We start from the raw sequence: 232,017 nt of genomic DNA, 5'->3' as shown, positions 1-232,017 counted from the left end.
AAAAGGGGAGAAGAAGGAAGGAGGGAGAGGCCCTTTTCTTTCCCGCCCTCAGACAACCCCCCCTTAAAATGGTTGCCAGTCAGCTCAGCTGGGACTCATTAAAAGCAGGGTTGGTCCTCCTTTTCCAGGACCTGTCCTCCATTCCAGCAGGAATTCTCCCTTTGGAGCAGGACTAAGAACTTAGCATGGGTTAACATTTACTGGGTGTCCTCCTTTTTCCAAGCACCTGTCCTACAGTTCAGCTTTCTGCCCAGTCAGGAGGGATGCCAAAATGCCCTCCTTTTTGGGAGCAGCTGCAGGACCATGAAGCATGAATTTCTAGTTTCTAGTTTGAATGTGGTTTTTTTTTAACCTCAAGGTGACTGGATGTGTCCTCCTTTTCCAGGACACATACTGTGTTTCAGCTTTCTGTCCAGGAGGAAATCCAAAATGTCCTCCGTTTGGAGGACTAAGAAGCATGAATTTACATTTCTATGAGTGATTTTTATCTCAGAGTGACCAGATGTCCTCCTTTCCCACATTTCAATCTTCTGTCCAGGAGGAATTCAAAATTGTCCTCCATTTGCAGCATGACCAAGAAGCATGAATTTATATTCCCGTTAGTGGTTTTTAGCTTTTATTTGGTATTGGCCCACATTTTTTCTTTAACGTTCTACAATTTTGCAGTGCCTTGTCCTCCTTTGTGGACTGGTGAGGACTTCTGGCAACCTTGCATTAATGGCAACCATAGCAGGGCCTCCACTTGCCAATATCATCCTTATTCTGAAGTACTCCAATTTGTTAGCCTTGGTGCGTGTGTTTTGAATCATAGAATCATAGAGTTGAAAGAGACCACAAGGCCATCCAGTCCAACCCCATTCTGCCATGCAGGAACTCTCAGCCAAAGCATCCTCATTGACAGATGGCCATCCAGCCTCTGCTTAAAGACCTCCAAGGAGGGAGACTCCACCACTCTCCAAGGGAGTTTGTTCCACTGTCGAACAGCCCTTACTGTCAGCAAGTTCCTCCTAATGTTGAGGTGGAATCTCTTTTCCTGGAGCTTCCGTCCATTGCTCTGGTAGTCTCTGGAGCAGCAAAAAACAAGCTTGCTCCCTCCTCAATATGACATCCCTTCAAGTATTTAAACAGGGCTATCATATCACCTCTTAACCTTCTCTTCTCCAGGCTAAACATCCCCAGCTCCCTAAGTCGTTCCTCATAGGGCATGGCTTCCAGACCCTTCACCATTTTAGTTGCCCTCCTTTGGACATGCTCTAGTTTCTCAACATCCTTTTTAAATTGTGGGGCCCAGAACTTGACACAATATTCCAGGTGGGGCCTGACCAAAGCAGAATATAGTGGCACTATTACTTCCCTTGATCTAGACACTATACTTCTATTGATGCAGCCTAAAATCACCTTGGCCTTTTTAGTTGCCGCATCACACTGTTGACTCATGTTCAATTTGTGGTCTACTTGGACTCCCAGTTTTGCTTCATACTTCTACATCTATCCCCTTCAGAAAGAACAAATACACGTTTGTTTCTCTTCTCCTTAAAATACCATTTGAATCCCACCCATGCTCTTGTTGTGAATTGGCTTCCACTTGTGGCAACTTTATGAAAGAGAGCCCTCCAAGAGTAGAGTGTCCAGAAGTCCTTCTTTTCCAGGACATTCCCTAGTACATTTCACCCTGGTGTCTAGGAGGGATTCCAAAAGATCCTACATTTTGAGCATGACTGCCCATTCAGACTACACTTTACCCTGGATCAGGAATCAATTCTAACACGTGAAGTTCATATTGGCCCCGATTCTGTCACAATGCATTTCGAGGCATGCGCAAGCAAATGCCCTTTAGCCCGGGTCATCCAAATTCGGGGCAAAATCCATCTTTTTTGAAAAAACCCGGGTTCCCTGAAATATGAACTTGCCCCCGATCATGATTGGGTCAAGTTCAGGGGAGGGATTGAGGTCAGAGGGTGGGCAGAGGGCAGGGCATTCCCTCCCCTCATTGGAGAAGGAGGAGGAGGAGGAGGAAAGAGCCGGAAGGATGCAAAAAAGGGAAATCTGACAGGAGGCAAAAGGGTGACAGGAGGCAAAAAGGGGGTGACTGACGGGGTCAATTTAGGGCAGGTCAGAGGCCCAAAGCAGGGCAAGGCTCTGCTTTCCAGCAGGGACCTTTTCCCTTTGATATTTATTTTTTTTACATTATTTTTCTCCATCTATGCGCATGTTTTTTGCAATAGGGAGATCTATATTTAGAATGTGGCTAGCTGCTTGTTCACTTTCATTTCCTGGCTTCCTGGGAGCCCTTTGCAAGAGGCTTTTTTTCCTTTGCGAATGAATGCTATAATGCGAATGTTACAATATGTTTTTCTTTCTAATTTGACAAACTGGCAGATTGATACACAGAATGCTTTTGCTACTGTCTCAAAGGGGTAGCCTAGGAAAAGCATGCATGGCATTGCTACCTTTTCTGGCATTTCCCAGGTGAGGAATTTATTATTATTATTATTATTATTATTATTATTATTATTATTATTACATGTGTATGAGGCATTCTGGGGTGGCAAGGAGGCGGGATACAGGATGTAGAGATGGCATTAGCTTGCATTTTGGGGTTGAAAATGGGGCCAAGGGAAGATCATAACCTGCACTGACCCAAATGCCCACAACACACACACACACACACACACACATATCCTGGAGGTTTTTAAGTTTGACAAAATGTGCGCATTTTGGTGCCTGGTCCTTTGAAAAAAAGGAGGTGGGGAAGCACACTTCCGATGCCCCAATGAGTACTGGAAGCGCCACCTATGATGATCGTGGAACTGAAAGTTGATTGACAGCGGGCGCCTTCATTTTAAACCCCAATTTCTCAAGAGGGCATTTGGGGCAAAATACCCCTTATTAGGTAGTGAGCACTTGCTTCTGGAGGGATTCGGGGAGGGGGAAACCGAGGCTCCCCAGTTCCTTCCAGGGCAAAACCACCAGTGAGCATGAATTTATCCTTACAGGATTGTTTTTAGGTTTTATTTGGCCACATCCTACTTTTTCCTGAAATATCCTACATTCGGCCACGCCTTGTCCTCCTTTGTGGTTAGGAAGACATCTGGGCACCATGCCTAAGAGCCATGGTCTTCAACTGCCCTCTTTATTCACGGGATAAACAGCACATTGCATGACATCATGTGAAAATCTTAGCTTTATTGTGCAATATTGATGGGAGTATATCGCTATGCTCCCCTCTTTTTTGGTAGTGTAATTAAGTCCCTAGTGCCTCTCACTTTACCAAGCATGCACTTTTCTAATGAGTCATACTGTCTCATGATATATCCAAAGTAGGATAGCCTCAGTTTAGTTGTTTTGGCTACTAGGGAGTTTACCTTGGAGTTGTCCTATGACTCTTTCATTTGTCTATTTTGACAATCCTTTGTATCCGGAGAACTCTCCATCACCCTTCAATGGAGCTGATTTTCCTCCTGACCTCTGGGTGACCAGATGTCCTAACTGCAAAGGAGGACAAGGCGCCACGAAATGTAGGGCATTCAAGAAAAATGGAGGATATTATAAAATAAAAGCTAAAAACACTAATATAAATATAAATTCACTTCATATGGTTTATTTACAGCTATATTACATATACTGTATTATGTGACATGCTGTCAGCCTCTGGAGATAGCAATGGCAAACCTCCTCTGAACAAATCTTACCAAGAATTTTGTATTGTTTTAAATAGATGGTTTTAATTTTTTACTGTGAAGTTTTTGAGATGTTTTTATCTTGTGAGCTGCCTTAGGGCCCTTCCTGGGAGAACAGCGTCATAGAAATGAAACAAAATAAATGAATATTCCCCATGATGCCTCGAAAATGGCAAGGCATATAGAAACAATATTTTATTTTGTATTCAACTGCATTTTTCGGATGAACCTCTCTTCACTAAAATCACCCCTCCCTATTCTCCACTTTTTATTTTAAGTGGGTTTCGGGGTCATTTACAAATGGAGCAATGAAAGAACAATCACAAATGGGAATAGGAAAAAAAATGATGAGGTTGTAATTCTAACGTATGATATTATAACTAAAAGGATGCTAGCCAAACATAATTTAATTTGGTCTATTTGATGAAAGGGTGAGAAGTCTACAAAAGCATACACCAAATAAACCATGAGAGTTTTTGTTATGTTTTGCTCCAGCAGGCTAACCTCAAGCTGTTTTTAGTAAGGGATGCTTAAAAACAACTAAGCAAAAATTCAAATGAACACTGTAAAAAAAGAAGCCAGGAATGGGCATCGTTGCCATTTTTGGTGATAGCTTTGCAGAATTATTTGTAAGTGGGAATGGGGCCCTTGTGTAACAGTTCCTTAGCTACCTCACCTCTACTTCTGTTGTTCCCATCCACCCACTGTTATAATGTGAGATTTTTCTTTGTAGTCTCTGTACAGCTGTAATTCAGTTATCAAAACCATCAACAGAGAATAGTGGTCTTTGGTCTTTCTCCTTCTTATACATTTTGACAAGTAGCATAAAACCTTATAACTGGAAACTGAGTATACAAACCAGAGGTGCCCACTGTACCAGTCACTGTTAAGCATTTCTTTCTATCTTTAACATTAGATTTTAAGTAGCTGAGGAAATACAGTTCAGCCAAGAGGTAACTAGATTTACAGTGTGACAAGAGCCAGCATGGTGTAGTGGTTTGAGTGTTGGACTATGACCCTGGAGACAAGGTTTTGAATCCAGGCCCAGCCACAGAAACCCACTCGGGTAAGTCACATTCTCTCAGCCTCATAGGAAGGCAATGACAAACAAGCTCTGAACAAATTCTACAAAGAAAACCCTGTGATAGGTTTGTCTTAGAGTCGCCATAAGTCGGAAATGACTCAAAGGCACACAACCATAACAACAAACTAAGTTACAAAATGTGTATAAAAAAATGACCATTAAGTTTTTTGCCTTAATGTTCCTACAGAAAACCTATATTTATCATTGTGGGCTCTGTGTGTGTGTGTGTATCCTTACCACTTTGGAAGATAAAAGTAAAAAAACAACTACACAGCATGTAAACTTTTATACTTTATTTTAAAAAATATAGAATAAATGCACATGTACTGTCATAAGCAACATGTTTACAATGAACAGCACCAGTATAAATTTATTGAAGTCTACAGTAACAAAGAATGATTGATGTTTTCTTGTAAAAGTGAAAAACCCAAAGCACCAAGTATTTTTATTCTTTAAACACATTTTTGTACATCATTTTTTTAAAAATCTGATTTTTCTCTAGTAACGTTTTAAAAATCTTGACTAAATTTAAAAATGATTTATCCCCATTTATGCGCACAGCAAACATATACATGGTAACCATGATTACAGTGAACATTTATATAAAAAACATACAACCTATAGTGACACAGCCAAGGTAAGCACTCATTTAGAAAGATTTTAAAATAGCAAAGTATGCAAAAGCATTTTTATAGTGACCTTCTGTGGCAGTTCTTCCTAAGTTTCCCATTAATGCAGAATTCCCTGGGAATTTGCCAAAGGCACAGGTGAAAAAGAAAAAAATTAAAAATAAAGAAAACCTACTAAGCAATTACTGAGATAGAAAACCTCTGGGGTAAGTTAACTCCTGTTCCCATCATCCCTCATTGTGGCTAGGGCTGATGGGAAATGGAGTCCAACACTACCCAGAAGGGCATAGGTTTCCTTACCTTCTTTAGAAAGTCTTTGATCATTGCCAATCCAATCCCATTCATTTTTAACTCAGAAATAAGTCCTACAGCCTTCAATAAGGCAACGTAAAGACTGCAACCTTTATCACGTTATAGTAAAAGGTATCAAGCAAAAAAGCGTGATTCTATTTCTATAATAAATTATTAAATGAATATGGATTTTTTAAAAAGCCAATCTTAAAAAAATGAGAGGAAAATAGGAAAAAAGCAAGGAAAGGATCTGGAGGAAGAGAAGAAAACACCACACATCTCTCATGTCCACCCTGCTGGTAGGTGTCCTCCCAGATTTTAAAAGCTGTAAGGTTCATAGCTCTCTTTAGCTAACCACAGGATTGTTCTGCCTAAGGACCAGTTGTTGCAGGAGAAAAAAAAATGTTAAGCACATTTATTTTCCTGTTAAGATCACAGAGATGTAAAACTAAGTGTTGGATGGTTAACCCACACACTACTGCTGACCTTGACTCAAAAGGTTTTAGTTAGTCTAACTGCATAGAGACACTGGGATGTTTATCCACTATATACACAAATACTTGAGCAAAAATTACATGGAAGTGAGAACATTGCCACATTTGCTGCATCTGAAAAAGCAAATGAACATATTTCTAGATTTTTGGACTTTGTAAAATCTAGCTACAATGAGGGAGGGCATTACAGAATTTTAATTTTTTTGGCAGTAGGAAGAAAGGCGGAATGAGAGGAAGAAATCATTAATGTTTTTAATATTTGGCATTGGTGAGTAACATTTTACAAGGCTTCATGTTATTGGGGGAAAGTAATATGGCATTTAATTTCATGCTAAAACAAAGTTGTTTGCTCACTCAGGTCTATTGCTCAGTTGGTGAATCTGGGTAAGTCCTTTCTACCTTAGCCTGCTTCACAGAGTTGTTGGGAGGTTGAGAAACTATAATCCTGAAATATATGTGGCTATGTCTTGGCCTTTCAAGGGCTAAATCTAATATTGATTTAACTGAAGTAAGTGGGTATCCATCCAGATTACTTCAAGAAATCAAAGCATAAGTGCTACCTCTTACAATATTTCTTTCAAGACACAGGTGTAAATACCTATTACCAAGGTTACCAAGATGCAAAGGCTTCTTGCACATATAAAATTCCCAACATGGAAGACCTAAGATGTGAAATAGCTTCTCCATTCAGTCACTGTTGGAATCATTTTTGTGTATTTCTCCTACCTTTCTCCACATTCATAGAGGTGAGTGGGAAAAGTTTTCCAAATCAGGAGTATTTAGCTCAGGATGTATGGCTGTATCACTTTATATAATATTGATTGATAGGTTTTTTTTATTTGGTTCAGTTTCCATTGTTTGTAGCAGTTTCAATCTAACTAACTTTTAAAAAACTGATTACTTAAAAACATATTAAAAATCGTCAGTCTCTTTTCACATTTTTAATAAAGCTGCCCCTTTTTCAGTAATACAAATATTTTAAGAAATTATTGCAATTATGTGTATACATTTATATATATTGCAAATAGAACAAACAGAGCAATACATAACTGCGGCAATATTTATTTACATTCAATAATGACAGCTTCTTAGCACATTGTACATTAGAATTATGCATTTATTTCTATAAGTGTTCTTTTCCTGCTATTTATTATGCATAAAAGCAGATTAAAATATAGCTTCTTTATATTTTAAAGACAAAAGAGGAGTTGATGCCATATTTACTGCTCTTACAAAACTCGGTACTTCTAGGCTGGCTTCAGAAATTAAGTGGGGTAAAATAGGGAGGAACAATGCAATTGACCTGTGCTCTCTCTCCCTGCCCTGGATATTACTGTGTAAGGTTCAAAGGTGAATTTTATTTCCTTTTCACATTTGAGTATATAAATGCCCTGAAGGCACCAAATCCAGTTGGATCTTGGAAGTTAAGCACACTTAGCAATGGTTAGTACTCAAATGGGAGATCATCAATGAATATCAGGTAGGCTATAATTTAGAGGAAGGAACTGGCAAAATCACCTCTGAGTATTCCTTGCCTATGGGATTACCATAGGTTTTGACAGACAAGAAGGCAGATAAACACAATAGCCAAGCACAACTGGGTGGCTCCTGTTATTTTTCCTACTGTTATAATAGCAGTTAAGGGCAGATGAACCTTAAGATTTGGAAAAAGAAATTGAAAATCCTGCCTAAGATAGATTAATTCTTTAAGGTATGTTTGTCAGTCTATTTTCAAGAGCTTCTTAAAAAATAGAATTTACACTTCTTTTAAAATACTGTATGGTTTTCAAACCCCACAGCAGCAATGAAAAAAATTGAAAGATTATTATTAGAGGTTTCAGGGTTGTGGGAGATGTACATTCTAATTATTTCACTACTGGAGTAAGCTACAGAAGCTCATTCTCTCTATCCCACACTTCCACCACAAATAAAAAAAGAAGGAGAAAGGTTATGCTACCAGACAGTTTTGCTTCTTCTATTGCTTGCTCATACAACATATACTGCCTCATAAGTAGAGTTATGTGTGAACCAGATCTGGACATATACAATATACTGCTTTACCATAAGTGGTGTGCAACAAATGCAACTTGCTAGAATCAAGCTATGGACCATAAATGTGAGTGAAAATTTGCAACACAATAGTGACTATTTGTACTAAATAAGGTGCCCACATCTAAATCAAAATACATATATACAGTTTTATTTCAAAATGAATTACTTTTTCTACTTTTCTTCCCCTCTCTAACATGCAAAACACACCTCTTAACCAATTCCTTAGAAAAATAAAGTTCTGTCATGGTTTATATAATAAATATTAGTGCAGTTATGATGAAATTCATTGCCAGATATGGTAGTTCCAAGAAGGACATCCCAGATGTTTGAACGTTTAGTTAAACCATGATGGGCTTTACTGGGAGGAAAACAAGCTGTAACAAATCTTGGGCTTGCATCCTTCCCTCTACCTGTGGAGCCAGAAGGACAAGACTGAAAGAATTCACTTCTGATTTTTTTATAGCTCCCGCAGCATATAATGTAGTGTTATATATGAATACTAAACAATATTAAACCTAGGACAGCTTGTTTAAATAAGCCGGCTTCCTAAGCCATGGTTTGAAGCTGGCTTCTTTCAAACAACCATAGTTAATAAGAATCACAATTTGTTAGATTCAAACAAAAAGCTAGACTACTTTTAATCAAGCTTTACTGTGGTCCATAATATCATAACAGGCAGTGTAGGGGTAGTAGTTTAATATTTCTCAGTGAACTTATTTGGTTTGCCAAATATATGTCTATGTTGTCAGTTGAGTACACTGTTTTGTTGTTAGACAGCTACTGGCAATCCAAACTGTTCATATATGCATCATCACCACCACCATCAGACAATTCAACAGGAGCATCTGCACCTAAAAAATCCCCAGTCCCATAGATACATGTCATTTGTCTGTACTTTAATTTTCCTTTAAGTGAGCAAAGGTCTGTTTTTCATTTTCATTTTCACTTGGGAAATGACTGACTAAAAATGTAATTTCAAACATTGGAAGTGTATCCATATGTTACTATTTACAAATACTGTTCTTGAACCTAAGAATTTTCAGGGGAATATTCATGCTTCATATTAAAATTCAGCAGTAGTTAACACATACCATACATACAGCATCACTAATACATGCTAAAATTCTCCTCTTTATATTCCCTACCTCCCCACCCATCTAATTAGTTGTATTTTAACATTTCTGTGAATTTAGAGTAGCTGAAAAAGGTCTACTTATGTGGCTATTTAAGACAGGTATTACATCAAAGGAACTCAAACACAAGAACTCATATCCCTCCACCTTCAAATATTTCTAAGGAATTAGTTGCAAGGTGATCTTTGAATTAAGATTGTATGATGCAACTAAAAAAATCCTCAAGATTTTTTAACAGTGACAGACAGGTAGAAAGTACCCACTGGAAAGCTCTTCCCTTCCACTTCCTTGGTAGTTTCACTTCAGATAATACATCTGTGGAAGTTCTCAGTTGGATGAGATAACTAGCAACCAGTCTAGATCCATCTTTCATGTTTTCTGGTAGATGTTTTCATAAAGCACAAGCAGATTACTGCTGACAAATGTTTGACCATTTCACCCCACTCCCCAGCAACTATATTCTGTGACAGTTCACTGCTTGAAAAACATAGACAACATGGAGGTTGGCAACCATTAGCATTCACTTGTCCTTTCATCAGTAATAAACTGAGCATTTTCACTTGCATTTTCATGCTCATTTGCCTCTTTTCTATGGTCCTTTTCTAGCATTTCACTTTTTTCTGAGCAGCTATCATCATCTTCTTCGTCCTCTCGAGGATGGCCTTCTACACTATGTCGTACGCCATAGGAGAAGTAAATCAGGAAACCTTACAAATGAAAAGAAAAGAAAAACATTTTCCCACCAAGCATGTAATATATTCTGCAATTTTTCTATAGTTGTACTTATGATTACTAAAATAGTCACAACTTCATACTTGATCATAGTTCTCTGTCCACCTGTACTGAGCATTTAGCCCAATGCTATCTTAATAATTTTACATAGTCATTTTCAGTGAGCTCGGTGTAATATACATTATCTCTCACCTGCCCCAAGTAACCACATGAGATAGGCTAGTCCAAGAAAAAGTGACTGGCCCAAGATCATCCAATGGGCTTCATGAAAGTGTATGAATTTCAAATTCATTCTATGCAGTCCTACATCTGTGTTTTCTCCAAGAACACTGGCTGGAATTCACAATTGCAGTTACATGCGTGTATGCATTTATGACTGATTCATATTCACAATCTTTACAGTCCCCCAGCTCAGACTTAACTGGCAGCAGCCACTGTGAGCAAAAAAGGTCTGTTCTTGGGTCTATTGTGATACAGCTGGCTGACTTTTCCATCCCACTGCCACAGGCAATCTTCAGTGTGAGGGGGGATTATTTCAGAGATCTTTCTGTCGACTCACACTGGAGATCATTGGTGGGAGGGGTTGGAAGCATCGGTCAACTACATCTTGATCAACAGAAGAACAGACCCCTGTGACTCACAACAGCTACTGCCCAGTAAGTCTGGATTGGGGATCAAGTTAAGTTTCTACTTAACTATGTAACTAAGGTAGTTATGAAGCTAAGTAGCTGATTTAGAACTATGGACACTGTGCTTGAGGATCAAGGTACTGAAGGATATTAAGTTCTACCCTGTTAGTACAAAGTAAGGAAAATCTAACCCTCAGTTTCTATTCCCACAAATTTTGGGGTGGGTAAACGTTCATTTTTGGAAAATACTTCCTCATGGCTAATAGGATTTCCAGCAATGCAATCTCCAAGGGTCTGAAATATCTAAGACACAGGCAGTACCAGATAACTGATGCCTGCTAGCCATACACAGTTTGTCCAAAGCAAAGAGTTCAGATCTAGGGCTCATCCAGGAATTTGGTGGTGTGATTGCTAGAAACCATCTTTTGGCAAGAGATGAACATGCACTGAGCCAGATTCAATACCCTCTATATTAGAAACTTAGAAACTGTCGATAAATCTTTATTTGAAGGAAGCTCACAACAAGTTTTTTCTGCTCTTACAGGAATACCTACCAAGTGCCATCCAGATGCTAAAACGAATCCAAGTTTCCCCACTTAGCTGCATCATTAAGTAAATATTCACTAAGATGCTCAAAGAGGGCAACAATGGCAAAAGTGGAACCTAAAGACAAATATTTTACAATTTCAGTTTCTTTGCCAAATACCTAGAACATTACAGTAATACTGCTGTAATTAATTTGGTCGAGTCTAGATATGCAGTCTCAGACAGGAAAAGGAAAGACCACAGTTCTGCAAGGGAACATGTGGGCTGGGAGCTAGAAGTCCACAGACAAGATTCTGCATACACTCTAGGGTTTCTCACAACCTGCTAGTTCCATTGCATCCTTCTGAAAGCCACTTAAATATCAGGAGACCCTTCAGAACAGCACCCAAATGTATGGGGCAGTAAGCAGAAGGGAAGTTGGTGCAACCTTCTAGCCATACAGAAGTACTTCAAGTGTGTGTATACAGATATAAGTAATGCTTGATGGACTCTGGCCAAGATGGATGATTGTTAGCAGCACGAATTGTGTGCTGCTTCTAGCTTTGCAGGATATATTATTATCTTTAAGGGTATAAAGATATGGAAGGATTCCCCATGGGCAGAAATGCAGTTTTCTGTATAACTCCCTCCCCCAGCTTGTCACAGGAAAAAGAGGCAGAGAGAGCAGACAGATGGAGAAAGAGGCAGGGAGGGTCTGCCTCCCTAGGGACCATGGCAGTGGCAGCACCCCCTCTTTCTTCCCTAGACTCTTGCTGCCCTCAAGAGGGTCCTGCCAAGGAAGGAATCCACAATAGATATTAATGGTTTTCCATTTTTTCGGGGGTCCTGCTTCCCTGCAAATGTGGAGGACCAACTGTATAGCCAACTTTGTGTATATTATTCCTAAATTATAATATGTATTTCAGTTCAGAGTCTCTATTCTTTAGTTTAGTTTCTTTGTTCTCATTTGCTTAGTGTGAAATAAGATGAACTGAACAAAGTGAGCATTACTTATGAATAAATTCACAGGATTATGCCGAAGAGAAAAATAAAAACTGGGATATCTGAATATGCACCTCTTCCAGATGCTGAACAGTTCATGATGATAAGGGTAATTATGGTTTTTTTTTTGTTATCTGATACCTCCATCCCACTGAAACAAATTCGCTATGCTAGCTACAGAAAAGCTGATTCAGAGTCTCTTGAGGAATCAAAGATGATTTAGATGCAGTGGATTAAATCTGACTTCATAATATCCTGTTCCGTGGTCTACTACTGATAATAATACTACTGCCAGAGCTTGACATCTGTAGACTTATCTGCATGTATAAGTAGAGCTTCAGCAGTGGTGGAACACTAGATTTTCATGTGGCCAGCAGAGAGTTAATTCTACCCCAGCCTAATCCCAGTAGTAGGTCTGAGGGCTAGGACTGCTCTATTAGTCACTCATGTGAATTTCTTAGACTAATTAAAATCTGCATAGAAATGCACTGAAATAAAGCAATTGTTTTTGAAGGCGACCATACCCAATTTGGTTTGTTTATGCACACATGTGTTAGCATGCATCTTCTTAAAAGAATCATTCTCTCATTCATGAGTAAAAAAGAAAAAAAGGTAAAGCCACTTAGAATCCAAGACAGCAGTGTCCCTGCCATCGGTGTCACCTGGTGCAGTGGACACTTCTTCAGAGGCGGAAGGGGTGGGGCTTCTGCAAGGAAGTATGGGCACAGGCTCAGTCAGCCCGAGCACATGCCCGTGCCCCTCCCTGCCATAGCCCCCATCCTTGCCACCAACTCCTTCTTCTCAGGAGCCCAGAGAAGCACGCACACCTCCCAATAGTCCTTGCTGCTCCTTAAGAGGAGAAAGGAGTGGCGGTATGGAGCTTGGAGAAGCATGCACGTCTTCCGGTAGTCCTTGCCACCTCAGGGGAGAAAGGGGCAGCGGCAAGGAGATGTCAGGGGTGCGCACATGCTCAGCCTGGCTCCTTGCCGCTGATGGACTGTGGCAGGGCTGAGTGGGGGCAGGAGGGGCAATTGGGTGTCAGCCCCTCTGTGGTGTCACCTGGGGGATCTACACCCCCAGTACCCCCTCCCCCAGTGACACTACTGATCCAAGATACTTTACTAAATTTTAAAAAGTCTGCTGCTCAATCTTTTTAGTCAAATGAAAACTACAGTAATTTTAAAATCAGTTAATCACATTTGCTATATTTTGCAGCGCTAACAAAAATGAATTCTCAGCTTGTTCTACAGTGGAGGCTAAATTCCACAAAGTGTTTTTGTTTGCTTGGTTATTTACATTAAGAAGACAAACTGTTTCAATACCATACATACTAACAGATTTATTGTGTTATGAACTTTCACAAACTACTACTTATTTTAATCATATGCTTAGTCTATTAAGTGCACTGAAAGGTTGGTTTGTCAAATATCCTGGTAAATGAATAAACTATTGTGATTATTTGCTAGCATTTATACATTTATCTTCATTACTAAAATAACAATGGCAGTAGTACCATTTCACAGAATTTCCCCCAAAGTATTAGAAGCATTATTTACTACCCACTTGTATTTTTTATATTAAGGAATCCAATTCTTTGTTTTCCTTACCATAAATGCCACCTTTTGCTGACTCTGAGGTTGCCTCCAGATGACAAGTATGATGATGACAAATAGAACTGAAAGAGCTACAAGGAGACAAATACTCCAAAGCTCCAGATTGGCAAGAAAATGGATCCCGTAAGTGGTCAGAATGCTCAGGCCACAAACCAGAAGACCTATGTGGAGACGATCAAGGGAAACAAGAAAGGAGCAGATTGTTTCAGTATCTTAGATATGTGTGTAACATTTTTTAAACGTTATTTTTATAACATTTAAGAATCTTTAGCAATGAAAGTAGGGTTTTTTTTCAAAAATGAAAGGCATCCACTTTCCTCTTAATGAATCCTTGAAAACTAGGCTATTTATATCATTACAACATAACCCTCAGCCAAAGCATACAAGCCTGCTATTTTCTTCCCTCAGTTTTCCACACTGGAAATTTAGAACAAAATTTCTTCCAGCCTCACCTGCTCTATCATTTTACATATGAATTTGACTTTTTGTTTTACTTAAATGCTACATGCTTATTAGTTGGAATTTCAAAGATGCTCTACAGACTTACCCAAAACAGGTTTTGACTTACCCAACACACCTACAAGCAGGTTAACCATGGTAGCAGACTGTTCAGTTGGCAAACTTGATGGATTTATCAGTGTTTGTAAGCTAAAACTGTGCCCTGGTATCATACTAATTTGAGATTCACTTGCACATTCTCTTTCAGATGCTTCAAGAGCTTCTTTTTCTGCTGAATATTTAGGTTGCTCATAGTTTAAGCTGGGTTGGTACCTGTGTGCACAAACACACAAAGAAAATTGTTGAGTAAAACCAGGAAAATAAATTTTTAAAATGACATTCAATAATACATTATATTGTAGAACATATTTCAGAGGCTGTCAAGTGAACAAAAAACTCTCCTCTGGTCTCTGTGCAGCATCCCCATTCCATTTGTTTAGCACAATGGCTATATTTATTTTAAAATCTGCAGAATGACAGGAATGATGGTCCAAATTTCCTTAATGTTGGAAGAGTTACAGCAATTGGAGGGGAAGAGGAGTAGTTGGAAGAGGCAGCCAAGTAATTTATGCTCTCTCTTCTTACTCTGAAACGTACATTTTATTTGTCCCAGGAACAAATACAGTTATTACAGTTCCTCTGATCTATCTATGAATCATTTCACGATATGCAAGTGATTCGTTTCATAGGTGTACAAATGGGATGCTTGTAATTGCAGCATTGTGAAGCCTTGTCTGGCCATTAATAGCTATGTGCTATGCTCCAAATTGGGGCTGGGCATGCTCTGGAGCACAGAATGCTGCATGACACCATGTATGGCTCCTTCCATGTTCTGAAAGGCTGCAGCATCCCTTAACAAGTCTCATTTTGGTAGAATGAAAGTGATGTTTCATCACTTTATGCTGCATCTAAATGGAAACTAAGGCTGTTTTGGGAGGGGAATCTCATTGTTCTTGTTGTTGTTTTGTGCCTTTAAGTCGTTTCTGATTTACAGTGACCCTAAGGTGAACCTATCATGGTTTTCTGGGTCTGAGAGTATGTGACTCAACCAAGGTCACCCAGTGGGTTTCCATGGACAAGTGGGAATTGAACCCTGATCTCCAGTGTCATAGTCTAATGTTCAAACCACACCATCACACTGGCTCCTTAAGGAAACCCCTAGAACAGTTTCAGAGACATTTTTTTTGGCCAAATGTCTTTGTCCTTCGAGTCCTAAGGGCCACACATAAACCCACAAAGGACCATGCAATTCTCACACTGCTAGGATCCACTAGCCTAGGAAGCAAGGCAGCCCAGCTGCCTATGGTGTGTTTATATGGAACATAAGCTAGGGCAGGGAGTTTTCTTGCAAGATTTATTCAGAGGTTTGCCATGACCTTCCTCTTAGGGTGAGAAAGTGTCTTTTGCTCAGTGAATTTCCATGACTGAGCAGGGACTGAAACCAAGGTATCCCAAAGTCCTAGTACAACATTCAAACAATTGCACAAAAAAGGCTCCCTCCATCCACTTACTGGAGGGACCAAAAACAGCTAAAGCAGTAAATAATAGCATGCACATTTTTACACCGCTTATCAATGCATTTAAGAACTCGCTAAGCGGTTTATAATGTATAAGCTAATTGCCCCCAACAAGCTGGGTACTCATTTTAGTGACCTCGGAAGGATGCCAGCCTGAGTCAAGCTTAAGCCCCTGGCTGGTACTGAAATCACAACATGCATATGGCTGGGCCACCACTGACCCCAGTGGCAGCGTGTGCATGTCTCATTAAAGACAATTTCATCTGAAGTCCCATTCTGCCTAATGGCACATGGCTGCATGCACATGTTGCCGTTGGGGACAATGAGAATTGAGCATCTACAGATTTTGGTATTCAAGGGGGGGGGGACAGATTCTCCCATGGATACCGAGGTCCCACTGTATTTAAGTGTTTATTATGGTCTTTTACTGATTTCAAACTGCTTTGTATTGTTTATATTTAAATAATAATAAAATAATAATAAAAATTTTATTTGTATACCGTTTTTCCAACTGATCAAAGTGGTTCACAGTAGCATACAATATAATACAAAACACTACAATGCTCAAACAATACAATAAAATCTCCATTACCTCAGCAATATTACACAGTATATTTCATGTACGTCCTAGAGATTTTACTATACTAAGCAATATACAAGCACTATACATAAGTTAAAAATCCTAGATTTGGATCCCATCTCCTCCTGTTTGTTGTTGCTGTTGTTGATGTTGTGTCCCTTCAGGTCACTTCCAACTTATGCCAACCCTAAGGTGACCATATCATGGGATTTTCTGGGACTGAGAATGCGTGACTCAGAGTGGGTTTCCATGGCCAAGTGGGGAATCGATCCCTGATCTCCAGAGTCATAACTCAGTGCTCAAACCACTACATCACACTGGCTCTATGCTGCTATATTACAGCATTACTAAAATTTATATATAGTATCAGAATGGTTGATCTTGTGCATAACTTATTTATTGGACAGGCATTTTGTTGGTTTAAACATCTTTGCAAGAGAAACAAAAATAGTTCAGCAATTACTAAAGAAGATTGCATTTTAAATAATTTATTAATAAAAAAATAGTAATTGACCCATAGTAGGAACTCACCTAAGAATGAGAACACAAGCTGCTACCAGTGAGTATGCAAGAAGTGTTCCAATAGACATCATGTCTACTAAGGCTTTTAGGTCAAAGAGAAAAGCCATTAGAGCTAGAGGGAGAAGGTAAAATTTGTGTTAAGATGTTTTATATATTAAGAAAATCATTGATATTGTGCTACCCAGAACCTTTAATATTTTCTCTTAGAAACTTTTTCTTTGCACAAGTCAAGAAAAATCAGGATCTTATAAATTATGGAAAGAATGAAAACTGTGTTTTATGCCAATATTGACATTTCTGTATTACTGTAGTATTCTGCAACATTTTTGGAATAAATAAATCATTTGGGGAAACTTTGCTAATTTTATAATTTCAGTCTACAGTTGTTTTCAACAGTTGGTTTTAATCTAATTTTAGATTAAAAAACTAATCTAATTTTAGATTAAAAAACTAGAAAAAACTAATTTTTCATGGCAAACACCATACATTTACATACATGCATAGATGAAATGGGCAAAATGCACTGTGGCTAAATCATCTTGAAACAGTGAGCATTGAGAAAGCTTTGTTCTGTCTCCAATCCCATTTGTTGTGATGGAATTTAGATGGGAAATGTTCCTGTGCATTGTGCCCATATCAAACCTTGATCTCTTTCTTTTCTTGCAGAAAGCTCATGCACAGAATTAAGAATATTCAGCATTCAAACATTTGTAAAATATATTCCTAGTTTAAGCAGTATTAAAACCAATAAAGCATGTGTGACATAGAGGATACAGGCTACAGATTTTTTTGAAAACATGAAATCTACAAATGTGGTCTTTGGCAGATGTAATGCTGGTTCCCTGAAAATCACAATTTTAAAAAATCAGGAACCAGCCTCCTTCTTTAGCATTGGGCAGCATCCAACAATGAGCTTCTTGTAACAGAATGGCTGAATCCAGAAGAAGTGAGAAGAGGAACTTGTCCTTCCCACTGCAGCCTTCTGTGCACCACAAACCCCTGTTTTGAGTATCTGGCAGACCATATGCAGCTGCTTTGGGTGGCAAATCCATTAGGGAGAGAGGAAGGGAGGTTCCACTGGCACTGCAGTACCACAACCATGTTGGATTCAGGGAATTATTCATTAGTTTTAGCATATGTATTAGTGGAAACCATGAATGATGCACCATGATTTGCAATACCACTTCAAATCATGGTATTAGCTACAGGTTTATGGGGAACCAAATTTTGCACTGGTAGACATGTAATGTGTAGCCCCAATTATCACTGGGAAAGAAAGGCAAGGGAGTTACCCCAAGAGGGGGAAGCAATGAAAGCGCACATTTCCCGAGTTGGTTTTTGATGTAGAATCCATGTTTTGGGGGGCACTGTGTTACATTTGGATAAGATCTATTTCAAATGAGTAATCTACTATCAATTTAAAATTAAATCTCACTTTCATAAATTTATATTGGTATGGGTTGGCAGAAGCTAACTCTAAATATCTAGTTCTTGGAAGCTAACCTTTTTGAGATAACGATAATAAATAAAATAATGGATGATAACATCCAAAATCCACAAAACAGTGATAGCACTATTGGGTCAACCAAAATGCACAAAATACATGACACAAGCTTTCAAAGCTTCATCAAGCAAAGGTGATAAAAATCATATAGGAGGAAAAGAAAAAAGATGAGAGTGTTAGAGTAACAGCTCTACATTCTGTCAAGATGTTGTTCTCAGTTAGGATGGCATGGAAGGATATCCTTGCAGGCAGAGAATATTCCTTTTGGCCATTAATGTCTCAAAAGAATGCTTCCTTTGAGATACAGATTGCCTCTGTCCTCCATACCAATTTAACTAAGAACAATATCTTGACAAAATGTAGGCCTGTGACTTTAACATCACCATATTTTTAATTTCCCTCCCATATGCTTTTTAACACTTTTGCCTGATGAAGAAACTAGTGGAGCTTCAAAAGTTGGCATTATGCATTTTGTGCATTTTGGTTGTTCCCATAATGGTATCACTGTTTTGTGGATTTTGGATAGTGTACTTTGCCAGCACTGCTACTCTTGAGTATGTTTTCTCTTTTTGAGATATATCACCCTAAATCACATGACATCACAGAATATTGCAAGCAAGATTATAGTCTTGCAGATATGAAATGATTTGAGAAGGTGTGTCTTCTTTAGTTCCACTATCCTGATAACCTAATAATCAAAGAGACTATTCTCTTTTCTCAAATTTCAGCCAACATAGGTACTACATGGGCAAAAAATTAACCTGTAAGTATATGGTTTCATTTGGTTTAGACTGCCCGATTTTGAACTCCTGATTTTTGTTATAAAGGCAACATCAAATTTTAACACTACTTAGAACAAAGAGGTTATCATGCTGAATTGTTAATAACAATGCCACTTTGGAGCAGGAGGGGGAACCAGGGAAGAAGAAAAACAACTCATCCTTCAAGCTACATTCCATTTGCAATTTTTACATTCGGTACAGAGGTTTATGTACATGACTATTATACAAATGGCAGAATTCAAAGACAGGCTTGAAAAAGCAGAGGAATTTTACCAAGGTATTCACACATGCTTCTTTTATTCCACATGCACAACCAAGCATCATTGGTCACATTAGAGAAATGCTTTAGGGAATAACTCCAGAAAGCTTCTTCTATCACCACCACCACCTTCACAATTCAGGTGTACTATGCCTTCACCAGTTTCATTCCCATTTTACATGCAATGCAGGCCCATGTTATCACAGAATTAAGCATGTGAACACAGGTTTCAGATCCCAGTTAAGTGAGACCTGGTTTTACAAAGCTTACCGGCAATGAGCCCCGCTGTCAATGTGGCAGCAACTGGAGACTGCCTCTTGCTCACTTTGGCAAGAAATCTAAAGAGTAAACCATCGCGTGCCATGGCAAACAGAATGCGGGGCAAAGGGAACATAGAGCCCAGAAGACTAGAACAAAGAAATTTAGTTGTTCAAGTTCTATTGGAACAATATTACATAACAAAGACTATCCAAAACATGGACATCAAGGGACTTTTACCAATAAAATTCAGTAGAATTCCAATAACCAAAAATAAAGTTGGGTGGAGGAAAAAGATATATTGTATTTAGGGATTCACATTTTATCATTAGAACCATAACTGCCTGTCCATGTCTTACTTTGCTCTCTGACAGAGTTAATTTTCCGTAAGCAGTTAATATGCTTCCAGCCTCACCTGCTACAGCCCCCGATGATAAAGTAGCAACAAGCGGAGTCTTCGTTTTGGGGCTGATTTGAGCTAGCCATTTGAAAAGCAACCCATCCTTCGCCATAGCATAGATTACACGCGGCATTGGGAAAATGGATCCAAGAAGACTGAATAAAAAGCAAAAGAACATGCAATATGGCCAACACAAATTCATGCAATGCATTAGAGAAAAGCAAAACTGCTAATTACCAGCACGTGATACCAGAAACCTAATAGACATTTGAGGAACTGGTAAGAAAGGAGATACTGTATGCAAGACATATTATAGTTAAGATACAAGTTACTTGAATCTTCAACTGATATTTCTGATATTATGATATCAGAGATCATAAAAACTACTTTTATGTACAGTATATTTTGCAGCCTTTATAGCCCAGCTCAGGGTTTTGTGTTGTTTTTTAATCTCACAAAGAATCTGTGTACAGATTGAGATTCAGGAGTATTCTAATTTCCTTTCTCCTACAGACTATACTGCATTTGACCCAGATTTTAGAATGTCCACACAATATTTGAAAGAGAGGTCTTATACAGTTCTAGCACAACAGTTTGTAAGTAATGCCTTCGGAATAAAGGGACTGTGCACTTGTTTATTATTCTTTATACTTTGAAGCAAGAGAGAGCTTCATATCTGATAAATGATCTGTACAACCCCATAAATCAAGCACAAATTACATTTTCCTGCCTAACCAAGAAGGGTTTGCAATAGAAAGAATAGGCAGGCTTGTGATGCTATCCAAAAAGCTTTAGGACAAAAAGTTATGAGATTAACTTGCTGGCTTGTAAAGATGCTGTACAATATGTGACTAATTTCTTAGCATTACCTTTAAAATTGAGAGGACTGTATTTCAATTCAATTCTCTAAAAATGTTATGCTATTTGCAACATTTTAGTTATTTTATAATTATGCATTTTTCTTTCTTTTATTTTTTGTGTCCATATTTTTTGTTGGAATCAAATATTATTAACTATTAAGTAAAGTAACTTGTGTCTTCACTATAGTTCTTTTAAAATAGAGTACCAGCACAATATATCTAGTAGTATTTGCAATGCAATTAAGCATTACCACACCTTGACAGATTGCACCAGGCAGCAGAATTAAAAAAGGTAATCTCATCCTGCAGTCGACAATTCCTTACAAAAAACGTCAATAACTAATCATATCATGTATTAAAATGTGAAGAATTACATACTTTAAACAGAAACTTGAAGAATTTGCTACATCTCCATGGAAAGGAACTATTTTACCTAAATCAGACAAGTCATTCAACAAGCACGCTAGTGTCTGTTCCAAACAGGATCAGCAGCATGGTTCACCACATTGCTCTTACTTAAGCCATCTTGATGCATGATCATTGCTGAAAGTCTGTTAGGAGTCTGGGCACAATAAAGCTGTAATTGTTGTGCTAATCCATATGATTTCACTAGTTACTGTTCTGGCTACATGGATATATCTGAGCACACCATTTGAAATTTGAGAAAATATATTTATTACAATTTTATATATTGATAACTACTGTAATTACTAAGTATAAGTTGTATTAGGACAGCCACATGAGCCTACCAGGCACAGAGCCTTCAATTACTTACCCTCTCAGCAGCTACTATATATTTCCATTTTAAAGGTTTATTTTTATTGGAAGTTGTATGGTCCCCTACAATGCACTTCTGAACTGGCAGGGCAAATAAATAAAATGCACACTGGAAGTCATGCTTCCAAATTTTAAAACCAATCAACAGTAAGGGATGAAATATTAAATCTATCATGTGGCTAAATGACAAAATGATTTTTAATGAACTGAGAGGCTTTGTGACCCATTGTAGATTCAACATTTCTGATTTCTTAGCAATACTTAATAGACTTGGACTATGCGCTCCCTTTTTCATCTGGTGAATTCCTCTCCTTCCTTAAATGGTTTGTATTAACTACAGTGTATACATGGCTTGTACTAACCATGATGCAGGACTACACTGGCCTCAAATTTACCAATAGTGTCTTTTGCAAACTTGTTTCAACCCAGATTCATAATCTGGTTACAAGGGCAATTCAGAGTAATTATGTAGGTTTTACATTGATTGGAAAATAAAATCAGAGATGGGGTGGTGCAGCTGCTAAGCAAGATGTAAATTTACACTATATTTAAAACAAACCAAAGAAAGTAATGAGGAATTCACTGGGAGAGGGTGAGAGATAGTACAGTGTCACAGATCCTCTTCTCCTATTGATGACCTGAAGATTAGGAATGCCATGTCTCCATTACATGAAAACAAGTGAGTAAAGTGTCATGGCTTATTTCATTTGCTGTAGGATCCTGGACAGGTTGCTTACACAATATGTGTTAAATGTAAATATCATATCAGCTAAACAGTCCTAGCATTAATAGCAAACAAGCGTACGCAAGTGTTAGGAAGCCAAGACAGCACTATGGTTTGATATATTATATCTGATATTTGCAAAATGCTTAAACCAGCCCTTGGTGCATAGAAGCCACATTTACATCAGGCTGAGCAGCACAAGAAAGTTGGTCTTGGTACTATTTTGGTTTCTTTCAGCTTCATGACTTTTAGAGGAAATCTACTTGAAGTGGCAGAACAAATAGTTTAAACAATTGACAAAGTCCAAACTGGATGCAGCCTCTCTAAATACAGCCTTATTTTAAATTATGCAAACATGGTGCATAATCAGAGTGCAGGAGGATGACGTTTCCAATCTCCTCCTACCAGAGAGCAAGACTGTGACCAGTCAGAAGCAGGACCACTTTCACAATTAATTTTCTGGCAGGAGACGACAGGAAAAGTAATCCATTTGCAGCCCAACTGTCAGCTGAACAGATATCCTTTGCTCAGTGTGAATGTAGGCTGTTAAGGTGGGTTTGGTTGCATTGGGCCAAGATATGTCACTTAGTTACACATCCTTAACTAAGTAGGTGATGTAGGATATTGGTGCACACTGCTACACATATTCTTATATAGTTCCAGTTCTAGACAACATTCAACAGACTGTGAATTAGAGTGTGATTAGTACTTCAGGCAGTGTCCCATGAACATACCTTCTCTGTTTCATATAAAGGTGGAATACCAATTAAGATCATAAAGCGTAACTACACTTTTCAGCAGCATTTGAACAACAAGCTGCATTACAACATCTCTATTTTCTCAGTAACAGAGCTGGCTGACAATTCACTTTCGTTATTTTTACCTTGTTGATAAAGCACATAAAGATCCCACTGCTACGACATATTTTGCTGGGCCCCAACCAACGTATTCAAATGCTACAGGGAGAGGGCTTTTCCCATCTATTAGGTAGTATGGCATCATAAGAGTTAAAGCAGCTGAAACCCCAAAATAGGCCATAAAACAGACAAGTAGAGAAGTTACAATTCCAATAGGTATCGCTTTCTGGGGATTCTTCACTTCTTCCCCTATGGAAGAAAAAGAAACACACCAGTTTTATTAACTTCATGAATATGATTTTTTTTTATTTTTAAAATACAAGCATAGAAACAATGAACAATCAAAAATAAAATAAAGTAACTAAAATTAGGCATGACTCAGCAACAAGATTACAAATAGAGTCCAGTAGGGTTTGTGTTTGTTTATTTGTTTGTTTGTACCACAGAAAATGGCACATTACGCAGAACTGCTTGAGGAGGTTACTAATAAAGCAACAAGAACCAAGAAGGCTAAAGATGTTCAGCAGACAATCTCCAAAATATTGTTTGCATTACTGGTAGCTTATTAAAAATAAAAAAGGTAAGATTTAGTATTCATAGGAATAATAATCTTGTTTGATTAGCACTGTAAAAATACTTTCAATCATGCAAGTATGATTAAAGAATCCAAAAAAACTATGAGATAAGAAAGATTAAGTTTTTGTGTGGCTTTGTAAGATCCCTTTCAAGTTCTGAAGACTGTTAATTTAATTTTGGCCAAAAACATTCTTTTGGCTGGAATTCTGTTGGTGCCTTACCCTGGAGTAAATACTAGTAGGCAAACGGTTATGATCTTTAAGACACTGCACAAGGATACTATCCTAATCAGAGTTGACCATGCACTCACTTATTCACTGTGCCAGTTGTTATCTTTTTCAAAATGTTGTGCAGAAAGGCAAACTCCCACTACACACAATTTTAGAATAATCTGCCAAATTTTTGTGCAATGGTGTCATCCAACTAACTGCACTGTAGCTACAATGGCATAACTTTAACATTATGCAGCTGGTCAACAGCATCTTAACCAACATGAGATTTTGAATTTTACTGTTTTATATTGTAATCCATCTTGTGAAGACCATATTACCTTGAAAAACAGCTGAGGAACATATTAAATAAAAAAATAACAATACAAAGCATGGACTTTAATCATTAGGATACAGGGTTTTCAAAACACACCTAGGATCAGGCCCTAGAAGTTCAAAACATATCCAATACAAACAATGCAATGCCACTGTTTCAACCAAGAAATGAAAAGCAATAAACAAGAAAACATACCAGTTGTTGCAATGCAATCAAATCCTATGAAAGCATAAAAGCAGGTTGCGGCACCAGCCAGTGTTCCAGTAAAGCCATATGGCATAAAGCCACCAACTCCAAAGGCACTTGTCACATTCTCAGAAAATGATATGTTTCTAAAAAACACAGTTTCAAAAATGTTCAGAGGGTTTTAGAAGCTATTTTTCACCTAGAAAAGCTACCCATATGCTAATGCAATCTGGGAGTGTCCACGATCAGAAGTGATGGGGCTTGTGGTCCAGCAACATCTGTAGGTCACATTTTCTCTGCCACTTTTTGATAAATACATACATTTTTTAAAAACCCACTTGAGGTCAGTGAGAGCCACCTTAATAACTATTCAGCACATGACAATGCCTCTTGAGAGTTGAATTAAAAATCAACTATCCAAAAGTCAAGATCTCCATATTTTGATTTTTTTTCAAAAGCATTCCTTTTGAAATGCCAGCACTACTTCCAAGTGCATTTAATGTCTCAACAATGAGGCTGTTCCCATATATAACACAGTATATATACATGCAAACACTGCAATATTTTTCAACCACTTATTATAAGCAAGATTTTTGTAATGACCATAATGTGTGGTCTAGCTTTTCGTTAAAAGACCCTACAGTATAATGAGCTTTTAGGATTTGTGTGAGGAAACAATTTTTGTTTCCCAAATATCTAATATTGTTCTGAAGTGTAACTGAAGACTGAAACTCCTTTATCTTTCAAAAGGGTAACTGAAAACTGAATCTCCTTTCTCCATCTTTCTATAGTGTAACTGAACACTGGAAGTCCTTTCTTCAGCCCGCCAAACCTATTCCATTAAAATTCCACATTCTTTTTATTAAGTACTATCTTCACCCACAACTGGCTATGGAACTGTTAGCAATACATCAATTCAAATGTTACACTGTCACTGGAAGCATTCATATGTAAAGCTAAACTGGAACTTAGCATTTTATGCATGAACAAAAACACTGGACACAGAAAACTGGACTCCTGTGCACCTTCCACATCTGCCTACATGCAACTGGACAAAAAATCAGTTTCTCATTAAAAGATTCCCAATTTCCCATTATGTACAAATCAGGCATTTCAATTTAGAACAACTTAAGTTTGTCAAACATGCTGGTAAAACATCCCAGGATTTGTTGTTAGATTGTTCTGAAATTAAGATTTAAAAAGCCCTTCACGCAATTCCTGGAGGTCTTAGCCAGGAATTTGCTAGAGTGAAACAGAGTGCCGTTTTATTCCTCCTGGTTTCATGGAGGACAGGAGAGGCAGAATATGGAGCCCTCACACTTTGTATGATTTCCTTTCTGCTCTAGTTGTGTAGCACTTATCCATGGTTCAGAAAACTCTCAAAGAAAGGCTAAGAGACAATGAGAAGTAGAACAAACAGAGAAATTACTTGACTTCCACTGTGTAGTTTATGAGAAATTCTTCTGTTTTCTTCCAGTTATTAATATCACCTTTCACAAAGCCAGAAATCATAACAAAGAAAAGGACCAAGATGTTAACAGCTGTGAAGACTTTATTCACCCATGCTGATTCTTTTACTCCAAATGATAATAGACCTGTAATTCAAGATAGATTTTCAATGAGTAACTGCATAAGTAAGGTACTGCATTTTAAACAACATGCTTATTACTATTTTTCAGTATTTTTTCTGATTTTTTTAAAGGATAGTTCACAGAGTCTCTGTGCTAGAAACTCTGTACACATAATGAAGTTCAGGATCCATGCATACATCTATTTTCTTGCTATTACATGTAAAATATCAGGCTACACTGGTTGTACATGCATAATTTGTATGCTCTGTATGTATTTTATCTGTTGTGATCCTGCCTCGATCCGTAGGGAGAGGCAGGAATAGAATTATTGTTGTTGTTGTTGTTGTTGTTGTTGTTATTATTATTATTATTATTAGCATATAATTCCTGAGTCCTTTGATAGTTCCAAGTGGATTTTGAGATGGATAGATTGTGGGAATCACGCATATGGAAATACTATATAACATGACATTCCAGAATACATAACTTATGGGACATGGACATGGTGTTTAGGAATCACACATTATTTAAAATTAATTTGGGAAAAGTCACTTTAAAAGCTTCCAGAATCTTCCAGCTAGAATGGGCAATGGCATGGAATATACTCTCTCAGAGAGTGGTGTAGTTTCCTTCTTTGGAGGTATTTAAACAGAGGCTAGATGGCAATCTGTAGGGAGTGCTTTGATTGTGTATTCCCACATAGCAAGGGTTGGACTGGATGACCTTTGAGGTCTTTTCCAGCTTTATGGTTTTATGATTCTATGTTGGATGGGGAATTCTGGGAGTTGGGCAAATAACTTTTTTAGTCAACTACCATAATAAAGCTACATATGTATGTACTTTTTAAAGATTATACCTCTTTGAATCCCCTAGCCAGCATTTTTCCCAAGCTCTGCTTATGACATTGAATCAGCACTAACTTAACAAAAACACATTGAGTGCTTTACTCAGCAGCAATCAGGTTTATAGTATTTTAACAGTAAATATGCTCACTGAGAAAAAAATCCAAGTGATTAAATGAATATTTTTCAAATAAATGTTCGTTCTTGATGTGGCTACATTGGGTTAACATTTTAACTGTGATATCTGAAATCAAAGTGTACATATTATTTGCAGTAAACATACAAACTTGCCGATTACTAGTTGAAACAAAAAAGATAATTGCATGTGCTCTGTATGAATGCATGTGCTTAGCATTATAATTGTATGCATGCATATGTGTTAATCTCTACTAGAAACTACCCAATCATTCTAACCATGGGAGTGTTATGGAAGTCCATTTAAAATAGTGTTAGAAAGCAAATAAAAGGTTAAATCCAACATTAATCTCAAGTACAAAAAACCTATTGAAATAAATGCACTTGTGATAACTAACTAGTTGTGTTGATTTTACCAGATTCACTCTAATTTGGAGTAACACTAAATTCCACACTATGTGACAGGAAAACAGGGCATTCAAATTTACTTTTGCTTATAAAATTGTTTTGCCTTAATGGAAATTCTAGGATTTTGATAAAAATAGATTTTAGGTATTTTTACCTGCTAGGAGCAATATAAGGCAGACTGCAAAAAAATCTGGATACTCTGCTAGACCAGAATAATTCATTCTGAAGTAGGTTTTGAAAAAATAACCAATTTGTTTTCCAAGGAGTTCATCAAAGGTGCCACTCCATGCTCTTGCTACACTTGATGTACCTAAAAAATGAAACAAAAACACTTTAGACTACAAAACAGATTACAATGGTATTTTTGGTACTCTAAAAGACAAAACGTACTCGTATTTAGAAAGCAGCATCATAAGTATCATCATCGTTATGTTGAATCCCAACCTTAAATCTTTGCTGTCCAGACCCTTGATGATTTATGTCTTCTTTTACTTTCAATATGGTTTTATGTTCTGTTCTTTCAGTAGCATACTCCTCTGTGCTTTACTTCAAAACTACCCTAACCATTATAGACATAAATCTTATGTACCCTAAAAAAAACCTGAAATGCATGGAGTTACCATAAATTGATAGGTAACTTGAAGGTGTACACACACACTTATATACATACACTAAAATATCTAGATATAACTGGGAAGGATCTGTAATAACTGATGATATAAACAGTTTACTTATGAGAATCCAAAGGATATAGCTCGTGGAAGAAGCAAACCTAACTCATCATATGCCCATTTGCAGCTGTTGGTTCTTCGAAGAAATTTGTGCAAGTGGCACAAATGTGTCTCTACTCATATGAGTAACTTACAGAGAATCTACAGCTGTAACATGTGAAAAAGAGCCAGAAATGCATTCTTCCCTATAACATCATTCTTCTGTAAAGCAGCAAACCCAGGATCACCTAGATTTCTTGAATTTTCAAACATCTGAAATGGCTTCAAGCATAACAGCAATTTTAGAGTTTCATTTCTGAAAAGAACTACTGATACTGTGCTAGGTTAGTTTAACAGTTTTGAAAATTAGCTAGTGTTGTATTTCACACGCCCCCAGTGATAAGATGTATTGCCTTTCCTACTCCACTTTCAAACATAAGATACAGTACTACACACAACGCAGTGTTAAAGGAGATTTAAGAGGCAAGACAGACAGAACAATTCCTGTAGGATTCCTCTTTGTGTTGGATGTCATTTAGGGCAGTATGGCCAAGAGGCGCAGATTATTATAAGCAATATGGGATTTCAGTTTTATGTTGCTGCTCTCAGAATACAACTGTATCAGCAGACACCTATAGGGGATCCGCCCACCAAAGTCCAGAAATCCCTTGCATTGCAACATACTGACCATCTCTCTCTATTTTCTGAGGGAGCAATGTAGATGTTAACATGGCATACAAGAATGGCAAAGAAATTAATTAATGGATCATACATTCATCCACTATTTCAAAATAGATTCCTTCTTCCCTTTTGCCTTCAACATTATTTAGTGCTCATACAGATCAAAACTGTAGTGAACACTAACCAAAGCTCTCTTTAACCACAACTGGCAACCCACTTCAAACTCTGCTTAGGAAAGCAACTCCAGTTAAGCACCACTGAAAATGCAATACATAACTATGTATGGTTAATGAAAACAAGAGCATGGTGAGAGAAATTACTGTGGTGGAGAAAGGAAAGATTAATTCATCATTTTTTCCATTCTCACTAATTACTATGTTCCAGAACAGTATATTGTATTAATTCATCCACACCAATAGAATTATCAACACACACCCATTCAAGTTGTTGGGTTCATCTGATCTTCATATTTACAGTACTCTGTACAGTACATGAGTTGGAAAAACCCTTAGCCTAGTACATACATTATTTATCTTGCTTTATCCCAGTCCATCACAAGTCTATCCCTCTCTCATATTGCTAGCACTGGATCCTTATTCATTCACACCATTACCAATAGCCACTGAAAGACTAGGTACAGTAAGAGCATGTCCAGACAACATCTTTCTCTCACACATACAAGCACAAAGATTGCTCCAAGTACTGAACAGAATCCAAGAGCCAAAACTAAGCAGGTTTGGCTTGTCATTCTCCCCAAAGTCCCAAAGGCTTCTAAACTCACCTATAACATAGGATAAAATTAAATTCCAGCCAGTGATAAAGGCCCAGAGTTCACCAACAGTTACATAAGTATACAGATAGGCAGAGCCAGTCTTTGGAACTCGAGCACCAAATTCTGCATAACAGAGGCCTGCCATAACAGACGCTAAGGCAGCAATGAGAAAAGAAACAACAATACTAGGTCCAGAATCTGCTTTTGCAACTTCTCCGGCAAGGACATAAACACCAGCACCCAGGGTACTTCCCACTCCGAGGGCAATAAGGTCCGTGGTGGATAAACAGCGGCATAATTTGGAATCTTCAAGACTGTCCAAAGTGATGATTTTTCTCCGGAAAAGGCACCGAATAAATGACAAAGTTGGTCCACAGGTAATCATTTTGGATGAAGAAATCTGGGGGGGAAAAGAAAAGAAAAGAGAGAGAGAGATCACTAAAATACCTATATAGGAACTAGTTTATCCTGAGTCAAATACTCATTCCATTTACCCCAGTATTGTCAAGTCTGAATGACAGTGGCAACGAGGCTTCTCAAGGGTTTTAGATAAGCCCTACCTGGATATCAATACCTGGACATCCCTGTTATCTCCTGGTGGCTCCTATCAAAGTAATAATCAGTCCCAATGAAATGAGTGGGATGAGATAGATGATATAGTGGGACATATATAAAACATTTTGCAATTTTCAAATTTAAATTTTCAAATTTAAAATAATATAACATAATGTACATGTAAGAATGACACCGATTGCAGCATAAATGTTTGAGTTTTGGACTACGATTCTGGAGATCAGGATGCAAATCAGTCACAGAATGCCACCATGTGAACATGGGCAAATAATACTTTTTCAGCCTCAGTGGAAGCCAAATGCAACACCACTCTGAGCAAATCTTGCCAAGAAAACCCCATGATTATGGGTTGCCATAAGTGGGAAAGGACTCAAAAGCATCCAAGAGCAACAACATTTAAGAAAAAATACATTCCCCATTATCTGGAAATAAAGTATTTCATACTTTGAGAGATTACTCTAAATTTCAGGATTATTGAAGCATGTCAGAGCAGCTATCTATTGATTTTATGACGTTTTAAGAGTATGTTGGAATAAAATGATAACATGTTTGTCTGGATAATTTGCAGTAGACCACCAAGGGATTCTAACCCCCAATACATGAACAAAAGCAAGGAAAATTACAAGGAGAAAAATCCCTTTATTAAGTGATCATCTCTCAGCCCTAGTGTCCCCCTTCTGAGTATATATTTGTGTCTTTTTTAATCAGATCTTTAATAAAGAGCTCCTGGCCAGTTTTAGAAAGCTTTACTTGAAATCCTCATCTCTGCTGACTCACATTTCATATTTGCATATGTCCCAGTGCATAGTTTAAAGAATGAGATAGACCAGTAGCATCACTAGGGGGGTGCAGGGAGTGTGACTCCTTCTGCCCCCTCCCATCCTTGCCATGGCCCCGTTCTCCTCAGGAGAAAGGGTCAGTGGCAAGGAGCCAGGCTTTGTGTGCATGTGCACCTCGTTCCCACTGCCCCCTTCCTTCCTGAGGAGAAAGGGATGGCAGCAAGTACAGTGGGGAGGTATGCACACTTCTCCCAGCTCCTTGCTGCCTCTGCCCCCTTCTTCCCTGAGGAGAAAGAGTCGGTGGTAGCAAGGACAGTGGGGAGGGATGCACACTTCTCCTAGCTCCTTCCTGCCACTCCCTTCTTCCCTGAGGACAAAGAGGCAGTGGCCGCAAGGACAGCGGGGAGATGTGCATGCTTTTTCCGGCTCCTTCCCACTGCCCCATTCTTTCCTGAGGAAAAAGGGGCCATGGCAACAAGGACAGGGCCGTGGCAGGGAGGAGTGGAAGTGTGGACATGCGCTCAGCATGAGCGTCCTGTGCCTCCTTGCATAAGCCCTGACCCTTCTGCCTCTGAAGCCCCGCTCCAGATGACACCAGGATCAGGGACGCTGCTGCAATAGATAATTGATTCCACCTCCTAAACCTCCATTGTGTGTCTGGCTGTGGTAGTTCTTGTAAAAAGCAAGTCTGAGGTCTCCCCAAACTGCCCTATAGAATTAGTCTGAAAACAGACACTCACTATAGATACAGGAACAACCAATGCAGTACCCTGCTCTTTTTTCTAAGTTATGTGTACATGCCCAACACGTACCAATCTCTTTCACATGTGAGACTACAAAGAGAATTCTTGGATATTTTCTGTATGCAAACTATCACAGAGTTCCCTTCTACATAAGCGTTTTTGACTATTTACCAAGAAAATAAAACTAGTATTCAAGAACGGGACTTTTTAAAAGAAAAAGGTAACTATGTATAGCGTTATACATTTAAATTGAAAGAAAATTTATCTACAGCTCATGACATTTAATTTTTTTTTACTACAACTCCCAGAATCCCTCAGCCTACATGGCCAGTAGCTATGCTAGCAGAAAGATTCTGAGCATTAGTGCTCAAAAATTAACTTCCCCACTATGATACTGTATATACTCATGTATAAATCTAGATGTTTTAGTCAAATAATTGACCTCAAAAATCTGAATCGACTTATTTATGGGTCAATGTAAGTTCTGTACTTTAACTCTCATAAAAAAAGGATCCATCCCTTGGTGAAAGGCAAGACCGTAATATGTCCTGGAAGAACTGACCTCCATTCTACTCTCTCATCCCTCAGCCTTTATGATGAGCACGAACAGTTATGCCTGCTGGGATTTTGCATGGGCTTTGACATTGCTTTGCGTCATCCTTTAAATCCATTGTTATGTGTCCCTAAATATTACCCTTGACTTATCCATGGGTCATATACAAATCCATAATTTTGGCCCAAAAACCTGCCCTTGACTTACACATGAGGTCGACTTATAGTTGAGTATATACAGTAATTTTGCTAACACCAAAGCACCCTTCTTCCAATCTCCTGTCCTGCACTCTTATCCTGCCTCCATGGGAACTTATTAAAAATTAATATTGAAACCTTGAACATCAACACCAAAAGTACACCCCCAAATTACAACCAACCAGTTTTTGTTTCACATAATCCACACACTTCATATCATCTTAACAAGTGGCAGAGTTACACACACTCTCATAATGTTGCTCCTGTTTGACCCATACAGAACACTCTTAAACAGGTACAATAAATGTGTTTCTGGTTACTAATTTCCAATATCTGATGCCAGTTAGCTATTTAGTATACCATATGCAGCAGAAATAACACATTTTGCAACACTAAAAAGCAATACTTTAGATTGCATCCATTGTGGCTGTCCACCAATAGAAGGGCATTTTGTTAGTGGAACAGGTTTCCAATTCCCACTCTCCAAATCTTCTCAAAAGGGTCTCCCAACCCTGCAGGAATGGTAAATTCAGTAGCAGAAGAGGAAGTTAGTTTACACAATGGTGAATATTTCCCCTAGGGAAAAAACAACAACTGCAATTGGAAATGCCTATTAGAATGTGGCTATGTGCATGTCATAGGTCCTTTCTAGAAAACACACGTGACAAACATCCACCATCATTCTGGTACCTTTTTAAAATAAAATCAGAAATTACATATTGGTTCCCTCTGTATTTTCTAGCCTTGCCACCTCAGAGCAGCATCCCATTCTTAAACTAGAAGATTCAGAGCCCCAGATACTGTTCAGCAACCAAGATGTAACCTCCCTGAAAACATTTATAAGACTGTAAATTTTCAACCACAATAAACCTGCTACTCCTTTAAGTACTGCTGTAGAAATTTTTAACAAAGTAGCCGTAAATGCCTGCTGAGTTCAAAACCTATTTACTTCCTAGTAAGTGCAGAAAGATTTTAAGACTTAATTTGCTTTTTAAAAAACCCATTAAAGCAAAGTTTCAAATATTAAATACCACATAAGGGAAACTTTCCATAGAGTTCAAATTTTCCATCTTTGCCTTTTAATACAGTAATTTAATTTCAGCGCAATCCAGTTAAGATTGTTTCACAGAAACAAGATAGACTTTGAGCATTAAATTGCCTTCTTCTTCTTAAGCATTTTTCCTATATTCCTCCAAAATCATAATATAGATACTCTCAATTTTGTATTTTTAAAATCTATAGGGGGAATTTCTCTAGAAAACTAGATTTCTATGTAATTCTTACATATTATTTTTAATTATCAAAAATAACTTTTTGTTCACATTCCCATTAAACAGCCCACTTGGTACACTCTTTGCAGGTTGGTAATCCATTTATAGGAGGTGACTTTTTACAGACTTTACAGATTTTAAAGACTTCATTCAAGGTAGTGTCAGTGTGAAAGTTTGTCTTACAAATCTTTTACTTCACTGCCAGCTTCTTTTCAACCCAAGCTTTACTTACCCGACAGAACTATTCAGTTTATGGACTTCTTTGGTCAGGCAACAAATGGTTGAGGATCATTTTACTTCAATATCTGCCTTAAAAGTAGAAGCAGTAGGGGGTGTGAATCTGCTTGCTCTGAGGGGGTGGAGGAAAGGCAGCCACAGGTGATTGGATGACACTGAGCTTACCCACCTATTTGGCAAACAAAAAAATGTTTTGCTATTCATATAAGTCATTCCCATTACACACACAAAGTCAAGTTATGCTGGCTTGTTTTCCTGTTTAAACTGCAGACTGAGCATGCATGAAATCTATGTGCACAAGGACAGTTAGCTGGCTCTTCATATCTAATGATTTAACTGACAGATCAGCTGAAGTTATGCACCCCAGTCCAGCTCAAAGCTTCATGTGAAAAAGTTACTTATACATAACCAGACATGTGTCAGAATGTAGAGGCATGTTACTTGATTCATACCAAGGCTGCACTGACAGACAATATTCACGCTACTACTACTACTACTATTTCTAAAACATGTGCTCATCTTCATGCTTATTCACAAATTAGCACATATCCTTTATAAACATACCAACAAAGAGTGCAATGATATTACTGCCAAGCCAAATAGAGGTATGTTACTTGATTCATACCAAGGCTGCACTGACAGATAATATTCACACTACTACTACTACTACTACTACTTCTAAAACATGTGCTCATCTTCATGCTTATTCACATATTGGCACATATCCTTTACAAACATACCGACAAAGAGTGCAATGATATTACTGCCAAGCCAAACCATTCAGTAACATGTTCTTCTCCTCCATGTCCCGCTCTGCTGCTTGACTCCCTCTCTTCTTCAGGATAGATCCACTAAGGCTCATAGAATGGCAGGACTAAGGCAGGACTAAGAAGCCACCTCCATTATGATAAAGAAGCGGCCATGTGTGCATAGGAAAGCTTCAAGGCTAAGGCCTTCTGATGACAGCTAAACCTCTTTTGTAGTTACTTACTAGGTTGTTTCATTTTATTTCTCCTGCTTTGTGTTTAAATCTGCATTTATTTATTTATTTATTTATTTATTTATTTATTTATTTATACTGGCTCCCATTTTTATTTAATTCTGATATTGGCTGGCTTTTCAAACCAGCATGTTCCCGTTTCCTTCACGAATGCAATTGAGTGATAAAGTCCTTTGTGACATATAAAGGCATACTGTAAGTCTGCTGTATGCATGTGTATATCTTATTTTCGGAATGTATCCCATTTAATTTATTTACTTCACTTCCAGTGTTATATTATATAATTCCATTTGGAGATATCTTGACAGTAGCCAGTCAAATGTCTTTGCTAAAGTCATATTTTAGAACACTGTTAAATCATTCTGACAATATGCACACTGGGTTTTTATCCTAGATATTCATAGATATTTGTATTTATATGCTGTGTTAAAATACAATGTAACCATATGCATAGTTGATTATCCTTTTAACTATTTTACTTTTGTGCTGGCTGTGTGCCATAATAAATTTCATTTTGTTTTGTATTTTGGTCATTGCAGAGGTTGGCTTCTCTTCCACCCTCTGCAGCAACCAAAGCCCTCCCTTGACTCATTGCTGAGCTCCTTCAGCTTCTTTTCCCCCATGGCTATTCCATGGCTACTGGACATTGTGGGTGGATGGGTATCAAAGACACAACTGGCTGTAACCTTATAACCAGAAGTGGAAAGACTACATAGTCTTCTGAGACCTCCAGATGATGTAATAATACTGTTATGGCTACAAGGGCAGTCAGATGCTTCTATGATCCCATCTTGGATTCTCCACCAGGCATGGAATGGATTGGGGGATGCTGCAGTGGTGAGTCGGGTAATGTTGAATGAACAGCTGTAGTATAGTTCTGCATGCAGAACCATAATGGTTGTCCCATACAGGATCTCCTTGTTTGATTATTTACAATTTAGGTTTGGGTTGTGGATTTTATTGACAACTCTCCTGGGCACTTTTATGGTAAAGCGGGGTAAACATTAAAAAGTAAAGCCGTTTCTCTACCACTAGTTGACTTCATGCCCATAGTGTTCCTGTATAACTAGGGATGGGGAGGGTGTGGGTTATTTTAGTACTAAAAAGGAACAATAACCCTTTATTGATCTGCCTTCTGATACTCTGTCTGGCCCTGATATAAACACAAGTAAAGAACATTACTCTCAGTTCTAGCTCCGCCTTCAGGTAAGCACTACTCTCTCACTTGTAACTCCACCTTAATCACAAACATACAAAAGGAGTAATAACACTCCTTTTAACATACACGAATTTAAACAGTAGCCTTAAAACAAGATGTTACATGTATTATAACCTAAGAGGAAATGCAGTGTTATAGGTATATTCTTTTAACCATGCTTTAGCACTGGCAAGAGCAATTATCCAATACAACGGTAGATAATAAGCATATGCAGTGCCTCGAACAGGCTATTATACAAATAAGTATAGCTCATGAGAGACCTAACATATGCACCAGCATAAACATTATATAGATAACACCCAGCACAGAAAAAAGGACGAGGAGTCTCCATTGTTGTTATGTGCCTTCAAGTCACCTTCAACTTATGGAAAGCAACTTAAATGCAAGATACACAGTTGAGGACAATCATGTATTGTGACAAACAAGATACATTTCATCACTTGAGGAAGCACTTCTGCATATGTGCTAAGCTTATCACAACTCATAAGACTAGAACTCAAGGTAGCAGAACAAGAGACAACACTGAAAATCCACTTGATCCTGTCCTCATCTAATCTTAACAACCAGAATTGCCCTAAGAAAGTAAATTTACACATATACATTTTTTTCCTGCAAGCTGAAGTTTACCAAAGCCAATGATCTCTTAACTATTTATTAACTTTTTGGCAGAGCAAAGCAAACATTGTAGTGCTTAACATTATTCCATGACTGCAACTCTGAAGGCAAATCTTGACTATGCACAATTGTAAAGATGTCAGTAGATGATATGTTGATCTATGCACTATGATCTATTTATTTATTGCAAAGTAATTTTATCTCATGATGAAGGGGCATCTATCAAGATACTCTTGCTGGACATAATCGTATACTATTGTGTGTGTGTGTGTGTGTGTGTGTTAAGCTTGAGAGATCCCCTGAGTATAGTTTTTGTAAAAAGACAAAGTATTAGAACTACAATGAGGATGAGCAAAGCGTGAACCTTCAGAATTTGATAAACTGCAGATCCTAGAATTATTCATCACTGGCAATGCTGGCTAATGCTGATGGGAACTGCAGTCCAATAACATCTAGAGGAGCCCACATTGCCCACATTTGAGCTATAACAATATCTTATTTTTAAGAGCAAGGTAGTCTTGAAAAACACTCTGGACGTTATCACACGGGGCAAAATTGGAAGTTTAAAGGGGTGGCAATGCAGGGTCATCCAGGGCTTAGGGACAAATTCGCAGCTGCTTTTCACATGATGCTGCATGCAATCAGAACAGAATTCAGGGAGAATGTGAGGTCAATCAGGAAATAAGTAAATTCGCAAAACTACCGGATTTACATTTCCATTTTGCTTGCGAATTGACTCCTCTCATGTAATGGCTGCTGTGTGAAAATGCAAGCCTCCAGATGTGTCCGGTTTCCTGATTTCCTAAGTTGCCTTGCTGTCCCCAGGAGAGACTTCTTAAAAGGATACACACACACTTCCCTTGCTCCATTCTCTCCTCCTCTAATGGAGCCTCTAATTAAGGGCAGAGCTGGTGGGAGAAGGCAGAGGGAAGGCGTTTTGGAAGTCCTCCTGGACAGGAGGGAGAAAGGGAGGACATGCCCTAGAAAAGGAGGGCATTGGGGAGTATCAGCCCTCACTGGAACCAGGCAAGTTTATGTAACTAGACCCCTCCTTTCTCTCTCTCTCTCTGCATTTAATTTTAAAACGTGGTGTTATCGCACACATCGGTGGTTGGGTGAATGCAACCCATATTCAGCATGGATTCCAACCATGCTTATCTAGCGGCTGTTCAAAAATGGCAAAATCTTATTTTTGAAAGGCTGCATATAGGTTGCATTTGCCTGGTCACTGGTAAGTGCAATAACACCCGATTTTAAAATTAAATGTGCCTTTATACCATCAGGATAATCTCCTTAGTTGCATAGGTCCTGGATCTGGTGGGCGTGGTATCCAGGGCTGTGTAGCACTGGATTGGGATTCCTTTCGGACCTGGGAGCACTGAAGGCATGCCGTGCGGCCATTGTGGGGGCCACATCGATTCAACATCTCCCGGTGACTAGGGGCTCAACTGCGAACATGCGATCGACCGGTTGCATGTCTTGAGAGGGCATTTTCGTTGCCCTTATGTCATACCGAAGCTTGGCCATGACCAAGCAATTCGGTTCATCAACCAACCAGGGGTTGATTGATGTCAGATCCAGACCTTATGCTTTGGGGCCAACCTTACCCCTGTTCTGTTTGGTTGGATAAAGTTGTGGCGTTTCCTCCAACCCTGTGTTTTGGTTTTTATTGGCAACTTCCCTCCGCAGCAATACACACAAGCTGACTAGACTGGTAGCTGAATCTTACTTTGAAATTAGTTATTGTCTTCCACTGTACCTGGAGGTCACAGGCAAGGTTAGGAACGCACACATTCCTGTTCACCAACATCTCACTGCCATTTCCCACCCCATAACATCTGCCATCTGAAGTGGCTGTTCACTCTGCCTAATGATAAGGCCAGTCCTGACTTTTAGTTCAAACAGAGGTGAGCAGGGTTTCAAAATCTTCCTACATTATTACACACATCAGTTAGAATATTCAAATTTTTGTAACTTCTCTATGCTTTTTTTCATTGACAAAGAGTCACAGATGAAAGTTCCCACTTGTAAGTCATAATCTCTTAATGCATTGGTATTTATATGGGCTGAGTTAGCTAGAGAGAAAAATCCATTGAAGTTACTGACAAGACAATGCTTCATTCTAGACAAGGACATTTTAAAAAAAATGTATAAAAGATGCCATGGCAGGGTGGAGGTAGGAGAAGCCCAGCACTGAACAGCCATAAATGGTTTGAAAAGTTAGCTACAACAAAAGCATTAGCTGCTTCAATAGCAACCATGATATGAAAGGGTGAGAGATAGATGCCAAGTCCTAGGTGAGTAACTATGGCTCTCCAAATGATACTGGACTGCAACTCCCATAATTCATCATTGGCAGTGCTGGCTTATAATGCTGGGAATGGCAGTCAAGTAACATTTGGAAAATCACAACTATCCACTCCAACCTAGGGTTAATGTGTGCTGTAGAAATATTACACTTTGACACCACTTGAAGTGCTGCAGTTCATTCCTGGGATTTGTAGTTTTACAATGACTTTAGCCTATTCTGCCAAAGAGTGCTGGTGCCTCACAAAATTACAAACCACAGGATTCTGTAGGATGGAGCTATGGCAGTTAAAGTGATGTCAAACTGCATTATTTCTACAGCATACTGCATTCCCAGTAACTAATATATTTCTCGTCTCATCCTTCCCTAAGGACCCATTTCACCCAGCTCCCATCCTATGAGGTTGATGAGGCCGAGAGGTATAAATAGCTCAAGATTACCTCCACAGCAAACATCACACAAACAGCATATAAATCAAGACTTGTCAGTCCAAGCTTGACTTTCTAATCACTGTGCCACACTGTCTGGCAGAGTTGATAGACACCACCACTCTGCTTATTGTACTCTGCTATGGTATAACATATAATGAATGCTTTTGTTAACAGCAGCATAAGTATCATGGAAGCATCTAAGGATGAATCTGCACAGGCTAAAGAATGTGTCCTTTCCTCAATTGTAGTCCTTTTGGAACACATAATGTTCCTCTCCTTCTGATGTGAAAACTCTTCAGTGCCAAAGGGCTTTAAGGCGATTTTTAAAAACTCTCTAATTTAAGCCACGGTTTTAGAAAGGACTGGATTTTTAAAATGTGTGATTTGACCCCCAAATTGGGATCATGGTGGAATCAAGAGGAAGGGGGGAGACAGTTATGTGCTCACCTAGGTCATCTGGTTGCCTGATCATTCCTGCCACAGAAGAGTGACTCCCCTGGTGATGCAGTAGTTAAATGCCTGTACTGCAGCCACTCACTCACAAACCATAAGGTTGCGAGTTCAATACCAGCCAAGGCTCAAGCCTGACTCAGGCTTATCCTTCCAAGGTCGCTAAAGGTGAGTACCCACATTGTTGGGGGCAATTAGCTTACAGCTGTAAACCGCTTAGACACTGTTAGTTCAGTATGAAGCAGTATATGAATGAAGCCGTTTGTTTTGTTTTTTGTTTGTTTATTAGCATTTGGGAAAGATGGTGTGTCCCCCCCCCCCCCCCGGATTTTGTGTTTATATGCACATAAATGCACTTCCTCTTTTCTCTACTGGCTTCATTTATAGAAACACAGGTGAACAAAGGTAAAACAAAAGCTATTTTATTAAGTAAATATGCAACTATGCACATGCGTTGCAGGAACAAAAAAACAACAACTCTACAGCCACTGTGGTCATGAGACATAAATCAAAGCAGCAAATACATGCACACAGCAGAAACCCCCTTGCACCAATCTGGCTATATAATGTGGGTCCTGTGTGGCTTTTCAAAGTGCTTTCAGTTTGGATCAAACCAGGTATATGTGACAGTGAGGGCTGGGGTCAAACTGGGGCAAGGATACTATGCAGTGGAGTTGTGCTTCAGTCCTCATGATGATTCAGCCCAAGATAGTTATTGGCTTTTGTGAGTTTATATCCATATTGGCTCCAGGAAGAAAGACCTACAGTACATTATTCTTCCATAAACTATAGCAGAGCCCACACAAACTACAGTGCTTTAAAAACACTAAATAACATGCAAATTAAAAATTAAATAAGAAGTAAGCCTCAAACTCAACATTTTAACATAGCAACATGGAACAGCAGGTTGAAGTACATCATCTGTTACTGCTGCACTTTTCAAAATTTTGGACTAAATTGGGGTATGAATCATACAGCCTACCAGATGCTGTTGGGGTGAAACTCCCATTATCCCTAATTATTAGCCATGCTGGTTAGGGCTACTGGGACTTCCAAGCCAAAACCCCCTGAAGGGCCACATGATTATTCCCAACTCAGATCTAGATCAATAGTGTATATCATCTACGAACACCCCTACAATTCATTACAACATCCTGACAAAATTCCCACCCACACCCATAGAGTTGAATGCTGTTCACATTGGACAAGGAACTAAATCCAGAGTCAGTCAGTGCTGATAGGAAAATAGTGCAGAGAGAGATGAGGGGAAACCTTCCGACTTTACTTGCTTTGACTGTCCATCCCTCAGCTACTGCTTTTAGAAAACTAGCAGAGGCATAGGGTCACAAAGGAGGGTGGAAGGACATGTGAAATTTGCTGATTTCATAAATATCTCCCATCCCAACCTTTTAGGGTGCTATTCAAAGATATAGCCATGTCAGTCTGTAGAATCAGTACATAGAGAGATCTTGTAGCACCTTTGAGACCAAATGCATCAGAGGAAGTAGACTTAAGTCTGTGAAAGCTCATGGTGTCAATTTCTTTCTTTCAGTTAGTCTCAAAGGTGCTACAAGATCCCTTTAGGGTGTTGTAATCTTTACTGAAGAAACCACTTTAGCTGGTTTCCTGAATAAATGTATGTATTCTCTTTTGAAATCCTTCTAGATTAGTTTTCTTAAGGAACAAAAACACAAATAAAGTGGGACTCTATCTAGGGCTACATGGTTTGCTGCAGTGTATCCTATGTGGGGCTGTCTTCGGAAATTCTTCACAAACTTCAATAGGTCCAAAATATTGCATCCAGACCACTGACTGGGGTAATTACAAAGAACACATAACTCCTTTGTTGTCACAGCACCACTGACTACTGGTCTGTTTCTGGGTAGATTTTAAATTGCTGTTTATGATCTATAAAACTCTGTATGGTTTGGGTTCAGACTATTTAAAAGAAAGTGTCTAGAATTCAGGTTGGGACATCCACATTTGTATATGTTCCCTACATGTGCAGATCTTATTTTCTGGGCACTGTAAGGATTGGTATTTCTGCCCTCTCTGTGCAGCACTCTTCTGACAGGCCAGACTACAGCAGCACATTTTGCACAAAAGCACTGAGACCTCTGGAGTAGGCCCACAGATCTCAATACTGATGTCACTGTTGTGCATCTGGCTATGAAGGAGGCAGCCAGACTTTCTCGGATCTTGCCTGTTCATGTTAAAGCATAGAATGCATGTATGATGAGGTGATTTTGAGGCTTTGAGAAAGTTGAGTGGGGTTGTAAATGGGTCAGCATAATGTAAGGTCCACATGTGGATCTTTACACTATGCTGTAGGGAAGTTGAATTCAGAGTTTCTCCATATATGCACCTGCTTGTTTAGTGAGGATATAGAGACCCTTCTTGCTGGTTGCTCCCAGGCCTCAATCCAGGTTATTTCTAGCTTGCTGTATCCCTTTTCTTGAGCTCTAGTGGATTTCCTATTCCCAAAGTGAGAATAATTTCTCAATCCCCCTTCCACAACTGGGTGACAATATAGCAACAGAGCCATTCCCAATACAGTCAACACAGCCTGAACACATAACGCTACCCTGGCTCAAAAAATGAAGGGCTGGCATCAGATAAGGTTTAGAAATACTTGTATATTCCTCCAAAGATAGATATATTTCTTTTCCAGAAATAGTAAGTAATATTTTTGGAGCTATCACATCATATTTATTTTATCTAGGGGGGGGGACCCCTTTTTCTTTGAATCTCTTTAATCATATATTGCCTCAGCCAGAATGTTCATCCTTGATACAGTTCACCTTTGAGAACTTGTCTAAGACCATTACAGACACCCACTTTCCATCCAATCAAGTGCAGTCTCCTTTATTCCATGATTATTTGCAGAGGCACCATGTTCTGATAAAGTTAAGTGCGTCTGAGTTGGCTGTTAGACTAAGTGGTATCAGCTTTTTCTTAAGACGTATAGCTGTGCGCAAGCTGACAAAAGGTTTCCCTGTATGACCTTTCAACACACAACCTTTTCATTTTACCCTCAATTTTTGGCTGCTAATGACTCCTGCTTAGATTACAAGTCTTCTACGTAAGCCAGAATGATTCATATCCACATTAACCTTTTCATCACTTGGCTGAAAAGGAGATGGATGGAATTATTTGGTGCTTAGCCAGACATGAAGAAGACTGCTACATTTTGTGTGGTGTCCAGTACACCATAAAGTAGAGCAAAAATGGCCATCCTACTCCTTAAAGGTACTTTGCTATACACCCAGTATTTGAATCTATCATGTCATTAACCCAGCAACATTCAGACACAGCATGTTTTTCTAGGCATCGCTCTAGGTTCAAATTACCTATTCAGGCATTTAAGTGAATGTACAAAGGCACAGACTGGGCATGTGGGAACATTAAAATGTGTGCTGGCCCCATCCCTAGTGCTAGTGTCCATTACCACTTCAGGGAAGGACATACTTAGACTCTCCCTTCAGTCCTTTGTGCAAATTGCATGAAAATCACAAGTACCTATAGCTGACATCCAAAGCACTTTTAGAGGCACATGCAACTCCACGCAGTCTGTGCACACATTTGTTAGCTCATTGTTTTAATAGGGCTAAAGTTTTTCTTTGAGCTAATTCAAGTTCTCCAGTAGCCAAGATAAAATACACACGTGCCACACACACACTTCCTATTGCTTTTTAAATTGGAAACCTTCAGATCACATAATTGAACAGTCAACAGAAGCCAACTTCAGTATTGTTAACTTCTGCTTCTACCCCATAGGGACCTAAGCACATGCATTGTCATACACTACACTTTCAGGGCAGTACCAGCGATGACCTGATTTTTCCTGATTAAGAGATTGCATGGAATAACATGGGTCACAGGCCAATTATGCCTTGCATCCTGTTCCAAATTAAAGAACAAAAAAGGAGGTAGAAACTTTTTCAAAACTGAGGTCATCAGTAGCTCCATACAACACAGTGAGTATGACTAGTGCCTGGTGGAACCCAACGAAAAATGGAAAGGGCCCTCCTTTTCTTCCTTTCTTTTCATGCCATCCATTTTATTTCCCTGCTCTCAATACTTTCTGTTCTCACTCCCTCTCTGCCACCTCTTCACTCTCTGCTTCTTTTACACACACTCTCCCCCCTCCCAAGTCACATGCCCCATTCATAGGCATTCATCTATCTATACACAGAGTCTGTTCAAGTGAGCATCCTTCTGTACTAGGTGGAGGAGAGGAAAAAAGAAGGGGAAAGCTTCTTTGTTTTCAGTCCAGCATGGAAATGCAGCTGACTGCCACAGGGGAAGGGACGGCAGCCTGCTGCTATTGAACAGGGTCAGAGGAGGAGAGACTACATGCTGGACAGGAATCTGCCACAGGCTGGTTCCAGCTTTCAGTTCCCCATGCATTGCTACTGCGTTGAATAAATCTTTATTGAGGGTTTTAATTTAGTTTTGTTGCTCCCTGGAAGAGCAAAACTGATCCAATCAACCCAGCTATCTGGACTTAGAAGCAAACAGGGTACCAGGTCAGTCTTGTCCCATAATTTTAGGGCTTTCGGAATTACTCCCAGTGCAGAGAAGTACCTCTGGGATAAACCAGCTTTAGGAGTCTGATCCTACCCAGTAAAGCAGGGGTGGGAATTATGTCACTCTCCAGATGTTATTGGACTGCCAAATCCAGCATTTCCCACTGTTGGCATGGCCTTCTGGTTTTTAACTGAAAAATGACCAATTGTATTCATTTTGGCCTTAGTTTAGGGAAGATGGGGAAAGAACAGAGGAAGAGGATCCAACTGAGCATGTTTGGCAATTATGGCATTTGTGTTTTGGGCAGAACTTGTTCAAAAACAGCTGAATTGTTAAAAATATCTGGATGAGGTGAGGGATTTTGTGAAGTCTCCTGAGGACTTGAGGAGACAAAAACAGGAACTTGGCCAAACTTTCTCTACTCTTGCATTAAACCATGGGCACAGACCCATTTACAGAAAAAGCAAAACAGCTTAACACCATGGATATAGATAAGGTTTTCCCAACTTTATGTCGGCCAGATGTTTTTGACTACAACTCACATCACCCCTAATCAATGAGCATGATGGCTATGACTGATGAGCTATGAAGTCCAAAAATCAGGAGAGCACCAGATTTCAGAAGGCTGTTCCAGATTCTGTTCTCATCTTCAGCATCACCAAGCCCTGCAAATTTCAACCTTCCTGTTTGTACCTCATGCAGCAATCATTGACAGTTCCAATGTTGTGCATGAATACATTTTCTACGTACTTTAATCAGAATCTGACATTTTAAAATATCAGTTCATAGCACAGTTCACAGTACCATCCTATTCATGTTTACTTAGAAGTAAGCCATGCTGAGTTCAGAGGGACCAGTACTAAATAAGCGTGCACAGGACTGTAGCCTTAGCTTTATCACATCTTTTTAAAGCTTAGTAAAAATCTTTATTAAAAAAACCTCCCAAAACATTTCTTATAAGCATGTGCAAAATTAAAAATATTAGTACTTTAGCATTTTTTATTGTGAAGTCAGCATGGTTATCACCAATCTCAGAAGAAGGCAGCATCACAATCATGGCAAGACTTGGAAAAACTTCATATGTTTCTGTAAATCAAATCCTGCAAAAAGAAACCCAGCATTTTTTTTAACCATGACATAATATGAACAGCATTGACAGCTGACCAGTTACACACAGAGAACAACTGGATTCACAGAACAACTGCAGTTGTTAAGAGCAAAGTAGCAACTTCGATCTTTTGTTCATTTTTCATTTCCAAACACCTATTGAAATATTAAATAGACTTACCACACCTTTTTTTTGTCTTTAAGAATTCTGCAAAATGTATCTTCTAAATATCTCTGTTGCACTTTGCTAGATTTTCCAAAAATAATGACACGGTGTCTTTTTTGATATGCAGAAGTGCTGCCAGCTTAAAGATAAGCTCATACAAATACTTCAGTGGAAGGCAGCTTCAGGTTTACAGGAAAGAAGGTTTAATCCATTCCAAAGACAGAAGATCCTAGGAACTGTGTAACTGCTACCACTGGTAACCGAATCTGGCTTTCAGTGTATTTAAAACAGACACAGAACTGCTACTATATATCATCCTCCAAGTCCAGATGTTCCCAAGCAAACTGAAGCAACTACTTATAATTTTGTTGGCAGTGTTGTACTCAGCTCCACCTCACAACAGTGATTTTTTTTAAAGCAAACTGTGGGAGGAACTAACCTTTTAAAGGCATCGGCACTGAATAAACTTTAGCAGTTTAAGAAAAATGTTCTATATCTACATATATGTATATCTATATCTACTGCATCCTATACACAGTAGTTTGTGCAAGAGGGGGAGGAGGGGGGTTAAATGGAAGGTTAAATTAATCCTTACTCCAATTAGAAAGGAGAATGATGCAAGAAAGAGGGAGAATGTTTAAGGCAAGCCAGTTTGTCAGCCTAGCTAGAGGATGAAATACCAATCTGGAACCAGCAAATAATTACCTCATTTTTTCCCTTAGTTGGTCCTGTCTCTAGCTGGTTTCTCCTTCCATAGTGGGATCAAGGATTTGGTTGGCAACTGCTTTATCTTTCCATGCAACTGGACCCAGCTTATTCATCCAAGAGGGTTCATGAAGACAAATTTCACAATTGGTACAAACAGTAAACACTGTGCATGACTGGATAGTAAGCAACTGAGTTCGTCATTTCCATGCACATAGCTGCCACTCTTCTGACCTCAGTAAGAGAAAATCAACATGATACAAATATACCACAAGGGTACTGGGACCAGAGACCAATTTTCTCTTCTGAACTACCATAGCTACCTGCAGCACCCTTGAAAGAAAAATACAAACCCATGGTCAACACTTTATAGATAGCATTGGAGCCATCTTTTCAGTTACAATGTGAACATCCTTCTAATTTTTGTACCAGTCTAGGAATATACTTCGAGTACTGGGGGATATGGGATATGGTGGAACAAGCCAGCATTTTGTGTCAAGGGTCTTGGGACTTTGTTATGCTGAGCTAACCCAGGTCAAGAGTATTTAAGCCTCCACATGTGAAATGGCATTTCTTTTCCACACAGCAGCTACATAATGTTCCTATTCCAACCCTGGGGGACAAAATTTGGCAGAAAGCATGATTTCTGCCGCCTTACAGTCACAGATTGTCTCTGGGAACATTCTGGGTGGGTGGGTGAGATTCAATTAACTATTGCCTCCTTCAGTAACAAAGGAAACTGCTCTGTACTCTCTGTTCTATATCCATCACAGATGTATATGCACACCAATTGTGAGACGGGCTCTTACAACTACTTTATAATTATCCACCTTTTTCATATTTTAAAAGCTGTGTTTAGCAAGAAGTGCTACAATTATGCCCAAGCACCAAAATAAACCTGCATCTCTTGTCATTTAGCAAAGATTATATTATACCATGGTCTAAAAAGCTTGAACTGCATTCCAAGCAAGAACCATTCATGTTTCTTGAACCTGGAATTGGGTGGGTGAGGAACTGAGCACAGACTGTGGTCAGTTATGAATCTGCTATTAAATTACTTTGATTTCCCCACAGTAAATTCACTAGTAAGTACCTAATTGCTGCTTCTGAATGGAATGCAAGTAAAGCCATCCTCATATGCCATTGACACAAGCCACCAATGCTGTACATGTATTGTGCCAACTAAACTTTGGTGCTTTTTGTTCTCTAGTTTAAAAACAAAGTGCAAATTGAACGTATATCCAGTTTTAATGTAAAAATATGAATATCTGCAAATACACATTCACTAATTTATCCACTGCCTTTCATATCCTAAGGAAATATGTATTCAGCTTGTAGTAATGAAATGTTTTTATTTTGAATTTTTCAAGTGCAGTTACCTTCTTTTCTACTCCATTACTCCAGTGAAAACAGACAGACTAGCAGAATGGCAGGTAGACACACACATTGGCCTAAAGAATTCTTTTGCCACATATTCAGATGCAACTATTTTATATGTGCATTATTTCAGTCAAATAATGCAAACTGTTTACTTTGAATATGCATGTGAATAAATGATCAGATTTGTTCATATGTTAAAAATGTGCAAAATCATACAAGAACTGTCTTAGAGAGCCTGCGTGAGGGAGGTTGTTGTGCATCACTTTGGGAGCCCTGGTGGGGAGAAAAGTGATCAACATTTTTAATAAATAGTATCACCATTACATTATTTAAATACACAAGTATCTATAAATTAATGAATTATCACAACAGAAAGTATGCTTCTCTGAAACCATAGTATACCATGGTATTAAGAGAAAGGAGAGGTCCTTGCTGTAAGTTGAAAGTGTTGAAGACTGGTGAGTTGTCCCATTCAGTCTCATTCTAGCTCTCAGGTTGGTATTAAAAATAAAAATGTCATATCGATAATCTTCTGATTGTGTACATTACAAATAAATCTCCCTAGAGATTATTATGACTATTTGGACCAAAACATGGATGAAAAGTTCACAAATTTATGTAGACAAAAGATTTTCCAGTGACATATTCTTAGCATAAATCTGGATCCACCCCTGTGAGTATAATTTGTTTCAACAGGACAGTTCAGAAAACTTTACTGTTTGCACTCCACCTTACAAATTCCCCACTACAATGGCCATGGAATTGTAGTCCAAAAAAGTAACTTTTCTAGACTCTGTGAGAGACTTTGCTCAGTCCATGCTGAGAACCTTTGGAAACAGGAATACCAGGTTTGAGGCTTTGGTAACAAAGCTACTTGGAATTAAGTTCCATCCAATTCAGTGGCGTGATCCGTGGAAGAAAGTTCATATGGATGACTGATAAACTATCGCAATCTGATCACACATTCATATGATAGGAAACAAGCTGTACTGCTAAAAAGGAAAGCTTTATACTTATGTGTTTTAAGTTGATTAATAACAGTGTTTTACCTATTACCCAGAGATTACAATGTTCCTGTGCCAATCTTCACTAAGCTCGCCAACACTTTCTATTTCTATGTAATTTTCACATTTGTTACCTATTTAAAAGAAATTGCTGATTAATTAGAAAGGCGTGATTTATTCTATGAAACATTTACTTGATCTTTCAGCAGTCACCCATGTCACCTGTATGATTGTTTTGTTCTTGTGATAAAGGTAAGGCTGTCCAGCAATATTTGATAGCTTTCCACTTTGTACAACTTTTAAATTTTCTTCTATACCCTTGGTCAGTTTTTGAGATAATATCTTATCTGTAAAGCAATATTTATTTATTTATTTATTTATTTATTTAGGTAATTATATCCCGTCCTTCAGCCCTAATGGCTATATGATGGGACCAACTTAAAAACGAACATATAGGTGATGCTACATGGCTTCAAGGACTACAGCTATGAAGAGCAAGGGGGGGACATATCTAACAAGGATAATTTTGGTAATTAGATAATTAGCCATGATGAAATGGCCAGAACATGCATTCTTTGTACCTGCACAGTCTTAACAAAGATCAGTGTTAAACCCCACTGATTTCAACAAGAACATACACATCTTGTATACCTTGACTGTAAAATTATGGACTTTTGTATACCTCATGGCTACCTAAGCTTTCTATTCAGATTCAGTCTTTCAGCCCTTAGAGACCTGCTAAAGCAGTTCATTTTCTTCCAGATTTGTTCTACATTGTATTTAACATAAGGTCAGAGTTAATGCTCAACCAAAAAGAAACAAGGTGATGCAATTCTCTAGCAGAATGTTATTATGTGTGTTTAAAACTCAGGTGTCCAATCAATTCTGGAAAACTTAATATATAATATGTCCCTTAATATAATATAAAATCTGTACTCCGAAGTAGAAGAAACACTTATTTATATCTGAGGCAACCAAAGCCAGAGAGTTCAATTTTCAAGATGCATTCTTTACTTTAAATAGAACTTAATGTATCAGTAACAGGGCAAGAAATACTTTCCTGCTACCTTTCCTCCTTCTCCCCACTTAGTTACTTAAAAATCCAAATTTTTAAACAAAGTTCATAAACAAGTGAGAGAAACTCTCAGGAATATGCAACTAAGATATTTATGCAGAGCTGCGTTTTTTAAGTGCTGCACCTTTTGAAATCAATTGGGAACCTGATCAGAGATTTTAAATCTGACTGTGCAATGGCTATGTCAAGTGACCTTCTGTTAACCCAAGCATATGCTGCAACTTTCTATGCTTAAAGTATGTGCTGTGCAAAGTACAGGGTGTCTGTCTAGTGCAGCCAGGAAAGGGCTATATACTTTGCATGAGCGCTGCAAGGGTACTCTTCTCTTCCTCCCTTTTACCATTCCACAAACCACATGCAATGTGCTGTAAGAAGGCAGGAGCTTGCTAGTATGCATTATGTCAAAAGTTTTATTTAAAAAGAATGACAAATAAAAGGCAATTCCTTGTTCCTATCTATTGCCCTTATTGAGAAAGATACTCACCCCCACTACCACAGCAGTTTTTAAAAGTCACGAAGGGCAACAGAATTTAAAACATTCATTCCCAGGTTCTTGCTTTTAAGCAGAGACATGGCTTAACAGCCAGGTGTTTGTGTATGCTTTCAAGCCACCTCTTGACTAATGGAGATCCCATATATTTCATAGGGTTTTCTTAGGCAAGAAGTACTTAGAGGTGGTCTTTCCAGTTCCTTCCTCTGAAATATTGCCTATAGCACCTGGAATTTGTGGGCAGTCTCCCATCCAAGTATTAAATAGGGCTGACCCTGCTTAACATACATCCAGGATCAGACAAGATCTTGTGCCTTTAGGGTATTTAGGCCACTTTAACAGCTATGCACACACACACAGAGACACATATATGTATTTTCCTCTATTTTTTTCCCCTTTATAGATCATGCAACTGAAGTTTGCTGGCTAACTTAAAATAATCTATGCACTGCAAAGACAGGTATACAGAGTTTTGTTTTCCTCAGGTGAAATAAACATGGGGAAAAGATATCTTAGAGGTGAAACAGGCCGTCCCTGAAAAAGCCGGATTGAGGCCGCTGCAATCCTTTTAAATTAATCTAATTTCAATTTTAAAACTGGAAGAAATACTAAATAATATCACACCATATCTCATATTTAATATTTTCTCTTCCAGCCATTTTAAAAATGCACATATGATACTTTAGAGCCTAAATTAAACTCTTGATTTTTCAGATTTTCCTCATGGACATCCAGGAAATCCCTCATAAACAGAAGAAATTTTAGTTCCTAAATGGATTCATAGTTATAAGAAAATCACAGACCTAAGAGTTTGTATATTTCCGTAAGGTTTTAAAAACACACACAGGAGGTAGAAACAGATGGGAGAATATAATCAAATTAGCACTTCGTTATTTGCATGAGTCTGTTCCTCATGATAATAGATGGCAAGTCTCAAAAGGCAACGATGTAAAGTTTTCAGATAGATAATCATCTATGGAAAAGTCCAATGTGACACAAACATGCAAGTACTGGGTGACCTACGCAAAATCTAGATAAAACTTGAGCTAGGATGATCTTGGACATCTGTCAAGAGATTCTGAATAATAAATTGAACACACAAAAATCAATGAGGCTTACATTGCTCCTGTTACTGCAGGAACTTTAATGATTGCCTGGTACCATTTGGTCATCACGTCTTCTCAATGACCTGCTGCTTGGTTCCTTAGATTTTATTTTGTAATAATCTCTACTTTCTGTAGCCCATATACAAATAACAAAGAGTATGTAAAATATCTTCCTTTGCTTGGAATCACATATTTAGTACAGCATTTTCAAAAGAATCATAAGAAAAAGCACTGTTGAATTTTTCCAAGCACAATATTTATTTATTTGTTTTATGTCTCTGAAGATGCCAGCCACAGATGCTGGTGAAACATCAGGAATAAACTCTTCTAGAACATGGCCACATAGCCTGAAAAACCCACAAAAAACTATGGATGTTGGCCATGAAAGCCTTCAACTTCACATTAGAAAAAAACATGGTTGCCATCCTCTTTGTCAGTCAAGCTGTGACAAGTTACTTATAATCATGTAACTTTCCTGTTTACATTTACAGTCATGGTACCATTCCCACAAGTATAAATGTCCCCAAAACCACCTTAAAAGCAAGTTACCAACCCCAAATGAAACAGTTCTGGAGCTGGTAAACGGGGCACTAAAAGATTATGTGACCAGTCCTTCCACACCAGCAAGGTTCAAATGGGTCCAATACAGACTCCAAAATTTGCCTGTCCCTGGAACAGAGACTAAAGCCTTCCTCGGGCATCATTTTGAGTATACCATACACTGAAGGAAAGAGTGTTCCTTAGTGTACCTCTTATATATTCATTTCACTTGAAGAGTGGGTTTTTTTTCCAAAGAGGAGGATCTCCTAATGTGTCTCTCCTTCTTGGCGAGGTCTTAACATTCTCATCAGACATCGAGTAGGAACCATGACAGTTCCCCTTGTGAAGAAATGAATAGAAACCTATAAGAAAAAGCACCTTCATTCATGCTCACTCTCCCTTTCCACTTTTCCCATGCCATCCTGTTATGTAGCATTTAATTTTATTGTTTTGAAACTCTGGCTGTTTAATTCTAGGTTTAATATTGGGGAGAAGGTTAGGAAGGGACCACTTAGTATTTTATTTTACTGTTGTAACCCGCACGGATTCCTAGTGATTGGGTGGGCTATAAGTAAATTAATTATTATTATTAGTAGTAGTAGTAGTAGTAGTAATTATACCCCGCTCCCTCCCTCAACACACACAATTGGGACTCAACGCAGCTCACAGTTTAAAAGAACAATACAATTAAAACATACAAAAAGTAAGCATTAAAATAGAATCAAACCGTTAAGAGTATTAAAACACATCACACATTAAAAGAACAAAATGCAATTTAAAGAGATAAAAACTCTTTAAAAGAGTACAATTAAAACATTACAGCACCCTTGGCCCATTCTTTAAAAACGTTGTTTTAAAAGTCTGTCTGAATAATAAAAAAGGCTTAACCTGTTGATGGAAGGACAACAAGGAGGGGACCATTCTGCCCTTCCTGGGAAGATATTTCCAGAGTCTAGGGGCAGTCACTGAGATGATCTCAGAGCCCAGGACAGCTCATACAGAGAGATATGGTTTGCCAAATGGCCTGGGCCTGAGCCATGTTGTTGTTGTTCTGGCAGTGGTATGACCACTAGGGTCAATGTGTCCATTTTAAGTTCTTTCTACTTTAAAGATTGGGGGCTTACAAAACATATTGCATACTCTTCCACATACTATTTCCACATACTTTATTTTTTACTAGAACCATATTTAAAACACTGAACAAGAAACAAACAGCCTTATCACTGGCTCCATATATCCAATAAATAGGGGTTTTAAGAATGCAACCTCATAGTGTGGTGGGGAAAACGCTTTCCTTGAAATTCACTCTGGGATAGTGCTAGCTCTTTGGTGCATTCTGTGTAGCTCTTTGGTTCCTAGCCATTATTCCCAACTCCTGTTAAAATTCTAGAATACAGAACAAGAGCTTGTTTAGATGGACTAGAAAGATTATTGTGGCAAAACTCAAAATTGATGTACTAGAAAAATGGCTTTATGTATTCACATAAAGATGAAATTCTAATTATTCTTTTCTTATAGAAAATTAAACACAGTTCTGAACTATCAAGAATAATGAAATAAGGACACATTTGTACGTTCTGTACCACCTGGATAAAGCAACACACAAAAAGCAGTTTTTCCTTTATGTATGTTAATCTTTTCAATGATTGTTAAAACTTTACCACATACTTAATTGCCCACAGGAAAATAATAGGAAATTATAAGATATGCATCCCATTTAGAAGTGGAAGAAGTGCTAACAAAAGGATTTTGTTATATAAATAAGTATAATATAATCAAATATAAACATCTCGCTTAGTTTTCAACAGGTTTTCTCTGAACCACTTTTGTGTGGATAAGAAGATGCAGCATCAACAGTAATTTAATGCAAGTTCTGATCTTTATTTGGTTCACTGAACTAAGTGCAACCCCATCTGTCACTTCTTTGAGTAAAAAAAAGAAAACAAAAACAAACAAAAAACAAGTCAAACTGACAGTAGCCATACTTCCAACTTGCTGTAATAATGTTCTTAGGCAATAAAATGAACATCCAAATAATGTAGTTCTAAACTTGGCTTTAAACATAGATTGTAGATTTCAGTCAAGAAAAATAAAACTTTGTGTACATAATATTTAACCAATAAGATTTATCTTTAAAGATGCCTTTGTAAGAAAGAAAAACATAGTGATGTACTAAATAATATGGTCTATGAGTTTAAAAGTTCACACAATTTGAGATGTCCCAAAATAAAAAAGGTCTTCAGTGAACTTCACAGGAGAAAATGATAGCTTGCTTTCTCTACCTTGCATTTCAAACACAGAACCCTCGTTTACTATTTTGATTTAGAGGTAATACACCACAGTCCACAACTCAGTCATATACACTTACTTAACAATTCACAAGTGTACTATAGAATATGTATTTTAAAAGGAACATTATAAAAAGATACAACTTTGCAGCTATATATAAAAAACCCTATCTTAAACTGCATACTAATTAACTCTGCTTATGAATCTTGACACCTAATCATGGTTTGCACCCATGAAAGAGCCAGAAAAGATCCTAAGATATACAACTGAGCACTAAAGTTACAATTGTCCAATCTATTGTACAGTGCGCCCTTGGCTTATGCGGGGGATCCGTTCTAGACACACACACACACACACACACACCGCATAAGCCAAATACAGTAGAGTCTCGATTATCCAACCTTTGACGATCCGACATTCCGGATTATCCAACATCGCGGCTCAGTGATTTCTTTACATTTTCAGAGGACTGAACTGTTTATACAGTATTACTGTACATCACAACGTTGATCAGTGATTTCTGATCACTGTTAACATTGTTAACACCATTTAAAAAGTTTTAAAAAAGAAAAAGAAAAAGCATCAAAGCATTAAAACAGCACACCACACTACATAAATAAAATTCACCCACCCAGTTTGCTGCTCAGACTGGATATATTGTCCATTACATTTTGGATATCAATTTTTCCCATGTGTAAATTATTTCTCAACAAAATGAAGTGGATGATGCTGTCTATTCTCCATTTTAGTGCCACCTGTTCCTGTCATCATATGGTGCAGGCAGAGAAAGAAAAAGTTCCAATTCATCTGATGTGCATACAAAGGCTGAGGGAAGCTAATGCTGTTGGATGAAGCCCATTCATGTATGCTTTACCCAACAACAGATTTCCACAAACCTCAACCCATTCTCATTCTGCTTGCTAAAGGCATTTGTCCATCTTTGCCAGCAGTCTACCATCTTGTCAGAATGTCCTGCTGCCATTCCACACCAGTAGCACCCGCTCCTTCTCTTTCTCTCTCCACAGTATTTAGCAATTGTATTGACTTTTTGCATTAACATTGTAAGAATACTTACGTGTTTTTAAATATAAGCTAGAAAAATGCACAGAAAAAAAATCTAAATTATACTTCATAATCATGTGTCATGCAAAATAAATATTTTGAGCATTTGTTCAAATACCTGAGTATACAATCTCTACAGTGTGGGCAAGCCTTTAAAAGAAAATGTCAAAAAGTTTGAAATAATCCTTCTCTTCTTCACAGCCAAATCTCTCTCTCTTAAGTGTGATTTATAACAATCTTGCCATCTCTTTCATCAAAGATCTAATAGGGCTTTGTTTCATCTACTGCTTTATTCTCAAATGTCTGCATATGGGCAAAATAAGAATGTTGACATTAGCTTCCATCAGCTCAGGATTTAAAGCTTTTGCATAAAAAGGTGGCAAGAGTCCAGGAAACCATTTGTGTTTGACAAGAAGATGGAAAGAGGGGGATAGGGCTAGAAGTGGAGAATGAGAGAGAGAGAGAGAGAGAGAGAGAGAGAGAGAACCAGAAGGCAGAACTGCATCTCTTTTAGGGTGGAAATGTTTTAATCAATAAGAAGCATATTATTGAATCAGTTAGGTAAATTAAATTTGAAAACCTTTTGATCAGATCAAAAAGTGTGTTTGATTATCTGATTAAAAATGTCTTTGATCCATTTCTTTTTTAAAAAGGAATCCATTGTGAAAAATTAGATATGAATTAACAATGGAACTGAGAGTCAACTAATTTATTTTGCATCCAACCAAGTGCACAAATTCCTTTCATTTGGGGTATTTCTCATATGTTTCTATGGGCTCTGGAGATTTCCCTCACCACCGTCCAGTTTATAAAAATGTAAAATAAGGTCAGTTATGGTCTAGGAAAATTTGTTCTCCTGTAAGACAGGTGTGGTCCCCATGGCTTCTTTTGGCTTAATAGTTCCTAAAATTGGAGGGGGGCAGTTGAAACTGGAAGTCATTTCTAGCCATAACCAGTGCAAATTTGCAAAACAGGCAAATAGACAAGCGAAGTGTCCATCCCTGCTGTACCTTTTTCAAAGTACAGCCCTCCCCATTCATTGGGGTTTGGTCCTGGGCCTCCCTATGGATAAGAAAAAAATGTGCATGCTCAAGCCCCATTATAGGCCCCATTCACTCTATGGAAATAAACCAGTGTGGAACCAGTTTATTTCCATGAAGTTCACACTTGCCCCGACTGCACTTGGTGCAGTTTGTGAGGCCGGGGGCAACCAAAAAGCCCGCTTAAACTAGTGTATTTGGCACCAGGCCCTTTCACAATTCTTTTTTAAAGAGCTGCAATGATCCACATCTTTGGTAGTGTGACCAAATATGAACGGCAACAGGGTTAAAATGGCATGGAGAGATTCAATCACAGTAAAGGTAGTGGGAACACTGAACCAATATTGAATCAGTTCTGAATCGGCATGGAGATGCAAATCTCTTCATTAAAAAAAAAAAGTGTGAATGACCCCATAGGGAATGGGTGGCAATGTGTATGTGGTTGCATTGGTGTTGCCGCATGCATGCACTGCCATTGGCAATAATGGGGTAGGACGATCCATGGATGCTTAAGTCTGTGAATGGCTAGCCCACAGATATGGCAGGCCCGCTGTATAATACTAATAGATACCATAAAGAGACATCCTTAGAGATACTAAATATATAGAATATGGACACTCTTATCACACTTATCCAATGATATGTGATAATAGGAGTTGTAGTCCAAGTATCTGGACTACATGCTCACTCATCTTCCATTCAATAACTTAGAAACATATCATGTTATCTTACTGATTACTCCAGTGAATTTACATACAGGTTATCCTTTATCCAGAATTCTGAAATCTAAAACTTTCTGAGCAACAACAAAAGTAGAGTAGTGTGTACTTGTACTGTATTTGCAAGGCTGGAGCGAAATCTGTGAAATGGCAGGAATCCATGCCGCCCACTATTTCAAAGATCCTCAGTCTCTCTCCAGCCTCTTCATGACTCATTATGTATATACAAATACAGGTATTCCAAAATCTGAAATACAAAACACTGCTAGGCCCAAGCATTTTGGATAAGATATTACCTGTATTAATTTTTGAAATTTATTTTTGTATGCCATCAAGTTGTTTCCAAATTATGGCAACTCTAAGGCAAACCTGGTGTTTTCTGGGGCTGAGAAGATGTGACTCACCCAAGATCACCCAGGTTCTCATGGTCAAGTGGGGAACTGAACCCTGACCTAGTCCAACGATTTTCAAAGCAAAGTCTGTCTTCTGTCTGTTTTATAATCACTGTATAACAGAAAACCAACTGAGAAAAAGTATAATTGAAAACTTTATTAATCATTTTAATCTTTTTACAGCATTTTCCTTTTTTGCCATGCAACAGTCATACTAATGTGAAAAATCAAGTATGCAGTTATTTAGCTCTAAGAGCCATTTAGAAACTCCAGCCCTTGCTCAAAAATCCCTTACTCACCTCCCCAATGTCATTTGTTTGCAATGCATACTTAATACATGTTTAGGTCTACGCTTGCCCACTGACACTCATATATTTGTCTAAAAACAGGGATGCCAACAGTGTTCCTATGTGTTAACAGCTGCATAACAAGTAGAAATTCATGTATTGCAGCATTTTCCTGAACAAGTATATGTAGTAAGAGAGAAAGCACTGCATGTCAAATTTCTGCTTAATGCAGCTGTTTAACTACACAAACCATAATAGAAATACAATTGGCAATCGTGCTTGAAAGCAAGTAACGCCAATTTTGAAGAAAATTTCCTTCCAAGTATGCATACCTATGACCAAAGTAGCAGGATACGAGACACAGTTCACTGAAGACAATGGCAAGAATATGATTTACTTATATTTAGAATCTAGAATATCTAAGTCTAGTAGAACATATTCACTGGAAGCAGTTTGCATAAAATGGTTCAAGTGTTTTCAGAAGACGACAAAAATAATATTCATCTATGTTTAATCATAAGCAAAATTCATACCAGAGCACTGCTTCTGCAAAACTGACAAATACTTTGTTTCTTTTCCATCACTGTAGAAAGATGGGATAAAAGCCTGAATCTGTTACTGGTTTGTGTAAGTAGATAGAAACACCATTGTTGCCAATTCTGAAAGATGCAAAGTACTTTAATCTGGCCTAGAAATACATGCTTGCCTTAAAAACATAATGTGCAAAGAGGCCCAACTAAGAGAACGCCTGCCCTTTTCAGCCCACATTTCCACAGAATACAAGCTGTTCAAGAAAGCAGCACCAGCTGTTTGCTTTGTTGACATGCAGCCAGTTTAGATTTCACTCAAAACTGTCTTGTCAAGAGACCAAAAAAAAGTGCAGACATAGGAAAGAAGGGTCCCAGCAGGGGTGTACAACACTGTCTTGTGGCCTGAGGAAACACACCATGGGGGATTGTCAGAGCTACATAAATTAGGTGAGCATTGTTTGTTGTGTTGCTGAATTCCTCCAATTGTTCACCCTTCAACCAAAAATAAAACAAATTAAAATAAAAAATAAATACAAATAGAAAGAAAAATTTAACACTAAGACCTCTCGTGACTATTGACAATTTTCTAGTCCAGTGTAGCCACTTCTATAAAACTTGGCCCATAGAAAGGATAAGAGGATCTCAAGGATGGGCAGGTCTCAGTCTTACTGAATTTGCTTTGTTTTCCACTGTAGTCCAAACTAGCCAGCACTTACCAGTTTGTCAGCTTATCCAAGACACTGTGCAAAAGGCGTATCTTAAGTATCAAAGAACTCTGAGCCCAGGAATTTGTTCTGAGCATCAGAACGGAGTCTCATAAGAGTTCTATGGGCTGCTTAAAAAAACATACCAAATAAATGGTTCCTAGAGCAAATCAAGCTTGAACTCTCCCTAGAAGCCAAGATGACTAAATAGAGGCTATTGTACTTTGGCCAGGTCATGGGAAGACAATAACGCTTGGTAGAGTAGAAGGCAGAGGAAATCTGCATTACAGATGGATAGACTCAAGGAAACCACAGCCATGGGTCTGCAAGACATAAGCAGGATAGTTGATGATAGGGTGATCTGGAGGTCTCCCATTCATGAGGTCACCAGAAGTGCAAGTTAACTTGACAGCAATTAACAACAAATCAGAACAGAACTGAGAGCCTCAACAGACCGGTAATAAAAGGCCGGCATGGGGACAGAGTGGGGGCGTGGTGCCCGCAAGACGCATGCCCCGGCTCCGCCCCCATACTGGTGTGATGCCGCACATCCCACCGCACGGCAGGCAGTGTCATGGCGCTCCTCTGGTGCTACATCCAGATGACGCAGCACCAAACGAACGCTGAAAAGCCATGGGGCTGGTGGCTATGAGGCCCTTTCTGCTACATAAAAAAGAGCTGCTTTTTGCGGCTCCTTTTTGCACTGCAGAAAGGCCAGATCAGGGCTGCGGCATGCAATTGCCCTGCCCCCAATCCAATGCTGAAAGGGGTAGTCTATTCAGCCTCTGAGTTCACAGATAAATGTTAAATATAAATATTACATGGTAGAAGTTTAGAATTGCTTGTCATACTAGCAGAAATCAAGAGCTTTTCTAGCAGATCAAAGGTGGAAAACCTTTAGCCTTCCAGAGATTTTGGACAATCATTCCCACAATTCCTTGCCAGTGGCCATGCTGGTTGGGGCTTCTAAAAGTTAAAATTCAAAGATCTGGAGAGCCAAAGACTTCCCCATTTCTGTAGTAGTTACTGATCTATTTTTTTCCCTGCTCTTCATCAGAGGGTTGCAAGCACTTGGCTTGTCTGAACCAGGGACCATATAGTGAAGACAAGTCCTCATCAGTCTTATACCATTTATTGTCACTCCCCCCCATTACACAAAATCAAGTCATGATAAACAAAGAACTAGTCTTTGCTAGTTGTGTTATGTCTCAAAACATTTCCACGTTTGGAAAGTTGGAAAATTGAGCCACCGAAGTCAAATATTCCATGAAGTCAAGTATGTCCTTCTACAATCCTCAGTGGCTGTTTCTACTGCTGTGGAACAATCCATAAATAGTCACTCAGCTTTGTCAAGGTGTACAGTGAGCTGTATGAAGAACACGCTGCTACAGAAAATGGCAACCCCTATATTGAGTCCTCCTCCTCTCCCCCGTAACAAGTAATAATGGAAATAATGACATAGTACACATTATGTGTTTCAACTCACGGTACAACAAAACCAGTGATGGACAGAGACACACAATATAGCATTATAATGACACATGTTTTCCTTACTACACATGATCAAGAACAGGGAACTCAGTATGAGCTTTTAAGCCACAAGCCCATGTCTTCAAAAGTTACAAATCTCATCCCATCCAGTTTACTTGACTTACCTGTTTGAATTTCCAAAAGATTTATTCATTTCCACAGAGTTCAATTGCACTTCATCTGGCACAGTGGAAGATTTTTAAAAATTATGGTTTCAATTCAGACATCATTAGAGACTGAATCTGGATATCACAATAACCCAAAATTCAAGAAAGTCCCAAGCTGCTAAACCAGCATCCTTGGTATACACTGGTTAAATTAACTGCAACCTGCAAATCTGGCAGGAGCTGGGTCTCTTAATCTCTGCTGCAACCCGGAGAATTAACCTTGGATTGTTTTAGGAATATTTCTCTGGCTTGTTGAGGAAGGCTATAAGCCAGTGGACTGGGTCCCTGATGAGTTTGTACAACACAACAAACTGAGTGACTATAGAATGAGGTTTAACAACTCCCACTGAGAGTGCCATAGGGTAGTTGGTCCATAGCTTGGTGATGGATATATGGCTTGCAGTAATCCCAGTGTTTGACTTAAGACTGAGTTCAATGTGTCTTCTCTAAGTCTGGATATCACCACATGACAGGAAAAAGTATGGTATATACTTGACTATAAGTTGACCTCATCGTGTATAAGTCAAGGGCAGGTTTTGGGGATAAAATTATGGATTTTGTTATGATTTTGATACGACCCAAGGATAAGTCGAAGGTAAAATTTAGGAGCATGTAAATAAAGGATGTAAAGGATGAAGCAAAGGAAAACAATGCTAAAGAACTTACAAAGTTCCAGCAGTGAGTGGAAGGGGATAAGTGCTTCCAGGGCAGATTAAACTCTTGCCTTTCACCAGATGATTGTATATATATACAAACACATATATATGTACAGTATTTACATTGACCCATGGATAAGTCAACTCAGGTCTTTTGGGTCAAATATTTAACTTAAATTTCTAGACTTATACATGGGTATATATGTATTATGATTAAATCAAGGCTCCATAAATTGTTGGCTCATCTTGATTGTTGAGCCAAATGTATGCTTAACTAAGACCTAACATCACATTGAGCTTTAGATGCATTTGGAGCCCCTCTGCAGAACAGTGAGACTGCTAAGACAACTTCTCACTCCATCTTTTTAAAATCATTGTGTGTGGTGGTGGTGGTGGGGGACTCATCTTTTTTGCACTTACTTTGGAAGTGTAAATTCTGCAGGAGTTTGGGGGCCCTCACTAGACCAAGAGATGTACGCAGCATGGGTGACAAAAATTAACTTGGTGTGATTTTAAAAACAAAAACAAACAAACACGAGTTGTCAGAATGGAATGTTTACTAGAAAATGATAATAGTAGAACAAATACACACCAATATTATTTTTAAATGTTGCTTTAAAAATTGGGGGGGGGGGACCTCTTGTAGCAGATTCCATCAGATGAAGTTAGCAGAAGAGCTCCCCAATTTTCATTCTCTGCTCACAACTTTATTTTAAATTTACATACCCTAGTAAAGAGAACAGACAGACAGGGAACAGGAAACATGCCAGTTCTGAACTTCTAGTGCTGTCAAGAAAACAGCTTCTCTTTTCTCCAGCTCCCACTTTCATTTAAGGCTAAATGTTCTGGTGCTTTGCCTTACTCACTTGAGGTGAAGCCTACGGGTTTTCATTTGACAGTGTGTGAGCCAATGAATTCCTAGCCACAGTTCTTGCATGAATGGCATATAGTGTCATGAAGCATGACTATAAATATCTGTTGCCACCAGCCTGAACCAGCTCAACCCAGAGAACATGACAGAATTTCCCCCAAGCTGCCCTTTACCACATCTGTAATGCTATGGAGGCACATCAGATGTGTGTGTGTGTGTCTGAGTGTGAGACAGAAGTTGCTAGCATACTTGTAGTTTGCAAGCTTCGTTTGAAAACTACACATCCAAAACACACCACAGAAATAATCCAGTCTGAGACCACTTTAATTGCCCTGGCTCAGTGCTAGAAAATTCTGGGAACTGAAGTTCTGTGAGATGTTTAGCCTTCTCACTCAGAGAGCTCTGGTGTCACAATAAACTACAATTCCCAGGATTCCCTAGCACTGAGCCAGGGCAATTAAAACAGTCTCAAACTGGATTACAGTCACCCCTCCCAACTCGTGGGGGATCCATTCCGGACCCCTCCCATGCGAAAATGGTGACGCACACATATGCGAGTCCCATAGAGAATAATGCCACGCATGCCCATGGTGCGTATGCGGGGTTGTGCGCGGGCACTGGAGCCCATTTTAAAGACAGCAGCTTGTCCCTCCCGTGAAGAGTGAGACCGTGAACTCTAAGGACCCAGTACACTTTAAACCAGTTTGCAAACCAGTTTAAATTGGAGTCATTCACACTTGTGCTGGGTTTACCTGATCCGAATTCGGGAGGGCCCAGTGCAAATCCCCCTTAACCCAGGTTATTTTGAGATGGGGATTTTAGATGTTCTTTTCAAAAGAACTGGGGTTTTGTGGGAGCTGCCAATGAGAACTTACAAGTCGATCTCATTTGGAGCACCCCACCACCTATGCTCTTCTTCCTCCTCCTCTCCCCCCTGCTACCAATGCTCTTTCTCTTCCTCCTACCTCCTCTTCATCTTACCCTCGCTGTTGTCCCTCCTCTCCTCATCTGTCCCCCGCACCTGCCCTGGATCTGCTTTCCGCCTCTTTCCCTCTTCCTCATCTGCCCCCCACACCTGCCCTGGGTCTGCTTTCCTTTTTCTCTCTCCTTCCTCCTCATGTGCTCCCGTCACCACGACTGCCAAGATTGAATCTCTCCATGGCATTTTACCATGTTTCCAAGTGTGAACGGGAATTGGGATAAAATGTCATGGAGATATTCGATTATGGCAAATCAATAGAAATAGCCCAGTTTCCACACTGGGTTATTTCTTATTGTGAATGGCCCCCAAGTGCACATTCTGCACATATGGAGGGACGACTGTATTTCTGCAGTGCTTTGTACCACACAGGTAAGTATGCTTCTGCAAACTGTTCTTCAACTCCAGAAGCTGCAACCAATCCACCATTCCTTAAAAAGCAAAGCAAAATGTGGCACTACTAAATTTCCCATCTTTTCTCCTGGCAGGATTTCCGACTCTCTTACTACTCGCTACACACTGGACAGAAGCTCATCACATGCTCAGTCCCCCCCCCCCCCAGCATTTAAGTTTATGACAGCAGAAAGCATATTAATTTGACATCTGACTGCTCTGCAGCTATTAATGGCACAGGACATCTGAGGGGGGAGAGGAAAAAGGGTGGTTGCCCTATATGGCATCTAATAGCAAAGACATATAGGTATGAGTGCAGAGTACCCAGCAGTGTTACCAGGCTTGCCACCAAAAGTATAGCCAGCCACTGATCCACCTTCAATTCCTCAGGTTTTTTTTTTTGGGGGGGGGGTGTACTATTATTCCTCTCCTCTCCTGTTCCAGCTCCTTCCACATAATGTTTTCTGCATATGAAGGGATGTGTCACTGCTGTAGAACAAGGAGTCCAGTCAAAATGCACGTTCTTTCTCATTCTCTCCCCTCCTGTCCTGTCTATATAGATACTCCATGTGCTCAGAGAATATGCAGGCGGCATCCCAGAACAGGTTACCCTCTCCCTCTTTTTTCTTTTCTGAGCACTCAAAGAGGTACTCTTAAAATTCAAAGATACAGCTGTGTTAGACTGTTCAATCAGTATGCAGAGAGATTTTGCAGCACCTTTGAGACTAACCAAAAGAAATAAGTTGGGAGCATGAGCTTTCCTAGGAGTTTATCACACGAAGGAGATTGGGGGTTTATCCTGTGAATATCCCAGAAAAATCACGTAATTACACAAAATGATTTCACATGATGTCGCCTAAAACCTGCCACTGAAGTAGTCACAAAGAAGCGTTAATGCGCATCTTTTTACTTTCCAGATTTCAGTAACAATGCATTTCTGATATCATTTTATTTGTGCAATTGCGTGTGATAATCATTCGCACAGTTACTCGCCATTTTCGCTTTATTTGCGGGATGCTTTAAATGTGCTTTAATCGCTCTTCAATGCCAAACTTAGCCCCAGTGAGATAAACGCCCTAGATTTAAGTTTACTTCCTCAGATGCATCTTCAAATGCATCTGAGGAAGTAGACTTAAGTCTTGAAAAACTCCTGATACCCTGAAGAAAGCCTGCAGGGTATTGTGCCTTGAGTGTTCGATTCCAAGAGACCTGGGTTCGAATCCCACCTGGAGGCCTTGAGCCAATCACAGCCTCCTAGAGCTGGAGGAGAGCCCAAAGGCCATCCAACCCAACCCCTTGCCATGCAGGAAGATATAATCAATACACTCCCTCAGTCATAGAGGAAGGCAATGGCAAACTCCAGTCAGAACACAAACCTCTCTTCAAGACAACCCACCTGGTGACAGATTTATTTGCCCATAAGTTGCAAAGGCCTTGAAGGCACCAGGACTGGGGAGGAAGAGCAGGAGTAAGAAGTAAGGGAGTTAAGAGGTTTTTACAGGAGTAGGAATAAGGAGTAACAAAATATACTTATTATTACATGCAAACACCAAAAATCACTTTTATTATATTGCACTGGGGAAGGGCCTGGGAGGCAAAGAGAGACACTTACACTTACACACACACAAATACACACACACCCCAGCCTTGCAAAGCAACCAGGTCTTTTCCCCAGAGCTGGGGAGTAGGAGGAAAGAGTAGAGGAGAAAGAGGTTTTTACAGCCAGATAATGCATGTGAGGCAGTAGTAGACTGAATGCTAGGAAAGCTGATGGTGCCCATTTCTTTCCTTCAGTTAGTCTCAAAGGTGCTACAAGCATCTCTCTACCTACAAGTTTTTTTTACAGGAGTAGGAGTAACATTAAGGGAAAAAAATCTTACTCCACAGTAGGACAAGGAGTAACCCTCAAACCCTCACTACTCTCCAGCCCTGGAAGGCACATCCCCAACCATAGGAGCAAAAGTCCAAGGTGCAGCTTCTCCACCAAGTTCCCAGGCAAAGTGCCCACATAAAAGAGGAGAGGAGTGGGGGAAAGAAGGGGGAATGAGAAGGAGGGGAGATTTCCACTCACTGGAGCTGAAGCACAAGGCTGCTGGGGAGAGGCAGAGGCTGACTTGGGACTTGCAGGCAGCAGCAGGAAGAGGAGGTGGTGATGATGATGATGATGATGGTGGTGGTGGTGACCTCTCAGGAGGGCATCCTGGCTGCTTGCAGGTCTAGACTGCCTGGTGGCTGCCCTCAAGGAGCCCGCCAAAAAAGCAGCACAGGGACTGCTCCTCCTTCAGAGCAGGGGCTACTGCTGCTCCTCCTCCTCCCAAAGCCTTGCCTCTCCTCCAGCAGCCTCCCCCAATTCAATACTCCTCCTCCTCCTCCTCCCAGCCTTTTCCCCCAGGAGGACACTCGTGCCAGGAGGAGGCTAGTTCTTGGGCAGCCAATGGGGAGAGGAGGCGAGGCGAGTGGGAGGCTCTCCAAGTAGGCAGGGAAGGGAAGGGCATTCTATATTGTGATCCGCCTTGGGTCCCTTTTGGGAGAAAGGCGGCATGTGGAAATTAAATAAATAAAATAAAGAAGGGAAAGGAAGGGAATTTTATATTGTGAGCTGCCTTGGGCCCCTTTTGGGAGAAAGGCAGCATAGAAATGAAATAAATGAATTAAATAAATAAATGAACAGAGGCTGGATGGCCATCTGTCGGGGATGCTTTGATTTGGATTTCCTGCATGGCAGGGGGTTGGACTGGATGGCCCTTGTGGTCTCTTCCAACTCTATGATTCTATGAAGGAAGGGGATTTTATATTGTGAGCTGCCTTGGGTCCCTTTTGGGAGAAAAGTGGCATAGAAATAAACTAAAAGAAAGAAAGAAGGGAAGGGAATTTTATATTGTGAGTTGCCTTGGGTCCCTTTTGGGAGAAAGGTGGGATAGAAATCAAATCAAGGTTTGCTTCTGTCTGGGAATATTTTGTTTTGTGGAGTGGGGGGGGGGTTCAAGCTGTGGATGGTAGAATCTGTGGATGCAGAATCCATGGATACAGAGGGCCAGCTGTACTGACACACACACACACACACGTGTGTGTGTGTATAATATATATCTGGTGAAAACAAGCTTCATTATACAGTTGTTAGGAATGTTTTAACTCATCTGGTCTCCCACATACTTCATGGTAATATTTCTTCCTAGAAAGCAGTATACAGTACCTGAAGACACACTGTCAGATCTAATTGGTCTAAAAACAATGTTCCAACAGGGCTTCAAAGGCTTGTTTCTAATTATGCACACCAACCTAGAAGGATTACACTGCTTACTCTTTCAGTTAAAATTCTTGCTGTCGTGAGTGATCAGATGGTAGCACGTCTTGGGTTTAGTCTAGATAGATTTCATCCATGGTATCATAATCCCTAGTCTGAATAAATGTTAGGCAACACAGTGAAACCTTTTCATGTTTTTGCTTCAGAGCAAGCATAAGATCCCCTCGGATGACCTCATGCATTCTATAAATTATCCAATTATAACAGTTAAATTGCTCCTCTACTCTTGTTCTTCTTACAGTCAGAGAGCAGGTTGTACACATGGACATTATGGGACGACCAATACAAAAATCAGATAGATTACAGGGCTCCAGCCGCCCCTTCTTCAGCCAGACTGGGCCACAGCAACCACATGCCGCAGCGTCAATCTGGCCTTTTCAGGGCATGAAAAGGAGCCGCAAAAAGTGGACACAGCACCAGAGGAGTGCCATGATGCTATGCACCATGTGATGCGGTGCATGGAGTCACGACGCCCTGGGGTGGAGCCAGGGCATGCATCATGTAGATGCTCCAACTCTGCCCCCCAGCCGGCCCAAAGTGCCAGTCTGGTAACCACCCAAAGGGAAGGTATTTTTACCATACATCAAAGTAGTCACAGACAGGATAGGCAAAGTGGTGAAGAAACACAACCTCCAAATGATTTACAAACTGATCAAGAAAAGCCACCAAATGCTTTACTCAGTAAAGGAGAGGGGAGACCCTCTCACAGCTGCAGGAGTTTACCATATATCATGCAGCTGCGGACAAGTCTACATAGGGAGCACCAAATGCAGTGTTCAGACAGAAATCAAGGAATATGAGAGACACTGCAGAGTGAGTCAGCCAGAAAAATCAGCAGTAGCAGAACATGTTACAAACCATCCTGGGCATAAAATGCTGTTTGAAAACACTGAAATTCTGGACCATGCCAACAGCTATGAGGTCTGAATGCACAGGGAAGCCACTGAAATCCACAAACACTTGGACACCTTCAACAGGAAAGAAGAAACTCTTAAAGTAAACAAAGTTTGGCTACCAGTCCTGAAGAACACCAAAACCAGGACTCAGCAAATGCAAATGAGAAACCACTCAGGGTCAGAGGCTTTCCCAGCAGACAATGATCACCAATTAGCAGACACTAATCCTCTTTTGCATATCCTCCCACCCTGAAGCCCTGCCGTCAACAACAGAACAATACACAGATTAACATGGGACTCAATCCTCCTTACCCAGGGTCACACAATATACTCTCTCTCTCTCTCTCTCTCTCTCTCTTCCAGGTCAGCATTCTCTGAAGATGCCAGCTACAGATGCTAGCGAAACGTCAGGAATAAACATGGCCACATAGCCTGAAAAACCCACAAAAAAAAGTGGGATTTACTTATGCATAGACATACAGGACTGTGTTGTGAAAGTGTGTAACATAAACACATGTAATGTAGATGGTCAGGCAATATGATAACCCTAAACAGTATTATTACATTCAAGTATTCTAGGTGGGTATGACTGAAGTTTAGCATTTGTGGCTTGCTTAAGGCCATCTAGTTTATGTCACTCACATGCTGGCATTAGGCAATATAAGCTAATTTGTAGAACACTTAAGCACATCCTGAGTCCAATGTGCTGAGCTAGAACAACTCAAGGGATATCTAGGAAATCACTCTGTGTTGTAAAACATGCCTAACAACAGAAAGCTGCCTCTGTTTAGCTGAGATTATTCCACGCCCTTAAGGGAGAAAATTATTCAGAATTGATAATATCTGTGAAGGGAAAAAATGTCAGATAATGCCTCACTTGTGAAAAGGAAAGCAATGCCCTTTGGGGCATGATGCAAATTTATTTGGCAGGACAACAAGAGCAATTTTATTCTGGGCTGGGTGAAACGTAGCCTGCTGGCTAATTATAAGATACTGTATTATTACCCAGAACATGGTGTCCTTTTCTGAATATCACACATACTGGGGGAAAATGTAAAACACACAACCTGCAAAAAAATCAAGGTAGGATGAAATAAATTATTTGTGAAAAAGATCAGTCTGTTTAATGGTTGCTGCTAATTTTCCATGTATTATAACAGCTCTGCAGTTTTTAACTGCACTGTTCTGAGTACATTGATTCCAGGACTGTAATCCGTGAAGAGGAAATGTAGCTTGCTTTGAATTTTGTAGAAAGGTATATAGTTATAAGTGGAGAGCCAGCATGGCATAATAGGTTGAGTGCTGGAATACCACTCTGGAGACCAGGGTTCAGTTCCCAGCTCAGTCATGAAACCCACTGGGTGACCTTGGGCAAGTCCCCTCAGGGGAAGGCAATGGCAAAACTCCTCTGAACAAATCTTGCCAAGAAAACCCCACGATAGGGTTACCTTAGTGTTGCCATAAGTCAGAAATGAGTTGAAGGCACACAACAACAAATGCTTATATCTATTGTATTTATGGTGTACCTATAAATAAAAGGCCTTCAAATCACTCTGCCATTATCAGCCCCACTCAGGTCTTGCAAACTAAGGATTGTACTTCTATGACTGAAAACTTTATCGCACCGGGTTCTCAGCCCGGCCCGAGAAGGAAACAGAAACGAGTGGGGGACAGATTTTACCGCACACACCCATCCCTCACTCGTTCCGTTCCCCCTCTCTTCCCTGCCCATTCCGTTCCAGAGGGAACGCTTTTTGAGAACTGTTCAAGACAGTTCTCAAAAATTTCCCCCTCTGGAACAGATTAAGAAAGGAAGAGAGGGGGAACGGAACGAATGAGGGACAGGTGCGTGCAGTAAAATCCGTCCCCCACTTGTTCCGCACTCGTCCCTGCTCCTTCCGTTCCGTGCTCAGACTGGAACGGAAGGAGCCAATGTAGTGTCCCTGTTTTCCTACTGCCTTCTACTATACCAAGCATTATTATTTTTCAAGTGAGTCATGTCTTCTTATGCTATGTCCAAAGTATGACAGTCTCAGATTAATAATCTTGGTTTCTAGGGAGAGTTCAGGCTTGATTTGCTCTAGGACCCATTTACGTATTTGTATCTTTAGCAGTCCACAGTATCCATAGAACCCTTCTTCAACACCACATTTCACATTAATTGATTTTCTTCCCATCAGCTTTCTTCACTGTTCCACTTTCAGAAATGGGGGAATATGAATACAATGGCATGGACAATTCTAATTTTAGTATTCAATGATAAATCTCTATAATTCAGGATCTTGTTTAGTTCCTTCATAGCTGCCTTCCCAAGTCTCCTTCTGGTTTCTTGACTGCATCCTCCATTCTGTTTAATAACTGTGCTAAGATATGGGGCATGTTTAACTGTTTCATTGTCTTCATCATGCTTTACTTTAAAGTAAAGTTATATAAATAATCTGTGGTCATTATTTTTTTTAATCTTCAATTGTAAACCTGTCTTTGTATTTTTTTTTCTTTGACTTTTTTCAGTAATCGATCCAAGTCTTTGCTATTTTTTGTTGGTAATCATCTCCATATTTTCCTTCCTCTAATTTTCATGCCTCCTTCCTCTGACTCTAGTCCTTCTTTACCATGATACATTCACTGTACAAGTGAAACAGATAGATTGATAAAATTCAGGCTTGCCTAAACCTTTTGCCAACTAGAGACCATTTTGTATCTGTTCTGTATTCTGTCCTGATGGTATCCTCTTATCTTAAGTACAGGTTACACATCTGGACAATCAAATGTTGTAGCACAGCCATGTCTTTAAGAGAGAGCCATGTTCTACACAAAATCAAAGACTTTGCTACAACCTAGAAAGTACAGAATGATTTTCTTCTAAAATTCATTGGTACATTCCATTAGCCAACATATTTTTGCAATATGATCCTTAGTACTCCTTCTTTTCCTGAACCCAGTTTGGACATCTGGTATTTATTGTTGTTGTTGTTATTATTATTAACCTTTATTTATAAAGCGCTGTAAATTTACACATATATTGTTCATATATAATAAAAGTTGTAGAATTTTGAGCATTACTTTGCTTTCAAAGGAGTTTAATGCAGTTGTCCTGTGATTACGGTAATTCCTAATGTCCCTTTTCTTAAGGATTGGAATGTGTATGGAGGATTTCTGATCTGTGGACCATGATTTTGTTTTCCATATTTTTATGGATTTCAGTTAGATATAAATTCTCTCCATTTAGCTTAAAACATTGCTATTCGTATATCACCTGTTCCTGGTGATATTTTTCTCCCGAGTGCTCTGACTTCACTTTCTAAAATTAGTGGTTCATCTTCACATGGTTATTCCTTGAATGAATTAATCATCTTTTAATTGCTTTTACAGCATATAGTTCTTCAATGTATTGTTTCCATCATCTTTCTATTTGTACTTGTTTGTATAATGAATCCCCCTGTTGGTTGTATATCATTTTGACCCTTGGTTTTAATTTCCCTTTGATTTCTTGGATCTTCTGGAACAGGGCTCACATTCTTCCTTGTTTGTTGTCATCTTCTGTTTCTATACATTGATTATTGTAGTAGTTCTCTTTGTCACCAAACAAATTGCTGAACAGTTGCATTCAGGGTTTTGATTAGATTTCTATCATCTTTAATTTAATTTTCCTGCTTTTCTCCATATTTTCCAAAAATATGGAAAACAAAATCATCCATTATTTGCATTCTCTTCCTGACAACATCCCTCCTTTTGGTCCCAACTTCTTTTGCTTTCCTGTCAGTTAGGCTTAATAGTACAAATCTGTTCTTTACATTATATTTAAATTCCACAGGCATGCTCTTTTGAATTTCTTTGCATTGTCTGTGTTCCCCCCTCCCTTCTTGGTTCAGCACAACATCTTAGGTAGCATTTGTGATTTGAATGCAAATGCAATATTTCTTCCTTGAACATTGTCATGTAAAAGAAATTACTGTGGTACATGGTTAAAAAGAGTAGCCTAACTCTGCAGTTGAAGACTTTCATGGCCGGCATCCATAGTTTTTTGTGGGTTTTTCGGGCTATGTGGCCATGTTCTAGAAGAGTTTGTTCCTGATATACTTTCCTTATATCAAGAACAAACTCTTCTAGAACATGGTCACATAGCCTGAAAAACCCACAAAAAACAGTGGCCTAACCATTACGCAGAGCAAGGCCACCACTTTAGGTGCAAAGGTTCAGAAACAATGTTGGCAGATTTTCAGCTGCTCTTCTTGCACTCTGAGGCTTGATGAAAAGACAACTGTGTGTGCCACACAACCTGTCTGCAGACTATGAAATGTGCCTGTTGTGTAAGGGATGGTGGAAGGCACAATCACCTCATTGATGCTGACAAAAGATTTCACCCTTAATCCAGTCATCTTCTATACATAGAATGATAAAGGGATACCATCTTGTCCGTTGCTTCAGGAAGCAAAACGTTTTGGAGCTGGCCCTATAACTACAGCTGCCTCTAAACTGCAGAATTAATGCAGTTTGACACCACTTTAACTTTAACTACTATAGCTCAATGCTATGGAATTTTGGTATTTGTAGTTTTGTGAGATATTTAACCTTCTGTGTTAGAGAGCTCTGGTGCCACAACAAACTACAAATCTCAGGATTTCATAGGATGGAGCTATTTTTATCGATTTTTATTGTCTGTATGTACAGCACTGTGTAAATCTACAGCACTATATTAATATTAATAATAATAATAATAATAATAATAATAACAACAACAACAATATGACAGTTAAAGCATTATCAAACTGTATTAGTTCTGCAATGTGGCGGTATCCCACTGTTCTGCATAGGTATTAAAGATGCAAATGTTCCACTTTTACATCTCATGTAGGGTGATGTCTTCTGTCTTCTCAGTTTTGTCTCTCTATCCCTCTCTCCCTCTCTCTCTTTCTTTCTCTCCCTTTCTAGTGTTAACACAACAGAAATTATCTATGTGAAACATTTATCCCAAATGACAAATGAACACATCTGCAGTCATGAGGGAAAAATCAATGCGCTCCGATCATGACTCTGGGTGCATGTGTGTGGTATTTTTTAATCCATAAAGTAGCTGAGATTTTGAAGTGAGATTCCCACAGGAAAAGATGGCCAGATCAAATGTGAAGTCTAAACAGCGTGGGTGTCTGAAAGAATAGTGTATAAATATATATATTTCCATTTACTTTTCAAATCAAGTTCTGTTGAGAATACTGGGAACAAAGCTGGCTGAGTCCACCCACCACCCAGAAGGTCAGTGTGAGCAACTCATTGCACTGAAAATGGTCAGAATCAGAATGGTCCCTGAGGATAGTCATCCAAATGTTCAGGGTCTCTAATGGCAATGGGAAAATGGCCCCAGAAACTATTGTGCATTATATAAAATATTTTTGCCAGCTGATGCAACAAAGTCTGATTTTATCAATGTTCTTAATAGTGAAGAAGCAAGTCTGAGGTGAAAATTGTGCATTTCAACCATAGTAAAAGAAAGATAAATACTCCAGCATTATTAGCTAAATTTTTGCAGTTTGCCCAAGTTTCGGCCATGTACATGTATTTTTTTTTTAATAGACAAAAAATGCAGAGCAAAGAAAATCCCAACAGAGCTATTCTCTTCTACTTCTGGGGTATATTTTTGCTCTAAGCAAATGAAACATATTGGGACAAAAACAATTTTGGGGGGCAAAATATTATACAATAAAGCAGAATGATATGCATCGGCTGTCACTAGATTGGACCTATTTAGTGACACAGTGGGATTCCTTCTGTGTTTAGGTACTATAAAAAGTGTACATCAGACTCTAAACTGACCCTAATAATATACTGGAATTCTCATGGGGTCAAAAAAAGCTGTTCACCCATTGCATTTTTATGCACTGGAGGTTTGGGGGGGGGAATGGAGAGTACACTTTATGTGACATTAAATTTGTCTTCCTTTGCATTTAATATTGACCCAAATGGATAATGTCTTTTTAGTGCAAATAAGGGGAGGCGTTTTCTGCAGAACCCAAGCAGAGCAAGAAAGGTTTTCATTCTCCTTCCATGCCTGCTAAGATTCTGGTGATTATCACATGCATGCAGAATGTACAATTTGCATTTTTAACAGCCTGCATATTAAAATTAAGCATACATTTAAAATCACAACTAAAATCACAATTCAACAGGCCTTTGGAAACTGCTCCAGGCTTTTTGAAGGGCCATATCAGTACTGGCCTCTGACCATGATAAAGCAGAATTGAATGATCATATCATCCCATATAAGCCTTCCTGAGTTAGAAGACCCTCAGGGAGGTACTTCCTTCTATCCCAATGACTTTGCAGCAGATTTGAGGGAACTAAGAAGGTTTTCTCTGTTGCTGCTCCCACACTAGGGAATGACTCCTTTTTTTGCTTTCTTTTAGGTGGTAAGTTAAGACCTTTTTATTCCAGGAAATCTTTGGGAATTTTTTTCTTAAAAAGAGAATTGTTTTAATAGGGGTGTACACTGACTTTAAAGTAATATTTTACATGATTTTCATTCTACTGTTAGTTTAATATAGGTTTAATCTCAAGTTTTGTATGTTTCCCACTATATGTGCTTTTATTGTAATTTTCTGCCTTGAGTCCTACTCTGGGAGAAAGGAATTGGTTGTATCCCTGCATTCAAACATTGAGAGAATAGAATGTTAATTCTTAACCATCCTAATTTCTATCCCATTATGTAAGTGTGGAATAAACATTGGTAATAAAAATTGTAACTTTCTCATTTGTTATGTTGGGATTTTTTGTTTTGGGTTTTCTTTTTTTTCTTTTCTTTTTTGCATAATGAACTTTGATTCATCTGCTATTTTCTTAGAAATCTCAATTGCTTCTCTGTATTTAGAAGATTAGCATTTCATCAGAACATTTGATAAGGTATGTCAGTTTGAGAGTACTTTGAAGAATTTACGCTACAGTATAATGCCAAGACAAGCAACCTTAAAAGTTTAAGAAAATCACAAGGCTTGCAGAGTTGGCCAAGAATTATTCTAAATCACTTACTATAACAACCATTTAAATTCCAAAATGTGACATTTGGGGCCATATCCACAAACCTGTTATTAAAAAATGAGATACTCTACTTTATGAAACACTTGTTTGCCCTATTTTTTAAAAAAAGATCTAAAGTATTCCATTTCCAAAAACTCTTACCACTACAATAGTAGCATCACTGGGGGTGTGTGCAGGGGGTTCAGAGTGCACAAGGTGACACCCTAAGGTCACCCTTTGGGCAGAAATAGGCTGTGGCATTCTCCTGTATCTCTGTAAAATGCTGAAGAGATGGTTAAATGGGGTGAGGCTCAGTGGAAGGAGAAAGGAGAGGCCCTAGTTTTTTTAAAAAAATAAATACAAAAATTTTCAAATTTCAAATTTAAAAAATATTATTTATAAACATCACACTTTACCAAATTTTCACTTTAACCACATGAAACTATATGTGTGTGTGTGTGTGTGTGTGTGTGTGTGTAAATAAATTTAGGTTGTGCATATGATATTGTTATTTAATGGTATAATTTTAATTTTGCAAGTTGTCTATGTCACAGGTATTACATATATATATATATATATATATATATATATATATACACAGTGCGCCCACAAAAAGTTCGGACTGGCTATCTGTGGCTTTCTGAGTGGGCACACGTGCACATGGTGGCACGAGCGAGAACATGCACCCATTAAGAAGAATGGGACTTAAGGTCCCGCATTTTCTACTATCCGTGGGGGAATCCGGAACGGATCCCCCCGCGGATAGCAAGGGCACACTCTATATTCAGTGTTATATGGGAATTATGATTTATGAGAAACATAAATGGTTGGTTTGGTATAGGAGGAGATCAATGGAGGGGATGACACCATGAGTTACCACCCTGGGTGACACCAACCCTAGGAACGCCACTGCACCACAGTACAACATTTTTAGTGCCTTGTTTATAATAGTGAATTATGGTAGTCGTGATGATGATGTAGATGTAGCAGTTCAATTAGCTTTTAAAATATGCTTATGCTGAAGGGAACAAGAATATAAAAGAATCCTGTTTGTGGAATTATTTGAAGCTTTGTCTCAGTTACAAAATAATTATTTTTAATTATGTATTGTTCAAACTGACTGTTTAATAATTATGGTGAGACTTACAACACTGATTTCCACTTTTCCTTGGCAGAGCTGTCTTCTCTGATACAAGGCTTTTCACTTTTAGCACTTAGATTGTTGTTTTAAAAAATTGAGACAAGTGTAGGTTTAAAAGTTCACCTTAACATATCACTTTGTATGTGAGAGGAGAACATCCAATTCTTGCCCTAATTTTTCCAGATTAAAAGGTATGTGTTTTTGTACATTATGTATACAAGCATACTGACTAGAGAAGAGTCTTAAAGATGGGTGTGTAGGCCTTATTGTTATTTATTGTTGTGTGCTGATACTCTAAGATTTGGCTCCCATTCACTTCTCCTTATTTGACCCATTGAATTCAATCTAGTTTCAGACCATTCTTTCCTGTTCTGGGAAACCATCTAAAGTGATTTAGTCCATTCTACTTTGGGTTTCTGCCCCCCCAAGCTATTTTCAAGGTGTGTGTGTGTGTGTACACAGCTGGTCTTGGTCTTGGCTTGATAGCAGGCAGATACTCTGTCAGTTTACTAAGCTAAGCCTGCCAATATGCTGGCTAACTCCTATTCTGTGCAGCATTTGTACCATTTCTGTGGACTCAAGATCCACTTCAGGGAAGTATTATCCTTAGCAAAGCCTCACTTCTATTCACTCTCCCACCTTTGATTCCTCCAGTTCTTGTGTGCGTGTGTGGATTATGTCTGTGAGTATGTATATTGCATAGTTCCCTTTAATAAACTATGGCCCGTTACAAACAGGCCTTTAAGTACGGAGTCTGTCCGTACTAGGGTTAGGAAGGTACGGTGCTTCCGCACCCCCCTAACCCTAACGGACTGAGTCCATACAAAATGGTGGTGCCCCATCTACATGGGGGCCGCCATGATGACGTCACGACCGCGCCGCCTCTATACGGGGCGGCGCGGACATGATGTCGTCGCTCCGCGCGAGGGCACTTAATGTGCCCTTTGCGTGGAGCAGGAAGGAGCTCCGTTTTGGAGCTCCTTCCTGGTTTGCAGTGCTGCTTTGCGTCGCTGGGTGCAGCCTTCAAACGGCTGCGCCCAGCAATGCAAGGGAGAAAGGGGTCTCCTCCTCCCCGTCGCCATGGGGTGTCCTTGGGGCTTGAAGCCCCAAGGACACCCCTTTCCAGGCTGTGGGGAAGCGGCCTTTTGCCACTTCCCCGCAAGCCTGGAAAGTGGCAGATCGAGGCCTTGGAGGCTGCCGGTCTGGCAGCTGAGGCCTCAATACCCCGGGGAAAGGGGCGGGTACAGGCCGCCGCTTTTCGGCGGTCTGTAACGCACCTATAATTCTTATTTGAACCCTGCCTCTGAAACTCTTGTGTGATCTTGACTTTGTATAGCTTGGTTGATCCCTAGACTGAAGTTTTCCCAGTCATACTATATCTTTCCTTTGAGCTAAGTACAGAAATTCCCCTAAAATATATTGATTGTGGGTGTCCTCCCTGAACACCAGCATTTTGGGTAATAGTGCCTCCAAGTTGTTTCTGACTTATGGAAATTTAATTGAGTAGGGCAGAATTCTTATTGGGGAAACTGTGTTCTCATTTTGCCATTGTCCCATAGTTTATACAGTCACCCCTCCTTTTTTGTGGGGGATCCATTCTGGACCCCCTCCCCACAAAAATGCAAATTCCCAGGTATTCAAGCCCGATTTTAACCCTCTCTGCTTGCTGGTCTGCGAAGGACAAAGACCGTGGACTCAAAGTACGTAAAAATAGAGGGATGACTGCATACCTGCTCACCGGCCCAGGTAAGTCCAAACCAGTCAGTTTAAGAATGCAGAGATGGAATAGTTGCCCTGACTGGCTGTATCTCCTGAACCTCCTTTCTGGCCCGCCTGATCTTCTGTTCCTCCTCTCTAGCAGCAGAGAGGAACATGATTTGCTTGCTCTCTGAGTTATCACCATTCATTAGAAGGTGGCAGAATGACACTGCCCCAGAACAACTAGTGGTCTAATAGTTTTGTTTTTACATAAAGGATTGGTTCAAGCCTGCATTGTTACTTGCAACTTGGACATGATCAGGACAAAGCTGTCAGCTCCACCAACTCACCAAATACTGTGTTCACCCAGGGCAGGGTCTGCTATTAGTCAAAGCAAACCAGTCATAGCAAGTGGTTGGAGGAACATGTGGTGTGTCATATAGCTGGCCCTGCTCCCCCTTCTGGTATGGTGGAGAATGCAATTGCATTGCTAGCACTGAAGGAAGAGTAAACTGCTAGTCCAGTCAAATTTTGTACAGTCGGCCCTTCTTATACATGGATTTTTTATACACTGATTTTTTATACACGGATTCAAGCATCCACGGTTTCAAAATGTTTAAAAAAAAGTATAAATTTCAAATATCAAACCTTGATTTTCCATTTTTTATAAGGGACACCATTTTGCTATGTCATTATATTTAATGACACTTGAGTATACACGGATTTTGTTATCCATGGGGGATCCTGGAACCAAACCCCAGTGTATAACAAGGGTCCACTCTATATGGAATGGAAGCACATACTATCTTGTTCATCATTTCAGGTAGCAAAATGTCTTGGGTTACTAAACAACTAGTGGTCATGGAAGAGGGTTGTTCAGTGTAATCTGCAGACAGTGCACTGTGAAAGAAAGATCTGAAAGGCCCACTTCCCACCTGCCTCTACCTCTGTCTGTGCATACCTTTCAATTTGGTTCTTAGTGACCAGTTTATATCTGGGAGCAGGACATTTTAAGAGACTGAGACTGATAGGAATGACTTGTGTTTTCTATATACTTTATACGTATACTACTTCAGTGTATGCTGTTTCCTTCCTTTTAGCTCCTTTGAAGAAGTAGATTTTATACATGCTTATTTCCTTGACCATATCCACGCATGTGGTCTGACCCGTATATTTTGCATGGCTTACTTACTTGAATTCTCTGCCATGGATTCAGTAACTGTTGTTACTGGAACTTCCTTCAGTGTAACCTTAGCTTCCACTATCCCATGGGGAGTTGAAGATCATGTTGTCTGCAACACGCACAGATACTTTGGGTTACCGCTTGAAGTCTTTGCAAAATTACCCACCATATGATGGATACTTCTATAATTTTTATTAATTTCCAGCAAAAAAATTAAAAGGGGGAGAATTTAAAAAAAATATGGAAAGGCCAAATGTTTTCCATTGCCTGGTGTTGATGTTAGAAATAGCTCCCTTAATAATGAGCAATACTTCTTGCAGTCTCATCCATTTACCTTGCCAATTAATGTTTTCAGTTTAATATAATCCTTTTATCAACAGTTGCCATTAAATCCTCACTTGTTCTAAAATGTAGCTGAATTTATTAATACTATTATTCTGGGAAACAATTATATTTCTTGTTGTGGGGTTAGTTTTCCCTTGCTATGCTAACCTGTTTATTTTATGTCTTATTTTTATTTTTTTACCAATGATGATCCATGAATAGTTCTTAAAACTATGTGTTAAACATTAAATTAAATAAAATTTAACAGAGTTAAAGGTTATGCCCCTACAAAACTGACTCAAGTGAAAAGATTTCATCTCGGGATTGAGATCTTATGTGTTGCTTCTAGCTGGCCCCAACTAGGGGAGAAGTCTGTTATGTTCAGATCGAGTGCACAGTGACAAGGAAATGTGACTTGGAAGGAAAACAAGTATTTCTGCAAGTAGGAACTGTGAACATAGAATGACAAGGCATCCGTGTCAATGATGGGCACAAGGCTGGAGGGCAAAATGAAGCCAATGCCCCTGCAAATAAGTATTCTCTCCCCCAAGATGAAAATTTTCTCCATTTTCCAAATTCTTCAGGATTGCAGAGAATGGAGTATTAAAAATTGTTCACACCTAGAACTTTTCTATTTGCCATGTTCACATTCCTTTGGTAAATTTGCTTGCTCCTTTTCTTTGGGTGCCTAAACAGTGTCCCTAAATGCTCAGCTAAATTTTTATGTTACTGCACTACTAGAAGGAAAGCAGAGAGGAAATTTAATTGAGGGGGGCATAATTCTTATTGGGGAAACAATGCTCTCATTTTACTGCTGCCCCATAGCTTATATATCCACACACACACCTGGTGGGTTTGGAGGGGGAATTTTTTGTTGATGGAGTCCTCTGGGGGCTGTTGTTGTTGTTGTTGTTGTTGTGTGCCTTCAAGTTGTTTCCGACATATGGCTACCCTAGGGTGATCCTATCATGGGGTATTCTTGGCAAGATTTGTTCAGAGATGGTTCAAATCCCTGCTTTGCCATGGAAATCCAGTGGATGACCTTAGGCAAGTCACACTCACTCAGCCTCAGAGGAAGACAAAGGCAAAGCCCCTCTGAACAAATCTTACTAAGAAAACCCTCTGATAGGTTTGCCTTAGGGTCATCATCAGTCAGAAATGGAGGAGGAACACAACAACAACAACAACAACAACAACAACAACAACTCTTTTATGTTAACCATTGATGGGGTTCACTTCAACCTATCTAAAAGATGAATTGCAACTCCTGGTGGCTTTCATCTTCTTTCAGGCAGAAAACAGGCAGTCCAAGGAAAGCTTGAGGACCACAAAACCAGCCATGGTGGTCCACATGTGGTCTTGGTGTTGCACTTTACCCATACTTGATCCATGTATAGAATTCATGATATATAATTGGTGAATAATTTCAGTTTTCTTGATATAAAAACCAACCAGGTCCTTTCTATTTCTGTGTTAGCACATATCAAGGAAATTACATATTTCACTGAAAGATGGATGCAGATCAAGGCAACAGATGGATTTTATATTCATCACCTCAGGCATCCTAGTGGGCCAAGAAACAACAAAGAAATGCCTTGAACAAAAAAAAAAAAACACCAAACAAACAAATATCCAACAATAATGGTGTGTCAGCCATTGTCTGTTGCTTCATCCAAAGAATCCTAGAGATGGTCATGGAACAATCCGAAAGCATTTAATTGGAATATCTGCTAGCTCCTTCTACATTCTAAGACTATAATAAAATTGCTAGATCAGCCATCCATTCTTTATCATACAAAAATAGCTTGTACTGTATGCTATATTGTTCCGTTTTCCCTTTAATTGTTATTGTTGGACCTTTGCTTTAAATATGGACCCAAACAAATTTGGATTCACAGTGCTTCATAGAAGAGTGTTTCCTGTTAGAGTAGAAAAACTGTTACAGATTAGACATAGTGGTTCTCAACCTTTGGTCTTCCAGGTAATGCTCAGTAGTTTGGGAGTTAAAGTCCAAAGCATCTAGAGGACTAAAGGTGAGAACCATTAGACTAGAGGAATAAAAAGACAAATTCATCCTCTTATCCACAATAGGAATAACTTTAGTCTCCTGACAGTAGTATAATTCTATGTAAATAAGAACTGTTTCTATGCTATGCCCATACTGGAAGGCCAGTTCTGAGCATGTACTGTGCCAACAGTTTCTCAAGCAAAGGTTCTTGTCCTAAGCACTCTTTGATACAGCTGGCAGAATTCCCATTGTTAGAAGGATATTTCTTCCAGCTCCCAAAGTCACATGAGTTACTCCTGCCTCCTGCCTCTATCTGTGATCCTCAGCCAGTAAAAACACCAGTCCAGCCTTTCTCAAACTTTTTACCCTGAAAGAACCCAAGAAGTAATTTTCAAAACTCAAGTTGTCCCTATATAAAAATTATTATAGCTAATAGCTATTTAAAAACGTGCTGTTGTTTTTCAAATCATGATCACTTGCATGATCCTTAGTAGCCTCTCACAGAACCTGGTTGTCACTAGTCTATGACAGTAACACATAAGTAGCAATGTTATCTCTACCACATTATTTGTGGGGATACAGTGGAACATAATGATGGACCATTTAAAAAAAGGTTAATTGGTACTATAGTTGGCCCTCCACATTTGCGGCTTTGACTTTTGCAGTTTTGATTATTTATGGATTTGATTAAAATGACCGCTATAGGAATCCGTAGGTCCTCCAAGAGATCCTGATGGAAACTGACCATAGAGTTGTGCTGGAGGATCTAGAGATTACATTTCTCTATCCATTTCTAGGTCCACCAGCATGAGTCTATGGTCTGTTTTTGGCAGATGTTGACTATAGATGTTGTGCTGGAGGATCTAGATATTCCTAGAGAGGTCTCTCAGGTTAAAAAAATAGTGTTTTCTTATTTGCAGTTTTTTCCATTTTCACAGGGGTCCTGTGCCCCTAACCACAAGGAATGTGGATGGCCCACTGTATTACTATTACCCTAGGTTGGTATCCTGTTAGGATGTTATATTGTTATCAACCAACCTATTAGTACGTAATGTTAAATTGAACTATTGCATAATGTTTGTAATCTCAGGAGGGGAGCAGAGTCGTAGCTACACACCATTGGGACTATTGTGTGAGCAGAGCTTTACTGGCAGCATAGGCATTGTGCAACAGTCCCAATGCACAACATATCTTGTTGTACAACATGTTCCATTGTGAAACAGGAGCCTCTCTTGCGCAACAGGATATCTGGCATGCATTGTCACAATTAGTTAGCATCGTTGTGTATTGTGTAAGTTATTCTAATATAGCATCTCAAATGAAGGGAAGGTTCCAATCCAGATCCCCCTGTGTTAGAGTAAGGGGAAAAAACCCAAGTATTGCTGCATGCTAAAATCGTGGTGAAAGTCAAACTGGCCACCCCTACTCTTTTAAGGGGATGCTATTTTCATCATAACATGAGAGAGGATTTTAGCTACTATAATTTTTCTTGCCAAACCAAGCAAGCTGTCCTTGCCAAAATCCACTCTTTTTGGTACTGTTACCATCCCTAGAGTCACCTGCCCTCTTTCATATGAACTGATCCCATACTCCCCAAGTCCCTCTTTCCTGTCTTGAATTCTCAAGACTGATGCCTCTAGGAAAAAGTTACAGGTAGCATTTCAAATATTGCATACTAAATTTGTTCTGCAAATATTGCATGATATAATTATGTGTGAGTATGCATATATAAATTATAAAAATATAAAGTATAATATAATAATCCCGCCTTGATCCATTGGGAGAGGTGGGAAAATATAAACAAACTATTATTATTATTATTATATACAGGTTGAGTCTCCCTTATCCAAAATGCTTGGGAGCAGAGGTGTTTTGGAATTTGTAGTATTTGCATATACATAATGAGACATATTGCAGATGGGACCCAAGTCTAAACATGACCTTAATTTATGTTTTGTATACCTCTTATACACATAGCGTGAAGGTAATTTTATACAAAGTATTTTTAAATAATTTTGTGCAAATTTTGAAGCAAAGTTGGTGTACGCTGAACCATCAGAAAGCATAGGTGTTACTATCTCAGCTACGCATGGGGACAATTTTGGTGTATTTTAGATTTTGGAATTCCGAATAAAGGATACTCAACCTATCTATTCATTTGTATAACAAATATCCAAGGATATAGCCATGTTAATCTGTAGACTCAGTATGCAGAGAAATCTTGTAGCACCTTTGAGACTAACTGAAATGAAGACGTTGGCAACATGAGCTTTCATAGACTTCAGTCTACCTTCTATATGCTTCTGAGGAAGTAGACTGAAGTCTACGAAAGCTCATGCTTCAACTTCTTTAATTCATTAGTATCAAAAGTGCTACAAGATCTCTCTACATAAATATTCAAGGGTTAGGAAACCAAACATTTACTGCAAACAGCTGCTAAAATTCAGAGTTAGAACAGAATTTGGAAATTGTCTTTCCCATCATGGTGCCCCCACCCATGCAGTACAACTCTCATCATCCCCTCCCATTGCCAATGCCAGATCGGGATTGCATCTGGGGGACATCATATGGGGAAAGGCTGATCTGTTCCAACCTCCCCTTCCCACGCACACGCACAACTAAGTACAGGTTCTCAATCCAGCTCTAGCATCCCTGACAGATGGCCATCCTGCATTTCTTCCAGTCCGTCACACTTTTCTAAAATGGATTAGCCAGGGATTTTGCTTTGCAATGGCCGTGGACATTGATGTGTGCATCACCTAGAAGAGTGAACAGCATCAATATAGAATGCTTCCTGGGGCTGCATCTCCATGACTTGAGAAGCTATCAGAGAGCCAGCGTGGCACAGTGGTGTAAGTACTGGACTGCACTTCTGGGAACTCTATCACATTTCTCTCAAGAGTCCAGGGTTTGATCTGAACCTTTTGACAATCTTTGCAGCCTGCAGAGAGCCAGTGTGGCATAGCTGTGTGAACATTGGATTCCAACTCTGGAGACCAGGGTTCAAATCTCTGCTTGGCTGTGGAAACCCATCTTGGACAAATCCCGCTCTCTCAGCCTGAGAGGATGTTCCTCTGAACAAACCTTGCCATGGGTTGCCAACAATTTGAAACAACAACAACAACAAATGTTGTGTTGTTAGCTGTCCTTACTCGGTTCCAACTCATGTTGACCCTGTGGATGAGACATCTCCAAGAATCCCTATCTTCCACTGCCTTGCCCAGATCCTGCAAGCCCTTGCCCATAACCCTCCTTCCCATTGAGTCTATCCATCTGGTTTGGGGTCTTCCTCTTTCTTCTACCTTTCCTAGCATTATTGTTTTTTCTAGTGATCTGTGCCTTCTCATGATGTGGCCAAAGTATGATAGTCTTTCTGTCTGCTTCCTTCACTGTCCAGCTCTTGCATCCATACACGGTAATTATGAGTACAATGGCCTAAACAATTCTGACTTCAGTGCTCAGTTGTATGTCTTTGCTCTTCAGTATCTTTTCCAGTTCTTTCATAGCTGCCCTTCCCATTCTTAGTCTTCTTATTTCTTGAGTGCAGTCTCCATTCTGGTCATTCTGAAGATGCCAGGCACAGATGCTGGAAACATGGCCAGAGCCCGAAAAACCCACAAAAAAGATGCACTTTAATCTCTCTTTAATGCTGAAATCAGCCCCGGTGTGATAAATATAGATGCAGCTGTATAGCCAAAGGAGAGAAGAGGCTGGAAGGAAACCATCTGGCTGGAAGTTGGAAGCCCCTCTCCATCCTCCCCTCTCCCTGGACCACATGTCCTCCTTTTCTAGGACCTGCCCTCCATTGTAGATTCCTGTCCAGGAGGAATCCCACCACCTGCACCATTTTGAGCAGGACTAAGGAACGTGGATTTCTATTCCTCTGAGCATTTGACAGCTTTTACTTGGTCATGCCCTCCATCCTTTTTCTCCCCCTTTGAGTGTCCTCTATTTTGCAGTACCTTGTCCTCCCTTTGTGCTTCAGGTCACCCTGCTTGGAGGAGGAGAAGGAGGAGGGCAAAGGGAAAGCCGACAGCCTTTAGGGCCTGGAGGTGATGTGCTTATTCTGCCTGCCTGGGATGCTGCTGCAAGGAAAAGCATGGCAGCCAAGGCAGGAGGCGGCGCCAAGCCCTGACCTGCCAGAGCATCAAAACAGAGGCACACACAAAACATAAGACATCAAGATCCCCCCCCCCCCCTAGTTCTTGCATCCTCCCCAATTCCTCCCTCCCTCTTTCCTTGCATCTCTCTTTTTTCTGCCCTCTGCTGCCCATTCCCTCCATGCATCCCTCTGGAGGAGCATCAGGTGCATGAGAAATGGAGTACATCCGCATGCCCAAGGTGGGTACCAAAGGGAGAGGGAGGCTGGGTGCAGCAGAGAGGGAAGGTGGGCCAGGGGAGCAGAGGCCCTGACCCCCCAAGGAAGACACTCCAGAAGAAAAGGGAGGAGGAAAGGAACACAGGGGGGGGGGGACCTCCAAGCACTCCATCCATGCTCAAAATGAAAGTATTGGAATTCCTCCTGGGCAGAAGGTGGGGATGCAGGGCAGGTCCTGGAAAAGGAGGACACTCTGGAGAAGGGGGAAGGATTTTCCAGGCCTTGGAGGCATTCGATGCAAACATTTATCTCTCCCCCCCCCCCCATCCCAGGCTGGGTGTGGGGAAGAAGGGGTGCATTGGGATGGATTGAATCAAGCCTGCTACAGCAAGGGAGGGATGTTTATGCTTCCCTTCCCTTTCCCGCCTTTTAATAATGCCTTAGGAGGAGACAGGGCCTTGGCAATGGGACCCTCTTCTCAAATGCCATGATGCTTACTCATCCACTGCTGCAAAAGAGGCAGCAGCCATTAGGTCTTGGACCTAACATTCAGATGGAAATCTTCTCCCTCCTGAAGGGGAAACAAAATGCATCCTTTTCTTTTCTTTTCATAGGATTCAGCTGGCTATTTTTGTGGTTTTGTGTGTGTGTGTGTGTGTATTGTGTGCCTTCAAGTCTTATGGCGACTCTAAGACCAACTTATCCTGAGGTTTTCTTGGCAAGATTTGTTCAGAGAGGGTTGGCCATTGCCATCCTCTGCGGCTGAGAGAGTGTGACTTGGCCAAGGAAGAGGTCACATTTATCTCAGGAGCCAAATAAAAGATTGGTTCAGAGGAAGTGGTTGTTGTTGTTGTGTGCTTTCAAGTTGTTTTTGACTTATTGCGATCCTAAGGCCAACCTATCCTGGGGTTTTCTTGTCAAGGTTCATCCAGGGTTTGCCGTGGCCTTCTCTTGAGGCTGAGAGAGTGTGACTTGGCCAAGGAAGAGACGGGAACCCGATCACATTTTTCTCAGGAGCCAAATAAAAGATTTGTTCAGAGGTTGTTGTTGTTGTTGTTGTGTGCTTTCAAGTCATTTCAGACTTATGGCGACCCTAAGGCCAACCTATCTTGGGTTTTTCTCATCAAGGTTCGTCCAGAGAGGGTTTGCCATGGCCTTCTCTTGAGGCTGAGAGAGTGTGACTTGCCTAAAGAGCTTGGGGAGGGGGGAACCCTATCACATTTCTCTCAGGAGCCAAATAAAGCACCTTAGAGTAGCTAACATGAATAATAGCCCACGCTCTCAGGTCACTTCCTCATAAAGTGGGCTACAGAATCTCATCCCCTAATTGTTAATCTTTAAGGTTTCACCAGACTCTTTGCTGGTTTTGATACAATGAGGAAAGAAGATGACAACCCCCTCCGGAAAGCTGGAGAAGTGAGCTCAGAATATGATGCAATTCCTATGTAAATAAATGTATTATAGATCAGCTGAAAGGTACCAGGGGATCATATGTGTAGTGACGATGCTAAATCTGAATTGCTTTTGACTAAATGGAGATATAAATTATGAGGGAAAATATATTTTTTAAAAAGCCAAGGTTCTTCAGGCCTGTTTTTACTGACAGTGCATTACTTGTTAACATGAGAACACAGACTTAGAAGAATGACCTCCTGTTTTCAGGTTTTGTACCATTAGGCCTCTGGCTCCTAGACAGGAAATGTGATATGAACATAGAGGAATGTTGTTTCCTCCATTTGTCAATGTGTGCTGGTGTTGTGAGTAGTCATAATTTATTCTAAAGGATGAGGACTTTAAAATATCATTACTCAAAATGGATGTATGTTATTGGTTTTGTCAAGCATGGACGTTTTTTGTCAAGGATGGATGTTTCAATTTCTCAAGATCCGTTTAAAAAGACACGTTTTTAGTCCTGCTGGTTATTTAGCAAAGCTTGCAGGTATTCCAATGTGTGCCATTGTTCAGATGTTTCTTCCCTTCTCTTCCCTTGCCTTTTTTTCCTTTTGCCCAAAAGCAGTTCTAATTTAATTTATCATTGGAATTGTACAAGTGAAGGGAAAATATAAACATGTCTGCTTCTCAGAAATGATTCTGTTTGCATGAATTTAGTATCCTGAGTGCCAAATGTGAACATACACATGTGTTTGCAAAGTAAGGCTATACCTTAAAATTAACTACTGTTCCGGTATTTCAGAAGTGCTGCAAAATTTGTTTCCGAGGCTGATATGTGCAGTAAGATACAAACTGTATTGGCAGCAAGGGGAGATCCTAGTGTGTGGTTGTTGTTATTATCAAGTCACCTCTGATTTAATGTAATCCTCTCACAGGACTTTTTCACACTGTGTTTTCTTGGTAAGCTTTCTTGGCAAGGAAAATGCCATTGCCTTCCTGGCAGGCTGAGAGAGAGTGACTTCCTCAAAGTCACCCAGTGGGTTTCCTTGGTTGAATGGGAATTTGAACATTGGTCACCAGAGTCTCAGGCTGCATCCACACTGGAGAAATAATCCGATTTGGCACCGCTTTAACTGCCCTGGCTCAAGGCTATGGAATTCCAACTCCCAGAATTCCATAGCCTTGAGCCAGGGCAGTTAAAGCGGTGCCAAACTGGGTTATTTCTCCAGTGTGGATGTAGCTCTAACACTCAGATCACTCCATTCCATTCCACGGGTCTGAGCATGGAGGCCTAGTCCAATGCTTAAAGGAATGGTATTCCTTCATCTTAATGAATGGATGGTGAGATGGTGTACTGTACTGATACTGTACTTTACTGATGTATACTGTACACAGGGTAGGGTTACCAGTAGAAAGCACAGCCCATCTGCCCAAGACAATTAGAAAGGGAGATTGCTACTGCTGCAGCAGTAAAGGAAAGAGAGTGTCTCAACCATGATTCAAATGACTGTACTATAGGATAGGATGCATAAAAAGTCTAGTCACAGGGGGCTCACTGTGAGTCACTGAACAGCAGAACCTAAGTGAGGCCAAGAATGGGGCTTTATGGTGAAGACAAGGGGATAAATGGAAGGCTCCAGAAGGGCCTAGGAAAGAATATTTGAGGATGCCCAAGATAACATTCTGGATTTAATGATACGAGTAATGCCAGAGGACTAATTGGGACTATCCCTCCCAAATTGCTCATGACACATAGTGAGGCAAAGACATTAAACTCACTTCCCTGCATTATGTTCCCCATCCAAGTTGGGCAAAGGTTTCTTTTCACTGTAATCCTCAAATTAATAGTTGTAAGAATAACATCCCCTTTGATTTGCTCCATTGTCCTTTGATCCATTGTCCTTAGCACTTCAGCTGCCTTTTTTTGCTCTTTCGTGGTGTTGTCAGAAAACAGTGCCCCTTCCTACCCTAAAATATCAGGGTACATGCTTCATCGTGCCTTATGTTTCTTTGCCCACAAAGCTTGGTACCATCCTCTCTCATTGACAGGGTTCCAAATAGCTATGTTTGTGCATGTGACTCCTATCTGGAGAAAGCAGGTATTGAATCTGTTATTTTCTGAAAGCAGAGCCACCTGTGTTCTCTTTGAGCTGTGATGGTTGCAGCCTTGTCTGCCTTGCTGCTGGTGCCAAAAGCTGTTTGCTTATGAAATTTGGCTTCACTTGTGGTAAACAAGCATTGATTGTAAATTATCATAAACCATTAATATGATTTAGAAAGTGAAGTCCTAAAGAGACTGCTAAAACCTGTGCAGTGGGCCCTTGATGTCAGCTAAGGTACCCTGTGGATACCAAAATCCATGGATGCTCCAATGGTGTCCATTCTATAAAATGGCAAAATGAGGGTTTGCTTTTGGGAATTTATATATTTTTAGAATATTTTCATGATGTGAATGCTTTTATCTATGGATAAAACATCCATGGATATGGAAGGCTAAAGTCTAAGGGGGGAAATGATCAGCCATTAATAGTCTGTATAGTAAATGGAAGCCAAAGTGGATGGTTTGGGCTAATGGTAACAAAAATATGTTGTTGAGTTTGGATGTTTTGTTTCAACTGAGTGGATGGGACACTACCTGTACCCAAAAAGCAGATGAATTCTAAAGTCTTAGATGAGATGTTTCATGTAGAATATAGTGTGTTAAGCCACCTGGAACAATTTCTCTCATTTATATTAGAATATTGCTATATTGACAGCAGAGCTGTTTCACTTCATTTCCAGGGAGCAAGCCAAATATATCCCTAGTGTATACAGTACAGTAATAATAGTTTCAGTAGTTGATTTCTTGTTGTATTTCTTTGGTTAATGCAGCCCTCCTGGCAATTCAAGTTGCTCTGATGCTTAGGGTTTTATTTTTTATTTTTTTAATTTACTGAAACCTTATCCACCAGTTTTACATTAAGTGTGTGAGTGTTATGTGGGAAAACATCATTTGTATCTTAGGTTTTCAGGCCTGTCATGATTAAAGAAAAACCTCAATGTTTTTCATTTATCATCAACCCAGATGAGATCAGCCTACCTTGAGGATCCCCATGTGCTACTGCACTCTTAAGGCCACATTTGGTGCCCTTTGAGCTATGTTCCCTTTCTGCAGATAAATGGAGCAGTTTCTCTGTTTGAGTTTGAGGATAGCCTGCTAAAAATGGACTCACGGCAACCCAGTCTTTGGAGACAATGGGCTTCTTCACAACCTCAAATGCTTTCACAAATGGTTCCTTTTCTCTCCATATTCTAGTGAATGGAGAATTTTGGTTGGATATTTGTGGTTGTGTGTATATATGTATGTATGTCCGCTCCAGCAAGATGATGATGATGATGATGATGATGATGATGATGATGATGATGATGATAGGCTGGGAGGAGGGAATGTGTTCCTCCTTCCCTCCAGACTTTTGTCAGAAGATTAGTTCTTGTTATCCCATTGGGGACTTATAAGAAAGTGCTGTCAGGAGACTCGTAGTTCTATACAATTGTCATCCTCTGTGCATTGCTTTCCTCTTATAGTTTTGATGGCCATATTTTGCATTCCTGCTGCTAAAAGCAGCAAGATTTAGAGTGCAGCACCACCATAAATAGCAAATTGCATAACTGAAGAGCCACTTGAGTGCACTTCAAATGTATGATGTTAGTAATCAGTCATATGTATCTATTTAAATATAATAACAGAAAACATGTATGGCGGCAATGATAGGATGGCTCTCTGGTGTTAGGAAGATAATTATTCTCATTCCATTTTTAAGAAGAACAATCTTTGATATATTACCACTAAGGTGACTTTTTATCTTTGCATAAAAGATAAAAGATCACATACTAGATGCGTATATTCCTTTTTTCGGCCAATTTTGTGATGTAACATAAAAAAATAATCCCAAAATATCTTATGATACAAATAAAATTAAACATGAAACAAATATGTGGTTCTCCATGTTGTTTTATTTTAAGGTATTTTCTATTGCAATATCTTGGCATATGTTAATCTGTACCACTTTCTCACCCTTTAAAAAAAAGCAATCCACACTGGCTGTTCTCCTTTTAAGGCCTTGGGAATGAATGAAACTTCATTTCTGTTTGACAAAAGAAAATTATGTTTGAACAGAACGGAAAATTGAGAGAGCTATTTGAATCATAGTCTAGAGTTTGGCACAAAACGGTTCAGCAAAGACCGAGCCATAAACACCGCATATTTTCTTTCTTACTAACTGAATTAAATTTCTTACCAGTCTGCCTTCTCTTGAGATCCTACAGTAGCCTGATGTCATGGTTTAAATGATGTTCATGAGATTTAAATCCCTCACTGGGTAACCTTATCCATTCACTATTCAACCTAACCTATCTCATAGCACTGTGGTGAGGATAAAATGGGAAAGAGAACCATATATACCACCTTGAGTTCTTTGGAGAAATGATAAAATATAACAAATAAACAGATTTGCTGCAAAAATCAGCAAAATGAAGATGAATAGATGAATAGAGGGCATATTTATTGTAAGACCAGATATCTTCTTAAATTTCTCAATTCTACTAATTTGCTAACACTTCTGAATGGACCTTGAGTAGTTATCAATGCGTCATCTGCGAACAAATTTAATTTCAATTCCTCTTTACCAACACAGTATCCTTTAATTTCTTTTTCATCCCTGATCTCATTTGCCAAAGGTTCTATTGCTAATAGAAGTAATAAAGGGGAGAGAGGGCATCCTTGTTTCATCCCACTCTTAATTTTAATATTCCTAGAATTATTCCCATTAACTATAACTTGGACCTCATTGTCTCTATCTATTTCTTTTATTACCTCACTGAATTGACTCCTTAGCCCAAATTCTGTACAAATAGTTGTGATTCACTGAATCAAAAGCTTTATATACATCCAATTTAATTAATGCCACTTTGTTCTTATGTTGTTTTGCATGATATATAACATTGAAAACATTTCTAATTGGATCCTCAATAACTCTCCCTTTAATAAATCCATATAGATCTTCTCCAATTAACTTTGGTAGAAGAGTTTTTAGTCTATTAGCCAAAATTTTTGTAAAAATTTTATAATCTTGATTACACAGAGTAATAGGACGGTATGATTCGGGATTATTTTTTTAAAAACAGATGAATAGAGGGCATGCTTGTGAAATTGCAGATGACACCAATAGCTAATACCTCAGAAGACAGGATCAAAATTCAAAATGACCACAGTAGATTGGAAAGCTGGGCCAAAACTAACAAAATGAATTTCAACAGGGAGAAATGTAAGGTACTTAGGCAGAAAAAAATGAAATGCATAGATATAGGATGGGGGACACCTGGCTTGACAATGTGAAAGGGATCTAGGAGTCCTAGTAGACCACAAACTGAACGTGAGACAACAGTGTGATGCAGTAAGTGATGACACTGAAAGATTCATAGAATCATAGAGAATCATCATCACTAGTTGTAGTATTACCAGGCAAAATTACCATGACATACTGCATTAATTTTGCTCACAAGGCATCAGATTCTAACCAGGACCTAGGTACAGGCCCTCCAGTGTGTTACAGTTGATAACTAGGACATGTGTGGCCAAGCAACATCAGATTGTGATCAAGATGGCAAAAAGTTATTAATGAGAAAGAACACACAAGCTAGGAAAGGCTGCAGCAGTTAGCTTTTGCCTGGGCCTACTGGGAAAGGCAAGATTCCATCCTATCTCATCCCATGATGATTTAGCTGAATGTAAAGTACTTTTGCACTTTGGACTCAGTTTGTAGTAGGTAAGCGGAGGACAAAGGGAGAAAGTGGAAGAAGGAGAAAGAAACTAAGACATTTTAAGAAGAATTGAAAAAGAGACATCAGAGGATTAATCAGGATTGTCTCCACCAAATTGGGACAATTGGAAAGTATATAACTAGTAACTGATTATCTATGCCCATTGTCCTAAGGGATAGTAAGACATTAAAATGGATATGGCAGCTACTTCTTGGCATGATGTCTCATGCATCTATTGTGTGTGTTGAAACTGCAGCCATGTGTCTGTGCATTGTTTATCCAGCAGCTAGGGCAAGACTGAGCTCTTTATCACCCTCTTGGGACCAAAAGAGAAAGTCTAGCCTCCTCCCTACTCCTCCCATACTGCACAATTGAAGGTAAACAGATGCTGTGTGGCTTGTTCTGCAGTATGATTACACACAATCTGCACTCCCATAATCTGTATAGTCTAATATCTTTAGCATCTACATGAGTGTCTTCTCACCATGGACACAAGTTGAAAGACCGTTTCTTTGTGAAGAGATTTTGTGAGCTTTTGTCTGAGTATGAAATAATAATCTCTCCCTGTGTCTGTTAGTATATGACCATTAAAACTATCTGAAGTCTAAGGGATTCACTCTGAGTGTATATGGAATGCCAGCTATAACTCTATAACTCTTAAAATGATAACAAAATAGTATAATTGTATCTCATGCTATTTTACTGTACAAATTTTTATATCCCGCAAATGTTGGACAAAGTGTGAGGCCCTGGTCCAGTACTAAGTTAAGGACCTAATTTCAGCCTTATGTATTTCAGTGGAATGTAACAGTGCACTGAGTTTTGATAGGAGATTTTTAAATACTTCATTTGATAAGTATAAAATTTGTTGTTGGTGTTAACTGCCATCAAGTTGACTTTGACTTAGAGCAGTGGTTCTCAACCTTCCTAATGCCACAACTCTTTAATACAGTTCCTCATGTTGTGGTGACCCCCAACCATAAAATTGCAGTGTCTAAGACCATTGGAAATAGGTGTTAGGCAATCCCTGTGAAAGGGTCATTTGACCCCCAAAGGGGTCATAACCCACAGGTTGAGAACCGCTGACTTAGAGCAACCCTATGCATAAGAGACCTCCAGTTCACCTTATCATCAGCTGCCCTGCTCAAATCCTCCAGGCACAGGAGCTTACTTGATTGAGTTTATTCATTTGTAAAGTAGTTGGTTTTCCTCATTTCCTACTGCTTTCTACCTTCCCAAGAATTATTGTCATTTCTATAGTGAGTCATGTCTCCTCAAGATATGAACAGAATATGACAGTCTTAGTTTAGTCATTTTTGCTTCTGGGGTGAGTTCAGGCTTGATTTGCTATAGGACCCATTTAGCTGTCTTTTTAGCAATCGATAATATCCATAGAATTCAGCACCACATTTCAAATGCATCAGCTTTGTTCACTGTCCAGCTTTCACAATAATACATAGAAATTGGAAATACAATGGCATGGACAATCCTGAGTTTAGTATTCAATGATACATCCTTACACTTGAGGATTGTGTCTATTTCCTTCATAGCTGCCCTTCCAAGTCTTAGGACAATATCATATTACACTGTTATAGCACTATTATTCCACTTTAACTGCCATGGCTGCCTCTTGTGGAATCCTGGGATTTGCAGTTAGGGAGGGGCATTTAGAGTTCTCAGCCAGAACTACGCTACTACTATAGTGTAGTCTCATTACACTATAGAAATGAGGAGCCCAACATTGATCACTTGGCTGGGCGCTTTGTTGTGGCCTGAAAGGGAGGACCTGGGCCAGCAGCAGTGACAGTGGGTAACACAGTAAGGACACATATGTAGACAACTGCCCAGCATCATTACAGAATGCTCTGAGTTTCCTGCAAAATTCAGAGCAAAAGGTAAGTTTTTCAAAACCAGTTTAAGGCAGGGATAGGGTGGATTTGGTGCAGAATTGGCATTACATTATGAAGCCAGTCCACACTTGAATCAGGGATCTGGCCCTTTGTCGTGAAGACAGGTTGCTGTGTGGGTGGAGTGAAACTGCTTCACATCCTGATAGATAGTAATCTGCTCATTTGGCAGTCATCCCCTGATAGCTTTACCAATTTCAGTTCTTAGTCCTTGTCTTTCCCATGTTAAGAAGCCCAGAGGTTTCCAGCTTTTGTTTCATACCATTCAACTGTTCAGATGTGGCATGGACAGTCCCAATTAATCCTCTGTCAACCCACTTTTTCAGCTGCTTTTCAAATTTCCAAGTTTCTCGCTTCTCCCACTTTCTCTCTTTGTCCTCCCTGGCATCCTTACAATTGCTGCCAAATGAGTTCAGAGTGCAAAAGTAGTTTGAATGCAGTTAATTCAGCAGAGGTGAGAGGAAAGGAGGGGTGGGATTTCACCCTTCCCTGTATAAGCAGGCAAAAGTAAACTGTGGCAGCCTCTCCTAGCTTCCTCATAAACAACTTTTGCTATCTTGACCACAGGCAGATGGTTTTCATCTATGAAATATTGGAGAGCATGTTGTTTCAATCCTGTCTTTTCTTTGGCATTGCTTGCCATATGTGATGAACACATAGGTTACTTACAAAAAGCTTTCTGTGTTAGGCTGATACTGGAAAGTGCTAAACTAAGCTGGGATTCATCTCTACTGTGGGCCCTTGTTATCTGCAGGGGTTTGGTTCCAGGAACCCCTGTGAATAACAAAATCTGTGGATGCTCAAGTCCCATTAAATACAATGGCATAGCAAAATGGTATCCCTTATATAAAATGGGAGAATCAAGGTTTGATACTTGGAATTTATACTTTTTTTTAATATTCTCAAGCCGTGGATGCTTGAATCCATGTATAAAAAATCCGTGGATAAGGAGGGCCAACAGTAGTTCAGAGTAGTGTGTCTCTTTTTTTTATAAAACCCTGTTAAACCTACCTTCCATGGGCCTGTATTTCTGCTCCAGATGTCTACAGTGGGATCACATGTGTGGCATTCTGACTGGTATTGCTTTACAGAGTGCTCTTTGTCCTACTATTAGCACTTTGGGTTAGAAAAATCTCATCATCCGTCTATTTCTCACTCAACTTTTTGTTGTCAGGAGGCTTGGGATCATTTAAGGAAAATGACACTATGAATCTTCCTCTTGGATTTTGTGTCTTGATTGTGATTGGTTTTATTGCTGTTTCATTGCATTGGCTCAGGACAAGTGCTTTCTGTTTAATTCCCTGCCAGAATATAATCCAGTGAGGAATTTTCACCAGTTTCACTTGGAGAAGACACACATCCAAGCAGTCAGTTTGGTGTATTATTTCCACTCAGATATATAAATCCTCCTTATCAGTTGTATAATCTTAATTTCCAACAAGGATGGTTGGCTGTAACTGATGTTCATCACCTAACATCCATAATACTGCCCCAAGATCTCTGCTTTAAAAATAGAATAAATTAAAGGCAGGGGTAGCATTCCTTTTCTTGAGACAGACCCTTGATTTGGAAAAACAATGACTATGTTAGACAGCAAATGAAATGCTCATGCAGTTGTGTGGGTTTTTAGAAGTCTCTTAACTACTCATTGGTTGTGTGATATATTTTTACTAAGAAGTCCAGCTACTGACACATTGTCTAGAATTACATTTCTAATTTTCACTTTATCAACTTGTTTTATGTTCATATCCAGCCTATATGTTTGAAGTACAACAAGTGTGTAAGTGGTACTTTTTTGGACTACAATAAAATTTCTCACATTCCATGACACATTTTTTTTTATAACCACAATTTCAAAGAGGGGTTTTCAAATCATTTTCGCAATCTAACGGCGTTTTTCTTTAAAATGGAACAAAATTGACATATATATTAAAATGACAGGATGGTCTGGAAATATGAAAAAATCCTGATATTATCCCATTTAAAATGATAAGTATAGACAGTTTACCTCTAGGGCAAGAGTGCACAACTCATGGTCCTTGGCAGCAACTGTGTGTTTGCCCTGCTTTGCCAAGCTGATCATGGAAATGTTTGATGTTATTATCAGCTCTGAAACTTAAACTGAGGTCAGAGAGGCAGCGTTGTTCAACTAAACAGAAAAATGCTATACGTGTTCAGATATAAGGGCCAATTAAAGACATGTAAAATTTAAAAATATAAACATCACATTCTGAAGGTGAAACACCCTACCCTTACCTTGAGTTGTGTTTTGCATGTCCCTAACAGGGCCTACTTCAAAGTGAACATATTTCGAACTGAGCTGTGCTTTGAAGGTCTAAAAACTGTTGTACTGAGGTTTACTTCAGAATAGATAGCACTGAGTTAGGCTGTGTTCTTTATAGAATAGGAAAATGTCCAGATTGGTAAAAGTTACATTTTTGTATAGATGCATGTGTCTATACGCTATTGTTTATACAGTAGAGTATTAGGATCTGATAAGTCAACATTACCAAGCCTTGGCTTCCTCTCTCAAGGCAGGAACCCAGAGTGACTCTTGGGTGAAGCTGGAATGGTACCATTCGTGGGCAGGGACAGCACTGCACCACAGTGGCAGAGGTGGTGGAGGGCAATAACCTCCACATTTTAATTAAAATCCTTCCTTCTAGCTGTATAAACAAAATGTAGGGTGGGATTAAACTACAGGTTCATGGTCCTGAGAGTCATTTGCCATAGTTACAAATCACGTTATTCAGCCTGCAAAAAAACTTGTATCTGCATTCACATTCACAGGCAAGAAATATATTTAAAAACAAATTGAGTCTTGGAACACCAATCATTATATAGGTGTGTTTGTATACCTACCCAGCATGTATCTATATAAGAGTTTCTCTGCTGCAAAGCTCGACTGAATAAGAATTTTGCCCATCCCTTTCCCAAATATGAAATCTTTTTTTTCTTGAATGGCCTCCCAATAACCTTGTTGAAAGGTCAGTCTTCAAGTTTATTCTGTGGATGCACTGAACAGCTGTTTGCAATTTGCATTCCCTTCCACTTCTATTTTTTGCCTCCCCTACCCCCCCCCCCCCCTTTGTAAAAAGCTCTGTTCTGAAAATAGCAATTTTGGTTGACTTTGTATATGTCATGTAAGGCAGCCTTCCCCAACGTGGAGATTTTTAGATGACCTGGACTTTGGTTTTGTAGTACATTCGGCCCTTCTTATACACAGATTTTTTATACACGAATTCAAGCATCCACAGTTTGAAAATGTTCAAAAATAGTATACATTTCAAATAACAAACCTTGATTTTCCATTTTTTATAAGGGACAACATTTTGCTATGTCATATTTAATGGGACTTGAGCATCCACGGATTTTGTTATACATGGGGGATCTTGGAACCAAACCCCAGCATATAATAAGGCTCCACTGTACAATGCACTTGGAGGGTACCAGGTTGGGAATGCTGATGCAAGGGGTTGGAATAGGTCTCCTGACAGCCAAAAACAGTCTGCTGAATATCCACCTTCTCCTTTTTTTCTCCAGGTCATGGGAAGAAAAAAAATATATATCATAGTGGTCAGACATGGTTTTAAATAAATACTTCAGTCACTTACAATTTATGGGGGCAGATGACCTTGGCTCTTGGCACAGCCACACTCTGATCTTGTATATCTCATAATCTTTAATAGCTTTGCACACCCTGTATTTGAGAAGGCCCTGTAGTCCAGTTTTTGTATATTAGAACTAGGTCATAGAATTCTCCAAAGTATTTTCATGTCTCTCCAAATCAGTCTAAGGTGCTCTTGGCCAATATTTATGATGGCTAAAAATTAGTTGGCTTTGGATTTGCTCTCCAGGCAGCTATGAGTAAAAACACATCATATTATTTTTCTTTGTCTAGATCTCTCTCTTTCTCTATGTGTCTTTGTTCCAGGTGTGTTGTTTAATTAAAAACCACCCAAACAGTTATCAGTGTATCCAGAATAAAGGATCCCACATCTTAATAATTGTCAAAATACCCCACAACATTGCATTGGATGTAGTATGAAGACTATTCTTTAAAACAATTTCTAGTAAAATGAGAGATTAAGAGCCATTTTGTTGGCTTCTCTTAGAGACCAAATTCTTTTGGTTCTTCCTTGGCTGTTTCTCCAGTAGTTCCCATACCAACTGATCATCATAAGAAGTCTGTAATGTAAAACAGTGCTACTCAGAATGGTGGTCCCTGGACTGGTCCCGGTCCCTGGCAGGTTTGCAGAAGGAAGAAGCAACAGTACCATACCTCTTATCTGTCCTCATTAATCCTCTGCTGTTCCACTTTTACAGCTGCTTTTAAAATGCCCCAGTTTCTCTCTACTCCTCCCACTTTCCTCCTTTGAATTCAACTTACTTCAGTTGCTGTAATTTGAGTTCAAAATGCAAAAGTAGTTTGGGGTCAATTAACTTGGCAGGAGGGAAAGGAGAGAAGGGGAGAGAATTTTGCCCTTCCCAGTAGGCAAAGGCCAAAGCAAACTGCTGAGCTTCTCCTAGTTTATGTGTTTTTTCTCATCAATAAGTTTTGGCCATACTCTGATGTTACTTGGCCCCATGTGTCCTGGTTTAAATCTGTGAAAGGCTGGAAGTTATTTTGCACCCAGTGAACACAAATATAGCGCCAGTCCTTGGCATGTTGGACGTGGGGAATTCAGTAGGAAAAGTACCAAGACAAACATTAATGTTGATGTTAGAGTGTATAAACTGAAGAACTGAACAAACAGCTGCCTAAAGAGCTGATAATATTTGTCATTAGCAGTGTCCAAATGGAATTAGCTTGGCATTAGAAAGCTGCTGATTAATTTACTCTAGATTCCCAGTACCAGCACACTTGAGGAAATGCTGTTCGCAAAAATTAATACACTAGATAATCTTATCTAGAGGTTTAGCCAAGCCTGATGGTTTTCAGATGAAATGATACTATTCTGTCCTCCTTGTAAATCTTTTGTCATGATACCTTGCTCTTCTCATAAATCTTTTTTGGGTTTATGTAACTATTATAGAGAATGTGTGTGAACTGTTAATGAATGGTATGCCTCTAAGTCATCAAATTTATTCACACTTTTCAATTATTAGTTTTAACTTTATTACTTTATTTTTTAAAAAATCAAATAAAAATAATAACCCCTTTCTTTGTTATTCTACTCTCTTTCTCAGCAATTAATATTGCAACAAAGAAAAGTGAAAGGAAAGAATGGTATAAAATTAGTTCTTGTTAGTCAGGGAGCGTATAGTTTTCATGATAAAACAGTCTGTTTCTGGGAACAATTCAAAATGGTGGTTGTGATTTTATAAAGTCAGTGTAATTTATATCCAGGCTGTTTGAATGCCCATAGCTCTCCATTTCGGAGAAGGACTTTCTTTCAGTCTCACCACTCTGATAGGGTTGTTTGCAAAGGACACGGAGAGGGCTTTCTTGGTGGTTGCTCTTAGGCTATGGAACTCCCTCTTGCCCCATTCCTGCTCTCCTTTTGCTGGCAGGCTAGGTCCTTTTTTTTGAAACAGGCTTTCAGGTTTTTAACTGGTTATGGCTGAAGAAAGTTTAGTAGGTGTACTGCAGAGGTGGGCCACTGCATAGGTGGTGGGGGCTGTTTTTCTCTTGCGCCCACCTGGTGGACCACATCTGCAAGTTGTCTTTACAAAGATGGCTTTAGTTCATGTGTGTTAATACACAAATATATTCAAATTTAATGAACTGAGAATTCTTTAAATTACATTCTTTAATTTAGTAGTCTCATATTCAGCAAAGCTTGGAAAAGTTCATTTTTAAAATTACAACTCCCAAAAGTTGTCCACCGACATTGGCAGTTACCATGTTCTATGGGCTGGTTAGTTCATTTCCAGGCTGGGTTTTCCAGTTTTTGTCTTCAGCTAGGCCATTTTTAAATGTGTTCTCAAGTACAGACTTCTGTTCTTTTCAGTGTAACTCCAGCTGATTTAAGTACTTTGACCTGGCAATAAGCCGCCTTAAGGGTGAGTTCAGAGCTTACATAGCCCACTCATTTCTCCAGTGGGAATGATGTGAGATGCTCAAAAATAGTTCCCAGAGGCCAAGCTTGCTACAAAATCTGTGCCATGAAAGCAGTGTAGCTTTTTGCTTATTTGGCCAGCTCTTGACATAGGTCAGGGAATATCTAGCCAAGAAATCAGTGAATCATGACTTTTTTTTTAGCAATTGGGTCCAGTCCTAGAGTTCCAGTCTTAACTCATCGTCTCCCAAAATAAAATCTTTGTGGCGAAAAGGACAAAACGGACTAGCCTAGGTAAATCCAAAGATCTCAGAGAAATACTTCAGTATGGTATTCAAATCGTTTACTCCAAGTCTCAAATCGAGTCTCAACTTCTTGCAACATACTTTCAAGTCAAGTCTCAAGTTGAAGCTCAAATCTGGGATCCAACTTTAACAAATATTGGTGGTGGTACGGTGTATGGGGAGATGGAATTTCTATAACTAGAAAACCTGGAAAACAGGCACAAAAATATAAATTGATCACGGGAACTTCTAGGAATGACCATATAACACCAGTCTTGAAGTCCCTGCACTGGCTGCCTATTAGTTTCCGGGCAAAGTACAAGGTGTTGGTGATCACCTTTAAAGCCCTAAATGGCTTGGGCCCAGAGTACTTGAGGGAACACCTTCTTCCCTATTGTCCGTCCCGCACACTAAGGTCCTCTGGAAGAAATCTACTACAGCCAAAAAAATCTAGATTAACATCAGTTTCCCAGAGGGCCTTCTCTACTGCTGCTCCAAAACTATGGAACGACCTGCTGGAGGAGATCCGTCACATCTCCACTCTGACAGCTTTTAAGAAAGCACTCAAGACAGATCTCTTCTGGCAGGCCTTTCCAACTTAGTTACCCTCCCCAGATATAGAGATATTGTCCCTTCATCTGTCTATTTTCCCCGCCTATGTTTTTGCCTTTTTAAAAAATGCTTTTAATGTTTTTAATGTTTTTTATACTATTATTGTTTAATTCTGTTTTAGTACTGGGTATGGGGGGCGGTAGGTCTAGGGTTTGATTTTTAACTCTATTGTAATTGATGTATTTTATTGTTGTAACCCGCCCGGATTCTTCATGATTGGGCGGGCTATAAATAAATCTTTATTATTATTATATTATTATTATAAATTATTATAGACAATTTATCAAGGTTGCATTTTAGAAAAACAAGATTTACTCAACAGCTTGTCTTCTCTGCACATCCAAGGAGCCTTCTAAAGCTATTCCTAGGAGGAGCAGACATGACTCGCCCCCTTAGCACAAGGCATGTTTCTCTGCAAGAAAGAGAAAACATTAGGCAATGGGCTCGAGGTGGAAATCTACAGGAAGCGGAAACTTCCTGTACAGCAGACGCAAAGTACTGCATGACTGATAGGCAAAGAGCAATTAGATGGAAGCGTTATTCAAAGGAGGAAAACCGTTTTCTGTTCTGTAATGTTTTTAGATGAAGTTAGACCAGCATCTTAGTTTCTAAAAATATACAAGTCATGAGTTAAATTGATCAGTGTATCATTTATTGCCAAGTTGAGTCCGAGTTGAGTCACTGAAGCAACTTGATTCTGAGTCAGTTGACTCGATTCAACATCACTGAAATACTCTGTAGCTCTTTTGGGTTAGCTAAACCCAAAATGTAATTTTGATTTGTTCAAATACCTATAGAAGAGGAAGCTTTTTAAAAAAGTGTATTTAAACTTGGTAATCCTTTGAGTGTAGAAAGACAGAAGCAAGCTGTATTTTCTTTTTCATTTCTTGTAATGTAAAATATATCTGTTCTCCCTTCAGGTCCAGGAGGTTTGAAGAACTTTATGTTCCTATATGAGATTATTTGTGTTGTAAGAGCTATGGAAAGGCTCTCCTCTTTGTCCCACTATCTTCCCAGATTCTTTTGATAGAAAGAAGAGAGAAGACCCTCATAGTGGCTGCTCCCAAAGATGGAACTTTGATTTTAGAAATAATCCATCTTTCAATTAATTTAAAATTGTTTTAACACAATTGATTGTTCACTTGTTCTTAAAATAACATGTATATTTTTAAACTGCTGGTGTTGCATGTTTTGACTCATACTGATTTTAATAATTTGTAAGAGGCGGAGTATAAATGTATAAAATAATAATAAATAAAATAATTTTATATATATATATATATATATATATATATATGAGAAATATATTTCTGTGGTTGAGACCTTGCACTAGGAGATGTACATATTTCATGTAGCTATGGCTGCATCTATACTGAAGAATTAATACAGTTGGACATGGCTTTAACTGCCATGGCTTATTGCTTCAAACTCTGGAATTTGTAGTTTTGTGAGATATTTATTTATTTGTTTACGATATTTATACCCTGCCCTTCAGCCCTAAAGGCACTCAGAGCTGCTTACAATTATTATTATTATTATTATTATTATTATTTATATGGTTCCCTGCCCTCAGGCTTACAATCTAAAAAGACATGACACAAAAGGAGAAGGGAATGGTGGTGGGGAAGGGGATCAGGTCTTTAGCCTTCTCTGTCAGGGAGCTCTGGTGCCACAACAAATCACAAATTCCAGGTTTCTGTAGGAGTTCTCTTATGTTCTACGCTGGTCATGTTTAACCTGGAGCAGTGTGTTTAGTTTTGAGTGCCTCATTTGAAGAAGAATGTAGACAAATTGGAGGAAGTTCAGAAAAGAACAACAAGGATGATAAAAGGTATGGGGAACAAAACATAGATTCAGTGGTGAAATTATTGCACTCTTTAAATATCTCAAGAGCAGACATAAAGAGGAGGATACAAGTTTATTCTCAGATGTTAGAACTAGGTCTAATGGTCTTAAATTACAGGAGGGTAGGTTTTGATTGAACATTAGAAAGAACTTCAGTGGAGTGGGTTGGCAGTCAAACTAATTGCCTATAGAGGTGGCGGGGTCTTCTCTGGATGTCTTCAAAAAGAGGCTGGATAGCTACTCTAAATCAGTGGTTCCCAAACACTTGTACTGCAGATATTTTGGACTTCAGCTCCCTTAAGCCAGTTTGGCTGATGTCCAGGGATTCTGGGGGATGAACTCCAAATCCCCCTACAAGACCCAAGTTTGGGAATCATGGCTCTAGGTGGAGATCCTGTATTGAGCAGGGTGTTGGACCATGGCCCATAGGGTCCCTGCCAACTCTATGGTTTATTATTCTATGATTCATTCTCTCTTTCTTTCCTTTTAGGTGGAAAATGTCCGCTTAATTGATGGAATATCTTCCAAAAGAGCTGCACCAGGAACTTTGTACCTAACAGCCACACATGTCATCTTTGTAGAAAATGAGTCAGATACTCGTAAGGAGACATGGGTATGATAGTTTGCATATTATCATAAGGGAAATCATGTAAAGGTTACGATGGTTTGAGACAATGGTATTTAGATAATGGTTAATGATCGGTAGTCTGAAACTGAAGGCATTAAATTGCCTACTTCTACCTAATCCATTTTCAGTATGGTACTTTATAAGGTGAATCTATACCGGTCTAAAAAGTTACCTTGATCCCCATTTTTTTCCAGCTGAACACTTTCCCCCTTCTTCATTCTTTCAATCACATACTCAATTTTTAATTAACGTCTGCTCCCAACCAGCCAAATTCCATAACAAGAAGTTAAACTGAGGATAATAATAGGCCTGAACAGACAGGCCAAAATAAAGCTGCTTCAGGTCATTTTGGAGAAATGCTGTTTAAATTACATGTACATCTTAAGAGGCCAGAAGCTGCCCCAAAGCTGTGCTCCAGTCCTTAGGACTGGAGCATGGCTTTGCCATGGCTTCTGATCTCTTAGGACGCATGCAGCATTTAAACAACATACCTCCAAAGTGACCCGAAGCAGCTTTATTTTGGCCTGTCTGTTCAGGCCCAGTGGTCTTGGTGAACAGTTAAAAGGAGACTTTGTGCTCATAGAAGGCATGATGCACCCTTTCTTCCTTTCCACTGAATATTCTCATACATGTTACCCTCCCACATTTGTGCTCCATTGCAAATATCAGTTTGGAAGCACAGGTTTGCTGGAACAATGTTTGGTCCCACCCTATACTGCTCAGATACTGCATATATTTCCTTTTTCTTCTTCACTTAGGAAGCCTTAAAATGGCTTCAAGGGGGAATGGCTGGATCCCCCATGGATATGAAGGTCCAACTGTAATGTTTTTGTACTAATGTTACTCATAAATCATAATTTCAATATATCGCTCTATTGTGACATAAACAATTAGCAAAATTAAAATTATATTTTTGAATCACAATATCATATGCACAGCCTAAATGTATTTACGTATAGATAGTTTCATATGGTTAAAGTGAAAATTTACTGTGATGTTCTTAAAGTAATTTTTTTAATTTTAAATTCAAAACCTGAGGCCTCCCTTTGCTTCTCCCAGAGCCTTGTCCCACTCATGCCGTCTCTTCCACTGAGCTTCAGTGTTTTAAAGAGATGCAGGTGAACACCACAGCCGGTTTCTATCAAAAGGCAGATGTTTGGAAAGCACTGGTGTCATCCCCCTTAGGGCGCCATCAGGTGCGGACCGCGTGCCCTGTGCCCTACTAGTGACACTCCTGGGCCTTGAAATTATTGGGCCAAAAACAATGGCCTAGGGATAGCCCCTAGTGATATCATGGGGTGGACCTGATGATATCATTAAGCATTATGACTTAAGCAGCAAATATAATTGTTCATAGCTTGTAATCCAGATATTCACATATAGACAGAACTTAGTGTTCCTGGTTGGAAATTACGTGTCTTTACATACTGCAATACTTGATTCATATCTATTACATTTTGCAAAATGCTACAGATTGTATAGCAGTTAGATCTAGAAGTCTTCCTGCCTAAGTGCAGGTTTGTATGCAATCTTGTCAGTCACCTGGAGCTGACTCTACAAAAACTGGTGCATTTTAACCACTACTTGTCAGCCAGGGGTGACCCATGAAATCTGGGGACTAAAAGAGGTGCTCTGAGATCTGGCGTCCCTACTTCCTAGCTTGGCATAAATGATATGCAACATTTTTAGGAAATATTTTATTGTACTTTCCCCAAGGAACAATATAGTAAAACTAAATGAAAAGAAAATTTAAATCTAAAGAAGATTAAAACTTACAATAGACATGTAACCAAAATTTAATATTGCCATTAAGGGAGATTTCAGTTAATTAATTACAATTCTCTCTCCATTACACTTTCTCCATGAGCCATTTACCACTGTGGCTGAGAAATCTTTTTTTTTCTTTTCTTTTCAGGTAGCCAGTTCAGGAACATATGCTTTATATTGGTGTGGAGGGCTGACATTTTGCTGTCTCATATTCATTGTATTCATTAATGCACATGGGATAAATGGATTAAATTGATTCTTCCACGGCAGCACATCTGTGTCGCTGTTCTTCATGTTGTTTTTCCTTTTTCTCCTTTTCAGATTCTTCACAGTCAAATCTCCTCTATTGAGAAACAGGCTACAACAGCTACTGGTTGCCCATTGCTGATTCGTTGCAAGAATTTCCAAAATATTCAGTTCATTATGCCCCAGGAAAGAGATTGCCATGATGTTTACATATCTTTAATACGTCTGGCACGTCCAGGTATGGAATGGAAGTCGAGAAAGTGTACATAGACAGAGACAGATGATTAATCTGAGAAATTTCTTGTAGGTACTTTTTATAGAATGCTGCCAATTGAGAATTCTGTTAGTACACTGTTGCACTACATATCAGAAGCGCACAGGTTCTGTTTACTTTCTTTTAGAGGAGTCCATTCCCATCTGATTATACATTTTTGGAGATAAAATCCAGATTAATACTTTCCCACTATTTGGTACTGTTATCATTTCTTTTCTCTTTAGCCATTCATGATCATAGTATCTCTTAATTTTGTTCCTAATTGGCGAATTATTATCCTGCCATTTCTTTTTAAAATTCTTCTCTTTTTGTTCACAATAGAGGCTGCATAAGTCTCTGTTCTTGTACCTTTTCTTTTACTATTTATATATTTATTTATGCATTTTTCTGTTTTTGCATATGCAAAAACTGTCTCCTTTTCTCCTTTATTTCCTTTTGGTTTTTCTTCTTCCCACCTCTGTTTTCTATTACTTTTCTCGATATCTATTTGCCACTCATCAGTATTTTTCCTTTTATTCCCACTGTTATAACTTGAATGCCCTCTCATGTAAAACCAGTCTTCCCCAATCTGTTGAAGTCCAGAGGACTTTGACCAGAACTCACATCAGCCCTGACTATTGCCTTTGATTCCTGGGGCTCATAGAAGTTGTAACTCAAAACATGCAACAGAGTCTGGGCTGAGGAAAGGAGGTTTAAAACAATGTATCTGGAATGCATCTTTCTAATGGTCATGATTTTATCAGTTTTTAATTATATGATTAGTTTAATAAACTAGTTTATGATTAGTTTAACTATACAGTCGTCCCTGCACATTTGCAGCTTTGACCATTGCAGATTTGATTATTCACAGATTTGAATAATATTTCTCTCTAGGAATCTCTAGGTCCTCTGGCATGACTTTATGACCAGTTTTTGCCAGTTGTGCTGGAAGACCTAGAGATTCTTAGAGAGGTGTTCCCTCAGGTTAAAAAAAGTGTGGGTTTTTTATTTGCAGTTTTCCCACTTTCACTGTGATCCTGTGTCCCTAACACCAGTGAATGTGGTGGGTCCACGATATTTTTAACTTTTCTATAGAGTGGGTTTTTTTTTTTAGTTCTTTCTGTTTTACCCTTTGTAACCTTTGTAAGCTACCTTGGCTCCAGTAGGAGGAAAAAGGTGGAATAAATATAACAACAACAACAACAACAACAACAACAACAACATAATAGTATTTGTGGAGAGTATTGTTTACCCCTTCCTTCCCAAATGACTAAACTTGTGAGTTTGTTTAACTTATCTTCCTTTCATCCTGGACACTACTTAGTTTTTACAGTTTTAGCTTCTCAGTATTCTCAGAAGCATGTTCATTTCTATCCATGAGTAGCACTAATACTGTATATTAGTTTATTATTTTCTTTTCGTGGATGATTACTGTAACGTTTTTCTTTCTGTCCTTTTTCACATCTGCAACCTCATTCTTTTGCGTTGACTCTATTGCCCATCTCAGGTGTTTAGGGTTGCCTGGACATCCATTTCCCATTCCCTGAGATTTCAGGGCCAAAAGCCAAAACTGGGGTCTTGGGTCTGGGGAAGGGGAATGTGAAACAGAACAGAGTACAACTGAACAGTATATCAAACACCAGGACCACAGTCCAATCTTGAGTTAGGATTATATGATGCCTTGTGCTGAATAAATCTATGAAGTTAATAATATTTTTTAAAAGTAATGTGATTCTTGTTTAAACATTAAATTTAGGACTTCTAAAAATGTTATGATTTCAATATAGAATGGAAATGCAAAATGTTAAATATACTGGTTTTAAGCAGCATTGTCATTTTATCCATTTCCCATTCCTTGAAATTTTAGGGCCAAAATCTAAAACAGGTGGATGAGTGTGTGCTTATGATGTTACCAGAGACAGGTTCTTGTGTAACAATTGCAAAAGAATGCGTGTGGGATGTGTATTTGTATGAAGGATGTGGATTTCCTGCACTATCTCCTAAACAAATATTATATATACAATATAGACAACCAGAGGACAAACACAAGGAGAGAGGAAACCTGACCTACGCTACAGAAATAATTTAGTTTGACACCACTTTAAGTGTTGTAGCTCCATCCTATGGAATCCTGGGACATGTAGTTTTACAAGGTCTGGGGACATGTAGTTTTACAAAGAGTGCTGGTGCCTCACAGAACTACAAATCCCAGGGTTCTGTAGGATAGCACCATGGCAGTTAAAGTGGTATCAAACTGCATTATTTCTATGGTCTAGATGCACTCGTAGTCATTTTAAATTCCTATTTATTTAGAACATTTCACGGCTTCATTTTTGTTCCACCTTAATTCTCCTCCCTTTCTCTTCGTCCTTTATGCTTTTTTGTTCTGCTGATAATTTTGTCCTTTTATCTCAAATGTTTCATTTTGAACTTTTGCTTTTTCCCCCTTTTCTTTTTGCAGGGCCATATCTGGCACAATGCTCTGTTCCTTTGCTCAGAATTTTGAAGGAATGCCCGGAGAAGATCTATTTATGTACTCAAGCTTCCTTTCCTTCTGTTCCCCCCTACTCATGTCTTATCAGATTGAAATCCTATGAGCAGGGCTTGTATTTTTAGTGCAGCATATTTAATTTTAAGGTCTATTTTTATTAACAACCCCTTTGTGTTTCAGATGATGGTAGCTTATCATAATGGGACAGTTAGGGCTGTCAGAGTAGATTCCACATTTTAATCAGCCATGGGCAGAGTCTGACTCTTTCAGTCACTGTTGCCTTTAGCTACTGCAAGGTGTGTAGCAAAGAGATAGAAGAGCACAGAGGCATGGGCTCTAGAGTGATGGTTGTTGACATATTGCCTTGCATTAGTAAGCTAAAGTCAATCAAATCCAATGTTTTGCTTCCAGCAATGGTCAGCAGATAGCTCTGGGCATAACAGCACATGAAGGAGATGGCACCAGGGCTGTCAAATACAGCTTGGCTTTTACTGCTGATCCTCATGCTTTCTTTCTTTGATGTTCCTTCTCTGTCTAAACGCACAGGCTAACTGCCCTTCCCACATACATATACCGGTACCTGGAGTGGATGATTACGGTTATAGACCTGGGACCTTTTCATACTAAACAAACTTTGCAGTATGATTCCACTTTAACTGCCATAGCTGTCCTATGGAAACATGGGATTGGCAGTTTAGAGAAAGATAGTTAGAATTCTCAGCCAGAGAGCTCCAATGCCTCACCAGATTGCAGACACCAGGGTACCATAGGATGGACTCATGGCAATTAATCTGGAATCATAGTTCTATAATGGGGTAGTATAAAAGGACCCGGGATATTCTTATAAACATGGCTCAAATACAGGAATGGAACTGCCACAAACTACACTGTGGGGAGCTGTGGGAGGGATGGCAGGAAAATCTAGAAGGGATTCACTCGCTACTTCTTTTCCCTGTGATTTGTTCCTAGTGTCTAGTACTTAGAAGTATACTGACTATATAGGGAATTTATAGGTGTCCAGGGCCATGAAGCCCCAAGGACACCCCTTTTCCACATCACGGAAAAGTGGTATTTTGCCACTTCTCCATGGTCCGGAAAAACTCTGGATTGGAGCTGCAGGGCTGCTGGTGAGGCTGCCCTGCCCCCAACCTGGAGCAAAAAGAGGCGCCACAGACCTGCCTCTTTGGGGCAGTCTGTATTGCGCCTTTGATTGAAAGGCTCTGGATTATCCTTCATGCATTTGCATACTATCTCTTTTTTAAAAAGCTGAAACCAGTGTTAACTTAGTGTTAATAGAGACTGCATTTAGTCAGCCATGCACCTTCTCTCAGCCACCTTCAGTCAATGGCATGAAGTTCTAATATTATATAAAAGAGAAAGTAATTTGAAATGTTTTTGCACTCCCCCTAGGCCAGTGTAACAAAAGGCACACCCCTCTCCATACTCACACAAGTGCATGGTACTCAGAGTTGCTGGCCCAGGTACTTTGATATATGCAGAAGGCATTTCTCCCAATCCCTTCTCCCTCTCCCTGTCAGTAAAAATGTGTGCTCTTCTTTCATGATACCTACATTCTGCTGTCTGAGGCAATTGTCACACTACCCCTAATGGTAGGGCCAGTTCTGCCCTCTCCCCTTATAATTGAATGGAAAATCCCATTCAAATGTTACTTGCAGGAGTAAGACAATTGTCATGGCTGAACATACCAAGGAAGAGTCAATCTCCAAGGAAAGATCTATAAAATGTAAATATGAAGGGACATGTAAGAGGATAGGAACACATAATGGACCTAGTTTTAGATGGGGCTGTAAGCTTTTAGAAAAGCAGGATGGGGGTAATTTGATTCTATGCAAGTTGTGAAAGAAGGCCATGAACTCCCTGCTCTGCTTTATCCAGGCTAACTTTGTCAAACACATTTTACAACCTGTGAAGAGGAAGCAGCTTTGCATTTTGCACATTGTAACTGAAATGTTGATAAAACATTCAGCTGAAACTAGGACACCGTTGTTCTAATTTAATTTAGCTGTAAGAATTTCCAGCCAGTGATGTTAGCAGGTGTTATGGATGACTTTAATGCATGTTTTGGACACTGGTGAGCAAATACATGTCCGAATTCCACCCAGCTCTTTCTCTTAAAGATCTTTTTGGTAAGCTATATATAACAAGTGTATATAAGCAAACGAGACAGTGGACATATACTCATGCCATGACAATAGACAGAGAGAGAAGGAGAGAGATAAAAGTATGAGCTCTAGAAAAAGCTTGAACCCTCTATTTTTAAACTCCAATTTAATGTTTTGAATGTACTTGTTTCTTCTTTATTTTTATTACACTACTCAATTTATATTTCTGATGTTGATAAGTGATATCAGCATACACCACAGTCCAGCTCTTTTCTCTCTCATAAAAAGGTATTTATGGCCCGATACACATGGGCATGAAGCGCCGTGCTGGCACCGATTCTATGGTTAGGGACTGTGCACCAAACACACGGTCCCTAACGCTAGTATGGCACGATGGCACAATAATGGCAATGTCCCGTCCATACAGGTGCCACCATTTTGATGTAAGTGACGCGTGGCATCTGCATGTCGCCATATGTTGCTTACGTCACGAGTGTGCTAGTGGCGGACTTGAGATGTCACTCCGGCACCACAAAAAGAACCTGGAAATACTGGGTTCTTTTTACTCTGGAGTGACAGCACGTGGTTTGGGGGCTGTGCCATCCCTCCGGAGAAAAAATGGGCACCAGCAGGGTGCCATTTCTCAGCAATCTGTACTGTGCCTATGAGTGTTGGATTGTTATAAAATTTCAGTAGTGGTGAACATTCAAATGTGCAGCCCATCAAAAGCAATGCAGCAAAGTCAAATTACATCTACATTTGAATACCAATTTGGTTGTTTTCCTAATTTAAGTTGGGCAGTTCTTCACTTAGCAAAGGATGAACATTTTGCAGATGAATTCACTGGGGGGAAAATGAGCTTTCCTCAAATTTCAGATTTAGAATGTCCAGACAGACAAAATACAGAGCTTGCCTGAAATTTCCCCAAGATTCTTCATATACACAAGAGAAGACCGTCTTACAAATTACAATCTTCATTTTTGAAAATAATTTTTGAACAGTGTGACAGTTGGAACAACTAAGCAAATAAATGTCAATGGTTGTGGTGCAATAATAATAATCCAAATGGATTAATAGTGTCTGTCTCTGTCTTTTTTTCTTTTATTCAGTAAAATATGAAGAGTTATACTGTTTTTCTTTCAACCCCAAATTAAACAAAGAAGAGCGAGAACAAGGCTGGAATTTGACCAACTTGAAGGAAGAGTATAATCGCATGGGGGTTCCAAATAATTACTGGCAGATCAGTGATGTCAACAGAGATTATCGAGTGAGTTGCTGCTATTGAAGGTATATGTAGCGTAAACTGCTTGTGAGGAACATGAAGGAAGATGGCTTCCTCATTCCCTTCTTGTATCATCCTGGACCTAAAGAGCTCAGTTTGTAATGATCTTGAGCCCCAAAACCATAGTTTGTTGAATTGTGTATTTGTCTCATCGGTTAAATGTTCTACAGTGTAGTTCTACATTTCTGCTTCAGTTTACCAACCAAGAATATGTAATTATATTTCCTTTATTTTTGAACAGGTGTGTGACTCATATCCCACTGAAGTATATGTGCCCAAATCAGCCACTGCCCATATTATTGTGGGAAGCTCTAAATTCCGCAGTAGGAGGCGCTTCCCAGCACTTTCCTACTTCTACAAGCAGAATAATGTAAGTGTGGATTGACATTTTAGATAATTTAATTCACTTTGCTTTCTTTGCAAGAGCCCACACATTCTGCATGCCTAAATGACCATTTCCATATGTTTAAGGGACAAAATGGAAGAGTCTGCAGCTGATGCACTGAAGGAATCCTGAGAGACCTTAGTTGCTATTCATACCAAGCATGCGTCTTGGCTTGAAAACACTGTGTGGTGTATAATGGCTACTTCCTTGAAACCAAGCCCTATGTTCGGAATGAAACAAGAAGCCTTTGAAAGCCTTATTGAGTTACCAGGATGCCAGTTGCTTATCCCTAATCTAAGACATGCTTTTATTTCTCAAGTGGCAAACCTCTGGAAGTGTTTCCTCTTTCCAAATGTTCAGTTCCATTTAGCCATACTATGTTTGTTGATGTAAATATTTCTGTCCCTATTTTGCTTTCTCACAGGCTTCTATATGCAGGAGCAGCCAGCCTCTCTCAGGCTTCAGTGCTCGGTGCCTTGAAGATGAACAGATGCTACAATCCATCAGAAAGGCAAATCCAGGAAGTGATTTCATCTACGTTGTTGATACACGGCCCAAAGTAAGAGGATTCCCACTCTGCTGTGTGATTATTATTTCTGAGTATCGACTGCTGTGTTCCTGAAGAGCTAGAATAGGGTGCTTGTAAAAGTATGTATGTCAAAGTGGACTGAAATGAAATAGTCGGTCTTGAATTCACATTTGAAATCAGTTAGGGAATATGGACAATTGCTGTAACCTAAATGCTATAATTGCAGTAAGAGCTCTTGAATTGCACTTAAAGGGTAACTCCAAAGAGTCTTCCAACTTTGTAGACTGTAGCATACATGTCCCAATGGCTTCCTTCTGTGTGTGGTGTCAAGGGGATCAATATTCCATATTGATGTGGGAGACTTCCATGTATATAACAACATGTTGCATACTATCAGAGAAGTTGTCAAAGACTTGAAGTAGAATTCTGCAGGGATTTGTTAAGTGTGAGTTTCCAGAACATGTGTACTGTAGTCAGAACTACAAACCTTATCATTGACTTCTGCAACGTTACTACCTCCAACTGACTTGGCAAGTTTATTATTGTACTCAGAGCATCCAGCTTGAAAGAGTTTCTTTGCAACAGGCAGCGTAGTTGATTATTTTGGTAGCACATGAGCTGTATATTCTACGCCTGGAATATAATGCAATTTTCTCAGGTCATTCATTTTCAAAAAGTGTTCATTTTTGATGGTTCACTTATATCTCTGGTAAATCAACACAGATCATCAAAAAAATAAACTTCTAGGAACATATTTGCATATTTTATCTACTGTAGTAATGAAGAGAGATTGCCCTCTTCTGGATGAGTTGAGCAGTTGAAAGTAATACAGTACTATGTTTCAGTTGCTCAAAATGTTTATTTAGTAGCTCTCAGCAAGATGCCAAGTTAAATGTTTTTATTTTTATTTTCATTTTATTTTAGTGCTGCCAATGTTAGAGTGCGTCCCACCGCTTCTGCTGTGCCAAAAAACAAGACTGTTGCTACCTTCCCTGTTCTGTTATGAAGGAAATAGGGATTGTATTGGAGGTGTTCAGTAGGGAATCAGTATGAGTGTAGCATTTAGAGACAAGTGCAAAGACTTATTGGCTGGAAACTGTCCCCACATGGGCTAATTTTCTTAAGGTGTTTCCGTGTCAGGAGTATTATAATGGGCTGACATGAATGTAATGGATATATGGCATTGTTTTATCAAACTGAGGATTACACTAGCACCAGATTTTTAATCCATTGCTATTCCAAGAAGCTCAGAGCGCCACATAGAGTGATGGTACCCCTATATTTTATTTTCTGAGATAGAGCAGGATGGCTGGCCTGACATTGTCCTGTAAGCTTTGTAACTGAACAGAGATTTGAATCCAAGTTTCCAAAGGATGTAATATGTATTAAAACCAATCACAGTATTCCATTACAGTCTAGCATGAATAGGTCCAGAGTTAGGTTAGGTAGAAACCAGCATGGTTCTCTAAGGCTGCGGTCAACAGGGGTAGTGAATAGATTCATTTGACTCCCTAATTGTATTCTTTTACTTTTTCCCATAGAAATAAAAGTCTGACATGACTCCTATGGAGAAAGGTAAACAACAGGCATGATTCAACACAAACTAGTTTAGCATGCTGACTCTCAGTTGTCATTACAACATATGGCATGTGATTAGAAGAAATGCTTATATATTTCCAAAATATATCTGCTCCCTCCATATATTACTGGATATTTTTCCAGGAAAGACCAGTTCATCTGATGTTGGGACTGAACCCCTCCTGCCACTCACATAGAGCTTGGGAACGTTGGTGTTAGTATTACTATGTGGAGGAGTAATGTTCACACATTAGTGTTAGTACCAATGCATTAGTGTTCCCCTGCCCCTCCAAACTAAACAATTCATTCTTGGACCTGAGAAGAGCTGGGATTCTGAATCGATGGACTCTATATTGTCAGAGATATCTGTTGTGCCTTGTCTCCCATGGAAGGGCATTGCACAAGGTGGGAGCAGCCACCAAGAAGGCTCTCTTGTGTCTGCACAAGTGGGACTGTGGTCTTGGTGGGACCGAGAGAAAGCCTTCTTCTGAAGATTTTAGGGCTCTAGAAGGTCCATATAGGTAGATATAAGAGATAGGAGAGATAATTCATTACTGTGAAATCACTGAGACAATTTGATAAAATTAATTGGTTAGGTCTCAATACTTTAAATAGTTAAACTTAAAATTGCCATTTAAAATGAATGGACATTGCTGAGTTAAAACATGAACAATTAAAACATGGGCACTACTAGAATTAAGTATAAGAAGAAACATTAATTGTTGCTGGAAAAAAATCACAGTGCTGATTTTAAACAATTAAGAGAAGAAGAAAAAATAAATCACTTTTAACAGACAATTTTAACAGGCTAGAAGTAAAAAGTAATCTTTCTTCTCCCCCCACCACCTTGTCCCCAAGGACTCACCATTTCCATGAAAAAGTAAAAAGGGAACCTTAGGCGGGATACAGACGGGCAAAAAGGGGTGTATTCATGACGTCATGAAGGTAGAGCCTTCAGACGGGCCTTACCTGAATGCCGCCATGAACACGCCCCCCGCACGCCCCAAGCGGGAAGAGGCGGCATTAAAAAGGTGCTGCTTTTCTCCGCTTCTTTTCCGTTTGATGCGCAGCTGCGCAGCTCCGTCTGTAAGCTGCTGCACCGGTACGTCAGAATTGCTACGCCGCTAATTTAAGTTGCCCATTTAAAAGCTCCGTGTCTGCTGCGTCACATAATGAGTCGGGGTCCTGGAACATGTGCAGTTTGCAGTCAGGCTTTAATTGCAGCGTCAGAGGCCATGCAGGTGTGGAAGCTGCAGCACAGCTGCAGCGCATTTTAAGACTCGTAACCCTAACCCTAACCCTAACCCTAACCCTAACCCTAGAGCAACATGTACGCATGCGCTGCTTGGAAAGTTTGGACTTTAAAGTGAGCCCCTACACACATTCCTGTGCCATTTTCACCTAACAATAAAAACCGCTAAAACTGTAAATATTTACATATGTACAAGGGAGGTGATGGGGGATGGCAGGGGGACAGCGGTGGCAGCGGCGACAGCTGTGGCTGTGCATTGCAGATTCAGCAGGAGCGCGGGGACCAAAGGAGAGGAGGCATCCATGATGCTGGTGACACCACCAACGTGCAAGCGGACAAGGATGCCAACACCAGCTGATCACCAGCTGGCAGGAGACCACCATTGTTCTTGGGCAGAGCGGGGGGGAAAGTTTTAAAGGGGCTTGGGCACTTTAAATGTGCCCATAGGCTTTCTGCCGCCGCTGCTTAGCGCTGCAGCTGCGCATCCGCCAGCCGGCAAAGGAAAAAAAAAGCCCCGTTTTTGGCCGCCCGTGAGGAAGCTGCCTCTCTCTTTGCAGCGTCCTCCGAGGCGGCGGTTTGGAAACTGCGGGTCAGAAACGGCCCCAGGCGAGGCGTCTTCACTGCCCCCCATGTGGAAGCCCCATCTCCTGAGCCACGCCCCCGGGGTGGGCGGTCTGGAGGCTCCGTATTCAGCAGAATACACCTCCAAGACGTCTTCCCCTGCCCGTTTGTATCCCGCCTTAGAGACCCAGTGAAATAAAGAATAATTCTGTTTACTGCCCCATTGATCCCAGACTTTGAGAGTTTTGCCTAGTGGTCTTTGCTTAGCCTCATTCTGGGCACCTTCATGATAAGACTGTAATGGAAGGTTTAGACTGGCTTTAATGCATATTATGTCCTTTGGAGACCTGGTACCACATCTCTGCTCAGCAACGCTTACAGGGAAACATTAGGTCAGTCAGCCTGACTTATCTCATAAAATAAAATTTGGGGGTACTATTACTGTGTATGGTGTTTGGAGAGTTTGAAATAACAGTGGGATAACAGTAAACATGTAGAATAACATTAAAAAGGCCCTTAAAATTGGAGCTCCAGTTTTGCCTGAAGTATTCCCTTACCGTACATAATCATTTAACTGGTGGCTTTAGAGTAAGGATGGGCAACATGTGTTGCCACATTGCAACTTTCATAGTCCTTACTCTGTGCTGCCTTAGAACAGATGGGAACTGCTGGAGATATAAGAGACAGAGATATCCATCCCTGCTTTGTGGTTTGGATTTGCAGCAAAATTAGGATCTGATTGTGTTTTTCTTTTCTACATATTGCACATAATTTATTTATTTTATGATAACAGAATAAACATTTATCATACATTAACAGAATAATCCTTCATTTCTCTCTCCCCTCTTCTGTCCTTGCAGCTCAATGCAATGGCAAACAGAGCAGCTGGGAAGGGATACGAAAATGAGGACAATTACTCTAACATCAAGTTTCACTTCATAGGTATTGAGAACATCCATGTCATGAGGAGCAGCCTCCAAAAAATGCTTGAAGGTAAAATTTTGTTTGTGTTATATATGGAGGGCAGTTTGAACTGCTTGCATTTCAACTGTGTTCTTTGGTTTGATGAGATTCTAAGAGATTAAAAAATATTAGTACCTCTGCATTTCAGCTGCAACTATTAATATTGTACAAAAATATGTTATGGCTCTAGTGCTAAGGTGTCAGTCCTAAGGCATTAGTTCTGTTAAATATGCTAACAAACTGCCTTAGACTAAATCAGACCACTGGTTTCTGTAGCATAGTAATATCTACTCCAGCCTTCTCCAACCTATTCCTTGCCAATGAATTACCAGTTTGGCTTGAGATGAATGTTATTTGTAGTCTGACACATGTTGAGAGCATTAGAGTGGAGAAGGCTGGTTTGCTGAAATCAGTGATTGCTTCGCAAAGCATAGCTGTTTTAGCATTCTTACTTCCGGAGATTCCAGTAGAGCTCAAAAACAGAAGAATTCTTCTACATGCAAAGCATGATCTCTGTCACTGATTTATGATTCTTACCTGACAGTAACATAAGTGGGACTTAATTTTGATGTAACATTCAAAAGAACCATTGCCTATTTATGGTACAGGTGAGCTCTCAATCTCCACTATCCACACATATGGGACAATTCTCCCAAAGCACACCTACGTCAGCCTAATTTCATAGAATCAATTTTTCCAGGTCACTGTTCTGACAATTGCATGTCTTATTCATGGGGGTGGGGGGTGGAGGTGGATGGGAATTGCCTTTTTAATGTAGAAGGAAAGACTTTTCACTTGTTTCAACAATATTGCATATAAAAAGTGTCGCTGGGCAGGTTCACACATGTGTGCTTATCTCTTAGCTTTTCTCTGTTTGGGCTCACATGTGTCTACAAATATGTCAAATGTACCTGGTAGTTAGCAGCACATAAACGGACTCCACTGAAAACACTGCATTTCAAGGGAAAGTGAGAAGATATAAAAATGTTCAGTGTTGTATTATACCAGTGATGGCCTGCTCACACATGTAGGTTTCCACCAATTGCAGACCATGCATGAATGAGTCTTGGAGTCTGTCAACAGGATATGTTCATTTTCTCCTTTGAAAAGCATTCTGTCTTGAGGAACATGACATGATATAATGGCACAGAAAGAGTTCTTTCCTGTTAATACCAATGACTCATTCCCTGATAATGCAGTTGTCAAGTGAGCCTACTCTTTTTCATTCAACTTTTTGGAAAGAAGAGGAGGTATCATTTTCTCCTTTTTGGGATCAGGTTTATCGGTTGTGCAGATTCTGTCTTGCTTTAAGTTAAGATCTGCATAAATTGTCTATTATAACAAACCTTACTAAAGGGGTGGGGAAACTTTGACTTTTAGAAACCCTAGTCAATATAGCTAATGGTAAGGAACTTTGGAAATTGTAGCACAGAATATCTGAGGGACCCAAAGTTCCTCAAACTTACCTTAAAGAAGGGGTTCCCAACCTCTGCTCTGAAGAGCCCTTAGGGCTCCTTGTGCACTTTCCAGTTGCTCTGCACCTGCTCCGGGAAAATGAAAGAAATAAAAATAGAATGAAATTAAAGAATAAGAATATATTCTTATATATACTCCTAAACACCATTAACTTGTAAGACATAGGGTAGTTCTCTTAGGGGCTCTGCCATAGAAATAAGGGCTCTGTGTGTCAAAAAGTTTGGGAACCCCTGCCTTAAAGGATAGGGCAAGGAGAGACAAAAGAAAGGAGCTGATTTGAGCAGAATTAAGATTTGGATGTGAGAATTTACCATTCAGCCATGAAACATACTTGGGCAATTCATCCTCTTAATCTTGCCAGCCTATCTGTCTTTTTGTAAAGATGGTGTGAGATAAGTTCATATAGCTGAGCCCTATAGACGAAATGTAAAAAGCAAATGAAAAATCAGACCATAATAATATAATATTTATATCCTGCCTCTCTACAAAATGCAATTGGGGCAGCTTACAAGATTAAAATATACAGTCCGAACCCTCAACCCTCCCCCCTTAAAATACAATTAAACAATGTAGAATTTAAAACATAAAACATACAGTCTTTACTTCTTTCTTTAATATTTATTGTTTAGAGGGCTAAAACTCTATCACTGCATTTTCTCTCTTTCCCATCCTTCTTTATCAGTCAGGAATAAAACAAGGTCAACTTGTGAACTGCTGAACTTGCAGGAAATTTGATCAACTTCCCCCTCCCATTCCATGTTGCTTTTGGTGCTTAAGGCTGGATCTGCCCTGCATTCTTGTCTCTGCAGATCCTTTCTGTAGATTAATGTTAGCAGTGATGATACACTGATCTTGGAAGCGCCAGTGGATCTAACAAGAATTTTTGCTTAGTAATAGAATTCCTTGCTAAATAAATTCACTGTTGAACTCCAGGTCAGTGGCCAACATCACTAGCTGTATATGTGACGTACGTTGGCAATTTAGGGTTTTATGGACTTTGCTTGCATAAGTGGAGAGCAAATATTGATTTTGATAGGGGTGCATAGCTCTATTTTGGCTTTATCTATGCTTTGCAAACAGGAGGCAGCCATCTCAGATCAAATCCAGCTGTTAATGGATTGCTCTCCCATCTGGTGGGTACATTAATCATTTGACAGGTTTCTTGCTGTCACTGGTCCATCCTGAGGACAGTTTTGTGAGATACCTTTTTTTTAAAAAAATGGCTTTTTTTGATAGATGGTGGAAAGAACCCATAGTTGAAAGATTAGAATACAGTAATGTCTTCATTGAGGCAAGCAGAGGCTTACAAGTCAAATGCATCAGATGCTTCTTTATAGCCTGTTTGTTGATCTAGACCAATATTGTCTAGATCGACAAATGGAGGCAAATCTTCCATGTCAGGCAGAGACAGAACTTGAAAAAGTTCCTTTTTTGGACTACAACTTTAGAATATCCTGGCCATGCTGGTTCTCTGAGATTTCAGAAAGGAATTTTCCTAGTCCTATCTAGAAATACCAGGAACTTGGGACAACCTTGGAACAAAAATCTTCAAAAAGATTTTCAGTTTAGCTAGCATCTCCCTTTCCTTAGTGTCTACTTCCTAAACTACTATTCCTCTATAGAGTCTTCTCATTAAGAATTGTTTCAGGATTTCTGCCCTTTAGGTTATGGCAGACAACATATATTTAATGAGTAATGTGGATTTTTAATATAGGTTATACCCTTTCAAAATGTATTATCTAGGCAACACAAGTGAGAATGGTGCCAATGGTTCAGAACTCTAAGGCATTCTTCCCAACAACTACCCTAACACACAAAGCTTTAATGAGAATAAGCTCCTATATTTCTCAAGGGCCAGTTTCCTGCAGATCATTTTCATTTGTATCTTTGATTAAAGTCCATGAATAAAGGCGTCTTGTTAGCTTCATTTTTGTATAAGAAGGAAGGGGAGGGGATATTAGCATCTTAATGTTAGATTCAGCATGATGGGATTAAGACCTGAATCACACAGATATATCCATAATTTGATTTATCTATACTTTATTATATTACACTTCGAGGTAGTTGACACAATAACCCCACCAACAGTGAAAGAATATATGGAGGTGAATCTGAGAGCCACATCAGTTAGTCACACCCTTATTACCACCCATAGTACAGATGGTTCCCAACTGTATGTATGCCATGCACATAAAGAGAGAGACTGACCAGTGCCCATGCTGGCTGTGGCATTCTGTAAATTGTAGTTCAAGAAAATGACTTTTTTCATGCTCTGGATCGATTTTGAGTCGGAAGGATAGCCAGGAGGTAAGAGACTAAGCAGCCTGCTTTTAATGTCAATCAAAATTGTTTCCTCTCTGGATTGCTCTTCATTTAAAAAAGTGGGCTTTATTGTATAGCTTAGCTTGTAACTCTTATTTTCTTCCTAAATGTATGTCTTGATTTCATTTAAAAGCACTCAGCTTTATGGTGACATGAGAAGCTTGTGGGATCTGTGATAGCCTGGTCACACTTACAAAACATTTTGCCAGAAAGATGATGAATAGCATGTGTGAACCAACACCTTCAAACACTTTATTGATGTGATATATATTTGAACGTATAAAAATAATTTAAAAAAATATTCTAATCAATTTTGCTAATTTTGCTAAGTTTGCGAACTGAGATCTCCTTCAATGAGTGATTTCCTCTGGGGGCTAGAAAATTCAGGCTGGCTGAAGCACATCAAAGCAATCATGGATGCAGGAATCTTTATCGCAAAGGTACAGTCTACTTCTTAACTGTAAAAGAAAATAGGGAATGTGCTGATCCAGGAAACATGGTTGTGTCCTGTGGGCTCACTGTTCCTGTAGGGGATGTATTAAGTAAGACACTGATGTGACACAGATACATTACATTTTGGTGTGAGAGAAGGAGACAGTAGGTCCCTTGTGGAGCACTATTAAGCCAACAAGTTGTGGGCAGGATCTGTTAGCTCTGTCCAATAGCTCTGTTAGCCAACCCATGTATCTGTTCTTCATTGCATCACATTCCCAACATCCAGGATACTTTCCTACAGAGCGTTTGTTTGTGTTTACATCTATGTGGATTATTAAACAAAAACATTTCAGCTGGGACTCGAGCACTGACAAGGTACTTTAACTGTATAGCATTGCCTAGAGTCCCAGTGGCCATGCTAGTTAGGGAAGGTTGGGAACTATAAACTTTTCAGTCTCTAGGAAGAGAGAAGATGATGCAGAGAAAAATGGCATAGAGCAACAAGTGTGGTGGTTGAACTGTCTTGAGTGGTCTGTGACTAATGGCCATGCTGGATGGGGACGGTGAGAATTATAGTGCTACACATATTTAGAGCACTAGGTTGAGAAAGCTGATAAAAAGCATGTGCTTCAGCAATGAGCCATGGCCTCTCCCCAAGTAATTGAGTATTTTGGTCTGCTTTCTCCCACAACTTTGCATCTCTTTGAGAGAAAGAGTGTTCAGTAAGGAACAGAGAGTAAGCTCTGGTGCCACAACAAAATGCCATTCCCAGAATGTCGTAGCATAGAGTCATGGCAGTTAAAGTGGGGTCAAACCGGATTATTGCTCCAGTGCAGATGCAGCCTAAGAGAATGTTACTCTTTTGCCCACATACATCTTTTCTCCTTCTCTTTTTTTAAAGGCTGTGGCCGAAGAAGGTGTGAGTGTTCTTGTTCACTGTTCTGATGGATGGGACCGGACATCTCAAGTTTGCTCTGTAGCAAGCCTTCTGTTAGACCCATATTACCGAACTATGAAAGGCTTTATGGTAAGCATGCTGGCTTTGGCTTATGGGAAGTTATGTACTCTATAATTAATTGAATGAGGGGGAGGTGTTTCTTAGTGATTACCAAACTCTGGTCCTCCAAGTGTTTTGGACTTCTGCCCCCAGAATCATAGACTATTGACCAAGATAGCTGAGGTTTCTGGGAGCTGAAGTCTGAAACACCTGGAGGACCAGTATTTAGGTGATCACTGCACTACAGGATGATTGAAGTAGTCTAAGTATCTATGAGATAGGATTGTCAGTCTAGACTGATGGAGAAAATCAGTTTTTGCTTGCTTATAAATGCAGGTGTTTTTCATTGGATGGTTCTGACATTCTTTTTTCTCATTTTAGGTATTAATTGATAAAGACTGGGTTTCATTTGGCCATAAATTTAATCATAGGTAAATATGATTTCATATAAATAGATTTTGTGAGTCTAAATGCACTTGAATATGACTTCTTTGCTTCCAGACACTAAATGAACAGTGCTTTCTGAGTAATGTACATTGCCCCTATGAGTTATTTCGGTATGGAGGGATCTTTGGCCCTCCAGACATTTTGGCTTAAAACATCTATAAATCCTTAACATTGACTATGCCAGATATGGCTGACAGCAGCTTTAGGCCAAAATATCTGATGGGCCAAATGTTCTCCAGGTCTGAGATATACATTTCATTTGTTCTGTCTTTGCCTACAAGCAAATGCATTTGTTCTGTCCTGTGTACCAACAACTATAGCTTTGACTAGAAATAACAGTGTTCCCAAACTTTGACTGCAGTGATGGCAGAAGATGAGAAGCAATTGCTTTCTACATGGCTATACCAGCTATGCCTTTTCCACAATGATAAAACCAACATCAGCCAAGGCATAATGTTGTAAAGTAAATGGGTTGACACAGATATAATCCTAAAACAGAGAGCAAGCTATGTTGTGCTTGTTGGAAACGTGCTGTGATATTTTAAATTCTTAGTGGCATCACAGTTCAGTAGGATCATGAGGAAGGCACAATTTGCTTTGATAGGAGACCTGACATATTTTTCAGTGCATTGACTCTCTTAAACAGTATTTTTTGACTTGGATCATGTAGTCTCTCTTCAGTGCACAGGATGGATCTGAATTCAGTGCATTTTCCTATTTAAAGGGGGTGGAGAGTGAGAAGTTGACTTTTGACATTTTTTGCTTCCTCCAGTAGCTCCCAACTCTTTCCTGTCATGCTGTTTTGGAGGGTTTCCTAGGATTCTGGAGCTAGTTCCCTGACAGCATCGTAGGTTGAAGGGGAAAATAGGAATCTTCATCTCATGAAGCATGGATGGTGCTGTGTATGTTTTTAGCAATACCTGGCAGAGATGTAATAACAATTTGCAGATGTTATCATCTTCAGTGAGGAATTGTGTCTTGATGCATCAAGACTCTCTGTGGAGAAAATTATTAATTGCTGTATGGGTTTTCACATTTTGAGAATGTCTTGTGGAAAAAAATGAGCTTTTAATGCAAATACACTGTTTTCTTTGCAAAAAGGGGAGTTACAAAGGAAACTGCACAAAAGACAACATTTTCCATTGAGGGGGATTTAATGCAAAAACGAAGGGGCTTTTTTTTTTTGTACAAATGAATTTTTTTGGGGGAAATTCAAAGTGTACAAAATAATAGAAAATTACAAAAACTAAAGTCACCCAGTGGGTAAGAAAATGGCGAAATGATATGTTCTTGGTGTGAGAATGAAATAAGTGAAGATTTACATAATTAGTGCGTAAGCCTTATGGTTGCCATGAGGTTTATCTGTCACTGCCATTTTTACCTGAGTATTTTGGGAGAGAAGTTGCTGATAGGGACAGCTTGGAAGGCTGTAACATTCCTCAGATAAAATGCCTAAATTGGAGTTATGACATAATTTAGTTTAAAACACTTTTATCTAGAGCAGCCCTATTAAGAATTTGGCAGCATTCAGTTAACAGTTAACTCATTATTATGTTGTAATTGTATATATTTAGCTCTCTCTCTCTCTCTATATATATATATATACACACACACACACACACACACACACACACACAATGGGCCCTTCCCTTATGCAAGGGATCCATTCCAGACCCCACTGCGCAAGGGAAATACCGCATATGGTGGAGCCCCATTAAGAACAATGGGACTTGTGCCCGTGGTGCAACGTGGCGTGTGTCCCATGGGTGCACACACCATTGCTTTTTCTGGTGCGGCTTTCAGCATATGCTGAAAGATGCATATAATGCACATCAGCCATGAAACCCACTGGCTGACCTTGGGCAAGTCACATTTTTCAGCCCCAGGGGAATAAATAAATCCCTCTCTGAACAAATCTTACCAAGGAAACCCTATTATAGGTTCGCCTTAGGATTAGCATAAATTGGAAACGACTTGAAGGGACACAGCAGCAACATATATATATTTCCCCACGAAGAAACTTTGCTAGACTCTTATATTTGAACATTCTCTGGTTTTACGTGAATCAAATGTCTGTGTTTTATCTAGCATACTGTCATACATACATCAAGGCAGATTTAGGCAAAATTATACACTTTACCTTAGCATTAAGGTGGGAATAATGACAAAGCACTGTTTTAAAAAACAAAAGAAGAAAAATATTAAACTGAAATTTAGAGCTGATCTGCAGTGGCAGCTGGAGGCTCCATTGTCAGTGAGTCAGTGAATGTGCTCAGTTTTTCAGTCTAAACTTTAAAGAAGCTATCCAAGGAGCTGCACCCTGTTCCCAGAATATATTTAGCAAGTTGGATCTGTCCTTTAAAATGTAGATCATAATCCAAAACAGATTTGCACTCACTACCCAACATCAGAGCCATCTACCACCATGGACTTGCTGTGATACAAATTCCCATTAATTTCCAAGAACTCACATTTTTTCTTTCCTCTTTGGGTTAGGTATGGCAATTTAGATGGAGACCCAAAAGAAATATCTCCAGTCATTGATCAGTTCATCGAATGTGTTTGGCAGCTTATGGAACAATTTCCTTGTGCCTTTGAATTCAATGAAAGGTTTCTGATCCATATACAGCATCATATCTATTCCTGCCAGTTTGGGAACTTCCTGTGCAACAGTCAGAAGGAAAGGCAAGAGCTGAAGTAAGGAAGTCTTATATCTTAATATCTTAATCTTAATACAATACATCATCCAGTATTTTGCAGGTTTTTTTTCAATGAACGGAAGACTGCTAAAAGCCAGGCATAAACCATGCATGTTTTTGGTCAGCAACTTCCATGTTAAATGCAAACAGCATTGCAATTATTTCTTTACTATTTATTAAAAATAGGTTTTAGGTCACCTTTGAGGGTCAAAGTCCACTTAAGGTGGCTTATATAGTGAAACCCAAATATTATAATAGGGGATGAGGAGAGAAGAAACATCAGTAAATAGCCAACATATCCATCACAGAACATGAAAAAACATTGCAGCTAACCACCCTTCAAAAGAAAACCCATGTCAGCAGAAAAGCAAAGAAAACAGTCTTGTCAGAGTGGCAGGGACTGTATGATAATATATTTTCTTGAAAAATGGAAGGGATCAGAATTTTGCCATGGTTTGTAAAAGTTCTTGTAAAAGTTCATTGTCCTAGGCATATTTCCTTATTTTCCAGATTTATTGTCTCTAAAAAAAAGTACTAGGTGGTATAGGTTTGGTGGAGGAATATTTCAGCAAGCCCTCATCCATGTTTTACAAGACTACAGTTCCCAGGATGCCATTTGTGTGTGAGAGAGGGGGGTTTGCATCCACACTGCAGAAATAATCCAGTCTGACATCACTTTAACTGCCATGGCTCAATGCTATGGAATTCTGGGAACTGTTGTTTTGTGACACAATTAGCCTTCTTTGCCGGAGTGCTTCAGTGCCATAACAAACTACAGTTCCCAGAATTCCACAGCACTGAGCCATGGCAGTTAAAGTATAGCTGTTCCTTTTATAGCATAACATCTGACAATTCATTGTGTTTCCAGTGTTGTGAGAAATGTCTTCAATAGTTCTAAAAAGTATTGAGGAATGACATGAAAGGATTTGGAATCATTTTTCTATCATTACCTGAGTTCTAGCCATCCTAAATGTAGACCTACTTTCTTAACATACAGCTATAAAGTTGGGGTTGAATGGAAACTTGAGCAATTCATGGATTTCTCTTTTAAATTAACTCTCAGGATTCAAGAGCGAACCTATTCACTTTGGGCTCACTTGTGGAAGAACCGTGTTGATTATGTGAATCCTCTGTATAGGGAAGACCATAATAGGACCCTGCATCCAAAGTCAACCCCCTGCCATTTTATCTACAAGTAAGTGACTTTCTTGACATTAGTTGTTCTGTAAAGCAAAATATTGATACAAAGTGCCATTCTTAATTTTCTCAGTTTCATTCTAGTTTGTGAGCAGATGTTAGAAGATGTATAGCCATATAGTGTTATTTGATAAACTGACTCTAAACTTTATGCCATGCCACTGGATTATTCCCCCAAATAAGCTGAGACCCAAATCACAAAGACATTCCTGATAATGTCTCTCCGAAACTCACATTTTCCTATTTAAACAGACTTTATGTGCAATGACGAGGCTGTTGGTACACAGTAGGTTCATGTTACAGTTGATCTGGAACAGGGTTTTTCAATATCTAGGGTACATTACCCTTATAGTGAAAATAGGGTTGCCAAAGCAAATATTGGAGAGAGCTTCTGTACCTTCAATAGTTGTTTAGAAGAGGGAATTTTCCATAGGTGTTATTTGTCACACAACTGTTAGCAACCAACACTTGCTGAAATTCCCTCTCCTACCCAACCATCTGAAGGTAAAGGAGCTGTCTCCATTTTCAGTCTAGCAACCCTAATTGAAAAAATTGGCCACAATGATGCCATGTCTGACTTTAATTTATCATTCAGGGAGCTGATTTCTCTTCGGTTACAAGGTCATAAATAGAACCATGTTTGTTCAGACCAAAGGCCTAAGCTAGTTTGGGTAGTGATTTCTCAGCTGAAAACTTTAAAAGAGCCCTGTTTATTCAAACCAAAGGTCTATGTCATAGTTGGGACATTTACATCCCTCAGTTTCTTCTTTTGCACCTCTCCTGCTGCCCTCATTTTTTTTTAAATGACAGTGTGATGCAGCAAATTGCTAAATGTGCTAGTGAATGGGATAAAAAATGGACAACAGTCGATATTATAGTGAATGCAATAGTCATTTAGTTCCTTTTAATTCAGTATGCATAGTCTATGGCTAGAATTCTGTTGGCCAATCCCAACTAAGGATGAGCAGGTTGCATGTGTGAATAGCAATAGAAATGCAAAACTTGTGGGTATGGTAATGAGAATTTAAAACATTCTGTATTTTATACACACAGAGTGTTCAAATAATGCATGCTTTTACCAAAATTTGAAACTATAACTTGATAACTACAGAGAGAAGCAAACATGAAAAACTGTAATGTTAAAAAGTATTTCATTACTAATTTTCTTATCAGGGAGCGGTAATTCTGCCCTTTTTATTTCCTTGTTACCTTGGTAAGGGAATTTAATCTTTAAAATCAATTTCAAGTCAGCAGTGTCTTTTGAGAACAGAACTCAAGAATTATAGACCTGGGAAGAGGGAGCGGGGATGCAGGCACTGAGGGCTATCATTAGAACCTATAGGGTTACAGAGCTTCTCAAAATAGTTTCTCAAGCCCTTTCTAGACAGCTCCATTCTGAATCCAAGTCTGACTGTTACTTAACCCAGCCACTGACCTGCTTATGTGCACGCAAATGACTTGTGACCACATATAACCAGAGGAATTAGGCAACAAGGAAGATCAGTCTCGCTCAAATTTGCCACAACATGACATACAATTGACACCTCCCCTTCTCTGAAATTTAAATGCAGACTAACTGAGTAACTGTTATCTTGCAATCTGTGACAGCAGACAAAACACACTGTGGCAACCATTGGCTAAGGATTACATAAGAAGGTGATGGCTTAGAACATCAAGTGCTCCTTCTTCTTAAGGCTCTATACCAGAGACCAGATTTCCAGGTGTGCCTTAACCCACATGAATGGGTTCCTTCTATGAATTGTGCCATTCATTTTACTTGAGGTCTCTATGCTGAGCTCATAGAGAATTAGCACCTTCTTTCTGAATTAGGGGTAGGCAACTGTGGAAGGCTATAGGATTGCATTAGCCCCGCAGGAATCTTTGGTGCAGCACACACCCACCCTGAAAAATTAACTTGTTTTACCCCAGCTACCCCCTAGGGGATAAAGGGAGCATTTTAATAATAGCTTTGGGCCTTCCTGAGCCACATTAGGCCCAGAAGAGTCTTTTTTTAACAGCAGGAAATAAGCAGAATTTACTTCTCTTGCAGTGCTTTTTCAAAAAAAAAAAAAAAAAAATCTCTTGGACCAAATGTAATGTAGTCATAGCTCCTAGAGTGCATTTTGTGGTTGCATTTTGCCCACTCCTGTTCTAAATGAATTGGGCAGCTTTTGCAATTGGAGAGTTTTGTGGGTATATCCAAGTTGCTACATCCATGACAATGCAGTGAAGCAGGGATAGTTGGTTTAGGAACAAAACATCTGATCCTTTAATCTACCTAAATTCCTTCTCCTATTTTTCTTTCTTACTTTCCTGTCCTGTATTAAATGATCTCAGAGGCAAGGTACAAATCACTTAAGATGATCTAAACAACTTAAAGATGAATCAAAACAAAATAAAACCCATATTCTGACTGACAGATCACAAACCAAGCCACGAGCTCACTACGCTTAGGTGAAAAAAGCCAAGTTTTAATTTGGCATTGATAAAAGTATAAGGCAGTGCCAGTGTGAAGGGGAAGGCATTCCAGAACTAGAGCATCATGATAGGTATGAGTGCCTTTATTAGCTGGAATATATGATGGCATCAAAATTTGAGCATCATTCATCCAAACTGAGAACTACTTTCCCAGACTGAAATATTCCAGATTCAGGGAAATACATGTGCCAGTTTTAATTCTGATAATGTTTTCTGTTAATTTTGTGGCTATCATAGCACAGAGACCAGAGTACAGTCTTATTTAAGAGTTTGGGCTGTTATTATCTACCTAGGTACCTGGGACTAAGCTCAGTGGGACTTATTTCAGAGAAGGCACATGTAGAATTGCTCTGCAGGTCTCATAGGTTTATTCTTATTCCTCTTCTATGTTTTAGGTTCTGGAGTGGAATGTATAACCGCTTTGAAAAAGGGTTGCACCCTCGGCAGTCTGTTACAGAGTACTTGATGGCAGTAAAAGAAGAAACACAGCAATTAGAGGAAGAGCTGGTGGTCCTAGAAGAGGTAAAGGCCCTTGGTTTCATGAAGTCATTTGGATGCCCAAGCCAAAGGCTAGCTCTGGTTGTGTACACTGAATGCACCGAATGGTCCCACATTTGGCTATTGCTTTCTGCATCAGTATGTGCACAGCTGAAGTTCAATGAAACCCATAGAAGCATCGCTAACATGTGGATTTGCCTACACTGGGTCACCAGTCCATGATAATCACAGTGATAGCTTCTGACAGTGTTATTTTCTTTTTCTTGAGGGACGTCTCTGCTGTTGGCAATGGTAGGTAATGTACCTCTATCTTGTTAGGGTGCCAGTAGATGCTATGAATTGAGCCAATAGGGCTTGGATCAGGCCTATATTACTTTCAGCTGATTAGAAATAAGCAATGAGTGTCTATTTGACCAAATTGTCCCAGCTGACAGGGAAGCTAACTATAGGCAATTCCAAATTACTTATTGCAGTGTTTCATAAGGATACCCCTTCTTTCAAAAATTTGTCAGGTAAGCCTGGATGGTTCTTTGTTGCATAAGCTGTTTTCAAACCAATCATCTTTTATCTTTTCCTCATATTGGTAGTCCATTGCTGGAGTGCTAGACATTTTCTCGCAAACCAAAAGGTAGCGATGGAAACCCAATTCAGTGTTATTCATTTCCTGGTTAAAAATGGGTTCCCCACTTATTATTTGGTCAGGAAGAATAATGCAGTGGTGATAATTTTGTGCAGTTTTCATACAGTATTTGCACACCCCATCTGCATAGAAATACATGTGGGTTATGTGAAATATTGTGGGGGAGTTGTGCATGTAACTATGGATCTAAAAGGATGAAGCAATGGAAAATAATGCCAAAGAATTTACAAAATTTCAGCAGACATATACTGTGTTTCATACTAAAGGCTGAATGGATGAGATTTTCAGTGACTCTGTGTGTCAGTGCTTACAGGACAGCTTACACTCCTCATTTTCACCAGGGTTTCTTTTTTAAAATAAGAATTATAGTACAGAACTTACATTGAACCGTGGATCAGTCTACTCAGGTTTTTTGGTTCAATGTTTTAACTGAAATTTCTAGACTTATACATGAGCATATATAGTATATGGGGATGAATGACTCCTGTTTCTTATCTTGCAGAGGTTGGCAAAGCTTACAAAAGTGCAATTAAATAATGGTGAAGCAAAGACAAAACAATATGGAAACACCGGCTTTGGACACTCTACCTCTAATGACAGCATAGCCAATACTCCCCAAGACTATACTGGCAATCTAAAATCATTTCCCTCCCGGAGTCCTTCTCAGGGAGATGAAGACTCAGCCCTGATTCTTACACAAGATAATCTGAAAAGCTCAGATCCAGATCTTTCAGCCAACAGTGATCAGGAATCAGGGGTGGAGGATATGAGCTGTCGATCACCTAGTGGAGGGGGATGTTTGCCCAGTGAAGAGAGCGCCAAAGATCGAGATTCAGATGAAGCTGTTTGCCTCACTGTCTGAAATGGCAGCTGGTCAGTAGGTAATAGAAGGTTGTCTGTGTAAAGTCCAAAGAACAGGAGCTCTGCACTTAAAAAGCCCCTATGTAACAAAGCTGTAAACAACGTTAAACAGGAAATAACCTCTCATATTTAGAACAATCATGTACTTACTGAATTGCCTTCATCTAATGTTATTAGTCCACATAACCATGTGAAATATTTATATTTTATTTCTTTGATGTTTGATCAGTGCTTAGTTTATCAATCATACTATCCTTCCAAAGACTCATCAAAAGAACATGTTTATGTAAACCATGCCAAAAAAAAACCCAAACCCTCACACATCTGAATGCAAACTTTCTCCTCTACACCAATATATATACTGTATATCAAAAACAAGCAAATGACTATGAAAATATTTCTTCCTTGTCTTGAATTCTTGGAAGATTTAATAGCTTTGTTATTTGTGTATTTAAAATATTGCTGGACAAAGGTGAAGTCCATTTAGTGATGATCACTGCTGAGCCCAGAAAATTAAAAGTTAAAACAGTCAAATCAAGTGCAAGATCATTCATTTATTTCATAGTCTGATGGCATATGTACATTACCAGGATATCTCAGTTTCATACCATCTTAAATGCTGGTACTTCTCCCAGTGAAATTTTAGTTTGATGAAATCACTCAGCTCCATTGACTTTCCAGAGTTCAGAATTTCCAGTGACCCATCCATGTGCCATAGTGCCTCTGAGAGATAAGCAGATCTTAGGTTTTGAGATTGCAGCATCATTATTTGAAACCAAGTTTCTCAAGAAATAAAGCCCTTTCATAACTATTCTATTTTATAAGGGTAACAGTTTAGAGCTGTAGTATAGTGGTTAGAGGGAAGTCTGTAATCTGGAAGAGATACAACTCAAACCCCCGTTCCCCATGAAACTCACTTGGGTGAACTTGGGCCAGTCATGTCCTGCTATAAGGAGTAATTGACAGTGCAGTGGAGACTCATGTATGATCAATGGAGAAAAGGTAGGATATAAATAAAGCAAAGCTTAAAATGTAGTTAGAGGAATTTGCCTTGATGGTTATGAACAAATGCTAGAAGAGCCAGGAGTTTCTGATGAAAGAACCTTTCTCTGTATTTTAGTTTCTGGTGAAAGAACTTTTCTGTATTTTATATTTCCTCATGACCTTACAAAACCCACATGCCTTGCAAAGAGTTGTTGAATCTGCTTTAGCTACCTGAGTCCTGGAATCCAACCTGTTTACGGAGCACAAATAAGGTAGCAATGAAGCAATTGAATTCAAACATGAAGGATGCTCATTCACTTTGCAAACTCTAAAGTGGCGTTCTCAGCTACTTCAAAGGACATTAGTTCCTTGTCAGTGACAATCCAAGTGAAAATACAAACATTTTTCAGCCTGCTCCTCCTGTGAGTAAAAATTCCAGGTGAAAAACACAAGTCTCCTTGGAGGAACCAACGGCCAAAGTTGGGTTCTCATGACCCACATTAATCATTATCATGTGATAAAATCTTAACTAGGTCATCTAGATTTATATGATTTTGAGGCAGAGTTTCTTTGAACCTGCACCTTTAACCAATAAACGTTAATGTTCAGGGAGTCCAAATCAGGATCCAGGAATATTTATTCATTTTTCTCTGAAAATACTTTTGTCTCTTAACTTGGCTCTAAAATTATGTTTTGGACCTCAGATGGACAAAAAGTATATCTTTGCCAGGGACCTAACTATAGCTAGCTAAAAATCACGATGAGAAAAGGGCAAATTGTGAAAAGAGAAAAATTTGCTTTTCACCAATGGGATATATCCAATAGCAGTAGAAAGGGAAGGATTTTCAGTTTTTTCTCCTTCCTGCAGTGTCATATCTTTGCCCCAGAAGATTGGGGCCCTTCCTGTTCAGCACAGGTTGAATTGTCCCTTCTTCAATCTGATGGATGAGGAGCAACATTTAGATACCACTCATGTCACATGGCATGGTGAATAGTAATGTCTCCACATACATAAAGTTGAACCAGATGGCTTATAGTTGAGGAAGATGGAGTAAGCTGGAAGATAGCTTCAAACATGTCCCGTCTTGACAGGGGAAGTCAGGATTGGGCAAAATAATTGGTACTTGCGTCAAAGGACAAAATGGTGTCCCCCAACATCTGTTCCACATACAGAAAGTAGACTTCCAGTTGAATCTTTCTTCAGTACTGATGATAAGATTGCTTTTTGTAAAAACCAATTCTCAGATCTAGTGACCAAGGTAAGTGATGCAGCCCATAGAGCTCTGTTCTCTAACAAGGAGGTATGGCCAGGAACCATATCTGTCTCAAGCAGCTGGCCCCTGTGAAGGTGGCCCCACTCCGCTATTCTGATAGTGTGGCTGGCTCTGGACCCACTGCACTCGACATTCCATTGAATCCATCAGCTCTCAAGCCAGCAGTGCTTCTACCATCACTGCTAGGGGCCAAAAGCTTTGTGCTTGTGAGAAGCAGACACATAAATTCCATTACTGCCTTTCTCAAGCTGAAAGAAAATGCAAGGGGATGAGAAAAGACGTGGGGTCAAGAATTGACAGAGTTCTGCTTTCCCTCTCTTTAGAATTTAGAAGAATTGTGACAATTTTTGTAGCTCCTCCATTTTGATGGGTGGTTAAATAAGACAGCCTCAATCCAGATGTTGACACATAACACCTGGTGCATAAAGCCTGCAGTTAGCAAATTATATGCCCATTCCATAGAATTTGGAGAAATACTAAGGGCTCCTTGTGCATCCAAGTGTGCTTGCAGCCATAGTGCCAATGCATGCAGAAGCCATATATGAGTAAGGCTCTTTTGCTGGATTGGAGTACTTGCATTTTTAGGTTTCTGCTGTCTGTATATCAGACTAATAGGATTTTAGGGAACCAGCATGGTGTAGTGGTTGGCGCACAGAATTACTTGGTGATCAAGGTTTGAATCCTGGGTCAGCCATGGCAACCCACTGGGTGACCTTGGGCTAGTCACACACACTCAGCCTCTGAGGAAAGAAAAGGACAACCCCTTTTGAGCAAATCTTCCTGAGAAAACCACATGAAAGGTTCACCTTAGGGTCACCAAAGTCAGAAACAACTTGAAGGCACACAAGAAATACCCTTCAACATGTATCAGACTACACATTCATCATCTTTGCCCTAATACATACAAGATTTTGAAGGATAAAGCGAAAGTAAATGTGTGTGCGCACACACAACTGTCATATTGCAAGGTGAAGGGCTCTTGTTCATGTTTCCAATCATGTCCAGAACAAAAAAGATTATACATGAGCTTCAATGCAAGGCATTCAAATGTTTTTTTAAAAAATCCATTAAGACTTTGCCATCTGTATTCTTCTCCAGTCTTGTTCTTCTATTATTTTATTTTTTCTATATAATTTCACATTAAAAAATGGAAGAAAAGTTCCATTTATGTCCTCTTCCACAATACATACACCCAACAGTCAACAGCATACACAGGTCCCCAATGGGTTTTTCTGTTTCCTCCTCCTAGGTTTTATTTTTGTTGTGGTTGTTTAAATTGGTACTCTTGCAAAACTTTGTTTTTACAATACTACCAATATCTTATCCAGGTATAAGGATGGGACCATTTTGACTACCCAAGGATCCATAATTGGATAACAAGTTTGTTATTGGTGTGTAGGCTGCTTTGGGTTCCACATATGGGAGAAAAGTGGGACAGAAATACTAAGCTGGTGCATTTCCAGATGTACTTGAAAACAATTCCTCGAAAAGAAAAGTTGAGAAAGAAGAACCAAGGTTCCTGATGACAAACACAGGTAATACAGTTGATAATATAATCTAAATGACACAGTAAAGTAGCAACAATATTTGTTCCACCAGACTTATTTATTTCCAGTTCTCAGTATTAGGAGTTCCCAAAATACTAAAAAGCTGAACTCTACTGCTATTTTCCACTAGATGAAGCTGATGTTCTGCTTCACAAATGCAAATAGTTTGCCCTCCACATTTGCAGCTTTGACTTTTGTGGATTTGATTATTTGCAATTTTAATATGTTCTTTGTAGGAATCTCTAGGTCATCCAGCGCAACTGTTCAAGAAGCTGATCATAGTGTTGTGCTGGAGAACCTAGATGTTCCTAGAGAAAACATTTCCCTAGGCATTTCTAGGTTCTCCAGCATTATTTTATGATCAACTTCTGACAGATGCTGACCAGAGTTGAACTGGAGATTCCTAGAGAGGTGTTCTCTTTGGTAAAAAGTAGTGTTTTTTTCATGGTTTTTCCATTCACAGGGGTCCTTCACCCTTAACCCCAGTGAATGTGGAGTGACCATTGTACTCATATAGAAATCTTCTGAGGAGACTCTATAGCCACCCAATTTGTAACAAGGAAGTGTTTTTGTGATGGGAGGGGGGGCATAGTGGGAAACATTCAAAATTGTCATGAACAAATTTATCTGTGTAGGGAAAAATGGGCTCAAGAATGTAACGCCTACAAAATAACTCTTGAGTTTCTTGCAAGAATGGCTCAATTTTGGAGCACCATGAACCAATTTAAAATGTTTTTATAGAACAAAACACTGGTCTTACAATGAGTGGATGTTTTAAATTCTGAAGAAGCCTGAATTAGAATCCAAATTTTATATATATAAAATACATTTAAAAAGTGGCAAACATATTCGGCTTATTGATTCCTGCCTGACCAAGGTGAGCAAGCGATGAAGGAATAGTTCTACTCAACTTGACCTTCCCACACTGTTTTTGTGTGTTTATATGTTATCTATTCAGGATGGAAGTCTTTTGTCCCTTCTTGATGCCAAGGTGCATTTCCACAAACCAAAATGCAAAACAGAGCAGAGAAAGTAAGACTACTAATCCTGAAATCCCTGAAAGACCTGCCTGCACTCTTACCTCCTGAAACGTTTTGCTTGTCCCATGAAAAGCTAGAAGTTCAGAACAAAGAAGCAAGAATTTTCTGATATGGCAGTGGATGTCAGATCATGACTAGAGATCACAAAAGGTGTATTGAATTCCTCCCCCAGATACACCTGATCTTAGCTGTATGCTGTTTATTATGTACTTTGCAAAGGGCTGTAAGGCAATGCTACAGTCTCTCAGCCTTATAAATTTCCCAGCTACCAGTATTGGATTTCAAAATATTGCGTTGTTAACAAACAAAAATGATGAAAAACTTGACTTCAAGAAACTGAATTCTGATGATATCATGTCAAAAGGGCCTAACAGTGCCTCACAATACTTTGCAACTTGATAAGTAATGAACATTTCTATAGCCCCCTTCACAAACTAAACCACCCAATGTTTAATACAAAAGTTATGAGTTACGTTGTATAAAATGTAAAAATCTAGCCAAAATTACATGTTTCAATATTTAATCTATAAAGTAGGTTGAGATAGCAGCAGGAACTTAAATATGGTCAGGATAAAGACAGGGAATATTAGTGCAAAAAATGCAATAGGAACAATTTTTTTGGATGAGAATAGAAAGACATACTAATTTGTACAAAAAAATTAATCTCAATATGTATACAGTTTTTTTTCTTATAAATACGAAATGAAATGTGTATTTGCAGAATAACCAATCTATGAACATGTGCTTTGCTGGATTTGTTCACTTGTCTTAGAAATGCTAGTTTCTTAGAAATTCTGGAAAAATCTGTGAACACAAAAAATAACAACAGTTAGTCAATTTTCTTATTGGTTTCAAAGATCCAATTGTTTCACATTAGCCCAGCACAAAAGCCGGGCACTTCCTTTAACTTTCTAGCCACCTTGTTTTTCCTGTTTACAAAGCTATAATTAAATAATCATATACATTAATATTGCATTTAGTGCCGATAGCAATTTGCTCGGCTCAGTCCTATTACAGCAGTATACAGATAGTACAGTCGGCCCTTCTTATACACTGATTTTTTATACACGGATTCAAGCATACACGGTTTGAAAATGTTGCAAAAAAGTATAAATTTACCTTGATTTTCCATTTTTTTAAAGGGACACCATTTTGCTATGCCATTATATTTAATGGGACTTGAGCATACATGGATTTTGTTATCCACGGGGGATCTTGGAACCAAACCCCAGCGTATAACAAGGGTCCACTGTATTACATACTATCCAGGGAAGTGATAGAAGGTGGCTGCTGCAAATGGCTGCTGTAAATCCCTAGTACTTCCTTCCCCTGAGCTCCTCCTATTCAGGGAAGGTGCTTCCAATATGATTTTGATAACCCCACTTTCTTCTTCCATGCTGCATTGTTACAGCCAACTTCATTCATTGTGTTCTCTACTTGTAGCAGCAACATTTAGGTTGTTTGGGGTCTGCTGAGAACAGGAATGCCAAAGTCATTTCTGTGCACTTTTTCTAGCACTTCTCTAAGAACAGCTTCCATTTTTTGCCTGTTAATGTTAGCACATGTAAATTAATATCAGCAGCACTATTACCTGAAATACATAATTATTAGAAATTTAACCTCCAAGATCAGAGGGACTCTGCTTAGGTGAGGGCTTTGTCTTTTCTTTTAACTCTGGATTGCAGGCTGAATCTTAAGTATTACATCTCTAGAATTCAGCAAATAATACAGCTAGTGCTTTTAAGTTGTAATCTATCAAATAGGATATTTTAGCACCTCAGAACCATGCTTTGTAGCTGAACACAAACAAAATTAGACTTATAAGTAGGCAACTGTATTCTACACAATGCTTCAGCCCTGTCAAGTATTTAGAGCTGGGACAAAAATTGTCTCAGGAAACTGATTGCATTTTACTGTTGTAATAACTTCTTTGTCCTCCCCCCTCCCCCACAATTAAACTAGTGGGAAAAATATCTCATTCCATTTTGTGGTTGAAACATGATTCAGAGAAGTTAGTGGGAGTGCTCAGATGACATACAACCCTTCCCCTGGCTGAAAGGTGGGAGTGCACAAGTGAACATTCAGTTGACCCTGTCCAGGAAAAAATAAGTCCCTGATGTTATGACAGGCAGGGATGGAAGGATGTAGTGCACACATCCATGGACAGTTTATCACAGTTCAGCCTGAGACAACACTCAAGAAAGCCCAGGGCCAAAGGGGTCAAACAGAAATAATCATAAAAACACATGCTGTCAGAGAACATGAGGGTCATACTGTTTCACCAAACATACCATTTATAGATAATGACTGTATGAGCTATCCTCTGCTACAGGATACATTGCAAGGCCCCTCTGGTGTCTGCCAGTGTATGGAACATACCTATAAGGGAGCATGGAATTGGCTGCGCATTGCTATTGCCTGCTGAAGCTTTTCCTCTTTGGCTCTTCTACAGTGGCAAATCTAAAAAAAGAACAATTAGTTAACATTCCTCTTTATTCTCATATACTGTACTTTTTGTTTTTAGGCCTGCAGGCAACATATCAAATCAATCAACTCCTATTTCATCTTAAAATACAGCTTTTAACACATTACATAGCTTTTAATCATTTTACTGTGAAATTAAACAGGAAAGCAAATCAAATTTTACAAACTTATTTTGGGCTTCAATTAGGGAAACCCAATTACTTTGGAAAGTCCCAGCCCTACTACTTCTTCACAAAGTATGCAAGGAAAATTGAAAGAAGTTTAGCTTACTTGCTAATTAGCTTACTTGCTGTTCACCGCTATGATCTTTGGAATAGCGGTATATAAATAAAACAAATTATTATTATTATTATTTAGTCTTACCCATAAAAATTTCAATGCATCAAGTAAACTCTGGTACAATAAGCTAACCACGTTCCATGGTGAAGCAAAGCAATCTTAGGGGTCAAACAGACTAGTGGCTTAGAGCAGCCCTGATCTGGCCCCATGTGGCCCAGGACCACAGCAACTGCACGGCCTGCTCTCAGAGCAGGCCACTGCCACAGTCTCAAACAGGTGGCCTGCAAGGAGCACTTTTTCAGTGCTCCTTTTCCCAGCGGCCTCAGAGCGGCTTCCAGCTGTGTCAGCAATGTGCGTTGTCTGCACGCCCCACCCTTGAAGTGTCTGGAAACCCATGTGTTTCGGGCCTTACAATACTTTCCTCTGAAACTGCCATTACTTATAGCTTAACCAAGAAGTGTTGAACTTTTTCTAAATTATTCCCCATTTCTTTTGAACTATACCTAGTAAGTTTTACTCTCTCCACACATTTTAGCATATTCTCTAACTACAAAGATACTACTACAAGGCCATTAAATTGCTAGATGGCAATCATACGTATGTATACTTTGCTAGGACAAAGACCCACTGAATGCAAGGATACTTAGTTCATTACAAACATACTTATGACGAATATGATAATTATTCACAGATCCTTCCACAGTGTAGCTACTGTGGATGATGTCATGGAGATGTCAAGGAGATTATTATTTTGGCATAGTTTCAAGAAGCAGCAATTTAAACTAGTGCATACTTCAGATGCAGAAATTGGTGGGCACTACTTGGCAATAGGAGATTTACTGAAATCTTATTTCCCAGAAAACAGTTCTGTCACATGCAGATCTAAAACAGCAAGATATTTATCTTCAGATCAGCACAAGGTAACAAAAAAAATTCCTATATCTTAAAGGCCTGTTACAGACTGCCAAAATAAAGCTGCTTCGGATCTCTTTGGAGGTATGCTGTTTAAATGATGCACGCACCCTAAGAATCTGGAAGCTGCACCAAAAGCTGCACTCCAGTGCTTAAGAATGGAGTGTGGCTTTGGTGCGACCTCCGGACTCTTAGGACCCATGCATCATTTAAACAGCATACCTCCAAAGAGACCCGAAGCAGCTTTATTTTGGCAGTCTGTAACAGGCCAAAGAGTTTTCAGCTGGAGTCATTTTCATTCTCTTTAAAGTTTAAGATATTTCAAACACACAGTTGTCTTAAAATTTAATAGAATTTTACATACTGTCCTTTTCTCCATGAAGCTACTAAGAAAGTCATCTATTTCAGTTTTGCCTTCCAAAAAATCTTCTGCAATAGTGTCAGACTCTTCTTCAGCTTCATGAGCAGCTACTTTCAGTCTTGCTTGTAGAGCACTTGCACTACAACTCTAAAGAAACAGAAGAGCGCTGTGGAACTAAAAAATGTTTCAGTGGCAATATAATTCTTACATCAAAATAGAAGCCAACTGAAGTACTCTGTTCCAGATACTGTAAAGCACCTTTTGATAAGTGAGAAGCAAGGCAAGTAAAGAACTAGAGTTGACTCTACTATGTCTGATTTAGAAATATTAAGAAATATTGGCTGGGAACCATTCTGGACACCAATTGGTAGAAAAGCAAAAGATCAGTGGGAGTGGGGTGATTTTTCCCTTTCTACTGCAGTTCCTCATGCACCTCAAACACCTGCTTTGACAGGATAATTCTCTGCAGAGCTGGTTTTTGGACAGCTCTGATCAATGCAGTGTAGAAGGAAATTGAAGGAAGTTCAGTCACACTGGTGGTACCTTGCTAGCACTATGTTGGATTTAGGCTGTTAGTAACTATTGTGTGCCCTTCACTTACATGGGGATCCATTCCACCTCCCGCCCCCCCCCCCCCCCCCCCCCGTGTAAGGGAAATACTGTGTATGATAGAGCTGCATTGAAAACAATGGGGCTCATGCCTGCAGCACGGTGCATGCACCATTGCCTCTTCTGGCATGTAGCTTTCAGCGTATGCTGAAAGCCATGTATGGCACACCTGCATATGACGTGGGTGCACTGTATTGCCTTACTGTGTAGTGGTGTGGTGGGGTGTGGTGGTGGTGCAGACTGCGTTTGTGAGATAGCAGTGAAGGGGGGAATCCAGTCTTGCCTTCCACATACTACGGATGTGTGTCTGGTACTGCTGACATGTGACAGTGGGTGCATGCTGCTGCAAGCCCCCCTGCTGCCGTGGCTCCATTCACTGACAGAGCTAGGGCAGCAGGGAAAAAGACAAGGGAGGCAGATGAACATGCACACACATGTCCCTGCCAGCCCTGACTTCCATGGTTCCCTTCACTGATGGAACCAGTGCAGCGGGGGAAAAGGCAAGGGCAGCGGATAATCACAAACCCTTCCCCACTGCCCTAGCTCTCTCCGCCTAGGGAATCAGGACAGTGAGGAAGAGGATGGGGTGCCCCTGCCCACTGCTCTCTTTGCCAAGAGAACCAAGGCAATGGGGAGGAACGTGAGGGAGACAAATGCATGCTTATCCTTGCCAGCCTCCCCACTGCCCTGGCTTCATTTGCTGATGAAACCAGAGCAGCAGGAAGGAAGGTGATTGTGGCAGATGCATGCATGCCCCTCCCTGCTGACCAGCAGCAGGGAAATCTGAACCAGGAAACCTCACTCTCCGTCCCTGACCCACCTTCACTGCCTTGTTCTTCCAGCTGCCCATCCCCCGGCACCCTTTCTGAATGTCACTGGGCAGCGAATGACCAGCTGGCTGGGGCACAGGTGAACAAGGCAGTGTCGAGGGGTGCACTACACCAGGTGACACCAACACTAGAGATGTCACTGCTTACACAAATACTTTATATAGAATAAAACCAAAGGACATGTAGTCATCTTGCGTCCCAGAATATAAAATAAGACTTTTGCAGACCTGATTAATTAAAGACTAAATTAGTGTGTCTTGCACACCTGTTAAAAAACAACAACTCTACAACAACTACAGGGATTCAAATATTATTTTTTTCCCCAAAGCTAGGAGAGTATTGCATTGGATCCTACAGTGTCCTTCTCCTAGCAGCAGAAATTGGGATCCAGGAGAGGTTCTTCACATGGAAGTGGTGGGAAACTAGTATTTGTTGATATTCAATTCAGTCTCACCACAATGTGCTCTAGAAATCTGAAGGACCCAAGGGAAATAATGGTAGTTGGTGCAAGAAAAATTGGAGAAAATTTAGCAGGCATATATTTTACACCTTCAAATCACAAATTTTTCCAGTGATATTTTTCTAGACTGTAACACTGGAGTTCTATTCATGAGAAATGCCCACCACTGCATGGTTATTTTTGCAGATTCCCCCTTTTCCTTTGCAACCCTTTGCTCCCTTCCCAAATCTATTCCAAATACCTGGGAAAGACTTTAGAATGAGGGGTTGGGGAAACTCAGAAAAATGGCCCTTCTTCTAATAGTGAGATACTCTGTGGAATGTCACAGCAACAGAGTACAAATAGTACTGTAGCCTAGTAAAAGGAACACAGATATGTTGCTGAAGTCAGACTAAAGATTCCTCTAGTATCTCTGCTAGTGGCCAAGTGTATGCCTACAGGAAGCTCACTAAAAACAATGTGAACAACTGCTTCCTTTTTTTTAAATGCAAGAAGAGAAACCTTACCTCACTAAGTTCATGCTGCCTTTGCATCTTCTTTTCAAACATGGTCTTCAACTGAGTAAGCTGTTCATACTGAGAAGGAAGCAAACATTTTTTTTTTTTAAAAAAAAGCAGACTCAAAATACCTTCTCAAAAGACACAAGCAATAATTTTCACTCACTCACTTTATCCAACACTGCTTGTCTTTTTGTCTCCAAGCTTGGTTCCAGTAACAAATTTTTTTCTGCAAAGTAAACCCACTGTTCAATTTTACATTGTTACTGTTAACTCTCCCAATGTTATTAAATTGTAAATATTTTGAAAACTTACTTGCTAGCTCCTCAATGCTTTTCACTAAATCATCCTTATCATTAATTACTTGCTTCAACTGGGGCAGATTAACAAATTGTTCCAGAAGTATATCTTCTTGCTCATTCATATCCGTCAGCTGTGATATGCTGAATATTAAAACAGATTTTAAAAAGAATATTTTGCAGAAGAATAGCTAGCTGTATTAGTTAAGCATTTTAATTGTTATTGTTGTTGTTTTTGTCATTGTTCTACAGACTATGTGTTTTATTGTAAAAACTCAATAAAATTAATTAGAAAAAATACTTTTTGGTTTGTGGATATCATCTAAATCATATACAGTCATCACTCCATATTTGCGGCTTTGATATTTGCGGCTTTGATTATTCATGGAGTTCATTAATATGTTCTCTCTAGGACTGTCTAGGTCCTCCAGTGCAAGTCTGTGGTCAACTTTAACTATAAGTTGCACTGAAAGACCATTTGTAGCTACTCCAGTGCCATTCTATGGTTAGTGTATGTTGGACATTGACCACAGAATTGCACTGGAGGACCTAGAGAGTCCTAGAGAGGTGTCCTCTCAGGTAAAAACAGTGTTTTTGTTATTTGCGTTTTTTCCATATTCACGGGGGTCTTGTGCCCCTAACCTTAGTGAATATGGAGGGACAACTGTATATTAATTATCAGGGGCCAAAACACAATGCAAAAATAATTTAGTCTGAGACCATTTTAACTGATCTGGCTCAATGCTAGGGAATTCTGGGAACTGTAGCTTTGTGATACATTTAGCCTTCTCTGTCAGAGAGCTTTGGTGGCACAACAAACTACAGTTCCCAGAATTCTCTAGTACTGAACCAGAGCAGTTAAAGCAGTCTCAAAATGGATTATTTCTGAAGAGTGTTTTGGCCCAAGGTCTTCCTTACTGCTGCAAAGATTTTCACTTTCACAGAGCAACCTGGGAACCCTGGTTAAGAAACCCTGACCTACACACACACACACCCTACCTATAAACATCCACACATTTATATACACATTAAGCGTGCGTACCTCACTGAAACCTAGGCCCATGGCACTATTTATGTTCCTACAGATTAAAAAAAGTTTGCAATATAGCTTTGAAAAAATTGTGCCAATACAATAAATCCAACAGAAATGTCTCTGGATGATTTGTAGTCCTGCTGTCATAAAAATGTCCTGTGGTCGGGAAGAAAACACGTACACTTTGACCTAATTATATTTACATTGGATCATTTTTCACATGTTAATTTTTTTTGTAAACAGCAGTATTTAGTGATAAGTTTTCTAATAACAAGAGGGAAGTAACAGTGTGATCATTTTCTCTAAAATTAGTTCTCTCAATGTACATCTCAGCTTTAAATTCTATATTTGACCTCCATAGATGCTGCGATTTTTGCTTTCTGTTGTTTTATTCAATCAGTTACTGGTGTTATGATGTACGCATTTTATACTTACATTGGTTTTATATTTATTTAATGTAATTCACCCATATGTTAGAGAGGGCATACAAATGCCATGAACAAATAGATGGAATAAATATATAGCAACAATTAAGAACTACTTCAGACTTTAAAAGCATGATTTGAATAATATATTAATTTTTATATTTTTACCTGAGATCTGATAGTTCTGGAAATGCATCAGGAACATCAGGCATCTTGTAACTGAATCCATTTTGACTTCCCTGAAAATGTTAGGAAGCTGTTAAGACACTGAAAATACTTCTTTCTAAAGACAGATTTGTAGCTGATAAATTTGAAAACAATGCAGAACTTTCTTGTGTCATTATAGGACAAGTTAAACAAATCATGAACATAAAATCTATTTGACAGGGACAAACAAAGCACAATCCTATACCTATCTACACAGAAGTCTCTGTGATTTCAGTGGTCTTAATCCCTGGTAACTGCACATAACAATGCACTGTCAATGTTGAACAGAAATCTACTCTCTTTCCAAATTAGAGCAACAAATTCAGGAAAAATACATACACTTATACCATACAAGTCTAAACGAACAAAGAGGTGTGACACATACAATTTTTAAAGAAAAAGCATATCTTCTTTCCCATGAAGAGGCTAGAAGATGAACAGGATGAATAAATCAGTTTTAAGAAGCACAGTTGGTACAACAATATGTTTTTCTGATCATGATCCCTTAGAAGATGATTCTGGCACATGTTAAATACTTAAAACACAAAAAACAGGACCTAACTTCTGATTCAGTCTAACTGGCTAACTTTGGGGCTTTCTCATACCCTGGCATTGCAAAATGATTCAAGTTGTTTTGCGGAGTACAACAGATCCAACACCTCTATTATGTGAAGTAATGCATAATACATTTGATGAAGTCATATCTAGTAATGCCTTAAGGATGCATCATAATCCTGCAGTATTGTTCCCATTCCTGACATACTGATCACATTCAGATTGATCTCTTCCTGTCATTATCATTAGGTGGGGCTATGCACGTATTGGGCTAATATCTGGATGCTGTAACAGTATGGATTACAGTTAATAAATAGACACTGAATCAAAAGATGGACACTGTGGGCTAGTGGTTACCTGGGCCAAGAACTAGGTAAAGAATGTGCCACTTGATATGGAGGCACTTCCTCTGGAAGAACAGGCATGTAGCGTGGCGCTATTACTAGATTCATGTCACTAGATGCCTGAGTGTCCTCAGTACTTACAGGCTCTGTTAGTTGGCCCACTAACTATTATTCCTCCTGGCCAAGGATTACTGTCAGCCCTCCAAATCCACAGATTCTTTATCCATGGATTCAGCAATCCATGGCTTGAAAAATCAAGGGTTTGCTTATTGGAATTTATATATTTTTATTCCAAAAATATATAAATCCCAATATGCAAACCCTTGATTTTGCCATTTTATATAAGGGACACAATTTCACTAAGACACTGTATACAATGGGGCATGAACATCCTGATTTTGGTATCCACGAGGGATCCTGGAACAAAAGAGCAGCGGATACCAAGGGCCCACTGAAGTTCATGTTGTGGTAACTTTTCATCTATTTACTGCAAATTATTCCGTGTGGGACTTCAAGGAGAACATGGAAACTGCAGCCATAGACTGCTGTCCAGAACATCATACAAAAACCATTTAACACAACAGGTAAAGGAACCACATGGCTGCCAATATGCTTTCAATCTGAGCTCCTTGTGTTAGTTTTGACACTTACAAGTATTAAGTGATTTGGGATCTCTTTGCTGTATACAGCTGGGGGGTGGGTCTCCTCTGTGTCCCATGGTTGACACTTATTGTACTCAGGTGGTAATAAAGGATATCCTTAGCTGCGACTTTAACTTTTCATAAAAACTGTTTATTGATCATATCCAGCCCTGAGATATTTTGATATTGGAAATATTTTAATAAATAAATAAAATAAATAATAATGCTATAAGAGACTACAATTTTGTTGTTTGGAGTGAGGTTAGTGGCTCTTATGTGTGTACTTTATCATCTTTGTTGAGTATTTTAACTTGTACTGCTGACAATACTTTTGGGATCTCTAGACACTGGATCTTTGGACTGGTATCTGTGTACAAGAAAACAGTTGGAATCACAAAGCTTGCTACTGATAAATACCTGTAAAAAAGTTTCTGCTGTTGGAACAGGTAATGGCAAGTCTGTTATCATACCAAAGGAAGGAGCAGCAGGTCTGTCAGTTGTGTACCCTGAAGAAAGTGAATCTGCATGTGGCACAGATGCTATAGACCTATTTGTTTCTGGTGGCCGATATGGAGAAAGAAATGGGAAGTTCTGAGTATACGAAGGAATTCCAGCTGGTTTGTTGTAAAGGCTAAAGAAAAAAAGAGGAAGGGAGAATTTGTCATCAGCAACACTTCAGTTTTCTGCTTTCTTCCTCAAAGGGAAAAAAAAATACTAAAGCATACAGAAGGTGTTGTGGAGTAATTTCTTGTAAAAAACAGGTGTAATTAATCATGAACTGACAATGGGAAATAGCAGTTATCTATAAAGAGTTATTTTTTCTGGGTAATGAAGGTGTTAGGAAAAGGCATTTTAAAATTAGCATGGTGAGTAGGAGTAAAGCTTCTTTACCATGTAGTTTTTAGCTACTTTTAAAGGACATTTTAACACATCTTTACAGGCAGAGATTTGACATGAATTTTCACACCATATGCACTGTCTGGTTACTTGCAATTTTTAAAAAAGAAGCAAAGTAATGAACAGAGGAGCAAGTAACTTTAGATTATTCCCCACCAAATATCACAATGAAAACTATAACTGGATTAAATTACTTTTAAATTACTTTACAATATATTTTATAATTGCTCACTCAAGTAACCTGATCATGTAACAATACAATATAGTAGAATGTCATTCCATATCATTACATACTTTTAAATTTTCTTTTTTATTATTTCTAATGAAGCTTGCCATATGCTATTGGAAGGTGTGTGCGCATGTGTGAGGGAGCATGCTGTTGTGAAATTCAAATACAAAGCTCCCTTGAGCATGTGGAACTGATAACTGGCAATATACTTATTGTGAACAAAAAACTAAGGAAGGAAATCTGAATTTATGGCAGAAAATGGATGGGAGCCTGAGATATGGCCCAGAGTTTAGCTATGTCATCTCTGAATGAGAGCCACATTTTGCTAATTCAGGTGCAGGGTAACCTTACAGAACACAAGTGTAACCTTACAGAACAAACTAATTTATTTATCCATTTCAATTGTTGACCTCATTCTTCTCCATTTACTTACTATGGAAATGACGTTGAGTTAGGAGCCAAAACTGGAGGATTCTTCCAAAACTCATCAAGTATACTTTGAACAATTTTCCCAAGATCTGAATGCATAGTGAACTGTTAGGAAGATTTAAAAACTATATTACTTTACACATGATTAAAACAGGTGAAGCTATGAAACAGACCACTTTAAGACAATTCTGTGTGTGTTTGTGGCTGGGGTGTCAATGACAGTTATACTTGGTCCTATGTACACATGGTTGTACACATGGAGTCCTCTGCATAATATCCATAGATTTATAGGGTGGATTCAGTCCATCATATAATATAAACTAGGATTCTTAAAATACAGGCTCTGTGCAAAATACATTTATGGAGTCTTTCAGTTAAAAACAACAACACTAAATTAACCAATGAAAAACAGTGGAAACTGCTATGGCCTGTCGTTCGCTTTTTGCATTTTCTCTCTCTACACGACTCATATTCAATATCTGAGCAAGTATATTCTTTTGAAAGTTTCATTAATACTGTGATGGAACTTAACTCTGCTACCCAGCATCACTGCTGCTACTAATACATCCTGAAAGACATGCAAACAATTCTATTATTGACCACCCCATTATTATTCCAGAATCTTACACAATTATACATACACTGCTTATTAAAGGGCAGGCAACATACACTCCTTGTTTGTCCATTAAATGATGTCGTATGGGTGGGAAAACACTGATGATTGGCTTTTCCTGAGGAAACTGAGGTGGAAGCAAGCTGTAAACAAAAAGGTAGCCAATTATTACCTCTGCATTCATGTCCATGATGCAAATTAAGTTACCTGCCTTTTATTCTAGGTTACAGTACCTTTCGAAATTCAAGGTTTTTATTCCTAGGAAACAATGACAATGGTGATGTGATTTCCCTCCTGAGAATTCCCTTCACACACAAACAAAAATAACAATTCGCCCACTGAAATTCTATTCTTTTCTGCACAAAACACACAGCCCATAGTGACTCAAATTAGTCAAATCATTTTGTAAATCAGCGGAGATCTGCCCTGGATTATATGGTATCAAGAGAGTTGAAAGTCACAGTAAATCCTGAGCTCTTTTTCTCCTCTCCTCTCTTTGCATATAAAATAAAAAATGTAACCTGTAGCTACATACAAACCCAAAAGAATGCGATTAGAACACGTTAAGGGCTGAATTCACAGGCAGGATACCACAGGCCAACTCATGGTATCCTATCCCATCCCTGGTACTGGCCAATTCCCACCCCCAGTACCTACCTCGGCTGGCATGGAAACCTGGGATTGCTGCACCACCTTACCTGCTGCTGTGTTCCCTGGGAAGGCTGCCACCATGGCTCATAAGGGCAGAAATGGAGCACCTGGGTTCACCCATGTGGCCAGGTGCCCCCTTCTGATGTCACAGGCTGCAACTGGAGCCGTCACAAGGAATGCAGTGGTGTCAGGTAAGGGGGTGTGCAGCTATACAGTCTGCTGCTTATAGTGGCAGAGTTTCTAGGAAATTCCACTTCCAACAGCCAGTTATAAAAGACCGTGCTAAGGGCCCTTTGGACCAGAATTACCAAATTGGCATCCAGTCCACCTGATCCAGGCCTGTTGGTTTGTGCCATCTAAACAGGACAAACCCAAAGTGGGGGAAACACGGGCCTTTTGGCCCATGTGCCTTAGTTAGCAAACCAGGAACTGAATCCTACATCTGACCTCAGCTAACACTGCTGTTTTAAGTTAGTTTTGACTGGGAAGCTTTCATTCTCTTCCTCTGCAAAAAAATGGGAACCAGCCTGCCACATTTTGGGAAAAGACGAGACAGAGTTTGGGTGATCTTCTGAACCTTTGAAGTAGGTGCTTGGTAATATTTTACTCAACTCTTCAAGCAGTAGCAACACATTCTGTTTTAACTGATGTAAGCCACCCTGGTAGTGTTACACAGAAGGGCGGGATAAAAATTAATGAATTATTGTTATTGTTATTATTATGATTATGGTCCTCTGACATTTTGAATTTTGCTGCTGGTAGAGCACTACCTTTGTGTATGGACAGTCTCAAAAATAAGAAGCTAATCAAAGAAAAAAAAACCTTTACAAAATTGATAATCATTTATATTAGGCTATAGGACTGAATTCTGGTAAAGCAATCGCTTTAATCTTGCCAGTAAATTTCAGCTATCGGAGTTTACAAGGCACAGCACAGCTAAATTACTGAAGTGGGATATAATTACAATCACGTACACAGTACTCACATGTTAATATTAATTGTCAAGTTGTTTACAGTGAATGGCAAACGATACTCCACATCTTTTTGAATTTCGGCTATGCTGTTAAAAGAAATGTACAGATTTATCAATGGTTGCGGAACGCTGATATCCATGAACTTAAACAATGTGGTCGTTAAACACTCAACAGACTAGTAATCTCAACACAACAGTTGATCCTAAATGTCTCCCACTGAAAGAAATGAATTCGATGTGCCTTTCTTTAATCGAAATGTGTCCCAATGCTTTTGTCACAGTGTCTTGTAATGCATTCAGCCTTTGAGCATTGGCATCTGAAAGCATCCTGGAGCCTGCAGCTGGTGGAGTGTAACAACTTGTTTTTTCGGATAGCTAGTTTCTACCGGACAGGCTCCTTCCTGAGCCAGCATTTAGTCTCCTCCCATCCCCTAATCTGGCAGGGAAATACATTCCTCAAATGGCTAATTTGTTTTTATCCTTAGATTACATACACAATAATGACTAAGCCTTTTTAGTCATTTTAGTACCACGCCAAGTGTTGTCCAGCTGGACACAAGCCAATATTGGCATGTTCTTCCACTTTCAGTTCTTTGAAGTCTAATTTAGCGCAACTGAAGCGCAGCTGCTTCTGCAATTAATGCTGAAGTACCCACTGCCTAGAAACGCCATGCTCCAACATACGACGCAGAGGTCTTTCTCAAATCTGAAGCCTATCCTATGATGGTTTGAGGGTGCATCTACACAGTAGAAATCATGCAGTTTGATGCCATTTTAAGTGCTGTAGTTCCGTGGTGTGGAATCCTGGGATTTATAGTCACACGGTCTTTGGCCTTCTCTGCCAAAACCACAAATCCCAGGAATATGTAGGATGACAGCAGCCAAAGCGCTGTGCTGCGTTGTTTCTACAGTGTAGGCCAGCGGTTCTCCAACTTTGGTCCTTTGGGTGTTTTGGGCTTCAACTCCCAGAAGCCCCAGCCATCTTGGCCAACAGCCAGGAATTCTGGGAGCTCAAGTCCAAAAATATCTAGAGGAGTGGTCCCCAAACTGTGCTCTTTAAGCAATTTTGGACTCCAGCGCCCAAAAACCTCAGTCACGCTGGCCAATACTCTGGGATTCTGGGAGCTGGAGTCCAACATCCCTTAAAGAGCACAGTCTGGGAACGACTTGAAGGCCCACAGCAAGAACAGAATCTTGTGATTAAGGAGATTGCTGCACTTGGCTCTTATATGGCGCTGCTATTCATTCCGCTTTGACTGCCCTGGCTGTTGCATTCTGGGACTTGTAGTTTAAGGAGGGGCATTTAGAACCCTCAGGCAGAGAGCTCTCAGGCCTCACTGGACTACAATCCCCAGAATGCAACAGGAGGCAGGCAGAGCAGAGCAGAGCGCTCTATCCAAGAGTGCAGTGAGGCAATGTACCAAGAAGCCTCTTCTTCCCTCGGGGGAGGGGCACTGGGGCCACCACCAACTACGTTTCCCGGGATCCCCGGAGCAGAAAGGCTGCCACTCACTTGGCGTGGGCGCTGCGCAGGGACTCGATCTGCCGCTGCTTCTGCTGCTGGAGGCTGGTGAGGGGCGAAGGCAGCGGGGCGGAAGAAGAGGAGGACGAGGAGGAGGAGGCGGCCCCACTGCCACCGCCGCCGGCTTTGGAGAGCGGGAAGAGCCAGTTCATCCCGCCGCCTCTGCTCCCTGTCTCCCTTCACAACGAAGGCGAGGCCTGAGCAGCCCCTTCTCTTCCTTCCTTCGCGCCGGAAGCTCACATCCTTTCCCTTTCCGGAAGTTGGCGGAAAGAAAACACCTCACACCCAAACGTCGACATAAGGCGCATGCGCCAATGGTGGGGGAAACTCCTCTCGTTACGTCATCACCGGTCGCCTTCCCTCGATTGGTCTCCTCTCTCCCACTCGAGAAGGAAGGAAAAGGCCGCCCAAATGACAACACAAGGCGCATGCGCCAGCGAAAGAAACAAACCTGCTCTAGCTACGTCATCACTAATCGCCTCCTCTCGATTGGCCGCCTCTCTCTCCCACTCCAGAGGGAAGGAGAAGGCACCCCCGCCCGCCTGAGCGTGCGCGCGCTGATGACGTAATGGCTTTGTGCGCTGGGCGGCAGCGGCAACAGCAGCAGCACCAGCTTTTCCCGCTTCGCCTCAACCACTCGCTGTCCTTATCGTTCTCGCCGCCGCCGCCGCCGCCTCCTCCTAGGCCCGCCCTCTTTTTTCCCACGTGAGCCACCGTACTCATTTCCGGTAGGTGACTGACGGCGCTTCCGGTTGGCGGCGCGTGTTCTGTGAGGCGCGCGGAGGAGGGGTGTGGAGGGAGGCGAAAGAGGGAGCGGCGCTGGCGGTTCGGAAGCGGAGGAGGAGGAGGAGGAGGAGGCGGCTCCTGATGCGAAGCTCCCGCTCTCCGGAGCTGGAGAGGTTAGAAGGAGGCGGGGGGGCTCCCTCCGCTGGGAGAGGCTGCATCCACGCTGGAGAGATAACCCGGTTTGGAAGCGCTTTAACTCTTTCTGGCTCGAGGCTATGGAATTCTGGGAGTTGGAGTTTGTTGTGGGCCCAGAATTCCATAGCAAAGAGTCAGACAAAGAGTTAAAGCGCTGCACCAAATGTGCACTCCAGTCCTTAGGAGGCTTCTGGGAACTGAGCACGGAGTAGACAAATCCTTATATGTCAACATTGAGCTTTGAAACCAATTTTAATATTGCAGTTTGGGGGTCAGACTAGACAGCCACCTGAGACATTATAGAACGAATCATCATCATCATAGTCTTCTCTGACTCTCGATGCCCCATACTAAGAAGAGCGTACGCTGCGATAACACTCTCCATCTTGTAAACGTTCCCTCTGTTCAGACAACATCTCTTGCTCTGAAGACAGTCCTTGCCCAAGTGAGAAGCCCTGAACACTGTGACAGTAGACCAAAGAGGGAGGGGAGGGGAAAGTGTTCTTGGTGTAAAAGAGGCTGAGTGCTTTAGCTTGAGGCTCCTTTTGGGAAAGAGATTTCCTGCTGAGCCCACTAGCGTTACTTCTGTTCTCCTTGACTCCTTGCTCTCTGCTCCCCTTATTTCTGCTACAATCACAGTTGGGGGCCCACTGATCTAGTATCTGCCCTTACTCTCTTTCTGCTGCCTCCCGCTTTCCCCACCATCGTTGCCTTTTCTAGGGAGTCCTGGCTTCTCGCGATGTGGACGAAACACGACCGCCTCAGTTCGGTCACCTTGGCTTCCAGGGAGAGTTCGGGCTTCATCTGTTCAAGGCTGTCTTTCTTCTTGGCTGCCCACAGTATCCTCAGCACTCTTCTCCATCAACAAATCTCAAAGGAGTATTCTTTCTCTCAGCTACCTTCACTGTCCAGCTCTCTCATCCATGCATCATGATGGGGAGCACAATGGCTTATACGAACCTTAACTTTCGTGCTCAGCTATATGTCTTTGCTCTTTAGGATCTTGTCTAGTTCTTTCATAGCTGCCCTCCCAATTCCTAGCCGACTTCTGATTCTGTCCACAGTATCCTCAGCACTCTTCTCCAGCTCCGATGAGTTGATTTTCCTTCTCTCAGCTTTCTGCACTGTCCAGCTCTCACATCCAAACATGGTGATGGGGAATATAATGACTTGAATGATCCTCACTTCAGTCTTCAGTTACATCTTTGCAGTTTAGGATATTGTCTAGTTCTTTCATGGCTTTCCTTCCCAATCCTAGTCGTCTTCTAATTTCTTGACTGCAGACTCCGTTCCGATTAATGTTTGATCAAAGGTATGAGGACTCTTTGACTACTTCAAGTTTTTCATTATCTGGGATAAATCCTTGAAGATCTTGTCTGGTCATTATTTTCTGTTTTCTTCATCTTCAACATCAAGCCCACCTTGGCTGGCACGTCCCTCCCTGACCCTCTTCAGTAATTTCTCCAGTTCTTCCTTGGGTTTTGTATATACGGAGTATATGAAACTTAGGTGAACTTTTGTGTTTAGACTCATATCCAGGATATCTCATTACGTACATGTCCCCAAAAATCTTAAAACCAGTTTGCATCTCTCTTCTGTATTCTCTGCAGCTTTTTCTGGTTCCATCCCTTAAAAACTGAGGGAAACCAATGTTTCTGTGAATATCAGGAAGAAACTACCTTGTAGTTTTTGTAGATGTGTATCCATCAAGTGGGTCCAAAAAGCTAATGCTGCAACTAAGGGGCTACACAGACCAGCATGATATACCGGCGTGGGGGCATAACGTATGAACGCTGGCCGCACCCGGCCTCACACCACGCACCCAACCACACAGTGAGGGGCGTCACAGCACTTTGTTGGTGCAGCATTTAGACATGCTGTGCCAAAGGAGTGCTGAAAAGCTGCGGCAACAGGGGCATCTTTTTGCTGGTGCTAAAAGGAGCAGCATTTTGCTGTTCCTTTTAGTGCCAGCAATGCTCTGGATCAGGGCTGCAGCATGCAGTTGTCGCAGCCCCGATCTGATGCTGAAAGGGACACCGCTCTAAAGGGGCGGTCTGTCTAGTCCCTAATTTATTAGCGTTTTTAAAGCCCTTCATTGCTCTGATAGATTAACAGCCTTCCCCTGTAGAAGCTGGAAAATTCAGAATATATAGTTAGTGATATGAAGCTTTATATTATTTATGCCTGACTAGTATGTAACTTAGGCCCCATACAGACAGGCCAAAATAAACCTGCTTAGGGACACTTTAAAGGTACGCTGTTTAAGTGATGCATGTGTCCCTAAGAGTTCGGAAGCCACACCAAAGCCATGCTTCAGCCTTTGGCATGGCTTCCAGACTCTTAGGACGCATGCATCATTTAAACAGCATACCTTTAAAGTGTCCCGAAGCTCCTTTATTTTGGCCTGTCTGTATAGGCCCTTAGAAAGAGTCTCAGAAACCATGTGTGAGATTACTAGGCTTATTGGAAAGGTCTTGCTATGTTGGCTCCCAGTTTCTGGCAAGCTTGCTATTAGCAGTTCTGTTTTATTTAGAGTGTGGGTTTTTGTATGGTTCTGCAAATAGTTAAAAATGTGAGATTTGCAACAAATAATAAACACTGACTTTTTTATCATGACAGATACATGACCAGATTAATAATGTGCTGGAAGGCTACGTTCATAGCTTCTTTGTAGAGCCACTGTGTGGTCAGTGGTTCTCGGATTGTGTGACTAAGTCCAAAACGTACTGCAGAAATAATCCAGTTTCAGACAGTTTTAACTACTCTGGCTCAGGGAATCCTGGGAACTGTAGTTTATTGTGGCACCAGAGCTCTCTGACAGAGAAGGCGCAACATTCCCCAGAATTCCCCAGCACTGACCAAGGGCAGTTAAAGCAATATCAAACTGTATTCTGTATGCTATCATTATCTCCTTTTTCTGTTTTTCTCTCTCATTAATTTTCAGTGGAATTTTTATATTACCTTTCTCGTTCTCTTGTGGTTTGTAGAAACGCATGACAGGAGATTATCTAAATTATAGAGCTATTGCTCCTGTCATTTTTTTCCTGGCCTACCCAGGAAGTGAGTAAGACTGTTTGCAAAAGCATCTAAAGCCTTTATTTTGATATGCATAACTTGCATGTTTCCTGAACTCTTAATCCAATTTCATTTTATTAGTACAGAGGACCCTCCACATTCGCTGGGGGTAAGGGTGCAGGCTCCCCATGAAAGTGGGAAACCCGCAAAACAAAACAAAAAACTACTTCTTTTTTTAGGTGAGAGACTACCTCTCTAGGAATCTCTAGGTCCCCCATCCAACTCCATGGTCAACATCTAGCAGAAGTTGACCATAAAATTATACTAGAGGACCTGCAAATGCCTAGAGAAGTGTTCCCTCTAGGAATATGTAGATCCTCCAGGGCGGCCTCTGGTGGGAGATGACCGTAGAATTGCACTGGAGGACCTAGAGATTGCTAGAGAGAGCATGTTAACCAAAGCTGCAAATAATCAAAGCTGCAAATGTGGAGGGTTGCCTGTATTGTTGTATAAGCTGTGACCTTTAGTTCATGTCAGCCAGTTACTTAGCCTACCTTTATTTCTGTATATCCTTAACTATAAGTCGAGAAATTTATGCTCAAAAATTGACCCTAAAATCCTGGGTCGACTTATATATGGCCCAATACGGTAATACTAGGCCTTGAAAGAAGCACCGCCCCATACCCTGCTCTCCCAGCCTTGGCAGTGGAGAGGTCAAGGGACAGAGAAGGAGGGAGGGAAGTGGTGTTTTCCTTTTATTTTGACCTTTACATCCTTTCTTACTGTCCCTAAATTTTACCCTTGACTTACCCACGGCTCATATCAGAATCCATGGTTTTGGCCCCAAAACATTTCCTCAATTTATACATGAGGTCAACTTGTGCACGAGCACATACAGTATCTGAACTAATACTTTCAAGAAGAGTGGAATAAATGGATATTGTTTCACTAAATGAAATTGCTGTCCTGAGCATGCATACTTGAAAACAAGTCCATTGAAATAAATTTAGTTGAAATCTGCCATCCTGTGCAAGCACACAGTGGCATAAGTATTATTGAACACAACAGGGCATACATCAGAGTCAAGATAATACAATTGTACTATACTGTACGTAGGTTTATATTGAAGAGTAGTAAATGCTTGTTGGAATCCTGTACAGGCTGAATATCCCTTATCTGGAATTCCAAAATCCAAAATAGTCCAAAATTGTTCACATGGTTGGATGTGATAGTGATACCTTTGATTTTGGATGGTTCAGTGTACACAAACTTTGTTTTGTGTACAAAATTATTTAAAATATTATGTATAAAATTACCTTCAGACTATGTATAGAAAGGATATAGGGAATCTCCAAGATATATCATTATATATACATACAGATATTCCAAAATCCGAAAACAATCCCTTTTCACAACTGTCACTTTGCTGACTTTCCTACATTGTAACTTAATAGCGGCCTTTCACTGGTCATGAGTGTTACAAAACTGCCCAATTCTATTTTCTGCAAACATAAATTCACTTACGAAGACGGCATTTCCATACAGGATTCTGGCCATTAATTTTAAATTTCAGTTCTCTGCTTGGCAAAGTAAACCTTTTAAAGTTCAAAAACAAAAACAAAAAAAGCTTCTAAACCTATAAAGGCTGGATGTAATTTTTTAAACTTTAGTTTCAAATTTACTGGCATATGTTTCCCCAGATTTCCAGTGTTGCTCATCTGTTTATGTCATATATTTTCTAAGTTTCAGTTTTGTCTAATATTAAAAGTGTTCATGCTACATTAATTTCACAACAATTTTAGTCCTATGTATTTTCTACTGAATTGGGTGGAATTTATAATCAGGAGAATCGCATAGAATTGCAATCTTAGACATTAATCCAATAGCTAAAGAATAATTGTTCATGCTTTGCCTGAAATAGTTCTCCCTTCTAATGATTAGCAGATCAATAGATGTATGTGGAAGAGTTAGCATAATGTATAAACCAATTTTTTTGTCTGTCACCAAGACCAACAAATTCATCATATATAGTTAAAGTGCACTTCTGTAATTGTGACTTAATTTTTCATAGTGTTCAGATAATTTGAGATTGTTGTGTTTATGATTCTGAAATATTTCTTCCCTAATTTGTCTTTTCAGATATATTACTAAACCATATTTTATGAAACTGACTTTTTGTCAAGTATACCTTTTTGATGCCTGGTATCTGAAACCTCCCAACTATGCCAGCAGCTACAGTAGATCACAGCCAAAGAATTTGTGAAGTTTGGGCTTGCAACCTGGATGAAGAGATGAAGAAAATTCGTCAAGTTATACGGAAGTTTAACTATGTTGCCATGGTATGATTTCGGGTTATTGATGCTTGAGCATGAATTTTTTTTTCTCAGCCATATGGAGGGGCTGGAACTGAGCCCCTGTGGATGGTAGGGGCATGCTGTATTGAGTATTGCAACCACAAAATACTGCTATTAATTAAAAATATGAAAATGAAATATCATAGTTCATATAGACTGCAGCATCAAATTATGTTGCAGTTTTTCTTGGGGGACACCACAATGATGGAATTTGTTCCCCTGCATGACCTAACTTTTGATGTCAGGAAGGCATTAAAGGGTCTTTGAAGCATCCAGATCACCCTCCTGCCAGTGTTTCCTCAACATACTTTGTATTTTACCATTCTACTTTTTGTTTAATTTTTCAGGACACAGAGTTTCCAGGTGTAGTTGCACGTCCTATTGGAGAATTCAGAAGCAATGCAGACTATCAGTATCAACTACTCCGTTGTAATGTGGACTTATTAAAAATAATTCAGTTAGGGCTGACGTTCATGAATGAGCAAGGCGAATATCCTCCAGGAACTTCAACGTGGCAGTTTAATTTTAAATTTAATTTAACGTAAGTTCTAAATATGACTGCATCAATATTTAAACTTACAGTGTAACAAGAGTACATTTTAAAATCTTGATGGCTGTCATTGGTTTCAGTGTAATTTTATATCTCTGCTTACTGTAGGAGGAATATACAAATGCTGCTTTTATAAATTACTTCTTTTTTTGTTTTATTAGTTTTTTTATATCCATTTTATAAAACCTCGCCGCAAAATTGAACTGGTTGTTGTTTGCATATGTTTGTGTGCATAGCATGTGCATGGACAATTTAAATTTTAAACTATTGTAAAAGAATTATTTTTTGTCCAAGGAAGAATTGAATGTTAGGATTCTTAGAGGCTACACAGACCACATAAAGAGCCAGCATCAGGGTGGAGTGGGACTTGACGACTGCACACCACCCATACCAACTCCACCCTGATGCCACTGTCATGCCACCCGCCTGACCAGATGGTGGGCTATGTCATGCCGTTTCTGTGGTGCAGCATTTAGGCATGCTGCACCAAAGAAATAGGTAAAAGCTGCCACTGTGGTGGCAAGGGCGTCTTTTGGAGTTGTCAGATCGCTGGATGTGGGCCATGGCATGCGGTTGCTACATCCCCTATCTGGCGCACAAAGGGGTTGTGTGACGCTGCCCTTTTGGGGCCGTCTGTTTAGACCCTTAGATTTTTTACCCATCCATACTTGTTCATGCTTCTCTGGTTACAGCCTATTGATATTAGCAGAATTTATTTATTTATTTTATTTTAGTCCTCCAGAGGGCTTTAAGGTGTCTGGGATTTTTGAAGGGATTGTTGCCAAACTGTTGTGTTTTGCAATGGATTTAAGCTACAAACTGGGCCATGTGATGTCTGTAGGCTGCACTTTGCCTACCCCATCTTTATAATTTTTAAAAATCTGTATTGGGGAGGTTTGATTTGTTTTTGTTTTGTTTATGTCTCTAAATATTTGCTATTTAGGCCAGAGCCTTGAAACATTTTTGTATAGGTTTGCATGAAAAGATATCCAAAGTATGTTTACACACAGTATACACTTATTATTCTTATTAACTTTATATGTGTCCAGCCTTTTCCCCAAGAGCTCAACAGGCTGGTTTGTGCCTGATTACATTTCCTCCCATCACTTGAATAGCTATGGACTGATTGTGGGGTGTGTTGGGAACCTATGATCCACACTGCCTCTGCTGGTCTGGCTGCCCCAGTATCTTATACTAAGTAAATCAGTGGAACTTTATGTTCCACTAGCATTAACCAGGTTTTTGGTCGAAGCGTGCTACTCACAGAATCTTCCAGCTGCATGGCCAGTGGTCATGCTCTTTGGGCAGTGGATTAGCTTTTTCCAAGCTCTGATTAGACCTTGGTGAATAAAGAACTACAAAGAACTTCGGACACTGAGCATTGCGTTAGATGGGCTGAATCTGAACTAAAGAATTGTAAAAGAACTTAACACATTGAATAGTTCTAAGGAGATACAAATGATAATACAATCGTAATTATAGAAGCTTCTGGGTCAGTGCACTTTGGAGAGTAGTCTTATACCGCAATTTTAAGCATGCTTCATTAGAATAACTATATTGGTTTTACTGAACTTTGGTTCTAAGTAAGTATGCTTAAGACTGAATCCCCAGTGCAATGCATTTTAACTCAGAATTTCATTCCACCGAATTTACTAAGTGGTACAGCATTCCAGAACTGCTGATTTGACTACTCAGATTTGAGCTGATAAAAAGCTTTCCTTATATTACATGATAAAGTCACTCCAGACTGCAGACTCAGGAGCCCCAGGCCATCCTGCTGATCCTTGATCATTAATCCCTTCTATAGTTTCATGGTCATAGCAGTGGTGTGAGGGAAGGATTTTTCTGTCACAAACAGCATGTTGTGAGCCAGTGTCCCAGGTACATGTTCTAAACTGTTAACTTAAATTGCAGTGCTTTAGTCATGGAATTCTGTGGGATTTTCATACACTGTTAAGTAGACTTGCATTCCAGGATTAACCTGTAAAACTTACCATAATTGGTGCTGCGTTGTTGGTTTAAAAATGTAATTTGTAGTTCGTGTTGAACTTTGGTTCTTTATTTTAAGTAACTTTTCCTTCCATATTGTTTTACATAGAGAAGACATGTATGCCCAGGATTCCATAGAGTTGCTGACTACATCTGGAATCCAGTTCAAAAAACATGAGGAAGAAGGGATTGAAACTCAATACTTTGCTGAACTTCTTATGACATCGGGTGTAGTGCTATGTGAAGGGGTCAAGTGGCTTTCTTTTCATAGGTAAATGCACCACATAAAATAATTGTTTAAATTGTTGATTATGGTTATCTTTTTTTTAATGAAATGAAGAGAACATAATTATCCTGCTAGTCATGCTGGAACATCAGGACTAAAAGAGTTCTGGAAGCAGCAATATGATTTTGTTTTAAAGGCTTTACTGCTTTATAGTTATCTCTGAAGCTTATGCTTTGGCTCCAGTTGGGAACAAATGATCTGAATGTTAAAATGAGCCACTGAAGTATAAGCCTTGTAGAGAGGGAGCACTGTATTTTTCTATTTTGCTTTAACAGTTTCCCAGGTCAGAGGAAGGAACAGCCACATATCTCTGCCATTTGTGTACGCTTAGCAGGTAAATGGAAACTGGAATTAGTTGATTAACATCGTTGGAAGGCCCAAATTCAGTACAGCTCTGAAGACTCTTTGATAATGCTGGTAGGGTAAACATTGAACCTTCTATCTTAAACTGTAATTGCCAGATTTTGGAAGTTATTTTTTAAAGTTGCTGCATGGATTATCTCCTCATTTGATTCCAGCAGTACCAGTCCTTTGGTTTAGCCCAATGTCTCTCCTCTCTGAAAAACAGGAGAAGTATCTCCTAAAGGAAATGGTTGAAATCAACATTTGATAGATTTGGATTTTGGTCTTGATTTATGTAAGCTGTCCCTAATAGTTTGAGTTTTGCTGTGGTCTCTGTGGCACACAGCAAATACCATCTACTCCCACACAACTTAGTCATAAAACGAGGAATACTTGCTTTCTGGGTTGCTCCCTAATGGGTCTTAACTCTGAGGGAAATCGCTTTGGTCAGTTTGCTAAGTGCAAAATTTCTTACAGAAGCTCCCATATATACATGGGAGAACTTGCTTAGGAAGGTTGCTAGGAATGGTATTTATTGTAAAATCAGTCACTGAGTTCAAGGCTAGCTAGGGTTGATTGATGTGGTCCATCAAGCAATTCTGATACATAGGTTCCATGCATTAATTAAGAGGGCTTCCAACAGCTATCCCAGCCCTGGCTGTTGTGCCTATTATTCTTACGAAGTTGTTAATGCCACTAGGGAGTGAGGATCAGTTTTAGGTGAAGACTTTGAATTCTGTTTAAACTGTGTTTGAATAGCTGGAAGAAACTGCAAGGCAAACTATGTAATTATAGTTACTCTGTTTAGCTCTAGCACCTATCAGAGAAATGTTAAAATGTTTTGAGTTGAAATGTTGCTGTGTTAAAATATTAGAAATATTTAACTTACTTGAAACCTTTAAAATGGCTTTTCGCCAGGGTGTTCCCATTTATTCCTCCATTGACTTTTTATTGCCTTCATACAGTCTTATGAACCAGGGAATTAGCCAATCTTAACTTTTTTTTCTGCGCTTTGGATGTTATACAGTGTATCTTTACCGAGTGATAACATGCATTTTTAACCAAGCCCATTTTGTTTCTCTGTGTTCCTTTAGAAGCATAATTTTTTGTTCCAAGGAATCTTGGGGCTCATGTAGTTGAGGGTTGGAAATCTTGTTCAGGTCACTTGTGGTTTTCAGGTCTGCCAGGAAAAGATCAGCAAAAAAAAGATCTTGGGGTGGTGGTGTTGCATTAACACCACCTTCATGTTGCCTTCAAGTCATTTCTGACTTAGGATGACCCTAAAGTGAACCTATCATGGTGTTTTCTTGGGGACCTTTGTTCAGAAGGGGGTTGCTTTTGCTTCCCTCTGAGGCCGAGAGTGTGACTTGTCCAAGTTGTAGTTCAGTGCTCAAACTGCTGCACCATGCTGGGTGTCATGTGGGCAAATTTACTCAGAAGTAAATTCTATTGCAATTCAGTTTGTCTTATTCCTTAACTGAGTTTGTACCATTACTCTATGATGAGGATGCTTATATGAAAACATAAGCCTTCAGCTATGAGTATAGTAGGCTGGCAGTACTAAAATTTTATCATGTGACACTAATTGCTCTATGCCTCTGGTGGGAGACTGAATAGTGTTACTCAACTGGGTAGTCACATAATACCAGAGAAAAAAGACAGATTGAAATATTTTAACATGAAGGCTGAATGAAACTTATTTGCATTGCAAATAATCAGTTCTAGTTTTGATTCTGTATTAATGGAATTTTTATGTTTCAGCCGCAGTTTTTTTGGTGAGGAAAAGTTAATTACTAAGCATGTATTTATATCGCACCATCAGTGTACATGGTGCTTTAGAGTAAAACAACTAGAAACAATTGGGTTCTGCAAAAGGCGTACAATTTAAAATATACGTGTATATACAAATACACAGACAAAAGGAAGCAATAATAAAACATAAAACTGTACAATTGCAAAAGAAATTATCCAGGTAAGCTAAAATATACAGCGGGCCTTTGTTATACGCTGGGGTTTGGTTCCAAGATCCCCCGTGGATAACAAAATCGTGTATGCTCAAGTCCCATTAAATATAATGACATAGCAACATGGTGTCCCTTAAAAAAATGGAAAATCAAGGTTTAATATTTGAAATTTATACTTTTTTTGAACATTTTCAAACCGTGGATGCTTGAATCCATGTATAAAAAATCCGTATATAAGAAGGACCAACTGTATATATAATATAAAACAAAATGATTAGTACATATACTCAAACATGCAAGATTATAAAGCAATATCAAATTAAAATTCCAAAGCCTTGGAAATAAAAATATCTAAAAATTAAACAAAATAAATCTATTATGAGATCAGGAGAGCTATATCTAAATGTTTGGAGGAGTGGGAAATTACTGTAATACAGTACTATAAAATACCTGGGTATAAATGGTATCAAAGCAAATAACTGCTTTAAGGTGCTATTAAGGTATAATGGAAAACAAAACTTGTCAGTTGTATAGAAAGGGAGGCATGCCCCTGTTAAAAATATTTACCGATGGTAGCTCTGGACATACAGTTGATTACTGTATAATTTTAAATCATGGAAAAATTATAGAGCTATTTAATAAAAAATAATTTGGAACCAATGTATAGCTTGGCTTAATGCTTTCAAAAGAACATATCTTCCACTTAAAAATGATTTTTTTGGCATCTCTTTCTCTGTCTCTGATTCTCTCTCTGTGTATATGTATAAATGTCAACTAGTAAGAAAAATGCAAGAGTTACTGGTAGCAAATTAAAGACATTTGAGTTGTGGGAGGGGACAGATTTGAGTTGTGTTCACAAATGGAAAACCAAATTTTATTGTTCTTTTTGTTTTTCTGCTTTCTTTTGGTTTTGTTGTTTTTGGTGAGCTCAAGGTTGTTGGGCATATTTGTCCTGGTGAGCCTACTTTGATAATCGACAAACCTTCCATATTACTTCACAATGTAATGAAGGGGCGAAACAGATGGGGCAGTGGGGGTGGCTCGAAGTTGCCCCTCCTGAAGGCAGATTGGGGCCGCGGTGAACACACGCCTCGGCCCTAATCCACCTTGAAGCTGGCCAAAAAAGGAATGGAAAAGATAAGATAAAAGATATAAAAGATAAGGCAGCTTTTCCCATTCTGCTGCAGCCCCATGGCAGCTTCAAGCTGCTTCAGTGGCATGCAGCGTATAAATGCTATGCCTCTGGGGTTGCTTGAAGCTGTCGACATGTAGGCAGCCACCCAACCTCCGGGCATCATCGCAGTGTGTGGCATCAAAATGCTGCACTCCAATGACTACCGTTTGGGAGTTTGGGCCCGAAGATTCTGTGACTCATAATACATTGTTCCCCTTTCCCCCTATATACCTTTTAAAAGCTGTCTTTACCTGATGCAGAAATTTGTGCTGAAAATTTTGTGTATTTTCGGTTGGCCTTAATGAGGTATTATTACCACAATGTGGCCTTCTAAATTTATTATTATGGTTAATATGTGTACTCTGTGTTTAAATGGAGCATATGCATTTTCCTTCTGAGTGAGAGAGGCTCACATAAGTGTTTTACAATTTTAGTCATGTAATACGATTTTCTAAGAGTACCTTCCCCATGTTGGAAGGCATGCACATGGAGAAAAACAGAGAGAAGTAATCTGGGGATGCTTATTGGGCTTACAGTTCTTGTTTGAAAGGAAGGATCTTGTAGAATAATTACCTGCTTAATTGACGATATTTTTGTTTCGTTTTCATTTATGATTGCTTTGCAGTGGCTACGACTTTGGATATCTGATAAAGATCTTGACGAATTCCAATTTACCTGAAGAAGAGCTGGACTTCTTTGAGATACTGAGATTGTTTTTCCCTGTCATTTATGATGTGAAGTACCTTATGAAGAGTTGCAAAAATCTCAAGGTAAATAGACTGATGCATTCTGCAGAGACTGAACAGTATTTTTAAACTGTTGCAATTAGGCTTCTTCTCACAGAGAAATTGGTGCACTGAGAAATTTTCATTGAAACCTGGAGCTTGAATCCTATTAGTAGTTGCAACTAGAGCAAACCGATTTAATCAGTTGTTGAGTGGTAAGCCAACACTAATGTATATCACACTGATTTTGTAGGTCTACTCTGGTTAAAGCTAAGAATGGGATTGAGGGCTAGGTGTCCAGGGAAGGCTACAGGCCTAGCCTTGAGATTCTCATTTTTTGAATGTGGAGAAACATTCTCACAGCTCAGACAGGGTTTCCACCTTGGCAGGAACCAAGCTTTTGTCAATCTAGCAATTCGCTGTTTGAAAGGGAGCTGATGCACATGCCAGATAGAGGTAGGCAACTGCACGCCACAGCCCTGATCAGGCGTTTTTCCAGCGCAAAAAAGCGGCAAAATTGTGCTACTTTTTGTGTTGGAAAGAAGCCCCCCCCCCCCTTTGAGGCTATGCGGCTTCGGTCATGCGGCGTCTAATCCCTGCGCTGCAGGAGCGTTCCCACCCTGCCCGTCTTCTGGTTGGGCGGCTGGCGAGACTCCAGCTTGTCGGAGCATGTGGCATGCAGTCACTTTGCCCCCACACCACTCCCAAGTTGGCTCTTACTGCCAGTCTGCTTTCCCCCTTAAGTGAGGTTAAAGGATGCAGCTAGTTCATGAAACAAGGAGTCAGCTGTATATGATCAAAGGCAGCTGAGCATGTCAACAAATACAGGGTGGGGTTTGTTTTGCTGAGAAGCCAGTTGGGCTACTAACTGGCTTGTTCTGTTAGGCATAACATTTGGAGACGCTTGTTGGACTGGAGGACAAATGCACGCTGGAAAAGAAGGCGTGAAAGGAAGAACAGCAAAGTGGATTTACTGCTCCTGTGGTGTTAACAGACTTAAGAAAAGCTTCCTGCAATACAGACTGCCACTCAATTTAAAAGTGCAGAACTCATCTGAGGCAAGGGATAGTTTAGTATTGTGAAGAAAAACAACATGGGTTCTTTTGAGCAAAGAAGCCAAGATAAACTGGATGGTGATATGCAGTGTTGTTAAGCCTTTGCTAAAGAGTATGGTTACTTTTGATGATATTACTCAGCCAGTGATGAAAAAGGTGGTTGAGACACTTTTCCTTGTAGTCAAAATTATGAATTGCTTTTTTGCAATGAATATTACATACATTTGAAGATAGGGAAGCAGATGTTGAAAATCCAGGTAAACCTGAAGACTTTTTGGGATGGGTAAGTTCCTGCTTTACTGATGTAATCACTTTAATAAGACATTATGCCCATTCAGTAGAGTAATCTCAGAGAAAAAGATTGTTGGATAGTGGCAGTGTTTCACATTTTGCATGATGAATGTTACCCCCACCATCTGAATTAACTAGAATTCTGTGGCCATGTCATTACATCCTTAATGAGATTTAAACTGAATGTTGTTTCAAATACCAATTTCATAATGTGAGCTGGGCATTGTTCTATGTGCATGTCAGCAAACCTCTGTAGTTCAACTAAATTGCCTTTGCCATTTGTTCTTGTTATGTGCTGAAAAATAAAATAATATTTGACTTTTGGAATCAATTGGACTATGTGTTTTTTAAATTTCTCGTAAGGACAGAATTTGTGGAAGAGGTGACATGAAGGCATTTAAGCTGCAGTGAAGAAGATGCACAAGTATAGCATTTTTAAGCAAGGCTAGCTCTGCAGTTTAAAAAGAAAATCCAAGGATCCTCAGTTTTTCTGTACAGCTGCTTCTAAGACAAACTGGTGTAATTCCTCTTTCATAAGGATAAACCACATCTGCCCATACATTGCTCACCTGGGCTCTACCTATTACTGTCTTTCTTTTGGCTTCATTCTCACCCTCGTGCTGGCACTGTGAAAGATGTTATAAGTCTAGTGAACATCTACTTAAAAGGAGGGTAGAGGCTATATATTTGTTTATAGTTTTATATTATTTTTGTGTGATGTTTTAATTGTTTTATTGTAATACTTTTTCAAAAGGAGTTTTTATTTGTGGGCCGCCTTGGGATCCTTTCTAGGAGATGGCACAGAAATTAATTAAACAAATAATAATAAAATAAATACCTAGAAGCATGTATATTCCAAGGTCTGTCCAGAGCACCCAAGAACTTTCTTGGCAATTTTGGTCTATGATCACACACAATAACTGTGATGAGGGGAGTCCCATTGCATCTAGATGGCAATACTGAGAAGGCTGTTTACACATCGTGCCCAAACTCCTGATTTATTTAATAGCTAGATTTCTGGTTGTGAATACACGAGATCAGTCTAATCCACATGTGGAAGTATAAAAAAAACCTCAAAATCACCTGAGAGCATGATGTGGAAGATAAATTGACTACACTGGCTTATACACGTTCTGTATGCATTGTGTAATGTTTAAGCTGATGTGGGTTGAAGAATATGATACATATTTCTCCTAATTTCGAATGGGCTGCTTATAAAATTAAGAAATAACCACTGGGTTTGTTAAATATACCTCCTATACTTTGATCCTATATTAGTGGAATGATAGAGCTTTTTGCCTAGAATCCAAAAATAAGCTTGAGGGCTTTCATTTTTGAAACGAGACCTTTTCTTGATGTCTAAGTCTTAAAATATTAAAAGGCAAAATCCTGAATTTAGGTGGTGGTGAGGAGTGGCTTCTTCTGGTTTGGGTAACATTTTAATGGCAATACATGTTAAAGTTTTTGCAGCTCTTAGGTCTTTTGTATCTTCTTTAAATTTCCCAGCTCTGAAGAATCATAGAGTTGGAAGAGATCACAAGGGCCATCCAGTCCAACCCCCTGCCATGTAGGAACTCTCAATCAAAGCATCCTTGACAGATGGCCATCCAGCCTCTGTTTAAAGACCTCTAAAGAAGGGAGTTTAGGTATTTTTCTTGCAGCCCTGGAGGAGTATGTGCTACATTGCCAGACCTGAAAATGCTGTCAATGTCATGACTGGGCAGAGCACCAGAAACATCTGTGTAGAGGCGGTATCATGCTGCTTGAGTTACACAACTGGTGTCATATCCAGTTGGTTGCCTCCGCAGTGGCAGCTAGTAAATTGGTAGCCTTCTGTCGAGATGGTGCATTTGGTTCTTTGCCATCACAGTTTCCCACTATTACTCAACCAAAGACCATAATAGGAAAAATTGAAGCAACATTTGAAATGGCTTAGTACATCTTGATTCTGACATGAGCCATGTACCACTTCAAAAATTGATCTTATTTAGAGTATAATTTGTGTGGCATGAAATGTAATATAGTAATACCAATAAATAAATGGGATTTGAAAGCTTTTGCTTTTCAAAGATGTGTAAATTTAGCTATAATAGTTGTGTGCATTTCTCCTTCTTTCACAAACCTCTTTTAACAGATAAATGGGATGGATTTCTTTGGCTGCTGTTCCATTACCTTGATGTCATATCTTGAAATCTTCTGATTATGCAGCAATGTTTTCTTTCAGGGTGGATTGCAAGAAGTTGCTGAGCAGTTAGAGTTGGAAAGGATAGGCCCACAGCATCAGGCAGGATCTGACTCTCTGTTAACGGGAATGGCCTTCTTCAAAATGAGAGAGGTAGGTGTGATTTTTAATATGTTGGAAGACATTGTCATTTACAGTTGGCTCTTCATTTATGTGGGGCATCTGTTCCGGGCCCTTCCCCCCGCGTAAAAGAAAAAACGCATAAGCTTGAGCCTCATTGGAAGTAATGGCCATGCGCTCTTCCAGGGCGTGCAAGGCTTTTTGTGGTGTGGCTTCCAGCATATGCTGGAAGCTGCGTATGAAGCACCTGCGTATGATGCGGGTGCACTGTATATGCATTGTCATCTTAAAGGTAAAGGTATTCCCTGTTGACAAGGTTGTCGTGTCCAGCCATAGGGGGCAGTACTTATCTCTGTTACTAAGCTGAAGAGCCAGCGTTGTCAGAGACTACTCTGTGATCATGTGGCTAGCTGTTTACCTTCCCATTGGAGTGGTGCCTATTTATCTACTTGCATTTGCATGTTTAGAACTGCTAGGTTGGCAGAGGCTGGGACTAGTGATGGGAGCTTACTCTTATCACGTAGCACCCGGGCCTTGAACTGCCAGCCTACTGATTTTGTGTCTTAACCACTTGAGCCACCACATATAAAACTCATATAAAACTGCAAAATCAAGGTTTGCTTTTTGGAAAAGAATACACACACATACACACACATATATATACACACACACCTCAAGAAGTAGATGGTTGAACGTGTGGATAAGGAATCCTTGAATACAGAGGGCTGTGACTGTATTAGTCAGGAACACTAATTATTTGGGTCAGGAGTTTCAGCTTGTTTTTGGAGTGTCACTTGCCTTGAAGGAAGTGGCACAGTTTTTCTTTAGGGGTGGCAGAGTGGGGATACCCCTAGATCCATTGCTTTACTTGGAAACAAATGGTGGCAAGGTGACATGACTGTCTTAAGTGTTTTTCATCTTATGGGCAACTGTAGCCTTTGTTTGGAGGGATTTTATTTCAGTCACTCTTGTTTGATTTACTCTAGACTGGATCATTGTAGTACACTCTACATGGGCACTCCCTCTGAAGATAGTCAGAAAGCTGCACAGTCCAAAATGTGGCAACCAGCCTATTATCTGTGGCCTGTTACAGACTGCCAAAATAAAGCTGCTTCAGGTCTCTTTGGAGGTATGCTATTTAAATGATGCAGAGTCCGGAGGTCGCGCCAAAGCCACACTCCATTCCTAAGCACTGGAGTGCAGCTTTGGTGCAGCTTCCGGATTCTTAGGATGCATGCATCATTTAAACAGCATACCTCCAAAGAGACCCGAAGCAGCTTAATTTTGGCAGTCTGTAACAGGCCTGTGTTAGCAAATTAACAAATATTACTGATCTCCCTTTGGTCTCCAGACTATTAATCCAAAATTGCAGTTTTAGTCTTTGAAATTCTGGACAGATGAGGAGCCAGTTACCTTAAAGGCAATTTGTTTTCATGGATTCCTGTCAGAATCTTATTTTTGGGTCCATTTCAAGAAGGAAGTTTGCACAGAGGGTAGGGTCTATTTGTTTGCTAAAATTAATCAGGTTACCACTGTGTTTTGTTCACCACACATTGAAAACACTTATGTTACTTTGGGACTTTAATGTGAAACACATAGTTTTATTACTGTTTCACTTCATAACATTCCGTACTCCTGCTGCTGTTAGGTTTTTGCTTTTTGGGTCATTAAGGCGGGTTACACACCGCCATTAAAGTACGCGTGGAGCGCGTACTAGGGTTAGGGAGGTGCGGTGCTTCCGCACCTCCCTAACCCTAATACACGCTCTGCGCGTAAAAAATGATGGCGGCCATTCCAGACGGCCACCGCCATTTTTACGTAGCGGACGCTGTGCTTCTGCATGTGTCGTGGCGACTATGACGCCGCGAGTGCACCAGCGGCGCTTCGCAGCGTTATAGCCGCGCCGCAAGAAGGAGCTCCATTTTGGAGCTCCTTTTTTGCTGCGTGAGGGAGTCGCACGGTTTGCACGCAGCGGCTCCCTGCGCAGCAAAGAGCAGCGCCAGCAGACCGCCGTATTTCGGTGGTCTGTAAAGTGCCCAAGTTTGTATTATCATTGCTTTAAATTTCAGTTCCTGTATTTGTACTTACTCTAGTAGGTATGTTACTGTATTATGATTCTGGTGCATGTTGCTACTGGTACTTTGTTACTGATTAAAGCCACTGGTTTCCATAGTCTGGGAGATGTTTTATTATGCTTAGATTTATTTTTGCTTGGCGTGAATAGAAATCATATATTGTCACATGCAGGTTTTTTTTAATTACTATTGAAATAAAGGCCAATAATGATACGTTTTAAATTTTGTTTCAGATGTTCTTCGAAGATCACATTGACGATGCCAAATACTGTGGTCATTTATATGGTCTTGGTTCAGGATCATCTTATGTACAGAACGGGACAGGAAATGCATATGAAGAAGAAGCCAACAAGCAATCATGACATGAAATTGAAAACCACTTTTTCTGAGCTCCACCTGCTTGTACATAGGTTTTATCTCTGACTGAATCCCTTGGACAATAAGGCATTCTTTTCCTCTTGTTATCAGCACACTTTTTTCTGCATTTGTACCTACTAAACTTGACTGTTCCTATCCCAGTTTTTTGACCTTGATGTGTAGGCATTTCTGGGTGAACTGTGGCCTTGTACTTTGCCCAACTGTACATAAGCACATGTAGGAGCAGTGTGGCAGATAGAAGAGGAAAGCAAAAATGATAATGAAATTTCTGGTAAACTTTAATTGGTCTTAGCATTGGTTTATTATCTTCCCCACCCATTTTCTTAAACTTGAACTAGCACTGATTGATATTTATCCCAGTGTACAGGAGTTTTAGCTATTCAAGATTGTGGACCATCACATTTGCACTTTAGAAGAGTGACTCGCAGTCAGATCCTCTTGTTTTATCTGAAGTTCTGGTTTTCCTTCCTTGACCCAAACAAATCTGCCAGCCTATGGTTTTTCACCACTCCCCACATCAGTGTCAAATCCACTGAAGAAAAGCACACTCATTGTATAATTTCTGTTCAAAACTACTGAAATCTTAGCAGCTGCTCTTGTATCTAAACTGGTGCCTGGTCTTCCAAGTGTGTCCTGCACACACCAAGTTGTAATTGGCTTGCCAGTTTAATACTGCTTTGTGATGGAAATAGTTAGATGGAGCTGTGGGGAATCACTCTTCTGTACTCTCCACTGAACTGAGGCTCTCATGTAGCATCTGATACATGTTCCTGATCAGTTCTCCATGGAGTGTGTTTAGGAGAAAATCTTCATGGATCCATCCCCCCAATCTCTAAAAACAAGATTTAGAGCTATCAGGAAAGTTTCTGTGCCCATGTTTAGTTTTGTCTGATCAGACTTAATCAAAAGGATGGAAATTGCAGTTAGATTAACAAGTTGTGCTAACTGTGGATCCATTTTCTCATACCTGTTCCAGCAAGCTATGCCCCACAATACTTTCTATTTTAAAACCTTATTTATTCTTTACTTGAGTAGATGAACACAACTCAGTTTAAGAATGAGTTCCAAAGATTTGAAGTCAACTTGATATAGAGCCAAATAGAAAAGGAAAATAGGAATGTCCTTTTCTGGAGCAACTACAAAGGACATTTGTTGTAAAATAACAAATATGTTTGTACCTAATAAAGTTACCCAAGACTTATAAGGCTAGCTTATTTTTTGAGTCTATTTCAGCAATATATTTTATAAATACGTTTTATTAAAGGACCACAAATACTTTCCTCACCATGCAGAGCATGCTCATACGAAGCAGTTGTGCAGGAAGACTAACTGATATTGAATAGCTAAAACCTAAACTGAAATGATGGAGTGCCTGTAACTGCATTTTGTATATCATTTACACTGAAAATCAGTTGGGAGTAAATCTTAGCAATGTTGAGCAAGTTGATCTGTTTACCATGTACTTTAACTTGTTTTCCTTTTTTTTCCTCATGAAGTTACAATGATGTAACTGGGTGGTCCTTTTTAAAGAAAAATAATACATTTGCATAAGAGGGTATTTGTTTTTAAAGCTTTTGTAAATAAAGGCTTCAAACATGTTTTCTTATATATCTACAGACTTGTGGTTTTCTTCTGAAACCTGTTGACATGTGTTTATCCATACCCCCTGGAGCATTTCTTACCTGCAATTACATATTCCATTCTACTGTGTGTGTTTTTCCATCCCCCATGCAATGTACTGATCATTTAAGCTGCTGCAAGATTTACACTTATCACATAACTGTTCAGCTTCTGGAGCAAGTTTGAAAACTCCCCCCTCCCCCTGAAACGAGTTGCTTGACTGGTTGGCTGTTCATATTTAAGAATTCTGTAGTATGTATACCAGAGCAATAAGGAATGGAATGGAATCCAAAACCCTTGTAAGGGCAGGAAGGTCTTGTGCCATGCTCACTGTTGCAATAATTTGTCTTAAAGTGTTGGTTATTTGAGGAGGGCAAGATGTCTGAAATGCGGTATCAAGTAAGTAAGAGTTTGTGAACTAATGCAAACTGTTTGGAGGGTTGCATCCCACCCACAGGTCCTAGTTTTGCTCCTGGTAGTTTCTGAAGAGGTGGAAAAGAAACCTGGCTAGTACTAGATCTCCATTACAAGCACACTTATTTTGTTGTCAGTGTTCTCAAAAGGGATCTTTTTCCTGTAGTTTTGGTGGTGCTGGGATATTTGCAACATTTCATTCAGGTACCTTGGCTAAGGTCTGCACGCAGTATTCAAATGTACCAATCCCAGTTAAAAGGACACAGTGTGTGTACTTTATTATTATTATTATTTTTAAAATGGTCACTTCTGTATCTACCAAATTTTTTCAGTGAAGGGCACATGTGCTTTTCTCATATCTTTATTGATTTTCTCTCTAGATAGGTAACTTGTTGGCCTTCAAATAATGTTCAGTTGTAGGTTTTATCGCCCCATAGCTATCCAAATGCCCCCCTTTTCTAATAAACATCTATATGCTTGTAAATGTAGCTTATTGATGATCAAAGCAAAATACACTTGTCCCTTCGTCTTGGTCGTGAACAAGTGCCGAGGGACAAAATGGCATGCGCACAAGCATAGCGTGCAGCCATTCAAGCCAACAGGGCTTGAGTACTTGTGATCCCCCGCAAAAACAGAGGGGCAACTATTCCAAATCAGAATTGTACATTAAGCTCAGAAAACAGCACATGAATTGCTTGTTCCAACTCAACTATTTTTGTAATCTTGTATAAAACTGTCCTTAACAGAACTATTTAGACTTTGGCTCCATTCTATGGACATTTTTAGCAAACAGCAAAATTGCTACCTCAGTGAAATTTGAATATGCCTGGAGGTTTTTGTGTTACATAGTTTAAGACCACAAACATCTTCATGCTTAAGTTTGGTCTGGGTTAAACTGGAAGCTCCACACTTGATGTAACCATTCATGTTTCCATTATAAATACTGCTGAATATCCATAGTGATAGTTACTAACAAAAATGAAATGCTATGCAGAACTGCATTATAAATAACCCACCTTATTCTATTACTATTATTTTATATACAGTGGTACCCCGGGTTACGAAATTAATTCGTTCCGCCGCCGCTTTCGTAACCCGGAAACTTTCGCTAGCCGAAATGCCCTTAGGCGCTAATAGCGAAAGCCGCGATTCCGTGTGAAATCGCGCCGAAAAGCACCAAATTTTTTTTCGTAACCCGAAATAACCTTCGTAACCCGGAAAAATGTTTTTAAATGGATTTTTTTCGTAACCCGGAAATTTCGTAAGGCGGCGCATTCGTATCCCGGGGTACCACTGTACTGGAAATTGTATGGAACCTATATGCTTCAGTCAGTTTGATAGCATTTTAAAGGCGCTATCTAGCCTGGCGTTTTGCACCAGCCTGGATTTGTGCTAGGGTTGCATGAGGGTGGTGCCTCTGCATTCCCCGCAACCCTAGCACATTGCGGCGGCGTCAAAATGGCGGCGTCTTGCCTACATGGGCGCTGCCATTATGATGTGACATCACAACCGCAACCAAAAAAGAATCTGCTTTTTGCAGGTTCTTTTTCCGCCGGCAGGAAAGGAGGCGGCAGTCTGTATCCCGCCAAAGATTATCTGTTTAATAATGTGGTATATCTTGGATATGGTTCTTGGAAAACCACTCTGACCTAAGCTTGAACCTTAACCTCACTATGGGTTGCCAGCAAATGTTGACAATATCATCCCTACATGCACACAACTCTTGCCATGGACAAGGAAAGGGACAGCTGCTATTCCTAAGGATGGGTTTGCTTGTGGCCAGATTTGGTCCTGGGATTTCCAGTTTATGTTTGGATTTCAAGTTCTGTACATAGTGAAAGACCACAAATTCAACACTGTGTGCAAATGTTGGCTAGATCATTACAGCATCTTCTGTCTGCTTCACTGGACAGATACTGTGTTTATTTCATACATTCAAAGCCTGGCTGCTTTAACCCATTTGTTGTAAAGGTTTTAATTTGTTTCCAGCAAGTTAGTTTAATACAAAAATACATATACCGCTTTACAAAGTACAAAAGAAAGCAAAGCAAGAAGCATTCCATTATGTGCAAACACTGTAGCTATTATGTACCATGTTGCACCTAAGCAACGGGTACTCAGCAAGCGTTGGGAATGTTTTTCTTTATAGGAATGACAGTGCAAAGCCGTTTCGGAGCAGAATACTTGGAAACCCAGGACTCTTTATTTTAGTTCAGTGTCCTGCCAGCATTACTGAAGAAATGAAAGGAGAAGAGCAGCAAACAGAATGAGGAGTGGTGCATACATGTGGAGGAATGTCATTTGTGTCCTCAAGAACTGATTCCTTGGAAGTGAAGAGAAGCTTATCCAGTCACAGTACCCTGAGTATTCCACAAGGCTAATTTGCAGTAGTCACTTAGTACAATAATAGTCTTCAAAAGCCATTCTACATACAAACATGCACCTAGTATTCACATAAAGCAATGCTGAGTAGCCACTTGAATCATTTTGAGCTAACAGCTGTGGAGCAAATTGCAATTCATTTTCCTCATTCCACCTTCATCCACCAAGGCATTAGATTTGCTATCAAAATAACTGCTGTTTCTCCAATATAAGAAGATCTTACCAGAGCTCATTCACATACATTACTAACCAGGTTGCTCATTCTTTTAAATATTTTTCCTGCCTAATGTATAATATGTTCAGCTGTGTATATTTGATCTCCAGTAGTGGTTCCTTCTTAAGTTACATACGGTTTGTTGTAATCTTTGCAAGATGTTTTTTAAACATCAGAACTACATCCTCATGAAACAGTTTGTGTGTGAATTACCTGACATTCCCCAACTACCATGCTGATCTATTAATAAAAAATTCTCAACTCCTCATGTTAGGGGAGTTTTGGCACTCTTGACAGTGCTGTGAGAGGAAAAAAACTAATCTGATCTCAAAATGTTTCTTAACTTGTTCAAGCTGCCACAAAATCAAAGAGGAGTTCCTTTCATGAAAATAGCACTATATAGGTATTAGGAGTGGTTAACAAAAATCTCAGTTTTAAAAAAGTCCTTATACTACTAAAAGGTTTATTACAGCAGCTGAGATTTTTGCCTCACTACTTAGTTTTATTTTCTCCTAAATATGGAAGAAGGCCCTGAACATTTTTCAACACTACCACTTAGTTTTTCACCAGTTTGATATAGAAAAGATAGTTCAACTTCCACATTTTGCATTCTCTGCTACCCTGGCTGGCCGGTTTGACAAAACTGCTGGTGTTTTAATTTAAGTCTGCACTTCTGCTAAATCATGTCATAAATGAAAATGTAAAGGGGTCAGGCTAGAAGATTGTGGTGGCCGTGGAAATGTTCTTTTTCTTCCAATTGGTTTTTAGAGGGAAGGTGGAAATTCCCTTGACAAGCAACTGTTGGTAAAGTGCAACCTCAAAGCAAATTAGTCACCTTAAAAAGAAAATGAAATCAAGAATTTTTCACAGGATGGCCACATGAGTGTTATCTACAGTATTAGTGCTCACTTTGTTTTCAGTATCAAAAATAACTATTATAGAAGTTAACATGGCCAAGATACTGAGAAACAACTTCATAAGCAGTCTTCAGACTTAAAAAAATCTTTAGGAACTATAAAGCTACTTGTGCAAAGCCCTGATAGTTACTTCTTATTTGACAGATAGAATACATTGAGTGGATATTATATCCCATCTTTTTTTTTTTGCTGGCACACTCAGTGCTAATGCTGCAAAAGACCAAGTAGATAATACTAGCACTGCAATATCTGCTTAGCTTTGGTTAAGTCATTTTAAGACTGAATCACTATCTGTTACTTGCTCAAATGGTCCCTTGAGGACATACTTCTGAGCTTCCAAGACCAAGGGAAACTGCTGTTAGGCCATACCCACAATTTTTACTCTCACTTGTTAATGCAGTGACAAGTGAATTGGCATAAAGAAGCAGATGGCCTGTATTCTGGGGGAAGGAACAGCACTCTTAGTTCTTCCTCCCCAATCCTAAAGCAGCTGAGTCTTCCTCTTCTGAACTGCCCACCTCTTTCCCTTTCCTACTGAAAAGGAGCAGCTACAGAGATGCCTTTCAGAGCTTCACAGCAGGAGGGAGACAACAACTGCACAGGGTGAGCATTACAATACACCCACTTGATGTGGGAACTCAGCCATAACCAAAGTGTTTAAACAGGACTGCAATATTTAATAATTAATAAATGAACCAGATCAAGCCACCTCAAACTCCACAGAACTAAGACTTAAAAAATGGTTTAAAACAAAGAAATATGTAAAATTCTACAGTGCTATCCTATAATCTCTTTTAAGAAGCAAGCCCTGCGGAGTTCAATCCTGTATGTGTCTTTTCAGACACAGGCCCCACTGGGGCTGTAATACTATTTTCACTGTAGAACACTTTTGAAGAACGCTACTGGTGAAGAGGGCAGGAGCGTTTCAAAATATGTATTTCTTTAACACAAGTACTTACAAAAACTGCAGACAGCAAACAGAGTCTTAAGAGGCCATTCTTTCTTTTCTTGCATAGGAAGGAAAACTTCTACAACAATGCTGCATCATCTAAAAATAAAGCATCCTTATTCCTTAAAAATTACTATATTTGCCCACATAGAAATATTCAGACTTGGTCAATAGATTGAATCAATAAGCACATATCATTAATTTGGATTTCTTTAATGTGGCAACAGTCTTACTGTTGAGTTAATCAAAACTGTAGTCTCCCCAAGTGCAAATGTATAGCAGAAGGTAATGCAGTAAGTGAAAAAATGCAATTTTTCCCATCTACTATTACAAAGAGAACTTGCCATTTGCTTTCCCACAAACAATAATGTACCGCAAGACATTATAGAAGTTTTTTTTTAAAAGCCCACAAAAGGGAACTCCCTTCCAATTTGTACAGCTCTGCTTACTGTTTATGCCTTTCCATTTCTTTAATTCATCACTGCTTAATGCCATACACTTTACTGGAAATTCCACTGCTCAAAGAAGTCAATTAAATTTACTTCAGGCAACTACAGGCAAGGTTGAAGTGTGTAAGACCCATTCCTATTGCTAGGTTGCATTTATTACCTTCTCTGATTGACATGTAACACCTGAGTTGCTGGGGGAAAGTGCACCATTCAAATGAGCCATACCCAATAAAGGGCTTTCTGTGTATTTTGTATGAAATCCCGCCTCTCTAGCAATGTGTACAAATCTCCTTTCTCAGAACATACTGATGGTAAAGACCTGTCAGCATCATTTCTCATGAAGCAGTGCTGACAAGCATATTTAAACTGTCCTCTTCTAATTTAATTTTAATGAAACATATTTTATCTGTGACAAATCTGTTCCATGACAATGTATTCCAGATTCTCCCTTCATCTTAGATCCTTTTAAAGGATGAGTTCTGGTAGCTATTAAATACTGCCCTGCACAACTGGAAATACATCACAGTGTGTAATATGACTTGGCCATGGACCTTTTGCATTCTGACTACCTCCAAATCTGAAAAGAAAAACAAAGGAAGATAATGACTGTAAAATGTTTAACATATGCTGTTCAAAGAAAGATAGAGAACACCGTGTTATATTCTCAAATGCTCCAACTCTGGCGAGTCATATTCTGGCACTTTTGGTGATTTAGCCTGCAAAGATTTTTTTCATGTGGATGACAATATTAGGGGGAAATGACATCATCACAGAGATGCCGTCTCATTAAAAAAACACTATTTCAAGGACTAATTCTGAAATAAATCAAATTGTTTTTGGGAATACAAAAACTAAATAATGGTTTTCTGAAATCCTTGTTGCTACTGCAGCTGTGGAGCCAAATTGATTCTGTACTGTGCCTATTAAAATATCCAAACTGACTTTGAAATCTGCAGTTCCTCTTCAGCTATGTTCAACTGTACATTTAACTGAGTGAAATGTACAATTTTCTTCATTAATAAAATAATCATTTTCCATGAACCATTTTGGAAATGATATGACCACCTATTCTATGTAAACAATAATGTCTTATGTAACTAACACATTAACTAGATATAATTTTACTGTATGTGCGTGCAAAGGCACTGATAAAAGCATATTTGTGAAACTGCAATTTCCTTGGCTTCAGAAATTTTCTGAAATCTTAAAGCTTTTTTTAAAAATGATCCTACAAAAAAACTGTCCCCAAATCCTTGACAACTGTTAGTTTTATTCAAGGCATGTTTCTAGAAAGCTCATTTGGCTTTTAAAATATATTTTGTAGTCAAAATCATAGTAAGTAGTGAATGCAACATGATAATATACTTGGTCTCATATGTACAACATCAGGATAATAATGAGGAATGCAGCAATTCCGGAATGGTAAATCAAATTCAGAAATGTATAGTGTAATTAAAACAGCCTCTTACAGGTGCAAACTTAGGTTAAATGTTTTAAATCTAATATTCTGAAGAAACATTCACAAACACTTCTATTAAGGTTAACCAAATAGTAAGTTGTCACATATTTACAGTTTCACAAAAATGCTCTGAGCATGTTTAAGTGCATGTCCTAGACTTAACCAACAGATAAATCAAGTGTGAAGATTTGTTCTGCTTCTCTGTTATGAATTAATACAAATGATACCTTGCTATAAATAAGTGATCTGCTTATAAGAGTTCTGAGGAAGAGCTTAGCCAACCTGTCTGTGATCATATAAATAAAACTGTGTTGTTAACTCAGATGAGGATAGGAAGAAGAATGTAGTTCAGTCATTATGCCTGAACTATTGGCAACCTTCCCAGTCAACTGATCAAAGCTGGGAGTATATTTCTAGGGAGAAAGATCGTCTGCAAGCACTAATCACATTATTGATTTAAAGATTCAACTGCTGCAAGACCATTTTCAGGTTCTATGTAAAATGTTTACACTCACCTGAGTTACCAATGGCAATACTTTCCTTACTTGCAAAGGATTATTGTCCTGTATGTCTTAAGACATCTTGCTTTCCTGACATGAAATTTTCAACCCTTCCTTTTTGTATTTTAACATTATTTTGCATTAACCAAAACATTCTTTTATACACAGAAGAGATGACAACACATCTTATATTTCAAGCGATGATATGGAGACAGCTAAATTAGGTTTTGAAATATCTTCAGAGCAGATCCACGCAGCAGTGGACTGAGACAGCTGTTTGATGGATGCTGATGTTATGGAGGAATCCTTCATCCTCTCATCAACAATTCTGAACTATAACAAAGTATTAAAGCATACCAGTTTGAAAAACAAGGGCATGTTATGCAACAGTTGAATGGCATGCATATTAAAACAAGTTACAAAAGAGTGAATTTAATTGACTACAGAGAAGCTAACAAAGTTTTTTGAAAACTTACTTGGAAAATCCAGGATTACTCTGTTTACTCGCATGACTAAGTTTCATTTTCCATAGTTAGTGCAGGATTGCTCATACCTTTGAGAAACATAGTGATATTTTTCAGCAGTGATTCATTATTTTTTGTACTGAGCAAACTCATCAATATAATTCTATGTCTCCCCAGGAATAGCTGTTGATGTTATTGTTGGTTTTACACCTGATCTCCTAAAATGTGTGATACAAAAATCAAGGTACACAGCCTAAAAGGAGGACAGCATTTGGGAGATGATGTCTCACAAATAATGCTTTGCATTATGATTTGATTAGCTGCTATGTAAACTTACTGTAACCTTATATTAACCAACCTGAAAAACACTATAAAAGTATTTACACACACACATATCTAAATTCAGTAGTTTGATGACTACTATGAATGATTATTCCAAGAAGGCTGAAAGAGCAATACACAACTGTTAGGTATTCCCAAGCACCAACTGATCAAGGCAGGAGACCTGAATTCCAAAACCATTTCAGCCATTGCCTCTTCTCTAACCTCTTCACATTTATTACACAGGAATAAGATGCCAAGGAAGAATTAGAACAGACAGAAAGTGGACGGAGAATGTCTCAACCAGCTGGCAAGGCAAGAGAAGAAAAAACTGAAGGGGAGAGAGAAGGGGCATTGGATGAAACAGTTTTGAGATTCTTATCTCCTGCCTTCTGTACATATTATGTTGTTTCTTTAATTTTAAGATAGTTTTACAACCCATCTAGTATTAGTAATCTCTTACCAAGTTTGTTCTTTTCACTACTTGTACTGCTTTCGGTCCAAGACTGGGTATCAGTAAGGAGGTGGCTTTGGGAATCTCGTAAAGGTTTAGAAGGAAAGTTAGGATTATTCTCACTGTTAAAAAAAAATGACAGCATGTTAAAAGAGAGCAATTATATAACTGCACCATTAAAAGCCCATGTTTCTAGTAAGGTTCATTACAGATATATCACTCTTTGTTCTATAATTATTCAAGCTCAGTAATAATTTATTTATCAAAGAGAGGTGACTATCCATTAATGCTTGTACAGCTAGCACAATATCACTGGAATAATGGTTGTGCAAGTGGTTATGCAAACCAGTTGTGCAACAAGTTGTAACCTTTTTTGCAACTGGTTCCAAATTTGCTTAGGAGAACCAATTTGTAATTTGTAATTTGAACACACCAAAATAAGGTCTAAAGACCATGCTTGTACTAACTCAAAACACAACTACTAGTGCAATGACAGAATAAGATACAGGTCTAGTCATTTTGTTTCTGTATTTTTGTCAATATATAGACATCCATATGGTGAACGTATATGGTCAGTCTCATTATTATTTTTTTAACTTTTGTTAATAAATAAGATTTTAGCTCGAATGTGTCTTAAATTTTTGCAAGCCCCTTGCCAGGAGACAGGCAGAGTATAAACTAAATGAATGAATGAATAAAAATAAATGTATATTCAATAAGGCATTTGGAGTTCTAGTGATTTACATATTTTATAGGGAGCATATTAAGAATCTCTTATAAATCTTGAGATTGCATTTTCTGTTGTTGATACAAGGAAGCAAATAAATTCTTAGCCTTGTAATATTAATGTTAATCTCTTTAAATACCTGGAGAAATAGTTTAGAAGTTAATCTTACATAAATTGCTGAATACAGGTTGTGTAACATAACATGAACCACGTCACAACCAATTATTCCACTCCTGTGAGTTATCTTACAGAATTAAAAAAGATCAAAGCTATATTTATTTTCCATACTAACATAATCCACAGACTTCCCTGTTTTGCATTATGTTTACTGGGAACTAATGAAAATACTATTGAAAAAATTGACATCAGTTTACAAGTAAATGGGAGATAAAGAATCTTCTTCACATGGTATTTTTCTCTCTCAACACATGAAATGCCTTGAAATTGTTCCATGGTTCTGGCACTGACTACATCCTTATAGAAACACTATTGCTTCTTGTTAAACTCATACCTCCAGGGTTCAACTTTTACAGACTTCATACATCGCTATCACATGAACAGTGACTTTTATATGAGCTTGCAGTTACTGGACATTGTGAAACAACAAGACCTAAATGGACATCAAGAAACCCTTTTTGCACTGTAGCTACTGAATTCATATTTTACAACATGGCCATAAAAATTAAAAACTATGTTTACGATATCTTTACCTAAACATTACATTACTTCTCACTATGTAAACTGAGCACACTGGCACTAGGCCTGAATAACAGCCTAACAAAGTAATGAAACTGTGCTCTGATGATTTTTAATTCTACCAGTTGTCATGCATGGTGGCAAGCTAGTGGCTGTTGAAAAAGTGGTTAAGGATGCTATCTGCCATTAGTAAAAAGGAAAGCGTAAGGGAGATACAAAACACATTGCAAAAATAATCCAGTTTGAGACTGCTTTAGCTGACCTGGTTCAGTGCTAGGGAATTATGGGAACTGTAGTTTTGTGAGACATTTAGTCTTCTCAGTCAGAGAGCTCTAGTGCCACAATAAACTACAATTCCCAGGATTCTCTAGCACTGAGCCAGAGCTGTTAAAATGGTCTCAAACTGGATTATTTCTGCAGTGTGTTTTGGACTGGAGAAGGAAGTTACAAATTTGCAACTCAGTAAGATTTAAATGTAACATTACTTCTTGCTGAATAAATGCTGTCAGTAATGGACTGGATGAGGGCAAACAAACTGAAGTTTAATCCAGACAAGATAGAGGTGTTCCTGGTCAACCGTAAGGCAAATCAGGGAATGGGGACATTGCCTGTGCTGGATGTGGTTACACTCTCCCTGAAATCTCAGGCTCACAGCTTGGGTGTTCCCCTTGACTCTGCTCTGAGCCTGGATGCCCAGGTTTCAGCAGTGGCCAGGAGTGCATTTGCACAGCTAAAACTAGTGCGCCATTCCTTGAGATGTCAGATCAGGCTACAGTGACACATGCCTTTAATAGATCTTCCTTGGACTACCTCACTCTATGTGGGGCTGCCTTTGGAAACTGTTCGAAAACTTCAGTGGGTTCAAAATGCCGCACCTATAATGCTGACTGGGGCCAGTTATATGGGGCATATAACTCCCTTGTTGAGACAGCTTCATTGGCTCCTAGTTTGTTTCTGGAATTATTCAAAGTGCTGGTTATGATTTATAAAGCCCTGTATGGCTTAGGTCCAGGCTATCTGAGAGACCATATCTCCCCATATCAATCTGCCAGGGGAAGGGAAAAGTTTTCTCTCAGCCCCACCACCATTGCAGGATAGCCTGATGAGGACACGAGAGAGAGAGAGAGAGCCTTCTCGGTGGCTGTTCGCACCCTCTGGAACTCACTTCCATGGAAGGCTAGGCTGGCCGCCTCCTTACTGTCCTCTATTTGTGAAATGCCTTGGATCCTTTTCTGGGAAAAAGGTGGCATAAAAATGAAATAATAATAATAAATAGATTTTTCTGCAGAAAAGTTTGTTGTTGTGTGTCTTCAAATAGTTTCTATCTTGTTGTGGCCTAAGGTAAACATATCATGGGGTTTTCTTGGCAAGATTTGTTCAGAAGGGGTTTGCCTTTGCTTACTTCTGAAGCCGAGAGAGTTGAACTTGCTCAAGGTTGCCATGTAATTTCCATGGCCTAGCAGAGATTTGAACTGTGGTCTTCAGAGTCACAGTCCAGCGCTCAAACCACTACACCATGCTTTCTGTGAACCTGCATAACCTATATTGTCTATATAAAAGATGGATTTTATGGGGGTTTTATGTTTATGTTTAAAAAAACCCTAATGCTGAAGAATGCTATTTACAGTTATCTCTACTTGTATAATCTAATTTGATAGCTTTCAGATAATCATTTGTGTGTCTTGAATCTAACTAATAATCCTATTCCTATGCATTCAAGTATTTATGACTGTTATCCAAGCAATAACTAATATATAATGAATGGTGTAAGTGCCAAACATAACAATGGGAATAATAATAATAATTATAATAATATATTTTATTTATAGACTGCCTCTCCCTGCGGATCAAGGCGGGTTACAACAAACGAAATAATAATAAAAATATAATATACAATTAAAATTCACATTTCTAATTAATGCCCTATCCCAACCCCTCTCCCAATCTTAAAAAAGTAATGAACTAAAAACAAAAGCTTACTTTTTGTTTAAGGTACTCCTTCTTGAAGGTGTAACAGCTTGTTCTGGATCTTGGTTAACAAGACAGGTTGGAAAGGAACACCCATCTCCTTGGCTGAGAGTAAAAATAACATTCTAAGTAGGGAAGCAATATTAAAAACTCTTCAAAATAATTAACTTCAAAACATAATTTGGCTTGGACTATTGAACATGGTAATAATTATCTTTTAAATATCACTTACCTAGTAAAAATAGGCAACATCCAAAACTTTTTCTCATCTCCAAAGACTTGTTTAAGATTTTTGCTGAAACCCAAGCTGAAGCCATTTTTGTCTGTTCCACGTCGAAAAACAGGTGCACGGAATGCCTCTAAAAATAAAATATGTTCACATTTCTTAATGCGTTTAAACTTGCACATACCTCTGGTCAAACAGTGGGTTATGAACAAGATAAACTAGTAATTATTTACCTAATGTTGACTTATTTTTGCTGACTAACCAACAGTGATAGCCAAAGAGAGAAGACAAGCTGACAGAAAACATGGCTGCAGCAAAGAATAAAAACATGATATGGAACTTGGCTTGGGTATCTGGAAGGCCATTCTATAAAGAAAGAAAGAAAACAGAGTTGTTGGTATGCTCTTTAGACATTATTAATATATGTATGTATGTATTATGTATGTATGTATATTAAAAAGGTGATTCAGCACTGACTTGATGGCATATTGCTTCTTAACATTTATTAGGTGGATTTGTTTAACATGTGTTTTTATATTTTCAATAGGTTTGCCTTAGGGTCACCATAAATCTCAAACGACTTGAAGGCACACAACAACAAAACTGATTAGATCCAAACAAAGTCAGTCGCACCACTACTGAAATCAGCTAAACATTTACAGTATTTTCCATGGAATCCAAGTCTAACTAACAGAATCCAGTTTAAGTGTGATTCTTACAAAACTGAAAGGACACATTTTATCATTTCAGATTACTTAAATAAAATTCAGATGCAGTGCATGCAACAAATACATACATACATACATTCCTGATGCTATTTAGAAGTCTTTATTAATTAGAAATCAAGTCTTGAAGGCTATTTCTTTTATGTACCACTTCTAGACAGGTTTTAAGAGTAAATGTAGGCTATACAAAATTCAGCATACATTTTTATTATAATTGTAATTTTAACTTTCTCAGTTAAAAGCATAACCATTGATCATAACAGTGCCCAAACAAAAAAATACCTGTCACCATACAACTAGGTTGGGTTTTCCCTAAATACATTCTGGAAATCACTAGATCATTGATCTGAATTAACAATACAGGTTAGGTATCCCTTATCTGAAATGCTTGGAACAGAAATGCTTTGGATTTTTGTTTAAAAAACTTATTTTTTGGATTTTGGAATATTTTCATGTACATAATGAGATATCTTGGAGATGAAACCCAAGTCTACATGAAATTCATTTATGTTTGATATATATCTTATATACATTTGCTTGAAAATAATTTTATACAGTACTTTTAATAATTTTGTGCTTGAAGAAAAGTTTCTGTACACTGAACCATCAGAAAGGAAAGATATCACTATCTCAGCCAACTGTAAAAATGTTCTGTATTTTGGAGCTTTCCAGATTTTGAATTTTCAGATAAGAGATACTCAAACTGCACAATAATATTATTGTTTATCTGGAAATTAAGTTCAACTGTCTTCAACAGGGATTATATACCAGTAACACTATTTAAAATTACATCCTAAAAATAGCAATCAGCAAATGCTTAGTTACAGATCTAAACATTTTAAAGCAGGAAATGATTTTAAGACTTACTGTCCAGAATCTGATAAAATACTGTAAATCAGTTGCAACAATGAAAAGGCAGTATAACAGAGAATATGCCAGAAAAAGAAGGAAAAATTTGTAATTGGAAAATCCAACACAGTTGTTCACCCTAGAGGGAAGAAAGAAAGCATAAAGCACAGAAAATACATACACGCAATAATTTAGGCTATGTGACTCTCCTCTCGAATAAACCACACCTCTGTCTTTAATAATATTGTTTAAAATGTCAGGGATGATGGGAGTTGTAGCTCTTCACCTCTGGCTCTAACTCGCCACCTTGTTATGCAGCGGCGCTGACCAGTTTTGGCCAGTGGATAATGCTTTTCTCCAAAGCAGCAGAGTTTCAGAGAATAGGCTGAAGACCCTGACAAACTCTCCAAGCCTTCTCACTCTTCTTCCTCAGAAGTCTCCACACTTCTCCAGGATTCTGCTGGCTCTTGTATCTTCACTCAAGACACCAGCCAACTCAGTAGTCTTATATAAAAGATCTACTTTATTCTACTATATACAAATACTAATGCCCTCACAATCTCTACAATCTCCAATATCTCCAAACTACTCACACAACTCCACAACTACCCACAAAATACATTGGCAATCATAGCAATTATTATAGCCATTGTCAAACACCACCCACTTAGTCAGTTTCCACCCAGTGGGCGTGTACATACATTTTGATTGGTTCACATAGTTCAACCCATACTTAAGGATTTCATCATCTCACCTTGTACACTTAATGATTCTCAGGTGTTTTCAATTGTACATTCTATAATTTCTGTCCTTGGCATTTAGGACTGCTAAATTACATGAGCTTTTACACCTGTGTGGCTTCTTAATTGCTTTTGCTTAGTCACTGTGACTTTCACATACATGTTTTATTTCTTCTACTGTATATCCCATGTTGCATTTTCGTTAACATAAAAGAGGGGAGAAAACAGCAAACAGATGATCCCACCCCAATACAGTTACCATACCACTGCATGGCTACCACCCACAGAATACCATGTTATTAGAAATAGATCTGGACTAACACTAACAGAAAAATATAGCTAGAACCCTCCTGGAGACTTATGCCAGAGTAAGGACAGGTTGCATACCTGTAACTGTAGTTCTTTGAGTGGTCATCTGTGAAATCACATAAATGGGTTATTCTGTGCCTGTGCAAGTGCATCTTTGGAACCTTCCAGAGCATTATACAAGCTTTTTGGTGATAGACCCACCCACCTCCAGTGCCTCTATATAAGAGCTTCCTGTTGAAACTGCCAGTTCTACTAGGCGCCAATGCAGCAATCCAAGAGAAAGGCATGACAAGACAAGGGGAGGAGGGGCATGGTTGTGTGATTTCTCAGATGGCTCATTAAAGGTATGCAACCTGTCTTTTTTCTTCATGACCTCTGTGAATCACACAAATGGGAAATTAGTACACTACACAAAGATGAGACAGAAGTGTAACTGCAAACAAATCACAAGTTTAATGAACATGAAATTAATGCAACGTATCAAACATGAGCTTAACAACCCTGTACCATTACAAAGCAATATCAATGTTGAACCAGCTTCAGAAAACTGAATCTGAAACATTAATACTCAGAACAGAAACAAACTGCAGAAGGTACAGCCACTGAAACAGTAATAATGTAATCAGATAATGGAGAAAACAGTACAGATCTCCCAAATGTAGTGTCAATTTGAGATGTGGAATCCACTCTATAATGAGAGATAAAAAGTAATTGCTTATGACAAGGTAGCACTCCGACAAATGTCCTTGAGTGGCACAATAGCTAAGAAAGCAGAGGATGTGGAAACAGCCTGTATGGAATGGGCTTGAATTCAAGCTGGCAGGTCCTTATGAGCCATTTTATAGGCGAGATGAATGGTGGACACCACCCATTTCGGGAAGCTGAAGCAGTTAATGACTTCCAAGTCGTGGTCCCTGTAGGTTTTATATCAACTGATCCTGAAGGCCAAATAGAAAGTACCTGATGCCTAAAGGCCTATTCATACAGGAGTGCCTTCAGACACAACTCCTTATTCTGTCTGGCCTGAGGTGTAAAGGTGTGACATTGGGCACAAGAGGTAACCACATGAGACTCGTCCAGACATTAGAGTACTTTAAGTGTCCATCCTGTTCTGGTATTTTTATGCCACATGAGACACTTCTTGAAGGAAGCCAGAGGGCAGGGCTACTGCTAAAAAAAACTGTGTAACACTGTATATGTACTCCACAGGCATAGGATAACCTATTTGTGTGATTCACAGAGACCATAAAGAACCGCCAGGTATTATGCAAGAGTTTTTTCAGAGGTTGTACATGGCAATATGTACCATCTCCTTGTGAAACATTCCCCTCCCAGTTGCAGAATGGTAGCTGGATACCTCCACTACCACTCTGGCCAGAACATCCACTAATTAGTGGTGGTGCTGGAGCATCCAAGGGACACTTAATCAATTGGCTGTTATTGCCCTTTCCTAATGTAAGTATGCTGTCAGCAAACTATGCTGGCAGAATTCTAGGCTCTTTCAGCATCAAAGAAAATCTCAGGCTTTGTTTTATCTTCCATCCAGAAATGGTCTTAGTTCCCCAGCACATTATCTATTCCAAACTGATATATTGCTTACCAAGGACAATGATGGTCCATTTTCAAAATACATCTGAAAAAACAACAACGTAATTTCTATTGGATGTTCAACATAAAGCAATTTTTAATATTAGTGAATTAGTTATACAAAACATAGATATACAGTGGAACCTCACCTTACGCGGGGATCCGTTCCGCCCCCTCCCCCCGCACGTAAGGCGTATTCCGCCTTTGCTCAAGCCCCATTATAGTGAATGGGGCTTGTGCCCGCGGTAGCGCGCCATTCAAAGTATTACAGTTTGGCTTCCGCGTAAACTGGAAGCTGTGTATGGCATGCCTGCATAAGGAGTGGGTGCACTGTACAAGTAACAAACATAGGGTGGATTTCGATCAACACTCAGTCTGAAATCAGTATAACTCCCATCAGCCTACACAACTGCCTATACTGACTAGTGGTGATAGGAAATACAGTCTAACCAGATGTGGAGAGCCAGAGGTTGCCCACTCCTACCTTAGAATAATACTATTTGAAGAAGAAAAAAAGGGATACATTCTAATTTATTCTTGAATGCTGTAATTCTGAAATATTTTGTATTAATGACAATAACAAATATTAAATTTGTATCGCTATGTAGTAGTTTAGTTTGAGTTCTTGTGCTGTGTTAAATGAATTATATTAACACTAATATTCCACAGAGTTGCTCTTTTTCCTGAAGTTAAGTTTTCATTAACATATGTCAGCACATATATACCTTATACGTGTGAAACTATTATATAAAAAAAAGATAATTTGTATCTATGTCTGAAAAAAAATATCTGGAGTAAAATGTATGGGTACAAACTGTACATACAATTCTATATGGCTCAGTACCATAGTAATTCCACATGCAGACTTACGGTAGGCTAAGCTAAACCATAGGCTGCCACTCACCTTACCTGAATTTACTGCATAGCCTCTGAAGCCCAACCCTGCCATTCCATGCTTCATGGAGAGTGGGCAGGATTGAGAAGTGTCTGGGCAAATGCAAAGCACTGAGATCTGGTAGAGTCCTCTGGAGGTGTTGCTTTAATCATTTTGTATATGGCTATGCCATAGCCAGATACTTTTCTGATTATGGCTGCTCCTCATGAGCCATAGAATAGCTATGTAGGAGCTTCAGAGGCTTTAAATCAGGGTGAGAGGAAGACTTGGGAATTGAGGATGAAATAAGGAATTATAAACTTCAGCTGTGCCCATAAATTGACATATGCAAGCATAAGAGAATCTTACATATGTGATGCCAGCCACTGCATGCCAGCCTTCAGCAATGGGACAAACAACTGTTGTTCCTTTAGTATAGTTATAGTGTACATGGATACCTTCTGTAAGTCAAATGTAGGAATTGATTACCAACATTCTCTGTTAAATGCAATATTCCAAAATATTATGGAAACAAAAATTTAATCTGGCAAAATCCCACTGACGTTATTTGAGTATTCAAATGTTAATAATGACAAAACTGCATCTTGAAAGAATAAATAATTACTGTTTTAAACTGAAATAATCATTCTTAATAAAATGTATCTTTAATTACAGAATTGCTATAATAAATACAGTAGAAAAGTTTCTTAGTATGTATGTAATTTCTATAGTAACCCATACATATACATTCATGATTTACTTTCTTCAGCAATAGGATAAAATCTAATGTATGTTACATAGTCTTAGTTCCTTACTTATCACAGACAGAGCAGTGGTGACATCGGTCTGGTTTTATAAGTTGACATCTGTCACAGTACCTTATTGCTGTGAAGACAGAAAAAGACTTCCATTTAACACCAAAATGAACTTGAAGACATCCTGCTCTTAATGTCTTGCTGATTAGAGAGACATAAGTAAAAATCATTAAAAATAAATAATAACACTGGTTGTTCTGCAAAGAGTCTGATGTTCCTTTTTCAGTAGAATTATTATTATTATTTGACAATTTAATCCATGTCTACTCAGTGCTAAGACCCAATGAGTTGCTTATTCCCAGGTAACTGCATTTACAATTGCTGATTTCCCAAGAAAGTGAGTTGGATTGAGAAAATATTTACAGATTTTATTCACTAATCCCAAGATAACTATGCCTTCACATAACTTTGGCAGATCAAAAATAATTCTGTCAATTCTGTTCAACAGATAGGTGGCATTAAATCAAGGTCTATTTCTGTAGCTGCAGCAGCAGTGCAAAGTTATCACCAATTATCTGGCATGACTGTGCTCATACAAACTCTAGCTACTTTTATTAAACTAGGCAATTGCATCTGCATCACCAAATAAATGGTCATGACTTCCAGCAAGGTAGGGCTATTTACACTGAAGCCTGCTTCTATATGTATATTGCCTGTAGTTGGATTGAGATGATTAAGACTTGACTGGCTTCAGTGGAGCTTAGCAAAGTTATTTTTAGACTACAGAGTCCCAAAACCCCCAAACCAACATGACCAATGATGATTTTGGGAGCTGCAGTCCAAAAATATTTTTTCTAAATTCTGGGATTTTCAATTTATTACACTCAACTCACTCATTACTGACTGTGCACTGGGTTCAGAAGGAAAACAGAAGAAGCGGGTGTTAATAAGAAAAACATATTCCCAAACTATTACTATTGTAATTTTACATCCCTCAACTACAAGTTGATATGGCTGTTTACAACGACTGTATTATTAGCTGTTATCTAACAGATGATAAGATAGAGCAGGCCATCACTCTGCACAAGTGTTTACCTCCAGACATTGTTCGCGTATAGATGGGGAGGTCCTTGGCTGCTCTTCTCAGTAGTTCTTGATGGATTTCACTTCTAGGTTCTTTCTCTAACAGCTGCTTATCAGCATAGCTCAGGTGGAACTATGAAATAATATGCTTGTTACTTAATAGAAGAAATGATTAACTTTAACCTAAAAGGCAAAGTTTTTATGTACTTTACCCAAGTATGCTAAAGACTGGCCAATCTGAAAGAGATCTCACACAACTCCATGATTTTTTCTAGTTTTGTATTAGTTTTAATTGGGTTAAATCAATGAAAATCCATGAGATAATTGTGTTAAATCAATTAGAAGGTAGTCAATAGTTTCACAGTCTAGGGAAAGTGTGATACTAGAACAGATGATAGAATGGTTCCTTGCTAGCAATGATTTTGCAAAATACACTATGAATCACTAATCTGACATAAACAGAGCAGACTTTTAAGTATGAGCAAAAAACAGGTTAAAAGATTGTGCTAAGAAAGTACACATTTGTAGTCTCTCTTAAATTTCAGAGTCCATACAGCAACTATCAACAGGTATTTCTCCAAGGTTGTGTTTTTCTCTAAATTATTAACAGTTGCATAATTTATGTGTCCTCTCCATACCAGCAATTTCCAGAAATCCTATGTGGAGATATTACATGCATTTAGGTTGGCAACTGTCACAGAGGTAAGCATTACACCTAAATAGAGCACTGTCAAAGAGCTTTTCAGTGGCCTTTCAGATGGAGATATCATTTAGAAGCATGCTCAACAAACTTAACATTCAAATTATGTCCTAAATACCGTGTGTAGTTCTCAGTAAAAGAGATTCATTTATAAACTCTGTTTTACTATTCCGCAATCAACTAAACAGATCTACTCTGACTGAGACTAGCAGTTGCAGTTAGGCCTATGAGACTAGACCTATGATCTCACCTGAATCCTAAATATTTACTAAGGGCCCGAACAGACAGGCCAAAATAAAGCTGCTTCAGGTCACTTTGGAGGTATGCTGTTTAAATGATGCATGCGTCCTAAGAGGCTGGGAGCCATGCCAAAGCTACGCTCCAGTCCTAAGGATTGGAGCACAGCTTTGGCACAGCTTCTGGCCTCTTAAGATGTGTATGTCATTCAAACAGCACACCTCCAAAGGGACCTGAAGCAGCTTTATTTTGGCTTTTCTGATCTGGCCCTAAGAAAATCATGGAGACCTAAATGCTCTTTATACAGTGAGCCCTCGGCATCCGCTGAGGTTTGGTTCCAAGACCCATCCCCCTCCCATGTGGATACTGAAATCTGTGGATGCTTAGGTTCCCTTAAATACAATGGCATAGCAAAGTCCCTTATATAAATGGCAAAAACAAGAGATTCTATTTGCAATTTATATTAAAAAATATTTTCAAGCCGTGAATACTTGAATCCATGGAAATGGAGGGCCAACTATAGTTCTAATCCTCTGACTGAGGTTTGTGTTTTTATACAGAAACCCAGAAAGAACAGGTTGTTTACATGTAACTCTAGTTCTTCAAGTGGTCATCTTGAATTCACACATACACAGAAGGTCATTTTCTGTCTGTGGAGAACTTGTTCAAACCTTCCAGTGTTTTAGTATTTTGGCAAGAGCTCTGTCACCTATGTCCCTCATACAACCAGGCTCCCACCAAATGTTTTCATTTCCTAATCTCCCATGAGGGAAAAACCAGGATATTCCCATGAATAAAACACCTTTGATGGGAGAAGGAAAAATTGAGTAAGTTCACAGATGGCCACTTAAGAACCAAACTTACAGGTAAACAACCCCTTCTTCATGATCTCTGTGACTCATACATATGGGAGATTAACAAGCAGCAATCACCAGAGGAAGAAAAGATGTTACTGGAGAGCAGAAAATAGCAAGGTCTCCCCCATATTATCTATTTCTTTGTCTTGACATCCAAGGAATAATGTCAAATAAACAACAGAGTTTGAAATCACGTTGCCACTCTGTACACACCTCTTATAAGAAAGCAGACAGAGTCCATGTTGCTTTTGAGGAATGGTTGCACATTCAAGGTGGCATGAGCCTCTTGGCCACCTCATATTGTCCCTGTCACCTATATCATTAAATGTTGGTGGGAAACAGGTTAGACTTCTTTAGGCTACTATAACAAATGAAAAGTCTGTTGAAAGCCCTGGAAGACTTTGTCTTGTCTACCAAGAACATGAAAGCATGATAAATACCTACCTTGTGAAGCTATCTTTCCAAAGATGTATTAGGAAACTGTAAAAAAGAATATGTCCTGTAATGACTACCCTGGGCTTAAAAGTAAGGCCTGGGCAAAAATCTGACTCACATCTTAAAGCACAATGCTCGCCTACCAGAGGAAATGGCCACTAAAATGCTACCTCCATGGAAAACAATAATTAACCACAGGAGGCAAATGCTTGAAGCACTGATGTAATTACAGAAATAAATAAATGCAAATCCTGCTGAACAACAGGAGCCTTACCAGGTGGATAGACTTCCTTGAATCATTTTAAAAATATGTAGATATCAGCATGCTTAAACCATAAACACCCATCAGGTGGGGAGTAAGCTGACTCTGTACTAACATACATTCTTAGTGAAGAGAAAGCCAACCATCTATCTCTTAAAGAAAGTAAAACTAGAAGGATATTGTTGACATTCATGCAGCTGGACATTATGGTCTCTAATGTATGTGAGCAAGTGTTTCCAATTGAGCCTGCAGATCCAACTAATGGTTGGATGACATGCTCCTACATCTAGGAACTTTGGCAGTATGGATGGATCACCCAGGCTGTGAAGCACAGGGTTGTAATGTCTGGTACCAAATTTTCACATGACATGATTTTAAGAGATATGGGTGCATTGAGATCTGCTGTGACCTACATTCTGCTTTGTATAGTTTAGTCATAAACCATGGTTTGTGCAATCCCCAAAGAGCCCAAAAATACTTCTGGCTCTATTTGCTAGATTTTTATCTTATCTTGGCTATTAAAAAGAATGGCAGGAATGCATGGAGTAGTGGACCAGACATGGTGTACAGAAATGCACTCTTTAGAGCTTGTTTCAACTGTGGCCTCTGCTGCAGAATAATGGACAATAGGTATTGCTCTTCATTACAAACAAAACTATTAGTGGACATCCCAAGCATAAGAGAGATTATTTTGTTGTGTAAGTGCCACTTGTAAGATGATGACAACCAACAACTCAGGGCATCTGCCAGGGAGTTTGATGTCTGTGGGAGGTGAATTGCCAATGAGGATGCATTTGAGGAAATCTGCACATTTCATGCAGAGCATTTACATGCATTTCAGTATCTGACAGCATTTTAGTGTAGATTGTTTTGAGTCAGCATAGCTATGATAATTGTTTCAGAAAGTAAATTGGCATTTCAATCATAGTATTATACATCTGTATAATACAGGTATAATACATTTCAATCATAGTATTATACCCTATGTTATTTGGGTAAGTATAGCAAACAGTACAAAAGAGTGATTCTTCTGGTTTGTTGCCTGAGAGAGCTAACAAGCCCTTAACTGCTGTAGTCTGATAGCTTTTATAGACTTAACCCCCCCCCCCCAAAAAAAAAACAAAAACAGATATTTGTTGACCTGGTTCTTATCCAGTGATACCTTAGAATATTTACCTCTGGAAAGAGAAGCTTCTGAGAAGTCCAAAATGACCTGTCTTGCTTCTCACCCAAGCTTCTGCTATCTTTATATGAGAATTCCTCTCTCTTGGAGATGATAAGTTCACGAAACCAGTTACTAACTTTGTTTTTGCTCAGCTGGGTGGGTTGTATTCTTATTTCTTGTTTTGTTTAAACTAGCTATACTAGTTAACTAGCTATACCAGAAATCAACCCTGCACTTTTAATATTTCCCTATCATTTATATGGACAAATACATTTTTAAACTTTTGATTTCTCAAATGCAGGCCCTGAATGCATCATCATCAGCAGCAGCATATTATCATTACCACCTTCTTCTTTTTCTTGTTTTGCCATTACATCCTCCAAAATAAAGGCCTTGAGATGGATTGCTCCATTTCTACCGTATATACTCGACTATAAGTCGACCTCATGCATAAGTCGAGGTCAAGTTTTGGAGGCAAAATTATGGATTTTGATATGACCCTTGGATAAGTCGAGGGTAAAATGTAGGGGCATGTAACAAAGGATCTAAATGATGAAGCAAAGGAAAACAATGCCAAAGAACCTGCAAAATTTTGGCAGGCATAACTGTTTTAACTCATGCTAAAGGCTGGATGGAAGAGAGAGTAGAGGGAGGTCAGTGCTTCTAGGACAGATTGCACTCTTGCCTTATACCAGGGGATCGTTCCCTTTTTAATAAGAGTTAAAGTATAATATTTACATTTGACCCATGAATAAGTCGACCTAGGATTTTTGGGTCAATTTTTTGACTAAAATTTCTAGACTTATACATGAGTATATACAGTAAATGCATGCCTTTAGATACCTTTAGCAATGAATACACCCAACCACATGGGACTCTCCAAGCAAATTAAGCAATGGCAGTGTCAGAGAGTGGTGGAGTCTCCTTCCTTGGAGATCTTTAAACAGAGGCTGAATGGCCATCTCTCAGGGTACTTTAACTGTGATTTCCTGCATAGCAGGGGGTTCAACTGGATGGCCCTTGTGGTCTCCTCCAACTCTAAAATTCTGTGATTCTATTAAGTGACCAGAATTTTGCCTCCAGTGACAACATAGTTTTAAACATACTACCTAGAGGCCATAATTTATAAATGATGAAAACCAATGACGACTGACAACAACTGATGAAGAATGACAACGAACAACAAAGAAGACTTGAATGATGAAGAGAACTAAAGATATGATGAACAATTCAGAGACATGACAAAAACTCTGAATAAAAGTTGCCAACTTTACAGCAGAAGCTAGAAGTTCCTTTGTAAGATGCTGCTGATGCATCAGACAGAAAAGAAATGAGAAGATAAGAAAGGAGGCTGGTTGTTCAGGTGAGCTAAGGAAGCCAGGCTTCCATTGTAATACTAATGGTAGCTCTAGAAGCTTCCAATCAGCAATACACAGGCACAGAATGACCTATATGTGAGAGTCACAGGGATCACAAAGAAAAATCACAGATGTTTCACACATCAGTATATACAACCATGCAATTTCATACAAGTTACATTTTTTACCAGACAAGTTCCAACCCTTAAATGCTTTCAAGAAAGCTAGTTATTACTCCATACTGCTATATGAAATTACCTTAGTTGAATGCTGTCATTAAGAAATATTGGCTGGTATCCTGAGCAGTTATGATATTGTAACATGGACATAATACCCCAGCTGCATTTACAATCATGAATGACTGAACATGATCTTAAAAAATCCACCTTTACAGCCTGATAGCAGCCTGACTGAAGTATTTCTGAAGTGCTGGAGATAGGAGTACTGGGAAATGACATTGCAGTGTGTTCCCATTCCCAGAATACCTTGGGACAAGGAGTTATGGCAGGACCCTGAAGAATATTTCAGCTGTTTGCTCTCAAGGCACTCCATGACTGAGTGATCTCTAGAGCCTCAAAAACATTTTGCTAGGGACACTACTAGGCTGCAAAGGTATGTTTGTGAGTGGGACATTGTCAGCTATAACTATGACAAAGCTCTGTCATTGTAGTTATGATGACCATGCAGGATCTGGGCCATTATTAATAATATTGGCGGGGTACAGACCGCCAAAAAGAGGTGCCTCCTTGGCGTCTCTCTTTCCTGCGCAGGAGCGCCGCAGCATACAAATTGTGTGGTGCTGCTGTGCAGGAAAAAAGGAGCCCAAAATACGGCTCCTTTTTGCGGCGTCGCAAAGTGCCAGAGATGGCACGGTTACAGCGCAGCTGCGCAGTCCTGTTTGGCGGCTGTGCAGCTGCGACGTAACCGTCATGCGCCGCATCTGGCAGGTGCGCTGCAGCTGTGGCGCCCTCGTCACGTGCGAGGGCTGCCAGGCTGCCCGTCTGTTCTGGGCCATTATTAGCTTTATATAAAATATAGTATTTAGAACAGTGAAGAAGCGACAAAACATTCACTTCTAATCTGTTTCATATTTAGTACAGTGGCCCTTGGTATCTGGTGGGGTTTGGTTACAAGACTCCAATGGATAACAAAATGTTCAAGCCCCATTAAATACAATGGCATAGTACAATGGCCTCCCTTATATAAAATGACAAAATCAAGTTTTGCTTTTGGAATTTATACATTTTTAAAATATTTTCAAACCATGGATGCTTGAATCCATGGATAAAAAATCAGTGGGCATGGAAAGCCGACTGAAATAGATAATTATCAGCATATTGAGTACCCCATTCCCATCCACCACAATAACAAAATGATACCTAGATCCTAAAGCTAGTTTGGTATTTAAATGTTTTGGCCTCTGTAAGTAATTCAAATGTCATCCTGCAACTGAGCTGAAGATGATCTTCTGCTGAGTTTGCAGAACAGAAGTGCTTGAATAAACCACAGTATTTTGTAGCAATGTATTATTTGCTACAAACAGTAAAAAAAACTGTTGGGAAGTGATCATGGAAGAAATTTGCTGTATCAATACAGTATCTAAACCTAACATTTAGAAATGCTTTAGACACTGCCTTCTAATGCCTTAACTTACTAAACTGAAATGCTTAAAATTAGCTGGAAATGAAAAATGTTCAAATTGATTCTCAAAGTTTTTTTTAAACTGAAATCAAGCAGCAACAATGTCTTTTTCCAATTTATACCTGAAATTATGAAATATATAACATTAGGGTCCAATTTTCCTCCACTGATGGAATGTGCATACTTTATTTACAGCAATTCCCCTCCCCTTCATGCCCCAAGGTCCAGAAGATATTTGGGAGAGTGCAATTGGAATAGGACTGAAAGAAAATCATACTTCTCCCTTCTCTGCTGACCCAAATCTTATGGCAGTAGGGGAAAACTAGCAGGATTCTGCCCTGTATGTAAATTTGGGTTGCCTGGAAGATATTGTTTTAACAGCAGGAAAATATCTGTGGATAATGTGAATACGAGAGCCGACAGTATTTAGAATTATCAAGTTGTTTTTATTTTCCATTCCAATGGTTGAATGTAACAGAACAACAAATGCTGAGCATGTACTAACTGCAGCATGTTTATAAGCAACTAAAATTTGATTTATTTCTTCAGAGATGCTTAACAATGTGAACATCCTATATTTGGAAGGGGGGTTGTGGTATTTTTAATTTCTTTTCTGAAAAATTACTTAACTATAGGGGTCACTCAGTAGCTCAACTCAAATTATATGACAGGAATTTAATATCTGTTGTATACTTATCACTGATACATTAATAGAACAGAAAGAGGAAAGATGTTAACTATGTGAAATAATTTTAAAATATGTGTATGAAAGAGCACTTATCAGCTGTTATTTTATTCACTTATAAGTAAAATGTCTGTCACTATTCATAAAGACTACATGTTGCTTATTGATGGTCTCCAGGCAAATGGGAGCAAGAGCTAGAAATATCTAATTCATACAAGATGTTATTTACTCCTCACAGACTTTATAAACTGGAAGTACAATTAACTTTTTCCCCCTCTTACACCAATAGTAACTTACTTCTTTGGAAGGATTCATTGGTAACGTAAAGATTGTTTTCCAGTAAGACCACAAAAACATCATGAAAAATAGATGGTAAGTAATCAGGCACACCACTAAAATAAAAAACAAATAAAACATAAAATTAATGCATTAAACAAATGACAGAAATTGCATAGTAGTGTTATAGATAGACACACAACCTATGAAACAGCCAGACATTCTTAAGTGGTCACAATAGGAAACAATGCTCTCAAGACATCAACATAACTATAAAATAAAGTAAAAGCAATATCAGTAATAAACTCTTCTAGAACATGGCCACATAGCCTGAAAAACCCACAAAAATAAAGCAAAAACAGTTAGAGAAGTCATGCCCAATCAGAACATGTTCTTCCAGTATACTGGAAAGCTTTTTATGGATTAGAAGCTGTGCCTTCTATCCAAAACATCCAGATTTCTGTCCCTAGTTGTATGGGTCTGACATAATCACAGTCACATGTGAATCAGTAGACAGATCTCTGCCCTGAGGAAATTACAAATTATCAACTGATACATGAGAACAAATGGAGCTGCCTTATATTCAGTCTATTTGTAGCTCAGTATTATTAGGAGTCACTGACATCAGGGATGCAGGTTTTCACCCAAGATTCTTTCCTAGCCCTATGTACAGACTGGAAAGTTGGACTGAATGACACATGTTGTTCTGAGGAATGAAAACTAAAGAAGGAAGGAAAGGATTAACTCCCTCTTTCATGAAAGGTAGGTCCAAATGCTTAGATAACTTTTTAGTATCCTGAAGGGGGAAAACGCCCATGGTCACAGGATTTGCAAAAAGCTGAAAAATGTACCCAGACATACTGAAGGAAGCATTACTATCAACAAGAGGGAAAAAGGAGGAGGAAGGAACAAGAGCAGAACAGAAGACAGACAATTAGGGTCCCTAGATACTAGAGGTCACAATGTGCTTCCACCCATTATATACTAGTCACAACACAGAACTGCTGGCTCAATCCTCACTGACCAGAAGAATATGCCATACAATTCCAACCTTACATTGTCAGTCAGAGATGTAGGGGAATGGGTAGATAAGACTTCTATAAAACTTGCTGAAAACCCTTGGAGTGGAATATCATGGATTTTAGGAGTTAAGATGAGTGAGCCTTTCTCTCAGGCCTCTATTTGATGGGTGCTGGCGACAAGCTTGCTCACATGGTCTGATGAGAGTGAAATCATCTTTTGCTCTGTGTTAAAAACAAACAGAATCCTTAGGTTCTGTAAACTCTGCTTCGGGAGGAAAGGATTTTTTTTGGCGTCTACTGGACCACAAACGTATGGACCAGGGGTGGTCCATCTGTGGACTTTGCATAGGAATTCATGGGATAAAATCTCCCCCAAGCTTTCTCCAACTCCTGAATACTCCAACCATTCTCTTTTAAAACTGATTTTGTCTCTCCCCAAATGATCACTCACTGAGGCTGTAGTGTTGCAAACAGGCTGTTCACCCCCTCCCCCTAAAGAGCAACATAATAATGTGTCACCTTATTAATTTCCTTTTAAGCAGGAAAACATACTTAAAGTGCAAATCTGCTCCAGTGATGTATCAGGGAAGACGCCTTGGTATCATTATGCAGTAAGAAGAATTAAAACAATTGGCTCATGAAAGGAAAGGAACATTTTGGCTGAACATAGGGTGCAGACTGGTGTGATCTATAAATGGGATACTGCTCTTCAATTGTAGACCTAGCAACTATGATTACTTCATAAACCATCTAGATTTCCTTTCCAATTAACTACCGAACAGAATAAAGAGTGACGAATCCACTAACATTTTGAGCTGTATATGAAGCCATAATTCCTAGAAGTGTTTCCTAATTTTGCTGCTATAAAGTGCTAATTTAATATCTACCTTTTAAAAATTGTAACAACCAACATTTCCCCTAAACTGTTAGCTTGCACCTTTTTCTTTATCTCCTCTTATATTTGTTAATTCTTATGTTACGTAGGACTATTCAAAGGTGTGCTTTCCTTCTTCCTGCATTCTGAAGTGGCACAGTCAGAAGATTACCAAATTGTTTTATTCTTCATCTTCACCATGTGCTGATGGATAGGGAATTTGAACACATGGATAGTGAACCTGATTACTGAGTAACCTTCTTGACTATTGAAAATCCTCATCTCTTCCCAGTTTCTGCTGTACTCTACGGACTTTTAAAGCAGAGAATTGCTTTATAAATTCCTGCTAGATACAGTTTCGTTTTTTACTATGCCATGTGGATCTATGTGCCTTCAAGCTTCATGTCTACTTATGGCAACCCATTAATTTCATAGGATTTTCTTAGGCTGCATCTTCACTGCAGAATTAATGGAGTCTGACACACTTTTAACTGCTATGGCTCAATGCTATTTGTAATTTTGTGAGATATTTAGCCTTCTCCAGTGCTCTGGTGCTGCCAGAAACTACAACCCCCCCCGGATCCCATAGGATGGAGCCATGACAGTTAAAGTGGTGTCAAACTGCATTTTTTCTGCAGTGCAGGTGCAACCTTAAACGAGGGATATTCCAAGGTGGTTTGCCATTGTCTAAATAATTGCCTCATAACAAAGATTTTTATGACTATCACTTATAATTCTGCTTTATGTTTTGCTATTAATATTCAGAATCTCTATGATTTTCAAATAATTGTATCCATGTTTTGTTTTTAATGTTCAGTAAACGTGCTTGTGGTTTTTAAGTATTTTCAAGATTTGGAGCTCAGTTTGGGACTTGTTAAACTTCATTATAAGTTGTAACTGATGACATCAGATTTATTGTAGTTATGGTGGGAACCTAACTGTATAAACAGATTTTTTTTGTTTTTTGCTTCACAATAAAGCTTAACTATTGAAAGCATGAGGTGGTTATTATGATATTAGGATGTTTGCAAAGATATTTCAATGAGCTTTAAACTGGAGTTGTTTTAATGGTTTTATGTCAGGGTAAATGTGTGGTTGACAGCCAACATAGTATAGTGCTTTGAGTGTTGGACTGTGACTCTGGAGACCTCACTCAGGGCTGGAAGCCTCCTGTGCAGCCTTGGACAAGTCACACACTCTCAGCTTCAGAGGAAGGCAAAGGCAAATTTTCTCTAAACAAATACTGACAAGACAACCCCATGACAGGTTCACCACAGGGCTCCCATAAGTTGGAAACAACTTGAAGGCACATAACAAGACAGTAGGCAAGACTATGAGGTTATTTTAATTATTATTTCAAGTTCTGCCTTGTAAAAAAAAAAATCAAAAGTCCGAATAAAATATACCACTGAAGAAAACAAGGTAAGGTTAAATGTGTCTGGCCTTTCTCAAAGTGCTTGTTCATCTCCACACTATTTGTTTTTAGTCTTCCATTAGTGCCAACATTTTCTAGAGCTGATCTTCACATATACAGGCTTGTGTTTAACACTTTGGCATTTATAAAGAATGGTATATAGTACACACTTATCATAAATTATTGTAGTTGGTGTTTTTTTAAATCACTTAAAATATTCATAAATTCTAGCTTCACTTATTTCTTAGTTGATTATTTTTTTCTTTTGTTTTTGCCTTGTCAGGTCCTATATTTCCTTCTTGTTTTGTTGCACCGCACAGAGCTACAGTAGTTCCCCCAAATCTCAAGGGTAACTGCAGTTCTAAGAACCATGGCTACTGACAGTCCCAAATAGCTATGGACATATGGCTCTGGGAGGCAGTGCAGCCCCCTGCCCACAATAAAGTGCCTACCTCAATCTAGTCAGTGCCTGCATGAAGACCACCTGGGATTCAAACAATATAATGAGCTATTGGCCCAAACAAATAAATACTTACCCTTTTCTCCAATATTTGATATGGTTACTATAAGAGAGAGAAAGAAAGAGAAAGAAACAAAATGAAAAGTACTATTTAATTTTATTGAGACACAGAAAAAGCACTCCCATTCTCTACAGTTAATATGTACATTTTTCTCATTGTTAATTACAAGTTGTAAAATTTGCTTCCGTATATTTTGTAAACTGCCATGATAATAAATTAATTATCTCTTTTGAATAAGACCTGTGATAGTATGGTATATTGGTACTGTATTTGCAAGCTTTCTAAGCAACTTCTTAGCACAGCAGAAAAAAATGGGCATGATCTGCCCTGTGTTTTTTTATAATTAAATGGGGACATTCTGGAAGAAAGATTCCTTTAAGAAAAACCAGTTCATTTCTTTAAGGAAAAAAACAGGTATAACATACACAGGAAAAATAGAAGGGGTAACCTTTTTTTTTTTTTACTGAATCTAGCAAGACAAGACACACAGCAGTTTCGACAGACATGGGAATTTTAGGTCAACATAAGAGCCAGCATGGTATGGTGGTTTGACTACTGGAATGGAACTCTGAGAGACCCGAGTTCAAATCCTTGCTCAACCATGGAAACCCACTGGGTGGCCTTGGGCAAATCACACTCTCTCTGCCTCAAGAGATGGTAATGCAAATTCCCTCTGAACAAATCTTGCTAAGAAAACTCCATGACTGGGCTGCCTTAAGATCACCATAAATTGGAAATGACTTGAAGGTGCATAACAACACCACAGTGGTATTATAGACAAAAAGATTCCAAAGTGATTAAGAGTGTTGCCAGTGAGGAAGGTTTCTTTGTGGTTCTCAGGCCACTTCTTCATAGGTGAGAAGCAGAAGCTCAGGAGATTACCCTGGTAAACCATCCATGGGAGAAAGAGTGGGGTCACCCAATATTAATTATCTTAACTTGCAATAATGAAGATAGAAGTGAAATGGGAGCATACATTCATAGTTCATCATCAGGCTCATTACCGCTGTGCTTCAACTTTACTTCATTATTTCTAGAGGAAAAACTAACTCAATGATATACAGTATATACTTGATTGTAAGTCAACCTCATGTATAAATCAAGGGCAGGTTTGGGGGCCATGGATGAGTCGAGGGTAAAACTTAGGAGCATGTAACAAAGAAACTAAAGGAAGAAGCAAAGGAATACAATGCCAAAGAACTGGTCTCATATATTAATTTCTGGGGGACTTTTTGTGTGAACAGAAGGATAAAAATGATTTAAATTAATCTTTAAAGTGGCATTTTAAGAATCCTTAACACCTCCTACTTAGTGATTTTTAAATTTTATTTATAATCTGCCTTTCTCCTGCTACTGTTCCCAAGACAGCTTACAACATGACTCAAGAATCTCTTTTTTATCAATCTGTCACTTCTCATTGCTTATGTGCGCCTCCTCCTGCTGCTATAATGACAACTTTGCCATCTGAAATAAATGAATTCTCCTTTTAGGAAAGGTTGTTGCAAAGAAACACATCTAGTTACACTCACAAGGTAAACCAGAGATGGGCAACTGTGTCTGATGTACAGGTCATTTTTTTGCCTCTGTGGGATCACGGCAGGTCACAGCACCCAAACATCAAACCTGGCAGGCCACAGCACCCAAACATCCAACATCCATCCTGATTTTCAGTGGTTGTTTGGAGGTCTGAGAGACTGGAAGAAGGTATTAGGATGCAAACCAGGGGCAGTGATTTGCTGTTTTTGGTTCAGTTTTTGGATTTTCATACACAAAAAATTGGAGATGTGGATGCTTGGGGCATAAAAAAGCCCTTGAGGGCTTTGTGCAATCCACATAATACAACTTCTCCACTCCTGGAGTAAACCAACTCCTCCCACCTCTGAATTCTCTGACCTAAATGCTCCACTTTAAAAAATATCATTATACTCCACAGTTTAAAATGTGTTGAAACCAAATGCATGGTCTTCTCAAGTTTCTCTGTCACTGTACAAATACTTGCAGGAATTCTTTCTAAATCTTCCCACAAAACAGTAGTGCCCACTTTTTGTCTCCTGCGTGGGGGAGGAGGCATAGATGCAAGCACAATATGACCCCCGTATCCACAGGACTAGCACCTATGATTTCACTTACCTGCATACAAAAAAGGTGCTCTCTCAAAGCATTTTCTAAGTCTTCAGTGTGCTTTTGTGGTATGCTTCCACTGGATGTTGGGCTGGAGGTAATTTATTTCAATAGCATTTACTATCTTGTTTCCACAGTAAGTCTAAGAACGTATCCCCTACAGATACAGGGACTGTACTAAGTAGTACTCCTAAGGAGACAAACATCTTTAACTACTAGAGGGATGTAGGCTGTATGTACGTACATGAATTCAAATTGCCTGTCTATTTATAGTGACCTTATCAATTAGGCAATGAATACTCAGAAGTGGTTTTGCCAGTTCCTTTCTCTGAAGTATTGCCTACAGCACCTGGTATTAATTGGTGGTCTCCAATCCAAGTACTAACCAGGGATGACCCTGCTTAACTTCCAAGAACAGACAGGATTTGGCCCCTTGAGAGTATATAGGCAGCAGGGAACAAATAATAATAGAGATCTCTGAAGTAAATGATCAGGGAGATGATAATTCCTCAAGTGTTTTAGTAGAAATTCCCCAAAAGATCTCCAGATACAGACATAGGAACATAAACAATATCAGCTGTTCGAAGTCCCTCTAAATCATTTGAACCACAAGTGCTTTCATAATCATGATAATAATAATATAATTTATTTATATCCTGCCTTTTCCCCAAGGAATGATGTTCTTAGAAAATTATGTGGGTTGGTGTTTGGGACAGATTTCTGGAGAGAACCTCAAGTTACTTAGTAGTCGCTTTAGAACTCTACACCACAATCAGTCTGTGTTATAATACTCAGCTGTCTCACCTAGAAGTGACTGAAAAAGACTAAGACTTTTAACATATAGATTGCTGCAGAGGATCTACTTTCAGAAAAGCAGCTTCTTTATAGTTCTGTCTGTGAATGGAGGAACCGGGCACATGCGTTTGTTGAGGGCAGAGCTTCAAAGTGACCCACCAGAATTGTAAGTATGATGAGTGCATGCCAGACACCTGTATAGGACTAGCAAGACTAGTTCTAATATTAATCATGCAAGCCCCTTGTCATTTCTTTTAGAAAGTTTTACAGAATCACAGACTCACAGAGTTGGAAGGGGCCTTGTGGGATATCTAGTTCAACTCCATGATTAGTGTGGGACCTCCAGTTAAAGCATTCTCAGCAGATAGCTGTCCAGCTTCTTTCTGAAGATGTCCAAAGGAGACGACCCCACCACCCCTCCATTAATTGATTAATTGGTTCCACTGTCAAACTATTTTTACTATCAAGATGTTCCTTCTAATATTCACTTGAGATCTACTCTTCTGTAACTTCAAGCCATTAGACTCTGGGACAGCATAGAACAGGCCAACCTGCTCCTCTCTCTGACAGCTTTTGAGGCATTTAAAGAGTCCAATCATGTCACCTCCCAAGTAGCAAATATCAAATTGTCTGAAATGCTTTTTTTGTGTGTGTGTGGGGGGGTCTTTCCTGAATCTATATTATCAATCAGCTTCATTAGGTGAAGCTGATTCTTAGTGTATAATTGGATGAGTGCATGTGTGTGCACGCGCCTGAGAGAGAGCACACAGATGCATAAAAACTTGAATCAACTTTCTCCACACGTTGCATAATTTGATAAACTGCTACCATTGGACATCCTTGGATTTCCTTTTTTCTAAAACCTTTTATCTTTTAAAAGAAAGACTAAATTTAAACTGAAATATCATATTCTTGTACAGAAATTCTCAAAGAACAAAGTGGAAGTCCTACATATTATCATACCAGAAGGGCCATTCCTTCAGTATTCTCATTTCTTCAATCACTTGTACCATAAGACCAACTGTAGCCTCTCATTTTAACCTCTTAATTTTTAGTTACGTAAGTACAAAGCATCCTATTGTATTTTGATGTTTCAGTATGCCCTTCATGTTCACAATTGCTTATAGTTCAGCAAATACAGAACAATAAATAAAACTGAACATCAGTCCTGCCTGTAGGCTTACAGTCTGATAGACTGAAACAGGGGAATGAGGCAAAGGGAAACAAAGAAAGTTAACTAAATACATAGACGTCAACTCATCAAATGCCGAATCTTCAAATGTGGTTTAAAAAACTGAACTGATGGCATGGCATTCCACTGAGAAGAAACAAAAGAAAAATGGCACAAACAAACAAACAAAAACAGATATTATATTAGACTATAAAGTAAAAATGGGAGAATAAAACCTTGGGCCTAAATCCATTTGCTAGTTCCCATTAAAGTAGACCTACTGAAGAAATGGGATTTATCTAAGTGTTCACTCTCTGCCTGGTGAGTGTGCCTTCAAGCCACCTGTTGACTTATGGTGACCCCACAAATTTTATCAGGTTTTCCTAGGGAAGTAATACTCACAGGGAACTTGGTCAATCGGCAATTTACTCAATGGATCTACTCCAGCTGCTACTAGTAGATTTATTTAAATGAGCTAAATGTGGCCCTCCAGAGGTTATTAGCTTACATGTTCCATTAGCCTCATCCACCATAGCCATTGGTAAGAAATGTCAGATGTACTTCAACAACATCTAGAGAGCTGAATTTTTTTCTATCCACTTTAGGCCTTCTTTTTTAACTATACAATCTTTGGCACATATGATCAAAACAAAAAGAAAAAATATATAAAGAATTACAGAACGGCAGCAGAAAAGTAGAACTAAGCTTTTTAGATGTACATTAGTGGCATTCAGAGGTCAGTGCTGATCCTCTTAGATAACGCTGATTTTAAAATACAGTTGTCACAGCTTTATACTGAGTTAGACCATCTATTTGTCTAGCCCGTTATGGTTAACTCTGACTGGCAGTGGTTCTCCAGGATTTCAGGCACAATTTTTTCCTAGCCCTACTTGAAAATCCTTAGTGTGCCTGTGTGATTCCAGTACTAAGCAATCGTGACTCTCCTTAGCTTCCAAAATCAGATAATATTGGTGTGTTGAGAGTGGTTTGGTGGTAATGCAATGGAATATTGTGATATGAATTAAAATGAATGTAAATCTAAAATGGTATATATAAATTTGAGAGAGAAAATAGTAAAACATGGTGTAATGGTTGAAACAGGAAAGGAAATATTTAAGCTGCTGAATGCAATTACTATTTAAAAGGATAGGGCAAGTCTTTGCTCCTCCACAGTAAGAAAACCTAAAGACATTAAGCAAAAAAGCCATTGCTGGTAAAATACATAAAAAGACACTGACTGCTTTATGAAGAACCCTTAGAAAAAAATGAAGTGGTAATTTTTCCAATGATGCAGTAATACCATCAAGCTAAAAATATGTTAACAGGGCAATTGTTGCAACCCTGTGCACAGCATGCTAAAGGCCTAAAATAAAGCCAATGTGAAGGTATTTTTGTTGAAACTCCTTAGCAGTACAGCAGCTAAGCCTAAAACTGTGTATTGGAAAGTGTGAAGACTGGCACACTTATACACTGACCTTCCTACGGTAAAGATTCTTTGAAACAGATCTGAGTAAGCAGCACTCCCGAAGGGCAGGGGACTGACAAATGTGTTATTCTGTCTTTTATTCCATGAGTCCAGGATAAAAATTCTTAGTGTGATGAATGAGCAAAGTGCTTTTTTAAGCTAAGTCTACTGCCCAAGAGATGATGAAAAATAAGTGGTAGGCCTGCAACAATCACACATTCTTATGTGCAATCATGGTTTAATGAAGCAGTAGCATGGGAAGCAAAGGGAAATAGCAATAACTCAAGAGGGATGTGACTGGTTGTCTGTATCTCCAATAAAGTGGCAGATAGGCAATAGCAGGGCCCTCCTACTGCAAATTCATCTTATGTTATGTTAGCAGTTATGTTATTTTGCTTTAATAAAATACTAAAAAGTGAAATGGGAACAATTTCCCTCTATTTTCTTCACTCTTTTATATAGTAGCAGTGATGTCTGGTCACTTCCTATCTTGAAAAAAGGACATCATGAATCTATAGTGGAGATGGGGATAGAAAAATTGCGCTCCTTTCCCCCTAGAGAGTATGAAGGATCTTTTTAAAATGTCAGGGTATTTAGTCCTCTCAAGTCTGATGGGGGCAGAGGGGGGCATGTGCAGACCTTTGCAAGCTTTTCACTCTTGCCACAGCATTGCATTCAACCAAATGTCTTGTTTGGATGCCAGATCCTGTCATGAATATTGCCAACATGCCAACCAACAGTAGTTGAGATGTGTCTAAATTAATAAAGAACTGAAAGTTATTACTGCAAATTAGACTTTGCTTCTCCAGAACATACACAAAATCTCAGGAAAAGGAACCTGTAGGAGATGACATAGCCTTACATCCAGTTCAAAGTATGTTTGAATAAAAAATCCCAACAACAACTCATTCGTAGTGAATGAGCCAATATTATACACCTACAACAAGCTGTGGCCCAACACAAATCATACTCTCAAATATACAGAGGAATGGCCTTTACAAGATGCCACAGCACCATACCCAGCCTCATTTGGGCACAAGAACATATTCAAGAATGGTATCCCATACCAAAATCTTCAATGTATGTCCAAATTTTTTTTGGGGGGGGGGAGGATAGGGTGTGCATGTTCCCAAGCTAACCTCTAAGCCATGCTAATCCTGAACGTCAGAGACACTGTTTTCTATGGAACTCCATAGGCTGTATCCTAACCAATGCTTGGAAATACCAATATACAGCAAATATATGTATAAATGATTACAGAATTGCAAGTGTGTACCTCCCAAGTAAACGTCAAGCAGCCCCAAAATATACATTCATCACTCCACATTTGAAGATTAAGCATTTACGGATTAGTTATTCACAGTTTACTGTATATACTGCTGGCTGTGCTACTACCCAATACATAACTGAAATAATATGTTCTCTCTAGGCCAAAGTTGACCATAGAATCATGCTGGAGGACCTAAAAATGTCTAGAGAAGTGTTCTCTCAGGTTAATAAAAAAAAACGCCACTGTGGCCCTATGTTCATGGGCCTACATTTACTGTGGGCCTATATTCACCTTCATGAGAATCTAGCACCTCTCACTCACACCAACAAAAATTGAGGAATAACTGTACATCTAAAACTGTCCTCTACAGTCTGGCATATCAGAACATTCATGATAGTTCTCTCTAGCAGCAAAAGCCACTGTGAAGCACAGTAGTCCCATGCCAATGATATCTTGCACACTTAACAAACAAACAAACAAACAGGGGGGTGTGCATTGCAAACTAAGCACTAGGGTACTCTGAATCATTCATCCATACCTGACGGAGAGTTCCTTTTAAGAAAAGCCATAATGTGTTGCTGGCTTTAAGATGCAATTTCACAAAGTGCTTTGTGTAACCACCACCTATCTCAGGGACCCACAGTTAAAATCAAACCAAATGAGCAGTTCTCCAAAAGCTTACACCCAATTTCATCTACCCATCCCATTATTCAACCCACCCTGCTCTGAAAGGTTTATTTTTTATATCATTTATTTTATTACTTTTATATCTGCTTTGAAAGGTTTATGACGGTATCACATAAACATGGGCTGGCAGTCTCTGCTGATTTTTCCGGTATGGAAACAATTATAGCCAATGGTACAAATCTAGTACTAGTACCTGTCACTTAGGACAAGAGAAAAGAATATGGAGAAATGGTTCCCAATTGGCAAAGGGGTCAGGCGTACATGTTCAACAAGGCACAAAATATCATATGAAGAACAGATCTAGACCCAGAAGAAAGAGGAGTGAAGATAGGAGGAAGGAATATAAACAATTAATATACGCCATACTACTGGAGGAAAAACCACAGATTTGGGACAATTTTTAAGGAAGATCAAAGACGAAAGTGCAAAGGGAGGCTTACTGCTGAACATAAAGAAAACAAAAATAATGACCACGGAGGATCTACATAAATTCAACCTAGTCAATGAGGAAATCAAAATAGCTAAAAAGTTACTGTACCTTGGATCAAACATTGTTCAGAACAAAGGCTTTGGGCCTGTACAGATCAGCAGTAAGCGCCAGCATGGGGGTGTGGCGTTTGGACGACACCTGCCCTGATGCCATCGCCAAGCCAGCATCACACAATCCACCTGACGGGTGGCGTTACAGTGCTCCTTTGGCAATGCATTCATATGCCACATGCCAAATGGAGTGCAGAAAAGTGCCACTGCAAGCGGCAAAGGCACCTTTTATCTGAGCCAAAAAGAAGTGGCAAAATGCTGGATTGGGGCTGTGGCATGCAGTTGGTGTGGCCCTGATCTGGTGCTCAATGGGGCAGCAGCAAGCTGCTCCTCTGGGGGCAGTCTGTTTCACTAAATGATTGACTCCAACAGACTATAGAAAGCTATAACATAACCATTATAACAAGTTAACATCCTCCAGTGATTAAAAGCAAGTCATTTTGCCCTTACCTTCCAACTGTTCTGATTTGACAGGGACAATCTCCATTATCCTCTCTCATCCTGATTTTAAACTGCTTTCAAAATGTTCCAGGTTCTCTCTCCTCCTCCTACCTTCCCCCTTTGTCCCCAGCTTATGTCTTATTGCTGCAAACTGAGTTCAATATGCAAAAGTAGTTTACCTTCAATTAGGTTATCAGGAGAGGGGAGTGAAATCCTGCCCTTCCCAGTCGGTTCAGGCAAAAGCAAACTGCTGCAACCTCTCATAGCTTGTCCATTCCTCCTCATTAGTTACTTTGGCCATCTTGAACACACTCTGATGCTGCTTGGCCACATATATGCCAGTTTTCATGTGTGAAATGTTGGAGTGTATGAAGTGGGAAAGTGTTAGACATTTGGTGGAAGGAAATTAATGAAGGGGTGGCTCCTTGGGGAAAGATTTATAAATCACGTATCTGGTAACTGAAATGTCTTACTCCTTAGTGCCAAATAACCATGATTTCAGGATTCCTGGAACATAAAGAAAGGCCTCTGGGAAAGTTGTTAGAAGGCAGGCACAATCACACATGAGTAAAATGATCCTTCAGTTATCCTGACATTAAAGCCAGGGCAGTTTTATAGGTCTAATGGTGATGATATTGACATAAGCCACCCAAATTATTGGATGAGACTTTCTATACATGAGAACAACACAACAGAGGAAAACACTCTTTTGGAATGTGGTGGAGTCTCCTTCTTTGAAAGTTTATAAACAGAGGCTGGATGGCCGTCTGTCGGGAGTGCTTTTATTGTGTCTTTCTGCATGGCAAGGTTTTGGACAGGATGGCCCTTGAGGTCTCTTCTAAGTCTATGATTTTATGAACACTATACTTCAGTCAAAACTCAGAAGACGAGAAATGAGAAGGGCAACGATGAAAGAAGTAGAAAAGATCCTAAAGAATAAAGACATACAATGGAGCACTAAAGTCAAAATTATACAAGCCATCATATTCCCCATCACCATGAACAGATGTGAAATTTAGACAATGAAGAAAGCAGACAAAAGAAAATCAATTCATTTGAGATGTGGAGCTGGAGAAGACTGCAGAGAATACAGTGGCCAGCCAAAAACACAAACAAATGAGTCTTTGAGCAGATCAAGCCTGAAATCTCCCTTGGAGCCAAGATGATCAAACTGAGGCTGTCATACTTTGGCCACATCATGAGAAAAGACCATAATGCTAGGCAATAGAAAAAGAGGAAGCCCAGCTAGATGGATAGACTCAGTTAGGGAGGTCATAGGCCTGAGTTTACAGGGCCTAAACAGAGGAATGGAGGACAGAGGTCTTGGAGGTGTCTCATCCACAAGGTCAAGACAACAAGCAAAACTTGGTATATCCGGGGGGGGGGGGGGAATTAAAGGTTCCCCACATCCAATAGCTTTAGAAAAAATAAAGACCATAATTTTTAGAATGAAAATTAATTGTAAAAGAAGAAATTAAGCTCAGCTTACAATCAAAATTTCCAAATCTATGCACTGGAGTCAAATTAAATTACTGTATATACTCAAGTTGACCTCATTTTGGGGGCCAAAATTATGACTTTTGCCATGACCCATGGATAGGTCAAGGGCAAAACTTAGAGGCTCTTGTGTATGTGTGCATATGGCAAGAGAGACTTTCATTGAGGCTAGTTGCTTCATTGTTACAGACAGCCTGAAAGGAAATGCGGTGGGAGAGGACTCTTAAACAAACACCAATATCAATCAATCAGCCAGGACTCTTTCTGTTGGCTCCAGAGAGAAATAAACTCCTTTCCCAGCGCACGGGAAAATCTGAAATAGCTGCTATCACGTTACCTTAGTGACCTGTAAATATGTCGAGCTGGGATTTTGGGGTCAATTTTTGGGCATAAAATTTCAGACGTATAGACGAATATATACAGTATATTTATTCAAATCAAAGAAGCTTCTGTTAGCTATGGCTAACTTAAAACCCACTGATTTTTATATATGTTTGACTAGGTCTGATCTAGCCATATATTTCCCAATACTGTGAGTAATGCTCATGCTAACGTTAAGCACATGCTAACTTTTCCAAAGAAAGATGTTAAAGTTCTTTACTTTAGTTGAATTTGATCTTCTAACATACCCTAACTTTCAGGGGTTGCTGGTTTAGGGAGTTAATAATTGTTTGTAGCAACCAGTGAAGCTCTGTCTTCTCAATCTGTACTCCACATAGAGAAAGAGCATTCCTCTGTATCATCTATCCAACACAGTTTTTAAACCAGAAAAGAAGGAGAACCAGGGTGGTGCCTTTTTTTGCTTGTACTGTACAATATCAACTATTAGAATTTTTATTATATGGTTTGACAGAATGTTGCTCATGGTCACTATCTATGCAGCTTTAGTCACTTACATGAAGACCCCCAGATTATATAGTTCAATCGGGGTAGGAAACAAGCTGCTAAATGGAACTTTAATAAACAAAGTTGAATGGAAAATGTTAGGGACAAAGTAAATGCCCATCCCACCCATACTGTGCTGTTTCTTGCTCCTGGACCAGGTAAAGACAAAACCAATCCAACCAATCAGTGTGCACTCTTCTGTGCCATGTACTCTGGGGTTATAAAGTGGCAGGCTGTGTATGAAACTAGGTGATATCCTGACCCAAAGTTGGGGTGCAGTAAAAGTAAGCACACCCTTCATATATCTAAGAGAAGGGAAATACCAGAGGAGAGAGAAAATAGCAGAAAAATAGCAGATAAAGAATGAACAACAATGGATGTGATAATAATATGAAGTGGATTCTATTGTTGCAAGTGGAGTGTTAAAGTGGCCCACAAATCTGAATTTGAGAGAGATCTGAAAGAATCTATTGTTCTGTCATGGATTATGCAAATCCATGCTGTTGCAGCATACACACTACCAGCAGTGCTATGATCTTAAAAAATATTTAATATGGCTATTCAACCTCTTAAGAATTTGTCAATACTATTCCAACTTCATTTAAGCCAGTATGATGTAGTGTTGGGAGTATGATTCTGGAGACCAGGGTTCAAATCCCTGCTTGACCATGGAAACCCATTGGGTGAGGTTGAGCAAGTCACATTCTCTCAGCCTCAGAGGAAGGCAAACCCCTTCTGAACAAGTCTTGCCAAGAAAACCTTGTGATTGGTATGCCTTACGGTCGCCATAAGTCAGAAACAACTTGAAGGCAAACAACAACAACATCCTTTCCCATCTCACTATAGCTACTGATAATGAAACACTACAGTACATTCAAATGTGGCCACTTTAGATCAGCACGAATACTAGAGTGTTATCACTGGAACCATTTTAATGGCACCTAGCTATGAAAACACTCAGATCGTTCTACAGCTTTGCAACTGACACATCCAAATTATTTTTTAAAACATTACATGGTAACTGCAGCCATGCAGCTGCAATGAATTGCATTTTTGTTTCTTGCACATGGTTTAGAGACAGCAGGATAAATGAAGGACACTGTGCTGTTTTATCCAAATCTTCACAACGTATCAGTTTTATGTACGGTAAAACACACAGGATTGGTGGCAACGACCGCCTCACTTTCTTAAATTTATTTTTATTCCTTGAAAGAGGAAAGAATATTTTCAGAGGAGCTGCTGAATATGTGTGCCACTCTGTTAATTGTTTACTATCTTGCAGATAATCACTGCTGGCACTATACTAAATCAGCATGCATAAGGAGATTTATTTTACCATCATGACTAGAACCTAGATTAACGCATGTGAGTGCTTAATGACCCAAAGACATTACCTACCTTGCAAAAGGCAAAGCAATTCTCAACTTAAGGGTTGCTAAAATCCCACTGAAATCATTGTCTGTTTACAATGTCTGTGGGTCTACCTTTAATATTACAGCAATACAAAATGGTGTTGAAGATGGTAAGTGCCAAGCGGGTAAGATTCTTGTTATCTGCCCATCGGTAATAAGCAGCTTGCCCTCTGCTAGAAAGTATAGCCATTAAACAGGAACACACTGAAGTCCATCTTTAGAGAATCAAGCTGCATGGATGCGTGTGTTAATTTAAAGTCTATCCTTCCTAATCCATATTTTACATTAAAACATGGTTTTAAAAGGAATTGTGTTGTGTATAGGGCGAAAGAATAGGATTGGAGGGAGAGAGATAAAACCCATTTGGCTCCATTGAGGAAACGTTAAGCATGTAAACAACAAACCGTAGTAGCAGCAGCCAACACCTTTTCAGCTAAAGCAGAGTGATGTTGTGATTTCCCAGCCCCACTGGATCCTATTGCTTTACACTGACTATCTCTGAACATTACACAAGGCACAATCTTTTGTATTAGAATAGTAAACGTACATAAAAACATCCAAAGAAAACCAATACTTCTGAAACACCGTTTTGATAGAGGAATCCTGATCTTAAGCCATTAAAAACAAGTTGGTCAAAAACAGATTTTCCCCTCCTTTCAATAAAGGAGGATATAAATAAATGAGGAAAGGAGTCTTGTCAGCTGAGTGTCAGGGGTGAGTTGGCTAAGAGGAAAGCTTGTCTTGGAGAATAATCTGTAAAGGAGATACTCCATCCCTTTTCTCTTGAATAAACTGGAGTGGGAAGAGGAGACAGACAGATAAGACTCCCTGGGTGTGTGTGTATATGTACACACTACACATACACATATACACACACCCAAGCCATGTAAACAGTATCAGTCCAAGAGTACTAAACATCACCAATGTAAAGAGTCTCTGGTTCAAAGCTGGATGTTGACAAGGAAGGTGGGTTGGTGAGGCAATACAAGGGTGTCAAATTTGCAGACAACGGTCCAAAATACACCACAGAAACAATCCAGTTTGAGACCACTTCTCAGAATTACCTAGCCACTGAGCCAGGGCAGTTAAAGCAGTTTCAAACTGGATTAGTTCCACTGTGTGTTTTGGACCCAAGAGGGCGTGGAGTAAGGTCCCCTGAAATCCTGTCTACCATTTCAGCCACGGGAAGGGGGGGCTTGCTTGGAAGAAGCCAGCATCCGCACTGCAGAAATTAACCTGGTTTGACTGCCCTTTTAACTGCCGTGGCTCAAGGCTATGGAATTCTGGGAAGTGGAGTTTGTTGGTGCCACAACAAACTCCACTTCCCAGAATTCCATAGCCTTGCGCCACAGCAGCTAGACTCAGCCCAATTTTAGGGAGAGAATATTCCCTCAATATCAATACCTATATATCTATCAACACATATACGTGTGTGTGTGTTGATATGTAGGTATTGATACAGATACACAGGTATTGAGATTATTCCCTCAATATCAATACCTATATACCAGTACACACACACACACACACACACACACACACGTTGATGGAGATATAGGTCCTGATATTGAGGGGGCTCTATGTCTCTGTGCATCTGCTGTAGGGCTGCTACTCACAGATGCAGAGCTGGGCGACATAGGCGTAGTAGGACCAGGCGAGGATGGTGCAGATGAAGAGCACGGGCACCCAGTAGAGGAGCCACTGGCACCGACGCCTGGCCGACCCCGAGCCCCGGCCTCCTGCTCCTCCGCCGCCGCCGCCGCCGCCTCGGCCCTGCGAGGTCCCCGGAGGAGCCCCTGGCAACGCCGGCGCCGCCATCTTCCCCAGCCCCTCGCCCGCCTCGCCTCCTCTCGCCCCCTTCAGCTGCTCCTCCTTCTGCGCCTTCTCGGGCGTCCGCCGTCGGAGGGGCCCGGGCTCGGGAGGCACATCCCCGCCGCCGGCGCCAGGCCCCGGCCCTCCTCCTCCTTCCCTCCTCGGCCTCCGCCTCCAACTCCAACCACCGCCTCCTCCTCCTCCTTCACTCGCAGGGAGGGCCAGGAAGACGCCTCAGCTCTCTCTCGCTCTCTCTCTCTCTCTGTGTATTCGCCTCAGCCTCCCTGCGTCCGCACTGCGGGAATAACCCGCTTTCACACCGCTTTAACTGCCACAGGAGTCCTTTTTTGTGTCTGTGGCTTCTCTGTCTGGCCGTTAAATTATTTGGGGCTGTTTCTGCACTGCGGAGGCCTTATTCCCAATAATAATAATAATAATAATAATAATTATAATTATAATTATTATTATTTAAACCTGGTCTCCATTTTCATAGGTCCAAAACACACTGCAGAAATAATCCACTTTGAGACCACTTTAACTGCCCTGGCTGAGTTAGTGCTATAGGGAACCCTGGGAATTGTAGTTTGTTGTGGCACCAGAGCTCTCCCTGACAGAAAAGGCTAGATGTTTCTCACTAAACTACAGTTCCCATAATAATAGTAATAATAGTAATAATTATTAATCTGAACCTCTAGTCTCCAGATTCACAGGTCTAAAACACACCAGAAATAATAATCTAGTTTGAGATGGCTTTAACTGCCAAAGAGTGCTAGGGAATCCTGGGAAATGTAACGCCTTCATTGCGCTTTATTTATAGATTTGCACAGCGCTGTACATACAAAGAATAGAATTGTGTTTTTATATTGCGAGCCACCTTGGGTCCCTTTTGGGAGGAAGGCGGCATAGAAATAAATAAATAAATAAATGAAAATAATAATAATAATAATAACACCTTTATTTTTTAAACTACATTTTATTCATTGTCACACCCCCTGTTTTAATATTGTAATATATAATTCTGTTTTAATGTGATACTTTTCTATGTTTTTGGTTGTGCTGAGCCCCTTGGAAAAGGGGGGGAATCATAAATATAGTAATACTTGCCATATATCAACATGCCAGTATCATTTTGCCTATCTGGAGTTGATACCATTTCATTTACGCCATGTCGGTGCTAAAAACACACACAGGGATTTGTGATTTTGGCCACCGAAATCAGCTAAATTTACTGTCACGCTGGTTAGAGGCCACTGGTCATAAAAAAAGCAGTATGCAAAGACATCTTGTAGCACCTTTGGGAGCAACTGAAAGAAAGAAGTTGGCAGCATGAGCTTTCGTAGACTTGTCAAAGGAGGTTATCAGAGAAGGGAAACTGGAAGTATAATCCAATGGCAATCTGAAGGCAATCGTGGGGTTTAACATTATAGACTACCACACGCAATTTCGGGCAAGCTATTTTTGGGCATTCTCTGAGCTGCACAGGCCATTGCTGAGAAAGGTGATTTTTTGAAAACGTTTTCTCCTAGGCCTAAACTGGCTGGTCTACTTTATAGCTTCCCGATTAAAGTACCAAGATCACCAGAAATTACTGAAAGCTGATGAAACTGCGAGGGAACTCCTCTCTAGATTGTCCTCACAGTTATTATTATTATTATTAACCTTTATTTATAAAGCACTGTAAATGTACACAGCGCTGTACATACAGTCTTTTTAATTGGATGGTTCCCTGCCCTCAGGGGTCTCTGTAACTTTGCTCTTCTAACTTCAGAAACCCTTCTGGGATCTGGTACTCAGGCTTCAAGGTGTGCCTCAGATATGTATCTGTGCTGATCAGTGGGTTCAGTGTGATAAAGTGTGATCAGTTGTCCATGTTAATTATTAAAACATCCAGACAGATGTAGAAAATAAAAACCATATGGATTTATTGTATAACAAATAAAATACCCTTAGGTTGCTTCCATACACACCACATAGTAACACCTCATTTTCAACAAAGATAACACATCTCCCTGAACTCCTTCCACAGTCTTTGCTCCCAATCCCCTAGTCAGGTCTTATCAATTCCTCTCTTTCTAACAGCCTGAACTTTCTATCTGATTGGTCTTAACTCACTCTTACAGACCAGCCACTAGGTCATATCCATTCCTACATCCCCCCTTTTACTGCAGTCTGAAAGCTATAATTGGTTGCCTCTCCTCAGGCTTGCTCAGCTACTCACTTCAGATCACCATTCCACCTGATTAGTCCATTTGAGACTCATATCTTTCCTCTTTTATACCTTTCAAGATGACATGCAGACTCCTTTGCTTTAAAATCAAGCCTTTTCACCATCCCTTTCCCTCTTGCAACCTGCATTTTGCAATATCTTTTTTAAAAACAGTATTATTTAATGTTTTATTGATTTTATGGATACCACAGAGAAAAATAGTTTGTCAGTCACAACTCCTACCGTATAAAAGCTTGCACATGTTTTGGTGCCTTTTTGATTGGCCTAAGAAAGCCATCATCAAAATGTGGATTTCAGAATTTTTCTTATGACCAAGAAGGGCTCCCTCTTGAAAAAAGAAAGTTTTGTGCAGCTAGAGTCTTGGTACGTCCTCTTCCCTGACAAACAGACCATTAGTGAAGTTAAGGTTCTTGTGACCCTATTTGTTGTTGTTGTGTGCCTTCCAGAGTTATGGCAACCCTAAGGCACCTGTATTACACAGTTTCCTTGACAGAATTCAGGGGGGATTTGTTCTTGAACGAACTCGGTCTCAAACGGGCAAGCAAGAGACGTAAACTTTACAAAAGACCTGCTTTCACTGTGGTCCCCCTCAGCTGCTCATATTTGAGGACTATATGAACATATGTACAGAGATACTGATGCATTGTCTGGATCACAAATTATCTTCTACAAAGAGGGGAGGGAAAGGTACACTTATTCTAATATGCATAGATAATCCTTGACTAGCCCTAGGCTGGCCATTAGGCCTTCATTAAAGGTAATGCAATTTAACTAATAATTGTGGTGAAACAAAAATAGCACTTGTGTGTGTGTGTGTGTGTGTGTGTGGAAATCATCAATTGAAATATTCATTACATTTATTAATTCAGAGATTCTACTTGAGTTGTTTTTAACAAAGTATTTCACACTGAGGTGGGAGCCAATGATTTTCCTTCCTTCTGTAGCGTCTTTTGAATTACATTAATTGAAACCAGTAGGGATTGATGATATGTAACACTGTACAGTATCATATCCATCATTTTCAACAGCTTTGAAGTCCTCTAACAAAATTGATAATTCAAATGGAACATGGGAAAAAAATCAGTCCATTCTGACACCTTTGATCAACATTTTTCCAAAATATAAGAGTATAATTTTTTAAGAAGTATAGTAGATTTGACAAAAGTATGTTTATCATATCCAGGTGTTCCCTTGAATTTGAGAAAGTTTCACATAGAATGGCGTGGGCATCACATGTTCCTCCAGATGTTGGTCTGCAATTCCCACAAGCTACATGGGGTATACCCATTGTTTGAAGTCCCAACCCAACACAGAATTTAGGGTTGTTTTTTAATGACTAAAGACCCAAACCCAAGTAGATAGTTTCCTTTTGTGTGCTTTCTTCAGGAAATGTAAATATGAAGTAAAAAGAAACTTAAAAGGCAATGGATGAGGGCAGTACAGTCATGTACAGTCAGTTCTAGCTGTGTCCACTGTGGATTTGAAAATTGCTTTTTCCATCATTCAAATATGTGTGCCTAGCTTTTTTTCCCCTTTTCCTTGGCAAAGCTGGTTAGACATCTTTCTGGTCACATAACCATCAGCAGTGATCCAGATGTGACAGTCATCCCCTAAAGATGGGTATATGATAACCTTTTTCTTTTTAAAATGTCACTTCTGTGTCCCTATATCTACCAGCAGCACATTATTGCAAAAGAACTCTACCCTTAGTTATTCATAAATCCAAATACTGGTGAGCTATTACTATTAATTCCTGGTAGCTTTCCTACAATGCAAAGTGGCAGCACAGGAGACAGAGGGATCATTAAATTAAATTTCACCACCTCCATATTCCTGGACAAAAATCTGGGTGCTATTGACTTAGATCAGTGACTGCAAACATTTTAGGGACTGAGTGCCCAAACTAAAAGTCCTTCCGGCACTGGGTGTTACTTGGTGCCATCGGTGGGACCTCTGGAGGGGGGGAACAGGACTTCCAGGGTGGGACTTCTTCCCCCTACCCTCCCAAGCCTTCAGCTGCCTCTTTGAGGACAACTGAAGCCCTGGGGGGGGGCAGAAGTGAAGAGGAACAGGCATGAGCTGGAGGCAGCTGAGGGCTCAGGGAGACAAGGAACAGGTCCCTTCCTGTGCCCTTCCAGGCCTTCAGCTGCCTCTCCAGGATAGCCGAGAAGGAGGAAGAAGAGGCGTGCACCTTTTCCTCTTCCCTGCCCTCCGTGTGCCACGAAAAATGGCTTCACATGCCATAGGTTCACCACCACAGATTAGATTTTCTACACACGGTTTAATGATAACATAGTTTTGGAAAATCTTGAGATGAGTGCAAGGAATGGCTTTTAAACGAATGCAGTAAGTAGTAAGCTAACTGGCAACTGTCAGTAAGGACATTTGTAAAACACTTTGCAAAGGAGATACTACAAAGTATTATCATTATTTGGCTTTCGTTACCTGGATTTGATTACAAAGAAGTAAGAGTTTTCTTAGCCCCGGGGGGGGGGGGGGGAGAAATTTTATTTAAAAAGAAAAAAATATATATTTTTAAAAAACCTAAACAATGCTACGATTCTGAAACTTTGAAGGATCTCATTAGAGGACACCAAGTTTGTAAACCAAGAAGTACACAAGATGCATATGACTGCTATAATGTTAAAACACTGACTAGATAGTAAAAAAAATTGTGAGTTTTCCCAAAATTAAATTGTACTGTCCTGATGGTAACAGGGATGGTTTGCATATAGTAGAATTTCAAGAAACTAAAGGAAGAAAGAGACCTATGGGTTTTTCCAGTCTAGACTTAGGCCCTGTACAGACCAACGCTTTGCACCGGTCTGGGGCCGAAATTAGGATTCTGTAGGGCTGGGCATCCTCACACGCCCAGCCCTACTATTGGTGCATGGGTGCCATGAGTGTGCGCAACCATCCATATGGGGGGCACAACAATGATGTCTGTGTGGCGCAGTGCCCAAACAGCACCTTGTGGATGTCATCGTTGCGTGCGAGCACGCCAATGGCATCCCATGCATGGCATAGAAAGAGTGGGTTCTTTTTAGGCCTCTTGGAGCAGCATTTGTCTGCTGTGGCCTCCTTCTGGGGACGAAAGGAGCAGCAGCCCCTTTCTGCCTGTCTGTATCCCCCTGAGACACTGGGAAGCTTACGACATGTTAGCAGATACTGATAAACTTATATGTATTCATGATTACATAGAGAGAACACAGTATTTTATAGGGACTCATAACAACCCTTTCACTGTTAGTGATTTGATAGAGTAAATGATGAGGAATAAAACCAACATGTAATTTTAGAATTTACTGTCTTGTTAGATGAGGCCAGAGCATATGCTGAAAAACCAAGATTCAGTCCAGGACATCTACTAAAATAAATAAATAAATAAATAAATGGAACTAAGTCAATTTCATTTTCCAAAAGATGGAAGAAGTAAGAAGGGGGTCAGCTATTTTAGATCTGATCCTAACCAACAAGGATGACTTGGTTAATGGGGTAAAAATAAAAATAACTGGCTAGTCCCAGTATTTCCAGAGACTACCCCCTGCCCTTTCTTGATGAGCCCTTTGAGTTGTTATAATGATTTTACTAGTCATTTCTTTGAATTGGTTTTGAAATCGGTGTGTGTGTGTGGTGTTTTGAAGCCCCATTGATTCATGCAGCATTTGAAGGCATTCAAACAGAGATTGGGTGGCTCATGATAGACTTGTGAAACTGCAAAAAGGGACAGTGTGCTGCATGTGGTCACGTGTGGCAGTTTCCACACCCGTTCTGGAAGACTCCTGCTTTGCAGGAACTGCTTTTGGTAGACATAGAAAGGTGCAGAAAGGGAAAAAAATGCCCAATTTTGCATATGAAAAGCTGCTAACAGTTGTTAAGATGTACAGGGAATGAATGAAATAGGCTAGGAATCACATCTTTAATATTGTCCATAATTACATAATTTTAAGTCAGCACACTTTGATTAACCTATTGAGAATGCATAAAAACAACACTACCATTCTCAGACCACTTAATGCAGAGTGCTTGATTTGATTTAGTTCAGTAGTTTTTAATAAGAAACATCAGGACTGAATCAAAATACTCCAGTTTAAAGACCCATGGATAAAGTTTTCTTTTAAAAATCTTAGGCCTATTTATACCATCATGTTCTCCATATTTCAACAGTTTTAACCTTCTAATAAATCTGCGAGACTTTGTTCTATTTCATAGTGTCTTTATAACTTATACTTCCAAAATTGTCTTCTGCTGCAAAATTATCTTTATTTCATATTCCTAATTTGAAAACATGTTGCTATTCTAGCATCCACTGGAAACATTTTTCTGTACATATATAAAGGCACATTTATCAACATAACAAACATACTAAGAAAATGGAATGGCATGTAAACATAAAATAAATACAACAAATATATTAAAAATACATTCTTAAAATAAATTCACATTTTATAGACTTTTGTGATCATTATATTTAAAGTAAAATAGTCTCATCTACCTTGGGTTGCTATATATATTTCTTCCCAACAGGAAACACATGCAAAAATCATTAATACATGCAGTTTCCATGCATGTGAAGCTTATTCAGAAATGTTAAAATTGTATTACTCAGCTGTTGGTGGAAATGCATTGTTCCTTTCGCACTGAAAATAATCAGCAGGCTTACAGTATTTTTTGAAAGGCCTCAACATAGGCAGTGAGGGCTCCATGCATGTTTTTATTTTAATGACTTGTATCCCAATTTCCTCTGCTAGCACATTCCCCCAAAGACTCACAGATCAAAATAATAATACAGTGAGTCTACACGATACGTGGGCTTCACTTATGCAGCTTTCAGGATATGCTGAAGCCGTGGGAGAATTTTATCAATGGCGTGCACGCTGCCCAGCGCCACGAGCACACGGCCCATTATTTTCAATACGGTGCAAGCATACACGATTTCCCCCAAAGGGGGGGAGTGAGTTCCAGAATGGATCCCCTGCATAAGGGAAGGGAGGACTGTAGTATTGCTTTGGAAGAAGTCAATGATTCTTTTAAAAAAATCTATTAAGGATAACAAACAGTTGTTCAGAACCCTAAGATTCACCAAGTTCTATTTGACACAAATATGTTGCCATCCAAATGGGTTTACTACTGATCATTGTTTGTACTTCCTGCATTCTGTTCCTCTTGCCCGAATGATTACATGCAAACCAAAGCATGTATATAATAACATGTTAATTAAGGTATTCGTCTATGAATCTGATGAAATGGCTGCTTTCACAAAAGCTTATGCCAAATAAAACTTATTAGTATTTAAGTTGCTACAAGACTTATTGTATTCGCTGCAAAAGGCTAGCACAACTACTCCCCTGCAAATTTCTACTAAGAATGCAATCCTATGCATACCTAATTTAGAATAAGACATATTGAATGCAGTGGGACTTATTTCTCACTAGATGCCTCTCACTCTACTAACAAGTTACGCTAATAAAGTGAATTACATTTATAGCATCAGGATCAGAGTCCAAAATGATAACATACTGCTACAAATGAAATTTATTTTGGTTCAATCTTTCCTTATTTCTGCACTCAGTTTTTTTTTAAAAAAGGCATGGGTGGGGAACAAGCATTATTGATGCATGTTATCATTCAGCTCATCGTATCACGACTGTGAAATTGCTTCCAGTGTTCTCTCAAGTGCTTGCATGCTACAGTCATCATGGAGATGCAGAACTTCTTCAGTCCATATTTGGTCTTTTTCTGTTAATGAATTAATACAGAATTAAAGCTGTATTAAAGAAAAGCTTCAACAAATTACAGAGCAATTAAGAATATCTAAACACTTCATAAGAGCTATGTAAATTTTGGTTATAATCACCACAAACAAGATTAAGGAGAAAACAAGGTGGTTACATCCATCTTAGAAGACACTAAGGACTTACCCATTTCATGTCCAATATAATGCATGGTAAAAATTAAAACTTGTAGTCAAGGGCCTCATTTTTGTTCAGTCCTTTTCAAAATGTAGTGTTTTATTAAAACTATTTGTTATTTTTCTATTTTTAATAAAAGAACAGGATACTTATAACTGTGGTTCTTCAAGTCATCATCTGTGAATTCACACAAAAAGGGTTTGGTCCTTACACAGAACCTCTTCAGTACTTTTCAGAGTTAAGCCCCCCCTCCTTTTTTGGTGGGAACCCACCACCACCATATTCCTTTTGTACAAGCCTAAGCATAGTTAATTCTCCTCAGTTAATCGTACACCACTGATAGAGTCAAACACAGAAATAGGGGAGGAGGATGGGATGTGTAAATTTACAGGTGAGTATTTGAAGAAACACAATTACAAGTAAGCAACCTGTTCTTCTTTGTGGTCTCTGTAAATCCACAAAAATGGGTGATCAGTTATCATACTCACAAGGAGATGGGATCAACATCAAGCCAAAAATGATGAAAACACAGCTTGACTAAATAGAGCATCTACCCTTGCCTTTATATCTACAATGAGAAATGAAAGTGTTGAAAGCTGAGCCCCAGTAACTGCTTTACTCAGTTCTGGTATGGAAACAATGCACAGAATGATCCAATTGCTCTTGTAGATATCCTGCAGTTACTGCAAACCATCCATTTCATGAGCTGTGATAGCTTGTGATTCCCATTTTGAGAATCAATTGTCATCATCTGCTGAAACATAATCCTTTGGCCCGAAACAGACAGGCTAAAAGGCTGCATTAAGCTATATGTCTTGCATTATAAAATAGATCATAGGGTTCTAAACAGCCCCCCTCTACAGGTCTAGCAAGAGATGCAGTGGATTTGGAATCTAGGAAGGACAGGGAGTCCACTCCCCAAAAAACACTTAAAAGCCTGGTTACTGACGCAAATACATCTCTGAGGCCCAAAAATGCCAGATTGGGGCCACCATGGAGCCACACGCCATGGCCCCAATCCAGTTATTTGCCGGTGGAAAAAAGAAGAGCTAGGATGGAGGGGAGAAATAGTTGATACTGCAGTCTTGACTACCCATTCATTGGTGGTAAAATTTGAGGCTCAGGGTACAGTAAATATTATTCTAGCAAATGTTATTCTAGTAAACATTTATATACCCCATCTTCTTCCCAATATTTCTCACCTGAAATATGGCTACATCTAGAACAACTCTTAGAAGAATTGGTCACACAGTTCCCCAGTGCTGTGTTTATATTATTGGGGGATTTTAATGCCAGAATAGGTATTTGCATACCTTTGATACCTGTTTGGATTCTGATTAGGGAAGCAAAAAGTACTAATGCCAGGGCAAATGGAATTGGAAAAAAGGGGGCATCCTTGACACATGCCTCTAGACAGATTGAATGTTTTTGAATCATATTCGTTAATAGAGAGAAAAGCTTGTGGTTGTTCTTATATCCCATGAACTGTGGACATAAAACTGTCTCCCATATTCATGTGCTCTTAACCATCTGAGTATGTATTGCCATTCTAAATGATCAAAGGTTTGGGGGCATCCAAAGGCAAGACCATAGCTCCCTGTTTATGCAATTGAACATAACAGATTAAGTTGAGGGATTTTTATGGCAAGTATTGACTAGGTATGAAGCCATGATGGACATATTTCATCATAAACTTGTTTACCCACTTAGCAAAAACTGGTGTATATTTTTGATCCTGGTTAAGAAGACTAATAGAGCAATAAACAAAAATGGTGAAATTCTATTTCCTCTTGGGTCTGACATTGATGCAGTGAACAAGATATTGTTTAGGGAGAGCTATCTCTCCATATCACTGGTAGTCCTGAATAATTATGACAGGCTCCATGAAATTTCTCTTAGTTCTCAATTTTGCAGTATCTATCAGAGCAGGCCAAACAGAGAGAGTAGTCTCTCACAGACTCATATTGCAATCTACAATATGGAAAGGAATAACAGTGTTGGTACTGAGGCAAAAGCTACGATCTTCTTTTCTCAATCTATCCTGGTTTCAAGGCAACTGTACTGAAGAAGAGGTATTCTGCACTTTAGAAGATGTCCCTCAGATCTCTCCCTCTGAATAAGAGGCAATGAATACTACTTCTGGAGAGTCACAATCTCTCTACACAATGACCCAGGTATGACTGGATTTGAAGGCACTTCACATATGGTATGTTCCATCTTCAATATCAACTGAATTGGTTGCAATGTTGGTACTAAGGTATAGTTATGTTGCCTGCAGTCAAAGCAAGCAGTAGAGTTGCCTGAACCATATATATAGTTGCAGATTCGGAAGGAGGATGGGTCTTAGCCGAACCTCCTTTTTTAGGCTTCTTCTTTTTCAAAGGGCCATCACAGACAGAGCCCTCTCATTCTGAAGAAGACACCTGCAACGATCTGCCTACTGTAAGTAAACATGGCAGTGTGAAGCTGATGGTAAAGAAACCGTGGAAATCTCTTGAACTGTTTCTGTTGCTTCAATTGAAACAAAATACAGGAGGCAGAAGAGTAAAGAATGTTTACAATGACAGTCAAAGCCGTAACAGTTCTCTTGGCAGACTTTAAATGAATGAAGCACCATATTCAATACCAGATTTTTGGTGATTAAATCAGCATAACTGAGAATGTCCTCCCAGGCTGCTAATCTCAATTTAGATTGTCCATTCTTCAAATCCTGCTTGGGGAAAGCACTTTACAAGTAGGACTGAAGTGCATTTCTTCAAGACAATAAAGGCATTCAGAATGCCCATTGGAGGGAGCAATCTTGTTCATAACCACCTTAAACTACTTTAAAAAGAGCCTTAGAAACAGTATGAAAAAATCAGAAGCATGAAGAGAAAAAATCTCTCTAAACCTAAGAAAGAAAATTAACTTTATTTTGGTAGGAAGAAAACCTTAACTTTCAAGGTCCTTTTTTCAGTCCCTTCTCTCATATCACCTCCTTAAAGTTTTTGTGAAAATGTTCATTTTTGCTCATGGAAGCCACGTGATTTAAACTTGAGCAAGACAAATGTTGTGTGTGGATATTCTGGCTGGAAACTCATCCTTCATTACACAAGATATGGTGTTCTCACTACAAACTCATTAAGTCCTCTTTAGCAGGCAGGATCATTGTTTTTATTAGAATAAGGATTAATTAGAATATTATTATGGGGAAATTACTTCATTAAACACCAAGGCCTCTAAGTTCAACCCATGCTAGCAGCTGTTATGTAATGTGACAGGACTTACTTTCTCTCTTTTCCTCTAGGGTGAAGAACATATAACTTCCCAAATTGCAGGATAAACTGAAGCAGTGTTGCATAGTGAGTGCCACCTTGCTTGTTGATAAAGTATATCTCTTACATTGCTTCTTCTATATGGAGTGCCTTTCAGACTGCTAGAAATTCTAGAACACTGATGTGGTAACTAGACATGCAATCGAGGAACAGAGTATTGGTTCTGCTATGTTTTACTTTGAGCTGCCTCAATGATGACTACATTAAGCCAAAGATGACAAAAGAGAAAGATACAGTTTGTTTCTCAGATTCTATAAACATGGTCTAGTTTCTTTGCCAGCTGAGGAACAGAAGGTGGTGAAGCTCAAATTTATTCTTGTTCTGTGCTACTGTTGTCAATGTCCCAGTTCTGAGGATTTTCTCATTCACTGGGCTTCTAAATGTCATGGAATATGATTCTAATTAACAGAGCATGTGTGCAAATACAAGGAAAATACACAGCTGTTGTAGTGGTATACACTATGTGTATGAATCATAACCACAAGCCACTCTGCTTTTGCAAATGTTCTTTTCAAACATACTTGTTTTATGCATAAGTAGGACCAATAGAAACATGGTATGTTTCCCAGACTTGTAGAGCAGGGGAAAGAAGAACTATGAAAATATTGAATGATTCCTTATACATTTTCAGTACCTTATCACACACACTTACATGACATATTCATGAAATTACTGAAAAACCTATGGATCTAAAAACATACAGTTTGAGTTGAACAGAGCATTTTCTTGAACTGACTATAAATTAAGATAGGCCAAGAGAAAAGGCAAATACAAGATATACAATAAGATAGGATAAGAAACCACCAAGCCCAGCTAAAGTATTTGGACAATCCCATTTATTTCTCTAGGCATTTTGAAGAGTAAACAAATGCAAATTTCATGAGGAAAAGTGATTGTGTATTAAAGCCTTAATTTAAATACAACTGGAGAATATGCAGCTCATGGTCTAGTATGTTGTTTGTTTTTTTAATTCACAAGTGTCAGTTGGAAAACCAGCTAAAGACATGGCCGGAATCCTGTACGGTCTTTACATATGTTTAAGCATATGGTGCTACACAGTGAATTCTAGCTTGACAAACCCCATCTTCACTTACCAGGCAGCAGCTACTGTAATTAATTGGGGGGGGGGTGGTGGTGGTGGTGGTGTCTGTTCCGCTGCTGCTTAGGAAGCAGCTGGCTGCTGTTCCTATGCATTCCTGTGAGAGATCCCCATTGAAAGAGGCAGCAACAAGGTCCTCTTGCGATTCCCCCTCATGAGGCAGATTGGGCACTCAAGTACTGCTAGGAATGGCAGCCAGCTGTTTCCTAAATGACAAGGGAACTGATCCTCATTGATCACAGTGACTGCTGCCCAGTAAATGAGGATTGGGGAATTTTCACAATCCTTTTGCAGCCCCTAAACTAGCTATGTAGAGACCAAGAATACATAACAGTCATGAATGCATAACACTCTGAAACCTTTGTCAGAATCTACAACAGCCTGCTGTGACGCTTTTAATAATCACTTCACAGACAAAATCTCTCAGATAAGAGCTGACTTGGATGCCAGCTTTAAAACTGAGTTGTTAGGAGAGGTATCCACCATCTCCGCCTATACTGTTATTCTGGATCAATTAGAGTTCATCAGTACCGAGGATGCGGACAAGCTTCTTGGTTGCATGAAAAAGACAACTTGCTCTCTCGATCCTTGCCTGTCTTGGCTGGCCGTCCAGGGGGGTGATACCATCAGGTTACTATTGAAGAACATAATCAATGCATCTTTTAGGGAAGGCTACCTCCCACCCTGCCTAAAGGAGGCAGTGGTTAAACCACTTCTAAACAGAAACAATGATAGGCCTGTTTTTTGTGGGTTTTTCAGGCTATGTGGCCATATTCTAGAAGGGTTTCTTCCTGACGTTTCGCCAGCATCTGCGGCTGGCATCTTCAGAGAATGCTTGCCTGGAAAGGAGTTGGGTATATATATTGTGTGACCTGGAATGGCAGGAGTGATTTGCATGTGTATTGTTCTGTTGCTAATGGCAGGCCTCAGGGTGGGAGGGTCTGCAAAAGGCCTGTTTCATTGTAACCATTCTTAGGCAAGTTAATTGAGAGAGCAGTCGCCATTCAACTCCAAGAAGTATTAGAAGAAACAGATTTTCTAGATCCATTTCAAACCGGATTTAGGGTGGGCTACGGAGTTGAGATGGCCTTGGTCACCTTAGTCAATAATCTCTGTATGGGCACCGACAGGGGAAGTGTGACCCTGCTGGTGCTCTTGGACCTCTCAGCAGCCTTCGATACCACTGACCACGGTATCCTTCTGGAATGCCTGAGAGAGTTGGGAATTGGAGGCTCTGCTTTGCAGTGGTTCCGTTCCTACCTCTCGGGTAGACTCCAGATGGTGTCGCCTGGGGACAATTGTTCAGCCAAGAGGGAGCTCAAGTCGGATGTCCCTCAAGGCGTGTTTCTGTCTCCAATGCTGTTCAACATTTTTACACGAAGCCGCTGGGTGAGATCATCCAGAGACATGGGGCGGGGTGTTATCAGTACACTGATGACACCCAAATATATTTCTCTATGTCTCAGACTGACACAGTCATTAAGGATGGCATCTCTCCTCTAAATGCCTGTCTTAATGTGGTAATGGACTGGATGAAGGAAAACAAACTCAAGTTGAATCCAGGTAAGATGGAGGTACTTGTAATAGGGACCCCCAATCCGGGAATGGAATTATGCCAGCCAGTTCTGGATGGTGTCACACTTCCCCTGAAGGACTCTGTTGGCAGTCTGGGGGTGCTCCTAGACTCATCCCTTCATCTGACGGCTCAGGTGAATGTGATGGTCAGGAGCACTTGCTATCAGCTTCGGCTGATATGCCAGCTGCGCTCCTTCCTGGAGTAGGGAGACCTTTTAACAGTGGTACATGCGCTGGTAACCTCTCGGCTCAACATGTGTAATACGCTGTACATGGGGCTAGCCTTGTGTCAAGTTTGGAAACTTCAACTGGTACAGAATATGGCAGACAGGTTGGTTACTGGCACACATTACACCTGTATCTGCCCACATAACACCAGTTTTAAAATCCCTT

General features: G+C 39.4%; 5 protein-coding genes across 11 annotated transcripts; 2 read left to right on the top strand and 3 right to left on the bottom strand.

Moving 5' to 3' along the window:
* Positions 1 to 7,074: 7,074 nt before the first annotated feature.
* LOC149312761 (cationic amino acid transporter 2-like) lies at positions 7,075 to 66,115 on the bottom strand. 2 transcript variants are annotated; one of them, XM_089525308.1, is made up of 13 exons: positions 65,999 to 66,115; positions 34,178 to 34,351; positions 29,839 to 30,229; positions 27,821 to 27,976; positions 26,140 to 26,305; positions 24,720 to 24,856; positions 23,429 to 23,651; positions 19,797 to 19,933; positions 16,991 to 17,093; positions 14,433 to 14,635; positions 13,859 to 14,025; positions 11,279 to 11,387; positions 7,076 to 10,070 (listed from the first exon to the last, which is right to left on the bottom strand). In XM_089525308.1, exons 3-13 carry the CDS (start codon positions 30,212 to 30,214, stop codon positions 9,877 to 9,879), a joined length of 1,971 nt encoding a protein of 656 aa, XP_089381434.1. In that variant the 5' UTR covers positions 30,215 to 30,229; positions 34,178 to 34,351; positions 65,999 to 66,115; the 3' UTR covers positions 7,076 to 9,876. The 2 variants fall into 2 exon arrangements, with proteins under 2 accessions (XP_089381433.1, XP_089381434.1); XM_089525307.1 differs by lacking the exons at positions 19,797 to 19,933; positions 34,178 to 34,351 and adding an exon at positions 20,200 to 20,339 and having other exon boundaries at positions 7,075 to 10,070.
* Positions 66,116 to 85,626: 19,511 nt separating this feature from the next.
* On the top strand, positions 85,627 to 132,297 carry LOC149312760 (phosphatidylinositol-3-phosphate phosphatase MTMR7). Its single transcript, XM_089525303.1, has 14 exons — positions 85,627 to 85,830; positions 104,139 to 104,261; positions 106,365 to 106,527; positions 112,266 to 112,423; positions 112,680 to 112,808; positions 113,248 to 113,382; positions 117,604 to 117,736; positions 121,835 to 121,944; positions 122,841 to 122,966; positions 123,318 to 123,367; positions 125,880 to 126,080; positions 127,146 to 127,277; positions 130,153 to 130,279; positions 131,398 to 132,297. The coding sequence occupies exons 1-14, from the start codon at positions 85,807 to 85,809 to the stop codon at positions 131,755 to 131,757; spliced, it is 1,971 nt and encodes a 656-aa protein (XP_089381429.1). The 5' UTR covers positions 85,627 to 85,806; the 3' UTR covers positions 131,758 to 132,297.
* Positions 132,298 to 135,147: 2,850 nt separating this feature from the next.
* On the bottom strand, positions 135,148 to 152,218 carry LOC149312759 (vacuolar protein sorting-associated protein 37A-like). Its single transcript, XM_089525304.1, has 12 exons — positions 151,843 to 152,218; positions 150,342 to 150,416; positions 148,734 to 148,848; positions 148,097 to 148,197; positions 146,955 to 147,168; positions 144,959 to 145,029; positions 143,349 to 143,476; positions 143,204 to 143,262; positions 143,043 to 143,111; positions 140,641 to 140,784; positions 138,981 to 139,061; positions 135,148 to 137,405 (listed from the first exon to the last, which is right to left on the bottom strand). The coding sequence occupies exons 1-11, from the start codon at positions 152,001 to 152,003 to the stop codon at positions 138,981 to 138,983; spliced, it is 1,218 nt and encodes a 405-aa protein (XP_089381430.1). The 5' UTR covers positions 152,004 to 152,218; the 3' UTR covers positions 135,148 to 137,405.
* Positions 152,219 to 152,315: 97 nt separating this feature from the next.
* LOC149312758 (CCR4-NOT transcription complex subunit 7) lies at positions 152,316 to 172,880 on the top strand. 2 transcript variants are annotated; one of them, XM_089525306.1, is made up of 7 exons: positions 152,316 to 152,579; positions 157,927 to 158,126; positions 158,489 to 158,682; positions 160,790 to 160,951; positions 165,072 to 165,216; positions 168,742 to 168,852; positions 171,128 to 172,880. In XM_089525306.1, the coding sequence occupies exons 2-7, from the start codon at positions 158,010 to 158,012 to the stop codon at positions 171,254 to 171,256; spliced, it is 858 nt and encodes a 285-aa protein (XP_089381432.1). In that variant the 5' UTR covers positions 152,316 to 152,579; positions 157,927 to 158,009; the 3' UTR covers positions 171,257 to 172,880. The 2 variants fall into 2 exon arrangements, with proteins under 2 accessions (XP_089381432.1, XP_089381431.1); XM_089525305.1 differs by lacking the exon at positions 152,316 to 152,579 and adding an exon at positions 152,654 to 152,750.
* A 2,364-nt stretch (positions 172,881 to 175,244) lies between these two features.
* LOC149312757 (palmitoyltransferase ZDHHC2) lies at positions 175,245 to 217,420 on the bottom strand. 5 transcript variants are annotated; one of them, XM_089525302.1, is made up of 13 exons: positions 217,302 to 217,420; positions 203,417 to 203,443; positions 199,592 to 199,686; positions 191,967 to 192,087; positions 190,932 to 191,001; positions 189,256 to 189,288; positions 186,625 to 186,745; positions 185,266 to 185,398; positions 185,039 to 185,165; positions 184,819 to 184,911; positions 181,425 to 181,537; positions 180,653 to 180,729; positions 175,245 to 180,509 (listed from the first exon to the last, which is right to left on the bottom strand). In XM_089525302.1, exons 3-12 carry the CDS (start codon positions 199,652 to 199,654, stop codon positions 180,689 to 180,691), a joined length of 915 nt encoding a protein of 304 aa, XP_089381428.1. In that variant the 5' UTR covers positions 199,655 to 199,686; positions 203,417 to 203,443; positions 217,302 to 217,420; the 3' UTR covers positions 175,245 to 180,509; positions 180,653 to 180,688. The 5 variants fall into 5 exon arrangements, with proteins under 5 accessions (XP_089381428.1, XP_089381423.1, XP_089381427.1 ...); XM_089525297.1 differs by lacking the exon at positions 217,302 to 217,420 and adding an exon at positions 204,931 to 205,172; XM_089525299.1 differs by having other exon boundaries at positions 175,246 to 178,794; positions 217,302 to 217,357.
* Positions 217,421 to 232,017: the final 14,597 nt, after the last annotated feature.

Source organism: Sceloporus occidentalis, unplaced genomic scaffold, assembly GCF_023333645.1.
Source record: "Sceloporus occidentalis isolate IW3139 unplaced genomic scaffold, rSceOcc1.0.p SCAF_5, whole genome shotgun sequence".
NCBI lineage: Eukaryota > Metazoa > Chordata > Lepidosauria > Squamata > Phrynosomatidae > Sceloporus > Sceloporus occidentalis.
Note: the sequence above shows the minus strand (reverse complement) of the source record. Positions and strands in the feature narration are given on the sequence as shown.

Coding starts and splice junctions, on each gene's coding strand:
- LOC149312761 (XM_089525307.1), bottom strand. CDS start 30,214: ATGATTACCTGTGGACCAACTTTGTCATTTATTCGGTGCCTTTTCCGG. Junction 23,652..24,719: donor TGATTGCATTGCAACAACTG/GTATGTTTTCTT, acceptor TTTCTTCCATAG/GGGAAGAAGTGAAGAATCCC. Junction 14,026..14,432: donor CCTGCTTGTAGGTGTGTTGG/GTAAGTCAAAAC, acceptor GTCTCCACATAG/GTCTTCTGGTTTGTGGCCTG.
- LOC149312760 (XM_089525303.1), top strand. CDS start 85,807: ATGGAGTACATCCGCATGCCCAAG. Junction 104,262..106,364: donor ATACTCGTAAGGAGACATGG/GTATGATAGTTT, acceptor TCTCCTTTTCAG/ATTCTTCACAGTCAAATCTC. Junction 112,809..113,247: donor ACTTCTACAAGCAGAATAAT/GTAAGTGTGGAT, acceptor GCTTTCTCACAG/GCTTCTATATGCAGGAGCAG.
- LOC149312759 (XM_089525304.1), bottom strand. CDS start 152,003: ATGAACTGGCTCTTCCCGCTCTCCAAAGCCGGCGGCGGTGGCAGTGGG. Junction 147,169..148,096: donor AACTCAACGTCATTTCCATA/GTAAGTAAATGG, acceptor TTTTTTCTTTAG/CCTTTACAACAAACCAGCTG. Junction 143,112..143,203: donor GACAAGCAGTGTTGGATAAA/GTGAGTGAGTGA, acceptor CTTCCTTCTCAG/TATGAACAGCTTACTCAGTT.
- LOC149312758 (XM_089525306.1), top strand. CDS start 158,010: ATGCCAGCAGCTACAGTAGATCACAGCCAAAGAATTTGTGAAGTTTGG. Junction 158,127..158,488: donor AGTTTAACTATGTTGCCATG/GTATGATTTCGG, acceptor TTAATTTTTCAG/GACACAGAGTTTCCAGGTGT. Junction 165,217..168,741: donor AGAGTTGCAAAAATCTCAAG/GTAAATAGACTG, acceptor GTTTTCTTTCAG/GGTGGATTGCAAGAAGTTGC.
- LOC149312757 (XM_089525302.1), bottom strand. CDS start 199,654: ATGATGTTTTTGTGGTCTTACTGGAAAACAATCTTTACGTTACCAATG. Junction 184,912..185,038: donor ATGTTGCCTATTTTTACTAG/GTAAGTGATATT, acceptor TTTTACTCTCAG/CCAAGGAGATGGGTGTTCCT. Junction 180,730..181,424: donor TAGTGAAAAGAACAAACTTG/GTAAGAGATTAC, acceptor TGTTTCTCAAAG/GTATGAGCAATCCTGCACTA.